This window comes from Rhamphochromis sp. 'chilingali' (assembly GCF_963969265.1).
Source record: "Rhamphochromis sp. 'chilingali' genome assembly, chromosome: 15".
Taxonomy (NCBI): domain Eukaryota; kingdom Metazoa; phylum Chordata; class Actinopteri; order Cichliformes; family Cichlidae; genus Rhamphochromis; species Rhamphochromis sp. 'chilingali'.
The window spans coordinates 12,339,989-12,626,145 of NC_137942.1; the positions used below are offsets into that span (position 1 = coordinate 12,339,989).

At 41.5% G+C, this 286,157-nt stretch overlaps 18 protein-coding genes across 30 annotated transcripts in view; 8 read left to right on the plus strand and 10 right to left on the minus strand.

The window, feature by feature from the left end:
• The first annotated feature begins 380 nt into the window (after window positions 1–380).
• gcgra (glucagon receptor a) lies at window positions 381–56,226 on the plus strand. The gene is made up of 14 exons (XM_080906043.1): window positions 381–671; window positions 38,095–38,242; window positions 38,668–38,764; window positions 42,497–42,604; window positions 42,753–42,853; window positions 43,002–43,096; window positions 43,210–43,399; window positions 46,483–46,642; window positions 46,802–46,862; window positions 47,362–47,431; window positions 49,621–49,709; window positions 49,810–49,954; window positions 55,190–55,231; window positions 55,320–56,226. Exons 2-14 carry the CDS (start codon window positions 38,189–38,191, stop codon window positions 55,683–55,685), a joined length of 1,578 nt encoding a protein of 525 aa, XP_080762169.1. The 5' UTR covers window positions 381–671; window positions 38,095–38,188; the 3' UTR covers window positions 55,686–56,226.
• Window positions 56,227–100,119: 43,893 nt separating this feature from the next.
• On the minus strand, window positions 100,120–105,879 carry slc25a10a (solute carrier family 25 member 10a; the record flags this gene model as incomplete). The annotated part of the gene is made up of 11 exons (XM_080904666.1): window positions 105,070–105,879; window positions 104,429–104,548; window positions 104,222–104,336; window positions 104,084–104,127; window positions 102,202–102,275; window positions 102,055–102,098; window positions 101,816–101,886; window positions 100,727–100,819; window positions 100,569–100,646; window positions 100,334–100,390; window positions 100,120–100,221 (listed from the first exon to the last, which is right to left on the minus strand). Exons 1-11 carry the CDS (start codon window positions 105,157–105,159, stop codon window positions 100,120–100,122), a joined length of 888 nt encoding a protein of 295 aa, XP_080760792.1. The 5' UTR covers window positions 105,160–105,879.
• Window positions 105,880–108,480: 2,601 nt separating this feature from the next.
• mrpl12 (mitochondrial ribosomal protein L12) lies at window positions 108,481–113,576 on the minus strand. Its single transcript, XM_080904667.1, has 5 exons — window positions 113,393–113,576; window positions 110,897–111,095; window positions 110,724–110,798; window positions 110,390–110,527; window positions 108,481–109,567 (listed from the first exon to the last, which is right to left on the minus strand). The coding sequence occupies exons 1-5, from the start codon at window positions 113,449–113,451 to the stop codon at window positions 109,451–109,453; spliced, it is 588 nt and encodes a 195-aa protein (XP_080760793.1). The 5' UTR covers window positions 113,452–113,576; the 3' UTR covers window positions 108,481–109,450.
• Window positions 113,577–114,289: 713 nt separating this feature from the next.
• Window positions 114,290–115,666, plus strand: LOC308411547 (methyltransferase-like 26 B). Its single transcript, XM_080905485.1, has 7 exons — window positions 114,290–114,378; window positions 114,471–114,673; window positions 114,850–115,012; window positions 115,093–115,152; window positions 115,228–115,295; window positions 115,380–115,458; window positions 115,540–115,666. Exons 2-7 carry the CDS (start codon window positions 114,474–114,476, stop codon window positions 115,585–115,587), a joined length of 618 nt encoding a protein of 205 aa, XP_080761611.1. The 5' UTR covers window positions 114,290–114,378; window positions 114,471–114,473; the 3' UTR covers window positions 115,588–115,666.
• A 110-nt stretch (window positions 115,667–115,776) lies between these two features.
• Window positions 115,777–128,585, minus strand: hgs (hepatocyte growth factor-regulated tyrosine kinase substrate). Of its 7 annotated transcripts, none has more exons than XM_080904388.1 (20): window positions 128,427–128,585; window positions 125,707–125,791; window positions 125,456–125,531; window positions 125,188–125,280; window positions 124,412–124,529; window positions 124,083–124,135; window positions 123,897–123,965; window positions 123,620–123,744; window positions 120,457–120,541; window positions 119,809–119,907; window positions 119,611–119,706; window positions 119,432–119,470; window positions 119,162–119,326; window positions 118,855–119,068; window positions 118,589–118,761; window positions 118,368–118,508; window positions 117,929–118,112; window positions 117,647–117,783; window positions 117,365–117,547; window positions 115,777–117,183 (listed from the first exon to the last, which is right to left on the minus strand). In XM_080904388.1, the coding sequence occupies exons 1-20, from the start codon at window positions 128,461–128,463 to the stop codon at window positions 117,070–117,072; spliced, it is 2,286 nt and encodes a 761-aa protein (XP_080760514.1). In that variant the 5' UTR covers window positions 128,464–128,585; the 3' UTR covers window positions 115,777–117,069. The 7 variants fall into 7 exon arrangements, with proteins under 7 accessions (XP_080760514.1, XP_080760511.1, XP_080760510.1 ...); XM_080904385.1 differs by having other exon boundaries at window positions 120,457–120,568; XM_080904384.1 differs by having other exon boundaries at window positions 120,457–120,571.
• A 3,753-nt stretch (window positions 128,586–132,338) lies between these two features.
• On the minus strand, window positions 132,339–138,726 carry cldnk (claudin k). Of its 2 annotated transcripts, XM_080905724.1 has the most exons (8): window positions 138,607–138,726; window positions 136,635–136,907; window positions 136,463–136,540; window positions 136,114–136,356; window positions 135,892–136,018; window positions 135,771–135,797; window positions 134,260–135,532; window positions 133,266–133,429 (listed from the first exon to the last, which is right to left on the minus strand). In XM_080905724.1, the coding sequence occupies exons 2-7, from the start codon at window positions 136,902–136,904 to the stop codon at window positions 134,988–134,990; spliced, it is 1,290 nt and encodes a 429-aa protein (XP_080761850.1). In that variant the 5' UTR covers window positions 136,905–136,907; window positions 138,607–138,726; the 3' UTR covers window positions 133,266–133,429; window positions 134,260–134,987. The 2 variants fall into 2 exon arrangements, with proteins under 2 accessions (XP_080761851.1, XP_080761850.1); XM_080905725.1 differs by lacking the exons at window positions 135,771–135,797; window positions 135,892–136,018; window positions 136,114–136,356; ... (1 more) ...; window positions 136,635–136,907; window positions 138,607–138,726 and having other exon boundaries at window positions 132,339–133,429; window positions 134,260–134,992.
• A 421-nt stretch (window positions 138,727–139,147) lies between these two features.
• Window positions 139,148–140,669, minus strand: LOC308411723 (GTPase IMAP family member 7). Its single transcript, XM_080905726.1, has one exon. The coding sequence runs from the start codon at window positions 140,150–140,152 to the stop codon at window positions 139,151–139,153; it is 1,002 nt and encodes a 333-aa protein (XP_080761852.1). The 5' UTR covers window positions 140,153–140,669; the 3' UTR covers window positions 139,148–139,150.
• A 2,823-nt stretch (window positions 140,670–143,492) lies between these two features.
• rsad1 (radical S-adenosyl methionine domain containing 1) lies at window positions 143,493–148,897 on the plus strand. The gene is given in 10 exon segments (XM_080906221.1): window positions 143,493–143,833; window positions 143,955–144,088; window positions 144,165–144,369; window positions 144,901–145,266; window positions 146,581–146,644; window positions 146,730–146,877; window positions 147,162–147,216; window positions 147,312–147,415; window positions 147,651–147,735; window positions 147,737–148,897. Coding segments are annotated over 10 exon segments (1,371 nt in total). The 5' UTR covers window positions 143,493–143,692; the 3' UTR covers window positions 147,806–148,897.
• Window positions 148,898–149,643: 746 nt separating this feature from the next.
• rasd2a (RASD family member 2a) lies at window positions 149,644–151,014 on the minus strand (the record flags this gene model as incomplete). Its single annotated transcript, XM_080905588.1, has 2 exons — window positions 150,273–151,014; window positions 149,644–150,161 (listed from the first exon to the last, which is right to left on the minus strand). The coding sequence occupies exons 1-2, from the start codon at window positions 150,808–150,810 to the stop codon at window positions 149,644–149,646; spliced, it is 1,056 nt and encodes a 351-aa protein (XP_080761714.1). The 5' UTR covers window positions 150,811–151,014.
• Window positions 151,015–155,224: 4,210 nt separating this feature from the next.
• On the plus strand, window positions 155,225–164,778 carry epn3a (epsin 3a). 4 transcript variants are annotated; one of them, XM_080904765.1, is made up of 11 exons: window positions 155,225–155,537; window positions 157,256–157,984; window positions 159,696–159,790; window positions 160,365–160,442; window positions 160,922–161,014; window positions 162,513–162,596; window positions 162,721–162,850; window positions 163,019–163,174; window positions 163,296–163,370; window positions 163,463–163,699; window positions 164,203–164,778. In XM_080904765.1, exons 2-11 carry the CDS (start codon window positions 157,417–157,419, stop codon window positions 164,496–164,498), a joined length of 1,812 nt encoding a protein of 603 aa, XP_080760891.1. In that variant the 5' UTR covers window positions 155,225–155,537; window positions 157,256–157,416; the 3' UTR covers window positions 164,499–164,778. The 4 variants fall into 4 exon arrangements, with proteins under 4 accessions (XP_080760891.1, XP_080760893.1, XP_080760894.1 ...); XM_080904767.1 differs by having other exon boundaries at window positions 163,022–163,174; XM_080904768.1 differs by having other exon boundaries at window positions 162,721–162,826.
• On the minus strand, window positions 164,666–169,106 carry arl16 (ADP-ribosylation factor-like 16). The gene is made up of 5 exons (XM_080904770.1): window positions 168,950–169,106; window positions 167,470–167,524; window positions 167,271–167,390; window positions 167,059–167,174; window positions 164,666–166,902 (listed from the first exon to the last, which is right to left on the minus strand). The coding sequence occupies exons 1-5, from the start codon at window positions 169,024–169,026 to the stop codon at window positions 166,737–166,739; spliced, it is 534 nt and encodes a 177-aa protein (XP_080760896.1). The 5' UTR covers window positions 169,027–169,106; the 3' UTR covers window positions 164,666–166,736.
• Window positions 169,107–169,246: 140 nt separating this feature from the next.
• fn3krp (fructosamine 3 kinase related protein) lies at window positions 169,247–171,850 on the plus strand. Its single transcript, XM_080904769.1, has 6 exons — window positions 169,247–169,486; window positions 169,724–169,875; window positions 170,010–170,101; window positions 170,313–170,395; window positions 170,561–170,683; window positions 170,786–171,850. The coding sequence occupies exons 1-6, from the start codon at window positions 169,346–169,348 to the stop codon at window positions 171,122–171,124; spliced, it is 930 nt and encodes a 309-aa protein (XP_080760895.1). The 5' UTR covers window positions 169,247–169,345; the 3' UTR covers window positions 171,125–171,850.
• Window positions 171,851–172,004: 154 nt separating this feature from the next.
• Window positions 172,005–197,656, plus strand: tbcd (tubulin folding cofactor D). Of its 2 annotated transcripts, none has more exons than XM_080904762.1 (39): window positions 172,005–172,465; window positions 172,559–172,609; window positions 172,722–172,819; window positions 172,943–173,044; window positions 173,158–173,304; window positions 173,997–174,052; window positions 175,770–175,902; window positions 176,521–176,566; window positions 177,062–177,194; window positions 177,287–177,429; window positions 177,529–177,589; window positions 177,742–177,816; window positions 177,921–178,015; window positions 182,567–182,723; window positions 186,568–186,625; window positions 186,713–186,742; window positions 187,093–187,178; window positions 188,496–188,576; window positions 188,676–188,749; window positions 188,891–189,008; window positions 190,493–190,553; window positions 190,649–190,671; window positions 190,760–190,791; window positions 190,879–190,941; window positions 191,025–191,101; window positions 191,385–191,466; window positions 191,569–191,687; window positions 191,785–191,876; window positions 192,219–192,359; window positions 193,204–193,287; window positions 193,526–193,684; window positions 193,855–193,993; window positions 195,874–195,995; window positions 196,089–196,166; window positions 196,257–196,343; window positions 196,432–196,519; window positions 197,173–197,282; window positions 197,362–197,446; window positions 197,533–197,656. In XM_080904762.1, exons 1-39 carry the CDS (start codon window positions 172,279–172,281, stop codon window positions 197,554–197,556), a joined length of 3,597 nt encoding a protein of 1,198 aa, XP_080760888.1. In that variant the 5' UTR covers window positions 172,005–172,278; the 3' UTR covers window positions 197,557–197,656. The 2 variants fall into 2 exon arrangements, with proteins under 2 accessions (XP_080760888.1, XP_080760889.1); XM_080904763.1 differs by having other exon boundaries at window positions 197,536–197,656.
• znf750 (zinc finger protein 750) lies at window positions 178,071–182,036 on the minus strand. Its single transcript, XM_080904764.1, has 3 exons — window positions 181,864–182,036; window positions 179,064–180,329; window positions 178,071–178,957 (listed from the first exon to the last, which is right to left on the minus strand). Exons 2-3 carry the CDS (start codon window positions 180,320–180,322, stop codon window positions 178,372–178,374), a joined length of 1,845 nt encoding a protein of 614 aa, XP_080760890.1. The 5' UTR covers window positions 180,323–180,329; window positions 181,864–182,036; the 3' UTR covers window positions 178,071–178,371.
• A 38,301-nt stretch (window positions 197,657–235,957) lies between the features above and the next one.
• metrnla (meteorin like, glial cell differentiation regulator a) lies at window positions 235,958–242,261 on the plus strand. Its single transcript, XM_080906343.1, has 4 exons — window positions 235,958–236,303; window positions 238,005–238,393; window positions 241,249–241,308; window positions 241,448–242,261. The coding sequence occupies exons 1-4, from the start codon at window positions 236,206–236,208 to the stop codon at window positions 241,759–241,761; spliced, it is 861 nt and encodes a 286-aa protein (XP_080762469.1). The 5' UTR covers window positions 235,958–236,205; the 3' UTR covers window positions 241,762–242,261.
• A 10,088-nt stretch (window positions 242,262–252,349) lies between these two features.
• Window positions 252,350–258,336, minus strand: atp5pd (ATP synthase peripheral stalk subunit d). The gene is made up of 6 exons (XM_080904492.1): window positions 258,267–258,336; window positions 255,152–255,290; window positions 254,736–254,832; window positions 253,946–254,017; window positions 253,702–253,764; window positions 252,350–252,615 (listed from the first exon to the last, which is right to left on the minus strand). The coding sequence occupies exons 2-6, from the start codon at window positions 255,271–255,273 to the stop codon at window positions 252,484–252,486; spliced, it is 486 nt and encodes a 161-aa protein (XP_080760618.1). The 5' UTR covers window positions 255,274–255,290; window positions 258,267–258,336; the 3' UTR covers window positions 252,350–252,483.
• A 3,821-nt stretch (window positions 258,337–262,157) lies between these two features.
• LOC308410990 (medium-chain acyl-CoA ligase ACSF2, mitochondrial-like) lies at window positions 262,158–271,976 on the plus strand. Its single transcript, XM_080904668.1, has 16 exons — window positions 262,158–263,374; window positions 267,793–267,988; window positions 268,494–268,622; window positions 269,197–269,250; window positions 269,413–269,531; window positions 269,678–269,840; window positions 269,971–270,066; window positions 270,146–270,297; window positions 270,393–270,481; window positions 270,568–270,644; window positions 270,735–270,842; window positions 270,928–271,079; window positions 271,164–271,305; window positions 271,480–271,590; window positions 271,678–271,746; window positions 271,840–271,976. The coding sequence occupies exons 1-16, from the start codon at window positions 263,346–263,348 to the stop codon at window positions 271,888–271,890; spliced, it is 1,737 nt and encodes a 578-aa protein (XP_080760794.1). The 5' UTR covers window positions 262,158–263,345; the 3' UTR covers window positions 271,891–271,976.
• A 623-nt stretch (window positions 271,977–272,599) lies between these two features.
• ndel1b (nudE neurodevelopment protein 1-like 1b) overlaps window positions 272,600–286,157 on the minus strand; it is a 14,083-nt gene continuing 525 nt past the window's right edge. The window contains exons 1-9 of one of the 2 annotated variants that reach the window (XM_080906558.1): window positions 280,300–280,457; window positions 278,006–278,102; window positions 276,257–276,410; window positions 275,572–275,720; window positions 275,340–275,476; window positions 275,063–275,230; window positions 274,891–274,982; window positions 274,602–274,747; window positions 272,600–274,466 (exon numbers count right to left, since the gene is read on the minus strand). In XM_080906558.1, coding sequence (XP_080762684.1) covers window positions 274,376–274,466; window positions 274,602–274,747; window positions 274,891–274,982; window positions 275,063–275,230; window positions 275,340–275,476; window positions 275,572–275,720; window positions 276,257–276,410; window positions 278,006–278,091 — 1,023 coding nt within the window. In that variant the 5' untranslated portion in view covers window positions 278,092–278,102; window positions 280,300–280,457 and the 3' untranslated portion in view covers window positions 272,600–274,375. Of the gene's footprint in view, window positions 274,467–274,601; window positions 274,748–274,890; window positions 274,983–275,062; window positions 275,231–275,339; window positions 275,477–275,571; window positions 275,721–276,256; window positions 276,411–278,005; window positions 278,103–280,299; window positions 280,458–286,157 lie in introns of those variants that run through there. The other variant, XM_080906559.1, reaches the window with a different exon arrangement.

Here is a 286,157-nt window from a genome sequence, read left to right on the forward strand (position 1 = left end):
TTAGTCTGTATAAATGAAGACTTTGAACAAACGCATGTCCTGAGAAGTCGTTAAAAACGTGAGACACTGTCTACAGATGTGGGACAGTAAGGCAAAGAATAATTGCGTTATTTATTTATTTTTATATTTTAAAAGGCATATAAGGTGTGTATGTAGGCAGAATGAGGCTCAGTTCAAATGTTTGCAGCTACCGGATGAATAAGACACGAGAACAAATCAGCCCTAATTAACGAAGAGCTCAGTGTCCAGTCCGAAATTCAAACAACCCACGTTCGTCAAACGACACAGAAAAACGCTACAACACCCTGACCCAGTGTTTAAATGACCCCCCTCCCCACCCCTCGTCACTTACGTCACACGGGTACAAGGAGCGCAAGTAAGCAGCTGTGCGCTCGCGCTCAGTACAAAGACAGACCCAAACCGTTCACTTTAATACATTTATTTAATATCTTTGTATTATTATCATTTTTCCGTACTTTAAGAGTTTCGCCAAATTCCTCAAACAGTTCTCCCGACAGGGCAGACAACTTATCTGCGAGGCGAGCTGTAATTTATTGTGAAAGTTGGATTAGAGCGGAGCCGCGTGAACTCACCGGGAATACGCGGCTCAGATGATGAGCAGCGGTGAAAGATCACATCTGCAGAATCGGCGGAATCCCGTGCTGTCAACGGTAATTTGCCTTGCATTTATTTTTGATTGAGTTTAGTTTAATTTGATATTTGATATTGACACAAGTGAGCTCGTTCACGTGAGCAGAATCTCATCATTCTGGCCATGTTGCAGGCTGTGATGGACCTTAAAATATCTATTACCAAGAAGGGTTTTAATAAAACTCTAACGGTATTATTATTATTTTCCGAAATTGGAATTGCCGAAACGAAATGAAAGGATTTCTCTCTCTCTTTTTCTGCTGCATGTTCGGACACATTTACATTTCTGGAAACGTGTTTCTGGATCCCTCCAGTTGCATTTAGTGTCACTTATCGCTAATGTTCAAAGGCCGTGTTATCTAAATGGTCTTTTATCTGGGATCTTGAGTCCCACATGTCAAAGACACGAGTGTTCTGTGGATAAATGGTTGTGCAAAAATACAGAAACGGTGTGTTGTATTACTGGTCTTACACAACAGCACATTGAAAAAAATATTAAAATGATAGAAGCAATAATTGAAGGATGAATAAAGTTTTCTCCTGACTCCTTTACAGCACGTGCAAATAGTATATTAAGCAAATCATTGTGGAAAAGCAAGGATCAATTTTTAAGAATCTCTTAATCTTAAAGTGGATTTAAATTGAACGTACAGGCTTAATTTAGTGTTAAATGTGACTTTGCTGCTTTGCATTCTCCCGTAGCCTACAGCGCTACGGTGTCCACAGTGTACGAATGGCAGTCGAGAGGCCTTATTAGCTCAGCCAGACTAAACCTAGTCCACTTCAGTCCAAAACAACGGACCACTCAGCTTAAAGTAGTCACCCTCTTCACGCAATTATTTGCAACTGTTTCAGAGAGAGTTACAAAATACATGTTAGGAACCTTAAGATTTTTAATTAACACCATGTGCATATGTGTAAATCTATTTGTTTGTTGTGTTTTGAAATTTCAATGCAGCAGCAAATTAACTCCCGCGACCCTGTTCTGTATGCCTACGCATGCATCTAATAATGTACAGGCAGAATAATTACAGTCGTGTTTCTGTGTGCATAAAATACATAAGAATTTAATTGTTAGGGGACTTAATTGTCCACAAGTGTTTCTGATCCTAATTAAACCTACTTGAGCAGCATCACATGAGAGAACATGTTGGTCCTTAGTCCCCTGTGCATTTTGCATAGTGTGGCTAATAAATGTGCCCATTGTTAGGCAAACACCTCTGGCACATTACTAAACAAGCATATTCATTACTATTACAGCTGCTGCTGCAGTAATGCATCAGAGAGGCATGCTCCTCGGTGGGTCTGTGTGTGCAGGTGCACTCGGTGAATGAGTGGTGCCCCACTGGATGATGTATTTAGTCTTAATTTGCAAACATTAGTGGGTGGCACAGAAGTTTCAGTGCATACAGAATAAACATTACTGAGGTTTTGCGATACATAAAGTGAGCTTCTGCTCTGTAAGTGCAGCTACAATCAGTGTGGCAAACTTTCCACAGTCATGAGTTTCGGTATAGCCACAGATAAAAATGCTGAATGACAATACAGGGATCGCTGGATTTGTTACATAGATATAGGACCTTCATATGCATGCAGTACATTGTGGTTTGGAACAACTTTCCAGCTAAATGATTCAGACTGCGATCTGGTCTCAGGGGCCAGAGAGCGAAAGCTGGGAGTGCTTTCTGACCTTCTCACTGCCCTGAGTGCTGTTAGCTAGTACTTTACACCACGATCAGCTGCAGGATCTCAAAGCTCTAACAGAAAAGAGTTCTTTAAGAAGAAGGTGAAAAAAGGATTTGTTGTTCTTGGTCAGAGTTCACATAGAAAGGACGCACTGAAAGTCAAGTGGCTCCACTCACTATCACTGCTATATCTCTTCATTCAGTTTTGTTTGGTAACAAAAAGTGTGATATTAGTTGTGGGACTTTTTCCTTTCCTTTAAATGAAAATACAGCAGGTGTTTTTTGTCAAAGTCTCTATGGTAAAGCAAGAATAAATGTGTGTTTGTCATGGAGTTAGTTTTGTGTCTTTATCTTGTAGTCAAGTAATGTAGGTTTTGTTGTTTTTCTTAAAAAACATTTGGCATGTTGAGATGAATATCATGGGAGGGACCTGTGGTAATAGAGACACGGCTCTACTGGTCAGTGTCAACTGGACAACATCCACAGTTAGTAATTGTGAGAGGGAGTCCATGAAATAGAGAAAGGAGTTTAGTTGTCCTCTACATGAGAATCAGCTCAACATCAATGGGCTGAAATGTATTTAACGTTAATTTAGGAAATACATCTTTACAAAATTAAGTACATTTGTAAAGGACATTTTCTTTTCCTCCAGGAAAAGAAAGTATGTTTACGTATGTTTTAATTTCAAACCTGCTGTTTAGTTGCATTGAAGACACTTGAGTAAGGTCATTATATTGTGGTCAGTGTCGTCATCTAAGCAGCCAGATAACTTACAAAAAACCCCTTTGTCAGATTTTACTTAATACCAGTGCAAAACATTAATATGTTTATACATCAGCTGTCCAAAGTTGCTTCACTTCATTTTGTTTTTTATTTTTTTATATGAAAACACAATGGGAGCATCTGATAATTTACATTACACCATTACACATAAGTGAATGAGTTTGACCCAGCAGGTAGTTTTTTTTAAAAACGCAGCAAAGAGATTCATTTACGGATAGACAACATTCAAAAATAGCCATGGTTTCCTAATTATGAGACGCCTTAACAAGACAAGGATGAGAGACACAACAAGAACAGAGAAATACAGCGTCCTTGGTAATTTCTTGCAGCTTAACTTTGTACTTTTCCCTCGGCTGTGGTTAAGACAATTGAGACGAGAGAGGGAGTAATAGCGAAGAGATAACGATAGAGAGTGTCTGGAGAGACAAAAGAAGAGAACGTGTGAGTGAACAAAGGAGACAGAACGAAGAAGGTGATCCGGAGAGCCTCAGCTGGATTAACGCTCGTGGAGGTGTGATAGACAGGTGTGAGTGTAAGAGTGTGAGTGTTTGTGTCAGCCCCATCAAGTGACCATGGATGTCCTGTGTGGCACGGCATCCTCCAATTCAATTGGACCAATGCAATTGAACCAGGGGCTCTAAGAATAGCTTCCACTACAAAGTGCTGTCACTCTGTTAAAAGAGAAGTCCACAATATCCATCTAGATATTGCTGCTAGGCTCCACTTAGCCCTGTGCCCCCTCCAGCTCATAACAGCTTGACCGCAAAACACACATACAATGTGAATACACTCATACCTGCATGAGCAAACACAAAAATTCTCGGGAGATCGAACTGTACGTGATATTTCATCGTCTCTATCCTCAGGCCAGTCCATGCAATTAAAGAAGAAAGAAAAAGGAGTAAAAGTCATCTCTCTTATGGATCTGTGCATCATATTGGGGATTAAGGAAGTCAATTATTGTTATAGTGTAATCAGAGAGCATGTGAAAAGAAAGAAAAAGAAAAAAAATACAGTTTTAGTTTTTTTTTTTAGACTGACTACATTACCTGCATATTTCCTTCATGACTACATCAGAAAAAGGCAAATTCTATTACACAGAGGCACACAAACAAATTTCATGACTCATTTGGACATAAACAAAATTACTGAAATCTCTGTGAAGTGCATGCATAAATACAAATGTATACATTATGTGCTCTCTTTCTGTCTCTCCAGCTCAGTCAACAGCAATAGGTGAAAATGTTTTGCACCGCAAATCTATTATTCATGTTGGCACAAAAGTAATGAACCGAAAAGCTGCTGTTGCACTATCATAAATTTGACATTGCTGTTTTTTTTGTCTAACAAATAGAAAAGAAGTGCAGAGTGTTCCTGTCAGAGTGCATCTTTTTAAGAAGACAACTGAAACGGGGAAATTACTGTTGTCCTAAAACAAACTCTCAATTTGCTAGCTAGGAAAATGTAAAAACAACAACAGAAAAAATTGAAATTGCAATCGCTGTAACGTACTGTGGCCACTGGGTGCTAAGGCTGTGGCGCCATCTGAAGAGGCCAGGGTTGGGGATCAAATCAGTAGCCCTGTGGTTAGGGGACAATGCTCCTACGTGTGAGTCAAAGCAGCCAAGAGAGGGTAAAATAGCAAGTGAAAAGCTTAAAATGCATTGTGATTATGCAAAAATCCAGTAAAGTGGGGTGATTGTTGCTGAAAGGCAAGCAGAGATGATACTCACCCTTCCATGTTCCCCATCAGTGTTGTATGGGTAATATTACTATTGCGAATATTAAAGGTTGAGCTCACACAGTACCATCATATTGTGTACTATCATATCTTTGTAGTATGGCTTTCTCTAAAAGAAAAACATTTCTTAATCTGATTAGAAAAACAGCCCTACACCTTAATGGAAAAAAAGAAATACATTAGTATAATAAAAGCAAACTGAATTGAAGCTTTAGTATTGTGTGACATGGTTAATATTTTTTAAGAAATGAGGGAGAAAAAGAAAATCAACTCATTAAACTTGCATCCAGCCAACCAAGTGATTATTCATACTATGTCCCAATCGGAGAAACACAGACACCAATAATCAATTAACTGATATATACTAGAACTAAAATATAACAAAGACTTTAGGCTCTAAACCATACGTACACAAACTTAAAACCTTGGGACATTCCAGAGATCACAGTACCCTCTTCATTATGTGAATTTTCTTTATAAAGGTTTTCCTGGCTAAAACTAATCTGCTGAAATGAAAAATCACAGTAATATCCTCACTTACTTTCTAACTGTCCTTCTGCGGTAACATGCAGATTGCAACTGATCTTAGAGCAGTGAAACATAATTAACATATAGTGCATGCAATACTGATTAAGTGCAAAGAACCACAAAAAAGCTCCTGGCCTCTTAGCTTCCAGGACACACCCTTGAAAATGACAGCAGCTACAGACTCCAGTGGCTCCGAGTCAAGCTTGCCTCCAGAGACAGTAGCCAAGTGCGGCCACAAGATGGCAGCAACTTATAGTTTGTATGCAAACATGCAATGTCAGACACTTTATAGGACGGAACGCTGTATGAAATGTAAGCCAAGTTTTGCATACAGGCAAAAAGCTTTATTTAAACACACACAAAATTACCTTGGCTTGAATTACTGTCACATAGAGTTGGTTTCTAAATAAATCTATTAATAAATTTGTTTTTGTTTCTTTTCATTTTGATGCGCTTTCCATGAACTAGGAGGCAGTCACCGATAACTTTATTTATTCAGTTTGATGTATGCCAGGTGGCGCGCATTGTCACAATGTGTAACCATAGTTAGTGTAACCATAGCGCAAATTTGGTTAGTCTACCCAACCGCGTGATTTGTGACGTTCTATGCGGATAAAAGAGTGCAGCTAGCATTTAGTGGAAAAGTCAAAGGTAAATGTGCGGACATTGTCCTTTTTTTAGCCGTAACTTGACACGTGTCGGTAGGTCTGCCTTCAACACATCACCTCGGTGACCTATCGGAAAGCCACTACACACACACATCCATGGTCACAAGTGCGCACACCCGATCTTTATTTACACAATTAAACAGGAAAAATTAGAACTAATCCCTTTCTGTTAGCAGCAGGAAACATCTACTGCTTATTTAATATACATCGACGTCCACGTAGCTTCGAGGCACAGTTTAATGGTTGACTTTGCTGTTCCAACTTTCAGGTGCGCACTGGGTTAAACTGATAAGATAAGAGGTTATTAAATCTTCCCAAGTACACTCAGCAGAGTGTCAATAGCAGAGCGCCATCTCAGTTCCTTTATGAAACCACTCCAACACCTGTAGGAAAAAATTTAATTAGTTATTTGCTTTTAAAGAGCAATAAACTGATATATATAGCACCAGAAAAGGACTTACCCAGTGGTTGCCTTACACCTTCCCTCATTTTTAGCCTTTTTTGTTATGGCTTAAAAAAGAAAAACCTTGCGCCTACTCTGGATGCTCATTGCTGCTTCTTTTGTTTACTCCACACAACGCACAGTGCAAGCTAGACTGTGCTCTTGTTTCTTTGCCAGTATGTGCACACTTAATGTCTTGGCTGGAAACTATTTCCCTTGATGCCCATCTGGGCCATGTCCCGATGTTGCTCTCTGGTCTCTACGTAGCGTCTGCTGCCTTTTCCTGCATGTTCTCTGCTCCGTACCCACAGCAGAATCAGATATGAAGTGCAGCACATTCCATCACTTACTGTGGCCCGTGTGGCAGGCAGCATTGTACCTTCCTGCCCCTGTGAACAAAAGACAATCAATCTTACATGCCCAAAGAGTCCACTCATGGTGCACAGACTGAACTGTTTCTGCAGTGTCGACCAAAAGCGATCAGAGCTTTTGCGGTTGCCAAGAAAACAGCCAAATAGTGGTTTTCAAATTGATTTAATATATAATTGCGCTATAGAATGTGCCTTACAGTCTCAGTCAGAAATCATTGCATCATTGTTTTTTCCAATTTCACACACGCTGAACATAAGAAACCTATTATAATGGAGTAAATAGAGGAAAACCAGAAATGCGGCGCTCAGAAACCAAATGCATCATTTCATTCTTGGTTCTCTAGGAGCTTTGCTATTTCAGCTTCAAAGCACGAAGATTTACCACATTCCTTTTGGATATCAGCCATGCACTGAGACTCGTAAATTATGTCCTTCCTTTCTTCATTCCGTCAGTTTAAGAAGGTCCCATGGAATAGTTTGAGGATTTATTTTCCCAGTGTATGAGCCCGTTAAGGGAAGTTGAGAAGCGTTATGCACCCTTTTCAGTCAGTACTTGTTTAGTGTCATAAGAAGAACAATTGTTGTGAAATTAAATTTGTTACAAGAGTGCACTTTTTAAATCTTTCATTCATACCTTTGAATGGTTGGTGGAAGGTTTTACTGCTGTGGTGTCTGAAGCACACTGTACATTCCTCCATTCATAAAAATTTTAACCATTGGGAGGACGTATCTTTTAAAGTTTGCATTTGTTTTCTTTTTTTGTTGTTGTTGTTGTTGTTTGTTTTGAAACTAAATTTAGGCTTAAAAGCTAGAGAGTGAGCCCTACTTAGTAAAGCTTTCTGATGGTCAGATTTTAAAGGCGTCCCTGTGATTGCTTTGATTGCTAGCGGATTGCCACAGTAACCTGTAGCTAGTAAGGAAGATGTCAACTGGTCTATCCAACTAACTATCGCTCAGAGCGGTAGTTCATGTGACCCAAAAGGGAAATAGACAATGTTTGGACTGAACAACAACTGAACCACATTTAAAAACAACAGTGAACAGCTGTACAGTACAGGTTCACTACTGCTTAGTGAAGACAAGTTGGCAAACTGCAGCCAAAGCAATCCCAGAGATGTTTTCAGTGGAGCACTGTTTACCTCTTCGTGACCAGTTTCACCTAGCAACAGCAACCATGTCCAGAAACCACTGAACAATCAGTTGTAGAATATACATTTTTCCCTAGCAACCAGAAGTTGCTAGGGAAAAATGTCACTGACTGGTCTCTAGGTGTGACTGGGGCTTTAGCAATCATAGTACCTGCCAGTGCCAGTGTCAGTGGGTCTCTAGGCCCATGTGAAAGAGACCTTATCTGTCTCTTCTGCTCAATTCAGTTTTATTTATATATCACCAAATCACAACAACAATTGCTCCAATGCACTTAAATCACAATACTTAAATTGTTGTGATGACGATATAAAAAGAGAACGTGAAAACTCTGAGTTACATGGTGAAACCTGGTTCAAATCAAAGATAGGACAAAAACAAGTCCACTCATCATGATTCTTTGATTATTCAATTCTATTCCAATTCATGATTGGATAAGCTTTACTAAATCCAAGCTGTAATTGGGTAAAAGGCACACCCTGGACATGTTGGAGAGAGACAGAATCATCTATCTAGCCAGCCTGTAGATTTGAACCCATGACCCTCTTATTGTCACTGAATCACCATGCTGTTGTTTAAAAAAAAGAAAAGAAAAGTGAAATGCAAAATGTTGGCATCCAGATTCCTGTGTGGCCCCTGTAACACCGTTGTCTATTTTAAATGGTTTTTTTGGGTTTTTTTAAATAAATCTCTGCCACCGTTAGTTAAGACGAGTCTGCAATAACAGAAGGAAAGAGATTGAAGAGAATGAAAACAGAAAGCAAAAAAAAAAAAAAGAAGAAGAAGAATGACAACAGCAGGTTACCAATGACAGGAGTAAGCAGTGATAGATGCTGTCATTTTTCAGAAGCTGCTGGCTTCACAGAGATAGCACGCAGCCAGGAGACCGTGTTGGCCTCTGTTTTTTGTTTTGTTTTACTTTGATTTCGCTCGCTCAGTTCAGTGATCAGTTTTGTTTTTACTCACTGGTTGGGTTTAGGAAAAGGTTGCGGTGCTGAAATATGAAGAGTAGCCAATGAATCAAGAATCCCTGCTCAAGAGTACATATGTAATCCATTAGGAGTGAGATGCAGTGCATCATGGACACGTCTTAGATGCAACTGTGTCTTTTTTACAAAAACCCATATTCAGTACCCCAAAAATGAAAGCAGACCGGTATTGCTCTATTATTTATCTTTTTAGGAAGAAAGATAAAAGAGGTACTGAATGACAGACTGCATTGCACTGGTATTGCTTTACTTGGCATCATCTAAGACTGCACCAAGCCATGTGACTCTTTTGTCTTTGTAGATTTCCTATATTAATCTGTTAGGGCCTAAATGAAAAATAAGTTTTTCAAAGTCACATATATTTGTCTGTCACCCGCAATGATTTTATAAAGTGAGTAGCTGCATATGTGTGGGAGTAGAGTATCTTTGATATTTGAGCTCAGCAGATGTGAAACAGTAAGATTTCCGCTCTCTTTGCCATATGTTAATACTTAGACTAAATTCTGAGGGTCTTTTGTAAATCGTGCTTTACAGAAAAAACAAAAAACCTGCTCATTAAGTGTAATCAGTGTTGTAGATGGACTGGGATATGTCGCCTCACAGGCTGAAGGTCATGATTGGAATTATTTCTCAGATAAGTCATGACAGAAGTCAGTGGGTTGTGATGATGGAGACATATCACTCGTGCTCTCTCTCTCCAAGATGAATCACCCAGTCAGACTCATATGATTATACACTAATGACCGACCTACACGCATCAGTTTGCTGAACAGGGGCCATGTGCTTGTAGCCTTTCAGCCGGGCCACTATGGGTCAAGCTGTGGATCAAAATTTGAGGTGACAGATACGTTCACGTCTCAGTGGGGCGTGACAGTACGTCTGTTCCGCACGAGGTCAAGTCCTCCTCGGTGCGCGCTGAAATATTTCCATACAAAGTACAGACTTGAGCGTTTATCAGAGAGGAATCAATACCTGCATAGGAGCAGCAAAGGATTTAAAAAAGATCAAAGAACACAGGAACGCTTTCACTTTTGTAAACTCTGAAGCAGGCAGAGGTATCGAGCAACTTTCCATTTGTTCAGATCCACATCGGTTAGGTGCTAAAAATACCCCCTGCTCCCTTGTTGTATCTATATGAGTTGAGGGTCAAACATAGATCCTTTTGCTCCCTAACACAGCCTATTATCACAGTAGAGAGCACAAACAACAGTTGCTTTATCTCAGTGACTGCTCAGCTGGAAACTGTTGCAACCATGCTTCTTCTGTGGGCTTTGGGTCGCACATCAGGACAACTTTTCTCCATCAACAGACAAATAATCTCTGAATTCTCGTTCACTCATCATTTCATAATGAAATGTTTTGTTGTTGTTTTTTTAAATGCCCCTGCTCCAATGTATGTATTTTTTGAAGGTTTGGCAAATTTTAAACTGCTTCCATCCTGCTATTTCTGCAAATCTAATCCTCGCTGAGTATATAAAACAACTATAATCTTTGTTTGAAGGCCCAAGATGTCACAGAAGAAAAGCAAACACTTTGAATAGAGTTGTGCATGCACTTGTCATGTTAAATCAACATAGTTTACTCAAAGTGAGGTCTTCATGCAAAGAGCATGGCGCAGAAAATGCTTCAGGTCACAGAAAGTAATCAGAAAAGTGCAGCGACTGGCTGCCTCCTCCACATAGCGAGGCTCTGTAAGACACAAGGTAAACAACAGCTAAAGTACAGAGGATTAGACAAAAGGAAAGCAGATTGCTGCGTAGTCAAAAAATGTTCTACATTTTAAGGATTAAAATAAATAGAAAATTTCTGGTCATGTCCATGAGAATCTGGAAAATTTGTTTCAGTGTTTTCTTGTTTTAATTTAAAAAAAAGATGAGGTTTTCATAAGATGTTTTTCATGTGGTCTTATTTTTGATGTTAAACGTTTGGCTGTACAACTGTTCAGGTGCACAGTTTGTTAATGGGTTTCCCATTGAATAGAGCCCAAGTATCGCATCAAAGTGCATAACTGAACCCCTGAATCCAGTGTTGGATATAAGTCAGCATCGTGTTAAATCTTGTGTACCCAAGAAAATTGGGTTTCCTCCAACAATCTGTATTGGAAACCAATGTCGTAGAGGCCTTCCTCTCAGTGTTCTTCTATTTTGTCAATGGCTCTGGTGACGTGACTAAGGGGACAAAAGTAAACTTTCCTGCCTAACTCACCTTTTCCACCTTTTAAAACCAAAACAGGTAAACTGATGTTTGACGGAGCAGTCTTAACCAGCTGTTGCTGTGCTGAAAACACAGTGGAATTTAAGTGTACAGTAAGAGACGAGAACCAACATCCAGCGGAGACTACGTTATGCTGTATTCAAGCAGTAAGATCGTCCCTTATGAGGCGGAATCTGCTCAGAACAAGAGGTTTCAGTCTCAGGCTACTGTAGAGCATCTTTATACAATTTTGATTGTTACTGATTTGAATGAATTAGAATATGGATATTGTTTTGTATATACATACAAACAGTTCAATATGAGGTCTGGCCTCATCTAATGTGATGCAGTCACCTGTGTGTGCATAGATTGCTCAAGCTTCTGGATCTGTTGTTGACAAATTGCTCTCCCTATTTCTGGATGAGTACAGTCTGCAGCTGTGCAATGGTTGCTGGTTGTGGCTGCCCTCTAATGAAACCGCTGACCCAGCGTGTCCCACGTCCAGTAAGGCGGCATGTCGGAACTAGATTTTTTTCCAAGGAAGTATCTCCTCATCCTGAGAGATTAGCACTACTACATTGTCCACATTGCACTACTATATTATACAGCTTCAGGCTGGATGTGCCAGTACCAGCTTGAGCAGCTCATCTCAGTTTCTCTCAGATTTACACCAAGAACAATGAGACTAGAGAGGCTCCAGGGACAGTTTTGGACATATAGCAGGATCCAGCACGCCAATTGCTCAACGTTGGTCATCTTTACTCAGTTGTGGCACTAATGATCACTGATGGTCAAGTTACTTGAAAAAAGTAATTATTAACTAATTACTGATTACTTCTCCAAAAAGTAATCCCATTACTCTACTGATTACTTATTTGCAAAAGTAATTAGTTACTTAGTTACTTTTTAAAAATATGATACCCAACTTGAATAAGTAATAAAGCAATAGACCTTTCAGTCCCCCCCAAAAATTGAATTTATGTATGCTGTATGCATTTTGTTCATTCCTAAGTTGTGAGTCTACACAACAGCCAAAAATAGTCTCTAGTTATTAACATCTGAAATGATGAAGGCACTTGAAAAGTAACACAAAATTATCTGCCCTTCCAGAAAAACAAAAACTTTTCAGAAGTACTTAAGGTTTTGTGAGAGTACAAGACCCTGTTCAGTCTTTCCCTCCCATGCTTCTAGACTTCGGATTGGCCAACCTATCGTTTTTAGCATTTACATGTGGACGGAGACATTTTTTAAAACTGCATGTGTGGACGGGATTTCTTTAAAAACAAAAAAAAAAAAACGGAAAATCCTTTCAAAAATACTTGTGTACGTGTGGACATAGCCTGAGTCCTGTCATTCTTAAATCTATTTTCACCTGTTTAGCAGGAGCGGAGCAGGTGGAGGTTTGCCCAGTGCCGCAGCGGTCATGACAGCGGTAGGATCCGGGGGTTTCTCCGTGAATTTCATATTCCCGAGGCAGCTTGCTAGGTACTTGCTCAGAAATTTAAGGGTTTTTTTTCGCTGTAAAAAGAAGTTTTCTTCCCACGCAGTGTACAGCAGACGCTAATGTTTTTGTCACTTTTTACAGAAGCAAACTCAAAGTAAGGTCAGTACTTCCACGAATTAAATGCTGCACAATCGTACTCTCTCCCGCACTCTATATATTATCCATTGTTGATCTGCACACGTCTGTTACCACGAATGTCCCCTTACATCATTGTCATGAGACACTCTCACAAACAAAATCACGGTTTAGTAACGCAGTAATGCCACGTGCTTACGGGAAAGTAACAGCAACAGTAACAAATTTTCTTAAATTAAGGATTTAATATTAATTTAAATTAATTTAAATTAAGATCTCAGGTTTTATGTGTAGTTGAACATCTTTACACTGACAGAAAGGCTACAGTTTAGTGCTATAAAAATCAAATTGAATTGGTCCGGGCCACTTAGCATCAAAGTGGGCTGTGTGTGGCCCACACTGCGAGAAGAGTTTGACATCCCTTATTTAGTATTATTCTATTTCCTGTCATGAAATTGTTGACCTCACAAGCCCCCAGACAAAAGAACCAATTGTCTTTATTGAGCTGTCTGTGCACAATATTAAGGGAAGCTAATATGCTCAAGGAGTTGAGAATATTATCAGTTTTCTCATCTATCTCCCTACTTAGAACTGTGACTTTAATACAGAACATACGCCCATTGCCTTGAATGGTTTTTCTTATGCTATTAGCCAACAAATTTATAACTTCTTTGGCATTAGTTATTGGGTGTGTCTGACGAACTCTAACAGGACATGCGTCTTACAGCTTACACATAAACCAAATGTCACTGCCGCAGTGCTGCTTGTCGTTAGTGCTGTAATTGGTAAACGGTTTGGAATGAGTATGTAAATTAAGGGATTTGAATTGGAGACAATGTGAGACTAATGTCTCCCAGAGGAATATTTTTGTTTGTGCTACCTTACCATGAATGAAGTCTTTCTCTTTGGTTTTCAGTGGCGAGGATTGTTAGTTGGAGTTGAAAAACAACATGCCCTCCTCCTTCACTGAACAGACCGCTGAAGTCAGTGTGTCTTTGACGGGAAGTTGGACGTGGGCCTCTGTGTTTTGTGTACACAGTGAGGGAGACATTGACCTCTCTTCATATGTAGCACTCAGACATGCACAACGTGCAGCCATCTGTTATAGGTACAAACACAAATTTCTGGTGCTAGTTTTACTGATTCATTTAAAAAAGCATACAGAGCAAAATAACTTCTGCAGTCTTCTCTGACATATGCTGCGCTGTCTTGCACTGGTGCTGTTTATGCGAACAGTAAGGCTGTGTGACAGGATCATTGCAATACTAAACCGATGTTAATGTCATAGCCGGCTTCAAACTGGCTATGGCAGTAATGTTACATCCCAAAAAAATTTTCTCCGTGGAAAAAAAATCAAATACTGCCATTTTGTCAGCAGCCAGTGATGTTGCAGGCGTAGGCACAAGATGTCCTTTGATGCCTTGATGCACTGGTTAGATCAAAACTTGGTGATGGTTCAATTTGGAAAAGTTTATATAGGGAGGCATAAGGGCTGAAGAAATAAATTTATAAATGCAGAAGTTTTGTTTGTATCATTTTTGCTAAAGGCTGCATGGTTTATATGATTTATTGCTTACAATTTGTTAGTTTTAAACAAACAAATCATAAGGAGGTTTGGGTTAAAGAAACTCTGCTGAGGCAGAGGTCTCAACAGGGTTAGGGTCACTGGTGAATATAAACTGGCTGTAAGTGTGAATGTGACTGTGAGTGTCATGTGATAGACTGGCTACTTGTCCAGGGTATACCCCGCCTTTACCCTGTGACAGCTGGGAACCACCGGGCAACCCTAAGTTGTATAAGCAGAAGATGGATGGATAAATAGATTCATTGATATTACTAATAGCAATACCTTTAGTAATTGGATTGTCTTCTCAGTTAAAAAAAAACAAAAACGAAGTCTGCTGTGTTTGTCCCATGACTCACTGATCCCGTTGCTCTTGTGGTCATCCTTGATATCATTTAGCTGCTTTCCCATGGTTATATTCAAATTCCACTATCTTGGACTGCAGTTTTTGTCAGCAGGCCTTCTTCTGCTCTGGAGATGTGCTGCAAATTTGGTGGACACTAACCAGAACCTAGGGACAAGTGTAGAATTTCTGCAGTTAAACAGCCTGTCATTGCTAGCTGCAGTCCATGACTAAGATAGACACTCACATGAGAAGCAGCTGATTCGATCTCTCAGTTTTTCATTTGCTACAAATTATTTTGCAAATGAAAGTCGAGCAAAGCAGAAACGTATGAATGGTATTATTTAATTGTTTAAATATATGCGTGCACCCCATTTGCAACATATGCACAGTATGGAGTTATGCTTCTTAACAAGTGGCTTGTACACTGTGCTGTCAACCAGAAATCCGAAGTGCTAGTGGCTGTTCCAAATAGCCACATTAATATAAAGGACAACAAAGTCATTTTCCCCAATTTCTTTTTTGTTTACATTTCACATGACTACTTACAGCATGAGGAGGCTGTTTTTTTGAAACTGCATACTGCAAGATTTTCCACCAGTGTGACTCTTTATGAATAGCTGTGTTTAAACTAAGGCGAACTATTAACTGTCTCATTACATTTATAAGCTGCAGAAGTGAGCAAAGTCAGGGTATCTGTTTTCCTTCCTTGACCCCCCCCAAGCTATGCGTAGCTGACCTAGTCGCTAGTTCCTTTTTTCCATGTGATGATTCATACCTCGGGTGGGCAGTTCTCTCCTGTCAAAGCTCATCTTCTTTAAAGGGTTATCATTAATTAAGCTCGCTGTCGTCTTTCAGACATGTTGTCATAAACTAAACACATCAAATATTCAGTACAGACCAACAAGCTGCTTTTATGGAGTATTATTTATGCTCTCCAAAGGCCTGCACCATACTACTGAAGGTCTTCTGGAGGCTCAAGACTTTTTTGCATTACATCCATCACCAGACAACCAGCACAACAAATCTTAAATGCAAATGTTGCAGCAGGTCAAACCTCTTTGCAGAAATACTACAGTTTGCACTTTGGGTAGAGAACGTTGACAACGCACAAGGATAAAATATTAATATATTCATTTCTAAAGTCCTAGGGAATGTTTAAAATTATGTATTAAAATGTACACTAAAATGTGTGCATGCAAAGTAAGTGGAAATGAACTAGGCTGACTATGGTGACTGGCTAAAATGTGGTAGGATCTCTTTGCAACTCATCAGCATCCAATTCACAGAGGCTCAAATATGAATCCCAGTCAAATCTAAATGTTGTTCAAGATGAAGGCCTTTATTGACCACGCGTGTAAAATCCATGCATATATTTTAAATTCACATATTTAATAAATTATTTTAAGAAGGATTTTACTAGATGAATTTGTGGCATTTATTCTTTTAAACCAAGCTCAAACTGATCTGACCAAACAGACCGCTTCACTTGGCAACAAGTGCACTGGAGCTCAAACGCATACCAGTTCTGAATGTACAAATAGTAGAAAAATATTTTGTTTCAGACACATAGCTAGATGCTGCTCCAGGTCAACAGCTCTCTGCCTCCTTAGATGTGGCCCCAACTCTGCCAGTGACCTCTTGCGGCTTCAGCTCCTGGATCAAACCATGAAATTCTCCCTGCTGCTGCCTTCTTGTGACAACTGGCTGAACCAAGAATCTCTGCTTGGTCCTTTTCTTGTTTAGAATCATCAGGACCATCTCATCATTGATTGATTTTTGACTTTTGAGGACGAAGTTTCCACTAAAACACACCGCTTACAATGTTACATGACACGTCGGTATGTTATGGCCTTTACAGTAGGGAAAATGACCTCGGCTTCACTTTCTCTGAAACTCCTTACTAGAAACTGGAGTTTCAGTAACAAGCCATTTTGCTTCATGAGGTTTATCATAAAGAGCCGTTCTTTTTTATCTTCTTATCATAGGTTACACAATAGGTTGTACCATAGCTTGAAAATAAGTCAATATATGTCTCCTCGACTTCATGACGATGTCTTTTTTTGACTCCTTGACCATAACTGCTTGCAGTCTGTTTTTAGAAAAGGCCAACTGATTGCCTTATCATCCCCGTTCACCACAATAGATGCTGTGCAGGCCTCTAATGCAGTATCAGACAGTAAGTGCAGCTTATTACTGCACAAGTTAAGATGAAGCATCTCACCGTTTCCTCTGCACAAAAATACAAGCTAGCCCAAGAGTGACACTTGTAATTCAAGCTCCCTCACTTGTAATCCCACTTATCTTTGTGCACCCTCTTCTGATATGGCACATTATAATCGCTGCAGGGTGTAGCCTTCCTGCAGAGGAGATGTGAAACAGATACTTTTATCTGCAGCACGTAGAGTATTTTCCAATTTCCAGTGTAATCCCGCCCCCCGTGTTTGTCATTACACATTTTTTGTAGTGTAGGATTATTTAAGGTCACTCCTGAGTCCTTTAAGATAATTAATTTAGTTGTTGAGGAAATTTAAAAACAGGCTAATTATAGAGACTACACAAAGGTCACTGGGTTGGATGAGAGTCAGTGCAGGGCACTAACAGGAATAGAAGTATGAGAAGGAAGTGTTAGTGCGTGTGTGCTCATCTCTTTTACTGCCTAATTAGTCTCTGTTTGCCGATTACGTTACACAGCTCCTACACACTTCTAACAGGCTTGTTTGTGAAGGCTGAGATAACCACCGCTGTGATGCAACCATGCTACAGTGTACAGACATATTGAGCTCCATCCAAAGTTTGTTTGGCTTCTTTTTTCCAATAAAAAGAGACAGCCAAGGATTTAAATGTGGTTAATGTTTGATTTGAACTGCAAATGCCACACAGATGTTTTTGCTTAATTGGTTTTTCTACTTAAATCAATACTTTTTAAAAAATGTTTATTGAATAAATGTTTCCAAGTAGAACTGAATTATTTGATGAAAATATATTCAACTGTATAAATGAGTAATTTAAGCTTGGCAAGTCCTCTGTGAGAGTAAATTAGCCAAGTTAAGTCACTTTATTTAAGACATTTAAAATCATCAAAGGAATGATACTTATATAATTTAAGAAGAGCAGAAACTGTTGACTAAGAGGTATGTTTTTAGTTAGAGTGCTGTTAGTGAGATAGATGACCTCATCTGAGACATTTCCAAAGTTTGCCCAGTCAGCTGTACAAGCCAATCAGGAAATTTTATAATTACTAGAAACTGCTGACCAATGATCAAGTGAGCGGTGTGGGACACAGGATTATAAGTCTGGCAGGAGCACATATAATGAACTGCAGGAATTCAGTCTAATTATAATAAAAGCACGACAATCTTTCTCTGGGTCACTGATAGAAAGAAAGGGTTTAACTTCAATTAAAAATCTCAATTAAAAAATTAACCAATACTCACACAGTCTGCATTTTTTGCAGTTTCTTTCCTTGCTTTGTAAATGAAAGCTGTAGGCTTTAATACTAAACTGCAGTTTAAATCAGCTGCTCTGTTTCTCTTTCTCTGCTATTGTTTTCTCTGTTTTTGTTTTGTTTGTTTTTGTTTGTTTATTTGGTTACGGGGGGGGGGGGGGGGGGAGTTGTGGTTGTTGTTGTTCTTTGGGGGTTATGCTTGTTATGTGTATGGGTCCTGAGGTGTTGTTTTTTGGGTTTTTTTTGGGGTTTTTTTTATTTATTTATTTTTTGATTTGTTTTGTTTTTTTGTTTTTTTTTGTTTTTTTTGTGTGTGTGTGTGCGTGTGTGTGTGTGTGTGTGTGTGTGTGTGTGTGGGCAGAGACTGGTTCTCTGCGGTGTTTTGTCTATTGTGGACCTGGTAGGGGGAGAATTTGGGTTGGGGGGCTGGATGGTATAATGGACATACCACTGTTCTGAAATCAAGATTGACTTAGCTGTTGCTAACTTTGTATGTCATTGTTGAAATTAATAAAACAAAGTTGGGAATAAATCAGCTGCTCTGCTGCCAGCACATCTATTTGCTGCCAACTCCGCCCCCTCAATATGAACGCAATTGTAACTGGATTATGAAACCCTGGGTTAGCTAATCGAGATGGCGATCACGATGCCAGCTTCATAGGCCCCTGCTCTACCCCCCTCAGCCACAGACATCATCACATTGGCTTCTGGGAACATCTGATTGATTGATTTTGTTTTTTTTATCGTTAAAATGATGTTCTCAGCAGTTCTAGCTATAGGTGGTAGAGATTTTTTTTTCTTTTTATCCCACAAATCGCAAAATTTATGATGATTAAACCTGTTTCAGGAAAAGTTTTGAAATATCAGATGATAGGCTTTAAATTCATGTTTCATAATTTTTTTTAAAATGCCAAAGGGCCAAAGTGGCTCCCTTGGTTGTAGTGTTAAAGTAATTACCAGCTAGACGGAGACCTGGTCCTAATAGCGTACATATTAATGTGAGACAAATGACCTATTGCAGCATAGCGACCCCCCGATGACATGCAGAGCCTGTTGGAGGCCCTAGATTTATTCTTAAGTTCCTGACCTACATTACATCAACAGCTACTTAGTACTTTCCTTGCAGTTCGCTGCATGCTCGCTTGCTCCCTGCGTGACACTCACTTGTTTCCCCTGCTCCATATTTTCTCATGGGTGCAGCATATTTGTCAGTGATGAGACACAGGGCATGGTTTTTACATGGTTATACATCTCCATTGTACAGACATGTGGGGAATAATAATGCTGTAGGGGATTTTGTAGATGACAGAATGACAAATTGTCTATATCCATGGCTCAGCTGTCTGTGTGTTGTTTCTGCATATTAGGCTGTGTTCATAGAGAATTTGTTTGTGTCATTAATTCATTCATAAGCGGGGATCAGTCGCAGTTAGTGAACCGTAGATCGTCGTGGGAGAACAAGTGACATTTGATGCCTGTTTAAGATGTCACTGAAGCTCTGGAGGGAACAAACGCTGCCTTACATGCCTGACGGTGTTCTTGCTGTTAACAAACAGTTGGAGTAGAAGACACATGAAAAAAAAATCCAAATTAAAACGCCTCTGGGTAGGTGAATTTATTTTGGGAGCATTACGAAGCACTTGAGGCCCAGTTTGAATAACAATGGCTTTAAGCCTTTTTTTAGGTGTGTCATGTGCTTTGAGTGTGTGTTTATGTAGGAGTGTTATAAGCATGTGCATCTAAGACAGCGCATTATGCGTGTGTAACTGCGGAGATGGAGCTGTAAATAAGATGCTTCACTGTCTTTGGCCAAGTGGTTGTAGGGAATCCAGTTGTTTTAGATTAAAGATGAGCCAGATGCTAAGAGGAGGAAATGGAGGGAGACAACACAGATGAGGAATATGAGCCATGAATAGGAGGAGGTGGGCAGGAGATGTGGGAGCCAAGTGACACTGAGACAAATTAGCTCAGCTTGCTTTGGGTTTGGCAGTAGGAAACGCTGCACAAATTTTTCATTACGCCACACAACTGTCGACCTCTGCTCATTATCTGTGTGGCTCTTGCAGTCATAATTAATTTATCTCCCATGAGCCTCTCTGTTAACGTTTTGGACAGGTTTTGAAGTACTTACAATTACTTCGTTTTTCACAATGTGCAGTAATATTTAGACCCAAAGGTACCTCAAAATCAACGCATGCACATACGCTCACACACAAACACAGTAAAATATATCTTCACACCTGTTTCCTGTTTCCTTTCTCAACATTAACAGCAAATAACACAATGACTTAAATAGCATGTGAAAGCCCTTATACTTTACTGCAGTTGACTTGGAATAACAGATATTATTTATTGCATATGGAATAGCATAATACAATTAATAGTTTTTGGACAGCAATAAATTTCTGGTATGAAACCCATTTTTGGGAATTGTATTGTGAATAATGTTACATTTTTCATTGTATTTCATGAAAATGAATACATTCTGGCTCTCTCAAAGATCTCAGAAGATTGAACTAAGCAAGGTTTACTATGATATTGCAGAAATAGCAAAGCTATGAAACAGAGTTCTGGGAGTGGGAGGTTTTCTTGCACTGGCTGGAGGACTGAGCTGATGAAGGGAGAAGGCTGGAGAATGCAGGCTGGCTGGTAGGTCATACATGGAGAAGTGAGAAGGACAGACTGGGTTCATCCAAAAAGACTAGATAGCACGCTGATGAGTGAAGCACAACCTGAGGCAAGGAAACAAAGATTACTCAGAGATCAAATAACGACACGAGGAAACCGACTGTATGTGAGGACTGGTTAATCTAGCCGAGAGAGATGAACTGATGTTTGCATCCAGGCCAGCTCTAGTTGCGCTCAGCATATGGAAAAATAGCTCTACAAACGCACTGTTTAGGACCTCTGTTCAGCTTAAAGTCTGCCTCCAGATTATGCAGACCTCTTAACATGATCAGAAACCTGAGCTTTGTACTTCTCAACCTATTATTTCTAGCTGCCCATCATAACGTAGCAGGCTAGGACCAGCCCTTGTTTAAATACTGTGAAGCGTGACAAGTGAAAGTGTCTCAGGTGTGCCAGTTGATTGGCACAGAGCTATGCATCAAGTGGAGACACGTATGCACACACAAAGAGAAATAGACAGAGAGGATCAACCACGTGACAGTAACGACAGGGATGAAAGACATTGTGCTAAACCCATGAACATAAACAATACCAGTCTCACCTTCACTGTAGTTTACTGTCTTCAAAGTATAATGAACCATTTTTAAATTGTTATCTTTTGGTGCTTTGCTACTGCAGTCTGTTGTAAAAACATAATTTTTTTTAGTTAAAAGTATAGAATAGAATAGAATAGAATAGAATAGAATAATTCTTTAATTGTCCCACAATTGGAAATTTGGTTTAACATCCGCAAAAAAACACATATACAAACAGAACAGGACACAGGACATAGAACATAAACACACACAATTTATACATATTTACATCATAGACAATAGTTACTAAAACAGAGTACTGTGCAGTTATTAAAATTAAAGTACAGATAAGTAGCAAACCCAGGTTGTAGTGTGCAAACAGAGCAGGATACTGAAAGATGTTTAAATAGTTAAGACAGTTAGAATAATTAGAAAAGTACAGATTGCTTATTGTACCTGTGCATTAAAAAGTAGACATGTAACTTCCAATAAGTTAGTATATATAAACTGAGAAAAGTAATGTGCAAACTATAACAGTGCTAATGTACAGGCAAAGATAGCACAGTTTGGTGTCTACATCCTTAAAAATCAGAGGAAACTGGACAAGTGGAGGAAAAAAAAGAAGAAGTGTTGGGCCTAAAAAAAACGCAAACTGTGTGCAATAGATGAGCAATGTCTTAAACTTATGTCCCTAACTTAAGAAAGTTACTAACTTAAAAAAGAGGGAAAAATAGCCAAAGACGTGAGAGATGCTGACACTTCAGTTGATCTGTCTACCGTTCGCTGAGCCTCATCAGAAATAGCTTCAGTGGAAGGGCGGATGTCAAGAAGCCAGAAACCATTCTTAAAGAAGGGAAACAGAGAAAAGAGGGTGAGTAATGCCAGATTACACAAGTGCTGGACTTCAAATCAGTGGCAATGGGTCTTATTGAGTGCCAAATCCAACTTTGAATCTTGATCAATATGTATGGAGGAGATCAGGAGAGAGATACAACAGTGAGTGTCTGCACAGTGATGGCTCTGTTATGGTTCGAGGCTGCATTTCAAACAGTGGCGAGACCTTATCCAAATTAATAGAATTATGAAAGAAGAAAATACCCTCAGATTTTGATCCAGTTTGCAATAACATCTGGAAAGAGTTTGATTGGCTTCCTTTTTAGCATGATAATGATCCTCAACACGCTGCCAGTGCAGTAAAAGCACAACTATAAAAGCAGACAGTGGAACATTATCAGTCATGGACTGGCCTCCTGGACCTTAATGTTACTGAAGCAGTGCAGGATCATCTTCATGGAGAACTGCACAAAAGGCAGCCAAGATCCACAGAAGAGCTTTGAAGAAGCTTTAAGAAGCCTGAAGAACTATTCCTGTATGGTAAACAGACAGATTCTTATGTACATTTCTACTCTACCTGAGCACTCAATGCGCTTTATACACTTTACCTCATTTACCTATTTATACAAACAGTGTTTTCCTAGTAAATTGTTTTCTCTGTAACATTCACATACTCCAGTTGATGCATTGGGGAGCAACTTGGGTTTACTTTGGGCACTTTGTCCAAAGCCATGCAGTCAGGGATAGAACCACCAACCTGCTGATTAGTAGATAACCTGGTCTACTGTCTGAGCTATAGCCACCCCAAGATACCTTCAAGAAACTAGATGGAAACTTGACTAAGAGACTTCAGGCAGTGTTGAAGAATACAGGTGGTCATACCAAATATTGATTTTCAAGGCTCATTAAAAATTGTAGAAAGTTTTTGCCTTGTATACTGTATTTCCATATAATTCTGTGTGTTTTAATATACCTATTTCCTGTTTTACTTGGAAAATATAAAGAAATTAGAGGTTTTTTAAGACTTTTGCACAGTATTGCATTTATTCAACATTTTTATAATACTTTTCACATATCTCAAGTCTAAGTAGGCTCTGAGCACATGGTATGACCTCTTTCCCAGCAGCTTCTCCCTCATTAATTGATGTTATTTTTTCTTAATTTGGGTTGAACTGCCTTTGCCTGTCTAAATAAGGCTTGAGAGTCTCAGTGTAGCTTTTTATGGAGTCTACTGTCCTGGGCTGCATATGGCAGAATGATAATTTCCAGGCTGATGGCAGAGTGACAGAGCAGCGTAGGGGATCTCAGAGGATTACTGCACATAAACACTGCCTGCATTCATCCATAAGAGCTCGATGTAGACCAGATCCTTGAATGTATAATCCAAGGGGCCCACAGTTTAATGGTCACCCAGGTGATTTCATAATTCAGTGGTTCTATTTGGTGTTCTCACATAAGCATTAAGCATCGCATAGGAAATTGACGTTTGCATGTGGGGCATATGTCCGTGAGACACCATAGGATGATGTCAAACACTCATTGCGTAAATCTTACATTGCATGTTTTGTGTTTCTCCCGCCTCTCTTCGTCTCTCTGTCCCTTGTCCCCATTCTGTGTGTTTTCCCCTCAATTCCTCGTTTGTCCTCGAGTGTTTTTTTCCACGCTTCAGCTTCTGGGGATAAAAATTGAGCCTACACGCTCTGCAGTTTCTCTAAAGGCCCACGGTTCATGATACCCATGTTAAAATGTCCAAAAGTCAAGTTTGTGACTTGGTACAAAAATAGTTTTGGCCCTATTTTTGGATATTTTTCCCTTGATAACATGGCTTGCTGCAACTATGAGGACTGTTGAAGAAGTTTGTATATGTTTTTGTTTTGCAGATTTCGTGCAGATTGGTAGCCAAGCTTCCTGAAAAATTAGTACTCGATTTTTCCAAATATGGTAACTTTTCCAAAACATGAACATAGTTGCTGCCAAAACGCTACATAATACAAAACCAGTGAGTGATGTTATGATGGCTATCAACATCTTTTATATATAAAAGATATATGCAAATAGACTGCATATATGCAGTCTATTTGGGTTTTCTTACAATCTCATTAGCTTACCAAACAGTACAATCTATCATGAGCAGTCTTTGAAGTTCTCACATATAAACCCCCCTTCCATCCGTAGTTTAGTCTTGTCCAGTAGCTATTTATTTATTTTGGTTTTGCTTCATGAGTATGTGTGTTGCTATACTTGCTTCTTGTGTGTTTTGGACTTATTGAACTTAAATGGGTGGGCTTATCATGGGGTTTTGACTCAGATAACACTGTTAGTTTGTTAAGCTTCTCCTGTCCCTGAACTTCAGCCTTTATCATCCATAGTCCACAAACTAAAACATACAGAAACAATGTTTTGGATAGTGAAGATGTGTGTAGTAATGGATAATCGGAGACTAATGAGCTGGATGAGAGGCTTCACTGTTTGTGAAGGGCTGAGGATTGACTGCGACTCCTAGACTCAGCCTATGAGAGTGGGTGACATTAACAACAACATGTTGTGTAGGGTAGGTGGGCTTTTACACAAGTACTTTAGGTGTGCATTTGACTTAGGATAAAGTTATTTAAGATGAGTGAGACACAGACACAGAGGTGCATGCAAATCCTTGTTTTGGTACTAATCCTGTCTTTTACAGTAGAAGGGGGAAAAAAGCAGTGTCACTCAATCACTCTATATCAAAACCACATCCCTTTCACATAAAAGGCTGCGGACACCACAACATTCTCAGTGTTCAGTCTTGGCACAGATAATGTGCTTGGTAAAGGTCACAGAAAGGCTTGTTTTCTATTCACAGACAGCTGAAGTGCAAGTGCTAACTTGCAAGTGTTGACAGGTGGAACTGCTGTGTTCGCGTTACTCTGTTCTCGATTGTTTACTCCAAATCTCAGCCAACTGCTTTGCATGTCATCACAGGGAGATTTATTAATCTTATAAGGCATTTATTTTTATTCTTGGGGGAATTGCATGACCAGTTTTTTTTTTTGCTATGTGAGCTGTTTTTTTCAGAAATATGCATCTGCAGCTTACTGAGCTGCACTGAGCTACAAAACTGTAAACCTTCTTGATATCATTTATATAATTTCTCTCAGCTTCAACCTGAGTGAACACCCGTGTGAACATGCAAGCAACTTAGATATCAGATTAAGTCAGCAAACATTCAGACTCAAATGCAAAACAACAGAGCAGATGAAAGGCTCACTTGGTAATCTGTGAAAAACACTGGGGCTGCTGGTGTAAAGTGGGCTTGCAGATTGAAGACTTGTGAGATGAGCTGCTGACAGACAGAATTAGCAGTGGGCTCGCTGGCATATAGCGGAAATCTGGGTCACACAAAAAGAAGGTTTAAAGTAAAGGAAGCCAGAGAAGAGCCTGGACTTTTTGTAGTACTACAGCTGACAGAAAACTCTGAAATAGACTGTAAGAGCCAAGCTGATTTTGAATCGTCTGCTTGTCCTGAGAGCTGTAAATTAACAAAACTGATAGATATAACTGGACTAAATTTATGGCCTGAAACTCTCATGGCTATTTTAAGAGAAGAAAGGATCACAGAAGTTCTTCCCTGCTCCACAGCCACGGGGAACCACGACAGTAACAAGTATTTAACCACCAAATAAATATAGTGGCAGAAAATGACAGCATTTTTCTGTAATCTCATAAAGTACAAGTATAAAGTTGCAGAAAGTAGAAACACTTAAGTAGACATTCCTGTAACTTGAACCTCAACCCGCAAGTTGGATGTGCTTGAACTAATCACCTCAGCGTTTTTGTCGACTGATATTTGCATGCAGACAGACACAATATTACCGGCAGCATTCAGGAAAATTTGAGTTTACCGCTTTTCCGATCCTGGCTCTAATTATTTGACGTCTATAATGCAAAAAAAATAAAAAGCATGTATTTAAAATAAACGTTGAATCTGCACTTGGAGTTGGTGGGTTACCACAAAAACAGTGAGTTCAATTCAGAGCCGCAAGTACAAATGATGTTGATATTTCCCCAAATCTTTTTTCCTGCATTTCTGTGCCAGCTAGGTCACCGAATATCAGCAAGTACACGGGCAGAGACAAATAAGCTAAGTGCTGTCCGAGACTGAAGCGCACGCAGTGTTATTCCTGCCAAGCTGAAACCACAGATAGCATCAACACAGTCCTGCTCCTGCTGTCTGCTCTAAGTGGCAACACTGTTGGGCTGTCATTATGTTGTCGTCTTAAAATCAGCTTTCTAATCTCAGGAAACTAATCATTGTTCATTTTGTGGTAAGAAGCTGTAGCGCAGTTGGAGTCGCCACGAGGCTTGGCTCATGATCAACATAATCCTCTGCTTTGTGTAATGGAAATCTTGACAATGTTGTGATGAACAGCACAGGCTTGTCTGGTTATGCCACAAAAGAAGTCCTCCCAGGAGGAAACCGAGTTGTGCCGAAGCTGGACAATCACCTAATTTGACTGTTTCGAGTGAAATAAGTGAAATCAAACTGAGAGGGATGAACTACTAAACTTGAAATTAATTACATAATTCAGGTGATTTAGCAGCAGTTAGCAGCAAGAATCAGAGGAAGATTGATGGTAGCTACAGAGTTAGACTGATTTATTAAAGGCGTTATTGTCCATATATCAAAATCATTCATATTAGGATTTAGGACGCATGAAGGTTTGCAGCTCCGTGTAATTGTTTACACAAATATTGTACTGCAATAAGCTTTTTATTGTTGCTGACACATGTTATAAAGGTGCAATCAGTTGCCAGAGTACACAAGGGAAAGCAAGAGAAAAATGAAACACCATCTCTATTGCCTTTATAATGCTAATTTAACAACACAAATCCTGTCCACTGGCAAACAGAGACATCACTATTCATATAAATGAACAACCGCACTACTTAGTGTGACTCACTGTTTCTTAGCCAGCTTGCTCTTTCCCATTTTAAGTAAGACGATATCTTTCCCTTACATTTAACAATTTAAAGGATTATGAACTGGATAATAAACAAAATACATTTTTGCAGCGTTGTGGTGAACAATATGCACCAAAGTTAAACTTCGTTTGGGAATTAAACTCATCCTGTGCTCAAACAAACACAGCAGAAACAATGTAGGATGGCGATGGCTAATCAAAGGCTCCCTGCAGGGCTGTTGTTGCTTCATAGCGGGCACAGTTCGTAGGTCCATTGCACCTCATAAAAGTGTGTACGACACAGCACCCAGGCAGCGCAAAACGCTTCCCACACACATGCTCCTGTAGAGCACGGCGAAACATCAAACATTCACACACACAAAACACAGGTACGAATCAGATGTTATACAATCATTTTTCATTGTTTCCCACCCACATTCAGCCGATGTGGCCTCTAAACAGGAAGTGTTTACCAAAACACGCAAATATCCAACGCGCTGAAGAGGCTTCGAGCATCCAGCTGCTAGGTCCCTGTAGATGCATCCAGATGGGCCACTGCCTCATTATAACAGGGTCCCCGACAAACATGTGTAACAGTTCAGAGGTTGACCTCTTTACAGAGCTGTAGAAATAAGAGGCTCAAAAAATATGTGTTTGAGACGTCACGCTACATCCTCATCTTTACACATGTGCACGGTATTGCTGTAAACATCTGGAGATCTGGATAAATCAAATACCTGAAGGAAGTGAGCTTTTTTTTCCCGTCTTTGTATTTTTTTTTTATCTCCAGGACAAAGTGAGAGGTCTACTGATGCTTCAACAAAAGTTGCATAGTGTTCCTGCTGGCACATTTGACTTGCATATTTAAGTGCACTGCAGTGTTCTGCTGACATTTTGACACATAATAAAAAGGCACGCATGGGAAAGCAGAGTTAGCCAGCGGTGGGATGTTTTATGACCCATTTCATGAAAACACAGTAATTATATTCACTGAGGCAATGTGATTTTTGTTAAAGAAAAGTGATGAATGATAACATGACACGTTTTCCAATCACCATTCAGGAAGACAAACAGCAGCAGACAGTGAACAGGTGCAGCGCGCAGTGCCATCGGCAAACCTAACAGGTCAGATAGACTGAATTAGGCTATGATGAGGCGGGATATTTGATTTGTGAGACCACAGAACTTGTGATGCTTAAACATCTGGATTTAGTTGACCATATAGTGACGTTCACATTCATGCAGCGCACAGAGAATAAACTGAGGTCGACACTGGGATACGAAATTCCAATTTTGTTTTAATGTCTTTCAGTCAAAGTAACATTTACAACAAATGGTTTTCATTCATTTTGTTTAGTGGTGGTGCTTTGCTGGAGCACAGCTGCAGTGCAGTTGGAAGATGTTTCTTTTTTATTTTTTGGGGTTTTTTTTAGTTAAATTTATAGCGTCAATAGCAAAGTCATTTGGCAGGAGCTCCAGAAAATCAAAGACCAGCAGCTTTCCTTTTTTCCAGTCTTCACATAAAATCACAGATTCTCATCAGTCACACTTCGCGAAGCCCATTTAAATTAGCAGATGCAAACTGAGTGAAGGGCTACACCAGGACTGATTTGAAAGCAGTGACAAGCTAAGCAAAAGATTACCCCCATGCATCCTCTGCCTCGTGCTGTTTGCCAGAGATTTACTAACGGGAGACATTGCAGCATTTTGCACATTGTCAAGAGACTAAGAGAGGCCGTCTTCATCTTGCTTCACTTAGAATGACAGCAAAATTAAAAGGACTCCATAACACTGCTGACTACTCACATGAATGCGTCTGTTACTGAGCAAGGACTCTACAGCGGCTGTTTGCTGTGTGTTTAGGCCACACATTAACAAAAACAGACCCATGGCCTGAAAATAAAGATTAAATAAAGAAAATAAAGACTCAGACTACATCCAGCTGGTGACGATCATAGCAGGTGTTGATGTGCACTGTGGGCTTGTCTGGTCATAGAAACTAAGACTGGAAAATATGTTGATTAATGCTGTCATACTGCCAAATTTTCACTTTATTTATGTCTGTATCTGTCAGAATCTAGTTCAGAAACTGAATTGAGGGGAGATCGGTGATATTCTTGAGATCATTTTGAGTTTTTGTTATGATTTATTTAGGTGGTTTTGGTACATGTGTAGCATTAATCTGAATGCTTATTAAAATTTGTTTAAATGTGTTGTAATAAAAATCTATAATTTAATTTAATAATATCAAGTTTGTTTTCCAAAAAGAAAACTCTTTATTCAGAAACATTGTACATTCATTCTTATCTGATCTGTTACATAACAACCTTAAGAATGTTTGTATGTTTTTGACCTTGAAGGGGAGTTCAGAGGTCAAATGTGACATAGTTTTAATTTCTGTATGGTGACAATAAATATCACAATTTTAAGAATAATAGTTCTTAAGGATTTTTTGTCAATTTTTGACCAATAAATTATTAAATTGAAATTAAAATTTAATCGATTGCTAACATGACCTTACACCTAAAACGTTTTATCAGAATTCATTTTAGACTGTTTGAATGATGGTTTACATTACATTAATATGGCTGAATGGCAACAGTTTTGCACTGAAATGTGTCCAGTATGTTCACCTTGGATGGAAGTTATCCACATTACAAAAGTAATCTGAACTCTGATTTTCAAGGTATGCAAGATCTATAAATTAACTTTAGACCGACTATCAATACACAATAATAACACCGACAAATCTAAAAGGCCAAACACACAAAACAGCTTTTTAAACGGAGATTATATTCCAGCATCAAGCAAAAGAGTAAAACACACACACACACACCAATACACCAATACAACTAGTCTAAGTGTGAGTCTTATTCAATGACCTGGTCCTTGACTGACCCCATTTTTTTCCAGCCTTTTGCTTTTTTCACCCGACCTTTCCTTTTAACCACCCATTTAAGGGTGAGAGACAGAGCGGCTGCATGCTCTTGTGGCATCTGTGTTGCAGCTTTGGGTGCACCGTGGACATTGTGGTATTAGCACACACTTTAAAAACTTAGTTTTACTATAACATTGCTGTTGAAGGTTACTGTTCACTACAGGCCAGAACAACAATGAGGCTACCTGGAAGTATTCTGATTGTCACGGCTGGCGGAGTGAGCCGTGTGGAGTGGAGGAAAAGGAGGACCCAAAATGCAGCAAACTGATGATACGAGTGAAGTTTATTTACACGGTGGCAGTGGCAAAAACAGGCAATGAAGCATGAGTAATGACAAACCTAAACTGGGAGAAACTAAAGAGCAAACCTGAAATCTTACAAAACGGAGAGCGGAGCAGAGAGACGCAGACCAAGGACCAGGATACCAAGAAACACAGACGAGCCGACAACGAACACAGACCGACACCCACTATATATACACACACACACACACACACACACACACACACACACACAAGGTAATCGGGTAATCGCACACAGGAGGGAAGAACAGCTGATCTGAATACACATGATGACTGGAGGACACAAGCTGAACACAATGACAACAGACACAGACTTTCAGAACAAAACAGGAAATCTAGAACCCGAACCGGACACAAGGGGGGAGGACACAGAATAACTAGAACAGAGGGAAATAATCACAAAACACAAAACGCTGGGTCAACGACCCAGGACCATGACAGTACCCCCCCTCCAAGGGCTGGCTCCAGACAGCCCAAAACAAAAACAGACGACCAACCCAGGGCGGGCGGCGGGGGCCCAGGATGGAGGGACCAACACAAGCTCCAGCGAACCGAGAGAATTGTCCAAAACAAAAACACACATGCTGGAGCACGAGAACAAAACACAGTTCAGGAGGCCGGCCCGGAGGCTGACAACTCAGAAGTCCAGGACAGTTCATCTTCTGAGGCCGGCCACGTTGGCGACGTAGATCCATAAGCCGACCGAGCGGAAGGCAGCGGTGGCGGAGTGGAGGCAGTTCAGGGGGCCGACCGTGCACACGGCAGCGGCGGTGACGGGGAAACCGTTCAGGCGGCCGACCGTGCGGACAGCAACGGCGGCGACGAGGAAACCGTTCAGGCGGCCGACCGTGCGGACAGCAATGGCGACGATGACACAAGTCTGGAGGCCGACCGCGCGGAAGGCAGCGGCGGCGTCTAGGAGGTCGTCCATATTGACGATGACGCTCCACCAGCGGCCTGGTAGATGACCGCCGATGTCGAGGCGGCAGTTCGGGACCCGAAGGTGGCGTGGCCGTCGCAGCACCAGACGAGACCGAAGCAGCGGCTGGTCCAGGCGCGGCTGAAGCTGAAGCGGAGGCCAGACCAGGCGAGGCAGATGACGATGCTGCAGCCGGGCCAGGCGAGGCAGATGACGATGCTGCACCGGGCGAGGATGAAGGCTCGGAGGCTGCAGCTGGCGAGGATGATGAGGCTGCAGCAGGCGACGGCGTGGAAGCCGGAGACTGTAGCGCTGCAGGCGTGGAAGAAGCTGCTGCTGCCCGTGGCGTGGATGAAGCTGCAGCTGGCGAGGATGATGAGGCTGCAGTTGGCAGCTGGACGGGCTCCTCGGGCCCTCCAGCTGACGAGGCAGGAGGCTGGCTAGGTTCTCCTGAACCTCCAGCTGACGAGTCTTGAGGCTGGACGGGCTCCTCGGGCCCCCCAGCTGACGAGTCTTGAGGCTGGACGGGCTCCTCGGGCCCCCCAGCAGGCGAAGCAGGAGGCTGGACGGGCTCCTCGGGCCCCCCAGCGAAAACAGTCTCTGGACCAGTGGGCACCGGGGCCCCTGGAACACACAGGTCAGAACCAGTAGGCGCACGGGCCTCTGGCAGGCACAGTTCAGAACCAGCAGGCGCACGGGCCTCTGGCAGGCACAGTTCAGAACCAGTAGGCACACGGGCCTCTGGCAGGTACGGGTCAGAACCAGCAGGCACACGGGCCTCTGGCAAACACAAGGCAGACTGCAGCTGCACAGAGCATTGACCCAGCTCGGGCAGCGACAGCCGGATACAGTCCTCAGCTGGCTTCTTAATCTCCAGGGGTCCAGAGTCGGCCGGGGGCTGGGACCCAGCCTCTGGGGAGGCCCTGGAGTGTGTCACAGTCTCTGGGCTGGCCAGCTTTTGAGGACTGATTACAATATTATGTGGTGTGTCTCTCTGCTTGACATGAACAGGTGAAAAATAGTTCTTTCCGGGTTGGATGGACTTAACTTGTTGTGCAGGAGGAGTTGGTGACAACGATGGCACAGCTGGCAGTTCCAAAGTCCTAGTCTTCGGCTGTGGGGTGATGCGCCGACGGCGCGATCGTCGCTTCCTCCCGGGCAAAACCTCCGGCGGGCCGGGCAAAACCTCCGGCGGGCCGGGCAAAATCTTCGCCGCCGGGCTGAGTTGGGAAGCGGTAGCGGCTGGTGGGTGAAGGTGCAGTTCGTTGAGTATGAAGTCCTGTGCGAGCGGGTGAAGAGAGTCCAGCAGCCAGGAGTGAGCAGAGATGAGCTGCTGTAGCCTGGCTTCTACAGCGCGGAGACACTCTTCCCCCTCATGCTCGAGCCATAGGTTAACCAACCTGGAAACAGAGTCAATTAGTTCCTCCCGAAGCTCCTCGGGAGGTGCGGATGCCGCTGGGTCCATGTTTGGTCGGCTCGTACTGTCACGGCTGGCGGAGTGAGCCGTGTGGAGTGGAGGAAAAGGAGGACCCAAAATGCAGCAAACTGATGATACGAGTGAAGTTTATTTACACGGTGGCAGTGGCAAAAACAGGCAATGAAGCATGAGTAATGACAAACCTAAACTGGGAGAAACTAAAGAGCAAACCTGAAATCTTACAAAACGGAGAGCGGAGCAGAGAGACGCAGACCAAGGACCAGGATACCAAGAAACACAGACGAGCCGACAACGAACACAGACCGACACCCACTATATATACACACACACACACACACACACACACACACACACACACACACACACACACACACACACACACACACACACACACACAAGGTAATCGGGTAATCGCACACAGGAGGGAAGAACAGCTGATCTGAATACACATGATGACTGGAGGACACAAGCTGAACACAATGACAACAGACACAGACTTTCAGAACAAAACAGGAAATCTAGAACCCGAACCGGACACAAGGGGGGAGGACACAGAATAACTAGAACAGAGGGAAATAATCACAAAACACAAAACGCTGGGTCAACGACCCAGGACCATGACACTGATGCTTCTCAACTGTAATGCATATTCTCTGTAAGCCTCTTTGCAACCCATCTCCACATCAGCGCAAGCTTTCTAGTGTCAACTAGCCGCAAATAGACCTGAAAGTGTCTCTTTCAGGTCTAGTTGTGGCTCTCATGAAAGAGACCTCTCAGAACAGAGCCATACCTCCTCCATAAACAACTGCAGATGGAAATAACAAAGTTCTTCTGTGGTTCAGACTAAAAGTGGCAAATCTGGCTGGTTTATGTACTGTGCCAAACAGTCAATGTGGAAATACCTGTTAGTTTATGTCTGTCCTGATCTCTGGTAATTGAAAAAAGGTTTTGAGACACAGCTGCTATTCAGATGCCAGCTCAGAACAAAACTGTGAGCTTACCTTTACAACAATATGGTGTTAGAATTAAGCAATGTATACCTGCAATGCATCCCATGGCCACTTTGTGCCACTGAACATAATCCATACTGCAAGTAAGCTACTTTTCCTTCACAAAATAACTGAGAAAAAAACTGGAAAAAATGAATATTTTGCTTTTGAAATTTCACAGACAGAATTGCATGGAGGGCTCTCGTGTGAACCCAGGTGCTTTTATTTTTTATAGCATTTTGGCAACCCACCATGAGGTGATGATCAGTTGACAGTTTGTTATGGAGAAACACCATGTCCATTAACAGAACACTGCTCGGATTCAGACCTGGAAAGCCTTTTCTCCCAATCACCCCCTCCTTTGAGGTGAGTTGCTTGATGAGGTGAGCCCAACTATATCTTGTTGGTACCTCTAAACCTCACGCACTAGCTCAGGCTCCTTCCCCTCCAGAGAGGCGATGTTCCGTGTCCCAATCACTAGTTTTGGTTCCCGGGGATCAGTTGGCCGGTCTCCATCCCTGGCCACTCCCCAGCACTACGTTCCTCCTGCCGGTGGTGCACTGACAGGCGGCATTTTAGCATTTTTTTTTTTTTTAAATCAATAAGAATCTAGTCGGGTCTGCTTTTATTTGACATGTTCCTATTGGTAAAGTAGAGGATGAACAGGAAACTGTCTGTCAACATAAACGTCCTGCTGAGTCAGGCTTAAATGAAATGTAACTGTCACTGTATTTGAAGTCTTCATGATTTGTATATATTCAGAGTTTTTCTGCAAACTAAGAAACAAACCTTCCAGAAATACTTTGAAAGTTTTGACAATAGCTATTAACAATTGTGCCAGCTCAATGTGCAATTAGATGAAAACATTGTGTTGTTTTTCGAAAGAATTCCTGGGAAGCATCGGAAATTTGTGGCTGAAGAGAAAGCAGACATTTTTTAAAAGGTCAGAAAAACAACTGAAATGCATAACCACTGTTGTGCAATCAGTGGCATGTGTATGGTTGCAGAACATCAGAGCGGGGAAATAATCATGTTGTTGAATTTGATGTTTTACACAGGAACAGATTAGCATGCTGTCATGCTGAAGATCAGGTAAATCAAGCAGAGCACGATGCGTAGATTTAGGCAGTATCTCGATTGCTCCAAACAAGTAAAAGAGCGTGTTGCAGCACGATGCTTTTTTTCCTGAACACCCTGTTATCAGATAACAGGGTTCTCATGCCTGAACACTAAGCATGTAACGTCTTCTGTATGCGCTTTAGCCTTTTAGCTAAATTTGTTAAATTATGGAAAGCAGGGAGAACATATCACACATTTACTCTAATAAGCATGTGTTTGATTGTTTTTGCTGTTTGACAGTTTAAAAACAAAGATATTTCTCCATCATATATTTTTTAAATTGCACCCAGACCTCATCTGTGGCGAGGAAAGCTGTCGGATTTGGATGATGTCAGACAGTTAGTGTTTACTCCCACTAGTGCCTGTGCGTTTGGAAAGCTGAATGATATACTGCTGCTCAGGGGCATTTTCTGAGCTGGACAGCTATTGTGTTTTTCAGAGAGTTTTGTTTTTAATCCTTGCCGATCCCCTCTGCCCCGCATTCATGCATGCATACTCTTTTGTAATTTTATTTGTCAGACAATGTAATCAAATGAAAGGTAAGCACTCTCCAACAAACAACAGTAATTGTTACTGGCCATTGTATTAAGCCATCCAATGTGCACTTGAACACAAAGCGTTTTTTTTAGGTTGTTTGGGACATTCAGGTGATTTGCGTCATTCACTTATGTTTTTCAATGTATTTCTTCCACTCGCAAACATAAATAAGTGACCAAGGATGATTCAAACATGATGCCATCTATCCTGTGTGTGTAAAGGGGCAATAACCTCTTAGGTTACACTTGCATCTGTTTAGCATTTGGTCAATCAACACAAAGTCGTCTAAGAGGAAATTAAACATAAGTATTTATCTAAAAGAAAAAAAAGTGCTGCATAATTTTCAGACACTGAGGTGAAACATTATTGCTTGCTAACTTGTTTCTGGATGAAGCTAAAGAGAGCAGACCCAAGCATCTCAAGAGAGCCATCTGGCTTGGAAGGCTTGACTCTCAGCCGTTGTTTCACCTCATACATCAAATGTGCAGCAAAAGTGTTAAAAGCTCCAGATTATTTCCTGGAACAGGGAACCACTGGGTCTAACAACACATGTTTCAGAGGACCTTGATTGGTCTGAAGTAACAATGGACTGAAAAAGCTAAGTGGGAGCAGCAGTACTGTAGATCTGGCAGGCTATCATAACAGCACAATATAGAAGCCTAATTAGCCTCACACCTCGAAGCCCATTAGTTCCAATTGAGCTTCCATCGAATGGCCAACGTGATTCCCCTCATCCTGCATTAAAGGCATCCGAGCAGACACATTGTACTTGACAAATGTGCACAAATAAAGAAAGGGAGTTCTGTGAACTTATGTCCTCAGGTTGTGTCTTAAAAATCCTCCAGTGCTCTGATTTAGCATTGCTTTTTGAGCGTAAAAGGCAGTGAATGCTCATTATCGAGAGAGTCTTGTTTTGTCTTCAGCTGTGGGGCATTCGGTGTTATTATATCTAAAAATAAATACTAAATACTAAGGAAAACTGTGCAGCTGGACTCCCGAAACAGAAGCAATGAGATTGTTATAGAAGTCATCTAAAGGATAATTAGGAAAGGCAGTTTTTATTTTCTTTTAGTCATGAAGCGATGATGAAATATCATATTTTGGTGTCCATGCATACTCTCAGTCTGAGAGGCAGATTTCAAATTCAGCTCACAACTTCACACATGTGTAATGGCTGGAATGTTTAGTGTCGCAACATAGAAAAGGGGTCAGGAGCCAGGTTTAGGAATCTTTTCTCCTGTAGTAAACCCTCTTGCTTTGACGCACCCTCACTCCCACTCCTGCAGTTTGGTTAATCATTGCTCCCAGTCGCTGCTAAGCTGCAGAGTGGCGCGGGCTGGCGAAAGAGTCAGAGAGTAAGTGAGAGATAGGTTGTGAAAGAGGGAAACCCTTGGAAAACTGTCACACATGGCGTAACATTTTAGCCACAAGGAAGACCAGGGTCTGAACCTCTCCGGTGCAGCGGGACACGTGCTGAAATGTCACGCGCTCATTATCTCTGTCTGGTAAGAACTTACCCGAGATGCCTACAGTAGAGATGTTTGGAAGAGCAGAGGTTAAAGTACAGTATGGTTTGAAGATATGCCTGTAGTTTCTGCTTCCAAATGACCTATGCCAGAATTTGTGATGGGATGTCACCGTTGTGGGTCTTTTAGCCACCAGAACACAAAAACAGAATTGAAATCAGAACATGTCTGATGCTGTCAGAGGTACAAGAGTCAGCGCTATGATTTGAGCTGGACAATCACGACCTGATGTCAGGCCAGACAAGAGTAGCTCTGATCTCTCAGTGCCTATGGCAATCAGTGAGGCTGTACTGCAGCTAATGCTAATTGTTTCCAGTAGTTATTACACTGAGCAGTCCATTAAGAAAGGCCTTGGTGTAGATTTGATCAAGTCTGATAGTGTGGATATTAAGATTGTGACTGGAACCTCCAAGCTGCTGTTTACCCCAGATTTTAGAAGCTCGATGACATTTTCAGTCAAAACAGAGACTGAAAAACTCGTGAATTAAGCTTTCCCACCCAAGAACATTGCAAACTGTTCATCTGTCATTGTGCTGTTATCTGTTGAAAAAATACCTACATTCGTTTGTGAAAAATTCCTTACACAACATCACGAGCTCGTCCTCCTATCCACAGCAAGACTGGAACGGAATGGAATTTGAAACGTTTTAGCCAAAAATGTTTCCATGGTCAAGGTGTTTTTTGCAGAAACGTTTCAGATTTCGTTCCGTTCTCCGGCTTCAGTCAAATCTCTCGGGAGTGTTATGGCAGTCGATGCGAAGGTGAGTGACCTGTGGCACACACTGACAAACACTCAACCAAATACTCGCTGGCTTCAGCAAGAAGGTGGACAGCTGCCAGCAGAATCACTGACTACATGCAGCTGTCTCACTGCAGGGACAAACAGCATTTCCTGGAGGTTTTTTGGCCCGATGATGTTCTGGTCTGTCTTGTATAGCTGTAAACTTTGTGGACCATGGCTCTATTTGAATGAATAAGCACTCCTTTCCTCTCCACACTTCTTGAGCGTTAAGAACACAAGTTGAAAAGACATAAGACTTCTCCTTTTATTTTACTTCCTTGCCAGCATACCTTCTAAATTTGGTGTAATTGTAGTGTGAACGATATGGCCCAGCCTTTTCCTGTTGTGGTTCTCTTGTTTTGCGCAGCCAAGCTGAGCCTCATTAACAGCAATGTGTTTGCAATGAGCTTTGATGAATTGTATGTCTCTGTGTCATCCAGGCACCGTGGCCAGTGTAGATAAGCCCCCTTATGAAGTGAAAACTCTTCTCAGCTCTGCAGTATCCCATCCCAGCACCAACAGCAGAAATAAGGGATGTCACAGCTGTTCCTCTTTTTGGCAGTGCTCATTGTCTCCTGCAGTATCCAGGTGGGTCCAAAAACATGTTTAAAAGCACACACATACAGACTAATATCTATCTATCTACATATATATATATATATATATATATATATATATATATATATTAGTCAATGACCTTCACAGTTAAGACTTGTCTTAGAGAGTTACAGAAACCTAAACACTCTGTACAGTAGCGTAAGTACAGTATTATCGTGTGACAAGGTCTTATTTTGATTGATTAAATCTCCAGTATGACAACCAGTTGTTTACAGCTACCGTATATATAAAGTGAACTGAAACAAATGAACGTCAGCTGGCCAGTTGCTTTGCACGAGGTTCATGTTCTCAGTATTCTTCATGTCTATCTGGTTGAAATGTATCCGTAAGTCTCCAGGAAAACAGACCTTCCAGATATTTTTTCTTTAATTGTGTTGCTGTTATTGTCTCCTTAGGTTTCTGCTGTTGTTTCCCTGCAAAAGGTGACGGAGCGCTGGGAATTGTACAGGAAAGAGTGTGAACGCAACAACAGCCAAGATCCACCAAGCACCGGTGAGCTAAACACTGTGTTAGACTTGTAATTTAATTTTAACTTTAGGCCCTTTCACACTGCAATTAAAATCCAACCTGCACCATTTACCAAAAGTTTCTAAGTGTTACTCATTCATTGGAGATATCATCCAGTTTTATATGGCGTTATTTTTGTGCCACTATTCTGAGTGCACGTAAAAAAAATTTAACAGGCATTTCCAAAAACGTTAGAGCACTTTTGCAAATATGTGATGTCTTGATAAATCGAGCAGATATTTGAAGTTCACACAGCACCATTCTCGCATGAAAATATCTTAAAAGCTTATTTTGTGACCCAGAAAGAGCAATATTTCAAACTCCGCCACTCTGTGTTCCTCCTCCACTGCCTCATTTGAGTTTTGGACGAAATGGATTCTGGGATATTGCATTTCGTCATTTTGAGCTGATTGGAGACCAAAACAGCCAATCAGATTTTGTTGCATCCAAGTCTGTGATTGGCTGGTTTTGTGGCACAAATATAACGGTGTACAGAAAGCGTTGAACACGCACGGGCAGAAATGTTGAGAGTACAAGCAACACATTGCAAGCGAGCGCAAACGCAAAAACTGAGGGAGAGAGGATGCTATTGAGTGTGTGTATAGATAATCAATAACACTGAAATACATTTTTTGCACGCAGCAATGAATTTTGTTCATTGAAATGTAGCTTTTCTTCGCTCAAAATAAACTTCTCCTCAAAATGCAACACTTGCACCTGCAATTTTTTTTTAAAGTACCCTCAAATTTTTTTTACGTGCGCTCAGAATAGTGGCACAAAAATAACGCCATAATATTTCACTCTGAGCAAGTGACAAGAGCATAATATATCACAGTATACTAAAATCTGTCTGGCCTCAGATTTGGAGGTGCTGAACCTCATTCCCGCTGCTTCACACTTGGTTGTGAACCGTTCCAGTGTGAGCTGGAGGCCATCACCCGATGAAGCCAACAGAACCACACACGGTCGAATGCCTTCTCCAAGTCCACAAAACACATGTAGACTGGTTGGGCAAACTCCCATGCACCCTCAAGTATCCTTGAGAGGATAAAGAGCTGGTCCAGTGTTCCGCGACCAGGACAAAAACCACATTGTTCCTCCTGTATCTGAGGTTTGACTATCGGACGAACTCTCCTTTCCAGCACCCTGGCATAGACTTTCCCAGGGAGGCTGAGGAGTGTGATCCCCCTGTAGTTGGAACACATCCTCCGGTCCCCCTTCTTAAAAATGGGGGCCACCACCCCGGTCTGCCAGTCCAGGGGTACTGCCCCAGATCTCCACGCAACGTTGTAGAGGCGTGTCAACCAGGACAGCCTTAGAATGTCCAGAGCCTTCAGTAACTCAGGGCGGACCTCATCCACACCAGGGGCTCTGCCACCAAGGAGTTGTTTAACTACCTCAGTGACCTCGCCCCCGGAAATTGGTGGGTCAACCCGCTCATCCCCAGACTCTGCTTCCTCATCGGAAGACGTGTCAGTGGGATTAAGGAGGTCCTTGAAGTATTCCTTCCACGCCCGACAATTTTCTCAGTCGACGTCAGCAGCGCTCCACCAGAGCTATACACAGTGCAGGTAGAGCACCGCTTTCCCCTCCTGAGACGCCTGACGGTTTGCCAGAATCTCTTCGAGGCAGCCCGAAAGTCTTTTCCCATGGCCTCTCCGAACTCCTCCCACATCCGAGTTTTTGCCACTGCCCGAGACGCATTCCGCTTGGCTTGTCAGTACCTGTCAGCTGCCTCCGAAGTCCCACAGGCTAACCAAGCCCGATAGGACTCCTTCTTCAGCCTGGTGGCTCCCTTCACCTCTGGAATCCACCATTTGTTTAGGGGTTACCACCATGACAGGCACCAACCACCTTGCGGCCGCAGCTCAATGCAGCAGCTTCAGCAATGGAGATGCTGAACATGGTCCATTCGGACAATGTCCCCAGTCTCCTGTCACGGTCCGCTGTGACGGACCGAGTGGAGAATGCGTGTAATGGACCCAGGTGCGAACACGAGTGAGCAGACGGGAGTGAGCTTTAACAGAAGGCGAGCCTTTAATATGGCTGAAAACAAGGTGTACAAATACAGCAGGGATAACGTGGCTAAACAGAAACCTGAACTGGGAACAAACGATGATGAGGCTATGGCTTGGAAGACAACAGACCAGGCATGGAAACAGGGAGGGTGGGAACACAGACGACGCGACGCAGACTGTATGAAACACAGAGACTAAATACACATGAGGGATGATCAGGGGAAGTGACCACACATGGGAACGCAGCTGACACACATGAACTTAACGACAGGACAGGAGGAGTAAAACTGAATACACTGACAGTGAATGCAGGCCTTCAAAGTAAAACAGGAAACATGAGACATGAACCGGGGAGACGTAGTACAGGGGGAGGTGACATAACTGACAGCATGAACTTGACAGTACAAGACACACAGACATAAACACACGAAGGGCAAGGGAGACGTAATGCAGGGGTGATATATACAAATGGCTGGACTACCTTAGAGAACCTAAACAAATAATAAACATCAAAATAGGCTAAGCATAACACACTGGGTCACACGACCCAGGACCATGACAGTCTCCCTCTAAAATGCTGGTGATGCTCTGCCGGAGGTGTGCGTTGAAGATCTCACGGACTGGGGCCTCTGCTAGGCGTCCCATATGATCTTTCTCTTAGTATTTAGGCATGAACACAACGCCGACAGCCCAAGGCAAAGATGAAACCAGCACAAAGAGACTTTAAAGCAATTGTAATGAAGGAAAAGGAGAAGGAATAGGGAGGTCCTTTTCCATCAGGCTAAATGAAATAAATATAAAGGGGCCGTGGTAGCTAAGGGGTATGAAACTCAAGAGCAACTACTTCAGTAAACACATTAGCTAGATGGTAACTATAATAGTTTGCTCTTTAGAATTCAAAGCAGACATTTTAGAGTTGAGTTGGGCTATGACAGTGAACCAACAGAAAGGTATTATAACCTTTTAATGCAAAACTATTAATTATAACCACTTCAGCAAAATATGCAACATTTCGGAGCAATGTAAATGCGACAGTAAGAGATATTTGTATGATTTGCAAACACATTGTTGAGAAAAGCCTTTTAATGTTGCAGAACAGGTAACAGCTTGCTCACCAGTCCATGAGGCGGCAGCGATTTCCTCTCCAGTCATACATTTACTACACCATGCTCACTTTCTGCTCATGCTTAGTAAAAAGCAGCTCCCATCTGCAAAATGTTTAACTACACGCTAAACGCTACCCTTCAGTCGCATTAAAGACCGTTATCATGTTTTATGCTCGCTGGTTAGTGCAGCAGATTGCTCCAACTTTCAGAAAGGCTGCTTCCCACACTGCATGCAAAATCACACCACTTTGCAGCACTTACATACCTTTCCTGTCACCCTCCATTAGCGTAAGAGCAGCTTAGCCTATACATCACTTCACGAACACCCATCTCTCCGTATAGTTAATGTTGTTTTGGTCCTCTGTTCTGAAACACGATTGAAGACGTGATATACTGTAAGTAGGAGGTCAGGACTCTGAAGTCAAGCTAACTTGCCCTGATGTTTACATAATAGCTACTAGCAGCAATCATTCCAAATATATAATATATAATTAATTTTTACTACATTCTGCAAGTTTTAGACTCTCAGGGTTAGTCTGTGGTTTCTCAGCATATATATTGTGATGTTATGGTTTTTTTTTGTTTAATCACAGACCTCGTGTGCAACAGGACTTTTAACAATTATGCCTGTTGGCCCGATGGACTCCCTAACACTACTGTTGTTGTGCCATGCCCGTGGTATTTGCCATGGCACCGTAAAGGTAAGAGATGTGTGAGTTTTTGGCCATACACAATATTTCAGACATGCTCATGCCAGGTCACTTAAAATGCCCTGCAGAGAAGGACAGCTGCCTATGACTGGACTTCTCAGTAAATCACAGAGGTCTGTTTCTGTGTGTGTGTGCGTAGTTCAGCATGGCGTGGTGTATCAGGAATGTGATGTGAATGGCCAGTGGGTGACTACATATAATACCAGCGAGTGTGATTCTCATGAACAAGCACCACATCTGGTAAGAATAGTCTTTTTTTATTCTATTTGATCTGAAAGCATTAGATATAGCTGAGAGAAGCTAAAGAATAAAGAAATTTTGTCTAATTTTACTATAAATAAAAAATAAAAATGAAAAAGATTTAACAAACGTGTGCTCTGATCTGCAGCAGTACTATGTCCATATTCGGATCATGTACACGGTGGGCTATTCCTTATCCCTGGTGGCTTTAGTGTTGGCTCTTGGCATCCTCATATTCTTTAGGTAATAATCATTTACACCTTAAATCATTTCAAGCACATTTTAAGAGAGCAAAACCAGATGATTGATACACCAACAGATTACCTCTTGGATGATTGTTGCTTCTCCTTCATCAGGAAACTCCACTGCATGAGGAACAACATCCACATGAATCTTTTTGCCTCTTTCATCCTGCGAGCTTTGTCTGTCCTCATCAAAGATGCTCTGTTCGAAACCAGCCACATAGCACAGGGCCTGAACAGAGACGAGGAGCAGGGATTCCCCCCTGCATCTATAGCTCCAATAGAGCTGCTGGTCAACAACGAGGTCAGTTTTGCTCTTCATATTTAACAGTGATCACCAAAGACTTAACACAGGTGGAAATGAGACAAATGTTTTCTTATTTGTGATCTTTCTATTATTTTTTTTTGATTAGCTGATAAATTAAAAGTGCAAAACAGTTCTGGATCTAGGTTCTGATCGTTATAGTATGTTCACAATGTGTCATAAAGGTAAATGTTGAGCTCTATAAGAACAAAAATCCTGATTCTGTTTAAAGGATTCATATATGCGCTCATTAGACAATTTGTTTAGTACTTACTAGTACCACTGCCTAAGTTTCCTGTTCTTAACTGACAGAAGTGGTACCCAGTGTGGCCCATCTGCTTCTGGTTTCGGCATGTCATACATTCAGAGATGCTCTTCTGTCTGGCTTGGTTGTAATGAGTGGTTATTTAAGTAACAGTTGCTTTCCTACACTGAAAAAAAGGCCATGTTGGATTTACTTGATTCAATAGTGGACATTGGTTGCACACAAATGTTTTGCTTTGGCAGAAACTTAAACAACTGAGTTAAATCAACACAACTTTTTCATATTCAGTAAACCGGTGCATTTTGTGTTCATAAATCGCGATTGAAACATGTTCAGATGAAGTATGTTGAGATCTTGGAATATTTTAATCCTTCACAATTTTGTCATTTTATTTCAACACTATTCAATAACTTTTACCCCAATACTACTTGGTCACTTAAATACTACTTGCTGTCTTCATATTACATAATGTTCAACAAAGTCCTGATCCTGGTTACCATAAAAATTGAATGGGTCTTCAACAACTACCATCCTTCTTTATCCTGGTTGCAGGAGGGCTGTGAAACAACCCTGAAGTGATAGGTTACGGTGCAGGGTACACCCTGGACAGCTGACCAGTCTATCACATAGAAACAAACAACCATTTACACTTACATTCACAGGTAATTTAGAATTACCAGTTAACCCTAACTCTAATAACCTCATACCGAAACCAGAATACCCAGAGAGAAACCTGCAAACTAGCCAGAATGTGGATTTGAACACAGGACCTTCTTACTGTGAAGCAACAGCACTAACCACCATGCCAACAATCTAGGAAATGTAGGAAAGCTATGATTTCCTGTATTTGATGCAGAATTTTTTTGTTTTTGTAATAATCCACAATAAATAGCAATAGCATGCACGTGGTGCGTGTGTAGTTGTCTGCCTCTTATAACTCCAGTGATTTTCCTGCAGTTTGAAATCTTGTGCGATCTTGTGAATTTCATGAGTTCAGCAACTAACCACTCTTACTAGATTGTATCATGTCGTCTCAACAAGAACAAATTAAGTTTTTGAATTTCGTACAGATTCTTCATGATTTAATTACGTTCATAGAAACATGAAATTACTGTGTTCAAATTACAAGTTAGACTTTTTTAATGTAACAACCACCCAATTTACTTTTTTTGGTATACTAAAAAAAGTAGAGGTGGCTGCTCGACTTGACTGAGATGGATGCCTTCCTGAAACCACGATCTAAAGAGCGCGAGTCTGAAACCCGTGCAGTGTCGCGGGATTTAACATTGATATATTATTGACTTACTTCACTTGAACATGATATGAACAATTTAATCTAGCCTCTCTGCATATCATGTAGTTTCTACACTATGTAGTTACACTTAACTTTAAAGCATGAGGCACTTGTGTTAAATACACGCAAGATGCTTACGTAAATCCAAGAGCTGGCCAAACAATTTTTTTCAGTGTATCAGCTTTCTGACTGAAAAAGCAGACTAGACCAGTGTGATCAGATGAGATGAGATATTTGAGCCATCTTATGACATTCAGAGATGGACCTGCTTTTGTATTTTGGATCATTGTCCTGCTTGAGAACCCAAGTGCACTTCAGCTTGAGGTCACGAACAGATGGCAGCAAAACAGCCCCAGACCATCACACTACCACCACCATATTTTACTGTTGGTATGATGTTCCTTTTCTGAAATGCAGTGTTTATGTCTGCCGTTACTTTTACAGCAGACATAATGGGACTGAAACCTTTCAAAAAGTTTAGCTTTCTCTTATGGGTATCATCCAGATGTTTTGTTTTTTTTTGGCAAATATAAGATGAACCTTTGTGTTCTTTTTGATGTGGTTTTCTCCTTGAACTCTCCCTTCGGTGCCATTTTCCCCCAGTCTCCTTCCTATGGCTGAATCATGAACTCTGAACTTAACTGAGACATGTGAAGCCTGTGGTTCTTTAATGTTGTTCTGGGTTATTTTGTGATCTCCTGGATGAGTCATCAATGTGCTTTTGGAGCCGGTCATTCCTGGGAAGGTTAACCACTGTTCCAAGTTTTCCCCATGTGTAAATAATGACTCTCACAGTGATTCACTGGAGTCCTGGAGCCTTGGAAATGGCTCTGAACCCTTTCCAGGCTGATAGATGTTAGTGACTTTGTTTCTCAGGTGTTTCTTTAGATTGTAGCATGATGCGTTGCTTTTGGGGATCTTTTAACCTGTTTCACTTTGTCAGACAGGTTCTATGTAAGTAATTTCCTGATTCAGCAGGTCTGCCAGTAATCATGTCTGAGCCTGTTTAGTGAAACTGAACTCAGCTTCCCAAAAAAAGAGATTAATCACAGTTAATTCATGATGTAACAAGAGGGTCAATTACTTTTTCACACAGGACCAGTGCCAATTTTCTTCCTTAATCAATAAAATCTTTATTTAAAAACTGCATTTTGCATTTACTTATCTCTGTCTAATATCCACATTATATTTAATTGTTTTTAATCTCAAAACAGTTACAGCTAAAAAGGCTTTAATTGATTACTTATGTTAGTCAAGCAAGTGAGGAGTCTCACCAACACAACAAAGATGAGAGACTGCATACATGACCAAAATAAAATACGTTTACTGTGGAAGAGATACATATATAAAAGGAGGATCATGTGCGCTGGGTTGTCACAGATGGCTGAAATTGGGTTTAAAGTTGCTGCTGTTGTAAAATCTTACCTCTGTGGGCACAGAGCCTGAATCTCACATCGGCTAAATAATGTGTCAGGCGACTCCTCTCGGCAGTGTAAAATATGTGATATTAAACTTTTCTTGCAGACAATGGTCAGCTGTCGCATTGCCATGGTTATGATGCAGTATAGTATCATGGCTAACAGCTACTGGTTGCTGGTGGAAGGCATCTACCTCCACAACCTCCTGGTCATCACTGTGTTTACGGAGAGGAACTACTTCAAAATTTACCAGTGCATCGGTTGGGGTGAGCTGGCCTGAATCTGTGAAGTCATAAGTCAGGGGGTGCAAGTCAATTATGTGTTATACGATACTTTTTGAATTGAGCCAAATGAAGTAAGAGCATACAAATTGTCAAGTGCTAATTGGCTGTTTTGCATTTAGACATCTCTTGTTTTTTTCACAGGTACCCCATTAATATTCCTCGTGCCATGGGTGGCGATTAAATACCTGTATGAAAATCAGGAGTAAGTTTCCCTCTCTTTCCCTCTTCCCTGTTCTCCAGGTTGTTTAACAAGGGTGGAAACCTGCCAACGAGTTTAAATTTTAGCTTGTAACATTTGTATCAGGACACCATGTCAAAAAAAAGTCAGCAGATTGTCTTTCTCCAAAAATCTTGATGCTTGCGGTTAATTTAACACACAATTTACTACATGAAGGATTGGCTGCAATTCAACTTTTCACACATGTTTTATCTCCTGCTGGATGCCAGTCTGGTTTAACAGCTGTGTTTGCACATTCTTAATATTTCATGTTAGCTTTCAGCAGGACGCCAAATATTCTGGAGTAAGGAGTAAATGAAGTGCTTTTAAGGTCACACTGTGCTCTTATGTAAAGTCTTAAAAGCCTTAACAACATGTTTTACAGTGTGAGCCGTGTCCACAAGCGTTCTAGTAAAATAGAGGAAATATGTCAGGTGGTCTCTCACTGATATTTCATTCAGTGCTTTTCTTTCATTCTTTTCAGTTGCTGGGAACAAAATATAAACATGAAATACTGGTGGATCATACGCGCTCCGATACTGGCAGCTGTTATGGTAATTTTGTCGTCGTCCTCCTCCTCGTTATGTGTCTTCGCATCTTGTTATGCCATGTCCTTTTTTTAACATTTCAATTATTTCTGCATGTAAACGTTAATGGGAAAAAAGCAGCTTCGCCTTAAAGTGGTATATGACTGTGAATCAAGCATTTCCAGCTATTTTTATCCCCCACTGGTGCACCGTTAAATATTAAACACACCTCTTTTATTCATGTTGTATTAAAGGTAAGATGTGCTTCACCCAGAACTTCTGTGAAGCCTGTCAGGACTCAAAGATTTGTGGATTAAATCTAATTAATATTTGCATTGTGACCAGCTCTGCATACTCTCTTCATCCTGTCACCAGGACTTTTATTAGACATGTGTTCTGCAAAGGTCACTTCTAAGCGTTTACACAAGTCCAATTTGTCGTGGCTCTTAAGTGAGGCCAGACATCCTGGCACTTTCCATGCATTTATCGTCCAGCTAAGTGACCTGTATCCCACAGGAATTCCTGTGTTTGAGTTCCTGTTGGAATGGGAGGGCTGGTCCCAATTTCACTGTTTCCCTCTTTATCTTGGTCCCACCATTCTCAAACTGCACGACACAGTAGAAAACTACACTGTAGTATTCACATTAATTGTGTGTGTGTAGTGTGTGCATGTTAGACTGCTCCAGGTGTTACAGATATTTTGACAATTACAGCAATTTCATTCAAGTCTGTGCAAACATAGAACTACAGATATGCATATGTAGATAAATATGTAGGTGGTTTAATACGCAGTGGGCTGACAGATTTAGCCAGCCTATAGTTAGCTTAGCATCTGTTATATACACTCGCCGGCCACTTTGATACAGCATCGTGGCATAAACTTTGTACTTCAAACTGAGCATCAGAATGGAAAAGACAAGTGATTTAAGTGATGCTGAATGCACCAAGTTGTCGGTACCGTGCAGGCTGGTCCGAGTATTTCACCTACAATCATCTCTATGGTTTACAGTAGCGGTCCCCAACTCCCAGTTCACAGACTGGTACCGGTCCGTGAGTCGTTTCTAGTATGATTCAGCATCGTTTGAGGCTCGGGTGTGAAATGTATGGTTTTATGGGGTTTTAGTGTTATTTTGTTATCGTTTTTATCGTTAACTCGGTTTTCCTGGGTCTTTTCACGTGTGTTATGAATAAAGCTTCTTTTTTCGGTACCGGTACTAGTTTTATTTTGTTGTATTTATCCGCGACACCTTAAAGGCCGGTCCGTGAAAATATTGTCGGGCATAAACTGGTCCGTGGCGCAAAAAAGGTTGGGGACCGCTGGTTTACAGAGCGATCAAAAAAATAGATATATATTTTCAGTTTGGACCCCTTACTACCAAATGATCATCATTTAAATACCACAACCTGCCTGAGCATTGTTGTCAACTATGCTTATCCCTTTATCACCACACTGTACCCATCACCTGATGGCTGCTTCCAGCAGGATAACTTGGCATGTGGAGGAATAGGAGATTTACATCATGGATGTGCAACTAACATGGACCAAAATCTCGGAGGAATCTTTTCAGGGCTGTGTTGAATCTATGCCATGATGAATTAAAACACTTCTATATTGGCTCTAAAGTGATATTAGTAAGATGTACCTAATGAAATGGCCAGTAAGTGCATATTAATATTGATTAACAATTTATCATGGCTATGGTTAAGCTCCTTTTTTAAATATTACAAGTTACCGTATGGTTTAAATGTTGAATAATTGTGCAGCGTTACACAGTTCCGTTCACCATTAAATTCTCATGCCAGTACATACTGGGCTGCTGATATAACAATCCGTGACAGAAATCAAATGCACGCATTAGGTCCAAGCACCACAAATTACCCATGACAAATTATTTTAAAATATTAAAGGTCACATCATAAGTGATTTCATCAGGAGAACACCTACTGTTGTCTGAAATGCCAGCTGTTATGAAAGGGTTTCCCAATGTGCTTGAAAACACTTTTTTGCACAGCTATTGGGACTAATGCTGATCCTTTGTGATATTTGTAACTCGGATTTCTTCCATTTCTCTCATTAATCACAATTTTTCTGGGCCTGTATGCATCTGGAAGATCCATCTCCACTGTACTGGAGAAAGATGAGCTTTATGATGGTATCTTTTGCATAATATAAGTAAACTATTTCCAGTAACACCGTCTTTCTCTGTCTCTTACAGATCAACTTCCTTATCTTCATCCATATCATCAAAATTCTCGTGTCAAAGCTCCGAGCACACCAAATGAGATACACAGACTATAAGTTTCGGTGAGTGTGAATATGATGTTGTTTTTCTATTGATTTGCGTTTTTTTCTCTCTACTTAGTCTTTGCTTTCTCTCCTTTGTCTCTCCTTTCCTCCGTCCCAGGTTGGCTAAGTCAACGCTAACTTTGATCCCGCTGCTCGGGATCCATAATGTGGTCTTTATCTTCGCAACAGATGAGTCCACCAGTGGCAGCATCGGCTTGCGTCTCACCAGGCTCTTCTCTGACCTCTTCTTCTCCTCCTTCCAGGTTGGACTTTAACAACAAATGACTGTCAGTCATGAACTTTGAAACATGTTTATTTTTTCACAACACTATTTCTAGTATGATTCAACATCATTAATCACCTTAAGGAGAGTGGTGTGCCTCAGGACAGTGAATTAAGCCATCTCTGGTTTCAATGAAAGTTATTGTTAAAGCTTTATGTGGTGTAATAATTCACCTCAGCTGTCCTTGCATAAGTACAGAACAGGAAAAGAAAATACACACCTCAAACCATCAAAAACGGTTACGGTTTGTCTGAGATGCACACAATACAGCCTTCATGCTACAGCTGTGCCAAGAATGGATGCCAAGGCGTAATGGTCCAGAAAGGCAAAGTCCACATATGGAGTGTCACGGCTGCACAGCAGTCGTGTGGTGAATTGAGAAAAGGATCCAAGATGCAGGCACTGACTGGGGTGCGAGTGAAAATTTATTTGCAGAGGTGATAAAGTGACAAAACAGGAAGAGCAGAGCGGGGAGTAAACAAACCTAAACTGGGAAAACTAAAGAACAAAACTTAAACCAGACACTCACGGGAGGAGGAGCGAAATGCACAAAGAGAGATGGCAGAGAGACGCAGAATGAATACCAGGTAACAGAATAATGCAGACTGACATGGAGTTAAACAGACGACGCGACAGAGCACAGGAAAACACAGGGCTTAAATACACGGGGAGTAATCAGGGAATGGGCCACAGGAGGGAGACACAGCTGGGAGCAATAAGGCTAACGAGACAGGGGAGAGGTAAAACTGAACACACTGACATGAGACATGAACTTTCAGAATAAAACAGGAAACTAACAGACACAGAGAACCAGACCGGACACTGAACTTGACAGGCAGACTCATGAGCAGACACAATAACACCATGGACAGACAGAGGGAACACAGAGAAGTGGAAGCAGGCAGGCAAAGAACAGAAACCTAACAAATGGCAAAATCACAACAGAATACACACTCTGAATGAACAAAAGCACAAGGAACACAAAACACTGAGTCCTCAGACTCAGGACCATGACAGTACTCCCCCCCTCAAGGGCTGGCACCAGACAGCCCAACAGAAACACAAAAACGGACCAAAGCCAAAAAAAAAACCCACGAACCAAAAAACAGAAAACGACCCGACCAGGGCGGGCGGTGGGGGTCCAGGACGGAGGGACATAGTCCGAAAAGGCCCAGACGGACAAGGTCAGGGGGCCGACCCGGAGGCCAAAACAGTTCAGTTCCGGGGGCCGACCGCGTGAAAGGCAGCAGCAGTGGGGCAGGTCCGGAGGCCGGCCACGCAGTAGGCAGTGGTGTGGAAACAGTTCTGGGGGCCGACCGTGCGGACGGCAACAGCGGTGTGGAAACAAGTCCGGAGGCCGGCCACGTGGAAGGTAGTGGCGGCGTTCAGGAGGGCGTCCACAGTGGCGGAGATGCCCAACAAGCGGCCTGGCAGATGACCGACGATGTGGAGGTGGTAGTAGGGGACCTGAAGGCTGCGTGGCCCCTGCAGCCCCAGGCGAAGCGGAGGCTGGACCAGACGAGGCGGAGGCGGAGGCTGGACCAGACGAAGCTGATGAGGATGCGGAGGCTGGACCAGGCGATGCTGATGAGGAGGCTGGAGCCGGACCAGGCGATGCTGATGAGGAGGCTGGAGCCGGACCAGGCGATGCTGATGAGGAGGCTGGAGCCGGACCAGGCGAGGATGAAGCGGAGGCTGGAGCCGGACCAGACGAAGCAGCTGATGAGGATGAAGCGGAGGCTGGAGCCGGACCAGACGAAGCAGCTGATGAGGATGAAGCGGAGGCTGGAGCCGGACCAGACGAAGCAGCTGATGAGGATGCTGAGGCTGGACCAGGCGATGCTGAAGCAGATGCTGGACCAGGCGATGCTGATGAGGAAGCGGAAGCTGGACCAGGCGATGCTGATGAGGAAGCGGAAGCTGGACCAGGCGATGCTGATGAGGAAGCGGAAGCTGGACCAGGCGATGCTGATGAGGAAGCGGAAGCTGGACCAGGCGATGCTGATGAGGAAGCGGAAGCTGGACCAGGCGATGCTGATGAGGAAGCGGAAGCTGGACCAGGCGATGCTGATGAGGAAGCGGAAGCTGGACCAGGCGATGCTGATGAGGAAGCGGAAGCTGGACCAGGCGAGGGTGATGATACTGCAGCTGGTGATGAGACTGCAGCTGGTGATGAGACTGCAGCTGAGGGCTGGACGGGCTCCTCGGGCCCCCCAGCTGACGAGGCAGAAGGCTGGACGGGCTCCTCGGGCCCCCCAGCTGACGAGGCAGAAGGCTGGACGGGCTCCTCGGGCCCCCCAGCAAAAACAGTCTCAGAACCAGTGGGCACTAAAGCCCCTGGCACACACAGGACAGAACCAGCAGGTGCGGAGACCTCTGGCAGAGACAGAAAAGAACCAGCAGGCGCACGGGCCTCTGGCAGGGACGCAACAGAACCAGCAGGCGCACGGGCCTCTGGCAGGGACGCAACAGAACCAGCAGGCGCACGGGCCTCTGGCAGGGACGCAACAGAACCAGCAGGCGCACGGGCCTCTGGCAGGGACGCAACAGAACCAGCAGGCGCACGGGCCTCTGGCAAACACATGGCAGACTGCAGCTGCACAGAGCATTGGGTCTGCTCAGGCAGCGACGGCCGGGTGTGGTCCTCAGCTGGCTTCTTAACCGCCAGGGGTCCTGAGTCTGCTGGGGGCTGAGACCCAGCCTCTGGGGAGGCCCTGGGGCGAGTAACAGTCTCTAAATTAGCCAGTTTCTGAGAAACTAGAGTGGTTTTAATGCATTTGTCTCTCCGCTCAAAATGGGTGCTAGGAACGAGATTCAAAATGGGTGGCACAGACACAGCCTCCAGTATGGAGGGAACGGGTGATCGGGCTAATGGCATAGATGCAGGCTGGGCTAATGAACTGGCTAAAGGCTGATGTACTGGTTGAAGTGAGACTGGAGTTGGTGGTGGAGTGGATGAAACACAGTCAGCTACTGTTATGGATGTTTTGAAAATGCCAACTTGTGAGAGGTCAGTTACCACGAAGGTAGGTAAACGCCGTGTACTGTCTTTACCCTCCCCATGAACGGCCCCAGAAAACACAGTTCCAGAAGCACCAGCGTCCTTAAAACTCACCACAGCTGGTCGCACAGGAGTCCCTGAATCCGGCTGTGGGGTGAAGCGTCGGTGGCGCGAATGTTTCCTCCCCACCGCTGACGGCTCCGACAGGCAGGGAAAAACCTCTGGGGGGTCGGGCCGTGAAACCTCCGGTGGGTGAATCTGAGACGGATGCTTTGTGGCGGTCGTAGTCCATTGTTGCTGGGCACAATTGGCTACTTCCCGAGCTTGCACCGCTTCCTGGGCTTTATGCAGCTCAGCGATTAAGTCTGTAAATCCCCGGACCTGGTGGAGATAGGGATTTCCGGCCAGGATTGCCTCAACGGCATTTATCCCCACAACTTTCGCTCGTGCATTGGAGGTGTGGGTTACCCAGTCCACCAGGCATAGGGCACGTGTGAGGTCGCTCTCCCCGGCCAAGACCGCTGGATCCATCTTGTGGTCGCGTCGTACTGTCACGGCTGCACAGCAGTCGTGTGGTGAATTGAGAAAAGGATCCAAGATGCAGGCACTGACTGGGGTGCGAGTGAAAATTTATTTGCAGAGGTGATAAAGTGACAAAACAGGAAGAGCAGAGCGGGGAGTAAACAAACCTAAACTGGGAAAACTAAAGAACAAAACTTAAACCAGACACTCACGGGAGGAGGAGCGAAATGCACAAAGAGAGATGGCAGAGAGACGCAGAATGAATACCAGGTAACAGAATAATGCAGACTGACATGGAGTTAAACAGACGACGCGACAGAGAGCACAGGAAAACACAGGGCTTAAATACACGGGGAGTAATCAGGGAATGGGCCACAGGAGGGAGACACAGCTGGGAGCAATAAGGCTAACGAGACAGGGGAGAGGTAAAACTGAACACACTGACATGAGACATGAACTTTCAGAATAAAACAGGAAACTAACAGACACAGAGAACCAGATCGGACACTGAACTTGACAGGCAGACTCATGAGCAGACACAATAACACCATGGACAGACAGAGGGAACACAGAGAAGTGGAAGCAGGCAGGCAAAGAACAGAAACCTAACAAATGGCAAAATCACAACAGAATACACACTCTGAATGAACAAAAGCACAAGGAACACAAAACACTGAGTCCTCAGACTCAGGACCATGACATGGAGGCACTTCGGGTGGCAGTTGCTGGTAGGTTTTCAAGGCAGGAGGTCATGATTCACATCCAGTTTTTCTCTGATTTGTTTAGGTATCAGTTACTGCTTGATACCAAAAAGGTGAGGTTTAGGGGAGAGAATTGTGATTTGGGCTTAAATATAGCCCTCAACGCTTTCCATGGAAAACTACTTGGTAATACATGGTACTCAGTGCCTAGGAACTGGCAATTTGTCCGGGTTGTTTCACCTCTCACCCTGTGATAGCTCGTGAACTCACACAAAACTCACACAAACTGATTGATTGATGGAAACTAGTTAATTTAATTTTGTGCTTGCCAAGTAGTCCTGATCAAGGGTGAATGGGTGTTATCAATATCAAGTGTTTGTGTGGAGAGATGTGACAAAAGGGTTAAAACAGCAATTTTAAGGCTTGTTTTTTGTAAGTTAACAAATGTTAGCTTAACAAGATTAAATGTCCAAACTGTAACAGCATCTGAATCACAGTTAGAAATATGTTGTGGGCTACTAAAAAATAATAAAACTAATAATAATCTTGCATAATTGTCTCTCTCTGCTTCTGTGAGTTTTCCATCTCTGAGACAGTCGTGATGTGCTGTAATATTTGTGTGTCAGAAGAGATTAAATTAATGCACTATGAGCACTGCTAAATGACTTTGTCACACAGTGACATAATTAGAGTGACCTTTAGGCACTGGAAACAGATATGACAGATGACCAACAGACAGAGCAAAAGAGAATTTCAAAGTCAAAAGATGGCAAACATAGCTGTGAGGCTTACATCTTAAGACAGATGTTACTCAAAGGCACTTGTGGTTTATTTTAAAGAAGCAAACTTGCAGTTTCTGCCTGGATTGTGGTGCATATATTAGAAGACATTCAGTTTCATGTTTTCATAGCTGCAGAGTAGCATGTAAGTGAATATTGTGGGTGAAAATGGCTAGTAGACAGAATTAAATCAGTATTGTTTGTCTTCACAGGGTCTCCTGGTGGCAATCTTGTACTGCTTTGTCAACAAAGAAGTGAGCCATCTCGATCTTCACCATCTTCACCATCTTCAGATGTTCGAAGCTTTGTAGTGTCTACTTTATGTCTCTGCTGTCTCCCCAGGTGCAGTCTGAGATCCTGAAGAAGTGGAAGCGCTGGAAGCTAGGGAGGAACATTGAGGAGGAGTACCGCCACACCTATAGCAATACCCCAAACACAAAAACAACCAGTCTCTTAAACCACGCCCCTCGAATGCCTCACCTCCCAGACATCGCCAAAACCACCGCCCCAGTCTGTAGCCCCGAGGAGAGGCACATGCTCGTCGCTAGCAACCAAAATGGCATGGTCAACAGTACGGAGGAAGGGAAGTGTGCCTCACTGCTGCACGAGGGGACCATCAGTAACTATATCCTGGTAGAGGACATCAGCATTACTGACAAGCTGCAGTGTTACGAAGTGCAGAAAGAGAACGTGGAGAGCCACCTGTGAAAGCTACTGGGACTACTTAAAAAAGGAAGTTGGATGGCTTTGGGCTCTCATCGTGCTCTGACAGACTGACCTGCTCAGCTGTAAAGAGTCAAGTTAATGGTGTCACTTTTCAGGTCGGCCCTCAGAGATCTGCGTCACTGGAGAGCTGTCGCCACAGTCTGAGAGGAGGATCAGGAAGGGCATCCACGCTGACATTTCGAATGTGCTGCGAGTCTCGTGAACGGATTAGTTTAGATGTTTTTTAGCACAGAATAATAAGCTGCTGCATGCTGAACAATTTTTGCAACAGCATCCCGAGGCAGATAAGCCACGGAAGATCGTAATGACATACCAAACATGAAACCTGAAGTAACAAAAAAATAAATAAATAAACCCCAACTGTAAAGGTCACAGGGTCCTTGCTTGAGCCTCTGCTTTAACTTATCCTATCTATCAAATTTCTGGTACTAAAGTTTAAATACAAAGAGAGCATTGAACTGAATACACACAAAAAAGACTACAAAATATACAAAATAACATGTAGGTAGGAACAGATGGGAAACCTTTTTTCACACATATACATATATATATATATATATATATATATATATATATATATATATATATATATATGCTTTGCTCTAATATCTGTAAATGTTTTCCTGTCTATGTGATTTAGATGAAAATGTGCAGAAAAAAAAGAAAAATTCTGTTGACTATACCTCAAACAATATGGTGACCACAGTGTTGTTCAAGTGACCTCATTCAGGGCTCATGGGAAACTGGCAGCTGCTGTCCCCAGGTCCTTCTCGTCTTGCGTGTGGACATTAAAGGAGGTCAAGCGATGGTATAGGATCAATTATAAATAAGCTAAAATCATCATCACTTGACTTTCTTATGTCTTTTAGATTAAAATACATCTTTTTTATATTAGTTGAATACTGCTGATTGCTATTGTTGCAGCTGTTTAAACTTGCCGTGTATGTTTTAAGGTGATAGTCGAATTCCTTTGCCACTACACGCATTTCCTTTTCTACCTTTTGCCATCAAGATGTTGTCTGAATGACATGCCTCGCCCCTGAATCCAGGGTGGTTATCCAATCAAGGATAAAAATACACAGACCTTTACGGCCTGTAAAGGTGTGACTCCAGCATTGTTCCTAAATATGGCGCGTCACCCCTGGCACGAGGACGGTCTTGGGACTTCATGCATGAAGACTGCGTAAATTTTGCAAGCTTAACTTAAGAGTTGTGTGAATAATCACTCTACGGTGCCATCGTGTCAGACGAAAACGTCTTTGCTAATAACTGCTAGTGACTGGATTCGCCAAGTAACCATACCAACAGAGTCTAATGCGTACCATGTCTGCAGTGGCTGTGAACACTTTTGAACAAAACTCTGCACCACAAAAGCTGAACAAGCATGCTTTGGAGTGGCAAACAAAGCTAATCAGACAGTGGTACATTTGTGTCTGATAGCATTTATTTTCAAAGAAGGGAAGCAACCTGCAGAGCAGAAATGAATATCTGAATTGCTGAAACCTTTTGCCAGAACTAACTGAACTTGACTTTATATGTATCTATTTGCACAATGTTAATTTATAATTGGTAGATACTATGTCTCTCTATATATGTGTTTATACAGGTGATTTTATTTGATTGCAGTCCATATTTCCCACGCATGTCTTTGAGTGGGTAATGTGTATTTTCAGGGTATGAATGTGTGTAGTTTCAGTATTCCAGATTTGTGGATGTAAGATGAATAATGGGCTGCTGGCAAAGGTTTGATAGAAACCAGTGCAAGTGGCTTGACATAGAGCACAGAGGTCAGAGGTTAGTATGAGTCAGTCTCCCTCTAGCATATACAGTAAAGCACCACAGGACATTCCCAAACACCATGCCTGTATAAGGCAAGAAGTAGACACAGCTCTCTGTTTTATTATGGAAACTACTCTCATTGTGATTCCTCAGTGCCATTTTGTAGCCCACAGCGGCAACGTGTTTCTCATTCAGATCAAGACTCTGCGCATTAACACTTCAGTCAGTTCCTTCTGTTGAGGTGGGAAAAAATTGCAGGCTGAAGTTATTTTTCATCAACATCTGCTGAGGATAGTAATAGAGCAGACAGCCACATTTTTGCTGGGAAGTACATCGATCGTGGTTCTGCCACAAGTATCTTTGCAGTGTTTTTTTTAGATCTTTTTTTCATTGTTTTGTAGACATTTCACAAAGTAATAAAGGAATGTTGTACACGTCAAAGAAAATAGGATTCAGTAGAGCTATATCCTAATTTAGCTTCAAGCTACTACATGTATTTTAAGCTGTAACCATAACCATGTTTGCATTTAAAGTTAGGAGCTTGGGTCACTCCCTTTCCTGGACCAAAGTGGTTCTGTCTGAATGTATTCTTTAAAAGGCTCAACTGAGTATGTTTCTTTTTCTCTTCTCTTAAAGGTGGTTATGTAAAGTTTACGTGGTGTGAAGTATATAAACCGACTGCATCCAGGTGTATACATTTCATGATATGTTGTGTCCGCTTTGTGCAAATGGTAAAAGAATAAATAACAGTGTATTCGAAAGTTGATTTTAACTTGCAGTGGCTTTTGTATTGGTGAATATTCATGATGTTACAATAAAAAGGAAGGAACTGTGTGCAGATAAACTCTTTTGGCTTGATGGAGACATCTGTTGCTTTGGCTATCTGGCTGGCCAGGCAGCGTTTTTGGCTGAATGACATGCTGTCTTGTGAAAGAGGTGAGTATTGATTCTACCCTCGAGGTCAAGTGTTGTTTACCATGGCACATTGTTCCTATTATGGAACAACAACAGACATTGTATTGTTACACTTACAGTACTCTGTTTCATCTCACCAAGACCCTCTCTTTTTCAGTAAATTGCATGACGCAGGCTGGAAAAAAGGGGGCTGTAACTTGTAACAAATGTCCTGAACCCTCACAAAACATCAAGGATGTTATTAAAAGGTTACATTATGATCATGAAATGGTTGTAACTCCCAGTTTCCTGTATGATTTTAGTAGAATGTTCCATTTTGGTTATTATATGGGCGGAAAGAGTGCATTTATTTCCTTGAGAACAACAGAGAAGCAAAAACATAATGTCACTAAAGGCACTGTAAATGTTATCTCAATCCAGTGTGGACACACAGGAGGGATGTTTTATATTACTGCTGCCCTAAAGATTTTCAGACTGTTCTGAATTTCTCCTAAATGTCTGCCAAATAATAAATAATAAATATAATTAATATAAATAATAAACGTCTACATATTAACCATCTGGGAACGTTTTGGGAATGTTACAAGGTGATGTTATTGAAATGTTTTCTAAAAACTCTGAGAACGTGAAGTTTCTACCAGAAAGAGTGTAAGTAAGTTTTCTTATTTATTGGATTGGACACCGCATTGTGAGAACAACTTTTATAGTGTTACCTGGCACCGATTGTGGTTACTAGTAGCCAAGTTGCACTTTGTATTATAGAAAAAGAGTAATTTTCTTAACTGCAGTAATAACACAAGAACCAACACCTGGAAGTAAATTATGATTTCCAGTCAGCATGAAGGGAGTAACACTTTTACTCAAACCTAAATACTACTCTGTGAAGTCTAAGGAGTTTGGAAAGAAAAGCTTCTGGGCTTCTTTAAGTTTCCTTGAAGATGTTTCACCTCTTATCCGAGAAGCTGCTTCAGTTCTAAGAGCGATTGGTGGACAGTCCCAGATTTTAAGTCATATGGGAGTGTCCCCAAGAGGTTCATTGACCCCCTTTGATTCTCTACCCAATCACACAAGCCAAGGTGTGGAAATGGGTGTGGGTCACAATCAGCCAAGGTGAACCAACTCTGAAACCTAGCCCCATCCTATCATGTGATTTACTGAGGTCAAATGGCCCAGGATGTGAGTGGGTGTTAAGGCATCTGGGAGGGGATCTCAAAACTGGATTATAGATGGCTTCTGTTAAAAGATGGTCGTTCACAGTGGACATGACTTCTTTCACTCCTCTTTCAAACCATCTTTCTTCTCTGTCCAAAATGTGAACATTGGCATCCTCGAAAGAGTGACCTTTGTCCTTTAGATGCAGATTGACAGCCGAGTCTTGTCCCGTGGAAGTGGCTCTTCTACGTTGTGCCATGTGTTTATGAAGTGGCTGTTTGGTCTCGCCAATGTAGAGGTCTGAGTAAAATCACTTCTGTGACGTGATTTTGACACCATCAAGCCAAGCACTTTGGCAATAGCGGGAAGCAAACAGGAAAAAGCCTCCAGCAGAAAATTAACTAATTATACAAATTAACTAATTAAAACACCCACTTATCAACTAATCAGCATTTGAATTATGCACAGCATCCTCCAAACTGAGGAAGGTGTACTTAAGATTTTGGAGGTACCACAATAGCATAAATTTCTTAAAATGACAACATTGTGTTCTGTTAAAATTTGAGCTTACTTCATATTAAATATTAAATGCCGTGGCTGGCCAAATAGGATTAAGTGGAAAGGGGATTTAATTCTGAAGATATTGCACATATTAATCTAATAAAAAAAAATGTTACAATATTATGGTAAAACCCTCAGTTATATGGTTGAGTGTAAAATAAATAGTAAGTATAAAATTATAGTAATTAAAAAAGTCTCGTTGTCACACTTTTCTAAATGACTAATGGAGTCATTGGGTCCAATTGAACAATTGAAACTGCAGTTGAAACAGTTTAAAGTCAGGTCAGCCGTATCATAATTAGGGATGGGTACCGGTATCAATGGTACCGGTTCTGACATAAATGGTAGTAACCAGACTGAAAAGTAGTGTCACGGTCCTGAGTCTGTGGACTCAGTGTTTTTCTGTTTGTATTAGTTATCTTTGATTTCATGATGTGTTTTGATTCTCTTGGGTTTGATTTCTGTCACTGTATCCCCTAGTTTAGTCCACGTCTGTTCAGTTTCCTGTTTTACTTTGAAAGTTTGTGTACTATGTCAATATGTTGAGTTTTGCCTCCCCTTGTCTTGTCATGTCTGATGAGTCCCAGCTGTGCTCTCCTCCTGTTTCACATTCCCTAATCACCTCAGTATGTATTTAAGCCCTGTGTTTTTCTCTGCCAGTTGTTGTGTCCTCCACGTTTGTTGTGTGTGTATCCATGGTTGTCTACCTTCAGCATCTCCTGTCTAGTTAGTTTAAGTTGTTGTTTATGTATCGCCCAAGGGTGACTCTCCAGCAAATAAAGCCGTCGTTTAAGTTAATGTTTTGTCTCCGAGTCCTACACGTGGGTCCAGCCACTGACAGCCATACAACTCATCGTGACAAGTAGCGCACATTTCGGTGCTTTTTTCCCCCTGAGATGTCATACACTTTGGATTCTAGCCAATCATTTTATCTTTCCAAGGATAGTAGGTGGGCCCAGGTACGTTCTTTTAGAGCAGAGCTACAGATTAAAAATGACCAAGGTGAAGCGGTCAAAGTCTGGCTGTACTTCACAGCAAAAGAAGTAAATTCAGCAGCCTGCAACAAGTGCTTTAAGGTGATACTGCGCAAAGGAGGTAACACCTGTGTAGCAGAAATGATGACGGATGATGATGGCAGCAGCAGCCGTTCTTCTCTGGGTGAGTAGCTTAATGTTGTTCATGTGTAAATTACGTTGAGTAGGCTAACCACGTTATTAAATTGATGCATGTAAGGTGAACTGGCAAACACCGTCGTAGTTACAGTACATGCGGCTGTCTTCTTGTTTGATGGCAGATACTCCCTTCACCCTGGCCAAAAAGGCTAAAATGGCTAAAAATTGGAAAACAGTTAAACATGAAAGATTTTTGGACAAAGTTTATGTTTTTTCCATTGTTTAAGCACTGCTTCCAGCCAAGAGTGATACCATATATACCCTATAGCTGCAGAAAAGGCATTGTTATCGTTTTACAAAAAAACAGCTAAACACGAGAGGTTTTTGGACAAAGTTTGTGTTCTCCATTCTTTAAGCAGCGGTTCGAGCACCGTTTAAGCACAGTTTCAAAAGTACCGGTTTGGCACCGGTATCGAATAAAACATAAACGATACCCATCCCTAGTTACAAATGTTTTTGAAGGATGTTGTGTTCGGATGACCACACTATGACACTGTTGGGTGAGTGTGGCCAACTTTAAATGACTGGTAACACACAACAGAGGCTTACAAAATGTAGGCAGAAGATCTAACATGAAGAGTCCAACTGCCGCTGTCTCTGCAGAGGACCTTTTTTGGTTGCTTCATCAGCAATTTGTGATAAATGTAATACAGTTAACACTGAAAGAACAAACAGAAGAGAAACAGAACAAAACAATACAAAATCTTTGGTAGCGTTAGCATATTTCTTTAAACGTTTAGGGTATGTTTATGTAAACAGCCAATTGTATATTAAGATGCATAATATATTTGCTAACCTAAAAGACAAAAACACTTAATCTTATTTAAACAACATTTTTTGTGTGTATCAGATAATGGGATGATGTGAAAAGAGCATCTTCTGGGCTCTGTGCACATGGAGCAAATATAGCGAGGGTGGGTCAGCAGTTGTCGTGTGTCTTTTGTCCCTGAGGCCTGGGAACTGGGCTTGTGTCCTGATGTGGACAAACAGATTATGTGTGATTGGACAATAAAACACACTCAGCTCACTGACAGACGTCTCGTGCAATCATTGCTTCCCAGGATCGTCATTGTGCCGCAGCTGCAGAGGCAACAGGTGCATTTGAAGGTGTGCATTTGTGAATGAATATTTCATATTTACATATCTTACCAAGCAACCATGTGTGAAAATAGGGCATGCAAATTAGCAAGCAAACTGGGCTTTGGGTCTCAGGAAATAAATGGTTAAGGAATATTTTGAGCCTTATCAGATAAAAGTGCTGAATTGTTTATATCTCCATATTAGATAATATCAGTCAGTCTTCTTAATGGCTAAATGAATAATAACCTTGAGTCAAGACTCTATAGTGAAAGTGCATGTCTAAAAGCAGGATGTATTCCTAGTTCAGACCAGCATGACCAGTAAGAATTCTAAAATGTAAAAGGTAACAATCTATAGTTAAATATGAAATGGTCTTTAGCAGAAGGACAACAGAATGTCCAATATCAGACTGTTAAAATGGAAATTAAGACTGCTCATATGAAATGAGTATGAATAGCATGTTATTAGGTACACATTGCTTTCAGAACTGCCTTAAATTTTCATGGCAAAAGTTGCTGGAAACAGCTGAACATCCATGAAATAAATCTCCATCACATCCCAAATGTTCTTTATTGGATTGAGGTTCAATGTGTTGTGGATTCAGAGATCCTCTTCTGAGTATCTCAGCAGAAACACTCAGAAGAGAGACTCATATTCATTCACTTAAATCACCTTTTTTCTCCATTTGTATGCTTTGAACTTTAGCAGGTCAAAGCTTGATCATGTCTACATGCCTAAATGCACCACGTTGTTGCCATGTGATCGGCTGATTAGATATTCATGTTCACCAGCAGCCGGACAGATGTACCTAATCGAGTGAGTGTATATCAATCTCTGACTTTCTTTTCTCTCTCTCTCTCAGCATGTTCTTGCATGTCTTTTATGCAAGAAGAAAGAAGTAAAGATTTGCAATGAACACCACACAATCTGTCTCTAACTTAAGTTAAAACACAAACTACAGTTGAGATTTAACTAGGCTTTTCTGACTAAGTAGCTACTGATCACTGCAAACTCTATAGTAATTATTACAGCACATTTTATTGCTGTACTCTTAAAACACCAACGCACCCACACTGGCTGAGCAAGTACATGAAATTGCAGCGTCACAATAGTATTGAAGATTAAAATAAGACATATTTTTTCTAAAAAAAAAAAAAAAAAAAAAACTTGCTCTGATTCATAGTCTGCGCCTTGTAGATTTGACTTCATTTTAAAGCATATATATAAAGTAAAACAACAATAAAAGTAACAGTTTCACCAACCAAAAAAGCATCAAACTCCTCATTAAGCCACACTGTAAAGTCATTGGCTTGAACACTAATATTTATTATCATAATACTGTTCGCAAACAAAAGTGTCATCATTTATTCACCCACTGATTTTAATCAAACTTTTACTCACCCACATCAAGAGCAGGAGTGAGTGATAATTTTCAGTAACTACATTCTGCAAATGTTTGTCACATCGTTTAGATCCCAGGATATGAATAAGTGGCACACATCTGATGCAGAATCCTAGTGGATCCATGAAAAAACATTTTCCTCATGTTTCAAGGCTGGCAAGCTGCTCAGCCAAATTGGCATCATTTACTCAGTTTCATAGGACGCAGGAGTGAGGAGAGAGACCGGATTCATTGGTTTGATTAATGCATGAGCATCATCACTCAGGTTGTTAGTGCTCATTAGCTGTGTTTGAGAGGTTGCGTTATCGTCTCTCTCAAGCAGAGCAGCATCCCATGGGTACACATGATTTGGGAAGCAACCCGTTCATGTAATATGAAGATGACTCTCTCAGCTTACGCACACACACACACTGGCACCTCACACACGGCCTCATCTTGGAGATATCCCTCACCAGCGCCTGATGATCTGTCAACACCCCTACAACCCCCTTAAATTAAATAAATGTGTAATCAGATTGTAGCCACCAAACACACACTAGGCTCAATAAATCCAATATCTGAGACAGTGTGGTGGTTTACAGCAGAAGCTCTGAAACAGAGTGACATGGCTTTGGGTAAATTTACTGGCCTGGATGGAAGTCTAATAACTACAAGCTTCTGTCAAATGGAAAAAAGAGTAATGCTGCTAGAAGCTATGATGCGGAAGATTAACCAAAAAAGCATACAGTGTGCCGTGTCTGTTTGCAGTTTTTATGCCATCCTCTGTCTATGTTAAGTAATATGCATATTTTCAACAGACTAAATGAGCCCCTCAAAGCTGGAATCAATCAGCTGCACAACAGTCCAGATAACAAAAAGTTCTTTCCTAATTTAAGATGTCAGGTCAGCTTAATAGTTGGAGACACTTTGTTCTTCAGCTCGTCTAGTTTTTCATAATTTCCAGAGGAGATTAGAATAGAAAAAGACTCCCGGAGTACTTATAGTAATTTGATCAAATCAGGATGTAACAGCTAAATTAATAGCCTTAAATAAAGCCTGCATTGACAGGAAAACAGTTTTATGAGCTATAAATGGTTCCTTCAATTACTTTCATCCTGCCTTTTTAAAAGACACTAATTCACTTTAATATAGTTTGAAATCCACATCAAATTGACTTTTTTTAACCTGCGAGTGATAAATAAGTTGATAACTTTGAATAACAGCTTGTTATTATCACACATGCAGATGTTACAGCAGAGTAGGGATGGGTATCGTTTAGGTTTTATCTGACACCGGTGCCAGATCGGTACTTTTGAAACGGTGCCGGTGCTCAAACGGTGCTCAAACCGGTGCTTAAAGAATGGAGAACACAAAATTGGTCCAAAAACCTCTCATGTTCAGCTGTTTTTTGTAAAAAGATAACAATGTTAGCCTTTTCTGCAGCTATGGGGCATATATGGTATCACTCTTGGCTGGAAGCAGTGCTTAAACAATGGAAAAAAACACAAACTTTGTCCAAAAACCTCTCATGTTTAACTGTTTTCCACTTTTTCTTTGGTCATTTTAGCCTTTTTGGCCAGGGTGAAGGGAGTATCTGCCATCAAACAAGAAGACAGCTGCATGTAGCTATGATGATGTTTGCTAGTTCACCTTACATGCATTAATGTAATAACGTGGTTAGCCTACTCAACGTAAATTACACACCAACAACATTAAGCTACTCACGCAGAAAAGAACGGCTGCTGCTGCCGTCATCATCCGTCATCATTTCTGCTACACTGGCAGGGCTAGGGGCCAGGACTCTCCTCTTCGTGTTTTTGGGGGATGTTGCATAACAGGCAACCCACCCGCAGTAGATGCGCTCGGTGTGATGTCTCGCAGCAAGCTATCAAATACGGCGCATTTCTGGGCTTTTAAAAAAAACGCTATGCGTCGCCAGGTGTTTCATCGGATTTGAGGTGTTACCTCCTTTGACAGTATCACAGTATCAGCTTAAAGCACTTGTTGCAGGCTGCTGAGTTTGCATATTTTGCTGTGAAGTACAGCCAGACTTTTGACCGCTTCGCCTTGGACATTTTTAATCTGTAGTTCTGCTCTAAAAGAACGTACGTACCTGGGCCCGCCTACTATTCTCGGAAACGTAAAATGATTGGCTAGAAGTGTATCACAGCTCAGGGGGAAAAAAGCACCGAAATAAAGCACCGAAATGTGCGCTGCTTTTCGGTCTGGTTACTACCGTTTATGTCAGAACCGGTGCCATCATGGCACCGGACACCGGTACCCATCCCTACAGCAGAGGTTTCTGTTTTTTCAGACACGTGGATTGATTAAAACTGATGGACTGCATACTAAGGGGGAACAATACTGAGATGCAGAACCAGAGGGTTCATTTCTATTAGCCCAAGAAGCTTTGGATAAAACATCTCCTTTTGGCAGGGGCCGACCTGTATCGCTGAGTGGAAACAATGGTATTAGACAAACACCCTAAGCCTTTTTTCTGACCACTGTAAAGACAATGTGGAAGACGTGTGCAGACAGCTGGAAAATCTTGAATTGCCTAAGAATAGAATGTGCTGCTTTTACTTGCTGCTCAAAAGTTTGTCCACAATTCAAACTGACAACTGGAAGGGCAAGCAGGGAGCGCCAACCGCCGTCAGTGCCCTATCTTTCAACATTGGCGTGAAAAATAATAATAATAAACAAAAAGATTACTTGAAACTATTCATGATTTGGATCAGCACCAAAATTCAGTGCATTCATCATTTGCCCATCCTCCTTCTCCTCAGAAAGTTTTATTTTTTTAAAAAAGTAAGCCTGGTAATTTTTACATAATCCTGCTGACAAGGAAAACACAACCTACTCGCTGGAAGTAATGAAGCTTCCTGAAGCTGCAAGGGAATACTGACAGTGGTACACAGTCACTTTACATAGCTCTGCTCCAAATGAATTTGTTCTAGTTTCCTAGTCATTCCACTTCACGTCCCCTGTGTTTTATCTGAGTCAAAGCTGAAGCTCAGTCAGCAACGAGGAGACAGATTTGAGTCTGTAAGGTGAGGTCAGGAAGTAAGTTGGCACGAGGGTCATAAAAGGAGAATGTTTTGTGGTGATTTCACTCTACACCTAAATCAAATGATTTTTTCTCAAGCAATCAGCCTTGGGGCTTAATTATTAATATTACTATTATTATTATTTTTAGGTATTCTTGCTATTTTTGTGTGTTTCATTTGAGCATAGAGAAATCCATAAAACACTAGTAAAGAGGAACAAACATGGCCCAGTCTTTCATCACATTCCAATAACAGGGATTTCGGGCATTTAGTGTTGCATGCTTAAATTTGAATTACAAAACCTGCTGCAAGGACATTGGTAATTATGGTGTGTGGCAAACCGAAACCACACTAATGCTGTTGTATTTCATGCTTTTACTGGGAGATGACAGCAATCATTACAGCCTGGGCAACTGAACAGAGTTTCCTAGAGAGGCATGTAATGCCTCACCTCAGGGAAAGCCAGTGCAACTGCTGTACCTCACTAGCAGTTCAGTGTTTTTCATAAATGGTGTTCACCTCCCTTCAAGCTCTAATTAACACTTTACTTTTAAAAATATCACACTCTCTTAGGGCACATCTCCCCTGACACAAGAAGCTCTTAATAATAATGACACTTAGCTGAGTTCCTGTAATATGGCATGCAGTCATGTTTGTGTGACGGTGATGACTAAGCAGCATGTCCCTGGCTCAAATCGATTGTTCTGACTTCTGAAATCAATAAGCTTTGCAGCCAGAAGCAGACAGCTTGACATCGATGTGACCTTCTTAATGGGGGTCTCTGACTGGACTATATGCTTTTTATTCTGACCGTCACCTAAAGGACGAGGCGTAACGTCCTGCTCAAGGGTTCATGACCACTTTGATGGCCGTATTAAAAAGTTAGCAAGGGCATGTCACTTTAGTCTGGCCTCGTTGTACTTTGTGAGACTGCTGAGTGAGGTTCTACATCAGCAGCACACTCCTCTGCTACCTGCTGCCGCTCTACATTGAAGAAACAGGTCCAGTGAACTGAAGCTGCCAAGAGATTAAAGCTGTTTTTCCAACTCTCTGCACATTCTTGTGCTCAGCAGCCTGTTGAGTGAACACTGATGCACAATGTAACCCCCCCCAGCCCCTGCCGAGGCAGGAGATGTAAACAAACATGCAAACAAATTAATGATTATCCATTGGAGATGAGCTGTCTGCTTAGTTGGTAAAGCGCCTGCAGTGAATTCATGTCTGCTCATTAATCCTCACCGCGTGTGCCAGGACCCGCGAGCGCACTAAATCCCCACCACCAGTGACTCCACCAGAGTTCTGCAGAGTGATAACCTGACTGTTATGCTCTACAGAGAGGTCATTCGCTTTGTTTCATTAACCAAACAGGATTTATGCACAGCTCTGTCACAGTTGAATTGATGCACAAACAGTAAGGGAAGGACTAAACCAGAAACACTGGAGAATTAAAAAAAGAAAACTGCAAACAATTTCATGGTTGAAAAGAAAAAGAAAAAATCAACACACCACGACACTCCAAAAGTCCAAACTGTCTAGACTCCTTTTAATTTGACTGAAATATATAAATATATTTGGCATCTCATGCTGTAGTTGCCTTTCAGAGAATGGATGTGTATTTAGCATTTACATGTCATAACGCTTTCTTTTTTTTTAAAAAGAAAAAAAAACTATTCTTCTTGGGCCAGACGTGTTCAAATCGCACAAAAAGAGCCACGAGGTCTTCTTCTGTGAAAATGGAAAAACAATTTATCTCTAAGCCATTCATTATCTCCGTGAAGCCCATCAAATAAAAGACCCCCTGATTACAAAAAAAGCCATTTCCCCCTTGCCATGAAACCACATCCCCCAACCACAGACTCCTGTCTCGGTGCACAACCTCTCTCTGGTTGGCAGCTGCTGCCTGCAGGCCTGCCTCTTAATCGGAGCAAGAAAGATTAGGCTGCTCACCTGAAACATCCGCTGGTTTATCCAACATCCCACCTGCAGATGCAGCTGAATACATGGGCACTTCACTCTCCAGGCTATCAACCCTACCTGCCTGGTGTCATCCACCAGTATGAGCACTTGTGTGCCAAGGATTGCTCCGCTGCAATGATGTACAATATGCCATTACTGTGGTGATAATGTGCCTACCATCTGCCCTTAGTGAAAAAATAAACTACTGTATCTAGTCTATACAGCTTAGTACCTTAATATATGTGATGCTTTTTTTCCCTGGTGTTTCTAAGCCTGAAAAAAGTCATATAGCTCCCAAGCTCATTATATACCAGACACCAGAACTTGAATGTTTGAAAAGTTCAACGTGTCTGGCCATTTCCTTTTTTTTTTGTTTTTTGGTATATGATTAAAAGCATAGAACACACAGAACGCACAACCTTGTGCCGTGTCATCTCAGAGGGTCTTGGGAGTCATTTTTTACCTCGTTTATGTGTCTTTGTTGTGCTGCACCTCAATGGCTGACCTTCAGTGCTGCTGAAGGTCAGCAAGCAACTTCATAGCAAATCATTATCTCTTTTCTATCTCTGTTACCTCCTGATAGTCAAAAACCTGGCTAGCTTTTCATCATTTTACCCAGAGTTATCTTTTACGTGCATGTGTGTGATTTAGGGATATTTCATTCAGGAAAATACATTATTCTCATCCAGCGAGGTATTTATAATCATGCTGCCCTCCTAAAGCCTTGTTTTCATGGTTGCCCAAATCGTCTCGGAGATGACAAGTCTTTGTAAGCCCTAAGACAGCTGCACTGATCACTCTATTGCAGTTGAGGGAATTGAAACCAGTTTTAACCTTCAGGTGTGCCTCAGTGTTTATTTGTATTTGGAAACTGAAGGCCAGACCCAGGATTAAGTCAGACTTAACAGGCGGATTTACTAAACCACACAACCTTGAGAAAGATGGATGGACTAGAACCAGGCCAGAAATGACTACATGAGTCACTGCTGTGGTTTTAGGTCTTCAAATTGGGGGAGGATTTACTGTTGTGGCCAATTCTAGAAAAACTAGGAGGATTAGATGTGTACATCCATTCACTGCTGTGTGAGTGTGGGGTTTTTTCCCCTGTTAGATCTAATGAAATTTGCTATCTCAGCCACATTTGCAAACAGGAGTAAGAATCTACAACAGAGCTGACAGAAGTATTTAAGGCAAGTGGCAATTAGAGCTGAAGAACAATGGAGATGGTAACATTGAGTAAATTGTGGCTGATTAACACTAAACACAAAAATATCTAGCTGAAGATAATGAATGCCACTTTTTTCTAGGTGATACACTGTAGAGCAAAAATATGGGGCAAATGTTAATCTAATGGTGACATTTGGCTATTACATTTTATTAAAAGGTGTGTGTGTCTGGGTGTAGTATAATATCATAATGTAACATTTAGAAACGTCATGTAATTTGAACCTCATGATGGCACTATGGAGAGTGACAGGATCAGTAAAGTTATTGGGTTTTTTCCTGTCAGGTGACAAAACACACACCGGGATGCTTTTATATCTCTGTAAGAATTGTCTGTGAAGGTTCTCAGTCATCCAGGTCATCGTAGTCTAAGCTCCTTAGGCCTCTGTAAGAATTGAATTATGTAATGATTATAATGATTCAAGGGTATTTAGAGAAAGCTAAAAATTGCTTTGTATCACCATGGGAGCCTTTAATGGAAAGAACCTTTATTTAAGATCAATTAAAAGTAACCGCACTTACGAGGCTCAGTCAGGGAACCTTCATTAAGAAAGCAGAACTCCTACTGCTTATTCAAAGCACCAGTTCTCTTGATAATGGCCTGAATCAAGCATTCCTCCCCACATCATCTTCTTCATCTCTGCATGTGTCAAAGAGAAATAAACAATGCAAACAGGATCCCAGTGTGAAGAAAAATCAGCTCGCTTACAGCCAAGCAGCCAAAGCATGTCCATCCAGGGGAGAAAAAGTTGGATAGCGTCTGCTGAAGGGAAGCAGCGGTTTTCACCCTGTGAGTAAAAGGGACATCACGTCTCCACTTACATAAGGACCTGGTTTATTACAGCAGCCGCTCTTACCGCACATCCATTTTCTTCCCTTGGCATGGATCTCACAGAGCCTGTGGATTTACAGAGAAGATGTAATGATTTTAGAAGCAGTTCATCCTGCCGTCAACATGCAATGGGCAGACACCTCGGCAATGAAAAAGCAAGACGCACTACATCTCTACTGACAGTTTCTCATTTGTTTTTCGCACCATACCATTTATACCACAACGCATCAGCAAACACAACATTTACTGAAACATGAAGCACAACAGCAAGCCTCAGGTTTTTCAAGAACTTTTCAGTACAGACATCATGTCTCCTCATTTCAGCAATGAATTACATTTTTCTTGCTGGACTCACGAATAAAACAAATGCTACTTATATGCGGAGCTCTTTTTGTTTTTTCTGCTGTGCTCAAACCAATCACATGCACTGTGGGCCCTCTGAAAGCCAACGGGACCCGATGGCCAACGTGTTCTCTAATGGGACACAGGACTGTCATCATTTGTAACAATTGTCCTTCTGTCCTCCAAACAAAAGCCTGTTCTGTGTTTAATTTCCAATAAATGTTCAATTGGCTCCGTTGGTTAGAGCACAACGCCACAAAGGTTGAGATCATGGGTTTGATAAGTGTTTGGGCTGATAACTGATAATTGTTTTTCCTACATCCTGCATGCAATACATCCCTGACATCAGCTAGGGCACTTTTCTGTCCTTAGTTCCTGTCTCACTTGTCCCTCTTCTGACAGCATCAGGCACACTGTTATGTTCAAGGGCTTCATGGCCCCAGATATTCAGGGAGAGCAGTGATGCTTGTTATTGTATACCAGATAATGTATTGTATAGGTTCATGTTTTGTTTTTATGTTAACAAAGAACACGAACAACATAATTTTCTGTGTGTGAAAATTTACATTGGATTTGTATAGCGGGAATGTAATTTACTGTACAACACAGGTTGTTTTTTGGCAGCAATCAGTCAGCAGACACCAGTTTAGATGCACTGTTCTGGGTCATTGAGCAGAAATCCCACTGATGGATGTTGGGACCTCATGCCACCGTCGTGGAGTAGGTTTATTTATCAGCTTGGTCAGAAACATATAAATATGTTTCCCTGCTGGAAATCACTTTGTAGGGAGTTGATGCTCTTTTATGGATCTTTCAAACCCTGATATGTTTTCCACACCCTTGAGACTGTGCTGGGCCACACAGGAAATCAATCACGCAATGGTATGACACTAACTAACTAACTACACTAATTATTTGCTTTATCTGTTTGAGAGAACTCTGAGATGGCTACACGTAAAAAGACTCAGAACTCGGCAAAGATTCGGAGAACTGCAAACCTGGCCGGTCCTTTTCAGGGTGTGTCACTAAGAGCAAACCTTTCATAAAATAAAGTCATGTCTTCATGTAAAAATATTAATTATAGAGGTCCTTTATATATTCATACCCCCCCCCCCCACACACACACACACACACACACACACTCTTACAACAGGTAAGAACATGTCATGCTACATTTTCACTATTTTCTCACTCAGTCACATTTCATTAGGGCATGTTCATCTATTGGGCTAAAAATATACCAGCTGCTCACACTGCTCACACTAATTCATTTTCCTCCATTATATCTAACAAATAAAGTGCAAGTCTAATCACATTTAAATTGCATACAGATAAATCTTAGAAGGCTGCACAATTGCCTACTAGAAGAGTAGAATTTGATTAAGTGCTCACCGACTAAAGAGATCACCACTGTGACTGGGCTGGGTTGTTTACAGGGCCATGGGAACCAGACTACTGTAATGGAATTGCTCATAGTCAGTGCAGTCAGACCATTTGATTGCAGACAAAAAACCCATTATTTATGCCCCTCTCTCTCTCTCTCTCGGCTATATCTGGGTACCTCCATCCTTGTGTGGATGGCATTAATGTTCTGGCCTGAGGTTTAGTCTTTCCAAGCTACAGTGTTTTGTGGTGATGGAGCCACCAAAGAGTTTCAGGGATAATCTTCGACTCTTCTCCTTCCTCTTTACACATGCACAGTTTTGCCCAAATGCAGCATATACGGCGCATCACTTTAAATATCAGCTGGCTAAGGAGAATTAAACCTAACTTCTTCCCAGAAGGAACTCAAATACATCTGAAAGCCACATTATAAATGCTCAATTCCTTGGTAATGTTATTTAAGGTACAACCTTACAAAAAATACAGCAAAAGAAAAAAAGAGTTATAGCCAACAGCAATTACTACACGTTTTGGACTTATTTATCCTAACAACATGAAGTGCTATATGAAGGATTTTATCAGGTTAAAGTACTGTAGTCGCTATTGAGTTTTGGATAATGTTGGCTGCTCTGTGCTGGGTTTGTGAAACTTCACACAGCACCCACAGGCATCTTTAGCTGAGATTCTGTGTTAGCTACATCTGCCAAACACACCATGTCATTGTCATCTATAAAGCCTCAACCTTTTTAATGATGAAATCTTATTATTTGAAAATGTGAACAAGTTTACTGTAGACAGCAAAATACTGTCATGTAACAAACTAATCCAAAACTGACCAAGGTCATGCACATGTGGTAATGTAGACAAACAAGTCCAGGTTGAGTCCGCTGACAAGAAAGTCTAACAAACAGAAACAAAGTAAGCAATGAACCCTAGGATAGCATGAGAAAATGGCACATATATATATATATTCATACCAGTCAAGAGTTTGGACAGACCTCCTCATTTAATTGTTGTAATTTACATGACTATTCACAGTGTAAATTCTCAATGAAGGCATCATAACAATGAATGAACACATATGGAATTATGTAAGGCAAGGCAAGTTTATTTGTATAGCACAATTCAACATCAAGGTGATTCAAAGTGCTTTACAGAGACATTAGAAACAAAAACAAATAAAAGCATGATTTAAAATTGATTAAAACAAGCAAACAAACAAACTAATTAACAAACAAACAAAAAAGTATATAAAATCAAAACAGATAAAATCAGAACAATAGATAAAATCAGTAGTTAAATGTAAGTTTTGAAATTTAAGCTTAAAAGTGTGGATTTGGTGCTTTATTCAAATGCAGCTGAGAATAGGTGAGTCTTCAACCTGGATTTAAATAAACTGAGTGTTTCAGCTGATCTGAGGCTTTCTGGGAGTTTGTTCCAGATATAAGGAGCATAAAAGCTGAATGCAGCTTCTCCGTGTCTGGTTCTGACTCTGGGAACTGATAGAAGACCGGATCCAGATGACCTGAGGGATCTGGAAGGTTCATACTGGGTCAGGAGGTCACTGATGTATTTTGGTCCTAAACCATCCAGAGCTTTATAGACCAGCATCAGAACTTTAAAGTCTATCCTCTGACGGACAGGCAGCCAGTGTAAAGACCTCAGAGCTGGACTGATGTGGTCCACTTTTTTGGTCTTAGTGAGGACTCGAGCAGCAGAGTTCTGAATGAGCTGTAGTTGTCTGACTGATTTTTTAGGTAGACCTGTAAAGATGCTGTTACAGTAATCAAGCCTACTAAAGATGAATGCATGGACTAGTTTTTCCAGGTCCTGTTGAGACATCAGATCTTTTATCCTTGAAATATTCTTGAGGTGATAGTAAGCTGACTTTGTTATTGTCTTAATGTGTTTTTCTAAGTTTAGGTCTGCATCCATCACTACACCCAAATTTCTCGCCTGGTTTGTGGTTTTTAGGTGTATAGATTGAAGTTCTCTGGTGACCTGTAATCGTTTTTCTTTCGTTTGTAGCAATCGTTTGTAGCAAAGAAAAAATGGACAAATAACCCTAAATATGTCTTATTTTTTAGATTCCTCAAAGTAGCCACTCTTTGCTGTGTTGTCAGCGCTGCAAACCCTTGTCCTTCTCTCAGTGAGCTCCATGATGTAATCACCTGAAATGGTTTTCATTTCATAGGTGTGCCTTGTCAGGGTTCACTTATGGCATTTCTTGCCTTCTTAATGGGGTTGGGACCATCAGTTGTGTTGTGCAGAAGTCAGGTTGGTTCACAGCTGACAGTCCTATTTGACAACTGTTAGAATTCATATTATGGCAAGAACCAGTCAGAGAAACGATAGTCAGTCATTACTTTAAGAACTGAAGGTCAGTCAGTCTAGAAAATTGCTAAAAGTTGGGATGTGTCCCCAAGTCCAGAAACCACCAAGTGCTATAACGAAACTGGCTCACATGAGGCCCGCCCCAGGAAAGGAAGATCAAGAGTCACCTCTGCTTAAACATTTTTATTTATCTATGTATGTATTTATCATTTTTGTGATGGTATGGAAGAGTGTATTGGGTCTGTGCAGTGTAACCCCTCTGTCCAAAGCAAATTTCTCCCAAGGGAGACTAACAAAGAGACTTTGACTGCTGAGGATAAATTCATCTAAGTCACCAGCCTCAGAAATCGCAAGTTAACAGCACTTCAGATTAGAGTCCAGATAATCTCCACACAGAGTTCCATTAGCAGACACATCTGTACATCAACTGTTCAGAGGAGACCAGGTGAATCAGGCCTTTACGGTCAAACAGCCGCTAAGAAACCACTACTAAAAGCAACAAGCAGAAGAGATTTGTTTGGGCCAAGAAACAAGGAATGGGCATTACATCTGTGCTGCGAAATCTGTGATTTGGTCTGATGATCGCAAATTTGAAATCTTTGGGTGTTCCCGTCGTGTCTTTGTGCAACGCAGAAAAGGTGAATGGATGGTCCCTACATGCATGGCTCCTACTGTGAAGCATGGAGGAGGAGGTGTGATGGTGTAGGGGTGCTTTGCTGTTGACACTGTTAGGAAGTTTTAATGCCTTCAGTGAGAATCTACAATGTAAGTAATCATGAAAATAAAGAAAAAACATGAGGAACTGTGTCCAGACTTTTGACTGGTAGTACGTCAAAGAAACTAAGGGAAGAATTAGCTGATTTAGAGAAAGTGTAATTACTGTAATTACTAGAAATTACAGGATTTATAGTATTCAGAGCAGACATGTACTCTAAGCGTCCACATAAAAACTATAGCATTGAGAAACTATGAACAGTGAATGTGGGTGGAGGTGTGGAGCTGTATCACAGAGCGTATTACTGACGAAGCACATTCAGATAGTTAAAGTTCTGCTCTGTTAAAGTCTGACAGATTAATGCTAATTAGCAACTCTTCAAAATGTCCTTAGGGAGTCTCGATGTTGAATATGCTCAATGATCCCAAATCGGCCATTAACGCAGTCTATTGCCATTAAGAGTCAGTGGGTGTCAGCGATGCTCAGTTATTAATGGTTAACCACTGCAGTTTTCATTTTCTGAATAATAGTTATTGCATTTTTAAATTGCAGGAAATACTTAAGCATTGAGAACCTTAATTGCAATAAAAGAAAGTGATTTGATTATAAGCAAATGAGCACTTAGAAACAATGAACGGCTGCATGCATGTGTTTGTTTGTGTCTGTGTTTGTGGGGAGCTGGAGACAGGGAGCATTGCAAGAGGATATTCTCAGGATCATCAGCATTATTTTCATCATTATCATCATCATCGTTTATCTTTTCCCTCGATAATAAACTGATCCTCTGTGAAATGGAACAAAGAAATTACATGCCTTATGTCTGAAAAATCTATTTCTTCAAATATGTTCCTTTTCCCTCCAGTTGGCATTGCGTAATCAGCATAACTTCCTGTTTTAATCAGTTTCAGAAAATTCCAACTACATCTATCCAGAGCATATTTTTTTATATGATAAAATATTAATTTTCAGGTTTAAATCTATTTAAAAGTATTTGAAGTAGAATATAATTCATTGTGTTATGCGGATGGATAGTTGAGTCTTGTCCTGTCGAGGTGGCTCTCCCATGTTGTGTCATGCATTTATTAGGGCGTATGTGCAGTTGACTTGCACAGTATGTGTATATTAAGGATTACAAGGAAAATCCTGATAGGTTTCATTTAACAATAATTCCCCAAACATTCTTTTTACTTCTCTGCTGTTGTGTCTCAACTTGAGTCCTCCCTGTTATTTTCTCAGTCACAGCAGGGCTCAGGATGCCTTCTTCCTTTTGTTCTGCTACACTGCTCATAGTACTTTTTTTTCTAACTCCCCAACTGCAATCTGTATCTTCCCTGATCAGAAGAATAACTCTAGCAAAGACTCAAAGATTGTGCAGATGAGCTGGTAAATAAAGCTTAATTTTTCAAAGTGACGGACAATCTTTAAGAAGAACAAGTTCGGTTTATTTTTATTTTTATGAGCAAGAAAGCACAAAAATATGTCACTATGTAAAAAGAAAAAGCTATGCATACAAAGCAATTTAAAAAATAACCAAACAGAACTTAAATGTCTTAGGAATCAAGTTCAAGAGATGTAGATAAGACCTGAAACTTCAACTAAAAGGAAAAGTATAAGTGGTAGAAAAGACCATCCATTTTTATTATTATCAGTTATGGAAGGTTGGTTACTTTTTATTTATTTAATTTTTTTACATATATTTTGTCAATTTTATAAGATCAAGGCTGTAGCTGTGTAATGGTTGCACTCTGTATACCATCTCTGTTTGAGCACCTGCAACTTTTCTTGCCCTTTCTGCTTGACAGTTTCAGTTCCCAGGAATCCTCTTCTTGACAAAACACCCATTTCCCTGAACTTCCTTGTGGTTTCTCTATTTCTATATTTCACCTAAATCTGACGTCAAAATAGTTCACAGCTGCGACAGTTTGACTCTTCGGCTTGGACACTGTGAGGCATGTGGGAGTATTGTTGTGATGAGAACTAGACACCAGGGGAGAAAGAAGGCAGGGAGTTATCTTTGGAAAGCAGGTAGCAATAATTCAGTCCTGGCGAAAGGAAATGGTGCAGTTCACACCTCACTGCAGACTGAGTGGTATCAGGTGAGCTGTCCAAGTAGTGTGGAGTGAAAACAGGAGCGCGGGATAATGTCCGGCAGCTGATCAAACATGTCCAACAAGAGGAGAAAAGGGTGGGGTGTAATCAGTTTCTGTCATGCTCAGGTGTGACTCTGCCAATCTTGCTCTTCAACATATGCTGTCGACTCACCATCTGGGCCCCTTGGACTGCAATAACATGTCTATAAGCTGGAACTATCTAGTAAACTTTATTTGTACAGTCAAGTCTTACTATATAATGTGGTTTCAAAGTGTGGCAGCTTTTACCTTTCAGTCTATTAGCATGTTTAGGCTTACTTTGAAATAGCTTTACTATAAAATACATTTTTTATTGAAACTTTATTTTAATTTATACTCCATCCAGAATTTAGAGTCCATCCAGAGATCAAGCATACCATACCCTAACACTGTCTGTATGTTTCTGCTGTCCTTCACTGATGGGTTGGTTTAGCAGATACTTTCAACTAACAAGTTTCTCAAGCAAACTGTGACTGAATCACAAAAATCATTCTCCTGAGTGTCACGGCTGGGGCAGCAGTTGTGTGGTGTAGAGAGAAAAGGATCCAAAATGTAGGTACTGGCTGGAGTGCGAGTGAATGTTTATTTACAGACGTGAAAAGTGGCAAAACAGGAAGAGCAGAGCGGGGAGTAAACAAACCTAAACTGGGGAAAACTAAAAACTACCCTGAAACATAAGGACACGGGATGAGGAGCAAAATGCACAGAAAGAGATGACAGAGAGACGCAGAATGACCACCGGGTTACACAGAGTAATGCAGATTGACACGGAGTAACACAGACGTGACGAGGAGCACAGGCAGACACACACTATAAATACACACACCAGGTAATCAGGAAATAGCACAGAGGAGGGGAAACAGCTGGAACCAATGTGCATAACGAGACACAAACCTACAAAGTAAAACAGGAAACTCACAGACTGTTTAACAACACAAACTCGGGGACACGAACAGAGCACAGAGGACAGACACAGGTAGGGCTGATAAAACACTAAAGCGCTAAACACAAGAACCAAACCCTAAGAACTAATACCAAAATCAGAATCAACACAAAACACAAGGTGATACCAAAAGGAAACACAAAACGCTGAGTGTTTTCAAATGCCAAGTATAATCTAAATAAGGCATATCTTCTTTAGATAGTCACATAGTTACCATTAAGTGGAGATTGGGACTGTATTGTCTTGCAGACAGCACAGTAAACTGAAGAACATGAAGAAGTGCCTATACGTCACGCTGCCCGAAACTGCTTCATTCAGTTATTTAGAAGTGTTATTTAAACTGTGTTTCTCTCTAATTAAACCATTGTTAATATTTGTATGTATTGTTGGATTAGTTGCTAAATGACTTTGTAGCATGCGTGCTTGTTGTTTTTGTCTGCTTCCACTTGTCTTTGCACTAGGATGATATCGGCGTAAATGTGCAGTCATATTCATTGTGTTCCCACTAGTGCTGTCAGCATTAATCTGAATCTTCATCATTATAACCCACAAATTATTTTTACTGACAGTTTGTTGAAGACATAACTTGTTTGTGAGTAGATCACGGATGGTAGTCATATTAAAATTTGGGCTTCCAAGTGTTTTCTGATCTGTACTATGATTGGGCGCATTGTTTTGCAAGGGATGGCTGCTGCTTTGGGGAGTGTCATTGCAATCCCTGCAATCTGCAGAAATGTGTATGGGGGTCTCACCCACCAAAGCAGCATCCAGGTTTCCTACTAAAACACCAAATTATTATGAGAAGATCATGAGAAGATCATGCGGCTCATCTTACTTATACATAAAATTTGATAGCTGAGTTACTAGAAATAGGTTTTCCAGTTACTTGCAGAAAATTAAACATCTATTTATTTTTTACTAATAGTTTTTTACTAATATATATCACAATCTCATGTAGCTAACATGAAGTTTCCGCATTGATTCTTGATATTAAAATCATTTGCTGTATGCACACATTAATTATGTGCATGTCATATACAGCACACTTACACTTATAAAAGCAGATGTTTGTAAATTACCATCTCCAACTTCTGAAATGCTACATTTGCCCACATCAAAAGAGCCCTGTTATGACCTTTTATGTTTTCCATGAATGTATTTAAAGCTACTCAGGATTGCTCATCTGCATATCATTCTAAAAAGGTCAAACTCTTGTGCTTTCTCCAATCCTCTGCTATAGACCTTCGAGAACCCGCTTCCTACTTTAAGAGTTCAAAGCATGCTCAAGCACTATTTTCTCTAGTCTGTTTTCCCTTATGTGAGCCTGTGCTAACAGTACTGGTCGTGCCATGGCACCAGCATTATCCCTGACAAGATGATTGCCCTGCTAGCTAATGGCTCTCCCCTATTGCAAGTTTTTACTCTGTTTTTATTCAGCTCCATGCATGCATATCTGGATTTGGGGGTATGTGAAGGTGAAAAGGGTTCTGCTATGATGTAATTGATCTTTTTGCCTTGCTGTGGTTGTGGGTGTAAGGGGCTGTGTGCGGTGCCCATTAAACTCAACAGAGACCTAGACAGTAACAAAAGCAGCAGCAGAAGAGTGAGAGCAGAATGATTAGTAGAGAGTTGCTGGGCTTCTTCCTGTTGCTCCAAATAGCAAATAGTATGACTGTAAAGTAGCTTTCACCCAAGCTTTTAATTATTTGCAATAACATATGAAAGTGCGCTTGATAGTCTATAATGGACAAAAGTACATTTTTGTGCAGACTGTATAATTACACACTTTGATATACAAAATAAAAGGGTAGCCTTAGATGCATCATTCAAATTCAACATCTTCACCATGTATATGAATTAAAAGCTTATAGTAATTCACTGAGAGAAGTGTCTTCTTACCGAGTAGACAAATAGATCAAAACCCCTGTAAAATGTAGCTATGGCAAAAATGAAGCAACTATGGCGTGTTAGCAGGATTTATGGTGCTCGCCTTAAAAGATGGAGGATTTTTTAAATTCATTAGTTTTTTTTAAGACCTGCTAAGTTGTGTTTAATAGGAGTTGTTGTATCGTTTGTATCATTACACGTGGTGGACAGCATCCATATGCTAGTTCAAGCAGTCTTGGTGATGGCTTTGTTTTAACTGATGAGTAGGGATGGGTATCGTTTAGGTTTTATCCGATACCGGTGCCAAATCGGTACTTTTGAAACGGTGCCGGTGCTCAAACGGTGCTCAAAGAATGGAGAACACAAAATTGGTCCAAAAACCTCTCATGTTCAGCTGTTTTTTGTAAAAAGATAACAATGTTAGCCTTTTCTGCAGCTATGGGGCATATATGGTATCACTCTTGGCTGGAAGCAGTGCTTAATCAATGGAAAAAACACAAACTTTGTCCAAAACCTCTCATGTTTAACTGTTTTCCACTTTTTCTTTGGTCATTTTAGCCTTTTTGGCCAGGGTGAAGGGAGTATCTGCCATCAAACAAGAAGACAGCTGCATGTAGCTATGATGATGTTTGCTAGTTCACCTTACATGCATTAATGTAATAACGTGGTTAGCCTACTCAACGTAAATTACACACCAACAACATTAAGCTACTCACGCAGAGAAGAACGGCTGCTGCTGCCATCATCATCCGTCGTCATTTCTGCTACACTGACAGGGCTAGGGGCCAGGACTCTCCTCTTCGGGGGTTTTGGGGGATATTGCTAACTCCGGGTCCGATAACAGGCAACCCACGCACAGTAGATGTGCTCGGTGTGAGGTCTCGCAGCAAGCTATCATACAGCGCATTTCTGGGCTTTTAAAAAAAACGCTATGCGTCGCCAGGTGTTTCATCGGATTTGAGGTGTTACCTCCTTTGACAGTATCACAGTATCAGCTTAAAGCACTTGTTGCAGGCTGCTGAGTTTGCATATTTTGCTGTGAAGTACAGCCAGACTTTTGACCGCTTCGCCTTGGGCATTTTTAATCTGTAGCTCTGCTCTAAAAGAACGTACGTACCTGGACCCGCCTACTATCCTCGGAAACGTAAAATTATTGGCTAGAAGTGTATCACAGCTCAGGAAAAAAAGCACCGAAATAAAGCACCGAAATGTGCGCTGCTTTTCGGTCTGGTTACTACCATTTATGTCAGAACGGACACCGGTACCCATCCCTACTGATGAGTCTGTTTTAGTGCATTTTGAGTTTAGTGAGTTTGAGTTGACTTGGATATCTAGTATATTGCTGTGGGCATAGTTAGTGACGGATAAAAGGCGACAGATTTGTCTACAAATACTCTCTTGCTACTCTGTGAGCTGAAGACAACTTTTACCTTGCAGGCAAATCTTCTCCACTTGTAGCCTTGCACTTTTTCTAGTTTTAATACCGTTCAGCTATTAGTTGGTATTCACTGACAAGCATGAAAAATTACAGGCAATCTGCTACCAACCAAAGCAATCAGTAGGAGGTTTTTGGTGCACTACCTTCACCCAGTAAAAGCCAACAACATCCAGGAACAACTGCCAGATCTGTACAGCTCAAACCACTCAGGGAGAGAAAGGTCAACTGTTTCTTGTCATCAAACTAGCCAACTATTGGTGGTAGCGTCCTACTTACTTCAGACATTAGAGTACTTTCACTTTTCTATAACTCTCATAAATAAATAAACTGTCCAGGGTGCACCCTGTCTTTCAAAAAGTCGACCCTGAACTGAATAAGCAGTTAGAAAATGAAGGGAGGGCTGCATAAATAAATATAATGGTATTTCTCAAAAGGTCCGGCTCTTTTTTTTAAGCTTGTGTCTGTTTTTCTCTTAAAACACAATTTGATTAAAGGTTTCAGGTCCATTTCATCATGTGAGAAATGGAAAACAAACAATGGCTCAGATTACAAATAAAACAGCACATTTATGGTCTATTTGCATGATCCATCTGCATGTAAGTGAATGTATGAGCAAACATATTTCCACGGCCCACACATGCAGTGTTCATGCAGTGAAAGGTGAGCGCTCCTGCCTGTGCCGCTGCTGACTTTAACCACATAAATTGTGGAATTCTTGTGGTGCCTGCTGGGAATCATTACTCAGTGATGGAAGCTGGAAAGCGATTGCCAGGCACACTCTCAGGCTGCATCCACAATAACGCATTTGTAAAACAGTGTTTTTAAAGAGGAGATATGCTGACACCTTTAAAGGCGTGTCACTTTGACATATTCACAAACACTCAGCACGAATGTGTTATCAGCCTGATTGAATAACTGTTACGAGTTATTATCAGTCACATACATTTCCCTTTAACATCTAGCTGGCAGTCCATTGCAATGAGTGATAAACAGAGAAAAAGAAACATTATGCAGCAGAGATCTATCAAAGATGTGCATGCTAAATCTCCAGTGGTAAGAAATAAACTGAGCTTTGTAAAATTATGAAAATGTTTATTTAAACAAAAACAGTGACATTTTCTAACACTAATATATTCAGTGAGCAGATAACATTTGAAACAGGTGCCTAGCACCTGCTGGATTATAACAGTGTTTTATCCATCGCCATGGGAAGCAGGGCAATAGGAAAGGCAAAGCAAGTGTCCATCTGCTGTTGAGAAATTTATGGGCTCAAAATGTGGTCATAAATATTTTGTACTTGTAAAAAAGATTTGTATGTGTAAAAAAGATTTGTGTGTGCGTAAAAAAGATTTGTATGTGTAAAAAAGATTTGTGTGTGCGTAAAAAAGATTTGTGTGTGGACTTAATAAAAAAACCCCTGCAAGTTACAAGTACGGATTTTTGACCCTATTTTTCTTCCCTTCATCTGATTGGTCAATGTCACATCAATCACAAATGTAACAATCCAATCAGAGAACAGATGGGTTTGGCTGTCGAGGGGCGCTTTTTTTGAACTGCAGGTCTTTGAAGGGAATAAATGCCCTTTTACATGCCAACCCAGCCTTTTCCTTCATCACCACGAAGGAAAACAGTCTGTGGTCGTCCGAGTTTGGTGATTTTTGTGTCACAGGTCTACGTGTTTAATACAGGGACTTCCACAGCCTTTTCAACAGCGCTGCGGACCGCGGGGTGGGGGCGGGCAGTGTTTTGGAAATGACAGTCTTCATTACAAAGCTTTCTTCGTTATGAATTAGCATACATGTTTTTATTGAACATTTGAAGAACTAGCAAAAAAAACTCTTGTAGAGGACATAAAGTCAGAGATAGAAAAGACAAGGAGCAGGTGCATCTAGTACAGGTAGAGCTGCTGCAAAAACCCACAGAGCCCAGCAGCCAGCGTAACAAATTCTGGATCCTTTGCTTTTAGTTAGCATTAGCAGCGTATCCTGCATCCGATGTGAAAGGACTTTTATGCTGCGCACTGTGACTCACAGCAATGGTCCTGGGTCAGCCCTGACTTTGTGTTAAACTAATCCTAAAGTAATAATGTTATTTCTAACCACTGATATACCACAACTTTATCCTTTCAACAGCTACTGAAAGTTAGGGGACCTAGCTGCTATCGGATATTTATATAGCGATCCTCCAGCTTCAAACGGTATCACCCTTCAAGGACCTGCAGTTCAAAACAGCGCCCCTCCGACAGCCAAACCCATCTGTTCTCTGATTGGATTGTTACATTTGTGATTGACATGACATTGACCAATCAGATGAAGGGAAGAAAAATAGGGTCAAAAATCCGTACTTGTAACTTGCAGGGGTTTTTTTTCTAAGTCCACACACAAATCTTTTTTACGCACACACAAATCTTTTTTACACATACAAATCTTTTTTACGCACACACAAATCTTTTTTACACATACAAATCTTTTTTACGCACACACAAATTCTTTTTACACATACAAATCTTTTTTACGCACACACAAATTCTTTTTACACACACAAATCTTATTTACACATACAAATCTTTTTTACGCACACACAAATCTTTTTTACACATACAAATCTTTTTTACAAGTACAAAATATTTATGACCACATTTTGAGCCCATAGAAATTGCTCTCCATTTCTGGATGTGTGCAGCCTGCAGCTGTGGAATGGTCATTGGTTGTGGCAACCTCTGATCAAATTCTTTTAGCCAGCATGTCCCAGGCACATATTGGGACCAAATGCTGGCCTATGTTCCAGAAAGGCCTGTACTACTCAGTGTGAGCCTGGGCATTGTCCTGCTGGAAAAATTTAAAGGCAGGAAGAATGTAATGCTGCAAAACTGGGTTGAGTACAGGTTGAAGCATTTCTGTCCAGTCAGATATCCACCAAGAAAAGATCAGAGATGGTTTTCTCTCTGACATGCAAGTCTACAATAATAACTCAAACACAAACGCAAGCATCCAGCACACCTCGGTCACTGGTCGGTCAAAGCATTGTGGGTCTGATGACAAATTTGTGCACATATTGTCTTTAATTTTGTTTGTTTTGTGTGTCTCAATTTCTTGTCACTCAGATTGAAACAAGAGCTCAGTTTGTAACTGGATCAGCAGGATTTCAAAACCTCTCTTTCTTGGAAGATATTAGGAAGTGAACAATCTGATTCGCAATTATAAGCATCCAGCTGAGGGATTAGACCACACACACTTACTTACATGCGCATTGTGTTTATGTTTTCATCATTTCCACACAGCAGGTTTTAATGTCCTTTCTCATAGCGACTCTCAGCAGGGATAATTAAACAATTACAGGTCTAAGTGGCTTGTTGTCCTCCAGCGTCTGGGATTAATGGGATCATTTATGTGATGGCGAGTCCAGGTTTTCATCAGAGGCTCTGGAGCAGCAGTAGATGCTAGATTCAGACAGAAATCACCTTGTTCGACTGCGAGTCTGTAGTAATCATGCTCTGCTGGCTGCAGCTGATAAGCACCAGCAATATTTCAATTCAGGCCCAGTCATATTTCACAAGTGTTATTTTGGGATCATTCACCGGTTCCATTCCTTCCCCTGGGAAATTTTCAACTGAGTACCATAAAATATAAGTAACCCGAGTGATAAGAGAGGCTGATGTTCAGCAGTAACACAATCATACATATCCTCCATTCCAGCCACTCCTGTATCTGAATGACTGTCATCAAGAGCCCACAGTGGGAAACGCACACACAGAGTACATCACATTCCTTCACCTTTTTTGGCTACATCTGTGTCCAACACAAAACAAAGGGCACCTCATTAGTTTAACTAGAGTGCTGAATTTTAAACTAAACAGAGCCATAAATCAATCTAATTACAACATTTAACTGCATAAAATAGATATATGTGCAGTTCTTGTAGATCATCGTTTTATAAAAGAGTAGAATGCCTGACACATCAAAAATAATCCATAACAGCATGAATATTTTTAATATAACCTCTGTGACTATATATGTCATGTTCTTTTCTGTTCATTTTTACATAAATAGTTTTTTAGTTTATATATATATATCTATATGTGTATACACACACACACACATCATATAAATGTATATATATATATATAGGGTCACATATATATATGTATGTGACCATATTTATATATATATATATATATATATATATATATATATATATATATATATATATATATATCAGGGGTGCAACGATACTTGTATCGATATTGGACCGTTCGATACAGTGCTTTCGCTTCGGTACGCATATGTATCGAACAATACAAAATTTTTAATTTATTTTATCAACTTTCCTTCTGACGATGCTGTCTGTGTTGAGCGCTCAGTGGATCTGCGCTCGATAGTGCAGCCTAGGCGGAGTAGTCGAACGCAGATTCACTGAGTGCAGGGTGTCACTACCCGATCCGTACCGGAAACCCGATCGGTACCCCGCATGCGCGAAAGGTTTCTACTTCCGGTCGTAGCGTTTTACGATAGTTATGGGTCAGAGTAAGAGTTAAGATGTTAAGAATAACAAGTATATCTTAAAATGTTTGCAATAATGAAGCATTTCAGTACAATGTAGACAAAAACGAAAAATAAAAAGAAAGTTACGGATCAGGACTCTCCGATCCTTACTGCGCATGTGTAAAGTCTGACCGTACAAATCGGGTCTACCCGATCCGTACCGCGCATGTGCAGATGTTTTCTTCTTCTTCTGTTCGTTTAATGGCAGTTTACTCCCCAGTGTACGAGGATACCGCCACCTGCTGACCGAGCGAATAAACCCTATTATAAACTGAATTGTCGTCATTACAAACGTGTGTTAAATCTGATTTAGCGATAGTCGAGTGTGTTTATGCTTGTCCGTGAGGAGAGGATTGTTGGAATAGTGATGATGATGTGCGCTATCACTGTCAATTGTCAGTAAACACTTAATCTGGCTGATGAATCTACACGTGAGATATTACAAAGTCTGCATTATTAACTCTGTAATTAGGCGCCATTCTTCTTATTTTACGGCGCTGTTGCTCAATCGGGGGACGCTCTCTGTTGAGGAGAAAAGCATGAATTTCTTTGCATACGGATTATCCATTGTTTAAATGTCCCGGGCAGTCGAAAAGGAGGCAGAGCTGTTGAGAAATGCTAGGAGCTAACTGGGCGCTAACCGTATCAATCAAATATATTGAATGTCGCAATGTTGGCAAAGAGAGGAAGTGACGTAAGATTTGCGCATGCGGGGTACCGATCGGGTTTCCGGTACATATCGGGTAGTGACACAGGGCAAGCTAGCCAGACAGAAGTTAACCTCTCCTTGCAACATGGGAAATTGAACCTCCCCCACCCTCATTCAGATCTGGCCTTTGGAACTATTTTGGTTTTCATGTGACGTATGACCCTGAAGGTAAGCGAGTCATGGACTAAAGTAAAACAGTATGTTGGAAGTGCCACGCAATGCTCAATTACATGGGTGGGAGCTAGTGTGTTAGCGCAGTTAGCTCGTTAATGTGTTGGCCGTCCAGCCCCATGCACGGGCGATCCGCGGTAGCTCGTTAACGGAGATTTGTCGTGTTGTGGCGTTAACGTCATTTCAACGAGATTAACGCTGACAGCACTAGTGGGAACACAACGAATATGACTGCACATTTATGCCGACAAACAACAAGCACGCATGCTACAAACTTTACCCGAGTCATTTAGACAGCCGTTAGCACAGGATTCTCCTTATATGTTTAATATGCTGCTGAGAATATAGCCCAGAAGAAGTGTAGCTTTTATTTTGGAAAGAGCCATTTCTCTGTAATAAACTCTCTTTTCCAAAGATGAGTGATTCCTCAATCAGATACAGGGCTCGCAAAATCGCTAGCCCGATGTCCCGGGACTAGCGATTTTTCCAGTCGGGCTACCAAAATCTATCTCTGCCCTGCCCGTCGGCCTATCATAGGAAGGAAAAATATATGTCAATGCTTTTGCATTCTTTTGGAAATGTAGCTGGGTAATTACATCATTGGCATCGGTCAGCAGGTGTGAATGTGATAGGCTAAGGACTTCTTTCCGCCTGTGTTGTGATAGACTGGTGATTCACCCAAGGTGTACTCTCCCTTTTGCGCATTGTACACCCCCACCGGCCCAATGCATACCTGAATTGGATAAGGGGATAAGAAAATGAATAAATGACTGATAAAGTCCCCTTTGAATGAAACCCTAAAATGATGAAAATAAAACCAAGCTCGCATCAGACTTCAACTGACAGCCCATTTTTTTAAGTTGTTAAGCAGTTGTTTTAATTTAAAGATTGAGGACAATCCAGGAGGTGTAGAGAGACACACAGAGAGAGCAAGATAGGAAAAATATAATTTAAAACTCTATTTAGTGCAAGTTCTGGCTTATGACCTGCCCTAAATCCTGACTAAAATTTCTCAAATAGACCATTGCAATATACAAAGCAACTGATTCTCACTGTGTTATTTCTGCCCTAAAAAGTTAAAGTGAGATTTAACTTGAATGCTGGCTACAGAGTTTGAGCTAATGGGTTACCACAGAAACAATGCTTTAGTCAATAATGGATGCAAAATAATGCCACACTTGAATTATCTGTCACCTGTGCATGGCTTGTTGGAGCTCACTTTGTCTGCAACCTTATGACCTGTCACTCTTTGGGCAGAAAAAATTCATTTTCCCATTGATGACAGCTGGATCTGCTAATGACTAACATCCGCCTCCCTCAGGATTGCTTCTTTATCAGAGGCCAAAGTGTGAGCAAAACAATATTCCACTAACTCTGGTCTTCCGCTGTTTAATAGAGGACCCATATTAGGTTTGTAATGTAGTTTGTACCCAAAAGAACATTTTGGCTATAATGCCAGGTGTTATTTCTATCATCTGGAATATGCACTTATAGGTGAATTTTAAATCAAGTTGATTTGACCACGGGGAAAAACATAGACGGAAAGGAAATGAAAGCAACTGTTTCATAACATGGTGACAAAACAATATCTGACTGTTCTTATGTGCTAAGAACTGTCCTCCGGCAAATTCATGCAAAACATAGAACTTTGTCAGAAACAGGAAAACACTGGGGAAAGAGACTTGTTTTAGAAATCAATTTGAATAAAAGTCAGACCAGTTTAGCGTGAACAGGGCTCAAGTGAAGGCAAAACTGCTGTGCTTATTTTCATTTAACCCGTACCATGTCTCACAGAGATACGTTAGTCTTTTTTAGAGAAATAGAAACAGGAACCCAAAAATAAATAAGCTGCTTATGTTTAACACATTGTGAATTATATATGTAGGGGATGTTACTGAATTATAGAGTTTTTGATGCTGTGCCATGCTCCAGTAAAAGTGGAATGATTGCTCAAAAGGAAAATTTGGGAATTGTCTCATCTACATTACTTAAAATATCAATTGTGTTTGGTTAGAAGTGCAAATTCCTTCTGCAGACAAGCAATAAAGCGGAGTGTTTTACATACTATGGGCAGGTGTGCTATAAAATTTAGATTATTTCAGTTTAACTATTAAAAAAAAGAAATGAATTATTTGGCTGACTTTTATCTGTAAAGCAATCTTTTGTGGGTTTTTGCATTTAGAGAGACTTGCAACTGGATGTAATAGTCTGAAGATCTTCAAATAAAATATGCTTACACACAAAGAGAATGCAGATTTTAAAGTAACCAAATTTAAAAATTAAGATTCTAACTCTCTTTCCAATTTATTGAATTTCACAATTTAAGCCATTTTTTTACACTGCATGTCAATGACAGATAAGGCCTACTGCAGTATGAAAAATATCAACGTAGGACAGAGTCAGGCTAAAATTAAACACATGTTAGGATTCAGTCACACAGGTCAACAACATCTGCTAACTAAGGAAAAATGTGTTTTGAGTGGTTGGGAGTGGTTGTAAGAGGTCGCTTGTTGTTGACAGGTGAAAATGACTACAAAGGGCTACATGGTGTTACTCTGAAACCGTCCTTGCAACTGCTTTGCTCACTAGCAGGTTGCTGTGGTTGGTCCAATAATTTCTATGGAAAATGTCAACATGGCTACAGACACTCACTAACTTCTCACTAAGCAGTGATCCAGTGAAATTGTGAAAATAGTATAATACAAACTAGAAATGATGACTATCAACTAGAGATGGACCGATCCGATATTACGTATCGGTATCGGTCCGATACTGACCTAAATTACTGGATCGGATATCGGAGAAAAAAAAAAAAAGTTATCCGATCCATTAAATATCACGAAAGCACCTCACAAAACTTGCAACACGCGTAACTCACCTCAGAACGTTAGCACGTCGGAACAGTATGCATCACGTGATAGAGCGGCTGTGGCATTTGTGACCTGTCGGTGGTCTGGATAGCATGTGGAGCTTCGCTAGCAACCCGGCATTTCATCTCCGACAAAGTTATCCCCGAGAGAAGTAAAGCAAGTGTGTAAGTCCATCTCTGAATGTTTGTAAAGCATTCCTGCGTTAAGCTTAACAAGCGACTGCCTCTTCTTGCTGCTACTTCAATCATGAAACTGCTTAATGATCAGCTGATCGGCTTTTCTGTCGCGACTCCGTCTCTCTGGTTTGTTTTTGGCCCACTTTGCACCAGAAAGAGGAAACCAGCGGCTGAACAACAGCAGCACGTTTAAGCTTGATCAGCTGTTGTTAGAATTTATTTAATATTACTTTCTACTCGAGGATCTTTTGTAGCTGACGGCTGGTAACTGTGCAGGGGCGGATCTAGCAAAGTTTAGCCAGGGGGGCCGATAGGGCATTAACAGGGAAAAGGGGGCACAAAGACATACTTTTCTTTCTTATTCTCATTTAAAATGTCTAGCTTTTAATAAATAATTATCTGACACCCAAAGTTTTAATTTGATGTAAAATGAATAGAAGTCAATTACTGTATATAGTAACTATTAAGTCTAATATACCCTAGTAAGCTATAGTACTTTCTCCTTTGGGAAGGTACCATCTGTGCAGTCTGCAGTTCTGTTAAAGAAAGATGTTGAATCTATTTAATATTTCTTGAAAAATAATTGATTTCTGTGCATTTTTTTTCACACTGCATCAAATTAAGGTTGATTACGTCGATTAAGCATCATGAGGTGGAGTGTGAGGGGTGGTTCCCTATTTTTTATTTATTTATTTTTGTTGTTCCTGGGAGTTGGAACCCTATTAGTTAGGTTGCTTAATATTTACGCTAAGTACTCTTTAAAATACCAGAATAGGGAGGATGGTGTAGGTTTAAGTTTATTAGATTGATCAGTATTGCTGAACTATGAAATTTTTTTTTTTGCATACAGGTATAACAGAATAGCTTTAGTGTAGTTGTTGTTTTAAACTTGAGTATGAACTTATACAAAATGCAGCAAGATATTAAAAAAAAAAACAGTTTTGTTGATTAAAAAACACTATATCGGATTCATATCGGTATCAGCAGATATCCAAATTTATGATATCGGTATCGGTATCGGACATAAAAAAGTGGTATCGTGCCATCTCTACTATCAACCAGCAGCCACTTGCCAACTGGTCAAGGAATATATGTTTCCCTAGCAACCAGAGGTTGGAAGGCTATGACCTTAAGTTGAGCTAACTGGATAATGGACAGGTGGTGAAAATAAGCTTGCTTAGGAGGGAAATGCTTTGTTCCTGCTTCCACCGCAGGAAAAGAGGGCTCTAAGAGCATACAGTAATCAGCTCGCTATGAAGTAAGTAGCCATTGATGCCACCTTTCAGAATCAACACATGAGATTTAAGATCATGCTTCGTTTACCATCAAAAAAAGCTTCCACGTGAATGCCAATTTGTTTCTTAACATTGCTTCAATAAGTAGTGATTATGTGATAAAATTAAACGTCACTGGTTTATATTTGCTCTTACATCAGCTGCACTGAACCGATCACAGATGGATACCAGTATATGACATCTGCAACTAGTTTAAAAACATGATTTCAACGTTGTCTGCATCATTATTCAGTTGACTTTGATTAAGTTTAAAAGCTTAATTGTGTTAAGGAGCAGGAGCTGCTTTCATTTCCTCCCAAAAGTAAAACAAGTGGGAACTTGATTGATTGTATTGATTGGGGTTTCGGGTAAATATCGGGCATATTTCAATTTCAATATATGTAGAAATGAAGATTCTTACGCTAAAGGAAAAACAAAAAAAAAAAGTGTGAGATAGACCTCCTGTGGAGAAACTGCAGATCTAAATGCTTGAACAGTGCTCGCTGTAGCTATCTATGTGAAAGCTAAAGGTAACAGGGTTCATTTTCACGTACTGCTCAGTTATATTGGGCTAATAAGCAATAAGATTACCGTGCTCCAGTAATAGTTTGTGCACGTCCACTGATGTCATTAAGCACTGTGATAAATGAAAAGCTGCAGTCAGTCATTTGGACTGAATAACTTCATACTGTACATATGAAAATGGATTTCTCAAAAAATCAAGCAAACACTATATTGGTCTGACTGAGAATATCACCATTTAATGCTGAAGAACATGTCTGTTATTCCACTTTGGATGTGGGGAGTCTATTTAAAAATGGGACCCCCTCAAGTAAAAAGGCTGACGCGCCTTATTAACATAAAAGTTTTCTGAAAACAAAAACAAGAAATTCTGCATAGCTGTTTATCTCTGCTGCCTCAGACTAATGGGCTGTTTTTTCTGCTCTGATTTGAGCTGTTTCAGTGAGAACACAACCTGCTGCTTTTCATCATTATCTTTATTACATGTCACTGCCTCTTTTTTGGCGTCTTTTTTTCTGCCATTAACTGTAAAAAAAAAAAAATCATCTTCACAAGTAGACATACACAAATTAAGCTGGGGTACATAGCTTACAAAAACTTTTGCTTTTACGTGGGATGAAATCTGGCTTTACATACAGTGGGGCAAAAAAATATTTAGTCAGCCACCGATTGTGCAAGTTCCCCCACCTAAAATGATGACAGAGGTCAGTAATTTGCACCAGAGGTACACTTCAACTGTGAGAGACAGAATGTGAAAAAAAAATCCATGAATTCACATGGTAGGATTTGTAAAGAATTTATTGGTAAATCAGGGTGGAAAATAAGTATTTGGTCAATAACAAAAATACAACTCAATACTTTGTAACATAACCTTTGTTGGCAATAACAGAGGTCAAACGTTTACTATAGGTCTTTACCAGGTTCGCACACACAGTAGCTGGTATTTTGGCCCATTCCTCCATGCAGATCTTCTCGAGAGCAGTGATGTTTTGGGGCTGTCGCCGAGCAACACTGACTTTCAACTCCCGCCACAGATTTTCTATGGGGTTGAGGTCTGGAGACTGGCTAGGCCACTCCAGGACTTTCAAATGCTTCTTACAGAGCCACTCCTTTGTTGCCCGGGCGGTGTGTTTTGGATCATTGTCATGTTGGAAGACCCAGCCTCGTTTCATCTTCAAAGTTCTCACTGATGGAAGGAGGTTTTGGCTCAAAATCTCACGATACATGGCCACATTCATTCTGTCCTTAACACGGATCAGTCGTCCTGTCCCCTTGGCAGAAAAACAGCCCCATAGCATGATGTTTCCACCCCCATGCTTCACAGTAGGTATGGTGTTCTTGGGATGCAACTCAGTATTCTTCTTCCTCCAAACACGACGAGTTGAGTTTATACCAAAAAGTTCTACTTTGGTTTCATCTGACCACATGACATTCTCCCAATCCTCTGCTGTATCATCCATGTGCTCTCTGGCAAACTTCAGACGGGCCTGGACATGCACTGGCTTCAGCAGCGGAACACTGCGGGATTTGATTCCCTGCCATTGTAGTGTGTTACTGATGGTGACCTTTGTTACTTTGGTCCCAGCTCTCTGGAGGTCATTCACCAGGTCCCCCCGTGTGGTTCTGGGATCTTTGCTCACCGTTCTCATGATCATTTTGACCCCACGGGATGAGATCTTGCGTGGAGCCCCAGATCGAGGGAGATTATCAGTGGTCTTGTATGTCTTCCATTTTCTGATGATTGCTCCCACAGTTGATTTTTTCACACCAAGCTGCTTGCCTATTGTAGATTCACTCTTCCCAGTCTGGTGCAGGTCTACAATACTTTTCCTGGTGTCCTTCGAAAGCTCTTTGGTCTTGGCCATGGCGGAGTTTGGAGTCTGACTGTTTGAGGCTGTGGACAGGTGTCTTTTATACAGATGATGAGTTCAAACAGGTGCCATTCATACAGGTAACGAGTGGGGGACAGAAAAGCTTCTTACAGAAGACGTTACAGGTCTGTGAGAGCCAGAGATTTTCCTTGTTTGAGGTGACCAAATACTTATTTTCCACCCTGATTTACGAATAAATTCTTTACAAATCCTACCATGTGAATTCATGGATTTTTTTTTCACATTCTGTCTCTCACAGTTGAAGTGTACCTCTGGTGCAAATTACTGACCTCTGTCATCATTTTAAGTGGGGGAACTTGCACAATCGGTGGCTGACTAAATACTTTTTTGCCCCACTGTATATAATTGCCAAGTAAACAAGTCTGTGTAATGTTTTGCTTGCTTGCCACCTTCTTTTACAATTCACTGATTCTCTGGCCTGCCAGTCACTTTGCTCCTATATAAGGTTTTTGGTGATTTTCTCCGCCCTGGCTTTCGCTCCTGTTTATGTGAATATCTCTCTTCTGGCTGCAAAGGGCTGCCGGCCGGAGCAGAGAGGGGAGGCATGCAGGCTTAGAGCCACAGTCAGACCTCAAGAGAAAAGCCTGGCTCCCACACTCCATCCCACAAACTTTTCCATAATGTGAAACCATCGCTCATTCTCTCAACTCTGTCGTCATTCCAAACCGAGGAGATCAGCGCTGTTACCACCCAGTATGATACTGGCAGCAAATGAGCTTTAAGAAAGGAAGAAAGGCAGATCACTATTGTCGAATGAAAACCAGGGAAGTGTAATTTTGGTTATTTTTCTATTTAAATATATATAATTTTGCAAAATATAATTTTGCAGATTTATGGCCCCTCTGTTGCCCACATTGAGTGTCATGAAGCCCAGTTGAGAGTGGTTTTGAAGCACCTTCAGCTTTCAGCACTACCTGCTGTGGCCAGCCAGGCATGGCACAGGTGGTGCCGTGACCCAGTCCAACGCAAGCTGGCAGAAATCCCTCAGATGTAGCCAGTGTAGGAAAAATCATCTCCAGCCAACAACGCAGGGTTGATAAGAGAAGGATTCATTAAGGAAATGCACCAAACTTTGACTCTGGGAGGGGCAGTGAGAGGGGATCTAAGTTCTGGTATCATTTTTAAATTATAGTGATAATAGTAACAGATTAGCCACTTGAAAGTGACCTTAAAATTTTCCAAAAACTAAATCCATGATTTCAGACAGAGGTAGACAAAAGCAGTGTTACAATTTCTGGCTGGTGACGGATCAGTTTTGCCAGGCGAAATGACAACTTTTCATCAGCTTTAAAACTTCTAATAAAGAATCAATTGTAACTCTAAAAGTTGGAAATATGCTAACCATCATTTTTACTGCCGATTTTAAATTGTCATTGCTTAAACAAACATTAAATAGGTCCATTTGATGGCTGTGTGTTGAAAAAAAAGATGAATTTAGATAATAATGTCTAAAGAATGATAAGGACAAAAATTATAGTCAATCTGACTCATTCCTCTTTACCTCTTAATTTTAATGGAACAAGCAAGATGTGTGCTTTTATTAACAAGCTTAGTAATTAACGTTCACTGAATGAACAGCTCCTTTTGTGCTGGACTGAAATCCTAATCTTGCTGATATTAGTCTGCACCGTGATTTAAAATCTCATCCTTTTTTCCAATCCAGTCCAGAAGCTGCTGCTGTATACTACAAAGAACCAGGGGTCCAGATGAAAATATTGGATTTAACCCTGTCATCTTGCATTTGTATTTTGGAGAAGAAAATTAACAGAGTGTAACATTTTTGTACGTATAGGTTTGCTTTTCTCTTATGTCTGCAGTCACACTGCTTAAAAAACATGCTGCGAAATCTAAAGTTTCACAGGCTTGGTGTTTTTCAGCTGCTAAGCTGTTTGGATGATCACTTTGGTAATTGGCAGGTCTTCCCACCTTCACCCTCACTGAAGTCTAACACTGTTGCTTGCACTGACTGAGCTGACCAGCCTGTGGAAAAACAGAGATCGCCCATGAGAGGAAGAATCTGACATTTGAAGCAGCTGGCAGCAGAGTGCAGAGAAGAAGAACAGAGGACTGTCAACTACCTTGTGAGAGTCCAGGAAAGCTGAGGAAAACTCTGATGGATCAGTAAGATGAAAGGAGGGAAGAAACTAGAAAAGAAGGGATTTCCACAGCTGGCAGTGAGATGAAATGTAAAAGTGCTTTTTTTGGTTTCTTAGATGTTAAAAGACTGTTGAACTGTGACAGTGCAGCTGGTCCAGGCTTAACAGCGGAGGTATAACAAACTGCAAAGCTCATACGCTTCGGACTAACCGGCCTACTTGGCCATACCCAGTGCATTTAATTAAAATTTCATGCTGTTTAAAGAGTGCAGCCAGACACTTTAATTCAATTCAGTTTTATTTATATAGCGCCAATTCACGACAACAGTTGCCTCAAGGCGCTTTGCACATTATTCCATGCAAATGTCCACTTCAAATTTAATCAAGGCCACATATGAATTACTTGGATGTTTGCTATCCCTCTGGATCTTATCACACACAAAAATGTAATGCAATTAAATTAATCTTTATTGCATTAAATTGTTAACAGCTGCATGCCAGCACTGTGGGGTATGGATATATTGAACCAGAGCTGACATGAAATCATGCCCGGTTTTAACATGCTTGTTGATTTTATTTTTTTTCAACAAATGTTGTGATCCAGAAATGTTTTAAACACGAATAATCTCAACTTACTTTTAGTATGATAATAATAATAAACAATTACAGAGAATGAGGTCAGGTCAGTGTTTTCCTTTAAAGGCTGCAGAAGAGTTTTGCAATTTGTCAGCATCTTAAAGACATAACAGCCTGAAACTTTGACTCACATGTGACAACTTCTGAGACTGACATCTGGGGAAAAAAAAAGTGAAATTAAACATGAAATATAACTATCAAGGTTGTATAGTTTGATTTGGGGTTTTTTGCGTGGATGCTAACTGAACATTAACTGAAACCTTCTTAATGCTGTTTTGGAAAAGACTTAAACCCTTGTCTGTGCCCTTACTTTACTTATATCTGCACAAGCCCAGTTTCTCAGTGTGAAGAAAAGATTATTATTTCAACAAACTGGCCAATGAGAAATAATAAAATATAAAAATGTATATTTTTAAAAAGCCTGTTTGTTCATATATACAGTGAGCATCCTGTTGGGTAAAAATCAAAGATGAAAATGGCTTCTCCTCGTGTTGAGATATGAACCCGCAACATCTGGTATAACAATTCACCTCACTGTAAAATCTCAAATTCTGTTTCTGTTGTCAGGACCGTTCCAAAACATTCAGTCTGTCAGTTCTCAGCTTCAAACCAGACTTTGACATCTCTTCCTCGTCCGCATCCAGAAACAAAGGTAAACGGAGAAAGATGAGAAAGCGATATGTGTTTCTGTCCGTGTGTGCGTGTGCATCATCATCGCCATCATTAGCTGCATCCCCGGTGGATGTCTTCGGGCGCAGCGGTCAGTCTCTACCAGCGATAGAGTGCCTGATAAAGAGAAAACATCAAGCACAAACCGCCGTCTGAGGCTTCAGAGTGATGAAGGGCAGAAAATGGCACAAAAAATAAATAATTTCTAAATGAATCAGTTTATAAAAATAATACAAGTGTAATAAATCAGAGCATTCAATTAAATTAAAAATGTGACAGAAATAGATCATTTTTTTATTAATATGCTTCCCTATTTATTTATTTATATTTAATTTTCCACTTTTTTTGCCCCATAACAGCTGAGAGAAGAGGAAGAAGACAGGTGGATGAATGGATAATCGATTGATTGGCTTTATTAATCTCTTTGAATTTTATATTTAGCATTTTTCTTAATGCAAATCAATCCGGAGGCTCAACATCCAAGAGAAATGCTTGCTTCTAGAGACCTGAGGCAGCTGGCTAAGCTATCTATCTAAAACTTATACAACTGCTCAGTACTGTTTGCAAGCAAATAAATTAATACTGAAATACATTCATACATTGATTGATTGATTGATTGGTAATTTATTTCAACATGTGAACAATATACAAGTACATTTAGAAAAGAATAATAATACATTAATATTATAAAAGAAAAAAGTGTTCTATTTTATAAATTAACACCTACACTTCTTTTTAATAATTTTTTATTTTAACTGTCTGACTCTTTCATACACAGCAAAGTAAATCTGGATATACACTAAAAAAGGAAGCAGATGTACTCTTCTTATGCAGTGCATTATCTATCATTACTGACCTATGTCATCAAGCTGCTCTTTCGTCAAGCACCATGACAACCGCACATAATAACCGGCTCACCATTAGATGACTTTTTGCACAGGTTTCACGGGGTCGTGTAACCTGTGCAGCAGTTAGGAATAAGCAAGTTGAAACTTAACCTTTAACCGCAAAAAATAAATAAATAAAAGTTTCATCAAAAAGAGCTGATTTCACTTACGCATTAATCTCTTGGTGATATCAGTGACTTAGCGGGCTGGACTTCTTAAGGAAAGTTTATCTGATTTTTGTTTGACTATACATCATGGAAAAGGCATCAAGCGTGGAGCTGTTGGATCCCGAAGACAAGAATCATCACTCAAATTCTGACACTGATACAGGCAGTGAGTAAACCATAGGACATGGAAAAGATATCAGTTCGTCTTGTAAAGCTGAGCATGATGGATTGTGCATTGCTGTACAATATAATGCTCAGGAAAATAATACCTGGAACGATATTAAATAACATGAACCCACAAACCCACATACAGCTGCTGAACCATGGCACACAACTTTTTTTTTCTCTCTGTCTTTTTTTTAAGCAAAAATTGTGTCTTTGTCTTCACACGAATCTGCCGGCCTCCTGTTTTAAAAAGCTGCTGAGTGTCTAATGAAAGCACGGTCATAATGAATTCAAGTGAATCTAATTGTCTAAGAGGTTAAGTGTTCCTTTTTAAAAGAGGCCTGACAGGATGTCTGATGTGTCCAGCAATAACTGCACTCATGCAGTGAGAGAAGTAAATAAAGAGACAAATTACTGACAAGGGAGTGTCTCACAAGCTTGTTTTCACAATTGAATCAGCCTTGTTTTCTTTTCCATAAAGCCCATCATTTATTTTCTCACTATATTTTCAATCCTGACTAATGAAAATGAGAAAAAGTAACGCTTCTGCCACAGATTTCCTTTCTAATCATTTTCTCCAACAAAACTATGGATCCAAGGGGCCTCTTCCATCAGCTGACATAGCACAAGAGGCAGGGTCCAGTCCATCACAGGCGCTCACAATGTAGAATCACCAATTAACCTAGCATGCCTGTTTTTGCACTGTGGCAGGAAATCAGTGGCAGAATAGGGAAAAACATGCAAACTCTGCACAGGCAGTGGAGAAAGTGCTAACCACTGCACTACTGTCCCGCCCTCACATTCCTTCCATAATATGAAAATAAACAGTCTTGTCTTGAACCAAATCCTTGGACAATCTGCATAATTACAAATACACTTTATATAAATATATTGGCAGGCTGTTTTTCAGTGTAACACTGTCCCCCAGAGGGCACTGGAGGTTTTGTAGCATGAAGATTCATTTGTCAGGTTCAGGATATTCATTCAAGAGACAGTTTTGAATTTAATGGAAATCCATTTATTACTTTATTAGCCTTATATAACCTTAGGTGATATTTATAGTTGCACAGTTCATGACAAGTGAAGTAGCACAGTGGTGAATGTAAATAATTTAAACCGTCTCCATTTTTAAGAAACACCACGTTTCGTCACCACGTTTTTGTCTGGAGCTTTGGGTGTTATTACACAAGTTGTTTTGATTATGTGTTATGGATGGAAAAACGTAGCATGAAGATTCTCTTTCCGTCTCGGACTTTTGAGGGTTCCACTCAACCCCAGCTCAGTTTGTCGAGATCAACCTGTGCAGCATGGAGGGCCACTAAAATCCTGAAGGAATAGCCGTGGTCGTAGGAAAACTATCTTATGGCACCCTCAGGTAATGACTATCTCACCAAAATGCTGCTTCAGCTGCTCGAGGAATATGAAGGTTAAGACTGTGTGAGGGATGAGGCGGATAGCTGCAGGAACAAGACCCTGGACACAAATCAAAGCACTATTTCAGTGTCTTAATACTCTGTAGGTTACTACAGCACATAATTAGAAAGAGCTGTATAAAACATCATGTCTGCGTGAATGTGACATCCACCTTGTAGAACGCATTCGGCCCCAGCTTTGCTGTTTCTGTTAAGCAGTGAGACACACTCTGCAACAAGGAGACAAAACACACAAGAGACATGCCAAGCTGTGTCATTTTCCCCATAACCAATGAATAAAACATACATAACATCAGAGTGATGAGGGCGGGAGAACTCAGAGACCTAAATAAGCCAAACTCTCCTGCAAAACCAGATAACAGGAAAAGTCATTTTAAAGACACTCACCCCATACTGAACTTCTGAATTCATTAATCTTGTTTTAACAACATCCAGTGGTTGACAGAGGATTGTAGCAGAGCCACCCTGCGCAAGAACAGAGGGCTTATTTCAGAAAATCATGTGATGTTTGTCTTGCTATGCTATGACAGACGTGAGTCACTTACTGCAAACACACTCGCCAGGAAGTGAGTGAAGATGTTGTCAGTCAAGTAACCAGTAGCCAGAACCAACTCTTTGGACTGGTCGTAGCAGGCGAGCTGCAGGAGCAAAACACACATGTGCTGCGTAAGTTGGCTCGCATTTATGGCTTTCTGTTTTGTTTCTTTATTTTTTAAAGAAGTGTATAATTTCCAAGAAAATACTTAAAAAAAATATCAGTGAAATAGACCTAAAACCCAAAATGTAGTTTTGGTTTAAATGCTGCAGGCTAATCTGTGTCCTTCCTGCCACAGAACAAGAGCAAACTACACAGTGGATATACAGTTGTGGTCAGAAGTTCGTGGGTACTCAACATGGGCATAAATGTCATGGTGATTTAGGGCCTTTAATGATTTCTTTGAAGTTTTCTTTCTCCAGGGTGGAATGATTGTGCATAGATCTTTAAAGACATTAAAAAACAAGAATTGGATGCACAAGTTTTAATTTATTAGGATTTCCTCCAATCCATGCAGGGTCAAAAGTATACACACAGGCTCAAACATTTACATACGCTCACTTAAATCTTAATAAGTGACGCTGAAGGCCCTACAATGTTTTTACTAACTTAACAACACCAAGGCCTGTTAACATCTCGTTAGTGATCATGATTGTCTCCAACTGGTAGTTTCTCTTTGCCAGAGAAAAAGGAATTTCTTTGACAGCACTTACTGGTCTGAGCAGTATTCAGAATTTTGGCATTTTGCATGATAATTACATGCAGTATAACTTTTAGGATTATACTGACTGATTTTAAAATTTAAAAAATACCAACATTTAAATGTATAGATTTTTTTAATTGAACTTTATGCGTAGCCTCTAAAATATATTTCCCTACATAACAAGCTAAGAAAAACTGAATAAACACAGTTTAATCAGCTGACTATCTGCATATTTAGCCATTACAGATTTATTTATGGCAATAATTGTTGGGCATAAAAATTATAACATTAAGGCCATTATGGTTCTGTCTTACAGTTTGCTGTTACTGCTCAAAAATTCACAGTTTCACTATATTTGCAGTCACTGTTGTCTTGTAGGGCAGTTTATGACTTTACCTGTCCAACAGACACCAGTGCACCTCTCGAAGAAGCCATTGAAGCACCAGAAAACAGTTTCCTCAGCCCCTCTAAAAAGCACATTTCAGAAGGATGAACATTGTAAAGAAATCTTTAGTCAGTATTTGTTCTCTTGAGTTTAAGGATTGTGGATTTTAAACTTGTGACAGAACATACAAAGGAAATAAAAATAAAGCTTTAATGGTACGTTTAATGGTAGAAGCTTTTATGGACTTTACCTTCCTTACAGACACGTAAGAGCCCATCAAACACATGAGCATAACTGTAAAAAGGGAAAAAACTATCTTACAATATGGTTATTTGGAAAGAACTATAATTGTCTGTAATTATGATTCAGGATGTATTCCCATTTTTCGTGCACTTACTTTCTTCTGAACTCTGCTGCCATCTTGACGTCATTCTGCATTCTGTAAAGATGAGAGATTTCAAAGCCGGTTGTCTGTCAGCACGTGCAGCCTTAACACTGATTGTCTTGCTTCTGCACTCTGGGAAAATTGACCATCTAAAATTGGAAGGCTTTTATGCCACCACAACTTTTTTTCTTGTGTAGTTTGTACTTTCCCCAGCTATCTTCCTTTCACTTCACAACATTTCTACAGGTACCTACTTTGGATGTTATGTTAGAAACCCCTTAACCCCTTAACTTGTGTTTAGAAATATATATACACTCACAGACACTTTGTTAGATAGTACCACGTTTGACCCCTTTTGCATTCAGAACTGCCTTCATGGCATTGACAAGATAGCACCATGTCAGTTGCTGCAGATTTGTCAGTTGCACATCTATGATCTGCATCTCCTGTTCCACCACATCCCAAATGAGCCCTGGAGGCCTTTTTGATACAGTGCGTGCTGGACATGTTCAGCAACAATATTCAGGCTGCCTGTGGCATTTAAATGATGCTCAGCTGGTAATAGGGATCCCAACGTTTGCACCACAAGCAGCAGCATGATGATACCAGGATGAATCAATGTTTTCCTGCTGTTTATGACAAATTATGACCCTACTATCCAAATGTCAAAGCGGAAAAAGTCATCAGACCAGACATTTTTCCAACCTTCTGTTGCCCATTTTTTTTCTTTTATTTATTTTCAATTTTCATAACAATCAAAACACAAAATAGCATACACTGGACATGGTTACATCTGTGCAATCAGTAAGGAGAAATACAAAGACAGAAAAGTATCCAAGTACTAAGAACAAAATAAATAAGGGGTTGTGTAAAACTTAGCAGACGCACAAAAGAGAAAGGGCAACTGTCTGTTAGATTCTGTCCTTTGTTTTCTCTGCAACCTCAATCCACTCTTGCTGAAACTTTCCTTGACAGTTATTATTCCTTACCATCAGTGATTCACAGGAAGCAGTGTCTTTAACCATTCTATGAACTCTGGTTTAGTGTGGCTCCTCCAAAGGCAAAGAATAACCTAAGAAGCACAGGGTAAAACAGCCCAAGCTCCCAGTCGGCACAACTGAGGCAACTCTGGTAAAGGCCTATGTAGCGACTATCCAATACAATGAATTACTTGAAGATCAACAGTCCCTGAAATACTCCGACTAGCCTATCTGGCAGCAACAACCATACCACCTTCAAAGTCGCTTCTGTCACCATTCTTCCTCATTTTGATGTTCTCTTTGAACTTCAGCAGGTCATCTTGATCACGTCTACATGTCTAAATGCACTGAGTTCCTCTCATGTAATTGGCTGATGAGATATTTGTGATGAGCAGTTGGACAGGTGTACCTAATGAAGTGATCCGTGTTCGTGTATCCTTTGTTACTTTTTGGTATTTTTCTTTTTCTATTATTGTTTGTTTTTTGGTCATCAAGCACTCGCACAAAAGTACGGTGGACAGAAACCGCAAAACCCCAAAAGTTATAAACAACATTTTTAAAATGCTCAAGATAATAAAACGGCCACTTAAATGGACCAGAACAAACTAAAAATAAATGTAGGCTTTTATTAGTAATATGTTTCATGATTCAGTTTCAATTTAATCTCCATTTAAATGTATATTAAATATTCATAGAATTATTATAACTATTAAAGCATTTTGACAACAAAATGAATCACTTTTATCTCACGGCTGGAATGACAGCAAATTTAGACCTTAAACAGCAATGTAGTGGATGCACTGAACTATAAAATATAAACTATGACTTTTATGTGGTGAACCACAAAAATACATTCGATTCTACATGTGAAGTGCAAACAGATACAAAGACATAAACACTGTATCTCATCTTACATTCACCAGGTCAGTTGGGGTCCCAATGAAACCACCTGTAAAACCTGATGAAGGAAAAACAACATCTTTAAATGCAATTTTAAGTATAAAATGAAACAACATCTTTAAATAAAATGTAAGCTATTTTCCACCATTTACCTCCAAAGGCACCCAGGAGGACTTTCTGGTGGAAAGGCATAGGACCTTTATTTTTTCTCTTCATCTTATCCCTGACGGTCTCGTAAATGGCAAATCGTGACAAAGAATATGTCATCTGGACAAATGAATAAATAAAAACAGCTATGTCAAAGAGAGGAAGAGTGTGCGGCTGATAAAGGTTTTATGGAAATGAGTGTTGTTTTTGACCTGCCGGCAGAGGGAAGCAGTGAGCCCGCTGTAGAGAGCCAGAAAACCCTCTCTTCTCACTACGTTAAGAGTCATCCCAATCATCCTCATCCTCACTTCCTGCTGTGTTTGCAAGTGGACCTGGAAGCAACCATAAGGAAGCAGCACTAAGAGTCAGTGGCACTTTTAGTGAGAATTGGCCTTAGATATATGTAAGGTTCCTGTCTTTAAAACCGTTAATATCTAGTCTGAAAATATATCTCACGCTCTAATATTACCAGCACCATTCAGTCCGCATCCTAAATTAAAGAAAACCAATGCAATAAGTGGATAATAGCTGCAAGAAATAAAAAACTGTGCCACTAAACATACACTACAAATGTTACTATCATTTAAAGCACCTTAAGGAATCAAAGCAAGCCTAATGATTGCCAATATAAAGGCAATTTGGCTGCATAATAGCCAAGTGAAATTCTAAGAAACTGCTAAAATGAATATTGCTACAACACATTATTCCAAATTTTATCATCAGCAAGTAAATAGAAAACCAAAATAGCCAAAATAGACACATCAGTGAGGCCTATCTGGATCTATTTTGTCTCTGCCGAATGGAAGGATTGTGCTCTGGTGTTAATTCAAATTCGATAAGCTCTATAATTTACCTTTATCAAATCCAGTGGATGGGTTACACAGGCTGCTGCACTGGACGAGACCCCACCAAAATACCAACGAGAGACACGGTTCTCCTGCATGCTGTCAGTGAGGCAAACTCTAGAGGGGGAAAAAACCAAAGGGTCGACTTCTCAGAGGCTCAAAGGACAACTTTGCCCGAGGGTGCTCCTTTCATCGTTTTTCCCCTCAGCACTTCTGGTGATGCGTGGCCACAATTCATCTTAAAAGTCGACGGGAGTCATCTCAATGTAAATCTGTATTTTTGTTTCTTTTGAAGCAGTGGACAGACAAATATAATGAGTGTCCCTCTGTACTTACTCCATGTTTGTGTGCCAAGAAGAAGAGGGGTGCAGCTGGTTCATGGGAGAAAGTGTACGTTACTAAAAATAGTAAGCGGGCTTGACCGCTGCTGTAGTTTTGAAATTGTGGCCGACACACTGACATGGAGCAAAGGTCTCGAAGTTTAAACAAATATTTGTCAAGGATAGATTTGTCTAATTATAGCATTCAGACTTCAGGTCATAAGCACAAAAGGTTACAAGGTTACAACATTTTGAACAATGGGTCAGTGATGCACAGCAACATTATTATTTTCATACTTTTCTGAAAGTTTCTACAGCTAATGCAACCGTCTGGGTTGTTGAACATGACATGATTTTAAATGAGTGCTATGAATGACCAGCCTGGCACAGCAGCACTTGGGCTGACTCAGAGGGGGGGCACTCATGACAGATGATACAAACAGCAACTGGATACCCACTCCAAGTTGGAGCAAAGGTAAGATGTGAGCAGACACAGGCAGGAATGGGTAATGACAGCTAGCAATAGTCAGAACTGAGATTTAGGTTTCTGTCTAATGCTTTAACATGAGTTGTTGTTGTTGGGCCTCTTTTAGGGAGCTGTTTGATCAGATTGGGGGTGGTTGCAATTTGGCCTACCGTCTGTGAAATAAATGAGATGGGCAAAACGATAACTGCGAGGTCCAGAATAAAAATGAAGTTGAATGAACAACAGGCTTAACCTTCATGGTTGATAGGATTTATTGCAGGCCTGCTCCATTATTTTCTGCTGGCTGTAGCTACACCGGTTGAGATTGCAATCAAGTCAGACTGCAGACATTAATCTACTGCACATGAATCCAAATCTTTAAGGGTACACTGATTAAATAACAAGAACCAACTAGGAGTTAGGTCTATATGGATGTTATATTGCATTGATGCTGGATGTCTGCAGTTGGTGGACCGTAGGCTGACCTCAGTCACTTGAAGTGTAGGAGAGTGATATGCTGCTGCCCTCTGCTTTATGCTAAATTGCTGCATTAAATTGCATACAGCTGGATTTTGTTTTTATCATAAAGTGAGTTAAAATGAAACCTGCGACTGATTTGATGTGGTGACTTCCTTCAGCAGTCCAGGCCAGGCTTGCAATGCTATGACCCAGCCAGAAGCCATCATCACTAACACAGCAAAGTATCATTTTCATTCTCCAGGACAATTTTCTACGACTCTCATCAGGACTAAAGGGTTTTCCCTCCTCACTGTAGGAAAACTGGATGACAAGCCATTTCTTTCACATGTTCTTCACAGAGTTTTTAATCACTTATGTTGCGTTGCTCTTTCTCATGTTTCATCTGTACACATCTGTCTTCATTCTTCCTGCTCTCCATCTGTGCTTTGCATTTGTTCTTGTGACAGATGTAAAAACAGACTGTATTCTCTCTAAGATTTAGATGTGTCACGATAGATTACCGTAAGTCCGAGTGTTGACATAAAAACTAAACATGTTAAATTATCAAAGCACTAAAATTTACATTTAGGTTTAACCTTAAAAAAAACTAAAAGCAAAACTCCGTCATGATTTGGCACACATACCTTCATCGGGGAATGAAACAGAGTTAATGAAATCACTCGATCCTTCTACTTGTGGTGTTTCACCATTAGGGATTTCCCATTAATTATATTCCCCCAATGATAAGCTTCTTCCACCCAGGATCAAAGTGGAATATTCCACCAGTGAAACGATATAAGAGCAATCTTCAACACCTGGACCGATACAGGAGCCCAAAAGGATCAATAAGCCCAGAATATTCACCAATCCAACAGGAGTGAAATACTCCACGGTTTATCCTCAGCACTCTTTGTGCTAAAAACACATCAGTTCCCAGGTCCTGAATCCTTCCTGATGCTTCAGTTACAAAAAATTGCTGAGACTACTTGATTAAAACAACTAGCCAACATATCTACTGGGAAAAAGCACTATAAAAAACTGTTATATTAACATTATACTGCCATGATAGCAGGTATGAAATTGAGCCCCTTCAATGTTCTCTACATACTTCTTGACATGTATGTCCTTGCAACCTCTAGTGTCCATAAGTACAAAGCACCTGACTCCTCACCTTCTCCTATAATTAATCAGAAATTGTTTATATTCTTCAGGTTTTTCTTTTTACAGTCAGCAGTCTGCAGGTGATTTTGTGCAGGGTTAGCAGTTTATGTTCCTTATGTGAACCCCATTGAAGAGACAGATTCTCCAAGAGGAAAAGCAGTCCAACACTAGTTTTAAAATAACTGTGTATAATTTTTCTTCTTTACATGCTGACTTTTGCAGACAAAATAAGATTGTCTACCTACAGCAACTAAATGCATGTAGACATTAAATGGGCAGAATGAAAAGCAGATTTAAAGGACTTTGAAAGTGACATAGCTCGTAATGACAGCTGGGCTGGACCGAGTACTTAACTGCTGATCTGCTGGGGTTTTCTCACACGACCATCTCTAAGGTCTCTTCTGACATCTCAGTGTGAGATGTCAGAAGAGAATGAGTGTCTCCTTTCATCTGATAGGACAGCAACAATAATTTAAACAACCACTTGTTACAACCAAGGTATGCAGAAGAGCATCTGTGAACAAATCAGACCTTGATGCACATGGGTTACAGCAGCACAAGACCACACTGGTTGCCACTTATGCCAGCTAAGAGCAGGGAACTAAAAGTAGAGTTTGCACAGATTCATGAAAACCGTTTTTTGTTCCGAAGGCAAAAGGGGTTCAGAGGAAGGTATACCTAATTAAGTGTCCAGTTAGTGTAAATGGCGTAAATTACTTTCTCTCCAAATCATACATCATCACAGATACTGAAGCTTTTTTCCCTCTTTTAGGAAAACCTACTCATTTCTGTTCATTTCAACACTAAGGTTTACTCAGAAACAAAATGACATGCAAGTGCTGTTATCCAGCGTTATTAAGACCTCTGGTGGACAACCGCAGTAAAGCATTATCTAGTGAAATTCACTGTTCCACTATAAATGTTCAGTCAACACAGCACACATGAAATCTTGATTACACTCATCAAGTTTTCCATAAATTCAGCCACACGACCAATAACACATAAGAGCAAAATAATTATTTCAACTTTAATCACATTATTAACATTTCAATGAGATTTATCTGGACTCAACCCTGCCATTCTCTGAACTACACACAGTATCTGGTGCTCCTCAACATCAGTCATCTGTATCAACCTGGAAACCACAAGATTTAACCTTGTGAGAAGATTAAACACAAAGAATTACAAAGTAATTTCAGCCTCTTTCAGACATGCGCTCCTTCCCATTGATCTGACAGCATCTTGGTGTGGTGATGGTTTTGTGTCCATCAGCACCCTGATCACGCCTCTGGACGCAATAAATTTCAACCGTAGCAACTATGCATGCATCTTTGGCGAGTTACTCAGCTCACAGGAGAATGCAATTAAAAGCAGAAACGTTTACATCGTTTCTAATTTGGAATATGATTCAAGCATTCTTCCTAATTCAGAAGAAAGCTTTTTAGAGCATGCATGTGGGGGGGTAGGGTACAGCTCTCTCTGCAACACCACGCAGCACATGCAGCTCTTTGTAACAATGACAGAGAGAGAAGTTCTCTCAGTCTGTCGCAGGAAGGTCAGATAGAAACCAGAGGAACATTAATGTGATCAATGACCGCCGATTGACACAATGCCATTACTGCAATGTTATTCATTACATGTCTGAAAAAGGCGTTACTCTGCATCCAACCAATCTCCTTAGCTTGTTTGTGACACGTGTATCAGACAAGCGAACCACCAAACAGTGCGGCGGCACATCTGCGAAGGCTGCGTGCTGGAGAGTTCAGTCTCAGCTGTGCCGTCACGACCTGACGTTGTAAGGGGACGGCGTTAATGTCAGAAGGCATTTGTTTCCATTTCTCTTACGATCCACGTCTTTGTCGTACAAAAAAAAAAAAAAAAAAAAAAAAGGGAGGAAAGAAAACAAATAAAAAGAAAAACTCAAGGATGAAGTGCATGAGTAGTAAAATGATGGCGAACAGTGGGCATAAGGGCAGACGAGATCTACTCCAACTCCACGGTGCCACCTGCTGCCTCCAGGGCTGCTTTTAATTTCTCTGCCTCTTCTTTGGATACGTTGGCCCGGATTTCCTGTGGAAGAGACTCCACTAGTTTCTTAGCCTGTTTCAAATAAAGAGGGCGGAGAAAAAAAAAAACAATTAGTGAAATTAACAAATTTGTGCTTTGAGAAGCTTTAACACTGCAGACAAAGCAAATTACACTATACACAATGTTTGCTTGTAGTTACTGCTCACAATAAAAAGAAAGAAATTAGGAACACTTGATCACCACAATACAACAAATTCATATCAATCTGTCAAGTTAGAAACTGTTGGGAATGCATTTCACCCACTTTGGTGCAAATAAAGGGACAACAGGTTCACTGCAAAGCCAACACCACAGACAACCTCTGTGAGCAAAGGACCCACTAAAAGACGTCAACCCATGCTACCCACGTGCCCTCTGACAGTTTGTTTAGAGGAATGCACATGACGAGCTTGCTGGAGGTCATGTAGTAGGACTGACAATTCTTTGCTCAGAGGAGCAGACACTGATGCCCTTGATATCCTTCTACAGCCCTGTTCAGCCTTCCTTGTGTAACAGCCCACCTGCATCACCTCACCACTCTTGAGAACATGCTGGGAGACATAGCAAACCTACTCATAACAGCACGAATGGATGTGTCATCCTGGATGAGCTGGACTGCATGTACTGTTTTATGCTACCAGCAGTGAGATTTTCATTTGCACCAAAGCAGCTGAAACTGATTCACAAAATAAATTGGACTGATTTTGCAGACTATTATGTAATAATATATGCATATTATTACCTCCAAAGCGTCATCTCATAAACATTTTATATCTCACATTCTAACACCGGCCCACTGCTTTTTGCCAAAAGCTACAATAAGCCCGCTTAAATAGCTCCAACAGTGAGACTTACCTGCACCAGATTCAAGCCCTGGATGCAGTTTTTCACTTCCTTTATAAGCTTTACTTTTTCAGCAGCTTTCAATTCTGTCAATTTTACTGTAAAGTGAGTCTTCTCCTTCTTTGCTGGTGCCGCCTCCTCCTCTGCAGCCTAGTTGCAAAAGGAACACAATCGAGGTCATTTAACTGTGCGCACGGAGCCTCGTTGGCCACATCAACTATGAGTGGCTTTAAATTCTTAAGCTAGACATCTGAAAAAGAACAATAATGATGTATGTTGCTACTTAAGCCATTAATGATTTATAAGGCAGTCTTCAGAACTTCCCTTTAAAAACAATTATCAATACCTGAGCTGCAGGAGCAGCTAATGTCGCCATCGCCCCCATCGGCATCATTCCGACACTCTCAATGTTCAGAGTTTTCTGTGGTAAAGACAAACAAGTTATCACTCAACATTTAACACAAACGGACAGCAAGAAGCTCAGACAAAGTGCACTGTGGTTTTAGGTTTCCCACAAACCTTGAGGAGTTCGTTGAGATCGGACACCTCTAACAAGGTGAGGCTGGCTATGTCACTGACAAGCTGCTGGATTTTGGGGGAATACTGTTTGGGGGCTCCATCTAGAGGAGGGGTGGCGATGGCATCTGAAGACGAGGCTGGACTGGTTTTCAGAAGTCTGAGAGCACATAAGGCTGGTGTCTGCCGTTGAAGCTGTTGCCTGGGAAAGTGAAAAGCGGTTAGCTAAACGGCAGACTGTATCCACATATTCAGTATGGTGTGGATCACACCTGGCATCATCCACTGCCATATTTTGACTTTGTCTACTGCTTTACAAAACAATCCTTCTTACATTTAGAGTGCAGACTGCCTAACTTATGCATAATTAATGGTCTCAATTTGCAAACCACCAAATAACCCCTCAAGCTTCTCACTGTGTAAAGACAGTAGCTATTACTATGAGATGGGTTTGCTTTCTTATTTCACCTGGAGGACACTTTTATGCTTATTGCTTTGCAGTTTAACAGCTCAAACAAATTATGGTAATTTGGCAAGCAAAAACCCTGAAATTCCAGTTTTGCATCAGCAAATAATGCTATACAAAAACACCACACCACAAAGGATTTGGCAGGATTCTGCAGGTACTGGCTAGCTTTGGTTGGAGAGTCACGCATCCCTGGTAAGAATAGTAAGAAGAGATTTGTTGTATGTTATATGCGAGATGGCACAAATGGTAAATGGCCTGCATTTGTATAGCGCTTTACTCAGTCCCTAAGGACCCCAAAGCGCTTTACACTACATTCAGTCATTCACACACAGGCAACGGCAAGCTACATTGTAGCCGCAGCTGCCCTGGGGCGCACTGACAGAGGCGAGGCTGCCGGACACTGGCGCCACCGGACCCTCTGACCACTACCAGTAGGCAAACATGGGGTTAGTATCTTGCCCAAGGATATTTGGCATGCAGCCAGGTGGCAGCCTGGGATCGAACCACCGACCTTCTGATTAGTGGCTGACCTGCTCTGCCACCTGAGCTACAGCCACCCACAAGCGGTTGCTCAGGGCGGGCAGGACTGGTTGACATTACGGCAAGTACCTGTGAGCTAAGAAATCAACCATTATATTCTGGCAGTAAGGACAGATTTCAGGAATATTGTAGGTTTATTACAAAAGTACACTCTGCAACACGAATATCCAACTTGAAAACCTTTGGAACACGATCAAGTTTCATGTAAGCAGAATGTACAATAATAATATCAACTGAATTATAACCCTCACAGATGCAATTTATTTACCCGTTCTGTGTTACACCTTCCCTGTTGAGGTTACAATTGCATTATATAACAAAGGTTATATATCAGCTCAATCTTCTTTGTTACCCATCATCGTTTAGCAACCTCGCTATTCTATGAATGCAGGACTGTAATCAAAGAAAGTATGCAGACCTAGAAATGCACTGTGGAAGGGGGGCAGGAAGCTCAGTCCTGTTAGTAAAACTGACAGCACGGTGGTTCTTCATGCCTTCTCAAACATCTCAGACTTGGAATTTCACAATAACAGACGTGGACAGCTCAGCTGAGCAGTTGCTCTTCATTGATTGCATGGAGACCAGTTGGATGAGGGATGTGCAGACGATGCACTTATAGTGTCTGATGGTTACAACAAATTGTCAGGCATGTGGACAACCCACCCCCAAAGCTTCCCATTCTACTTGTGATTACAAAATTTAAGTCCCTTTACCCCCAAACAAACCCCTGGGTACTTGCAGGCAAAAAAAAAAAATTAATAAATACAAAAATAAAAAAAATAGTTGTGCAAAGGGCAGTCAGCCTCCATGTAACCAGGGCGACACTGGAGGAAACTACAGCTTTGGCTGAGAGGTCCTGATAAGGATGAAGAGAGAGAAGCGCTCCAGGACAAGCCATGGTGGCTTACATCATAAAATCTCCAGCTGACAGTCTGGACATGTCTGTTTTAAGACACAACTGCCTCTTTTACACACATGGCATTGAAAGTCTCAAGACTCCCGAAAAACCCCAGTTAAAACTCTAGTCAGTTTTAACAGGGTAATGTAGCCTATCAAGCTATAAAAAATGTTTTAAAAAAAATCACCCAGAGTATTTTTACTACTGTCAAATACCAGAAAAGTCCCATTTGACCAGTGTAGGTAAGAAAAAAAAAAAGGTCAAAGCCATGCTTCTCTTAGATTTTTTTTTTAAGACGAAGCCATGAAGGTATACTGCGTTTTGTGTCATTAGTCGGACAGCAGGGCTCAATTGGTCACGTTGTTCAAGTTGAAGCCTGCGATGGAACCCTTAACGTCGGCTAACCTACTTAGCACACAGCCGCAAACCACTAAACTCATTTCTGTGCTCACACAACGCGCATCGTCTGTCTTTAGACGAATTAAAAAGACAACATCGTGTTCTCCATCCAAATTAAGCGGCAGCAGTGGCCGGCTCTCTGCCCTTGAAGCCGCAGACACTCGGATACAGGTGTACTCCGCCTGTTACGTACCGATGCGTGCTGGCTGCGGCTCGCAGCGCGGTGCGGAGGCAGCGGCTGGTGCAGAACATGCCGACGGTAAATGGAGCCGGTGGTCCTCTCTCTGAGAAACAGACAAATTTATCACACACACGTCTCCTTCCAGCGGATCCTCTGCCTCAAAAGCACATGGAGTCCCCTCTACTCCTGACCTACCCACAATGCATTGCGTGAACTGTTAAAAAACCTCAATTCAACTGCTACGGGAGCCCACAAGGGACAATGAATGTGCGTGAGAGAGCGACAGAAAGAAAGTAAGTTTGAAATAATAATAATAATAATAATAATAATAATAATAATAATATGTCCAGTCTCATCTTTCCATCTCTAGCATTATCACTTCAATGACATGCAATGACTCATAGTGCTCCATTATCTGTTTTTCCATCCAGGTGTCTTTACTGCATTGGCAGTGTGGTTGGGATCATTCTAATGCTCAAAAATTAAGCTGTTACAGTCACATGCTTTCCAGGTGGAATTGCATAGTGGATCAACATCTGAAGGGATTTTGCTGTGTTCAGAATTCATCAGCTTTGACATTATCCACAACACCACTGGCTCAGATTCAGCCCGAAACCATGTCAGATCCAGATCCGAGGTCCTGTGTTTGGACTTTCTTAACAAGGCTTAACAAAAGAAAAGAAAAAAATAGTAAATGAGTGAAAAGTCAGAATTGGAGAATTATTGGTCAAGACCACTTTAAAAATGTAAAGTGGACTGGCTCCTTGCAAGCAAAGTAGAAAGAAATAAGAGGTGACTCAAGACTATAGCTGTCCTATTATTTGCTGTGCATGTGCATATGTCCTACCTGTAGTGTACCAATGCTGGGCACTTGGACACTGGGAAGGAGCATGAAGGAAATCCTCTTAACCAGGTAATCTCTCCACCCATCTGCTGCTACTGTCTTCCACCAACATGCCATTCCCTCCACTGGCCTTTATCGCCAGTGCAAATAAAAGGTAAGAAGCATCCGCTAAGAGAACAATGCAATGCATGGGAGTGCAATGCTAGATAAAAGAGGCACACATCTTTTCTTTTCTTTTTCCTTCAGGCCATGCTGCTGTCTCCTCAGGCTGAAAGGAACTGGGAGAGTGTTTGTTCAGTGCTCGAAGATGTGTTGGAGAGCCAGTCACACAGGCAGTTATTTGCTTTAGAGCTTGGTTCTGGAACTGGCCAGCATATCATACGGTTTGCTCAGAAGATGCCCTTTGTCATTTGGCAGCCATCAGACATCAAAGAGGATTCTCTAGAGAGGTTTGTGCCTTTCAGAAAGTGCTTGCCATGTTGACGTGTCAGTATAGTTATGTGTGACAGAAAGATTTACGAACATATTCCAGTTAAATCAATGATCTATTTAAACAAGTGATTTGTTGAAGTCTATGGATTTGACATTAAATCTAAAATGAAGCTCGTACACACCTTGTTGGCAGTATCAAGGCATATATTGCTGCAACCCAAGCAAAGACGGTGCTACCACCTGTTCACCTGGATGCCAGTGATCCGTGGGAGAAATGGGCAGGACTGAGTCACAACTCCTGTGACGTTATTATTTCCATTAATTTACTGCAATACAGCTCCTTCAAAACAGCCCAGGTAGGCCTGGTTGCTTATAAATCAACTGAAGAGCTTGAGATATATCCCCACAGTATTTTATTTACTTATCATTTTCTCAGGGAGTGTTCAGTGGAGCAGGACAGATCCTCAAACAAAACGGCCTTTTGATAACATATGGGGTATGTAATGATAGTTAATTACACTACAAATAAACCTGAACCTACTAACTGATGTCAAATTAAAACATTTCTCAGGTGTATGCTGTTAATGGCATCATCACACCAAGTTGTAATGAAAAGCTGGATGAGGAGCTACGAAAAATGTGAGTAGCAGCTATTTGGTAATATGTGTATGTGGTTGGCTGTTAGGATAAGATATGGACCATGTTTGGTTCTGCTGCATACAGGAATCCAGACTGGGGTCTTCCAGATATCGACGTGCTCAGACAGCTGGCCTATGGGAACGGGATGCGTATGGAGCGGATAGTAAGTCATGTATCTCGGCTTAGAGGCGATTCCACCTCCCAGCAGCATGTCTTTTACACTTGTAATGTTTCCTTCTTTTAGATTGAGATGGAAGAATACTACAAATGCCTCATCTTCAGAAAACTCTAAAGAAGCCAAAATACCAAAAGGACATTAAATTATTAGTTCACATCAGTTATGAGTGTAAGTCTATAGTCTTTATATTTGTAAGACAATTCTGCAATCTGATAATGGATATAGTTGAATAAAAGCTTTAAAAAAAAAAAAAAAAAAAACCCTCCTCTGTGTGTGGTTACAAAATACAAGTCGAGGCACGTGGACAGTAAGAACCAGATATTTATTAAATATAATTTTAAAATTACTTCAAAGTCAGATCAGTATGTTGGAATAAAGAAGTTCACAGATGCCAACTGAAGAGTTACAGAAACCACTGATTGGGTGTGTGATACATACATGCAGCACATCATGTTTGCTCTGCAAGCTTTTCTTCACTTCTGGATACTCAAGCAGACTTTTGAAAGAGTGCCCACATGTACTCCCGATGCAGGCATCTGTATATGTGAAAATTACAACTAATAGAATGTAGGCTGGGACTCCTGGAGGAAACTTGCACTTTATTACAGGTTAAATTCATATGCTTCAATTTTGTGATGGCACTTGATGTTCGGCAACACCAGTCGCTTTAACAGAAGGGATGCAAGATGCTATTAGAACTTTTGGACTGCTTTTAGTATGAATATTTTTTTGTTACTAATTGTGGATTTTTAATGATTTAGTTAATTAAGTATAATTGATGAAGACAAAACAACCACCCAGCTAATTTTCTAAACAGTTTCCCGTAACGTGCTAATCCCTGCATCGTCTCTGAAACTATATTAACACACAGTTGAAGCAGCACACAACAAATAAATGCCCCCCCCCCCCATTAAAAAAAGAAGACTCTAATTTGTAATTATGAGAAGGGATGATATGAAAACTACTGCCTATGCATTAGTGAGATTTTTTCCAGGTGTCTGACTGTGCTGTCACTCTTCAGACATACCAACAGCATCTTAAACAGTGAATACAGATGTTTCTCAGTCACTTCTTAAACTGTTAAAACACGTTGAAATAATTTGCTTCCATTCCAGAAAAGAACTGAAATTTCAACATGCAAATTTGGATTTAGAAAAATGTGAGACAAAGGATGGTTGCATCTTCTTCTCTCTCTCTCTCTTTTTTTTTTTTTTTTTAAATCTCCTAAATGGTCATATTTTCTGTAACTTTAATACCACTGACTATTTCTGCTCTTCAGTTATTCATTTAATAAGGAGATACTACATACATATCAGCTGGAAAGGAGGAGGAAGAGGGTGAAGGTTCTTGGTTATGGCGCTTCCCATTGCAGCTTCACCCCTCCTGATTTTTATACTTCAGCGGGGGAGAGGCAAGGAGAGCAACAGTTCTGCAACATCATCACAATATTTCACGTTGCCACAAAAATCACAGCGAGGTGGAAAGTGGGAATTATGTGTGTGTTTCCAGAGGGTATCCTCAGAGTCCAGAGAGGGAAGAAAGAGACCAAACAGGGAGAGGAGCTGTAGTGTGTTAGACCCAGCAGCGTGAGGCCCTTCAGTCGAAGGAGATGAGCTGTGCCTCTGCGCTGCCCGGCACGGCTTGAGGTGCCTGCTGCTGCGGCTGCTGCGGCTGTTGCTGCTGCTGCGGGGGGCCACCAGGGGGAGCAACCTAGCAGCATGAATGCACAAGTAAAAATAGGAAGATTAGCCAGGACTGACATTTAAATAACCTAAATAAAAATACCAAAGATAAAAATAAAGAAAGCTTTCATGCGTTAACTGTGAATGACAGTTGAACCAATTAACTTTTAGTCTGTCAGAAGCTTCAAATACATAAATATACAACTGACCTGCTGATACATGGGCTGCTGGCCTGGCATGTACTGCTGTTGGGGGGGCATATTGGGGTCCTGTCCCGGCAATGCTGAAATCATGTTCTGCATATTGTATGGCTGGTAACCCATATAACCCATACCGTTAGTGGGGGGTGCCTGGGACATGGGGGGCATACTCTGCGCCTGAGAGGCCACATTCTGCACAAAACACAGAGAACAGTGAGATGCATTCATCTTTAAACGTTTTTGTGGCATTTCATGTATTAATCAGAAAATTTAAGTGGAGCTTTGTCAGACCTGGTAACCCTGCGTAGGTGTGGGCTGATAGGTGGAGTAGGGTGGACTAGTTGTGGGTGGAGCCTGACCAGGCGGAGGAGCGGGCTGCCCATTAGTTCCTGGAGGTGGGTACATGTATGCATTAACCATATTGGGATCTGAAAGAAAGGGGGGGAGGAAACACAAAACATTGTAGTGAACGATTAAGATTTTAGATCATATCGCTAATTGTAACACCAGATGACCAAAGTTGGTAGATTTCTTGTCTTTTCAGCTGATCCTTTTTCTTGTGAACCTCCTCACCTGTGGTAGGACCAGGCATAGCCTGGTACTGTGCTGGTGCAGTCTGCCCTGGCTGATTCATATAGATGTTGTGCATAGGTGAACCCTCCACAGAACCAGCGGGGCTGAAAGTGCCTGGGTAGCTGGGCGGAGCACCGGGTTGGTATACCACCCCTCCCGCGACATTGGGGGGCAAAGACTGCATCTACATAACAGCAAATAAAGACAGCATTAAAATTTCACCAAAAGATTACAATGAACTTAAAAAAAAGTTCAAAAACATAAAAAGTCTCCTGCTGAAATCTAAAAAAATGTTTCATTAGCTGAAATTTATTCTTTAGGTTCATATATTTCTGCTATTATTGAGACATTTGGTTTCTGCAATATCAAGTGAATTTACTGACTAGATTATCCTTGGGTTGAGTTCAGTCTGAGGCCAGATGGAGTATAAAATGTGTACCTGGGCATAGGGAAGAGAGAAAGCAGGCATCTGGGCCCTCATCTGGATGGTGTGCTTCTGCTGCTCCAAACGCATCTGCCTCTCTTTCTCCTGCTCCTGGAGGCGCTGAATGGCCAACTGTCTTTGCATCTCCAGGTACTCCTGCGGTCCAAAGAAATACCTGTGAGCATGGTAATGGCCTATTATATCTGAACTCTCATTGAACAGATTCAGTTCAGTACCTGTTTCTTCTGCCTCATGATCTCCAGTTTTTGTGCCAGCTGGATCTGCCTCTGTCTTTCCGCTTCCTCTGCAGCGCGACGCAGTTTCTCTCTGTGTTCGTCCCGGAGTGCGTTGAGAGCGGCCCGAGCATCACGAACCTGAGCTAGCTTGTCCTGCAGCCCTTCATAATACACTGACAAGACACAGATCATCACAGTTCAGAGCCTGGACACGTGGAGAGAGAAATCTATAAACATGGACACAATTACACAAGGCCAACGCTTACATCGCTTCTCATCTAGCTGGTTGAGGATGTCCAAAAGCTGTGGGTGCATGTTGTTGATGGACTGGAAGAGTGAGAGCACGGCGCTGTCGTTAGTGATGCTTCGCCCACGCATGTGGTTGCTCTTCATGCGGTTCAGGAAGGTGGTGACAGCATTCTGCAGAGCCTTCAGAAACTGCTCATGGTTCTCCTCTGATTCGCCATTCTGGTACTGCTGCTGAAAGAGGGGATGAACAGGGCAAACCATGAGCAGGGGCTCATTTGTGTTTAGCTTGATTTTGGTTTTTTAGAGCTCACAACTTCAGCATACCTCCACTATGTTGACAGGCTGGACAGGGACGTGACTTTCCACGGGCTGACTGATTGCCGGAAGTGGCTCAGCCAATGTCACAGGGGCAGGGGCTGAGGGGGTGGGACTCTTGCGAGCCTCTTCCTGTTTTTTCTCCCAATATGTTCTGTTCAGGTAACGGGCCAGCTGGAATGATGTCATATTTCCTTATTAGCTTTAAAAGCACGGTGTAGCATTTCCATTAATCAGCAATACTGCTAACATTTGAGAAGAGCAATATACCACATGTACCTCAGGATCTACATCTTCAGCTGATGGAGCAGAGGAGTTCTGCAATGTGTTTCATAATAGTCAAAAAAGAATGCATTTTAAAATCTGCTTAACAATAATAAAAATCTTTCAAACATGCTTTTAAAATCATAAAAACATTTTTTGTAGAGTATAAGTGATTTTGCTGGAAACAGCCTTACCACAGGGGAAGTGTAGAGGGTACTGACTGGGGGAGCTGAGGAAGTCACTGGGGTGGGATCGGTTTTGGGATACATCGAGTACGAGTTCTTATGTCTCTGCAATTGAGCATTCAGCTGTGTGTCAGCTTTTATTCTATATACTAGCTGAAAACAAACACATCCATACCCAAAAATGAGCATTTCAGCTTAGCAACCCACCATTCGCTCCTTCTCCTCAGCCTCACTTTGAGAAAGAGCTATGGCCAGCTGCAGCTCCTCCTCCTCCTGCAGGGCAGCCTCATCTCTCTTGGGGGGCATCTGGTGAGAAAGAAGAGCAGGAGAAATATATAGCAGGAGAGTCCAACAGCGAAAGCTTGGCTGCAACTGGATCATCTAAATTACAACAAATCTACAATAGAATAGCTGAAAAAGAAAACACTAAAGGTTTCATAATGACCACAAATAAAGCCCAGACATTCAGCTTGATTGAAATGCTGTAGAATTACATTAAGAGAGCTCTGCCTGCAAATCTCAGTGAACCAAAGCAACACTGTAGGAAAGATTGGGACAAATTTCCTCCACAGCAATATGGGAATTAAAGTCAGCTAGAAAACACTGATTTCAAGTGATTGCTGGTAAAGGTGGTTCTTTAAGCTAATGAATGATGGGGTGTACATGACTATTTATTTCCAGTGTGACAATTTTAGCAACTTTTTCCAAAAAGGCTAGAAAGCTGTCTAAAATGTAAAAAAACAACAACAATATAATAACTCGAAAATCATTTAAGTCCTATATTTAACAGGTAACAAAACAAAAACAAAAAATCTAGAAAGACAGTGATTGATATAAAGAGTTTCAAATTATTACCTGTGACTGCTGGGACAGTGGGCTGGTCAGGTACTCAGGTGGCAGTTCAGCAGAGCCTGAGGAAGGGGCTTTTCCTTCAGCTTTCCTAAGTGGAGGAGAGAGGGAGGGGTGGCTGCTAAGGAAGAGGGATCAGGGAGGACAAATAACCTTGTAAATCAGAGTTTCAAGCATGCTGCTTGAAACAACAGTAGCACTCCAAAGAGAGAACAATACAACAAAACATCATGGGAAACACTTTCAAGTTACTCCCATTTGGATTTCGGATCTCCATCCAAACACACACACTGACAAACAATGCTTCCAAGTATGGTACACACCTTTGTTTTTAGTTTGTCGTTCTTATTCACTAAAGTTCTGTTATTTTTGTGTTTAAGTATTTTTCCCCAGTTAACATACAGAAAGCTGCTACATTAGAGAAACAGTAAACAACAACCCTTATCATCAATACATCTGGCTCATCAGCTCTTTGTTCTGTGTATAAATAACAGGAAACAGTGAAGACGCATATCACGATTTCTTGAAGTCGAAGCTGAAATGTCCTAATGTCTGATTTATTACTTCTAGTTGATTACGTCGATTAAGCATCACGAGGCGGAGGGTGGGTGGTTCCCTATTTTTTTTTTTTTTTTTTACTGGGAGCTGACAACCCTATTAGTTAGGTTGTTTAATATTTCTGCTAAGTACTCTTTAAAATACCAGAATAGGGAGGATCGTGTAGGTTCAGGTTTATTAGATTGATCAGTATTGCTGAACTATGAAATATTTTGGGTGCAGTGTATTTTTTGCATACAGGTATAACAGAATAGCTTTAGTGTTTTGTTTTTTTAAAACGTGAGTATGAACTTATACAAAATGCAGCAAGATATAAAAAAAAAACAACAACCTGTTTTATTGATTGAAAAATACACTATATCGGATTCATACCGGTATCGGCAGATATCCAAATTTATGATATCAGTATCGGACATAAAAAAAAGTGGCATCGTGCCATCTCTAATTACTTCAACATTATTTATTGTTGTATGTGCGATGACGTTCATACAAATTTTGTCCAGATTGCCCCCCCCCCCCAAATTGTGGAAGAGATAGTGAAAATACAGATATATATACACACACATACATATACTATCATCATTATAATAATATTATCATCATCATCATCAGAATGTCTGTTTTCTGCTGCAGGAAAAACGGCCTCAAACCACAACTGTTGATATGCTCACTTTGCTTTGTTGCAGCCGCCACATGCTCTTTTAAAGGATCCCACACACATACTCACTCATTCACTAGCTCACGTGTGTGTACACACATACACATTAGCGCTACCTCAATCAAGAAATATAATACTGTCAGAACTTGTTTTATTGCTACTAATTTAAGAAAGTTTTATAATAAGGAAATAATATTTTAATTTATAAGGCATAAATTAAAATGTTATTTACAACATAAAACAAGGCGTTTTATGTTGTTTGCATAACTTATTTTATAATACAGTATTATTTATTATTTTCTTTTGCACTTAAACATTTTTCTTAAGGAATGCTGTCCAATTCCTGTGTGATGTGGGATTCTAGGTGTTCTTTGCTGCTTTCAATCAGTGAAAGGTATGGAGTGCAGGCATATTCTTCAACTACTGTCTTGCAAAGCCTTCCCTGAAAAAGACGTCATTTGGCTAGGAGCGTATGTTGTTCTAAAAAACGTTCAGTGCCGATAATGCCTTTCCAGATGTGCAGGCTGCCAGGTCCCCAGTACCATCAAGAATGCAACTGACCACTGATAGCAAACCACCTCCTCTTCAGTCCAGAGGATATAATATTCATGTTTTCCAAAAAGAATTTCAAATTTCAATTCATCTGACAACAGAACACTTTTCCACTTTGCTTCAGTCCATTTTAAAAGCCAGCGCTTTTCTTACTTTCTTCTGATGCCAAAAGAAGGAAACTGAACTGCTTTCTGAGCTGTTCATTCTGATAGACATCAGTTAAAAACGTATTAAACAAGCTCTTGTTGACACTGTTTATTAATCATCTCCATTTTATTTTGAGCCTGGTTTTGTATTGCTATTAACTGTATTTTAATTTTCTATCATATTTCATTATAATTATTCTGTTTGCACAGCACTTTGTGACAACATGTCTTGTGAAAAGCCTTATAAACTTTACTTACTTACTAGACAGGCTCACAAACATAGTCTGCATGTTTTCACAATCCATGTATTTCTTTTCTTTTTAGAAAAAAAACTTAACTACTCATGTTGCAGCATACTAAGTACTTCCTGATTTTAGCTTGACACGTCCAGCTAAAATCATTCTGCATTGTCCTGTGAATTACCAGCTGCGAGTGAGACAATTTAACGACTGCTTGGAGCAGTTGACTACACAGCATGTTTCACCCAGTGTTACCAGCAGTCTTTCAGTATCAGCTGCCAAACATGTGCAAACATGCCTCAGAACACGTTACACAGTCGCAGACATCATTTGCATACGTTTACATAGTTTATTTTTAAAACCGGCATTATCTTCATATATCTACATACCATTTTTTCATTAGAAGTCTTTCCGTGTTTTTCTTTAATGGTATTTGTTCCAACTTCTCAAAACACACTCTCACTCATTAGTACATTTTCATCACTACCCTTAATCAACTTAACGTGCTGCACATCCTTTCCAGCTTTATCTTTTTGTCTAGGTAGTCGATAAAAATTATTTTCTCGTTCCTTAGCGCCCAGCCTCACATACAGCTCACTCTAAGCCTTTTCCACCTCTGCTGTACCCCTAACATCCTAGTACTCTTGTCTACTTTACTCATCTCCCCTACTATCCCACTTTTCTTTTGCTTCCCTCCTCCATTGAATATTTTCCTGCACTTCCTCATTCCACCACACATCTATTTGCCCTCTTTCCTCTCTCCATAACACATTCTCTGCATTTTACCTCAGCACCACAGCTGCACATATTTAACCTATCATTTTTTACAAGTCATATCACAGCTACATATCATTTTTACCTTGAATAAAATCAATCACGTGTTCATTGTGTTTAATCTGTTGCACCCTAGATAATTGTGAGACATAAACACTTGTACTATCCAGGGCCACCATGTTACACACAGCCTGTTTTTCACACTAATTCTAACATTTTAATCACCACATCTGTGGACTCACTTGTTAAGCAGCTCGAAGCAGGGCTCGCACACACGCACTTCCTTCTCGATCCCAAACTTTGGAATAGTGGAGTACTTAGACGAACACTTGCCGCAGAAAATCTGACCACAGGCTCGACAGTGGTGCTGGGAAAGCACAGGACACAAAATGAGGTTGATTTCCACACATGCGCCGTGAGAAGGTACCGCATACACGCAGACACACACTCACAGCATCAAATGAATGAAGGAAACCATAAAACCTCCAAGTGGCCTAGTTACAAGCAGGCCCGGCCTACCTTTCTTGTCATAACGCCAAACTGGACTCTGCACCGGTGGCACTCCTCAGCGTCAACCCAGTCAGGGGCCTAGATAAACAAAGCAGACATCACATTACTCAACTACTTCTCAATGTAAGGGGCACATGCCACAAAAACATAACTCTCTTCACACATCAGTAAAACAAGAAACACAAAATATCTTACTCTCTCAGCAGCAAACATGGCGTCACTCTCCTTGAACTCGGGGAAAACGTGACCTGCAGACAAACAAAAGCAGAAAATCTTTTTACAACAGCTACAAAAAAAAAAAAAAAAAAAAAAAAATCACAAAGAGGCAATAACTTCTAGCTGCTGATGTACCTTTTGACAATGAAATTTGAATCAATAAAATCAGTTTTTTATCATTACAAATCATCTGAACTGGTATCACCCAGTTTTAAGTGGCCTGTTAGAAAACATTTTCTGGGTCAGTAAGCTTTCAGAGATCCTTTGGTTTCATTTCAGATGTGAGCACTCGGCTCGTTCAAGCTTACCTTCCACTTTCATGATCTGATAGGTGTCTTGAACCACTTTATATTTGGGTTCATTGCGGAAGGCGTGAGCCCAGGCCTGGATCAGGTAAAGGATCTTGTTTCTGACATTTGGTTCCGTCTGTTTCTGGAAGTCAAGGAATTTACACACAATTAAAGCAAAAAGGTCTACTTTCCCTGTTTCTGAATTCTACTGACAAATAACACACTGAATTCATCAACACTGTGAGGTGGGAAGTCCCTTGTTTTCATCTGAAAAAAAAAAAAAAAGACTCCTGTCACACGGCAATGACATCACCAGGAAGTTGAAACCAGCATGAGGTATACAGCCTGTGTCACATGATACAGTTAGGATCCAATCAAATATTGCTAGCTCATGCTGTAATCCAGTCAGCTGAAAGAGTGAGCAGTCATAGGAGAGGGGGAAAGCTTATGAAGCCTCCAGCCAAAATATATAATTGAAGCACTGTAAAGACGCTAAACCTGTTTTTTAAAAAGTTCATTTAGTATCAACTACTTTAATATCAGACCACTGTGTGGCTGCTCACTTTAACATCACTCTAACATGTACACCTTTGGGAATCTGGAGCCTGTGTTTGAATAAAGGTTTGAATAAAGACTAAAACTCTTCATTGATTAAGCCAAAGCAACCACTCCGCCTGACCTCTGCCAACAAATTAAGCTTCACAGTAAGAAGACAACACAGGCCATCTCTGAATGGCATTGAAAAGAGTGTGGTGGGAACTGAGCAGACAGGGAGTAGATAAAATGAATGTCACCTTAAGTAGCTCCTTCAGTTCCTCCATGGTTTGCTTACTCGCCACCTCATCGTGCACCGTCTGGCCACAGTTCTTCACCACTGACTCCAAGACCTGAAGGGTGAGGCTGCATTATTCTCAACAACCCAACGCAAAAGATGCCAAGTCTACTATTGCCCACAGTTAGGTGACAAAGCAAGAGAACACACCAACCAAAGCAAAAATCAAACTATGTTTACAGGCAACGGAGATTTTGTATTTTTGATTGTATACTTTCCACACGTCTTACCTCAAGTGCATAAATCGCCACGTGTGGATTTTTGTCATTCAGCTTCTTTTTAATGGCCCCAATGGCATATTTAGCTCTGCAAGGACAAAAAACACAGATATCACTTAATGCAGAATCATTGGCATAAATTCAATAAGCAAACTCTCAAGTATGTTTATTTCAAAAACATTGAAGACAATAGTCGAAGCTGTATTAAATCTTCAGCTGCTGGAGGATGTGACTGTAGAGGGGAAGAAGACAGAATCACTCACTGTGTGTCTCCCTGTCGAATGAGATCACAGATCTGCAGGATGGATTCCCAGTCAGTCTCCAGAAGCAGTTGACTGGTGGCTTTATCTGCATGAGTACAGAAAGCTTTAACATGCATGTCTGTCAAATGGCATCTACAACAGCAGCTCCACAAAACTGCACCGGCAGTTACACATGAACAAACGCTTCTTCCACATGCTTTAATCTTTATAGAAACATCTGTACTCCTGCTATTAACGTAGGACTCCAGATCGATCTTTGTATGATATCAAACTATTACCACACAAAAGGTTTGAGGTGTCAAACCTTAATGATATAATAGAGATCTACTTATTTATTATATCATCATCAGCAGGGATAACTAAAAATATTTTATTGCTACAGATGCTTCCGTGAGTTCAGCTGTCAGAAAGAAAATAGCCTTGCATATGATTCAGGTGTGCCAAAGCGCTGCAGTCCTGGGTCTGACATTTGTTATGCCCTGCGGAACTGTGGGGAAAACAGGAAAGCACTGATAGCACGAAGTGATAATCCTGTTTGGCATATGATTGCGATGCATTTAGTAGATGAAACCTGGTCTTGATTTGCATTTCTAAATACAAGTGGAACCTAATCCAACTTTCAGCACAACAAACGACCTGTTTGCAAATCATAAAATAAAAAAAACTGCCCAATTTTTAGGAACCAAATATCATCTTATTACATGTCAAACTGAAGGATGTGTGCTGTGAATTCAGCAATCACCCACACATAATGGTGGTTTAATTGAGTTAAATATATTTAAAAAGATTAAATGTTTTAAATACACATGACATCTGCTATAAAACTGCGAATCTGATCATAGGTTTAGAGGTGTGCATTACTCAGTTCAGACTTTTTTTATTTTTTTATCTGCTTCTATACTTTGAACGTCAGGTAAAATTTATGCTTCAACAACAACAATGATTCTGACTACAGGCAGGGGGTAAACAACTGCAGAGGTGGTGCAGGTGTAGTATCTCTGCATCAAGTTCAAGAAAAAAAAAAGGAGATGAGTGTGCTTTTTAGAAGGGACAAAGACTAGCTTCCGCCCCTGCAAATCAGTAGAACAACTGTGGAAGTGGTCACCAGCTTTAGTGTACATCTCACTGAAAACCCTATCTGGTGTCACAACATTTCCGTCCTGGTTAAGACAACAACACCAACGCTTCCACTTTTTCAGGAGGTTGCAGTACGAGGAACTTGTTAGCTCAGTCTTAAACCTATTCTGCAGATTTGTGGGGAAAGAGTGTCCTGAGGACGGCAGAGAAAACGCCTCTGCTGAGGGCCTCCCCATCACTACAGACATTTACGCCAGCAGATACAGGAAAAGGGCCTCCTCTATCTTGAAAGACCCCACTCACCAAGCACATGCAGTGTTTGTTCCCCTCCCCTCAGGCAGGAGGCCACAGAGTATCAAGAGCAGAACCACCATGCTTTTAGACTGCTTCTGTGTCTACTTCTCCTAGCCAATCGTAACAAAGACACCAATTGTGCATTTGCAATATCCTCCATACCCTTAAAAAAATGATTATTCATTCTCTATGACACTGTAAATATGTTTTCTCTTCCTTGTTTCTGTATATTGTTCTCTTGTGTGTTCTCATTGTTGCTGGCGTTAAACAGGGACCTGAGTGCTAAATTTAGTTTCAACTCATGTGAATACACACGTTTGAAATGGAATAAAAACCCTTGAATCCTTGAGAAAAACAAGTTGGGACTGCAACGATAAGTTCGGCAGGAATTATATTTAATGGATTCAAATTCTGAAACCATTTCCATCACTGGTAAGGAGAATCAAACACACGATTTATAACCTATTTGATGGTTTTAATACAAACACTTTGATATTTAGGCCTCAAATATCAAATTATTACTGGTTACATTGGCAGAGTAGGCAAAACTCTCCAGCTGAACTAAAGAGACCTAAAATGTCTGAAAATTGTTTAATAGTAATCAATATGCACAGCTGCGTATTCATTTGACACTTCACAAAATAATTTGACATTTACTGGGTGTATACATTTTTCATCCAGGTTCGCTAGTTAACCTGCTCATCTTTGTAGCCCAAGAAACTTGTTGTTGCATAACTGGAAATTCACTTGGGACTCGTTTTAAACCAAGGTAACTGTTGAAACATGCTACGACAGAGACGCCTTGTTTTCTATGATTAGTCATGGAGTAAAAGCAACTATTAGCCATCTGACGTTAGCGTAGGTCTATACGTGGATCACAAAGTATCCCAGTCGCTAATTATAGACATGTGTCAGCGAACTAATCAACCTGTTGTGGTCTTTAAAAAAAAAAACTCAGGACAACAGAGCGCCTCACGAATACCAGCGTTGTGTTTGTCTGCCTGGTTTCCTTGGATATGGGGTAGTTAATGTGTGAAGTAACAGCTAATCGTATATTACCGTGTATGAAACGCACAGGAACACAACAACGGCTTTGGTTAGCTTAACTAAAAGTAAGGCGATAACACTGGACCAGACTTTGAGTTAAAACTGTTCGCTTCAGCTAACTTCTTAGCATTTCTTGGCCTTCGAACAATAGCAGCGAATTTGTTAGCAGGCTAGGAAAAAAAAGCTAGCTGGCCTGGGAGCCACAGCCCGATCGACTGTCAAAACAATACGCTGGAAAACATCGCACTCTGCCTTATAGTTGCTTATTTTACTCTCAACTTACGCATGTGCTGTTAACTTACCGAGAAGCCTTTCAAATGTGCCTCCACCTTTTCCCATGTTAAAGTCAGAGTCTCAGAGTGGCTGTCGAGATGACTTATTTAATTAGCGGATCCCGATACTTTCACAACGGAGGTTAGCTGTTAGCCACGGAGCACAGCTGTACAGCAGGTACAGCCTCCTCTGACTTCCCACTTCCGTCGCAGAAACAGCGACACGCATGAAATGTCTCCCTCTCGCGGCGAGTATGCGCAATTACGGGTGCATTTTATTATTATTTTTAATTTATTGAATTTATTTATTGATTTATTGATTGATTTATTGTTAAGCGAAACCTTGACATGATGATTGCCGCTTTAGAAATCTAAATAAAAATATGCATTATCAGCAAGTCATTGATGAGATGTGTGGTAGGAGTGACAGATTGGTTTAAGGTGAGGGTGGAATTACAGTAGAGACTGGTTCTGAGGCAATACTGACAGGGCAGCTCATGTTGAGCAGTTTATAGACAAGGCTGACATGATTTAGACACGTGCAGAGGACCGATAGTGGCTATATAAGACAAAGGATACTGAATATGGAGATGCTAGGCAGAGGGAAAAGAGAAGATTCTTCGCTAAAGAAAGCAGCCAAAAGAACAAGAAGAACTAGAAAGTGCATTTTCTGAAGAAACTGCAGTGTGAATGCTTGAATCTGAATGTATGCACTGAAATGAATTAATTGCTGAATTTTGAGTTAAAAATGTTGAATGATAAAAAAAAACAAAACCCGAATTTAACGTGAAAACAAAAGTGCTGAACTGCTAAAAGCTGAAGGTTACACAGAAGAAGAAGTTGGAAAAAAGCTGAAAATGTTTTAATTGTAAATTAGAAAAATCTAAGAAATGAGAAAAGAAACTTTAGAGTCAGAAAACACCTGAATGAATATTAAAAGTTCATATTCTTTGAATCACTGAATGACTAAAATGTGAGCCCTCCACTTGGATCCACACAGTTTTACAGGTTTACATCTCTGAGCTTTTGAAAGACACGGTGTTGGAAAGAGAAGAACGATGGATACGTTTTGAGGGTAAAATGATGGCTGTAGAGCAAACACTGTGGACACAGCAGCAGTTGAAAGAGAAGTGTTTAAGATGAATCTTGGCAGAGTGAGAGAGAGCTCGTTAAGCAGACACGTGTGAGCCTGGTTGCTATAGTGACTGCACCCAAATGCCTCCATACACACGGACACAGACATGCACCTCACTTTTGCTGCTTAAAATGAACAGAAAAGTCAGCCCCAAACAAATCGCTCCCAAATGAAAAGTACAAGTCGTATTGACGAAATTCTTTCACCGTGAGCGACAGCAATGTCTAGTCTACTGAATTCTCAGTTTTCATGACTGTGGAGTATATTATATGGACGTGGTGACAGTGGAAAGACACCATGCTCTTCTGATTTTCAAACGAACCTTCTGAGATTTTTTTTACATTAGAGTCTATGGAAGAGTTGGAGGGAGGAGGCTGTGCATTGGTGACATTTATAAAAGAACCATAACACCTAGTACAATAGTAAACACATTGGATGAAAGAGGACAGCGATGGCTACGTTTTGAGGGTAAAATCATACCTGTACAGTAAACGCTGTGGACACAGCAGCAGTTTTAAAAAAGATTTTAAGATTAATTTTTTTGCTCCTCTCACTCTAGCAGTTGAGCTGTCTCACTCTAGCCCCAACATTCCGTCCCATACACACCCATTATAAACTCTGAAACGGGTGAAAAGACATCATGAAACTTAAACTGGAACTGAAGAAAAAGTATAATAGATATTGAAAAGATAAATACAAGTTGGATAGTTGAACGTCTTGTCTTCGTTTTAAAGTTTGAATGGTGGCTCTACGTCAATGTATGTGGAAGTAGATACAGTTTAAAGAAGAGTAAGTTGAATGAGAATTTGAAGCGTCTCTCCATTGAAATACATGGGAAATTTTTGTTGAAAAAAGTTGAATAATTTTAAAAATATAAATGTTAAAAATGAGAAAAATAGAAGCAGTCATGTCCAAAAGAAGAGGAATCTAACGGTGTTTGAATGGTTTTTCTAAGTTGAACGGTTTTGAAGGAGATAGAGTACAAAAAACGTACGGAATAGATAATAAAATAGTTTAAAGATTAGAAGAACAATACTGTGAATGCTTTTCAAGCATTCACACTAATTATGCTCTTTGATAAAGCAAATTGAACTTTCATAAGTGTAAAGTGATGTGTATTAGTTGGTGCTCAAGGCACAATAACATCCAAAAATGTAATTAAACACCCATGGCAGTTTTGATTTTCATGATCATCTTTCTGCACTCCAGGACATTTTGACATGCAGTAAATCACTTAAAAGCATGATCAAAATCCTCCAGTTTTATGTAACGGTCTAACACAGACAAACAGTGAGTTATTTCTTGATACCTTCTATCTGAGTAAGAGTTTGCATGTAGGAATCTGACTTTGGCAGCAGGGTGATGATGATGATGTGATGATCACAGCAGCAACATCTTGGGTTCAAATCCACAGGCCAACTGGGGCCTTCCTATGTGGAACTGGTGACCTGTCCAGAGTGCACCTAAGACAGATGGGCTCCAGCCAGCCAGAACTTGAATCGAATAAATGGAGGAACGATGAATAGAATCTGACTTTAAGAAAGTGGTTTTAAATTATGTTAAAACTTGAACATACATATGCGATTATGAAAATATCTTTAGGAAAAACGTTTCTTTTTTCTTCAATTCATTAGGCTACATTTATTTTAAGGTTATGTTGACTTTGGAAACAACCAAATCCCAATATCATTTTTGTTTGTTTGTCTTTATTTCACATTTTCTGCACATGTACCCTTGATTTTTACAGCCTAAGGAAAGAGAAAAGAACTATACCCCACTTCACACATACTACAGCACTCACACCAAAAGACTTCACAGACAATTATCAGTGTTTGTATTTACTCAGGGAACTCTAGAGCTCTAGAAAGCAGATCTGAGATGAACTGGACACACATCAGTGTTGCCCAAAGTCTCAAATGCATCAGTGACGTGTGCAGTTATCGCCTCCTTGTAAATGATACACTCATTAATTCACTTTCATGTAATCAACTTCTGTGTTAACTCTTTGTTACTGTCATTGTTAAGAACTGCATTGACACCATACCTCGAAGCCACTTTGAAGCACTCCATTCATTATTTACAATGTAACTAGTGCACTCGTCTCCCTCTGTTGTCTTCTTTGTAAGCATACAGTAAAATGCCACAGACTTACAGTATTCACATCATTACTCTACCAGCACTGGTAAAGGCCTACTTAGGTCATGTGTGAGTCACTACCTGGCACTTGGAACACTAGTGGCTATTGTTATTGTGGTGCTGTAATGCACTATAGAGTGGCATTGTGTTGCTCTGTCTTCTGCTGTCACAGACAGAAAGCAAAGGAACTGATAGATTAATGCATGCCCGCACAACTACGATTATATTTACAGTCACCTACAGTGCAATCAATCAGGTTTAAGAACAAGGATAATATCTCATGAATAAAGATGGTGCTTGGAATTGTACTACATGAACACATGCAAAGACAGATAGTGATTCAGGCTCAATCTGGTTTTTGCTTGTTATCATACAGTTATCTGCTGGAGCAATGTGTGATTTTATTAGAAGAAATAGCAGGATCTTTATGAAGTGAAAAAAGGATCATGTATTTTTCTTTGTTCCCGCCGTATAGAGTAACTCAGATAAGGAAAATGAGATGGAAGACAGGACAACACACACACACACACTGAAAAATATGGCACCACATGCTAATGCACACACATCTCCATTGTTCTATTGTTCTTCTCCATTCAGCAGAACCCCTCGTAGTGTTTACATAAATGACTCAAAGGTTTTTCCTTGTAAAACAAGTATTTTGAGGAGCTTTAATATATGTAATGGTACAAATGTAAACACACACCATTTTTCCTCCACAGAGCATACAACGTTTATTGTATTTAACTGGCAGACAGAGAAAGAGTGTTATTGAAGGGTATCAGGTATGACATAATAAAACAAGTTCAGTTTTCAGCCTCCTGTGACGTTTCTCAAGACAACAAAAGAAAAGTGACACTTAATAAAAAATAATTACATGAATCAATGTCAAGAGGAGAAAAGACAGGTTTGACATCATTCGGGGTGGATTTGTGGAAGGCCTTCAGACATTTTAGACATAACCTTTGACTTGTGTGGCAGGTGCCCTGCGTGGACTGCTCTCTCCACTGCTGAAAGTGGGAGAGCCTGGGATTCCGGGAGGACTTGACCCCGCATAGAGCAGTGACCCCCCAATTAGAAGCAAGGCTGATGCCCCCCAGCCGATGTAAAGGGCAGGGCCGAGCTCACGCTTGTGTGGAGCTGCCACATGTGGATCATAGAAATCCCTGATGATGGAGTGGGCAGTCCAGCAGACGGGCACAAGGTAAAGAAACCCCGCGATGGCAAAAAGGGAGCCAGAAATGCGAGCAATGCGGGCTTTAAGGCTGTTTACGCCGATGCATTTAGTGCACTTGACTCCTAGGACCCCCAGAGCCAGAGCCAGGCCACAGAGCAGGATGGACAACACAGTGAGGCCGCGGGCGGCCTGCATGTCGCTGGGCAGAGCCAGCAAGCTATCGTACACCTTACACTGGATCTCACCTGTGCTCTGCACTATGCAATTCATCCAAAGGCCTTCCCAAATGATCTGAGCTGTCACTATGTTGTTACCGATGAAGGCGGTGACCCGCCACAGGGGGATGGCACAAACTATTAACCCACCCACCCAGCCCACGATGGAAAGGATCAGACCCAGCAACTGCATGCCCGTGGTAGCCATGGCGAAAGACAGATGGACTTGTCTCTGATATATTAGTCTCTGCACAGGCCAAACTTATAGTCCCACAAAGAAATGTGACAGTCTATATTGCTCGAAATGCCGTGGTCCACTCCGCCGTCTGTGGATGATGGCGTCGATGAGGTCAGTTTGATGTGGATTGATATCCTAAAATTAACAAAACATAAAATAGTCGCACCAGCCGGGTTATTCTCTTAGTAATCAAACAAGCAGTGCAAGAAAACGCTCAGAGACACACTGGATATTACATCACATGCTGTTGTTATTTACCACAACAACCACTAGCATAACATTAGTAAAGTATGAAAAGACTATTGGAGCATATAGTTATCATAAATATTTGGAATCAGGCTGGGAGGCCTGTTGGATTCCAGTAAGAACTGCAGAGAATAGCTTTCTTTGACATGACTGTGGGTGTCGAGCTACGCCTTGCCGGGTGGTGGATTATCTCAGAAAAACATGAGGAGACTCGGAACACAAGCAGCTTTCATGAAAGCCTGTAGAGTGGGCCAGGAGAACCTGTGTCTTCTGTTTGTTACAGCTACAATTTTACTAATACTGTTTATACGATCCATTCATAACAAGATCGATACATATGCAGCAGGACATTGAGGACCAATGGGATGCATTTTACTATTTAGTTCAGTTATTTAGTTTGAGTTTTGACTCCAGTAAAACTAATTCTTAAAGATTATTGTGATGTTTGGTGCAGATGACAGTGGATAAACCATATTAAAATAACAGAGGGCCCTGGAATATTCCCAGATCTCATTACTAAAATGTCCATTTCATTCCTAGGAAGTTTTGCAGATAACACAATGGAAGAAAAGCCACTTCCAGTACATACATGTGTTGGAAACTAACAAACTAACAAAGCACATAGCATTAATTTGCTCTTAAGCCATAGTGAAGACATTTCTGACATTTGGAAATGTCCAAACAATATTAATGAAATGGTTATTATGAGGAATATTTACCTGAAATAGAGGTCGCTGAACTTTCACTGCTCCTCCCGGAGATGATTCACAGTTTACGGTTTGCCTGAAGCTCCGTAGGTTTTGTAGTTGAGCTGTGAATGCCTGAAGTTGTGAATGACAGCCCTGAGAATTCAGTTCAGCCAACAGGAAGGCCAGAGAGCAGGGGAGGCTCTCTGTCTCTCAGCTCCAACACCCAGGACAGGACTGGAGATGGGGCTGCCCTGCGAGATGCCAGTGTGTCTGTGTGGCGGTGGGCTGAAGCACGCACTTCTGTGCACGACTCTGTCGGTGTGTGAATGCGTGAATGTGTTTGAGTGTGTCTCCCAGTGCCTGGTGTACGGGCACAATGCCCTGCTGTTTTACTGTGCCCTCCCCCCCGCTTTCCCTGCTTCTCGTCAACCTCTGTCCCAACCCTGCAGCCCCGCGCATCCATCCAACTCAGCAATCCTCTTTTTTCTACTTTCACTCACTTGTTCATTTATGACAGCCATCTATTATTTACTGCCACACTTTTTTCTTTTTTCAGTCTGTTTATGCGTTTCATTGAAGTTTTCAAGTGTACTGACGTAGTCCTTTTGCACCATCTTGTTCAGTAGCCTGCTCTGACAGGGAAAATGTGGCTCATTGTTCAATAGCTTTGTAAATAAATAAACACACTAATCACGCTAGATAAATATTAAGGAGATAACAAGAACCAACAAGTAACTCTTTTTAAACTGGAATGAGGTTTAGATGTTGCAAAAACTTGAGCAGATGACTAGAGGAGCTGCATTTCTGCCTCCATGCATGCGACCAGGACTGAAGAATGGATGGAGCCGATCTGTGAACTTATCCGTGAAGGTCTGAATGTGGACTCCAGAGTCTGCGCAGTAGAAGGACACACGACCTTCGTTGTAATCCAGAAACACTCCAAACTTCTTGGGTCGTTGGTCTAGAGCCAACTGGGTGACAGGAGAGGTGTTTGCAATGTACTGGCCTCCAGCTTTCAGGCTTAAGGTCCAGAAACCATTTGCAGGGCACACTGTGAACTTGCCTTTCCTGTTTACGGACTGTCTGGCAACACCTAGGGTCCATTCTATCTTCTCCCCAACCTCCACTTCCCAGTAGCACCTCCCGCCAGCGAAGCTTTCTTTGGCCAGAACATTTCCCACTCTGTCAAACCTCTTGGGGTTCTCCGGTACTTCCTGAAGCTTATCCGTGTGCCTCACCTGCTTTCTGTCATCTGAGACCCAAAGGAAAGGGTTTGCTGTTTTAGCACTTAGGTTAACATCCACTAAAAAGAAAAAAGAGCAAAGAAAGGAGAAAAAGAGCAAAAAGTCAAGAATTAGTCAAACAGTGCTCGTTCATTTTCAGCTATTCACAACAGCTGAAAATTCATGCAGTTAAATTTTGAACTCAAAATGAAGCTGAATTATGGTTATATTTTTGATATTATCCACAAAAATAATCTTCAATCCCTAATCATTTTTGTAAAGTTGATAAAATGTATTTCTGCACAGCGAGAACCTTACCTGAGTATTTCTCGATTCTCTTAAGTTCTAAAAATGAACAACAGGGGAAAAAAAAGAATGTCAATGAATTTATCTTTTAAGATTGATATGATGCACGCAAGATTAAAACAGCACCACCCACCAGCTTTGGAGAGTCTGTTGACTTCTAACTTTATTTGTTCCAACACGTCTGACAGTGCTCTTCTGGTGACTCCAATACAAGGATCAGTTTCTATGGTAACCTTGGACCAGTCCTTCATCTCACAGGGCTAAATAGCATTCGCAGTGTTGGAAAGATTTTACAATTATGCTTCAAATCACATCATCATCATCATGCATTTGGCAGTAGATGGAGATAACTTACCTTGGCAGGTCGCTTCAAGTCGTCACTCTGATCACCAGAGATCTGAGGGTCCGGTTCTTTGGTCTCCTTCCTCAGCTCCTCAATCTCCTGTTCGATCTCTTTGACCAGTGTTTCTACCTTGCTCTCCTCTTCTCTCTGCCTCTCCTCAATTGCAGCAACAACAGCTTTATGGCTCTTCTCCATAGAATTTACAAGTGCAGAGAAGATCTTCTGACTCTCTCGCACCTCTCTGAGGTAAGAGTTCTGATTGGACAGCAACATCATTTAATGATGTACAGATCAAAGGAAAATAAAGAAAAAATATAAATTATGTTATACATGTTTAAATTTTATAGATATTTCCACTCACCTTTTGTAGCCCGAGAGAGTATTTCAGTCTTTCTATCTTCTGCACCCTTTCCTGAATCATTTGGTTAACATCTATAACCTGTGAATGTGCAAACGATTTGCATCAGCACACAAAAATACACTAGATTTATTAGATTAGATTACCTGTTATTAGATAACAGACAAAAGAGTACCGTTTCCTCATCTGGTGGTTTCTGTGGTCGAGACTTCCTGTAGTTTTCAGATATGTCTGCCAGTATGTGGTTGACACTGAGATCAGGATTGTCTGTGAACAGTCTCCTGCAGTGAGGGCAGTATTTCAACTGATGTCGTGTCCAGTATTTGGACAGGCAGGACAAGCAAAAGCTGTGTCCACATGGTATGGTTACGGGGCTGGTGAAGATGTCCCTACACAGAAAGCACAAGAAGTGCTTTTCAGGGAGCAAGCAGATGGTAGAGGCCATGATCTGAAAAAGAAATTATGTCAGAAAAAGTAAGAAACAGAGCTTTTTCCTGCTGTGCATATCGAAGTCTTTTAAGGGAGTGTTGTGTTTGAATAGTAAAGCAAAGACTAAACCAAAAGTGATACCTAAGAGTAAGTGAGAAGTGCCAACAGAAGTCGTTTGATAAACAAATGCAATGAAACCATCTTGTTAACAGTCCAAACTTAAAAGTACTATAAAGTACTATAAAGTAGATTTGTGTTTTTAACACATAATTGTGTAAATGCTCAATCCTGCATCCAGGATTTTACTTGCGCACTATGACGGTACACAAGTATCAAAAGTACTAGTCACTGTTACTCATATTACAAGATGCTTATCGTATGTTTTATGAATTTTCAAGTGTATTAGTCATACATTGATTGGCCACTTTGTTAGGTGAGTCCGTTTAATTGCTCGTTAACATAAATATCTAATCTGCCAATCACATAGCAGCAACTCATACATTTAGGCATGTAGAAATAGTCAGAATGATGTGAAGTTGAAACTGAGCATAAGAATGGGGAAGAACGTAATTTAAATGACATTCGATGTAGCATAGTACTTGGCAGAGAATCACCCTGGGCTACTGGGGTTTTCCTGCACAACCATCTCTAGGCTTTACAGAGAATGGTCTGAAAAAGAGATTGTATCCAGTGAGAGGTCAGAGGAGAATGACCAGACTGCTTCAAGGAAGGCAACAATAACTCAAATAACTACTTTTTACAGCCAAAGTATGCAAAAGAGCATCTCCTTGAAGCAGATGGGCTTCAGTAGCAGAAGACCACACCAGGTGCCACTTCTGTAAACCATGAACAGGAAACGGAGGCTACAGTTTGCACAGGATCACCAACATTAGACAATAAAAGACTGGACAAATGACTCTCAGTTTCACTTTGCTGCCATGTTCAGATGTTAGAATCAGAATTTGGAGTAAACAAAAGCATGGATCCGCACTCCCTTGCATCAACAGTTCAGGTTGGTGGTGTTGGTGCAATGACCTGTGGGATATTTTCTAATCACACTTCAGACACCTTAGTACCACCACAACCCAAGATTTTAGACACAGATACTTAAGGTTTGACTTTAAAATCCATGCTTATTAAACAACAGTAAAAATTCAGGATTCAGCTCACATTTCGCGTGAGAGAAGGCGGATTTACTCATGGCAGAAATATTTTCACTGGAATTCAGGGCGTCATGTTTTAACATTGTGTTCTCATACAGAATGGATTACTCTCATTCTACACAGACTAAAGAGGCAGAAACAACTGGACATGATTATACTTTAATGCCCTGCTGTTGAACTTTACCCCGTTATCTCTTTCTATCTCTGCGTGTTTTGATTGCCACTGTCACAGCCAGTGTGAGCACCAGCAGATAGATAACAAACAGAGGCAGCAAAATATGCAGTCAAACTGGTATTTGCCAAATAGTTTTCTTGTGTCATGAGGAAGCTACTACTCAAAACAAAAATGAACTCACTAAATTCTCAAGATCGTTTTAATGTAATGTGCAATCCTCAGTTCAGACTCCCTTGTACTCCCTTGTAACATAGGAAACAGTTTACGATTATGCAACATGGCCATAAAAGATTGAGAGGACTAACATGAAATCAGCACACAGGTAACTTTGTGAAAACAGACACGTTTGTTAAAAAGTATTAAAGGAAATGTGATCTTACCTTTACTTAGTCGATCTTTTCTGGGTAGGAGCGGTGTCTGTATGGCTTGTACTTGTTAATTTAGTTAATAATACACAGAAACTTCACTGGTTCACACTGAACAGGTGTACTGAGGTATGTGGATTGTCTAGGAAAGTGGCAGCGCTTTAGACAATGGCGTGTTCAGCTAAGACTCCGCCCTACATGTTATTTGAGTTGCACTTCAACTAATCCACAGCAGGGCACCAGGAAGAGGTGGAGGTTGAATAAAATATAAAGTGTTCACACAAATCTGCTATAAATGTGCTAAAATCACAGCTTCATTTATTTATAATAGGCCTATTTATAGTTTAAACTGGTTGTCACAGTTTGAATTGATGCCACTGGAAACCTTTCAAGTTTTCTGTCGAAATAGTCTCGTACTACACGTATGTTCTTGAGATGAAAGAGGGCTTAAGACGGCTATCTAGTTTGTTATCAAGTAAGTCAGAAAGCTACCTAACCAGAAGTTGGATACAAAGAGTAAGTTTTTTATTTTCATCAGGTCATCAGTCAGTTCCCTTTGTCATGTACGAGGAGCTGCAAAGAAGCGGTTAATAAAGATTGAGTTGAAGTTCAGTCTGGCAGTCGGGGCCATTCTGTTGTCCATATGCTTTATTGCCACCTGTGCTGTTCCCCCTGCTGATCCACCCACTGCACCACCTATGATCCCATAGAGAACCATCCCTCCTGGGCCCTCTATAGACCCGGCCAGCGCACCCATCACAGCCCCCACAACAAAACCCGTCCCCAGGCCTCTGACTAGGGACGTCCTGAGCCAGCTGTTGTCGATCTCCGCTTGAGCTCTAATCTCTGCGCCAATATTAGCCGTATAGGCATCCTTCTGGAAGTACAGCTCCTCTTCCATGTATTGCTTTTCCATCTCAGCCCATGCCTTCTCTATCTCTGCTGCTCGCTGCTTCCTAAGCTTATTCTCCTCCTTCTTTACACAGTCCTCTGCCTTCTGGAAAGTTCTGCTGGAGAAGTAGCCTCCTCCTAACGAGGCAACCATCAGCTCTATATTCTTCAACAGCTCTCTGTCCTGACTTCGATCTCTCCAGTTCTTGTTGAAAAGGTGAAAGCGTCCACCGTACTTCTCGATGAGTTCTCGCAGATGCCAATCTGTCTTCTTCACCCTATCTTCCAAGGCAGCTCTATTCTGATTTCCTTCATAGGCCAGGAGGACCATGGCGTGTCTCAGACAGTGTCTTCCAAAGCGTTCCCTCATCAGTCTGGAGGTTCTCACATCATTGGGGGAGATTTTCTCCATGTCAAAGGCAACAAGAAATGCATGGGGACCAGGTATACATAAGCACTTGGACCTCCTTAGCTCCATCTTCCTCTTAGGTTTAGATATATCCTTATCATAGATGTTTGGTCCATTGATCACTGCCACTCGTCTACCAGCCAGCTCACCGTTGTTCTTTATGCTGCCAGAAAGGCTGGTGACATCCTTAGAAAACACCTGTCTCCCAAGTATGGAATTGGTTAGTAGGAACTGAGAAGGTCCACTGCTACCAACCACCATGAGCCTTAATTCTATGGCACCACCTTTAAAAATGAAAAAAAAAAACAGAAATTCAATTGGGATCAGATTGATAAAGATATATTTTTTAAGTGTGTAATAAACTCAGAAAACAATAAAAAAAATGTCAAAAGAAGCTACAATATCAGCAATTAACATCATTAACACCATATTGTTTGTGTTTGTCTTATTTTATACTTTTTCTGATATCAATGCAATGCAAAGCATGTTTGAAAAGGGCTGTGTGTGCATGTGTCTGGTTCATCCTACTTTCTGAACATAACTTATGGTACATGTGTGCAGTAAAATCTAACAGTAAGTAGGGTAGTTTGATTTTTATTGTTAAAGTTAAACCCAAGGTTCAACTCCTCCTTCTCCACCTTTAGGTATTTTCCCACAGTCCCTGCCTGACATGCAACTTGAGAATATTCCCCTTTGTGCCTTTGTGCCTAGAGCAAAGAGAAACCACATCAAATCCTTTCTTTGTCATGTTTTCATGGTTAATGGAAAGCCTACCTTTCTTCCTTGTATCCATTTGGCAGCTTCACATCACAGATTCAGTAGTTTGTTTGTTTTTTTTAAATTTGGAAATTATTAAAACCTTTCCTTGAACCGACTTCACACATTTGAGTTCGGTGAAAATATATTCCTGTGTGTTTCTCGTCTCTCCCTCTGTCTGCCTCACTGTATCTGCTGATTAGATAACTGGTCACTAGATTTTACATTAAGTGGAAAATGACCTCAGGGCTGGAAGCTGGCAGTGAACATATTCACATTTATTGACATTAATATTAATCTATGTGTAATTAAAGCTTTAGATTTATTACTGATTGAATGTATGAACACTGTCTTATTTTGGAAATTATATTGCAGTAAATTTTATTATTATTAATCCTTTATTTATCCAGGTAAAAATCTCATTGAGATTAAAAATCTCATTTCCAAGAGAGACCTGGCATCATGGCAACAAAATGAGAGCAGGTATACATGCATGCGTTATTTGTTTTGATTTGAATTATCAAGTGAGGATCACACTCATCTGATGATGAGTAGCACCGACATGGATCCATGATTGCAGTCATATCAGAATGATGAAGACATTTATTGCCTATAATCCTGATTTATATTTTTAATCTTTAGTTAAAAAATAATCCGTTTTTAAAGCAGCTGTTCTAGGCTGTGTTACTGTCTGTGTGCTAGGCTTCGGAAAAATCAATATCTCATTAGTTAGTTTCATCGTGTGTTAGTGGGACACACATTTATTTTCCAAATATAGACTTGTGTCTTTATTTAATGTATCAGCTATGCTCATAAGAATTCCCACATAATCTACCAGTGGATCAGCCCAACCATACCCTTGAAAGTCTCTAGGTTGTCTTGACTATGGTTACATGTGTCGGTCCACTGAGTTGGTGCCAGATATTTGTATTATTCAATTCAATTATATACATTGCCAAATCACAACAACTCTAGCTTTAAAGCGCTTTATATTGTAAGGTAAAGACCATACAATAATACAGAGAAAACAGAGGAAAACCCCAGCAATCATATGAACCCATGAGCTATGGCTTTGGTGACAGGAGAGGAAAAACTTCATTTTAGGAAGAATAAACCTCCAGCAGAACCAGGCTCAGGGAGGTACAGCTATCTGTCGCAACCAGTTGGGAGTGAGGGTAGGAAGACAGCATAAAGACACGCTGTGGAAGAGAACCAGATATTAATAATGACTCATGATTAAATGCTGAGTGATGTATAAACACTTAAAAAGGTAAATTAAGAAGAAACACTGAGCATTGTGGGAATCCCCAAGCAGCCTTCCCACAAAGGGAAGGTTTACATTAGGACTGAGGGTTATCTGATCCAGCCCTAACTATAAACTTTAAGCCTTAAAAAAAAGTTTTAAGCCTAATCTTAAAAGTAGAGAGTGTGCCTGTCTCCCAATGTCTCAGAGCAGAGTGCTCTGTAGAGGTGATAGAGTACTGTGAGGTTTTTAAGATAAAGTGGGGGCTGAGTATTCAAGACCTTTTATGATAGGATCAGAATTGTAAATTCGATTCTGGATTTAATAGAGAGCCAATGAAGACAAGCTGTCTCTTTCTGGACCCTGTCAGAACTCTTGCTGCAGCATTTTGGATCAGCTGAAACCTTTTCAGAGAGTTTTAGGACATCTTGATAATGCTGAATGTAGTTCAGCCTAGAAGTAATAACAAGCAGTTGAACAGGTGTGCCCAACAAAGATTACTTATGATTCATAGGCTCCTAAATAAACTGCATCATTTTCAATATAAGGCCCATATAAATCATATTTTAATCAGAAATAGCCTAAAATCAGCCTCTAAATCATAGAATACGTACTAACAATACTATTCACCTTCCAGCATGTTGTCAAATTTGAACCATTTTAAACTTTGACAACAGCAAAAATACCCTACGTGTTATAAATATTTAATACTGTTTGATTCTTTTGCAAATTTTATATATAGTGAGTCTATTTGGGGTCAGATTTGACCTGTATCTATCCAAATGTATTTCAGATTCACTACCATTAGTAAAATCAAGGAAAACTATGAATTTTAGGGACTCTTGAAACTTCAAAACTGTGTGTGCCTTGTCTGTTATGGGGTGGTGGTGACAGAGTTCAAGGGCCACATTTGACCAGGTTAGTGCAAAGAAAGAATAGGAGTTATAATATATAACCCTACATGACAAGCAGAGGTCAAAGAGTGCCTTGATGCCAATGATTACCAATTTCACTTCACAGAGAGAGGGTTCCTGGTTAAATCCTGGCTAGGGCCATTCAGTATGAAGTTTAAAGGCACTTTGAGTGGTTAGAGTGGAAAATGCTATATAAATATGAGTGTATTACAGTTAGACCTGAAATGTCAAAAAAAAGAAAAGAAAAGAAAAACAAAGAAATAATTCATTTTGATAGTCTCATAGTTACATAACACATGTGCAAGTCCCACACAAGCAAGGAGTTCATTAATGTTGCGATAATAATGATAACTGAAGATGGTACTTACAGAGATTTGTTATGACATAACATTGATCGTAGTGTTTAATGGTTGTAAAGGTCATACATGGTTATATAATAAATCCCAAGAGTTCAAGGAGTTTCTTTCCATTTCTACTTTAGCGTTAGAATATATTTAAATCCTTACCGCTGCAAACGTTTTCACGTTTTGGGTAAAACTGGAAAAGATGTTGTGTGAAAATACATATTTTTCACCAAAAGCAAATGTTGCAAACCTAAAAACCTGGCTGACCCTCTTGTGCTTCGGGTATTTCTTACTGTGGTAAAACAGCGCCCCGCTGTGGCCAAACCGGGAACATGAAGAGGAAATCGCTCCATGTATTTCCGGTTGGAGCGACTTGACGGCACCTTCAAATAGCGTAAATACAAAGTGAATTTACGCTATTTTGTAGCTACTTTGTTGTCACAGAAACGCATACCGTTTGAGTGATGAAGCCGGGTATTGAAGTAACCTCTGGTTCGGGTCGGAGAATGTAATCTCCCGTGGCGAAACAAACGCTGTCTCCAAAATGATGAGACGCACATTAAATGCGGCCAGTCGTGTCCTCCCTCCCCGACTGCAGCACTTCTCGGTCGGAGAAGTAACCGAAGATGTGTCTGAATGTGCGGCTTCTCCACAAATCACAGAGCGCGCGTCTCTTTATGTGCACGTGAGCTATAGCTTCTTTTTCTGAGAACATCACGCGCACATGTATCCGTAACTGCATGTTGACTCACCTGATTTAAGCATAAGTGGGCTGTGTCATGACTATAAGGTTCTTCCTCCCCCAGTGGCCTTACTGTCTCAGGAGGTGCTCCTACTGCAATTTCAATAAGTACATATCCAAAGAGAACAATGACCATATCATGACTAAGTGCCTTCAGATGGAGACTGAGACACTGCTGCGACTCAGTCAAGTATCCTGGTATGTGCATTTATTAAACCTGACAATCAGTAACTGTAAACTGCAGCTGAGATCACACTCTGGTTTTCATTTGTAGCATCACCTCAGTGTTCTTTGGAGGTGGGACTCCAAGCCTGGCCCACCCCTCCATCTTTGCTGCGATCCTCGAGACTGTTTCCAGGCAGGTGAATCTCTCGGATGAGGCCGAGGTCACCCTCGAAGTCAACCCCACTCCTGCGGGAAAGTCCAGGTTAGAGGACTATTGCCGTGCCGGGGTGAACCGATTTTCCATCGGGGTCCAGGTGAGTGTAATCCTCGGGTGCTCATGAAAGCCCATGGAAAAGCAGGGCCTTCCAGCTGTTTTACTCAAAGCATTTAGTGGTTGGTTGCAACGTTACACTCAAGGCCTATCATTGTGTTCATGTTTTTTTTTAAATTCCCTCTTCTGTGTGATGACATTTATTTAAAACGCACTTTTTGAAGTTTAGTCCTGTCAGGTCCAAATCACACATCTAGGGTACCAGTGCTTGTTTCTTTTGCTCTGCATCATAGACATGAAATTGCATGCAATGAAAATTGCCATTTGGATTTTATATTGTAGATTTCAGTTGGAACAGAACTTAAATGTGTTTTCAGAGGTTAATCTTTCCATCTGTCTATCTCCTGACTCGATAATATTGGAAAAATAACACAATTCAAAAATGTTGACCCACTTATATGTATTATGAGGTGATGTAACTCTGAAAATTGCATTAATAATTTGATTCTGAAAGGGTAAGGTGAGAACTTTTTTCATTTTATGGAACAACTCTGATCAAACTTTCTATCTTCAGTCTTTGCAGGATGAGGACTTGAAAAGTCTGGGAAGAGACCACGACTCCCACAAGGCTTTGCAGACTATCGAAGAGGCCAGGAGGCTGTGCCCTGGTCGGGTGTCGGTGGATGTCATGTTCGGACGTCCCAAACAAACCGTTGAATCCTGGGAAATAGAGTTGTCTGAGCTGCTGAGGGTGTGTGATGATCACGTGTCTCTGTACCAGCTGACCCTGGAGCGAGGCACTCAGCTTTTTAAACAGGTTGAGTGCGGTGCAGTGACGATGCCCTCCGAGGATGTGACAGCAGAAATGTACCAGCGCGCCAGGAAGACTCTGCACCAGCACGGCTTTCAACAGTACGAGGTGTCGAATTTTGCAAGACATGTAAGTCTTTGCTGTAACAAAACCGTACTTTAACGCTTCACCTTATCATGCATCCGTTTTATACACAAAAATGATATGTTAAATCGAAGGAAGGTTCGGAGAATGAAAAGAGAAAATAAATAAAAGAAAAACACTTCCTTGGTACACTTGTTTAAATGCTTATTAACACAAATACCTAGCCAGCCAATCAAGTGGCAGCAACTCATTGCATTTAGGCATGTAGACACGGTCAAGACGACCTGCTGAAATTCAAACTGAGCATCAGAATTAATAGAAGAGCGCTGATTTCAGTGACTCACAATGTGGCATTGTTATTTGTGCCAGACAGGCTGGTCTGAGTATTTCAGAAACTGCAGATCTGCTGCGAGTTTCCCACACAACCATCTCTAGGGTTTACTGAGAATGGCCTGAAAAAGTGAAAGTACCACTCAGCAACACTTCCTTGGTAGAAAATGCCTTGTTAATGTTAAGAGGTCAGAAGAGAATGACCAGGTTGACTTGAAGGCAACAGTAACTCAGATAACCACTCGTTACAGCCAAGGTTTGCAGAAGAGCATCTCTGACTGCACACCACACCAAATCTTCAAGAAGCATGCCAGATACCATCCTGTCAGCTAACAACTGGAAACTGAAGCTACAATTCCCACGGTCTCACCACAATTGGATAATAGAAGATTGAAAAATGTTGCCAGATCTGATGATTCTCAATTTCTGCTGCAGCTTTCGGATGGTAGGGTCAGAAATTGACATAAACATGAAAGCATGGATCCATCCTGCCTTGTAGCAACAGTTCAGGTTGTTGGTGGTTTATAATGGTGAACGCCACAGTCTATGTGAGTGTTGTCACTCATTGTGTCCATCGCTTTACGACCAGTGTCGTCATCTTCTGATGACTGCTTTCAGAATAACGTGCCATATCACAAAGCTCAAGTCATCTCAATCTGACTGATAGTGGCTTCACTGTTTACAGTTCATGCAAAAAAAAAAGTCTTCCTTCACTCTTAATTGTAAAAAACAAAATCCGTACAACAAACTACATGTTCAGTCCTCTGTTTTATAGGCATCCATATTTTTCTTGTATAATTTAGAGTCATCGGATGTTTTCGAGGTTATTGAGCGAGATTTAAATGTCCAGTTCTATCGAAAACCAAAGATTTATATTGTTTTTCCCCAGCAGAGTCTACTAAGTTGTATTTTTAAGCTTCTTTTTAACTTTGTGTTTGGTTTTCTGTCTTCATTAAATCTCCGTAATATGACAGTTTTACTATTCTCCCTCATAAACACTCAGTAAATGTTTTTCTCTGTGTAATGTAGAACTCAGTGAGTCATCACAATATCAGCTACTGGAAAGGCAACCAATACATCGGTGTCGGCCCAGGTAATACTTAGATGTAAAGCACTAAATCACTCCGGTTATGCTCCTGTTGGAAACTGTGCTTTTTATATTGTTGTCTCTGACACAGGAGCACATGGGCGGTTTGTTCCTCTGGGGGAGGGAGGTGTTGTTCGAGAGGCCCGGACCCAGACTCTGGAGCCTGACGTGTGGATCCGTGAAGTGCGCCATTGGGGACACGGGACGCGGAGGCGGCTTCAGCTTGGCCATCTTGAATTGTACGCCGTTGCACTTCCAGGCAGAGACAGATGCCCAGAAATGCTCTGAGCATGTGAAATGTAGCAGTGAAGTCTGAGACAGTCCACAGTGTAATTTATCACACTGAGCGTTGAGGCCGTGGCACATGTGCTTGTTCTCTCAAACATTCTGTCCTTGTGAGATGCTATTATGAGACTTGTATTCAGGCCTTTTACTCCGTAATGACTTTATCTTTAATGACTGTTCTGTTCTGTCCTTGCTGTTCTGTATTCAGTTTAAGTTATGAAAGATGTTTGCTTGGCAGATTGGAGGAGGTGTTGGTGATGGGAATGAGAATGACTGAGGGCATTAATCATAAGGTAAAGCACACAAAATAAATCTTTCATTGTATTTTCTGTCACGGCAGATAATGTTCAGTTCGCAGAGACTTTTTTTTTTTTAATTATGTTAACAGCACTGGGAGATGTTCAGCCCACAAACTGGCCTTGATGAAGTTTTTGGTGAATCCATTGTCGTCCAAGAGTTGCTCCAGAGCGGACAGCTGATTCTCGATGACAGGTGACTTATGATGTTTAATTTTCTCTTTAAGTTTCCTTACCTGTGCGGAAGCCAACCTAACAATTGTTTTTATTATTTGATAATATTTCCCTTATTATATAACTGTTTGGTGCATGACGTGACAGAAAATAAGGGGAATAGTCTGTTCTGATTTCCCCAGCATACGGTATTTAAAACGTCTCTACAGCTTGAAGGTTAAATCATTTGTGTCTTTTTTTTCTTTTTTCCTTGTCAGGGGTCTGAGGTGCTCCTGGGAAGGACTGGCCTTACTGGACAGCATCCTTCCAGCTCTCCTGGTGGAGCTGGAAAGACAAATTTCCCCCAAAGCCTCACAGGGACCACTCTGAGTCTGCTGGCAGACAAACCAAGAACACCTCCAACCTTCAATGACACAAATGTTTATAAAGCAGATACGCTCGTGGCTGTCAAAACATATAAAAACCAACAGTTTTGTTTGGTACACCTTTTAAACGTGTTAGTGAAGGCTCTTCATCATTTTCCATACCATTGCAAACATGACTTTATCTTTAATGACTGCAGCCCAGCAGCGATCGAGCATATTGTGTTATGTCCGTGTTGCCTCTCCCACCGGTTAGAACGAGTCTTGGATTTAAGTCTCCAGATGCTTTCATGCAGTCATTACTACAACGGATACACTTTGCACTAAAGCTTTAATTGCTGCTGTTGCTGTCGTTTAATCATAATTATACCTCTGACAATAAACAGGAAATTATTTTGGATTGATGTCATAGTCTTTTGAGCAAATGTACACGGTGAGTGGGAAGTTTTAGAGGGTGAACAAATTATATTATACCAAGTAAAGCCTCCGAGTAAGCAATCATTTTGTTCTCGGACTTGATTGATATCACTGCAGGTGCTGCATGTCTTCTCAAATCCCTGGAAATCATACCAGATGGATGAACATTAATTTCCTGGTGAGTAAAGGGATATCTAGATATATATATATATATATAGCTTTAAACTGATCCCAGCTCACTTGTAAGTCTCTACATTTCGTAATCGCTGTCGAGTTTGCCTAAAAAGAGCTTTGAAATGTGGTACTCCTGGAGAGAAGTGAGACATTTGTGTTGTGCATACAATAAAACTCCCCCTCATGAGAGAATAAATAATAAATATTTAGTCCATTTAAAAGGATTGAGTCTTATCTCAAGGAACTTTACTGTCATGAGACATATTCAGACATTATTATTTTTCCATGAACTAGGTCTGGAAATACAGATCTTTATGATTCAACTGTGTATTGAAAACCCAGCTAGTGCCCTGTCACTTAAAAAGTACATGCGGGTACATCGGCACCTTTTAAACCTTGTTTGTAGATTGAAATCTGGTGACTGGAGGCATGTTGAGCACCAGTTTGAGATGATTTAAGCCTTAGCAGCCATTAGAAGATGGGTTCACTGTGATCAGAGGTACTTAAATCCCCTTTCGTTCCCATTCTGATGCTCATTTGTGAATGTACCAGACAAATTAGTTTATCTTTCCAAAGTGGGTTTTATTGATCCACTTCAGTTTTACTGTTTGGAGAGGTTTATTTTAAGCAAATATACTGAACTTCTTGTCAGTGTCAGTAATATTAAATGCCGAGTTGAATAATCGTTGTGCTCTCTCCATGGTGCTGATCTCACTCCGTCTCTCTCCTTTCGCCCACCTTCCCCTCTTTAATAAATCATGCGCTATCACTCATTGTTTCCTCCAACTGCCATGGTGACACACAAGCGCGTACACCACCTCGGCTGATTAATAGGCATTGTAGCACCTCTGTACTTTAAGCCATTCACTAAGCCGTGGGCGTTCTAAACAAACCGTGCAAAAACTCTCGAGACTGACAACAGATACTGGAAGATGTTGAAGGTCTGCGTTTGAATCATCCACCCATGGCTCTGAACTCCCTCCCACACTCGAGGTTTTTACATCATCACTCGAAGAGAATTGACTGCTTACGTCAGTGTGCGTAATCTGGCCGTGCCCGTCTCTTTGTGAAGAGATTCTTAAATTTTTTGTAACAAACGGAAGGATGGAAAGCAAGGACACAAAACACGCAAGATAGTTGGAAATATTCAGCTTTTATTACAGGGTTATAGAACAGGGATATACAAAAAAACACGATAAGAATGCACTGGTCCAGCCAGGTGCTACAGAGTATAACTCTTTACGTATACCATATTGCAGCGTACTACTACAATTTGTTTGTCGAGAAGTCTCACAATTCATTGAATCTGACACTTCTCGGGTTTGTTGTGTTTGGTGCTTGATCCAAGCACGAGTTGCAGGTCGCTGTTGAAGCTCGGGCGGCGCGCCAGAGGGTCCACTGCGGCACAGGGCGCAGAGAGTACCCGCGTACGGCTACCCCTCCTGCCTCGCTGGCCGACGTACAGCGACCGGTAGGTGAGGATGGGTATGACCTGATGTCGCGATGGACTAGTCTCGTGAGGTAGTCCACCCAGAGAGGCAAGGGCTCTGAACATCGCGTCCAGCCCGGTGCCGGTTTTAGCAGAGGTTTCGAAGAATGGGATATCCTCGCCGAGGATTTTCCCCACGTCTGGCCGTCTCACGACTCTCTCTGAGTCTAAGTCCCCTTTATTACCGCATACAATGACTGGCACTCTCACTGGCTGTTTTAATTTCAGCAATTTTGCCTTAGCAGCTTTGATTTCGCTGAGCAGCTCACAGGCTTCACTCAGAGATTCTCTGTCATCCAAACTGAAGACGAGCAGAAAAATGTCACCTGGAGAGACAAAGAACATCAGATGTAAATTAAGGTAGTTAGCATTCATTTTCAAAATATAAAAAAACAACATCCCTTAAAAACAGATTTAATACAGCACTGATTCCTAACCTGTCAGGATGGATAGTCTGCGTTTGGCAGGGAAGTCCCTCTCACTTGCCGCATCCAGAAGATCGACCTGGTATGCCTCTCCTCCTATGTGGAACAGCTTTCTGTGGAAGTCTTCGATTGTGGGCTCATAGCTCTCCTCAAAGTCTTTCCCCATGAACCGCCGGAGAATGTTTGTTTTACCCACTCTGGGCGCACCAAGCACAACTATTCTATGACAATTTCTGGGCTTGGTCAAACGCAACTCCAGCAGGTCCACGGACCTCTTCGGGAGTCGATCAGCCGACACTTGCCGATTGCCAGAACTTGAGGATCTACTCACAACTATCCTCGTATCCTGCTGTCTCCAGCACCCCTTAACCTTTTTGACGAGCCCCATGCCTGTCGCTACGTTTGAGACTTTGGGGTGCTGGAGCACTGGACCGAGTGAGGTGCTCTGAAGATCTGGGTGCGTAATGCTTGATTGTAGATGCCCGGTGAGAGAGTTCAACATTTCGAGAATGCCATCAACGGGAAGATAAAACTTCTCAGTTGTGTTCATCTCTTGTGCTCTTTCAAGAGTCTCCAGTCACCGAGAGGCAATCACAACCTCACCAACCCAGTTGCTTTCCCATGTGTCCAGCGAAACAGAGCCGAGTGTCATCTCTTATACACCCACAGTTTCTGCGTCAGCAGGCTCATTCAAAATGCATTCCTTTTATAGAAGCACGGAGCCCCCCACGGCCCCCGCTTGTGAAAAATATTCCTTTGGAGGAAGACAAAAGTGCTAGATTGGTCTAGAAATATACAGTAGACTTTTTTCAGTTGGTGCATTGCAGCTTTCTGAAAGTTATCCGGATTGTTTTAAATTACGATCTTACTTTGTTCGGGGGGGCACGAAACACTCTGATCTGTTCTGGCACGTTTCTATTTTTAGCATTTGACCTGCAGGTGCTTCCTGTCTAATTCTGGGTAAATGTTTGGTAGACAGAGTACAGATAATTGCCAATATCATGGACAATTGAGGTGTGACGTGCGAGCGCAAATTAATTTTGTTTATCCTCTTTTCCTGAAACGCTGTCACGGAGACATTAGCCATTTGCCGTATATATATTTATATCTGTTATTTAACAGTTCCACAGTGTTTTCATAACAAATCCCACTTAACAACACATCCCTGCACCGCCCGACATAAATCTGTGCATGACGGATTTTATTATTCCTGAACTGTGATCGCATACTCTGGAAGTCCCTTTATTTTCTGAATTCCTCACGACTTTTTCGAGTGTTGAAGCTTGAAACAGAGCAACTCTTTGCTTTATGAATCATAGATGACCTGGCGATGAGTCCTCTGCAGAACCTCCGGAGTCAGAAAGCTGATGTTATTTTTCCACGGTACACTAACATATAAATCAAATTTGTATTTCTGGAGGAGAGATATGCTGATGTTTTAGGGAGAAGGTGAATCACTGGAGCATACCAAATCATTTGTGAGCTCAGTGCAGAAGTTAGAACATGATACAAAGCCTTTTTTTTCCCTCCATCAAACTATTCTCAAAATCCAAGGACACTTTGAATGGACAGCCCACATAATGGTTTCTTTCTTGAACCTGAAAAACATGCAGTTATATATACAAGACTAGCTGATCGCCATGGAGATTGCAGTCTCACTCTAATAAGTGCACTTTAGTGCTACAGCTGAAAACCATGTTGTGATGAATAATGTAATATAAGCAGCCATAGTAGCTGATAATGTACTAGTAGATGGTTGGTTTCTAAATAGGTGCTATCAGCAGTACATAATGGAACACTGATATACTTTTAGAAATACTAATGGGGTCTGAGAGAGCTGAGAGAGCTCGTGAATATATTAGCTAGTTTGCGTTTTTCGAAATTATATTGTAAAATTTTCCATTAACAATAACAGTGAGCTTAATAAAGTGAGCAGAAACACGAATCCACGTATTTTAGTGCATCTTTGGTTTTGATCAGAGCATATACTTGAGATTCGCATTGTGCAAAATTTGCAGATTTTCTTTTTTGTTTTCAGGACATAAGAAGGAGACAAAAACACTGCCCCTAGAGGGCACCAGAGACAAACAGATGAAGTTAGTTGATTAACCAGTGGAAAGGAATTGATTATGGTTATGCACATCATGCTGCTTTTGTTGCAGCAGCAATTAACTAAAAGTAAATTATTATTCCAATTCATACACATTACAGGACATTACACCCATTTTCAACCCTGCTCCTTTGTCTTGCATGGCCTCTTATTTTAGCTGTTGTTTTTAGCATTCTTTGCTTGATGTAGCAGTTTACCTAAACAACAGCCTGAGCCCTCCTTTGTCAGAGTTCTTAGTCAGAGTGTCTTATCCTCCCTGGTGTGTTCCTTTTGTGATTGGTCTGGTCTGGATGCCACTTTAGATTGCTGACTCTTTTACTACATGCTAAATGTAGTTTGGTGCTGTCATGCTCAAATAAGCAAGGCTTTCCCTGAAAAAACAATGTTCCTTGAGAGACAGCATATGTTGCTCCAAAACCTATTCAAATTGTTTATTATTATTGTTTAATGGACCTTTCACAAATGAGCAAGTTATCCATGCTGTTTGCAGCACCGCACATGATCACAGATGTAACCTTAGAACTGTGCACTGAAAACAAGGCTCTCTTCTTTAGCTCTGATGTCACAGCACCCAGCTTTTAAAAAAATATGTTGCTGGTACTGAATTAAATTAAGCATATATTTTTTTCAAATACTTTTAAATATGCTGTCAATAAAAACAGAATACAATGATTTGCAAATCTCATAAACCCACATTTTATTCACAATATAATAGAAAACATATAAATGTTTAAACTATAAAGACATTTGACATTTTTGTGAAAATTTGAGCTCATTTAGAGTTTAATAGCAGCAACATCTCTCAAAAAGTTGTGATCAGTGCAACAAAAAGGCTGGAAAAGTAAGTGACATTAAAAAGAAACAGTTTGAGGAACATTTTGGGGCAGGGATAGCTCAGTAGGTAAAGTGGTCGCCTCATGATCGGAAGGTCGGCGGTTCGAATCCACTTAACGGCTACCCTGAGGTACCCCTGAGCAAGGTACCGTCCCTACACACTGCTCCCCGGGTGCCTGCTTAGTGGGCTGCCCACTGCTTCACTGAGTGAATGGGTCAAATGCAGAGAAAAACAAGTAATTTCCCCATGGGGATCAATAAAGTATCTATTATTATTATTTTTCAACTAATGAGATTAACTGGCAGCAGGTCAGTAACATGATTGGATATAAAAAGAATATCTTAGAGAGGCAGTTTCTCAGAGCTGAAGATGGGCGGAGGTTCACCAATCTGCAACAAGCTCTGACATGCAAAGAAGAAGCCATATGTGAACATCACTGGGACACACTGCCGTCTTTGTAACATAAAATACGGAAACAAGACTAAGGGCTGTCGGACAAGAATGGAACAACATTCCTCTCCCAAAAGACTGCCATGAAATTCAAAGTGGAGCTAATATTGTTCTTATAATTGTACATTTGATATGTGTTCTATGTTCCACTGTGAATAAAATATGTGTTTATTCTGTATTTATTTACATTTTACAGAGTCTGGTAACTTTTGGGAATTAGGCTTGTGTGCCAAATTCTTAGTTTTAATCATGTCTGTAACAGTTTTAATAAACTTTATGGTTAAATTATATTTAAATTCTTTGCATTATTACACTATACAGTTGAAAAAATCCAGCTTTTTTTTTGATGAAATAGGATGTCATGTTAATATCCCTGAGACTTACTATAGCTATAACCACCATAATCTAAGTCTTCCTTTCAGTGTAGTAATTTACATTATACACACTCACAGTAATGGAGGTGTCCCCAGGAGGTATAAGACTGTGTTAATAGATTAATGTCTCCAGAAGTAACACATGTGCACACACACTTGAAGTCTGATTGCCTTTCTTGCATGACGTCATCACTGGCCGTCCTCTCTCCTCCCCCTCTGTTTTCCCAGCCCTCGCCTGCATGTCCCCCCTGTCCTGACCTCATCACGCCTTTGTTGGGGAACAAAGAATGTTCAGGCATCTGTTTTGAGGAGAAATAAAGACAGAGAGGAGGAGGGCTGAAAGAGGTATATGAAATGAGCTTGACTGACTGGATCAGTGAAAGTGAACAGGGCGGCTGCAGCAAGCAATAGTACATTCCTACACACAGGGCTGGGCAGTACACACTTATTTCAGAGATATATATTATTTTTAAACCCCAAATCATACGTCATATCGCTTGATGACATTTTAATTCCTGTGCACTTTGCCCTTTAGTTGTCTTCAGGAGTGTTTTTGTTGTTACAAGGTTGAGCTGGTATTTCCTGTATATCCTGCTCAGTCAACCACAAGACCCGCTGCTCTCTCGCCAGCAGCTTCTCCCTTTAGTTAGATAATCATTTTGCACTCACTGTATGTTCATACAGACACCCTCAGATTACACTGTGCATTTGTCTGAGTCCAAGCCAGAGTGAATACAGAGCAGATTGAGGTCTTAATGCACAAGGATGGGAGTTCAGACAAGAACCCATTAGTGGTAATAAATAAGTAAAGAGCAGAAATGCATGGAAGAAGCTGGTGGGAAGGAAGTGTAGTTCTTTGTACACTCCCCCATGGGAGAGCACGTTCACTCAAAAAGTGTTGCAGCGCTGACTTTCTGTGAAAAGATCTGTGCCTGGCTTAGATTATTTGTTCTTATCTCACAGTACAAAATTGTACATCGGTCTAGCTGTGTGTTTGCACCACTCGCAAATTACACACAGTTCTAGTTGTTTTAAGCTTGTGAATGTTTGTGGCAGAGAAAAAGAGAGATTCCTCAGCATGTGCTGTGATCACCTGCTTCAGTTACGACAGATGATTTTCCATCAGGCAGTGAAAGAGTTAAGTCTGACTCTGCATGCACCGAGCAGGCCTCCCTCCCTCCCCTTCTCTCCATCCATCCATTTTTACTGTGTGTGTTCGCGTGTTTATAGGGGGCTGTGCCATCTGCAGGCTCAGTGCCTGGATTTGTGATAAGCACACACAACTTAGTTTGATAACAAACTAAACAGCAGCTTCCGCCTCCGCGCCGTAGTTTGGGATTCTTACACAGTCCGTACGCTTCTCGCTGACTGCTTTGGGCTTTAAATATCTTTCTCCACTAGTTCTTCTCTGTGCGACAGCTACGGGATATGCCGAGAGGCGGAGGCGTTTCTTATTCTACCCAAAGCTTCCCCAAGTTGGGACCCCACTGACGCGCTATGACATGAAGGTAAGAGGGAAAGTGGACACGGTGGAGACGATCTTTATGTTTTTCGTGGTTTCTTTTCGTTTTATCGGGGTTTTAACTTTTAAACTCGGAAACAAGGCTGAGTCACGGTCACATACTTCACCTACCCGATCATCGCATTTGACGCAATAATGGCCCCGGTCTTCCTAGTTTGGGACAGAAAGAGCATGCCAGGAAAAGAGCCGCGCTTTCCCCCAGCGGGTCAGTGATTTTTCTCACGGCTGTAGCCCGCAGTGAAGAATACCTGGGCGGGTATGTAGGCCCGATCTGGGAGCAGTTTTATTTGGGGCGGGGGGTTGCGTCCTATAAGTGCAGATAGATCGCGTTCTTTTAATTTAAGCAGGACTTTTTTTCTTTCTTTTTTTTTTTTTTAATTGTTTAAATCCTCCAAATTTGAAAATGGTCAAGTCAAGGTCAGAAATGGAAAATCAGTTGTGTTTTTGTGCGTGTTAATGTTTTGGGCCTGCTTCTCTTCCTGGCTGTACTTTGAACTTTGTGATAATTAACGAAATCGAGGTGCCAAAATTTGACTTAAAAAGAATTTATCGTCTTCATTTTGCCACATTAACAGAGGCAGAAATCTGTCCAGAGAGACTTTAACTGACTTCTGTTAAACATTTCTCCTCTGCTAGCCCTCATAAAACCACCTTTTCCTTTAAACTGACTTCCACTGACAGAAAGTTATAGGAAGAACGCATTTTCTCTTATTTTCTGGGCACAGCTATGTAGTTTCAAGAAGGGCCTAAGCAGTGAACCGGGCCTGCATTGATCACTGAACCTGCTGTTCTTTGAACCAGAAATAGACTCACTCACTCCCTCTTATCCTGGTACAGTCAAAGGTACAGCTAAATCTTTTGAGAGACAAAAGTAGCAGTGTGCTCATATTTCGTGTAACACAATAGATTTTCAAGCGTAATTTTTGCTGTTTTACTTTTTTTTTTTTATTGTAAGTCCTACTGATGTGATTGGGCTGTCACTCATCTTTGTACTCCTTTATGTGGGGGAGAGGAAGCTTATCAGTTAGCTTATGATTCCCCTGACTATGTAAGACAAAGCAATCCAAAGTTCAGGACAAAGTGACATGTACTGTAAGGCATAATTTTCTGTAACTGCTGCAGAAAAACATTTTGGTGATTCAGGCAGATAGACATATGCTTACATGTACAGGACACTGGGTGTTTCGTTAGTTATGGGAGGCCCACCACCGCTGTCATGATGATGTAACCTGGTCAGACCAGCAGGGGAGGTGGAGCCCCTCCCTTTTCTTATAATGCCCAACACCTGCAGATTAAACAGTAGTCCCAGATACAGTGAGTTTGGTATGACACAAAACTGTGCTTTTATTAGCAGCAAAAGTGACGAATGAAATAAGATATAGCAAATATTTGTCAAGCTGGTGGCTGCCCGCTTAGGAACAGTGCACTGCATGCCTTAAGCCATCGCCCATGTCTTCAAGTAAATTCGGGGAAAACCGAGATCAGGTGTTTTTTTTTTTTTTCACTTTGCTCAGAGGCGTGGAGTTATTTCTCTCCTTCCAAACACTAATAATGGGTGGGAAAACATGAGAGCTAGGCGAGCTCACTAATGCTGCTGATAATTGCAGACAGAAGATGATGTATAAGGAGTTATAAAGCTGACAAGTTATGTGAAATTCTTATTTTACATATGCATATGCTTAAATCATGTTTTTATTCTTCCAGAAGGAGCACACTTGTGGACACAGCTGAAGTCACCTTTGGGCCTTCCCTTTAACCGCATTTTTCTGTTAAGCTGAACAAGCCGTTTTCCTTTGAAGCAACACAGTGGGCTGGCCTGCTGCTGCTAGATTTTCTTCCTCTACCTGTTAAACACCGCTGCCATCATGCAGACATCATCGATCCGCCGCCAAATGAAAAACATGGTCAACAACTACACCGAGGCCGAGATAAAGGTTAGAGAGGCCACCTCCAACGACCCCTGGGGACCCTCCAGCTCGCTCATGGCTGAAATTGCAGATCTGACCTTCAATGTTGTGGCTTTCACCGAGGTTATGGGTATGGTCTGGAAGAGGCTCAATGATCACGGCAAAAACTGGAGGCATGTTTACAAGGCGCTCACGCTACTGGACTATTTAATCAAAACAGGGTCTGAGCGCGTAGCCAGGGATTGCCGGGACAACATATACAGCATTCAGACACTGAGAGACTTCCAGTACTTAGATCGAGATGGACGTGACCAGGGCCTCAATGTGAGGGAAAAGGCTAAACAGTTGGTGGCTCTGTTGAGGGATGAAGAAAAGCTAAAGAAGGAGCGAACCCAGGCACTGAAGACCAAAACACGCATGACAGGGGTCACAAGTAGCTTAGGTTCGAGTCCCTTACCTCCTCCTTACCCAGGATACCCGAGTGATGAGGGCGTCAGGTGCAGAAGCTCTCCTTCCTCCTTCCACTGTGAGTAGCAGGGGCTGTTGTGTAACTACAGACTATATATTACATTACTCAAAGCACACAGTGTTGAGTACTTGAATATTTCCTTTTGCACGGGAGCTGTCATTTTTCTGAATCACTCACATGGCAAGTCACAAGTTAAAATGGTCATGAGTTCATCTGATAAGTTCCCTGAACTCTTATGTGATGAAGTAAATCAAAACCTGTTTTCAAGGTAGTTTCGAAAACACTATTAGTTTTAATACTCACGCTCCACCTTTCCGAGCCTTGACATGCATAAACTGACTGCGATTTCGTTTCAGTTTTGCTCTCTTCACACTGTTGGGCATCTGCATTCCTTTGATTGTCTGGCAGCTAAACTGGATTTATGATAGAGAAGAGGCCCAATGTGTGCTTGTTTCACTCCAACACAGATTTACAGCATGTTTGCTTGAGGTGATACTCTGTCATCTGCCACTTAAGTGTTTAGGTCATTAGATGGGTTGATGATATAAGACTGAAATTTTCAGTGTGCGACTGAGGAGAGATGGTATCACTGACTTCATCAGCTACAAGTGACAACTCTAACTGGAAAGCTAAATGCATCATTTATAAATGTGGTGCTACTGGTCTGTACTATACTTTGGCAAATGTGTGGTCTTTGTGGGGAATGTTGTTTAAAAAGGCCGTTAGTAACTTTTGCCCTTGTGGTGTCTCAAGGGCAGATGTTTATCTTTTTATGTCTGTGGCTTGCTTCATGAGGGAAAAGTAAATACTGTATACCCGCAAGACGGTATATGACTGTATTTTCTTTCTTTCTTTTTTTTGTTCAACAGATTTTCCACCTAATACAAATTACTAGCATACTTTTCTGAGCAAGAATGAGTGCCAGCGGAAGCACATGGCCAGTGTCCAATTCCTAGCTCTGGTTCTGTGGTTCAGAGATACTATAAAAATAGCATGGTTTATTTGAAGGAGGCTTTCCTATCCATTCCAGAAATCATAGCAAGGAATTGGATAAAGAAACCCCAGATGATTTAGAAAGCCCCACCAGTCCTCTGTTGTTGTTTCTCTCTAGCTGATTTTAACTATAAAAAGGGGGGATATTTTGGTGATTTCCAGAAGATTCCATGATAATGATAATGATTAGTACCGTGGGAGGGGGTCACCAGGTTGTCAGCAGCTAATTGCTAGAAAGTATTCCAGCTCAGACGGGGGATATTGAGGGGCAGTGCGGTGGAAAAGATTGGTTTCCGAGACCTGACTTTTCCAGCGTGTGGCCTGCTTCCCTCTTTTAGCCCTGTGACCCACAGCCTGGCACCCAGACTGGTAAGCTGCCAGCTCCCCCCGACCCCCTTCCCTATTCCCTCTCTCAAATCTGGACCTGAATCCTCCAACTGGCCCAGAGGATTCGGGGTAATAAGGTGGGCCCCACTCCAATCCATCCATTCCTCTCCCCCACCACCAGCCGAACTCTCCACACAGCCACACCATTGTTCTCAGTGCAGGCAGACTGTGGCAAGCAATGTGATCAAAGGCCCTTAACAACAGGCAATGGAAAATTAACATGCAAAAACAGTGCCAGCTCGTTTCTGACCTTAAAAATCACCCTAAAGTGTTTCTTTCTTGGCTTTGCATCCCCTTCCTCCCTCCATCTGTTGATGTTTCTCTCATCCTATGGCTCCCCATTCCTCCCTAAAACCCACTCCCCTCTGCTCTTTCTCTCCTCAACTAGCTCCAGACCTGGAACAAGCACGGCCAGCAACCAGTGGCGAAGAGGAGCTACAGCTGCAGCTGGCCCTGGCTATGAGCCGAGAAGAAAGTGAAAAGGTACAAAAACACACAACACACTCGCTCTTTCAGTGAGCACAAACCTTTCACGCTTACAGGCACATGCGCCAGACAGAAAGAGGCTTCTTCGCTTTGTTGTTGACATTTTATGCTGTAGTAAAACATTAAACAGCTGCCCCAGTGGTGAAGCGTTGCTCCTGACTGTGTATTTTCCAGAACTGTTGTCAGAGAATGATATCATCAGCTCAACCTCTGATGTAGCCAACAATGACCGAGCAGAGTGAGGAAGCTGGGAGCGAAAGAGTGAGAAGCCAGACAGAATGTGTGCATTGATCCACTCTCAAGCTTCCACAGCCCGCCCCGGTCTCCATGCCAAGGGCAGCTTTGCCCTCGGAGACTTCCTGCTTCAGCTCCTGTAGGAATATATTAGAGTGCATATCAGTTTCCACTTCAGCAATCAGACAAATCGGCTGTGATTTTTGATAAGAAATCCAAGGCATTTGATCTGTTTCTCTTCTTTCCAGCATAGCCTATCATTACAGCAAAATCAAGCACGCTTTTTTACCATTTTTTTTGATTTGCCTTCCTCCAATTCCCTCATGTGTAACTCTAGCCACCTCCTCAAGTGGATATCGATGAGCAGACCCAGCTCCAGATCGCTATGAGCCTCAGCAAAGAGGAGGCCCACCAGGTACATGTATACTGGGAGGGATGCAGCTACCTTTGCATTTTTTCTTTGTCCCTTGGTTTAAACATTTAACCCAGTATCACATTCCAGTGTTTTTCCTTCACAGAAGCAACTGCATGCCTACTCACTTTCTCTCCTTCCTACAACTGAACTATCCCCCCTTCACTCACTCACTTTTGAACAGCAAAGAAATATGCAACTTTCTCTAAAAATTAACCAATTGTGGTTTCATCCTTTGTTTTTTCTTATACTAACCATAAGTTGTTTCCTCTGAGTACACTTGTATGAGACACACATCTCAGGCTCTGACCTGGTGCTGCTGACCTTCTGGTGTGGTGCCAGGGAAGGGCAAAGGACTGGCTCCTTCACATTGATTGGGAAACCTGTTAAATTTGCTTGTGAAGTACTGTGAGGATGCCCAACTTTATTTCTGGTAAAATGGAAGCTGACTGTAAATCCCTCCTTGGTTTACACTTTCACAGCCAGTCCAACGCGCTCCTGCTGCTGCCCTGGATATGGACGAGGAAACTCAGCTCCAGTTGGCCCTGAGCTTGAGCAAGGAGGAGCACCAGCAGGTAGAGTGTCCTGGGGAGTGGGTGAGAGGACTTGAACCATTTCCTAAGCACTTTTGAAATAGACAGTAAGAACTGTCGTGACATTTTTCACAAGTTATTTATAAAAAATGAAGGTGCAGGTGACCACACTTGTCACTTCAGTTTGCTCAAGTGATGAATCAGTGCTGTGTAAACACAGACAACTTAGCAAAGAAGCAACTGTAAATGGTATATTTTGGCACTTCCAGTCTGTCACAAAAATCAAAATTTTTTTTCCATTTTCTTTAGTTGAATCTATGAAAAGTACTAAAGATGACACGGTTTGACAAACCAAAAAGAATCATTTTGCACCAACAAGGTGATTCCCACAAAGCTATTAGCTAAAACTCGCCATATCTCAGCATGGTGTGCGGTGTGTTCATTATAAATTTAAGGAAATCAGACAAGTGGAGGACAAAAGAAGTGGAAGGACTAAAAAAGGAAATGGAAAGCATCTGAAAGTCATCCATCCATCTTCTTTTGCTTATCCAATTCAGAGTCATGGGTGGGCTGGAGCGTATCCCAACTGCCATAGGGCGAATGGTAGGGTGCACCCTGGGCAGGTCGCCAATGTGTCTCAGGGTTTATCATGTTCTTAAGAAACAGGAAAAATCCAGCAAAGAAAAACACACAGTGGAACACTATTGGTCATGAATTAACCTCCACAGAGCCCACACCTCACCATTATTGTAACAGTGTGAGATCATCTTGACAGAGAACAGAAGTAAAGACAGCCAACATCCAAAGAAGAAAGAAAGCTGCTATATATGCTGTATTTCAAGCCATCTTATTCCACATCTTAAATAAATAAATCATAAATGAATACATTACTATTTTGCCTATTTCTTTATATCCCAGTGATATATATATAAGGAAATTAAATGTGGGTCAAAACTTTTGCACAATACTTTATTTATAATGTAAATTCAGACTTGCTTCCTGAATAGCTCAGGAGAATATTACCTGTTTAATTTCAGTCCTCTGTTACAACATAAGCCATTATATGATCAGTGCCACTTGTCCTAAATCATCCTTTCTCTCTGTATTTTTTTTTTAAATTATATTTTCCCCCATACAACCTTTACAGTACCTTATTGCCACACTTTCTGCTTCCTTTTCTTTGCCTTGTTTGAAAAAGTTGTATAACGTTCACTTTGTTGTATTATCTCGGCAACCTTTGGACCCCCGCTTCCTGTCTCACTCTCTTTGTCTCTTTCCTCCCCCTTTTTTACCCTCTCTGTCTACACTCCTATATAGTAACACAATAGAACTGCTCTGTTAGAGATCACAGGGATGCTCTGCTTTCTGTCCTCTCTTTGGCCAGGGAATTTTCTGGTTTCTGCCAACTGTGTACATATGTTGCATAGGAAAAATGCAAGCCATCTATTTTTCCTGTGCACCGTCACTGAATGAGAAATATAGTGTGATGTGACAATATGTGACCCGTAAAGGCTTACGTGTGTCTTTTATCTGTTGAAAGGAGCAGCTCAGCCGCCAAGGAGATGAGTCCCTGCTCCAGAAAGCTCTGGACGAGAGCAAACGTGAAATGGAGAAAAAAGGCGGGGTATGAAAGCTTGAAACATAAGCAGTAGTATATGACTATGAAAACATTCAATAATACTGTCAAAATATATGTTGAAATATAAACTTTTTCTGGTTTTGTTTTTTTCTTTGATGAATTTGGTCAGACGGCCTTTATGGACCTGGTAGATGTTTTCGCAGTACCCACAGATCTGCCTCCCAGTGACCATCGGTGGAATAATGCCTCACACAAAGCAGCTGCTGGGGCTGGAGGTACAGACCATTGGGACTCTTTCGGTGAGCCTTGAGTTGGCTTGGTCATGGTATATTATTTTAGATGGAATCGTATGAAGATGAAGAATCTTTTTTTTTTTTTTTTTTACATGAAACTCTCTGCTTTTTGTACCTACAAAATAATTTGAACTGCTCACCGGCTAACACTCTTTTATTTGTGTGTTAATTAAGAAGGCAGCCGCGTTCCAAGAGCTGATTCTCCATGGATGGTACCTCCACCTTCAAATAGCCCTCCCCCACCGTGGGAACCTCCAGCCAACCCCTGGGATCCACCACAGGACAACGTCTCCAGCCTCAGTCCTGTATGGTCTTTGCCTGCAAATACAGGTGAGTGTTTTCACTTACAAGTAGGGTAACTAAAATAAAGACGTCACCTGGATATCTTAAAAACTACCTATGTTCCACAGAAAGTTAAATAGCATTTCTGTCATGTTTTTATCCTCGTCAGGAGCTGATCTGTTCACAGCGCCTTTAGGAAGATCAGCACCTACAGAACCTGCTCCCCGAACTCTAAGTCCCTCAGGTAAACAATACACTATCTGCTATTCTTGTTCTACTTTTTGTACGTTGGTTCCACTTGCAGTCTTACTTGTCTTTCTACTTTTCTGCTGACAGATGCTGATCTGTTTGATGACGCTATGGATGGTGGTCAGGTGAACGGGGCTAGTGGGCGAGAGGACAGCCCTGAGCTTTTTGACCTTTCTCGTCTTCGAGAAAGCCTGAATGACCCCAGCTCTCGAACATGCCGGACACCCGAGTCCTTCCTGGACCCTTCGGCAGCTTCCTTGGTGAACTTGGACAGCTTGATCCCAGGAAACCCATCAGCCAAGAACAAGAACCCGTTTTTATCAGGTATGTTTTGTATTATTGACTGCAGGTGCAGTCATTGCACTTTGTTATTGGACATACAGAGTAGTTAAAACATTGTATTCAAATCAGCCAGGTGCTGGTTGTGCATAAGATGAGCACAACCACCACCTGGCAGTGTTAATCATTTACCAGTGTGTGCCATGTACTGGTAAATGCAAGCGAGTGATAATCCGCTGCCATGTAACGACTGCAGTAAAACCCCCACGTGCAGAGTGCTAGATATTTCCATTTTTCCATTTATCCTTGCTGGTATCTGTTTTTTGTGATCTCCAGTTGGTTTGTGAATGAGAATTAAAGTTTTTTTTTTTTGTTCCTGCCTTTTAAATCTCAGATGAGTTTTGGGAACAGTGTGTGCTTGAAACTGTAGCGTCATGAGAGACATAAAGAGGTCATTGACTCATCAGGTTCAAGGCTCAGTTTTAGAAAAAATAAACTTTGAATAGGTGTTAAAAGTAGACTTTTTCTCTTTATTTCTTTTCACATAGGCCTGAATGCTCCTTCACCCAGCAATCCATTCCAAGCAGATCAGCCGAAACTAAGTCTAAATCAAATGGGCACCGGCTCCGCCTTGACGGCTCCCCACGCCACTTCTCTTCCATACAGTGCCTCCTTGCCGCTGCCTACAAGTCATCCGGGTGCCAGCATCCCGTCGTCACATACTCACCCCACCCATCCTGGACTGGACTTGCCAGTGAGGCTCCCTGAGCCCTTGTTGCCTTTCTCTTCAGCAAGTGCTCAGGGATCACAGGCCGCACAGAGCAGTCAAAACCCCTTCTTATGAGGACAAACTAAACCGGAAAAAATATTTTAGAAAAATGGAAATTCACTAAATTGTCCTCTTGAAATATTGCTCTAACTGCACACCAAACTACAGCCCAATGGACTTGTATGAAAAACCTATTCTTAGTTGTTTTTATATTCTTGTAATGCACAATAACCTTTAGGTAGACGCAAGCTGAATCTGCTCTTCACTGCAGCAACATATCCTGCTCCTCTTTTAATGAACAGACTACAACAGAGATAACACTTTTTTTTTTTTTTTTTTTTTTTAAATCTAACTACTAAGTGTCAAGTACAATTTCAAGGTCATACCCTACAACGTAGAAACAAAAGGTCTGATAATATTTTGCTGTCAACAAACTAAGCTGTAAGTAGAGGGAAGATGCATTACAGGTTTAGGTGGTCACTGCTGATTACACATTCTCGGTATGTGCACATCTACCTGTTCGCTGCTTGAAGTACTGCATCATACTGGTATATGGCTGGAACAGAGCTGGTGGGGGAAAATCAGTGTATACCAGTCTGCTATTATGAAATTCAAGTGGCGAATGAAGTAATAGTTTGGGAGGACTGTGAGAAAATAATTCATATGAAGTAACCTTAAAAAATGTATGAATATGAGTTTATTCATTGCTTGCAAACCACTGACTTCACCAAATATAGGAGTGTATTTACAACACTGCTCAGTTCTTCACATGGGTTTATTCACTTGCATTTACTCATTTCCCTTGGTATCAATACATGCCACATGAAATCATGACGACTCAGGAACACACTCAGTATCACTGTCTCATAAGCAGTTTGCGCCCCCTGCTGGTGGTGAAGTCAGCAATATTACCTCTTACATTGCATCACTACCAGAATAAACAGAAAAAAGTGACAATAAGCCAAAAAAGAAACACAAAAAACTGCTCCTCTCAATTAAAACATAACATCCACATACACTGAAAACAAAGTTCATACACAAAATCCAAATTTCATTAAGAAAAAAAACATATACAAAGATAAATACTGAATGCCTTACATGAGAAAATATTCTGTAAAATCTTCATAAAGTTCTATAAGAGTTGTTACTCATTTTTTTTTTTTTTTTATATTAAATCTGAAGTGAAAGAGCTTTTTTTAATTTCAGACAGAGTTCACGTGATTTACAGCCATGGAAAACAGCCATAACAGAAAACAGGAACTCTTATAAGTGACAGTATCAATCAGGAATACCTCAGATTCCCACTCTGCGTCGAATAACAAATGCATGAAAGTAAGACCTTTGCAAATGAGACAATCATTTGATCCTGTTATACTATCACTTCGTCCTCTTCACTCTGCCTAATGTACAGTTATGTCTTTGTGCTACCAAAGATAAACACTCTTACACGAGAAACACACCATGAAAACCTCAACAGAGTAGCATATAAGCTGATAAAGACCAAAAGGCAGAACATTTTTTGTATAAACAGTATCACTATTATAAGATACAAATACAGAAACTGGCACGCACGCACACACACACAGTCACTGGCCACTTTATTAAGTATACCTCACTAGTTCAGGGTTGGACCCATTTTTCCTTCAGAGCTGTTTTAATTCTATTTAACAAGGTGCTAGAAACATTCCTTGGATTTTGGTCCATACTGACTTGACAGTCTTATGTATTTGCTGCAGATCTGTCATATGCACAACCATGGTGTGAGTTTGCACCAGACTTTGAAGTTGCTCCACTGGATTGAGATCTGGTGACTCTTGTGGCCATTTGAGTACAGTGAACTGATTGTCAAGTTCATGACTGGAGCTTTGTGACATACTGCGTTATCCTGCTGGGTGCAGGGTACCAAGAAAATATCCGGCACACCATTACACCACTACCAGCCTGATCCTCTGATATAAGGCAGCGTGGATCTATACTTTCATTTTATTTATGCCAAATTGTAACAATACCATCTAAATTGCTGGGAGAAACTTACACTCACTGGACCAGGCAACATTTTTCAATTCTTTGATGTCTAACTTTGGTTAGCCTGTGCAAACTATAGCCTGTTTCCTGTTCTTAGCCCCCCTGGTCTCCTTTTCCTCTGATCATCTACAACAACAAGGCCAGAGAACCCAGAGAACTCAGTTCAGCAGATCATCTTTACCATGTTTCAATGCTTAAACTAATTCAGTTACTGCCATGTTATTAGCTGATTAGATATTTGCATGAAAGAGTAATTGTGTACCTAATGAAGTAATCAGTAAGCGTATGTCACTTGACTGTGACGGACTCCAGCCAGCTCATCACCTCTTTAAGTCCCTCTCCAGATCTGGCACTGACTTCCAGTGTTGTGATTGGCTGAGTCGCAGATGCAACAATGTCATCCATCCTGAACAGTGACTTTATCTCTATAAGGCTCATAGTGCAAGGCATGTCCCTGGGGGAAAATATAAAATTGGAAAAGAAAATCAAAAATTTCCTAGTGGTATTATTAGCTTTCCTTATTACATACAAATTGCATTAAACCTGCTAGAGATCCTGTACAATATGGTAAAACACTAATAGAGACTGATGTGTATTCTACGAGTGTCACCTCTTGTTGAAGAGAATAAGCACAGAGGCCTTGCTCAGAGGCTCAGCTGACAGTACTGACAGCAACTGGATACAGGAGGAGGATATCTGAGCAATGTTGGCCGAATCCACCATGAACTATGGAGAAACAAAAGAAATCTACTCAAGTACTTCAATTTAGTAAACCCATATTGAATATTACAAATATAAACAGCATGTATACAAAGATCATACAATGACAGAGGAGCAGTCTTTGAAGTAACTGGGCCATATAGGGCCCATGCAGCCTCCCAGCTCTCTCACAGTCACCTTCTTCTTCTTCTTCACGGTTAGATCTGTCAGATTGGTTCCTACCTACAAAGAATGAAGACTGGAGATGGAGAACTTACACGGATAAGGTGTCAGAGACTTTGAACTGTCCATTAGTACTTACTGTGGGAAGAGTTGAAGGTGGTGTCCCCAATTCATCTAAACCATGTACGATAAACTGTAAATGAAATCTGATAGGAAAATCGACTGGAGACAGCATTGCTATCAGCTTTAAAGAAAAACATTTTGAAATGTTTACGCAATATTTTATGAGCTATGAAAGTAGAACTTGAATATTTGTTATGAGTAAGGTTGGTGATGTCACAGCTGAGAGACTACTGTTGACTTGTCACCTCACAAATGAAATCACGTCATCTGTTCAGATGACAGTTTATTAATAATCCACCAATTTGGGCTAAGTTTATATGCGATGGGCCCCATGCATGTAATCTAGGCAACTGGAGGATAGTGTTTAACTTGTGCTGTTGCAGATCACTTCCCTTTCAATCTCTGAAATAGCTATGTGAACGAGAACTGCCTCCAGATAAATACTGGAAAAACCAAAGGGCTGGTGGTGAACGTCCACAGGCACAAATATCCTTCTCCACTTACGAAATGGAGAATGTGGACTATATCAAAAAAAATGCTATTTACCAAAAAGGACAGAGCAGGCTGTATCTGGTAAGTATGCCAAGGACTTTTGAAGTGCAGGAGAAGCTCCTGAAGACTCTGTGGTTCCAACAGCTATCTGTAATGGTGCTGGTCTGTTGGGGCAGCAGTATCTCTACTGGGGTCAAAAAGAATTGAAACAGGTAGACCAAGAGTGCCAACGTGATGCCCTCTTGACCCAGTGGAGGTAGTAAGTGACAGGTAGCATGGTAGCTAAACACATCCCACCCCATGCAGGACACTCTTACAGCACTGAGCAGCTTCTTCAGCGTCAGGCTGCTGGACCCACGGTGTGTAAAGGAGCAATATTGGAGGTCTTTTCATCCAGCAGAGCCGCAGCAGTAAAACACATGTATACTTACACATGCACACATTGGGGACTGATAAATCACAGTGTGCAACTGTTTTCAACACTCCATCTTCTATTAGCATCATCTGGGGCTCTGTTTTTTTGCTTCTAGGCATCTAAAGATGTTATTTTATTTTATCACTGCGACATATATGTACACACGTTTAAATTATACTTCGTCTATCTTGTACATGTTTCCTATTGTTTTATATAATTATAATTATTACTGTTATTATCCACTTTCTGACCATTGACAATTTCACATTACAGTACAGCACTAATTTCTGCTGTAATGTGAATTTCCAAACTATTGGACTAATAAGGGCTACCAAAGCTTAAATATTGTAATAATAATCTCTCTTACAGATCTTATTATGAAAATGAATTTGTACACATACCGATGCAAAATAAAATAACACTGGGTATCGACATTTGGCAATTGGGAAAGGCGATATACAAACCCTGGTCGTCCATTACTTAGCAACTTAAGTACTACACAAGCTCATAGGCTAAATTAGTTAGCTAATTAAGCTATTTGGTAGTATTTCCTTTTACGTCAAAGAAATTCACATGGCCACAAAGGATATTTTGTAGACGTTTGAGCAACAACGTCTTTCCAACACCGGTCGCTCCGAGGAGTAAACACATTTCTTTGCTGGTCATGCCGGTTTTTCCGCAGAACCATAGTTAAACTCGTAGCGTATAGCTGTAGCCTCACTTGGCACCATGGCGACGTTCACGTGACCGGACAAACGTCGCAACTATTGGGCAAAGTAGAAATCAATCAACCCAGACTTGTTTATGATTGGCTACTACTCAATCATTATTTACATAACGGAAGAAAAACAAGATCCTGCTTCGGGACAAAGTCCTGGTTGGCTGCCGCAACGGAAACTGTCAGAAAGACTTTCATACCCGCATTTGCGATGCGTAGGTGGTTTTAGTCCTGCTGTAACTGTCCTGGAACTGATGATAAATAATCATGGAAGCTAAGTTAAAGAGGGAGTTGGGGACAACCATGCTGAAATCAGCTGGTCATGCTGGAGGTGGATGCATCAGCGAGGGACAGAGTTATCATACTGACACTGGGAAAGTGTTTGTAAAGATAAATCACAAGAGTGAGGTATTTGTTATTGTTAGTTTTTCATTTTCTTTAACTGTTGTGTCATTCAGTTCATGATCGGCTTTCGGCGTGTGCTCAACTCGGGACTTAAATGAATGGGACATGATCCAGCAGCTGCACCACACTACTGTCCGTGGACTTTGTGTAGATGTTGTGGAGTGGAGAACAATGCAAAAATTCACATTTACTGAAGCTTGTGTTTACCAGACCGTGTTGTCCTGTCTTTAAATTATCCAGGCCAAACTGATGTTTGATGGAGAAATGGCCAGTCTGGAGGCTATTGTAAAGACAGAAACCGTGAAAGTCCCCAAGCCCATAAAGGTGATTGAGCTTGACACAGGAGGCTCTGTATTTGTGATGGAACATCTGGACATGAACAGTCTTAGCAAGTAAGAGAGCTCTTGACTACATTTTTTTCTTTAGTGCAGATTAAAGCAGAATTTGGGCAGATGAATTTAGTTTTAGAAACACTGAGCAAAATATTTTTTCAATGACATACTTGATTTTTAAACACAATGAGCAGGTACTCAAAACAGCTAGGAGAGAAGATGGCAGATCTGCATCTTCACAACAAGAAACAACTGGAAAAATTAAATAAAGAGCAACAGACAGTGGGTAATTCAGTTTAACTTCATCTTAGGATGCCACAATGTGGATAATACACACACACACACACACACACACACACACACACACACACACACACACACACACACACACACACACACACACACACACACACACCAATGAATAATAATGAACTGTGTCAAATTTAAGGTAAAAAGTTTGTGATTACTGTTTATTAATATTACGGCTATATATGCAGGAAAAGGAGCGGGGCAGTCAGATGTGGCTGCTGTTGAAAAATTTGGCTTCCATGTAACTACATGCTGTGGATATCTGCCACAGGTAAAGCCAATGTATATGTGTCTATATACTGTGTCTGCATTCTAGTGGAGGGTGTACAGTATTGATGTCTCTAAGTTGTGTTACAAATGTTTGGTCTCCAAATCTTCAAGATGTTAAAGTGAATTTCAGCAGCATCACAGTTTTTTCTCATTCTTACCTCTCCAGGACAATCAATGGCAGAGTGATTGGGTTCCATTCTACACCCAGCAGAGGATACAGCACCAGCTTAACATGGTGGAGAAATCGTATGGAGACAGGGAGACCAGAGAACTATGGGCTGAGTTACAGGTGCAACCTCCCTTTGATCCTGTTTGAAATTAAACATATTTTGCACAAGACATTATGATTGTATCAGCATTGTAATGTGCATGTTGTGTCTCTTATTTCCAGCTGAAGATCCCTCAGTTCTTCAAAGATGTGGAGATAGTCCCTGCTCTCCTACATGGAGATTTATGGGGAGGAAACGTGGCAGAATGTGCAGACGGCCCAGTCATCTTCGATCCTGCTTCCTTCTACGGCCACTCTGAGTTTGAGTTGGGTATTGCCGGGATGTTTGGTGGCTTCAACAGTGCTTTTTACTCTGCATACCACAGCAAGATTCCCCAAGCACCAGGATTTGCAAAGAGGAACCAGCTTTACCAACTCTTCCACTACCTGAATCACTGGAACCACTTTGGTGGTGGTTACAAAGGTTCTTCCATAAGAGTTATGAAGACCCTGCTGAAATAAACACACTCACAGGCACTCTTAGAAAGCATTGCAGTCTTACATTGAAGTATTATGCGATTTTGCTTATTTGACCAAAAACAGTGTGTGAAGACACTAAACAACACATCTAACACTTTAATGTCTTCTGTACTGTGCAGAAAATACTGACCTAACATAGAAAAAACAGTTGCATCCTGCCAGCTCATCTGACACTTTCCTGCTTCCTAATATTTAAAACAGAATCTGCAAATAAATTCTGTATTTTGCACAAGGTGTTACAGTGAATTAAGTGTAGTTTGTTTATAGACATAAATTAAACAAAACTTGTAAATCAGAAGTCTGTACTGCACACCAATGACTGAACTTAAAAATTATTGTTTTTTATTTATTTATGTTAATATTGAGGAATCCTTTATAAGCAGGTAGAACAAACCAGAATCTGACTTTCACTATGGATGCAATGTTTTATATTTTATCTACATTATAGTAGAATGGCTACGAATGGAATAAAGGTTGGCATACTAACTACACCTACAAAATATCCCTGTATAACAGTGAGTCATTGCAAGCCCTTGTTGTGCATGGTATAACCATTATTAAATCCTAAGCGAATCCATTGTGTTTTTCCAGACCTGCTGAATTTGTTATTTATCTAGTGTGAAAACCTTTACACACTAGATTTACACACCTTAATTCCCTGTGAATGGAGGCATGGAAAAGAAAAACAATCCCATTTGGATAGAAATGTTTCATCATTAGGTCAACTTCACAGCAGCCCAAATAACTGTTTAGTAAAAGGTTAGTAAACATATCCTGCATTAATACGGTCTAGAGAACACGTGACCTGGGACTTTTCTTTCCGCCCCTGTTAACCACGTGAGCCATCTCGCTTGCCGTACCGGGGCGGGGTACGACTACAACAGCTAGCTGCATCGTTATAGACATCAACAATAGTTGTGTCCAGTGAAGTTTATGTAATTTTGAGAGCTGCCATATTTCGCGCGTATACTCTCTGAACCTCCTACGCATCTTATCAGTATATGTTTTAATTCAGTTCACCAGTTTCCTGGAATAATTTCCACCTTTCCGCTTTTATTTGTTCGCACAAATGCTAATATTAGCTAGCTAAACCTGTCATAACTTGCAACAGATACTCGTGCTAAAGGTCTGCGATAATGCCTCTATCGGAGACGGAGAATGGGTTTTCCGGTGGTGAAGGAGGAGGAGAGGCGGACGCTATTGTGCAGACTTGTGTGCTGGGCAGCTTCAGTGAGAGAGGCGAGACCACAGCCCTCATCTCCAGCCTGCCGGAGGTCCACGGAGACCTGGGGCCAAGGGAGTCTACTACAGAGAGGTTCCTAGGTGAGACGGTCACAAATAAATCAGCTTCCCCAAGATAAGCAATTTTAAGTGATTAGTTTGGAGACGTGATGGTCTGCTAATTTCTCCCTGCAGTAATAATGAACAGATATCAAGAGCAGCCTCATCTGCTGGACCCTCATCTAGGTACACTACAACAGCTAATTTACAAATAAAATCACTCAGTTTATAAAAAGTCAAAGGAGCTTGCAGTTTATAAAAACACTTCCTTCCTTATTTTGTTCCTTTTTTATTTTAGAATGGATGTTAAATATGATACTGGACTTTATAAGGAGTGAAAAGTCTCCACCTTCGTTGGTTCATTTGTGTTTCAGGTTCCTCTACGTAATCTGCAAGGTCAGTTTTCTCATTAAAAACCTCCTGACTGCACTGAATAAAAGCCGCAATGTGATTGCACTCACGCATGTCTTATGCAGCAGATTCACTAATCCTGCACGTTGTTTGTTTATTTCTGGTTAGGTCAGAGGCTATAAAATTTTCATGCAGCTTTTTCCTCATGAGGTGGCCGATGTCCAGCCAGTTCTGGACCTGATGTCCAGACAGGATCCCAGTGACTCTGAGGTGAGGCTTTAGTTTAAAGGGAAAAATAATAGCTTCACACTGATGCATCAGTTACATATACCTATAGGCAATAGTGTATATTGTTTTGATCTTTATTTATTTACTTGTTCCAGACTTGGGAAACTCGGTACATGTTGTTGTTATGGCTGTCTATGACCTGCCTCATACCCTTCGATCTTTCTCGTCTGGATGGCCACCTCGAGTCAGATGGTGGTAAGGCTAGAGAGCCTATCATGGATCGCATTCTAGCTATTGCCAAGGTTAGTTATACCAAAGTGATATGATGTTTTTATGTTTTGGCATAGCCATTGCCAAAGTCAAGAGTGCTGTGGCCTACTTAAAAAAGAAAATCGCATGGGGCCCACTTAGTCTTAAATTTTTAACTCAAATCAAAATAAGAAAGAAAGTGATGTGTTTCCTTGAAAAACTTATTTAAAAAACATAACAAAGGCTGTTGGTTATAGATAGCTAATGCTACTCAGTCATATGTAAAGTGCTAAGGCCAATGTGTGACCCACCTTCCACTGAGACACAAACTTCAGTACAAGAGTAGTGAAATTAGGTCAGAATAAGGAGTAAACCATCTCATATTACCAGTTTTTTATATACATAAACTAATTTTATAGAAATATTTAACTGTACATATCTGAGAGTAATTTTAAGGTGAATTTCTATTACTACAGTGCCTTTGCATCCCGCCAGGGGTCCCGGCCCACACTTTGGGAGTCGCTATGTAGTGTTGCGGCTTGATTTTTGATGATATATATGCCTTCCTGTACAAACTGATCCACCAGAGATTCCTTAACAAGAAAATCCAGCAGTGTGATATTGGCACTAGATTTAATCTTGTCATTTAAGATTTTTGTCAATTTTTTCAAATTTGCATAATACAGTATGTGTTTGTGTATTTTTAAACAGTATGAATAATCGCACTATTTTTTTTCTTCCACAGTCTTATCTAGTTGTGAGCGACAGTGCAAGAAATGCTGCATCTGTATTGGTATCAAAGTAAGTGGACAAATACCACACAGACACTTAAAGTTAAACAGTGTTTTTAGTAACATACCTGAGAGGTAAACATGCTCCAGTCCATGTTTTTAAATCTGTCGTGGAGTACACAACCTACTCCCATTGGCCACACTTTGATTGTCTTCGCTAATGGTTTCACACGATTGATGAGTGGTGAATATTCGGGGGAGAAACAAAGAAAGGTGATCAGACTGTCCCAGGTGGGGGAGGGGCGTTACCGTGTAGGCTCCAGCAATAGGATATCCATCCATCCATCCATCCATTCGCTTATCCTTTTCAGGGTCGCGGGGGGCGCTGGAGCCTATCCCAGCTGTCATAGGGCGAAAGGCGGGGTACACCCTGGACAGGTCGCCAGTCTGTCGCAGGGCCAACACATAGGGACAGACAACCATTCACTCGCACATTCACACCTAGTGGCAATTTGGATTATCCAATTAACCTATCCCCACAAGCTGCATGTCTTTGGACGGTGGGAGGAAGCCGGAGTACCCGGGGAGAACATGCAAACTCCACACAGAAAGACCCCGGCCTGATGGGGGAATTGAACTCAGGACCTTCTTGCTGTGCGGCAACAGTGCTAGCCACCGTGCCACCGTGCTGTCCTGGATAAGGATAATCTTTATTAGTCCCACACATGGGAAATTTGTTGTACCACAGCAGAAAGTGAACAGTCTAAAGTTACAGTAGCAAAAATTAAGAAAAACACTGGAGTAGGATAAGATAATAAGAATAAGATACTATATACTATAGAATAGAATAAAATACTATATATAACAGAATAAAATATGTTATCAGAAAAGGAATTGCAATTGTATACACATTGTCCTGTGTTGTCCCCTCTTGTGTGGCAGGAGACATGTTGATAAAATTTAGCTAATACTGTCTTTAGGTTGGAGTGGTTGAAGTCACCTGCTACAATAAATGCAGCCTCAGTGTGTACAGGTTGTTGTTTGCTAGTGGCCGCATGGATTTCGCTCATAGCAAGCTTATCATTAGCATTAGGTGGGATATATGCACCTGCATTTGGTTGAATCTGAGCAGAGTGTAGTAATATTGTCGAGGCAATATTTCTGTCAAAGCCCTTGAGTTAAACCTGAAATCTGCAGTTCAACCACATGTTGATTCTTTGACTTAAAATCTTTTTAGTGATTTACATTGTTCAAATTCTTATGGACTTTATTTTAAACTTAGTTTTTTATGATCTAATAATGTTTCCCCCTGCTGTTTAATAAATTATTTCTGGTATTTGTTCCATTAGACATCTGTGTGTTGGAGTGGAGAGTGTAGCATGCAGTATTAGATTTAAGATATGGTGTGTGTTTCAGGTGCTGCTGACATCATAGTCACTTTCAGTCTAGTGGAAACCAGGGTATTTTTCAAATGACCATAATCTTAATTATTTTACAGTGTGTTGCTTCAAAGCTAAGCTAAAAAACACAGTTACGATGTTTTTAATTTTGCATCTTTATGTTTGTGAAAATATGTTTTTTACTGAAAACCATACAAGATCATTACTAAAGCATTTTGCCCCTGGTTACAAATATATCTCAGATTCGAAGTAAATTCCAACAAACAATTTAAAACTATTGATCTGTAATCAGGTCTTTATCCAGTAGAGGGCAAGATTGCTCTTGTTATATTTAGTGTCAGCGATTTGGTCTTTCATGGTGTTGTCTTATTTTACATGACTCTGCAGGTTCGTGACTCGCCCTGATGTGAAACAGAAGCGCCTCGGAGACTTTTTGGACTGGAATCTAGCCACTATATCCCAGACCAATGATCAATCATTAAGAAACATTGTGGTGTTGGATGGTGCTCTGCAGTCTCTGGTAAACATATGCGCTCACACTCAAGCCTGTATGTTGTGTGCATACTTGTCTGTGTGTGTATGTGTGTTTGAAGACAGTGTAGTCTGTGTGTATAAAAACCTGTCGAGGGGGACTTACAAGAGCTGACATGACTGGTATGCTTCACACAATAGCCTGTGTGGTTTTAGCAGGTGTGTTATGCACCTGCTGCATGTGTGGGATCTCTTGCTTCAAGTGACTTAATTCAATTTCATCTAATGATTTAAGAAAAACGTTTGTTTTTTTTGTTTTTTTTAAGACAACAGAAGTTTTTTCCCATGTTACACCTTCATTGATAAGCTACGTTTAGATCACTTTGTCTAATCTAAGGTGATCTAATGGATCCCACAAGCATGCACATGAATGTTGTATAATTGGCACGTAAACTTGTATAGCATGTTTTTAAAAAGCGTCGCTTTGCACTTAATGTTTGCTAAATGAACCTGGAGCCAAGGTGTTGCTTAGGGCATTCAAAACTGGCTCTGTGCATTTAGTCTCAAGACTTCAGAACTCAAGCTTACATGTTTTTGTGGTTAATGGGAGATGCTTAAAAGTGCAGCTATGTACCAGCTGCATTAAAAAAAACAAACTATGTTACAGGCAAAGCTCTTCAAGCATGGAAAACGAGATGACCTCTTGCAGTATGGTAGGTTCCTTTTCTTTGTTCATGCACAAAGTAAGAAGCAAGACTTTGCTCTACAGCAGGGGTAGGCAACTCCAGGCCTCAAGGGCCGGTGTCCTGCAGGTTTTAGACATCACCCTGTGTCAACACACCTGAATCAAATCATTAGTTCATTCCCAGGCCTCTGGAGAACTTCAAGACATGTTGAGGAGGTAATTTAGCCATTTGAATCAGCTGTGTTGGATCAAGGACACATCTAAAACCTGCAGGACATCGGCACTCGAGGCCTGGAGTTGCCTACCCCTGCTCTACAGTCTCATTTTGGGGACAAAAATAAATAAATAAAAAGAATCACTGACATGCTGTCTCTTGTATAACTGGCATGTGATTGTTGTTTAACTAATTGTTTAATAGCTTCACTACCTGGAAAATATTTCAATCTAAGTATTAATTTCCACAAACTTTTTATATTCCTGTGTGTTCGCTCATGTAATAAATTTAATAAATAAATTTCCTCAGCTCCTGCAGTTCTACAGTGTCTGGAAAAGAAGCATCTGTCAGAGAGCAGCGAGGCCATGCTGAGGAAGCTTGGTGTCAAATTAACCCAGAGGCTCGGCCTTACCTTTTTAAAGCCCCGTTTGGCCGCTTGGAGGTCAGATTTAGTACCAGCTAGTTTTTAAAATAAGCAGAAACACAGAAATGCATTTTGTGTGTGTGCTTTTTTGTAATATGCAAAATTTTCAGGTATCAGAGAGGCAACCGATCCTTAGCAGCAAACCTTTCCATGTCCCAATCGGCTGCAGACAGTACTGGTGCGACCTCTGAAGTGGAGACAAAAGAACAGGAGGAGGACTACGACATTCCCGAGGAAGTGGAGACTGTCATTGGTAAGTTTCTGCTTCCAATTAATTTAAAATGTTTGTCCTTACAAAACATTTAAAAATAATAATAAAATAAAAAAATCTGATTTGCATGTTATTCTACAGAACATCTGCTATTGGGACTGAAAGATAAGGAAACAATCGTGCGCTGGTCTGCAGCAAAGGGGTAACAAACCTTTTATATGACACTTGAAAAACCTGAACTGTTTATAAAAATGCATCCATGTTGCTGCTTGTCTTTGGTATTTTGACATGTCAAAAGCAGATCATGAGAAAGAGTTGTTGTGTTACAGTAATCTATGTTGTTTAACCCCTCAGCATTGGGAGGGTGACTGGAAGGCTTCCCAAGGAGCTGGCAGATGAGGTGGTTGGATCAGTGCTGGACTGCTTCAGGTACATTCATGCTTGGGGCATTTCGGCTCTCTCTGTTACTTACCCCTCATAGAGGGGCAATGTTCTGCGTTTTGATATGCTTTGCATGTGTTTTGATCCTGAAGCTTCCAGGAAACAGACAACGCTTGGCATGGAGGCTGCCTGGCACTTGCTGAACTGGGTAGAAGAGGACTGCTGCTGCCTTCCAGATTGACAGATGGTAGGTGATTTAATATCTCAATACTTAATGTATGATACACAGACTACTGTAAACAACTTTTATTATTTTATTAAGCATCTTTATACATATGACATGACATTTACAGTTGTCTGCTTTACAAAATTGTTCAACTTTTAGAAAACTTGCAAAATTTGCTCATCACCTTTTCAAGTCATTTCTGAGATTAAAAAAAAAAAGAACAGTGTAACATTTTACATTTTTAACCTTGTAGCAGTGCTATTGGCTAAAACAGTCAAATCTTTCAGTGCTAAATCAATACAATAAGAAGTCCATTATCAATGAGGCTTTTAGACTTTAGATCAGAGATGGTCCTTATTATAGTCAGAGTTTAGTTGTTAGCAGCAACGAGATCTCCTCCTCAGAACCCGTCCGGGCGCTTTTACTCTCTTGGGTTTATGGCATTTGTTTTCAGCCTTTCCACTGTGTGGTCTTTTGATTGCTGTTGCCTTGGCCCTGGTCGTTTGTTTGCTCTTCTCTTGATAAACAGGACTTTTAGCTTCTGTGGAATCTGTCAAGGGCTCGTCTATAGTACTGAAGTCACGTGAAGACGCTGCAGAGCTTGCAATGGCTAGCTGACAGAGTGCTAGAGCTGCAGTCTGCCTCTGGTCACAAGGCTCTTCATCCAGCTTTTCAATGGAGCTCTGCTGAAGATCTTCTAAAGTGCTTGTTGGAGAGCTGCATACAGGGCTGGTCTGAGAAGTTCTGAGGCTGAGGTTCAGGGGCGACTCATGCTCTGTTGATTTCACTGTGTCTGAGCAGCTCAGTCTGTCGACAGACTGAATGTTTTCCTTGTCTTGGTTTCTTGTTGAGAGGTTGAGGGGAGCCATATCATCTGTGCTGTCGACTTCATGACGCTCTGATGAAGTTTCAGGATGTGGATCAGAATCAGACATGAAGGAAAATCTGCTGTTCGCAGCTAATCTGAAACGGAAAGGCCAAAACCATAATGTACACAACATAACAATACAATAATAGAAACAAAAACGTTTTTAAAATTAATACATCCAAAATTTTGAATTTTGCTTACCCTCTGTCTACGTGCTGAGCTGACATTTCTGCACACTCCTCTGGTCTTAAGTCATTTTTGATGTGTTGCACCGCTGTAGACGTGTTTCCTAGTTGTGGGCCGATCTGTGACTCACTGATGTTGGTGTACTGCAGCGCCTCGATGTCTCGCTGGATGATGTGAGCTTGGCTGGGTCTGTCAGGGGATCCCAGAGCTGAGCTGCCCTCTTTGGGACTCAGCCTTGTTGCCTTGTCTCCACTTTGCCCGTGGTGGCTCTCTGCTTGTGTAGAAGTGTGTGGGTGGTTCAGACTGGCACGTGAATGTATGTACAAGTCATAGTCTTTATGGCCAAAAGTTGGGCCATACATATCCAAAGGAATATATCTGTGTCCTGCAATTGGCATAGAAAGCTCGTGGGGTCTGTACAGAGTGTAAGGCAGAGGGTGCCCTGGGTGAAGAGGATGGCAGTACCTGTATGGGAAAGAGGGAAATGGGGAAGTGTTAGCTGGAGTCACTGGTTGTTGTACCATAAGCCTCTGGGGATCCAGAAAATCTGCCTGAAAGGAAGGAGAGTTTGGCTCATTCACATGGTGATTTCCTGGAAGATAGTAAGGTGGATATAGGGGCCGATCAGGCTGGAGATAAGGAGAATATTCGGGAACCAAGAGAGGCGCGAATGATTTTAAGGGAATGGATGATGAAACCGTGCTCCATGGGAAGCGTGGGTGGTTGAAAGTGGGAACAGGAGCTTGCAAGTCCTCGGTCTGCTTCACAGGTGTCTTGAAAGCTTCTGCTCCGTCACGGTTGGGTGTGACAGGTGAGAAGGCAGATGGGCGCGTCTGATCCTTTTCCTCGTTGCTTTCCGTGCTCTGTGTCTCTGAAACCATATTTGGATTTGCTGCACTCTGACTGTCCTTGATGACTGGACTGTCACACCCTACATCGACCTTTTCTGTGTCATCTGTGCTCTCAGCTTTCTTCTCTTCAGCTCCCTGCTTCTCTGGAGTGTTGTTCTGAACTGCTGGTTGGGCATTTTTTAAATCCTTAGTTTTAGGAGGGATTGCTTTTGCCATTGCCTTCATCTGTCTAGCTGTTTGCCCACCTTTCTGTGATACGAGGGAGATGGAGTTTTCACACAAGTTGTATTTCATATGGTTGAAAAGATGGGACTTTTCGTTGCAGGTGAATGGGCACTGGAAGCACTGGTACTTGAAAGGCTTGCCTGGTGGTCGGGGAATATAGTGGGGTCTTTTTGGCTTGCGTTCTTGAACAGTCTCCATCTTGATTCTGAAAGAAGAGTATAGCGTGTCATAGTTGGAGATTTAGTAATGGTTTAGATTTTACTGAAGTACCTCTATTCTAAAGTAAACATGCCAATAAATCGGCAAAAAAAACAAAACACACCCGTCTTACAAAAAAAGTCACAAATGTCAATGGACTAGGCCAGTTGCCGATGGCCAGTAAATCCATCCAAATGCCCAACCCTACTCTGTACCAGATTCCCAAGCTTGCTGTCAAGTAATGAGCCTGCTCAAGTTGTTTGACTGGTTACCATAAAAAGTGGTTGATTTTTCGGTGAGTGTTTCTTCAGCTGCTCAGCCAGAAAATCTCTAGCTGCACAAAACACAGAGCCCTCGGGCTAATGTATTTCTGCAACTTCACAGTGCTTTGGACACCAAACAGAAATATACCCAAATATGTAAAGTAGCCTACCATATGCAAAAATGTTGCCACACGTTTGCATAGATGCAGTTCTGTCCTAGTTTCGTTTTGGTTGATTGACGGCAGCCTGCAAACACCTCCACATGTTTCGCACTTTCACTCAACAGTCGGTTTTGCGATTGCTTTGCTCATCACGCCTCTAATGTTAGAGAGTCGCTAATCCACTAGACAGTTAGACTACACACTTTCTAGCACAAACCTCGAGGGCATGTAGAGACAAGCTCGCTCCCTCTCTCGCTCTCAATCTACTAAACTCTGCGCTGTCGGCGTGGGAACCACCAGCCACCTGCTTCCCATGACTACACCTGCGGGATGAATTTATCACTTGATGAGCTCACCAGCTCAGGAGACGCATGAGTATTGGAAGTAATTGTTTAATAGTTTTTCTTGTGATACAGCGTTCACGCTAGCTGAACAATATCAGCAATTAGTAAGTCTGCAAACGAGGATGGCATCTGTAGCACTTCAGGCTTCTGAAACGAATCATCACCTAAAGCTGTAAGTTCAGTGTTGGTGGGCGGACTCAGAGGAACCTGCTTGTCATGCGCTGTTGCAAGAAGTTGCCACTCGAGTTTCTGTCCCAACTGTGGTAGCATGCAAAACCACTCCCTTCTTAAGAAGTAAAAGTCTTTCGAAAGTCTTCTTATAACAAGTCTTTATTTTCATTATAATACAGCTTTAAAAAAACAAAAACAAAAAACAAAATAAAGGATCTAAACTTACTTGTTTTTTTAAAATAAATCTGGATGGAGTGAGATCAGGTAAGTTTAGTTTTTTAAAGATGATATTCTTTAAAGAAGGCTGTCTGTCTGCTGTCTAAATAAGTATTTTAGACCTGGTTAAAAGGTTGTCTGCAGAGCTCAGATATTTACCTGTGGCTCAGTTACTGCAGCCTGAGCAGGGACTAATTAGGATCAAGAGGTAGCAGGTGCACAGTTATCCCTACCCTTTATGCAGCCAATAAAAATGGTTAGAAACACCATTACAAATCACAGTCAGTCTTATCCATTGGCAAAGAAATGCTTTGATAGAGTGCTGAAAATAAGTTTAGTGTTAATAAAAGAAAGACAAAAAAAGAAAAAAACAAAACAAACCCTACCTTCTCTAGCCAAAGGGTCAGTATCTTATCCTCTTTATCCAGTGGGCTGCTCCACGCTTCACGCCGCACGGCACTTTCTGGTCAGGACACCTCCGTCGGTACGTGCTCGGAGTTCAGAGTGGGTGAACGTGTGTGTGATCATGAATGTGTTTGATATTTGTTGTGTGGTGAGTTTCTATCTCTGAGGAGTTGTCTCACCTGTGGGTGGAGCTTTCATCTAAACAGCAAGGCCCTCGGGCAACACTGATGTACCTGGTATTAGTCAAGCCTCAAGCAATGATTTACATGTGGGGGGGGGGGGGTGCAATCCTTCTTCCCCTTTCTGGTTCCAACTGAACAAATAATGTATATGAAGTTTTAAATAAAGTTTAATAGCAGGCAGGCCATTTATTCTCCTATTAGTCCTTTTTATTTTCTGTTAAAACAAATGTTCTGTTATTATGAAACAGATTTATTTTGATAATCATCCTAAATAACATGCACTTACTATATTGTTCATAATCTGACCTTGAAAAGTCTTATGAACTGGTGCTAGCTTATTTTCATGTTGTATTACTCTCCTTTAATCTGGAATTGCAAAAGTCAAGCTTTGTGAAGATAAAGTAGTGATCTTTGCTTACCAAAAACATTTCATGCAGTTTGTGTAATATATATTTTGGACATTTCTGACAACTTTTCATCTCACTGCGGTGTCTGCTTGCAGTTGTGCCACTCATTATCAAGTCCCTAATCTACGAGGAAAAGAGAGGAGCGTGCAGTGTTGGTTCCAATGTGCGTGATGCTGCCTGCTACGTCTGCTGGTCTTTTGCGAGGGCTTATGAACCCAAGGAGCTCAAACCTTTTGTCACTCAGATTGCCAGGTAACCTTCCCTTATACACATGAAACACTGCTACACATAGGCAATGATGGGAATAACGGCGTTACAAGTAACGGTGCTACTTTTTTCAGTAACGAGTAATCTAACTAATTACAATTCCTATCGTTACAACGCCGTTACCGTTACTGACAAGAAAATGCGGCGCGGTCGCGTTACTATTTTTCAACAAACAGACGGTTGAAGCTGTGTTTAGCTTCCAGCACCTATAATCAGTTGCACGGAAGTAGCTGTAAGTAATCTGGGCGCTACAGCTTTAAGCAGCGGCACGCTCCCACGGGCGGCAATCACTTTCTGGCCGACGATCACTTTTTTGCACAACACCTGGAGCTAAGGGGGCAAAACAATCGCATGAGTGCTGCTGTTTGACTGAGGAAGAATAAAGTAGTTGTGGTAACCCAATCACATGACCACTTAAAGATGACAAAGCAACAAGGTGATATATACCAGTTTTTAAATTGTGTTGATAGGCCACGTAAAACCAGAGTCATGATAAACAATATATACACATTTTTCCTCAATAGTTTCATCACGTTTACGGTCTAAGGACAGCGCTAGCAAGCACTCTCTGCTTATGACCAAAAAACAAACAAACAAAAAACACCTCTTTCGAGTTGGTGGAAAAATGTCGACCAATCAAAAAATGATATGGCAACCTGACATTTGGTTGTTTACGAATAGGGGGAAGTTTTAGGAGTGATGGCGAGAGAGAGAGAGAGCAGAAAAAAAGAGAGAGAGCCAGTTTTGAGATGTGAGAGATTTGTGACGTTTAGCGTGTTTGGAGTGTGTAGTTAATGTGTTGTCTTGTGTAGTTAGTGTGTAGTGTTGTGGATAGTTTTGTGTTGTGTGTCCGAGCAATGAGGTGACTGCTATCTGCAGGTATCAAGCTGTGATGTTCTCCTTTATAGTGGACAGAAATTATTTTTTTGGAGTGGCACAAATAATTTGTGTGGCATCTTATTGAATGCAGAACAGCTGATTGTTCTGTAAATAGTTTGAAATGTTTTTTTTTAAAAAGGGTAAAAGGTAAATGGCTGCAAATAACTTGTTGTTTGCAAAACTTGTGCATATGATTTTAAAATTGGCAATTTATATTTGCATTTAAAGTTATGAAATATGATTAAATAAACATGTTTGTGGTTGTTACAGTAAAAGACCTTTTCTACTTGGAATTTATGTTTTTTTTGTCTGATTTTAGATCAATTGCGTTAATACAGTATATCAAAATGAAAACATAACTGTAAATTCAAACACGTGAGGTTGTGCTGAAAAACAATGATACCAATCAAGGCAAAGTAAATAGTTTTTAACGGTGAAATGTAAAGGAAACATCAAAAGTAGTGAAAAATGGCCAATTATACCCTGGACCCCAGAGGGTTACATTTTTTTTTTTAAAGTAAGGCAATAGTTACTTTTCAAGTAATTAATTACTTTTAGAATATTGTAACTCAGTTACTTTTTTTGAAGAAGTAACTAGTAACTATAATTAATTACTTTTTCAAAGTAATTTCACTTGTTATAGAAAATGTATAACAAACCTCATTTCCCCAGAGGAAAACTATTATCGTTATTCCACTAGTAAAATGCAAAATAATTACTTAGAGAATTATCTCCAGTTTCATTAGATTCCTTCAGTACCTTGCTGCGGTTTAATATTCAAGCAAAGTCAGCATTTATCCTCCTGAGCAGTTTAAAGTTAATGCATTTAAGAATTAGAAACACCTTTCTAATTAATATAATACAGTTGAAAATGGAGGATAGAAATTTTGCAAAGAACCGGCTGAAATCAAGAGATCGGTGCACGTGACATGTCAAGTAATCAGTCAAGTCATTTGATTGCAGCTGTTAGGAGTGACATTATCATTACAATTTGCATAGAAACTGCAAGGTGTTTTTACTGCCTCAAACCAGTTTTTCTGTGTCATATCAGTCTTGCATGTCCCCACACAGGCAACATACATCGCCATTTGATAATGTTTTCATGTGTTCAATTTAGAATAGGCTACAAGTTTGGATTTTTATGTTGTAAAAATCAAATAGATTCAGTAAAGCTCCAATTGTCTGAGGCAGTGGGTGGGAAAAGTACTTTTTTGTTGTTGTTGTTGTTTTTAAAGCAAATGCACAACATGGGCTTTATATGCTAAATAAAGGCTATAGTCCTTTTTTTTTTTTTTACATAGAACTTTTTATATTACGTTTCGGTTTTGAAATGAGATCCAGTATCTAAAGATCTGCATTCCTGGTTTGCAGGACGTTGACATTTGGAGTATTATCTAGCATATCTGCTAAAGAGCACATTTTGCTCTGTTTTGGTGTTTGACTGAAAAACAGAAGGTTTATAGGTTTGGTGCAGAAAGGTTTATCTCAGTATTTTTTAACCCTGGTGCAGCATGAAGGGAAATTTATTTTAGAAAAACAAGGAACCAAAATCTGGTCTTTTCCTACAATCCTCATCAAATTTATAAAAATGATTTTTATGTTCTGTTACCTTAGACTGCATTATCTCTATTAGAAGTGCATTTCTTTCTGCATGTTTTCCCCTCATGTTGCTGCAGCAGCCGCTATGTTAAACTGCAGGCATTTAGTTAAGACTTCATTTGCATGCAGCATGCTTATACGGGCATGGCAAGAAGTACTGAAATCGTTGTTTGTTTGTTTTTACATGAACATTAACAGACGGTACTTGCTGAGTAAAATGTTTTATATGCCTCACTTTAAAATCAGAACTAGCTCTAAAAATAAAAACCAAGATCGGGAGATTTTCCCATCTAATGAGCAACCATGCAGAGAAGTACGACATCACCCATTGACATGTGTTCAGTCTTTGTTAATAGTAACGGTTTATCTCATCCTTGAGCTCTTTTTCTTGGTGTGCATGTATGGACCTGTGGCCTGTGACTGTGCAGACCAGCTCTGCAGTGTCAGTTTGAACCCCTGCAAATTATCATCAGCAGTCGCGACAACACCCTCCCTTTCTCTAGCCTACAGGACTGCCAGGTTTCGCCTGCTGTTGTAGGTTTCGGTCGCCGTTTGGCAGCAATGCTAAGACAAGCTGGTTCCTGCTCTATTCATCAAAGCTTGATGACATTCACAGAAAACTCACTTTTGTCAGTGGCTTGGGGGCACACTCATGCACTTGTATTCTTACTAACTTAAATAAATAAACTATATACTAATTGTAGCAGTGTTAAAAGTAATTTAGAGTAAGCTTTATGTCTAGAGTTCAGCCAGGAAGTTTGTTTTCTAAACCCTCAGGGTGAGGGCAGTTAGCATAGCCAAATTGGGCAGCTGGTAAATCTCCATGCTGGGATCTTGCTGAAGCTGGGTACATGAAGGGAAAAAGGACAACAGCAGTCAGTCTCAGCCTGTCACAGGTTGGCCCCCACTTAAACGTGGTGTGGGGATATTTAGGTCAGAAGGCAGTCGTGCTTAATCATATTATGGTTTACCGTCTGTGCTGAGAATCTGTGGTTCACAATCACAGTTTGCAATAATGATGTAATTGAAACCTAGCATCTGACTCATCTGTGCGCTCATAAGAATCTGTACACTGTTGGTGAAGATTGAGGTTAATTTCACAGGAATGGGGCAGTCTAACATTTATATTAGTATATTTTTAATTCCATATGCATAAAAACTGTATTTAAGCGTTAACTACAGAATTTTCTAAAATTGAAGTATCCGTCAAGCAGAAAAATTATAAAAACAAAGTACAAGAAGGCTGATTCATCTTTACTTAACGCCCTGTGACAAGAAAAAGTTATTACCTTCTCCAACACGTTTGGTGGCGGTTGAATGTATTTAACATATACTTTGTGTCTTTCTGCAGTGCTTTGCTGATCACTGCTGTGTTTGATCGAAATGTTAACTGCCGCAGAGCTGCATCTGTAAGTTCTCTTTTCGACATCCCATGCTTTCCTAACTAAGACATACAGTTACAGGACAGCAGTTCATTTTGTCTCTTTTTGTCCCAGGCTGCCTTCCAGGAGAATGTCGGCAGACAGGTTTGTGACCTCAGTATTGACTACATGAACATTGTGACTAACAGAATCGCTGTGATTTGAAGCTTATTTGTTGCCAAATATCTAGCTCATGCTCAAACTTGCCTTGTTAGTGAGAACCTTTTAAGTAAAGAAATAGCCTCCCAGTATGGCTGCAGGGCACCAGCAAAAGCTTGATTTGCAAGTAGACCTCGAGCAATAACTCTGTGAGATCGTTTCTTGAATTTGGAACCTAACTGTGTGTTTTCTATCTCATAATCATGAGCTCAGTGTTTAATAATATGAGCAACCTTTAATTAATGAAATGCAGTAGAAACATCTCAGCACTTTCTTGGTTTCTTGTGTCTCAATAGGGGACATTTCCTCATGGTATTGACATCTTAACAACAGCAGACTACTATGCAGTTGGTAATCTCAACAACTGCTACCTGAACATCAGGTAAGAAACACTGCACAAATCACAGTAGCCTAAAAAATAAATGTTGTAAACAGGTAATACATTTTCTTTTCACACTGGCACAGCACAGAATTAAATCTCAGTTTTTCCTAACATTACTGTTTATGTGTGTTGTCCCTAATTAAAAATATCTTATCTCACTATAAGTGACAAGCAAGAAAAAAATCATTCGGGCCAAAAGTGGGTTGTGTACTCTCTCTCTGGAACAGCGGTCCCCAACCTTTTTTGCGCCACGGACCGGTTTATGCCCGACAATATTGTCACGGACCGGCCTTTAAGGTGTCGCGGATAATTACAACAAAATAAAACTAGTACCGGTACCGAAAAAAAGAAGATTTATTCATAACACACGTGAAAAGACCCAGGAAAACAGAGTTAATGATAAAAACGATAACAAAATACCGCTGAAAACCGATAAAAACCCTGAAAACCATACATTTCACACCCGAGCCTCAACTCTTGCGGCCCGGTACCAAACGACTCATGGACCGGTACCGGTCCGAGGCCCGGGGGTTGGGGACCGCTGCTCTAGAAGATAGACCCTGCCTCCCACTCTAAAAAGAGAAACCTGTCCAGAAATGTCATAATCTTGGATTCTTCTTTGACTGATGACAAAATAAGGTCACACTTTATTATGTCTATAAGAAAATTACACTTTTTTCCATTTTATACTATAGTAAACACTTTCCTTATTTCTTGATTAATCAGTTTCAAGACCTTTTCAGTACAGCAAACTGGTCTTTGTGTGCACTGCAGTCTTATTCAGAGTGAAATAGACAGTAAACCATGGCATGCTTCAGGGAGTGGCTACCTTGTGATTGACAAGTTGCCACAACACGAGCACACCTCATCTTTGCTATGTCAATGGGCTCCACTCTTCACTCGCTTCAAATTAACCTTTTACATAAAGTGTACAGTCCATCATCACATCATCACATGACCTTGGGTTAAGGTAACTGAGTTGTAACGGCACCAAAAATCTTAATATTATAACCCAGTATATACACATACACATTTGATAAAGTGTATATTGAAGCCAGTGCAGAAAAACTTTAGCCTTTACAAGAATCTGCACCTTTGGCAGGAATGTGTCACCAACTTAGTAAACATTTAAGCGGTGAAAACGAATAAAGATGCTAGCCTCAGGGCATGAATGAATACAGAACGAGGAAGGAACATAGCACAGTGATAGCAGATGTGATTTAAGTGTGGCTAAACTGATGTTTGCATTCTATTGGTTACCAAAACATGCATAAAACTGTTATGTGTGTTGTTATTTTTTTATTACTTGTCTCAAAGTGTCTATATAGCAGGTTTCCCAGAGTACACCAAATCCATGATCGACCATTTAGTAGCTATGAAGATCAACCACTGGGATGGGTAAGTACTTGCATTAATAATGCTGCCAAATGTGAAAAGGACACTGTTTTGTTTTCACTTATTTATTTATCTATTTATCTTTGTGTATATATTTTGCAGTATGATTCGAGAGCTTGCCACTAAAGCTCTCCACAACTTGACGCCTCAAGTGCCTGATTATATGGCAGCAACAGGTAAACAATGTCACCCTACCTGTTCCTCAGTCAATGTTTGCCTTTTAGTTCAACTGCTAAATGCTTTATGAAACTGAATGAAACCTTCAATTAAAAATAAAGAGTGGAAATTTTATATTCCCCCTCCCTGCTCGGTTTCAGTTTTACCGCAGCTGTTGAAAATGGCCGTGGGTATTGATCTCCATGGCCGGCATGGAGCCATCCAGGCTTGCGGGCAGATCACACATGCTCTGTACAAAGTGGGCCTTCAAACCAACAGGTAGGCTTTATATACACAATAAAAGTAGCATTAGCTAGGGTTGGTCTAGAACTGAAACTTCTTTTTAAACCTTAATGTACACGGGTTAAAAACACTTTTTAATCAGAGTAAAGCATTAAGTCAGTTAAACTTCTGGCATATTAAAGTGGTCGTTTAAGTAGCAGAGGGGGTTGTTGGTTTGATTCTCATGCTTTGGTGTTAATTAAATTAACAACAGGTGCACTAGAGGGGAAACAATGACACAACGCCCAACACAGGAATGGTTTTACAGACCACTTCTACATTTTGCTAGTTTAAGTGTCACTACTGCTAGCATGAGGCCATACCTCACTGGACCTTGCAGAGGTTTCACTGGTAGTCCTCCAGGATGGTGCATCAATATGTGCCACTGGCAAAGGATTTACTATATCACCCAGCACAGTCTCAGGAGCATGGAGGAGTTTCCAGGAGGCAGACAGTTACTGTAAGAGAGCTGGACAGGGTCGTAGAAGGTCGTTAACCCCTTAACAGGACTGATATCTGCTCCGCCTATCTGCTTGTGTAAGAAGGAAGAAAATGAGCACTACCAGAGCCCTATAAAATGACCTCCAGCAGGCCACTAGTGTGAATATCTCTGACAAAACAATGAGAAAAAGCCTTCATGAGGCTGGCCTTAAGGGCCTTACAGCCTGTAGCACCCCGTGCTCGTAGCCCAATTAGCATTTGCTATAAAATACCACATTTGGCAGGACCGTGTGCTTTTCACAGATTAGAGCAGGTTCACCCTGAGCACACATGACAGACGTGAATGGATCTGGAGAAGCCAAGGAAAATATTGATTCCTGTGACATCATTCAGTATATGGTGGTGTGTCATTGATGGTTTGGGGAGACACATCTATGGAGGGATGCACAGACCTCTACAGGCTAGCCAACAGCACACTGACTGCCATTAAGTATCAGGATGAAATTCTTGGACTCATTGCCAGACCCTATACTGGCGCTTTGGGTCCTGGCATTCTCCTGGTGGACAAGAATGTCCGACCTCATGTGTCCAGGCAGTTCCTGGAGGACGATGATACCCTTGACTGGCCCCCACAATCACCTGACCTAAATCCAGTAGAGCACCTTTGGTACATTATATTTTGGTCAATCTGATGCCACCAGGTAGTACAAGATCTCAGTGATGCCCTGATTGAAATCAGGGACGAGATTCCCCCAGGACTCTATCTTTCATCTCATTAGAAGCATGCCCTGATGTTGTCAGGCATGCATGGAAGCACATCGGGCCATACAAATTTCAGTAAAATGGACTCCCTGAATATGGCATCTTTTTGTTACTAACACATTACTGAGTCCTTATCAATATAGATAACCCATAACGATTTGATGTGTTTTCAAAGTGTCCATGTAATTGTTTTAGCAGCGTGCTTTGACAGTGCCCTGTAAGCCTTTGGCACATTAAATGATGGCACTATTAAAATCGGGCTTGTATTTGTCCCATAGGACTGTGGTGGACATGATTTCTCCAGAATGTGTGGATGCTTTAAAGAACATTCACCAAATGGTAAGTGCATGAACTTAAAAATAGTTTCAAGATTAACTTCAAATTAAACAAACTTTGCTCTTCTTGCTCATTTAAATTTGTTGGCCCACTTTCAGCTACACGACCGAAAACAGTACAGGTATGCTGAAATAATCTGTTTAGCTTTGCAGTATGGCAGATCAGTAATATATTACTCGTATTACAATTATGTTTATTTTGTTACATAGGGGCTTTGGTGGAGAGCTGATGAGACCAGCAAGTAAGTTTACATTCAAAGTTGGAATTTAAAAAATAGTTGCATGACATGCTGACGATTCCTGATTGTTTGTTTTTTATTTTTTCACAGTTTGTAGTCTTATAGAAAAGCTGTCCCTGTCCAAAATGCCTTTCAAGAACGACCCCATCATTAGTAAGGCAGTTCTTTACAGCACTGAGGTTTTGCTTTTCTTTTTTTTCCCAACATCACAGCTAACAGTATGTATTATGTTACAGCTGGCTGGCAGTGGATTATAGACGACACCATAAAGACTCTTCATCTTGTTTCTAGTGGAGCAAAGGATGGCATTATGGTAAGCTTAATGCCTTTTCATTCTTCTCTAATGTTGAGGTCATTCCAGGAACCAGTGAGAATGATGATGCTCATTTTTATACGTCAGTTATATCTGTTTATTGTAACCAATCAATAGAGCAAAACACAGGTATCTGTAGTATAAGGTAAAGTGGTTGCTCCACCAGAGTGTGTACTAGTTTGGTCATTTTCAAAGCTGTGGAATCAAATACTGTCACCATTTGTTTATTTGTGGACTATTTTCTGTTTTCTACTCTCTGGCCTTCCCTTTCCTGTGTCTGCAGGCTGCACTTGTATCAGCCTTGTCTGCCTTGTGTGAGGAGTACTACCAGGCCAGTCCAGGCCAGGCTGACCCACAAATGCAAGGTAGCTTAGCTATGGTTTTCTCATTATTCTATAACCAAATATGGATTTCATCTGTATGATTTGGTTAATGTCTGTAACATGTCCGTGTCCTTACATGTTTAGATGCTCTGGTGTCTCAGTACACTGAAGGGCTTAACAACCCACAGATGCTCACTCGTTGCGGATCTGCCCTGGCCCTCGGCTGTCTGCCAAAATTTATGATCCATGGCAAATTGAAGCAGGTGTGTTTGAAGTGTGTCCACACTTTCATTTTCAAGCTGTTTTCCATCTAGCTGTCTCTGCATTTTAGGTATAAATTGGTTTGTGTGTTTGCGATAGATCATTGAAGGCCTTCGGCAGCTGTGCGCTGAAACCCAGAAGGAAGGGACTTTTACTGAGGCGAGGAGAGATGCAATCACATCAGTAGCTCAGTGAGTATTCATATGCACACGCTTATTGCCTTCTCATCTTCTATCTACATTTTTTTCTACCCTGTTGTTTCTTTGGTGTGTATTTGTGCACTGTTATGTTTGTTTGTCTGTCCTCGGCTCTTTGCCTGCTAGTTTAAACACGTGGATATGTAGACAGTGGTGCTAAAATAAACAATTGGCCGACTATACCTGCAGGACCTGAAGGGCATGTCTAGCCATTTCTCCGATAGCATCTTTCCTCAAAATTCAAATTTAATTTCTTTGCTGTGGTTTGTGTATATTTCTCGTTGTCCTTTTAAATTGTGTTTTGATTTGCAAACTGTTTTTCATTTTCTCCACCAGAGTGAGTGTGAAAGCAGGCGCATGTGCTGAAGGCTCTCCGGACTCTACCCTGTGCTCTGCAAATGTAGATGAGGTGTATGGCACTCTCCTCTCCAGTATGGTCGATTACACCACCGACAGCAGAGGGGATGTCGGGGCCTGGTGAGTGAAATTGCTCCTCAAAGGCACATATGTTCTTTTAACCGCCTCGGGGAGGAAGAATTCTTCCCCATTGAGACGTCTGGTCTTCTGTCCCTCCACAAAGGGACGTGCCCATGTCACAGGTAGCTCCAGGCCACGGTTACCGACACGCCTGGAATGTCACCAGGCTTGTCACTTGTCTCCAACATGGGATGGCCTGCTTGCTTTACACTGTCTAGTAATCTTGTTATTTCCTTCTTTCTCTTGAATCGCTTTTCTTCCTTGTTTACCTGCAATCTTTTTTTTTTCTTTTGTAATAACATTGAATGAAGACAGTCCTTCCCTTATTTTCATCATATATAATCAAGAATTCACAAGTTGCTTGTGTTTAAGTTTTGAATAAACACCCTGATCAGCATTTCACATAAACAAATTGTGCCCTTTAGCCATGAAACTAATTTGACTGTAAAACTGCAGAATCCTGTAAAACTGCAACGGTCTTCTGTTGTTTATGCGGCTGTAGCTCAGCAGGTAGAGCAGTTCAAATACTGACTGGAAGGTTGGTGGTTTGATCCCCTGGTTTGATCCCTTGATGAATCCATCAGAGGGTGAATGTGTGTAACATTAGATAGAAAGCACTTAAGCATAGAAAAAAAAGTGATTGAATGAGTAAGAGTGAATGGGTGAATCAGGCATGTAGTATAAAGCGCTTTGAGTGCCCAGATGGAGTAGAAAACGACTATATAAGTTCCAGTCCATTTAGATTACCTTAAAAAAAAGTAATAGATTGATAGATTTAATAGAAAGTGGTGGGGTTTATTCAAGCCCATGCCATTTAAATATACTGTGTGTGTCACTTGCTCAGGGTCAGAGAGGCGGCAATGACTAGTCTGAAAGATGTGACTATGCTGGTGGCTAGCAGTGCTCCAGAAATCCTTTCAGCAGACATGTGAGTACGAATCTTTAATTATTTAAATATGTTCTGTTTTTTCTGTATGTTCTAGGCTCTCCAACTTTACTTTTACTGTTTATTGTTGTCATATAAATTATATCCAATGTTGCCTTTGAGCTTCTTGTAGTTCAAGATCTTTTTTCTTAAGTCTTGATGGCAGCAAAACTTGTATAAACACAACTGTGAGAGAATAGTGATAGTGCTCATTGTCTTTATTTCACACTAATGTATGTAGGGTGAAATGTATGATGTGCTGCCTGGCCCAGCAATCTGCCGAGAAGATTGATCGCTACAGAGCCCACGCTGGCACCATCTTCCTTCACCTCCTTCACAGCACAGATCCTGTAGTACCTCACATTCCCCACCGAGAGGAGCTGTTGGGCATTTTCCCCATGTGAGTCACTACCACAGTTAACCAGTAGCTTTAGGAGCTTTAATAATTGCTATAATTTTAACCAGCCTTTTGTGTTTGGTCGGTTTTGGCACATGCACATGCAGTTTAACAGTGTTTCGTAGATGACAGCTTTATTTGCTGATCTGTGACCCATTTGCTCTGTGTTTCAGTGAGACCACAACCACTCTGAACTGGAATGCTCCATCTCACGCTTTCAAGTATATCGCCCAGCTGCTGGGATTGTTTGAGTATCAGTACCACACTCTGCTGGGGCTCACCGTGTCTGTGGGAGGAATCACAGAGTCCACAGTAGGTGGAGAAGTTGAATATTGTCAAATCTTTACATTGTTATGTGCAGATGGGTGATAGTTTTAATCTGTAAACGTCTAAAAGGTTGGCAGTGAGGGATTTAGAGATTTTCACCTATTGAGCTGTAAAGTTTGATCACCGGTAGGAATGATTTCCTGCTTCTGTGGCTGTCCACTACCCTGAGTCTGCTCCCACAGCAAAGGGGATCGCACTGGCTAACACAGACTCGAAAGACATCATCCGGTAGATGTTAAAGAACTCAGTCGTCTCAGAAAAGAGGGACAAATTTAGCACCTCTTATTGTGGGCTTTTGTGTTTTTAATGAAGTCCAGTAGATGTTTAATGATATTTGTGCGTAGAATAAAGCAGTGGCTTATTATAGAAATGTACTTTTCAGCATTAAACATCCCACAATAAGATCAACACACAATAAGATTTGTGTTGATACTCAGGTTGAGTTTAGACCAGCAGGGGGAGCTTTCAGTCTGATGCACTCTGATCTCGTGTCTGACGTATAACACCTGCCTTTACGGCAGTCCATCGAGTCATTGATACCAGCTATGTTACTCATCTCCACCTGATTACGTCTTGTCTTTTTTATGGCCAAGCGTGAGTCAGACTTACCTACAGATTCAAAATGGGAACATCCCATAGGTTGTATCTGGAGTTTAGCTAATTTCCTGTCCTAATATTTTACTCAACGTCAGTCGGGAGACTCAGCTGGGGTTGATCAAGTTTCCCCCCTTCGTCTGTTATGACCTAACCTGTTAAAACCAATCACTCGGAGGAGAACTTGCACACACAAATTGGAGCCAGTTAGGTTATTTCTTAGCTTTTAGTGTTTATAGATGTACTAAAGAAAATAAGTTTAATGCTTGTAATAGCAGCAGTGGGGCCAGTAAAGTCAAACTTGTCTTCCAGTGGTGGCCTAAATATATTCCCCAAGAGGCAATCAAGCTCTCGTCCTGGTCTTCCAGTGGTTTTTACTGCAGATACATCCTCAGAGATGAGAAGTAGTGATATGTTTGCACAGGGTTGCATTTAGGAAACTGAGCCAAGACTGCATCAATCCATGGGCCAAGAATACTGTTCTCACACCACAGGCACATATTCACACAGGCCAGAGAGACATGAAGCATCTACCAACTTTCCAGGAATTGTGTGGACGTAGATGGCCCACATGACCCTGAAAAAGAGCAGCCACACAACAGAAAAAAGTTGGAGGCGTAAAACAGAAAATTAACCACTGAAACATTAAAAACTGTTATTATTATGTGTATATATGTGCATTAATGTGGATGAGATTTTCAGCCAAGAGTTTCTTAGTAACTCTGTTTATAGGGCATTGTGCAACTATATTATGTTGCTATCTTGCAAATGTCAAGATTTGACACTTTCTTCGCTGTGGTCTGATAATATCTGATGCTTTTCTTTCCCAGGCTCCTCAAGTTTGCACTCGCTCAGCAATAACTTCACAGTAATTTTAATATTATAGTCCAGGTTTCTGTTTTTTCTCAGTTTTTTTCTATTTACATTTCCTACCTTTGCCTTTGAATGACAGGAAAAGAGTCGTAACACGGCAGTGTTTTTGTACTGCATGTACACGTACTCTTGGGTTGTCAATCTGTCCTGTCTTATTGAATTTATTGTCTCTTAAACACCGTGAGACACTTTTTTCCATTTGGAACAAGCATTAAACTATAGACACGGACCTTACAGTGGCCAAAACTTGGGTGTTATTATGTATGATCAGTTAAAATGATGTAGTTTTATATACAAAAAGCTCAGACTTCATCTTCACTGTGACATCATACTGTTTTACAATAACACTTTATTTATTTTTTTATATATATTTACTAGTTTTTTCTGTTTCTGTTTAGGTGCATTTCTCTTCCCAGTCTCTGTTTGACCATCTGAAATTGATTCAGAGCGATAGTGCTGCTTTGGGACAATTTGGAGAAACGTTGCTGAGGATCTTCAGAGACAATCTTCACAATGACAGGTACGGATGATGTGAGGCTTTTTTTTATCTGTCCTGTTTTCAGTACATTACACTTGTAAAAGCTGCATATATTCTCTTTTCTTTTCCTTTCAGAGTGTCCGTTTCCTTTCTTAAGATGCTCAATCAGATTCTTGCTAACAGCTGCTTCGAAATATTCACCATGCAAGAGAAGTGAGTGCTGTGATTTGTTTTTCTTTCTTTGTATTAAACTAAATGTGGATGTTTGTCAGAGCTAAACTTTTTCTGCCTGTGTTTTCTTAGTCATCCGTTCTGTGTGGACCTTTTGGCCCTTTGCAAAGAATTCAAGAAGTCCAAAGACATTTCCAAGCTGCGAGCATGTATATCAGTGTAAGTCTCTGTCTCACTGATAAATGCACACATGATGCAAATCGCTAAAGCTAAATGTATGTTGACTATGCCGGTTTGTGTTTCCCAGTTTATGTGGGCTGATCCAGTTCCAAGGTGAGGTGAGAAAGAAGGTTTTGTCCCAGCTGCTGCTGCTGCTCTGCCATTCATTTCCTGTGGTAGGTTTACTTGGAGCGTGCACCGCTATCCTTGAAGCAGGATTGTTGGGTTTTTTTGATCAACAGTTTCATCCAGGTGGAAAGATCTCAACACCTAATTACTGTACATTCAGCTTTGTTTATGTTTTTTGTATATTTATAGCCAGCTCTAAGGAAAACTAGAGCCCCATCACGTTGTATTTTTGAGTGGACTAAAGGGGACCTATTGTGCTTTTCCTTATTTTGTCACGCTGTTACAGAGTGCAAAATTGGCTTTCAGACTTCTCTAAACACAGTTTCTAGTTTCTTCTGCTCTGAAAAGCCCTGGCAGTGAGCACATAAGCCCCACCCACCTGCTGATCAAAGCTTTTGTTTGTGAGAGGCAACCTATCAGTGTATCAACAGAACTGTATTAGTATTAGATATATGAATCCTTTTGAACTGTGAATCATGCAAAGCTACTCAAGTAGAGTCCAAGAATAAAAATAAATGTGAGCATAACGTGCTCGCTTTTAATGAATGGATGAATTGATATGCATGTGGCTTTGGACACATGCAGGGTGATGATTATTGTCATCAGGTCTAGTTCTCAGTTTATATGTTTGGATCAAGCATAGCTGATTGCTGGAATAGCTCTTGACTCTTGTTCTAATTTGTATTTCTCACAACTGTAGATAAGAAAGACCACAGCCAGCCAGATGTATGAGATGCTTCTGACCTACGATGATGTTGTTGATCCAGAGGTGTTGGATGATGCCATGACTTTGCTAAGTGACACTAACTGGTAAGTAGTCATACTGGAGGCAGCTGTTAAATAAACTGACTATAAGCAGTATGTAAAACGTTGCCATGCTCCTTTCCAGGGAAAGCGACCTCGCCACAGTTCGGCCACATAGGAATCAGCTTTGCGACTGGTTAGGAGTCCCCAGGCCACAACCAGTTACAAAGGTAACCATTTAGCGTAATTATTGAGAGTTTGGAGCACAAGGCAAACAAATTGAATTGAGTTGATCCTAACTGCTGTCTTTAATCAGCAGGGCCCTGTCCAGGTTTCCTGATCACTCACAGGAAATGAAGAACACCCCATGTCAGGTAGCTCTTCTAACTGCCAATAAAACACATGGAAACAGTCGAAATACAATAAATGTATAAAAGAAATTACTTGATTTGTTGTGTTGTTATTACTAAGACACACATGCATAAAGGTTATATCTCTATCACTTTGCGTGCGTTCTGGTTACAGCCTAATGTCACTTTGGTTTCAGTAGAGCTGTTTACTTGTAATCTGCACCTGGAATGACACAGATAGATGAAACTTAAACTGTAGTCTGCGTACACTCCAGGGGGATGTTTTCATTTAGCCATGTTGGCACACACCGTGGAATCTCACTGAGGCCTACGCAGACCTACTTTTTCTGCATCGGTGGAAGTGCCAAGGGCTAGAGGAGTCTCGGGGCCTGATAGCAGAGCCTCCCTGGTGCTCTGTGGTACAGAGCCTTTGTCATCAGAGGCTGATAGTAGCCACATTGTGTCCGACACCTTCCTTCACAAAGATAGAATTGTTGCATTATTTTCAAATTACGTGCTTCTGATTGCGAGTCACACAGTGTAGAAACTCCCTAAGCTGGTAATCACTATATTGCATTACATTTTTTTGTGCTGTGTATAATATGATTAATGTAACTAGATTTATCCTTTCTCGTGGAAACTGATCTGTATTTTGACCTGTTTAAAATGGATAGAGAAAAAAGTTTTTTTATGATTTGCTTGGCTCCGTGTATTTCAGCAAGGCTGCGTGTGCTGCCAGATCATTAGTGACATATTTTTTCCAGTTATTCTTTCACGGATGAACTCTATGATATTCTAAACAGCAGTTCCACGGCACAAAACCATGACTGGAAAAAAAAATCCCCTCGTGGTGGTTTATGTAATCGAAAATCAACATGACAAAATCAGGAAATATAACATGAAGTTTGAGGTTATTTTATATGAAAGCCATGCTTCAGCTGTTTCCATTAGCTTTATATGTTTCTTGAATCAGCAATAATGGTGCCAAAGCCGTTCAGTCACTTCGGCTCATTTATAAATAGGTCTATTAAATATGACATGATTTGTCTCATAACGAGTGAGTAATAACTTCTGAATTAGTGTCTCTGACAAGTGGCCGTGCCTCGTATCCTGCTCATTAACAAGGCCACATTCATTCTTACCCTCCACGGGCGTTGTTGAGTTTGTCTGAGTAGGCCAATATTGCCGCGGCCCATAATTCGACTTTAATTAATTCCCAGCCAGATGGAAATTCCTGTAGTTGCTAATGAAAGAAATGTTGTTTCTCTCAAGGCGGATTGACCGTAAAGAGAGCGGCTTTGCTACAGTGCTCAGGGTAGAGAGGAATGCTAATAATTCTAAAAGGCTTACAGTGCGCCGGCAGTATCCATGGTAATTCTTCACATACAATGGTGGCCTTTTTTTAGAGGAGTGGAGAGGGGAGGGAGGCGTCTTCCTCGTCGATTCAGTTTGGTGCGACATTAAGAAAGAGCTCCTGTGCACTTTCAGCTGTTCAGGTTATTATTAGACATTTTATCCAATGCAGTTTGTTTAGATTAATGATTATGAAGCGATTTGTAGGTGTGTCTGTATGTAACGTGGTTTGGTAGTCTGCCTGAAAGAGTTACTCATAAATGGTTAAACATAAACATCACCAGATCATCGCAGAATTTCCCTAACGTAGATAAGATTTCGATCGCTCCTCAGCCCCCTTTTTTCTTTTCTTTTCCTGTGTGTCGTGTCGCTGTTCCCTGCAGGAGGACGGTGTGAGGGCGTTGTGCGCTTTTTTTTCTCTCATCAGTAATGTCAGGCTCTGTTTGAACACTTGTTATGGCTTAAAGAAAACAGTGTGTTTCTAATTTACCTCATGATCCAGTGATTGCTATCAACATCACAGAAGCATGTATAATCAAAATTCACTTCCCCTCTCACAATCAATGACTCAACTGTGGTGAACACAGAGGCGAGTGTTACGCTAATTGCCCTCTGGATAACCTTTTGTTTATTCATTTGGTTTCTTGACCTGCTCAGTACTTTTCTGGGGTAAAAGGAACTGGACGGCATATAAATGTCTTTCAGTACAAGCATGCACTTCTCTTAGCCAGCGCGGCGTGGATTGAACCTGACGTCATAGTACGGGTAATTGATTTTATATTACTACTGCAGTACAATACATAGAATATTAAATGTCATATTTAATGGTTTAAAAAAAATCTTGTAAATCCAGTAGTCCCATAAAGCAGTTCTGCTTGTTGATTTATACTATTGCCATCAGTGGCCTAATAACCACATAACCACCACGCGGCAGAAGCCATTTAATCTGGAGATTCATGGCTCTAATTTTGGCATTTATGCAGTTTAACTATCTATTATATGTTCTATGGATAAAGCTTTTACTGTGCTTTCAGTGTGTCCCAGCCCTGAGATGGTGCTAAAGTTTATTATTCCCAGGTGTTTTTCCTGCTGGGTCCTTGTGTATATGGCCACCTGGTGAGGGAGCAAAACCCTCCTCCTGCTTGTTAGTCAGCTTCATTAGTGAAGCCCAGGCTGTAAAGGGCCTAAATTCATCAAGCCACTGTCACAGGTAGTGTTCCTTTAAGTTCAAGCCTCCAGAACAACCTTTAATATATTATAAATGCATACATTGAGATGGAATTTGCTTAACTAGAAGTGATAGTTCTTTTATTTTCTAAGCTGCTTCTTCTTGTTTCGCTTGCTTCCTTAAAGGGTTGCCACATTGGATTATCTTATCCCTAACATCCTTTTCTATCAACCCAACCCACTGCATGTCTTCTTTCACCTCATCCATGAACCTCCTCTGTGGACTTCTTATTTTCCTCCTGCCTGGCAACTCCATAGTCAACATCCTTTGTCCGGTATATCCACAATCCTCCATGTGTCTAAATTGACTTGACAAACAAAAAGGCTTTTCTTCCTTTATTTTTGCTTTCTGTTCAGCAATATCCTCCAAACTGTGTGCTCAGCCACGTCGTCCTCCACAATCAGAAAAATTCTGTGTTGCTTGCGGAAAAAAAGGAGAAACGCTGTCCCAAATGTCATAAAAGTCATGGATCATGAACTTTAAGAAAACTTTAGGAAACTGCAGAAGTAAAGTTTAGGTAGAAATGACAGAAGACCTAATTATATGACTGATAGAAATAGCAGATATACGATAATCATAAGATTGATAGAAATAGCAGAAATGCTATAATTATGAATATGACAGCTGATGCGGTCTCCCTCCAGGAAACCACCGTCTTTATACGTTTTCAAAAAGCCATAATCAGCAGCACACCAGGCATGCGCTCTCTGCCGAGGAAATTACCACGTTGTTTGGAATTATAGTCATTTGGATATGGAGGCAGTTGGATACGTTTGGGAATGTGGCTTAATTGCTAAGCCTGTGTCCTTTTTGTAGACCACAGGTTAATGGGTGGTGTGTTTTTATATCGACAATGCTTACATGTGCTTGTAGATAATTTGGCTAATGGAACGGAAAGGTGGTATTTTTAATTCCCTCATTTGTTAGTTAGAAAACATTATCTTATAGATTTTTTTCCATAAAATGTTCATTTATTTGCTTGTATAATAGACTCTTGGTTTTTTTTAAAGTGTGACCAGCTTATTCAGTAGCATGTGAAAGAGTTCCCCGGGCTCGTGTCTTCTGAATACTGACCGCCCTTGTTAGAGCATGCACCATCCAATTAGCCTTCCTTCCTTATCACTGCTGACCTGGAGGAGGCTGACAGCTGTTATCGGCTCCAGCACCTCCCAGATTCCCCATTCACTATTCATAGTGCGTGTGCAGCATTTCTGTGCACTTGCATCCTCACAAAGAACTGTGTTTGTTTATTGTTCAACTGTACTTATCTGACCTGTGAGCAGTGAAGGACAGTTACGATTCTTCTCTTATTGGCTAAAAGTGCAGGTCAGGAGCTTGTGAGTCACATATGTTGTTTGGGTTAAAATGATATCAAATGACTGCTGAGAGTTTCTTGTTGCCTTCTGAGCGATGTCCTCCATCCACTGTTTGTTTGATTAAAGAAGTTCAGGCTTGCTTACTTAACGTCACTTAGAATTGTCAAGGTTTTTCTGTCCGATAAGATTTGTTGTGTATTCATAGTTGCTTGGTTATGAGTATGATGATAAGACTAAATTTAGCCTTGAAAGAAAAGCTTTTTTGCTCTCTCACTCTATATTGAAGCTGTAGACCCATTAACACATTTAGTGCATACAACAGTTTTATTGGCTGGCCAAAAAGTTTCGGCTTATGGCCTTCTTCATAATCATAAAACATATTACAGGCAGCATTTTAAGTAGGATAATTACAGGGCTTGAAAAAATACAAAACAGACAATCACAAAGACCAACATGCACATTGGTCATTGACGCACTAACAACGATGGGCTTTGATCTTGCGGTTTAGAGTCGGTCATTGTTCCTGGCCGCAAGCTGAAGTGCACTGGTAGGGCACTGAAGTTGTTATATATACTGCATGTGCTGCTAGAGATTTAATTTGTTGCGATCTTATCGTCTTCCTGCAACATGGAAGTTGGTGAAGCTGTGCCACAAATCTTAACCCTGTCTCTGCTCTTTATTCTGATCACATCTGTTGAAGCTGTGGTTTTTTTGTTGTCTTGGGGGTTCCCTTTGCCAGTACTTTCCATGTGGTTCTTGGTCTTGAAGCAAGCAGTTTCAGCCCCGCTCCAGTTCAGATGTAACTCCTCTTCCTGTTATCGTTCTGGCCTTGAATGAACCTCAGTTATTCTCTGTGTTTGTGAGCATGTCTTCAGAGGTTGTCCTGCTGATGCTCTGTGCTCTTGAAGAGTGACTTCATGGAGACAGCTCAAACTTCAGGGGTCTGGCTCGCCTCTTGTTTGGACGCCGGCCAAAATGAGCTCATCCATGACAGTGCTTCCAGCTGCTTGGTCGTAGGAGTGCTGTTCTTCCTTGACCTCCTCACCCGGCAACGACGCCGTGAGGTGGTGCGTCTGTGACACGGTTCCCAGAGGCTCCGCCAGGGACTGACCACTGGCAGCCTGCCGCCCCCTCGGCGCCTGCTAAGCAGCGCGGCCTCAGGCCTCCACTGTTCCCTACGGAGAGGCCCAGTTTGTTCTGGACACACGCCAGCGCTGAGCGGTTGGGGGCAAGGCCAGGTCAGCTCTCAGGGGTGGTCTTGTAGTCCATGCGTGCGAATGTATGTGCGATGTGTTTGGAGCCACGATGATTAGCTTGTGTTTTGTTTTTGTGTGATTCTGTTATTTTTTTGCTTTGGTTTTAAGCTCTCGGGCCGTAAGATCTCTCTCTGTCTTTGTCAAACCCCCCAGCGTGTCCTGGGAATAGCGAGGAGGAACAGCACACAAGAGATTATGCTTCTAATTCATTCAGCTATTTCTATGAAGATAAATGCTGAAGGGGTGCGGATCCTGAAGGAAGCTTTTGTCAGTTAGGGGACACAGAGAATTGCTAGTTCCAGCGCTGCTACTCATGCTACACTTTCTTTTGATGCCGCTGCATAATATCAGCATGAGTTAGAAATCTCTGGAGCGTATAAGGTATCAGCAGGCCTGAAAGATATCCCCTGGGAGGAAGATAGCTGCATTGGACTGTGTGCTGGGCTCTGTCACTCAGTCATCTCCTGGCCTAACACAGTCAATCTGGTCTCAATCTGTAGCAGAGCACACGAGCAGGAGGGGGGCCAGCCAAAGGTCAGAACCTGAGAAGGAGTCACCCGTCCCCCCCCCCTTCCTTCTGATCCACTTCTCCATTCGTGGCCACCTCCTCCAATGCTTCACCCACTTCTGCCTTAGCTCACCATTTGGAATCCATTATCCAACCCGGCTGGAGTTTTCTGATAATTAAAAGGAGACGTTCTCGATGTTCCCTCTCAGATTAACGGCTGTTCTCTGGGATCAGCCGTTGGCAGGGCGAAGACTGCAGGCAGACTGGTGCTCATCCAGAGCTGGGAGCAAATCCTAGTGTACATACATACATAGTGTGCTCACATAGTGTGAGCGAAATCCATTCGTTTTTTTAAAGTTAGCACTTTTGGAACTGGGATTTGCAATATGTTGGAGAAGAGAGTGGGGGAGAGGTGTTCATCTGGGGTACGTTAAGGCTGCGGTTTGCAAAAGAAAGCTATCAAAAACATCTGTCACACAGCGGCGAGCTTATTCTGAACTTTGGGGAGGGAGGGGGGGGGGGGCAACTCTGAACTCAGTTTAATTGTAATTCAAGTTTGGCAGCGGTGCTGCTCAGCACAGAGGTCAGACACACTTGGTGTTACATTCTCATCAGACCATCCCTCCAAAAGTGCACCTGGTCAAACTGAGTTCATCACCCATTTCTGAAACTGTGTTTGACAGCTCTAACTTTTATTACAGAGACTTGGCTCAAATCTGGATTTGCATTCTGTTTCTCTTTTTTTACCGTTGATGAAAACTTTACCCGTTATTCAAATATGCACGTGGCATGAGGATAAAGAAATCCCTGATGGCAGCCAGCATTTACACAACCCTTCTGTCCAGATACATTCATTTGGTTAAGCAAATTCATTTGAAAAAAAAAAGTCTAATAAAGTTAAAAGTTTTGGCTAAAGAGGACTTCAACTGATGCAATACAAGATGCGCTCCCATGCACTAATGAACTTGTGAGGCTTTTTCATTAGTTAAAAAACATATGAATCACATCAGATAACACTGTTTCATGCGTTATTAGTTTCAGCTAATGAGTCATTTTCCTCCTTATCTATGAGCACATCTGTTGGACTCAGTTTTTTTTTTTTATGTGTGTGCATGCAGCAAGAGATAGTTCGTACTATTATTTTCCTGGCAAATTTAAGAGTTACCAATTTGGAGTGTGACCTCAGTCAAAGGCAGTCACTTGTTTGCTGTTAAAGCATGTGATTAAATCCTAATGACAGTGCAGCCGATTTGGTCTCTCTCGGGGTAGTTTAAGAAGCATAGCTGGTCTTGAACTTGTGACATGCAGCTAGTCTTGACAATTCACAGCTGCGAGGCCCCAAAGATCATCACAGGACTCTTAAATCAGATGACATGGTAGCCGGTGTGCTTTTTTTACTTTTTTGCAGTCTGTTAACAAGCCTTTCTGCAGTTTATTTATCCCCCTGTCACGTGATTTTGTAAATATTCAGGATGCGCCTTATTTCAGCAGCAGCTGTATCCTCTGATCGGAAGTTATAGAATGTAAGCTGTCGTCACTTTATAGTTGCAACACAGGTCGAGTCTTTTGAAATCGGTGACACAGTCTTGGTAAGAGCAGGGTTGCAAGAATTATTGCTCATCTTCGTGGATCTCAAGGGCAGATCCAGGCCACTTCAGAAACAAACGGCTTTTGTGGTTATGTGGATCTGCTGAAACGTAGAATTAGAGGCAGCATCAAAAACTCAGAGCTCTGTGATGATCTAGTTTTATCTGCTGGTGTGATTTATTTATTTATTTATTTATTTTTAAAGGTATTAGATATAGTTTTTTTTAGGTTTTCTGCACCTTTACTCAGTTCTCAATTCCGTCTTATTTGCTCGGAAGTGAAAAAATACGAGTTTCAACATTTGCAGTGTGGTTGTGGCCAATTTTGTCTTGTCTGGTTAACCTCAGGGGGACAGATTAGTTTCTCGTGTTGAAAAGCTCTCTGCATCTCTGTTTGTTAGCAGCTTCCACAGTCAAAAATGGCAGAGAAGCATTTGTTTTTATTATAGCCTTTTCTGTCATTTGCTTTAACCTCGTCTTCCTGCAGAAGTCCTAATTACAGGGCTGGTAGTCATAGTGTGTTGGTGTATATGTTCTGTGCGTAACCCCTGCTTCTCTTAAAGTGTTTCACCTGTTCATGCATCATTTCCTGCCAGCCTTCAGGGATAACATCCGGGGCTGCTGCAGTGTTCCAGACATGTGTGGCTTATTAGCATGATAAATAATCACACTAGTTGCAGCATTGTTGTATATTTTATATAAACTCGAAGCGTAAACTTCAGAGACGCTGAGCCGATCAAAACATAGAGCTTGAATCTAGCTTGAATTTAGAGTTTGCAGGCACATTTTCACATGTTTATGTTTAAATTTCAGAGCAAGGAGTGCTTTTGAAATCATTCATGTGCTGAGAAATCACAGGCTGGCAGCACAAGTAGCAAAGAGGGTTTTAAACCGAGGGGCCTCTTGAGTCAACGATGCCATGCTTCTCTCCCCCACAAGGAAGGCCTGCTGCTGGAGTCACGAGCCAACATCAGCAGCCTAATAAGAAATTGCTTCTCTGCTCCAATCAGAGGAATTCAAACATGTGTGCAGGCCAGCCGCCCTCCCCTCTATTCCACTATTTTAAGAGCCAGACCAAGGGGGGTGGAATTACACTCCAATATACTTAATCATTTCCATCAGTGATGTGGGATACAAAAGCCCTGCTCCTCCAGGGCTGTTTCCAAGAGACATATTCACTGTACACATAAATGTCCTGGATGAATTAAGTGGAGAGATCGCTGTGCAGCTACTACTTGCACAGAAGCTTTTGAAATTGTCAATGATGTGCGTCACGCCTGCTTTAACCGAGCAGTGTGCGCAGAAGAACTGCAGTGCTGTGGAAGAGCGATAGCAAGAGATTTGGCGATGCAAAAGAAAGGGCAGTGGACGCGGTCGCAGCGGTCTACCAGCAGCTGTCATCCTAAACGAGTGACTCAACTCTAGGAAGTGACTTTTGACATACAGTATAGAGTAAAGGAAGTGTGCACAAGTGTGCCGTTGTCTGATCAACAGTTTACCAGCTTTTTCGCTTTTTTTTCGCACATTTAGCTGCGTGTGCCCAGCGTCAAAGAAGCAGTGTTGTCACTTATGGCTTCTTGGTCCCCCCCCTCCGCCCCTCTTGTTTTTTTTTACTCTTTTCTTTTTGTTTGTAGTGGTCTTATCATATTTTTCTGAGGTCCCTCAGAGAGACAAGAAGATAAAATTGCAGGATGTGGGATTCCCCTCCTGCTCCATATGAAATAATCATCCCTCTTCCCGCTTCTCCTGTCATCTATGTGGTTAAGGGTGGTGGTGGTGGTGGAGGGGGGGGTTTCAGAGGAAGGAAAAAGCGCGTGCAGAAGCACAGACGAGCTTGCACGCTGCAGCGAAGAGCACAAAGACTTTGGCAGGAGGTTGGCTGTGATGTGGCGGCCCTCTGATACACATGGGCACCATTCTGGCCGTGAATGGGAACAGTGGAGTACTGCTCACCGGAAAGCCCCAGCCTTTCTGATCCGTCACACACACACACACACACACACACACACACACACACACACACACACACACACACACACACACACACACACACACACACACACACACACGAGCACAAAAAAAGCTCTGGCTCAAAATTTTCTCCACCTCAGAGCTGCTGGTTCAAAGCAGCCTTAGCAACTTTGTGTTTAGAGGATTGAGTCCGATTTACGTTAATTGGACTAAATCTTCTTGTCGTTAACGCGGATGTTGGAAAAACCAGAAGATTCACCAGGTCCCGTAACCACGGAGTCATCACTGACGTTAAAGGTGCAGTCAAGCCGTCACATGATGTTTTGATTTTCTTGTTTTATTATTGTCTGACAACTTACCGGTAACCTATCCTACCAGTGCGCCCTCTGACACACTCTGCATTAGTTGCGGTGGAAAGACAAGTCTCTGCACGCGGATGAAACAGTAGCCATGTTAGCAGTGTTTATCATGATAGCAAGAGGGTAAACAAACACTCGAACTCCTTTGAGGTCCTCTTTTATTTTTAAACCTCTGCATGCTCTGCTTGTCACCTACAGCAGCCTGAAAAAAAAGCTTTTGACATGCAAGAACACCAACTGACATCCTGAAAGTTTGAAGTTAAGGTACAAGTTCACCTGAGGTGCAGTTGGCTCATGAATGTGGGTGCACCGAAAGCATCACAAAGCCATAACTGCTACTGATGCAGTAATGGATGGGAAACCGCCAACTGATTCTTAACTGTGAATAAGTGTGAAAGTCACCAAAGTGCAGGTGAGATAAAAGGTTACAAGAAAGGAAGGAGGGAGTTTTTACTGCTATTTTTTTTCTTGTAAAGTTATAGCTTTTATCTTTGTGGTTAGATGTGGCTTTAAGCAGCGTTTTTTTGTTGCACAACAGTCAGCAGCACACATTTCAAAAAAATGAAGACAAGAACAATGCTTGTATGGATCAACACAGAACACAACAGAGAAGCTAAAACAACAAAAATGTCTAACAAATAAAAATGAGTAGACATTGTATATGTGTGGCTAATCTGTAGTGAGAGTTGGGAAAAAAAATAGGAAAGTTAATAATCAAAAAAAGACATGCAACTCTGAAAAAAACTTTAAAAAATGGTACACGGAGTTGTTCAGTGGTTCTAGTTTCGGCCATCGTGCAACTGTGCTGCATAATGACCTGGAGAAACCTGCAGTCAGCTGAGACTGAAGGAGGAACCTGGGTTACCGATGAACGGACTCAACCTGGGATTTCTGTACCTGGATGATTGAGCAGGCATCACGACATGTTAACCTGAGCTTTTCTGCTCTGAGAACTGACATAACATCCTTAAGCCACAAAGAAATAACTGGATGATCAGGTGACTACCAGAGAAGCAGGATGCAATGTTTTTTTAAAAACATGAAAATAAGTAAATGTATCATAAGAATTATAGTTATCTTATAGCAGTGATATGATTAAGCCCAGCTGTGTTGTCCAGCTGTGGAGATCTAGATATTTGTGTGACATACAGGGACTGAACCACAGAGAGGTCAGGGGTGGCCACCGCCCCACCCACATGCAAGTAATTGTGAAGCCCGTTAGAAGCTGCACACACACTAAAGTCAAAGAAATTCAGCTACTTCCACTGAGTGCAGGCAAAAATAACTGCTGGCAACTTGGGCGAGCCCAGAGTTAACTGAAACTACTGCCAATGAGAGCACAGGATACCTTTGACTGAGATATGATAGGGGGTTACCTAGGCAACCGGAGCCTGGAAAGACTGCTACCAGCCGTCAGCTTCAGCTCAAAGTGATGCATGATAAGCAATTTGCTTCCTACGTGGACGCCTCTATTATATTATTTTTAACAGCACGGCCACCCATTTAAATTCCAGTTATTCACAAACCTTATCAAAAGTTTCCATCACTGAAACGGAAAAGCTTATTTATGTGGAAAAAACATAACAAGAAAGCAAGAACAAGGCATCAACTTCTATCCCGCTCCAGTATAATTAATTAGCCCAGCCTTTCCACCTCCAGTAGTTTCGCAACCAAACAGGATTATAGATTGATGTTATTCTGTAGTAAGTCTGCAAATAACATTTAACAGTAATATTATCTGTATTTATAACATTCAATAGGCTGCCAGTACAGTACTCTTCTTGCTGAGAGGCAACAGTGCTGACCTCTTGTTAAAAATTGCTGGAAATCAGAGTAATTTAAGTACGGGTGCTGAAGGCAATTTTAGCAACACCTGAAACTGTATCAAGTGCTGAATAACTAAACTAGTAGAAAGTAAGAGGAGACAGATGTAGCTCTTCTAAAGATGACAGCTAAAATGCCCAGCTCCTGTAGAAACTACTTTTGAGTCACTCCACTGTGAAGTTTACTTTTTTAAACTGCTTCTTATTAGACCTTGAGCAACACTTAATAAAGGGAAGCATGTGTAGTCAGTCATTCCACAGAAGTGTTTAGATAGGGTTAGTCATTAACAAGGAGTTATGAGTAGAGTCAGCTTTTGTTTCCCCAGAAAAGCAGTAGCAGCATTATGGCTTTTCAGCTCTGCTGTTTACAGTCTGTGATGCCCTTTGACTCTCCCCTCCTTCGCTGACCCCCTCCAAATCCTGTATTTATTAAACAACCCCACCACCTGTCTGTGCAAGAGGAATGTGAGTGCCGTCAGGGCCCAACAACCGCCACCACCACCATCAGCACCGCCACCGCTGCTGCTGCCAGTTTCTGCTTCCATTTTGGTGGAGACAGGAGAGGGAGGGAGAGATTAACCGCTGGACTGCTGTGGTTTTAGGCCTGCCTGACGGACCATGCAGACTGCTGGTTCTCTCATTAGCCTCCCTCTTTTTCCTTCCAAAATCTCTCTTTCCCCTTCATTGCTCCGTGATGTGCCAGTGGGTTTTTGGAATACTGAAATAGCCTGTGTCTTGTTTTATTTGTCAGGCATTCAGTGAGAATTCCCCCTCCAACCCACAGCTGGCTCAGGAATGTTCTCTCAAGTCTCCACTCACTTCATCACCTCCTTGTCCCCCACTCGCTCTTTATTATTTCCCTCCTCTCCTCCTCTCCTGCACTGGCTCTCCGTTGTCCTCCTCTCCCCACATTTCCCCACATTTTTATCTCTTTCCTTCGCCGTGTCCCTCTGTCCGCTTGCCTTTTCAGGGATGGTCGTTAGCAAGGGGCTGACATGGGGAGAAGAGTCGACCGGTGCTAAAGCTCACAAACTGCTCGCTGCAAACACAAAGGGTTGCTGTGGAGATGGGCTCACATATGGCTAAATTGGATTTGCTCACTTTGTCTACCCACTCACTTTTATTATTTCTCTTTCTGCCACTGCCTCTTGCTCCCCTTAATGTTACTTTTCCCTCCTGTGCCATCCTGTGAAGCTCATTTATTTTCCTCATTCTGGATGTTAATCTCCCAACTGTCTACTTTAAAACTTTTCTTGCCATATTTTAACACAGATACACTAAATAACAGGATGATAAAAAAAAGAAAGTATTTATATGTGAAGATCTGTTCTGTGTCCTTCACATCTTATTAGATATAAAACTCCCTGAAACAACTGTTAAATGTTTACTGAGAGTACTGAGGATGACTGTTTTAAAATAAAACAATAGTGTAAGTGTAACTTTATTTAGATTAATATGCACCAATAGACTGAGGTGAGTTTACATATATTTCTGTCTCGGGTTTGAATGTATCACTGCAGATCTTTGCAAGTACAAATGCAAATAATTTATCGGCATCACTGCATTTCCAATAATTTTCTCTGTAGGTCTGTTTTTGGTCTTCACGTATTTCACCTGATCTTTTCAGCTTTTTGGTGCATGGCACTGTGTGTGCAATGCACTTGTAAAGCTTTTTTTTTTTTTTTGCCAGAGTAACTGCCTGAGTGCGGCCAAAAACAACACTCGCTGAGCAGTGGGACTCAAAGAAAACTGTAAAGTTGTGGGCTAGGAAATGAAAAACTGAGCTGAAAAGATGCTATCGCGCTTTGCATAACTGCAGTTGGGTAATAATTCTCTGTTGGGAATCTTCGTCACATACAAGTGGGCCTATTATTGATGTTAATTTAATTTCTTTAAAGAGATTTAAGCCTCGAAACCTCAGTTACCCCCCCTCTAGCGATTTTATGCCTTCTCCAACCAGTCGAGCTGCAGTTTATATCCATATCTGCCCAGACTCGTATAAGGTAATCGGTGAAGACACGAAGAGATTTATTTAGAAGGCAGTGCTTCAGATATGGACGTTGCTGCAAAAGAAGCTTCAAATTCTAAATCGTGGAGCAGCAACAAAGGCCAATCCACAGGTCCAAGGTGTGTACCCAAGAGCTTAATTTAGAAAAGTTACAAAGGGCTTCACAGAAAGAAATTTAAGGAATCCACAACATGGTTAAAAAATCTTTTTAAAAAAGACAAGAAGCACTCCGAGAGCACAAACCTCACCACGACAGCTCACTGTCACTCTCTTGAAGCGTATAGTTGTTATTTCCTGCAGAAGATTAAAGATTTAAAAAGTAGTAGTGAGGTCAGAGGTCAAATGTCACATTTGACCTATTTGGATATATTGGATACAAACAAAGGCACTAGACTTTTAAGCATAGTTTTAAAGCTAAAAGAGATATTTTATGAAAGTTTGATCTTATCTGACCTCGAAGAAGAGGACAGATCCAAAGTAATAGTGAAGGTGCTTAGAATTGTTCCCTCTATGACTGTATGTTGTTAATATAAATACGTTTTTAATTGCTCTATATAGCACTATTATCACATTAAGATCAATCTATTAAATATGAAGCAGAGGTCGGAGGTCGAATGTGACATGATATTTCAATCATTCTCTGGTACTTTCCATATGTTGACAATATACACCCCACTTGTAATAATCATGCTTTTAAAGTACAAGACTTTTTGTCATTTTTGAACTAATAAAGAATTAAGTTGACTTTAAAGACCTTGGTGGATCTACAACAAATTTTTAAGGGATATTATCACCTCACTCTAGTTTGATCAGAATAGTTAATAACTCGGGGGAAGCATGGCCAGTAAATGCTTTAGATCTTCCAGTACTGAAGTAATAGGGTCATATTTTTTCATGCCAGTTAAAATTGGTATCCTGCTGCAAAAAATAGCACTTTTTTCATTTTTAGATCATCAAGCTAAACGACCGATGAGCTCGTGCCATGGCAGGGCGACCTTTTTCCTTCTGTCCACAATTTGCCAGAATTGCTTCTCCTCCTGCACGAGTCTAAATTTAATCAAGGTCACGGTAACACTGGTTGTTCTCAACACATTTTCATTTTCATTAGTTGGTGCAAATGCAACCAAGCATTTACAAGGAAATGTATCGCTTTCTTTTTGTGCATCGCACATAACAATCACCTGTAAGCAGTAGCAGCATGAGGCGGATGAGCTACTCCGTCACTGACGTTGTGGTTTCCTGTTAGATATTTGTGCGAATTCTTTAATTTATATATTTAGTCATAGCAGGCATGTAATTTTGTCATTTGAATCCAATTCAGGCCTAATTTAGAGAAACTTCTATAAAGAATTCCTGAGACAATGGGAGAGAAGCGATGGTAGAATTGTGCAGATGTTTTAAAAATGTTAACATATTCCAGAAATACCTTCCTCGAGCAGATTTTCTCCTAAATTAGTCAGAAGTTGTGTGGCAGCATAGTTTTGAATCCTCCACAGAGAGCTATTTTGCTAGCTTAAATACCTTTGACATGCCAAGCTACCTGCGCTCAGCTCTACGGAAATCACCAGCCAGCTTAAAAGAGATCGCTCAAGGGGTGTTACTAAGTAAGCATAGCTGTTATAAACTACAGCCAAAACCTGTGACCCCTGTCTGTTTCTAATGATTTACAGCAAGAGACTGCAGTCGCCTTCATTTTCCAGTCTTCACATGGGTAACAAAGGGAGCGTTGTTCACGACACAGAGAGCATAGTTTTATAGATGGGCTTAGGTCAATGTTAAGGTGGTTTAGTGAGTGTGGTTTTTTTTCTCATGAACATATAAAGCATCTGGGCAATGTTTGTCTATACCAAGTTCCAGACCCACATTTGATGTTGAAAGATAATAATCCACAACACATCGTGGCCTCTGAAGGAGGTTTGATTCCGCTCCGCCACATATAAAGTTTTATCCTGCTACAGCATCTTCAAGAGAGTGATTAACACAAATTCCTCCACGGAAAATCGCTCAGAACAACTATGAATGGATTCCTGTGGGGAATAAAAGGTGGCTGTGGGCTTTTGTGGACCATATATATTCTAATGCTCCACCGCCATGCCATGAATCCATTGTTAAGCTCTCTGTCTCCCAAACACAACAGCAAAGCAGAGCATCATGAATAATACGGCATCTAATACCTCATGAAATATACATTAGTTGAAGTGCTTTCAGAGCTTTGTAGCACATCATCCTTCATGATTCATACGTGCTTTCTCTCCCTCTCTCTCTCTCTGCGTATGAGGGAGAGAAAGCATGCAGCGGCACTGTGCCGGTCGAAGCACTTGTTGATGCTGAAGCTAAAGTGAACCAGATGTACTGGAGGGGGATATGCTGCGTTGCTCCTCGCTGAGGTAATTCTTGGGTTCTGTTTGGAGTTGGTATATCATTTGCATGCTCGCACGGGTGTAAACTTTAAAGACAAACAGGGAAGCGTTTTGTGCAGGTGTTAAAGAAGTTGTTATTCTGCTCGGTGTTTGGCACGATCCCGTGCAGGAGGGAAAAATAGTAAAGTGAGAGCGAGAGAGAGAGAGGAAAAAAAAACACTGGAAGCTGTACTTCCCCTATAGAGTTGCTGGAAAATTTGTCCCAAGGAATAATTCATACTAAGGGTGGTTACAGTCCAGCCACAACCTCCCCTCCTCTGAACCTGTGAATCACAAGCAGTACACAGAACCACAGCTCTGTTAAATGTGAAGGGAATAAGAAAAGCTTCTTTATGGAAATGGAAATGGACTGGCATTTATACAGCACTTTCCCAGTCTTACTGACCACTCAAAGCACTTTTTAAACCATGCATTCATACAACGCTTTATTCCTACACCAACCTATTTAGAATCACCAGTTGACCTAGCATGCATTCATAAATTACAGAGATGTCAAAGAATTATATGGCACACGTGGGAAAAAGATGGTAAATATGTGGTGATGTCTTTGAGAAACTTTGTGTCAACAATTTCCCTTTCACACGTGAGACTGGGCTAAAGCTTTTCTTGGAGCATATGTTGCCAGAAACCTTGAAGGTCAGATCATTAGTTGGATAATGTATGTCCTTGTGCCCAAATGGTCCCAGAAACAAGACAAAGGCGTTACTCCCGCGTACTTTCCAGGAGGGAAAACTGATACTCTAGACCTTGAGTCCAGATCAAGGCGTTCGGGAGACTTTGAGTCGTTCTAACTTGCCTCGTTCATGCATACCTTAGTGTATGTAAACACACATAAGACACAAAACACAGACTGGAATGTCAAGATAACAAATAGTACGTCTTACTTGCCACACGAGGTTCCTCCTTTGTGTCTGAATACTGTTTGAGGTGAACTTTGGTTATTTCATGTGTCCAAAGTGTGTTCAGAGATTTGAAGGTCAGAAGTTGATTAAACCTTCTAACCAAAAACAGAAAAAAGTAAAGTTTTCAACTTTAAGACCGCCATAATAAGCACTAACAATCAAAACTGCTGGTCTCCTGTATATATAGTCTGTGCATGCAGATTGTCTTCATCTGCAAGAGTGATGTACATGAGTTTAACTTACATGACTTCAAAGAGGATATGAACAACTGAAACTACCAAAATCTAAATATATATATACTTGTGATAACAAACTAATAAAGAAAGTAGTAATTTAATTCAGTAATATGCAATTTAATGCGATTATAAATAAAACTATAAATAACTGTAAGGATGTATCATTTTATCTTAGCATTTACTTCCATAAATATACTTTTTTCACCTAATGTAGTTCCTACTAATGTAAATCTGCTTTACTGTGCAAATGACTGGGCTGTCACCCACAACAGAAAGAGCTGCAGCCTGTCAGGTTATTGATGGGGAACTTTAGTAATCGAGCTGAAATTTATATCATCAGAGGTACAGTTAAAATTGAAAGGAAATAAATGAATTCATACAAAAGCACATTATTAGATAGATTTGGGAAATTTGGTCCCAAATCTATCAATTAGCCATTAGCTGCTCATTAAAACAAATGTCTAAACAGCCAATCAGATGGCAGCCCCTCAATGCATTTAGGCATTTACGTTCAAACAAAACATCAGAAAGGGGAAGAAAGGTGATTTAAATGACTTTTAAAGAAGCATGATTGTTGGCTTGTTTCAAAAACTTTTCCAACACTACCAGAGAATGTGAAAAGGACAAAATGAGTGGAAGTTCTCTGGAGTTCTCAGGTGAGAACAGCCACACTGAAAAAGACCCAGTCTTTAGAACCAAGGTAAGCAGAAGAGCACACAACACCTTGAAGCAGATGGGCTACAGTAGCAGAAGACCGTACAGGGTCACACACACACACATCCGTGAACAAAGAGAAACTTTATAGCAGCTGCATAATTCTGTCAAGTCAATGTGAGCCCAAAATTCCGAGGAATGTTTCCAGCACATTACTGAATCTTTGTCATAACAGTCCTGAAGGCAAAAGTAGGTCTAATCAAACACTAGCAAGGTGTATTAGTGAGTGTGCACTACCATGTTTCCCCTCTCTATCCCCAAGAAATTGCAAAAAATAGGCTAAATCTTCACGCTGTCACACATTCTGTTCTGCACCATCTCTCCTCAGATTATTCAGATGTCAAGTTCAGCACAGACAGCATGCAGGTTCATTCTTAGGTAAACACAGAGGTTGCAAAGCGGAGCCCTGCTGTCCTGGTTCATTGTAGGCTGGTGACTGCAGGCATGCTTGGACACATCAGCCCTGGATCACATTGCTTTTGTTGGGACTGTCCGAGGTCTGCTCTGCTCCTCGTGACATCAAAGGACCATGTCAGTGTGAGTTAGCAAAGATGAGAGGCCGTACAAGCGCAACTCAGTGGAGTGTGATCAGCAGGGCTCACAGTGCACACTCTGGACAACACCGTGTTGTGTTAGCAGGCAGGGTAATCACGTAGCACTACAAAAACACTCAAACACAGGAGCTGCAAGAAAGAACAAACAGGTGATGATCGGGGTGGAGAAAGGGATAGGTGGAACATTTGGATGGTGGCAGAGAACACTCTATGAGGATAGACTCCGTTCACGTGGTCTAATGACTCACTAAACACACATCAGAACAAAAACAGGCTGCTGTGTTATCTCCTGTATGTGCTACTGGACTGGATGTATGTACAACATTCAGCTATTTGATAAGAGCTACAATAGGACAGAGGTGAAGCAGGTTAGGAGAGAGGAAGGTGGAGGTCAGGAGTCACCACACAGGAGGCAAAACATCCTCTGCAATACTCCCAAAAATCACATCCCCTAGCATTGCTGCAGCCAGACCTGAACATCCTTTTAGCAGTCCAAACACGGCCTTGCTCTTCCCTGCACACCTAGTCTGTAGCAAATAACACGGAACGAAAAAGTCATCTGTGAAAATGTTTGGATTGTTATGTCTGAGAGGCACGCCTGTTATCTCCCGGCTGTATAATATTCTTATGCGCTGCTGGTGTGGTTCTGTAATAAAAAAAAACCCAACATTTAACCACTTGATGATTTTCATGTGTTAGTTTCAAAAGAAAGAATTAAATATTCTGCCATTAACTGGGGAGAATGCTGTGAAACCGGTGCTTTGAAGGCAAATGAAATGCATGGTGCTCTTGAAATGACATGTTGGATGAAGTTTCTCCTTATTTAAAATAAAGAGAAAGAGCTTAATGCTTTGCATTGTCTACTTACAGTATTATCTTTAAGAGTAATTTAACATTTCTGTGTGCAGACAGCAGTTGTTGCCCTTAAGGTTTGAACTGCTGTGAGCATGTGCTGTTTTTTTCTTCTTCTTCACAGTGCCAGTTCTTTGGCGCACAGAAAGAGGTGTTTTACCGACAGGTGTGACTCCTGACCCTATCCTCTGTCTGCATCTGTCAACACATCTAACCCCGATGTCTCAGCTCAGGCGTGGAGAGACACGCTGCACCACCACCGGCTTTGTCTGCTCACCTGCTCGCATGGATAAAATATCCAGTCTGTTGAGCAGCAACAGCTCGCGCTAGTAATTGCTCTTGATTTTGCACCTCGGATTCTTCTGCAATCTTGTCTCAGACGAGTTAAAAAAACATAAAAATGGGAGGGTTGAACAACAAGTGTGTTTTTCTGACTGCATGTATTCCATTCTGAACCGCCCTTCGGTGAGTAATGAGGAGGGGACTGATCGTAAACTACTTGCTGATGTTGAGCAAGAATTTGTACACTGGAGATGATGTCAAAGCGCAAATATCTTTTTGGCAATTCACCAGTTTCCTTAATTTATTTTCTGGACAGCAAGGTTAATCTTTACACAAAGATAACATTTCTGGCAAGAGTCCTGAATGACACAAACACACACAGGCATACGCGTGTATACTTTCATTCAACCGGCAGATGACTCCAGATGTTTCCTAAACAGATGAAAGGCAGGGAAGCTCCTCGCCAGCCTGCGTTAGACTCAACGAACGCTCGGAAGCCGGCCAGCTGGAAACACCCAAGCTTCCATACTGTTTCCTTCTCAGTGGTCCCTCCCTGCTGAGGGCCCATGGTTGCGATTTATATCCCCAGGAAGCATCCAGGCTTGTGAGGAGGACGAGGGGTCTGACTCCACTGTCGTTCAATAAAGCTTCGCGATAAGAGGATATAAGTGAAGAGAGGAAAAGAATAAAATGAAAAAAGAGAAACACAGTCTCTAAGAACACACTGCAAATGTGCTTGTTTCAGTATGTTTATTAATGTAGTTAGACTGGCCTGCTTTTTGGCAATCTCGTCTAAGTATTTCTCATTCTGGGTTTTAGATTGGCAGCAAGAAATTATTAAACTTTTCCAACAGACTTGTCTTTCACCACAGATCCACTTCATGGAAATGTCAGGATGTTATTAAATCTGCCGCTGCAGCTCTGCAGACCCTGTGGTCAAGACGTAGGCTTTACACATGAAAAAAACAAAACAAATGGCAGCTTAGCGAGGCTCCAGCCGCAGCTCGAGGTGTGTGAGCCACCCACGTTTTACCTCATTGTATCTGAATAATGCAACATCAGTGGAAGCCACAAACCTCTCAAAATGTCACTAGGAGTCAAAAGTGGGTGTGTCTTTCACCTGAATGGGAACAATTATGGTGTTACCTCAGCTCATACAATGGGCCCATTGTGAGGAGTATAGCTCCACGGGCTGCTGATGGATCTGAGGCTTGGCAAGATGAGAGTGGGATGGGGTTGAGGTGCGGAGCGAGCCCACCGCTGAATCGCTTGCTTTGTTTGCAGACATATCCCGGGATTTTTTTTGATCATATGGTTGGAATGGATGGGGGACTCAAAGCTGCTTAACTCTGCTTACAGTCTGGGCTGCGCACTGCGTCACACAGGTGTGAGAGCAAGTTTAATCTCGCACCGAATCCCGTTGTCACTTTAGAAAACCGTCCAGATTTGGCTTTGGGCACACAAAATGCTAGTAAAGAAAAAACAGTATTATTTCACAAGTTTTTCAATATTTTACAGACGTTGTGTATAAACATCTGCTGTTTGATTTACTGCAGATGGTGAAGAAGACGCAGCCTTTTGTGTCGTGGACTCATTGATTTAGTGATCTGTTCCACACGCTGTGCTCATGCCTCCTTTGTGAAGGTGTGTGTCACCTGCTGCAGCTCTTTCAGCTGGTTGTGATTCACCTGCGTAGATGCGTGTCTCATCATGACGGAGTCTCCCGTGTTTCAACAGGTGTCTGGTAGGGCAACAAAGTGAACTCCTTCACATGGGGGCATATTCAGCAAACGGCTAGAGCGATGGACGTGTTAAAGAGCAGCTGCAGTTGATGTTCAGCTGATGGGGTACTTGTTAACTTGAACATTTTTTGAAATCAACTATTATGGATTTAATAGCAGTGAGTGCCTCAGATATTTTATCTGCCTCCATCAAAACTGTGTTTACACTTTGTTTTCCTCTGCTTTCAGCATCTCTGATATGCATCCATACGTGTGACCTGCTGAAGCGTGTCTGTGTGCTGGGTCATGTGACCGTGGAAGTGTGCATGGAGCGTGCCAGCTTTGAATATGCGTGAGGCAGGCTAAGTGCTACAGGTGTGTGCGTCAAATGCACAAACCGGCCGGACAACTTGCTGATTCAGCCCTGCGGTGCTAAAGATGTCTGTTTGTGTGTGTGCGTGCAAGACACTGAGCCTACTTAGCACGGCTAAGCTGGGCGGGCAGAGAGCGGAGTAGAGGACAGACAGCAAAGCACAATAATAAGGTCACAAAGCGCAGCCTCCATGCTCGGCTCCCATGATCCCTCAGCTGATCCTGCAGCTGATCTGACAGAAACAGCCTCCTTGTTCCACTCAGTCAGCACATCAGCCCCTTTCAACTTCATCCAGGTTACTAAATACATAGATTAATACTCTCGCTACATTCTGCACCACCTGCTTAAACCCTAAAATATCTTAATGTGGACCTTTCAGCAAAACCTCAGACTAATTCAGGGCGAGTTTAATCGTTCTGGTGCCCTTGAAGGCAACTTAAAACGTATCTGAGCATTCATGCGGAGGCCTTCAGCATAATCATTTGTGCATGCCATATACCTGTTTGAAAGGAGAATAATAAATTGTTTCTAGATACCTTTTTCTGGGGATGCCAGAAGTTAGTTTTTTACCAGCAGATCCTTTCTATTTGTGCTCTATGAGTACCCTCTTTTCTCAAAATGTCTCATGGTTTCATCACAGACTCTGTTGGCAGGAGTCCTGACATGACCTCAGGTGTACTGGAACAAGATACAGACCTAACAGGTTATTTGAGTGTTGGTCTGCGCTCTTCATTAATGCCACGCTTCAGGCCCTGGCGTGCCTGTGTTGTTTTTGTTTCACATGACACGATGAAACAACAGAAAGGTCGAAGTATTTAGCAACAGCTTGGAGTATTGCAAAAAGATAGAAAGACTATCCATCAAAACAGCGAACCAAAAACAAGACTGTGATGAAATGTGGTCATTTTATACGCTGGGACAACAAGCACACTCGATACTAGAAATGTAAAAGAAAAAAGAAAAGAAAAAAAAAAATAGTGCGAACCACTTTTTCACACTTTTAAATTTAATAAGTGGCATTTCCTTTAAAACAGATGTCAGTTTCACTTTTGCAGGGCTGCTGGAGTGATAACAGTTTTGCAACACAAGTCAGGAAGAACAAAATAAATGAGGCAATGCTCTCCCTACTGACCCTCCTCTAAGCTAATAAACTGCAGTTTCAGGAAACAATTCAACTCAGTTTTATTTATGCAGCCCCAATTTCCAACAACATTCAACACAAGGCGCTTTATACTGCAAAGAAAAGATCTTACAATATTGAAAAATACAATATTACAAACAAAGTCTGAAATATTTTAATGCTTTGTCTAAGTATAATCTCATCAAGCATTAGAAATAGAGCATATATTGCACAAATGTACCAAAATAAACTGCCCAGCTACTGGATAAGTACATTATATTTACTGAACTACTTTGAGCTGAATGTATAAATATGGGTATATATGCCTGTAGCCTCATAATTATCTTTTTTTTTTTTTTTTTTTTTTTTTTTTTTGGATCTTTAGCCATCAGAATTGTTGTCTTAAGGCCAAGAAAGATGCCAAGCGGATTTATTTCACCAAGTGGATCATCATGGCCTTGCCATATTGGTCCATTTGATTGATCTTTATTATAATTATGTATTTATTTTATTTTCAGTTGCTACAAACGGGACAGACATGACTGGGGGATAGGACAGGGAGAAAGAATGAAAGAAAGAGAGGGAGAGAAAGAAAACCAAAGGGGAGAAGAGACGGTGAGAAGGGGGGGAAGAAAGAAAAAAAACAAAACAAACAAAACACCTGGGTCATCTGTATGGAGAAAAAAACAGGAGAGAAAGCAAACAACAAAGAGCAACATAATAAAAAACACGGCACCATCACAATAAACTAGCTAGCAGTAGATATCAGTAGAAACTAAATACTAAACGATATTGTGCCGCACGCAAGATAGACAGCGCACAATGTGCTTTGAGGCAGCAGCCAAGAAAGCTGTAGTCCGCGTCTGTGAATACCCGTGTGTACACCTGTGTGCATACCTGTGTGGATCAGCATGCTTGTATTCCAAAGGTTTCTCCATGTTACGATCTGCTAGGGAGTGTGGGGGGGCCACAGCCCCGTCCTCCAGGGTATGAAGCAGGTATGGAGGAGATCAAAACTCCAGACATCCAGAGGCCCCCAGAACACAAGAGACCAAGGAAGACCAACAGAGGGGCAGCCGCGCCACTGTCCCAGTAAGAGCTGAGGAGAGTCCCAGATGAGGGCTCACTCAGCAGCCACAGAGCAGAAGCCAGGGGGAGTTGCAGTGACGCGCCCGTGAGCTCCGCCAGCAGCCAGCTGTGCCTGAGTGACCGAGCCCCAGGCCGAGAGGCCGAGGGCACCCCACCTCCGAAGTGGCCCGAGCAAGCCCCAGGCTCCAGGCCCCGATAAGCAGCCGCCAAGGAGTGAGCCGGTGTGTACCCGGACGCCCATCCCCAGACACAAAGAACCACCAACGCACCGACACCTGAGGGAGTCCGCCACTGGCAGGGGAAGTGGTGGTGGGGGAAGATAGGCCTCCAAACCTTGGAGGGCCTGAGATGTCCCCAGAGAGGTGGCGTCTGATACCCAACCTGACATATAGACACAGACATACAGGCACACACAGACACAAACATCCATTCCCACCCTCATGCTCTCATATGCACTTACTCCACACTCAACCAACGTGGAGACAGACATAAAGAGACGCTGTACACACGATCACACTCCCCAAGCGTACTCTACGAACCGGGTCTAGGTACCCTTGCCCCTGGAGGGGGGAACTGCACCCAGACCCAGGTGGTGTTACCCTTTTCCCTGCCTCATAATTATCTTTAAAAATGAACTCATGAGCGCACTAAAAAAAGCTTTGCAAGCTATAGCTGGTGGAATAGCCTCGAATTGCTGCCCATATAAATACATCATAGGGGTATAGCCTTGAGGAAAAAGGATACTGTCTTTATTTTCCACTTCAGCCTTCAGGTTCTTAGACTCTGTATTTCCTGACCCTTAGCTATCGAGTCTTGTCATCACACCGGTTATGATGAATCAGCAAATGAACGAGTAGCACCTTCATAGTTGACCACGCCGCTGTCTGAACTCCTCTCTTTCTGAAATTCCAGCTTTTGTTCCGATGGCAACGAAGAAAAAGAACAAGTCGACAAGAGTTTCCATTAGGAGCCGTCATACTTAGTTTATCCCAACACTTGACTGATTGTTTTGTTCTACAGCTTGATGGCTCTTTCTCCAGGCAAACCATGTGCTAATACTGTATATAACTGTGCATGTGGATAAACACAATAGACTAACTGTTCTCCTCTTCTACATTTCCCCTTCTCAGTCTCCTTCCCTTTGTAAATTCACAAGCTTGTTATGTGATCATAATTGTGCTGAAAGAGCTAGGCCTATTGGACGGCAGCGTGGGCTGTGTAGCGGTGGAAGAAATTCAGATCCTTCGCTTAAAGCCGGGGGTAGGAAGGCAGTTTTTGTGGTTTTGGGGCAAAAAAAATTTCCATTATAACCTTTCAGCATAATGTAACTAAAGTGGTCTGAGAGGAAACGCACTTCCTACTTATTTTGTTTTAAGACTTTAGAAAATCTACCCCGTGATGGGAGATGTTAGTTGGTCACAGTTCTTTCTGCAGAGAAGGAGCTTTTCAGTTGTCTGTTCTACGAATGCAGATTTGTGTGCATGTCAGGAACACATACACTCATCCGCTGATGATGACACATCTTCTGGTTATGCTAACCGGTCTTAGCATAACCGACCAGCAGCTACAGCTCTGGATAACGGGCGATCGTGGCTCAAGAGTTGGCAGTTCGTCTTTTAATCGGAAGGTTACCTGTTCGAGCCCCGTCTCGGACAGTCTCGGTCGTTGCGTCCTTGGGCAAGACACTTCACCTACCGCCTACTGGTGATGGCCAGAGGGGCCGACGGTGCGATATGGCAGCCTCGCTTCTGTCAGTCTGCCCCAGGGCAGCTGTGGCTACAACTGTAGCTTGCCTCTACCAGTGTGTGAGAGTGAATGAATAGTGGTATTGTAAAGTACTTTGAGGGTCTCGAAAAGCGCTATATAAATGCAATCCATTATTATTATTAGAACTTTCATGTTTATGTAGCCATCAAAGCCATTTTGACACAGTCACTCTTTATAGTAATTGAAGAAAGTACCTATAGCATTTAGTTTAGGCAAGGTTGCTGCTTGGATTGAACCTACAGGAGGCAGGATGCCCCCTTGCTTGCAGTGACTTTACCTAACATGTATCTGTACTGTTCTCACATAGGGGCAGTTGGACATTACACACACTCTGGACCAGGAGGCTGGCAGGTTAGAGCCCATTCAGTGTAGGGGTTTGTGTTCTCACGTGCACCTCTGTAGGGTGACATCTGGAGAAATTCAGGGCTGTGGCGCCTGTGTGTAAATGCTAAAGTAAATAAAGCTGTCAAATGCACGTGTAACAGTAAGAACTACATTATATGTCTCTAGTGTTAGGTCATTTGCAGTACTTTAGTAACTGTACCTAATCATTTTCATCACTGTAGCTGGCTTTCTTTTGTTTATACACGGCTTCAAAAAGTAAATCAGCAAGTGTGTGCATGGTTAAGTTGTCTTTGTTCACTTTTCACCCTAAACCACATGGCAAAAGCCAGGATGCATCTCCTCAAAGATCGCATTCTCTAAGTATAAAAAAGAAAGCCTAAACCAAAAACATAACTTCAACAACCATCAATCGACAATACCCAGGGAGTTTCACTAAACCGCATCTGCACTGTCAGATCGCTGCATCTCTGACTGCACAAAGCAGACGTGATGTTAAAATTCCAATAAAAAAAAAATCTGTTTTGCTGTACTGGCCTTTATGAAATCAATATTACTCCAATCTTAGAATGTGCTGCAGAGACTCCAAGAGACTTAAGGATTAGGCGCTGCCCAGGAACGATGCCAGAGTATGCGGGTATAGACAGAAAGAGCCGATCTCCTTGTGTGAGCCAGAGAACTTAGGAATTACAAAAGAAGGCGATCTTGCTTCTTCCCTCCCACCCCCACAGTTCCTGAGTCTATCATGGCTGTCACCTAGCATCAGCGAGCCTAAAGGCTGAAGCTTTTTGTGCCCAGCATCCTGGACTGATCATGCAAATCGAAGAATGAGCGCACCCATCAAGGAAGCTCTCATGCCACAGGGCCACGAAGAAGAAGGAGGGATGTGGGCCAGAGGAAGCCATGAGAATCCGATCACTGAGGCTAATCTGGTGAGCGGAAGTCGTCTTGCCTGTGATGGAGAAAAGGTGGTTTAAACATACACTTATACAGTGGATTCTGGGGTTTCATTGCCAAACTTGGCTGTAAAATGGCTGACTGCACACTTAGGACTCATCCATATTTGATTTCTGTGAAATCTGAAGAGAGAAGAGTTAAATTCCCCTTTGTCTGTGCTGCTACTTTTACAAGAATGTCCCCCGCAATCTTCTTATGCACCCTCAGTGCTGTGGTTGCTCAGGTCTCTCTGTGCTGCAGAGATTATAAAGGTGCTGACAGCTGAAAGTGATGAGAACAGCTTGGAGGCATCACTGGCTGATTTGCATGGACTTGACAATGTCACTGTGTTGAGCCTTTTCCCTGCTTTTCTCTTCCCTCTATTTCCCCCTCAAGCACATACACATGACCTATACATCATCATTGGGAGTGAATCAAAAGCATGGCTTTGTCTGCGCTGCCTTGCAAAACTTTTTTTGAATTTTGAGTGAGATGCTTCAGTTGCTGCATACTTCAAATATGTCACTACCCTCCCACACGCTCTCACACCGACTGGATTTTACCATCGACAGTTCAACCACTGACTAGTGCTGATGACATGTGGGAACTGCACTGTGGGGAAGAACAACATCATTGAAGGAAGTTATTAGGACTGACAAAATGATGTAAGGTGTTGGTAGAGAGACAAACACCATGTCAGTCCTCAGATATGACCGGTACTTCAAAATGACAGGGTTCCTGTTTACTGAGAGGAATGCGACAATCTGGAAGACAGCCAGAGAAGGATGATGACAGGCAGACGGCCTGTTGATGCTATCAGCGCCTTCCAATCTGCTTGCGCATACCACAAGATATCGGACATGGCTATGTGACTGCGGTTTACCGTGTGTCTGGCTAAGATAGTAGCCTCAATAAAACAGGTTGAGACTAGCTTGGAAAAAGAGCAACAGTGTGTTCATCAAACTGGTTTAACACTCAGGGGAAGTCTGTTGAAAATGAACTCCAGACAAACTTCAGATAAATAAACCCAGAGAGGAAAATGCCACAGACAACAATAGGTCTGTTTAGGAGGTTTTAGTTTTTGCAGCACAGTGAACAATAAGTTTATTCATCATCCTCCGTACTTACTAAAAAAAAAAAAATGGTTCTCTTAACAACTGTTAGAGAGTTAGTTTATTGCAGACAAGTCTGATTTCTTGCTTTACCAAAGTGAAACCATTAAAGACAAACTAAGAGTTGAATAGGACACACACACACACATATATATAAATCACATCCTGTCAGCAGCCTAATCTACTTTATGACTGCTTTTTCACCTGGAGGCTACCTAAAGGAATAAGCCATGTTCAGCAACAGTTTGGGACAACAGGCTTGACAAAAAAAACCAAACCCTTCCCCCGCAAAACTCCCCCGACTAACTCCCGAAACTCCACTGATTCTCTAGCTCACTATCCCAGGCTATATAACACATATTTACCAAACTCACTTAATCCTTTAATTTACGATCCACTTCAGTGCCTCTCTGTTGAACATCAGGGCTTCTCTGCCAAGTTTCAGTCTAAAAAACAACGGTAAGAGCACACCGTATGATTAGCTTTTTTGTTTTTCAGACTCATGATTTGCCTCCCCGCAACACCACCAGCACTACTGAGACTTCTGACAGGTGGAGAGTGAGAGCTAAGCCTGCTTCCTTGATTCTGTGGCCGAAGAGAAAATAACAAACACTGGCAGCAAAAGAGCAAGCAACTGCAATAACAAGCTGAAGGCAATAATAGGATAAATCCCTTCTTTAACACTTAGTCAGTCTAACCTGACTGCCAGGTAGGTATGGCTGCAGTTTCATATAATTTTATTGTTTCAAACATGTGTAAATGCTCATACAAACGATGATGTAGTTTTGAAAGTGGCCTGTTATTGGTAAACTGGAACCAGCATGCACAATTACTCATTGACCACACTTGTTCAAAAATTTGTGGCGTGGAAATATGAGCCAATCACATGACAGGAACTCAGTGCATTTAAGCATGGTTATGATGAGGGACTGACGTTCAAACATCAGAATGGGGAAGGTAATTTAATTTGTTGGTGCCAGATGGACTGGCATTTCACAAACTGCTGATATTTTGTGACACAAGCATCTATAGGGTTTACGGAGCATACTCCAGAAAAGAGACACTATACAGTGAAGGGCAATTCTCTGGGTTAAAAATGCCCTGTTGATGACAGAGGAGAGCAATAACTCAAATAACCACTCGTAACAACCAAGGTGTCCAGAAGAGCATTTCTGAATGCAGAACACATTGATCCTCGAAGCAGACGGGCTACACCACACTGGGTGCTACTGCTGTCAGCTAAAAAACAGAACACTGAAGCCACAATTCACACAAGCTCGCCAAAGTTGGCTCAGGGAAGACTGGAACAACAGCGCCTGGTCTGATGAGTGTCGATTTCTGCTGCAACATTCAGAATTTGGCACAAACTACAAGAAAGGATAAATCAATCCTGCATTTATCAACGGTTAAGGGCCTGAGCATTGTTTAAACACCACAGACTACATGAGTATTGCTGCTGCTGATGTCCATCCCTATATGACCACAGTGTATACATCATCAGATGGCAGCTTCCAGCAGGATAACAAGCCATGTCACCAAGCTCGAATCATTTCAAACTTGTTTCTTTAGGATGACAATGACTCAAATGTCCTCCACAGTCAACATATGCCAATCTATAAGAGTGTCACGGACGAGAATGCGGTGGACTCAAGAGCAGACTCAATTTGCTTAGAACTGTGTATAATTTATTGAAAAGAACAAAACGTGAACGGAACTGGGTTTAACAAAAACCATACGCAGAAAACTAAAGGAAATCCGTGGGCGGAGAAACCGGCGTAGAGCACGGGGAGACTTCTAACGGGAACTTCTGTAAACACAGGGGAGAAATGTTACTGAATGGGAAACAAACGAGTAAGGGACAAAGGTACGGAGTGCCAGTGAATAGTCTTGGGCTTACTTGGCGACCCTAGTCATTTAACGGGGAAAAGGCTGCCAGGGGTGTATTCCAAAGAGGGTCAAGAGTGGAGAGTCCGGTCCAGATTTCGAAGAGATGGAGAATACAGACTGAAGGGCAGGCTGAGGAGAAGTGGAGTATATAATCCTCGGGTTCCGAGCAGATGGGAGGACAGGATGGAGACCAAAAACAGCACTACTGGTGAGTGCGATGGGTGGAGGATCTGAAGAATACAGGAAACAAAAACATATTAACCCAAGGTCCAGATATACAGAGTCAGAGCTCAGAGGAGGCCGAGTTTACCACAGATGGTAGCAGGACGAACTGGCGAGGAGTGGCAGGCCGTGCTGGCTTAAAAACCCTCTAGGTGGAGCCCCGGAGATTGACAACAGGTGATGAGCTGGCCAACTCCACTCCCAGGGACAAATGACAGGAACCTGGACCACGCCCAACCAGACACTCCCACAGCATATGACAGTACCTCCCCCTCAAGGGCCGCCACCCGGCGACCCCCCAGACCGGGCCCTGCGAGGGGAGGAACGAAACGCAGCGATCAGAGACGGGTCCAGAACGAGCGACCGGGGAACCCAAGAACGCTCCTCAGGCCCATACCCCTCCCAGTCCACCGGACCGAATAGGCCGGATGACCGTCCCCGAGCCGGGCGGGAGGCGGGGGAACAGGCGGTGGACACAGAGGACTGCTATGGACCGGCTTGACCTGAGAGACGTGAAACGTCGGATGGACACGCCAGGAAGCCGGGAGCCTGAGACGGACCGCCGAGGGGCCGACGACAGCAGTGATCTCATAGGGGCCAACATAGCGGGGAGCCAACTTTCGAGAAAGCGACCGCAAGGGAATGTCCTTAGCACAAAGCCACACCCGTTGTCCAGGCCGATACGCCGGAGCGACAGAGCGGCGACGATCCGCATAATCCCGTTGCCGGTCGACAGTTGCAAGGAGAGCCCGCCGGACCCTCCGCCACACCCGCCGGCAGCGTTGAAGGTGATGCTGGACCGAAGGAACAGCCAAATCCGCCCTATCCTCTGGGAACAACGGTGGCTGATATCCCAGCGAGGCCTCAAAGGGCGACAAACCCGTCGCCGAAGACGTGAGAGAATTATGGGCATACTCCACCCAAGGCAACTGAGACGACCAGGCCGCCGGGTTCAGTGACGAGACGCAGCGAAGAGCGGATTCCAACTCCTGGTTCAAACGCTCAGTCTGGCCATTGGTCTGCGGATGGAAACCAGAACTCAAGTTGACCTTGGCACCCAGGGCCGTACAGAAGGCCTTCCACACTCGGGAGACAAACTGAGGCCCCCTGTCAGACACAATCTCCGAGGGTATGCCATGAAGACGGAACACATGGTCTGTAAGGAGCTGGGTGGTCTCTGCAGCCGTCGGCAGCTTGTCCAGGGCCACGAAGTGAGCCGCCTTGGAAAACCGATCAACTATGGACAGAACCACCATCTTCCCCGAAGAGGCTGGGAGGCCGGTAACAAAATCCAAGGCGATATGAGACCAAGGCCTATGCGGGGTACTCAGCGGTCGGAGTAAGCCAGACGGGGGCCGATTAGAGGTCTTGTTACGGGCACAAATGGAACAGGCAGCTGCATAAGCCTTCACATCCTTGTCCATAGAACGCCACCAGAAATACCTCTTCAACAAAGCCGTGGTCCTACTCACTCCCGGATGGCAAGTAAACCGGGCTGTATGGATCCAATGGATAACAGCCGACCGGGCGGCAGAGGGCACAAAACGCCGACCGGGCGGGCCGGTTCCCGGATCAACGTCGTCCCGTAGTCCTTGGCGTATAGCCTCCTCCACATCCCAGGTGAGGGAGCCAATCCTGCAGGTGGAAGGGAGAATGAGCTCCGGGTCCCGGGAGTCCGAGTCCGAGGAGTACTGGCGAGACAGAGCATCGGGTTTAAGATTCCTGGAACCAGGGCGATAGGAAATATCAAAGTTAAATCGAGCAAAGAAAAGGGACCACCGAGCCTGGCGGGAGTTCAGTCTTTTAGCCGTTCTGAGATAAGTCAGATTCTTGTGATCTGTCCAGATGATAAATGGATGTTCCGACCCCTCCAGCCAATGGCACCACTCCTCCAAAGCCAACTTAATGGCCAGGAGCTCCCTATCCCCAACGTCATAGTTCTGTTCGGCAGGAGAAAGGCGTCGAGAAAAATAGGCGCAGGGCTGGAGCTTGCCACGAGGACCAGAACGCTGAGACAGCACAGCCCCCACCCCCACACTTGAAGCATCAACCTCCACCACAAACTGCCTACTCGTGTCAGGATGGACTAAAACAGGAGCCGAAGTGAAAAGTCGCTTGAGTGTGGCAAAGGCCGAGTGAGCCTCGGGGGACCAAACGAAGGGGACCCGGGAGGAAGTAAGGCGAGTGAGAGGCGCAGCCACCCGACTGTAGTCCCTGACAAAACGCCTGTAGAAATTTGCGAAGCCAAGGAACTGCTGCAGCTGTCTACGCGAACCAGGAACGGGCCACTCCACCACTGCCTTAACTTTTACAGGGTCCGTCTTCACCTGCCCTTCCGCCAGTAAGTAGCCCAGAAACGAGATAGACGAGACATGAAAGTCACACTTCTCGGCCTTCACATAAAGGCGGTTCTCCAACAGTCGCTGCAGCACACTCCGGACATGCACCCGATGTTCCTCAAGGGACTGAGAAAAAAATCAGAATGTCGTCCAGATAAACAAACACAAAAACATTCAAAAAATCCCGGAGCACGTCATTCACCAGTGCCTGGAAGACTGCAGGGGCATTGGTGAGGCCAAACGGCATCACCAGGTATTCAAAATACCCCAGAGGAGTGTTAAAAGCAGTCTTCCACTCGTCACCCTCCCTTATGCGGACAAGGTGGTATGCATTCCTCAAGTCCAACTTAGAGAAGACAGTGGCCCCGTGGAGGGGTTCGAAAGCTGAACTGATCAAAGGCAGGGGATACCTGTTCCTAATCGTGATCGCATTAAGGCCCCTATAATCAATGCACGGCCGGAGCGACGCATCCTTCTTAGAAACAAAAAAGAAACCAGCGGCCACCGGTGAAGAAGAAGGACGAATGAGACCGGCCGCCAGCGAATCCCGGACGTACGTCTCCATAGTCCCCCTCTCCGAACGGGACAGGTTATAGAGACGGCTGGAGGGCAGAGGGGCACCGGGGAGGAGATCAATAGCACAATCATAGGGCCGATGAGGAGGCAGCGACAGAGCCCTGTCTTTACTGAACACTTCTTGTAGATCATGATATTCAGGAGGGACAGAGGAAAGGTCAGGGGGGGAGACAACCACTGGAGGAGAAACAAAAGCCCCCGAGGGCAGAGCTGACTTTAAACAGTTGGCGAGACAAAACAAACTCCAACTCGCTACTTTCTTCCCTGCCCAGTCAATGTGCGGATTGTGCTTCTGCAACCACGGAAAACCAAGGATCACTGGCACGTCAAGGGAAGAGGTGGCAAAGAGAGTTATGTCTTCCTGATGATTACCTGACGTGACTAACTTGACAGGCGCGGTCCGGTGAGTGATCATCGCGAACACCTCATTATTCAGAGCGGCGGCCGGGATCGGAGGCTCGAGCGGAATGAGGGGCAAATCGAACGATTTAGCCACCGCAGCATCTATCAAATTCTGCTCCGACCCGGAGTCAACGAGAGCACGGAGAGAATGAGCCTTAGTACCGGACATCAACGAAACCGAAAGCAAAAAACGGGGTTTATCACTCTTAAAAACACTGCCCACCCGTAACCCTGGACTTACCGGCGGGCCACGCCTTTTGGCCGGACTGGGCAAACAGCGATGCGATGGCCGCTTCCCCCGCAGTAGAAGCACTCTCCGGCTCGGAAACGCCGCTCCCGCTCCTCAGGAGTGAGCCGAGCGCGGCCAATCTGCATAGGTTCAGGGGAAGGAGATCGAGAACGGACGGATGATGTCACCGGAAGCGACGGGGGTAACGCCGAAACGGCCGCGGGTCGAAACAGAGACGGAGAGGGTTTGGACCGCCTCTCAGCGTCTCTCTCCCTCAGTCGACTATCGATCCTGAGAGCAAGAGAGGCAAGCGCTTCAAACGTGGCCGGCTCGTCGTGCACAGCCAGCTGATCCTTCAGTTGTTCGGAAAGGGACGCTAGGAAAATACCCCGCAGCGCAGCATCCGGCCAACCCGCTTCAACAGCAGCGGTGCGGAACTCGATCGCATATTCCGCAACGCTGCGTTTTCCCTGGCGGAGTCCCAACAGCCTCTTAGCTGCAGTACCCTCAGAGATCGGGTGAGCGAACGTAGCCTTGAATTCCTTGAGGAAGTCCTCATAGGAACACGAGGCAATAGGATGAGAAAACGAAAAACGCCTCAGCCCACGCAAGCGCCTTACCCCTAAGCAACCCAACAAAATGGGAAATCTTGGCAGCCTCATTAGGAAACGCGTGCGGCGTGCGATTGACGAACAACGACCACTGAAACAGGAACCCCCCACACAGCCCCAGCTCTCCATGAAAAGGCTCCGGTGGAGGAGAAGAGATGCCCCGATAAGCCGATTCAGGACGCGCAACGGCGGGTGCAGGCAACGGTCCCGGCTGACTAGGAAAAACGGGTGGATTAGGCTCCCTGATTTCTGACAACCGGGTAAGTAACTCCTCCTGTTTTTCACTGATAGCATTACACTGGTCCATTAAGGACGTCAAAGTCTGTTCATGCCGTCCTAACACCGCGCCCTGTTTGTTAATGGCGGCGCGAATTGGGTCCGCTGAGTCCATTAGTGGCCAGTTCGTTCTGTCACGGACGAGAATGCGGTGGACTCAAGAGCAGACTCAATTTGCTTAGAACTGTGTATAATTTATTGAAAAGAACAAAACGTGAACGGAACTGGGTTTAACAAAAACCATACGCAGAAAACTAAAGGAAATCCGTGGGCGGAGAAACCGGCGTAGAGCACGGGGAGACTTCTAACGGGAACTTCTGTAAACACAGGGGAGAAATGTTACTGAATGGGAAACAAACGAGTAAGGGACAAAGGTACGGAGTGCCAGTGAATAGTCTTGGGCTTACTTGGCGACCCTAGTCATTTAACGGGGAAAAGGCTGCCAGGGGTGTATTCCAAAGAGGGTCAAGAGTGGAGAGTCCGGTCCAGATTTCGAAGAGATGGAGAATACAGACTGAAGGGCAGGCTGAGGAGAAGTGGAGTATATAATCCTCGGGTTCCGAGCAGATGGGAGGACAGGATGGAGACCAAAAACAGCACTACTGGTGAGTGCGATGGGTGGAGAATCTGAAGAATACAGGAAACAAAAACATATTAACCCAAGGTCCAGATATACAGAGTCAGAGCTCAGAGGAGGCCAAGTTTACCACAGATGGTAGCAGGACGAACTGGCGAGGAGTGGCAGGCCGTGCTGGCTTAAAAACCCTCTAGGTGGAGCCCCGGAGATTGACAACAGGTGATGAGCTGGCCAACTCCACTCCCAGGGACAAATGACAGGAACCTGGACCACGCCCAACCAGACACTCCCACAGCATATGACAAAGAGAGCACCTTTGGGATGTGGTAGAATCAAATCTGGGGCAACTGTGTGACGCTGTTATATCAAAATGGACCATCTGAGGAAAGTTTCCAGCAATTTGTTAAATCTGTGCTATCAAACCGGTACTAATGAATTGTGCCTAATAATGTGCGGCAATGTCATAATGTCTCACTTAAATAAAAAAGACAGATATGAGAGACAGGAGTCCAGTGATTAAAATCCCCGTTTTTGGATCTCTGTCCTCCACAAACCTTACAACTACAGGACCACTGGGGGTCTGTTGCGAGCTAAACCTTAGCACTGATCTCTGCTGCACAAACAGTGGAAACCACATCACACATTCTCAAGAACCAGAGTTTAAACACAACACAAACGTAATGACTGTAATAACCACAACACTGCTCAACGGATAGATGTTACACTCACCACAGCAGAGCTCTTCCTTTCTCATTAAATGAAACATGTAGCACGTGATAACTCAGTGTGAGGGCATATACTTAAAAGACTAGTACAAATTAGGTTTAACGCACTAATTAAATTTAAGCAAGGTCATTATTTGTAATTACACTGTGTGTCTGTGATGTATCAGTGCAGGTGCTATTATGATTGATCCTCAGATGTCTTGCCTGGGCACGTCTTGTGTTTCTGTTACCTCATTGAGAAGTGCAGTGGCAAAGATAACACAAAAAGCAGATCATACACACGCGCGCTCGCACACACACACACCAGCCAGGCTTCTCATCCTTACTACACAAGCAAAACAAAAAAAGTTGCACAATGCCTGGAACAAGGCTGTGGATTTGTGTTTTCCTTATTGTTACAGCAACTTTACACTCTCGTCCTATTAACCGCTCATCAGCACATCCTTCTGAGGTTTGCAGGGGATTCTGAGTTGCCCAAGCTAGGACATGCACCCTGCATGTCAGGTCAGAAAGGTGTCAATCATCACCGCAACCACAACCAATTTAAAATCCCAAGAAAGCAGAAAGGAAAAAAATAGCAGTTACAAACTGCGCTGGTTTTCCTTGTCAGACAGGTTTCTTTCCCATGCCAAATGGCTTCCAGATACAAAACAACTTTTTCATAAGAAGTCGTTGCATAGGATCCATTACTAGAGCAATGAAAAGTTTATGTTTACTGATGCTGTAACCAACCCCGAAGATCGTAAAGTTCCTCTTGTTGTACTCGCAAACAGAGCTATGTGTAAACTATGATGTTACAAGTCACAAATCAACAGACAAAATAGATCTGAAGTCCCTGAGAGCTGTCTGGGGCCAGAGACTTTATATTAATGATGGCTGTAGCTACTGTCAGTACAAAGCACAAACTTCACACATTAGTGGGATTAAACACGCAGCAAGTCACATGATTTGTCAGATAATTTAAATAAAGATGTTTCAAAAGACAGCCCTGCAGCAGCAACTTCAGCTAATCCCCCTTAATTGAATAAATGGAAAAAGATTGATGAATGGATGTTTAAAAAGGCACCAAGAACACAAACATGGTGGTGAGGTCTTTGCCATGGTCTCCCCACTCTCCCCTTCCAGAATCCCTCTCATCTGAAAGAGGGGGAAAAGAAAACTATTACAGGATAAATTTAAATCGCAGAGCCCCTGTGACATTATTAACAGACATAATGGATAATACCATCATTACTTCCCATAAAGAAACATGCAAATTTGTTTTTACTTGACCAGTACTTGACTTTGATTAATTAACTCCTTCATGTGGCCAGTACTTGCAGATGTCTGCAGAGCTCCAGTCAAACCATGAGACCACAGCTGATAGTCAGCCCTTTTTTAGCCCTCAGATCTCAGTATAATGTACAATTGATGGTTGCTATAAAAGTATATGGCAAAGCTAAAGGCAAGAATGCAACTGGCTAAACTTAATTTGACTTACAAAGAGGGACTATGGGGATTTTTTTTAAACCATTATAATACTAGAGTTTCACCAGCATGCCAGTATTGCCAACATACCACTTTTAGGTAATTGAGTCTATGCACCTTTCCTTTGAAAGGACACTGCCAGGAATACCTGCCACTTTACTTCCTTACCTCTTTACCCTCATTGCACTAAGATCTCATTATTTGACAGGGATCTTTGCGGCTCCAGCATCGGGAAACAATAGTATTTCTGTTCATAGAGACAGACACCCACAGAACTATAAAACACTTTATATGAGGGATATAAAAGACCTCTTATAGACTGATTTCTTACAAAAATAAATAAAGTTTATTCTGTTGAAATATTCAACGAATGTCAAAGTGTTGCAACTGCGGAGCTGCTGTGGTTTCTACACAAGTTTTATGCAACTTTCAAGTGCTGTCGGAACTTTTACATGAGTCGAGCAACTAACCAGAAAACAGTCACAGAAAATAACAGGGATATTGGGGATTGTTTGACATGATTATATTAACCAGTTTTAAGCAAGTTACCTTAACTCCAATCAGCAATCATATCAAGAATTCGATATTAGCCATATACTTATTCTTTAAAACATTCTGGTGTTTTCAGTCACAGAATAGGATTGTCTCCCCTCGGAGAAAATGATCTGTGTTTAGACAACTGACTACAACCCAACCTGTTAAAAAAAATCTCCTGGTGATGTAATTAACTTCTATTAATCTAAATGTGGCATAGCTATTTTTTTCAGCTGCTTCCTTGAGGGGTCACCACAACAAATCGTCTGCCCCCATCTCGCCCTTTCTTAGCATTCTCCTCTCTCATAACAATCCTCTGCATATCCTCCTTCACTACATCCACGAACCTCCTATGACCATGTCCAAACTATCCCAGATCCACATCCAACTTGGCCTCCTGACTTCTTGTAAGTGCCACCGTCTCCAAACCACACATGACAGCAGGTCTCCTCTCCACTCTTGCTGCTATGCTTCTGTCACAAATAACCCCTCTTCAGCTATGCCAGCTGAAAATCAATCATTTGATATACCATATATCATTAATTATGGCGCATTTACAACAGATAACGTTCTAAAATTCAACCAACTTTAATATTTGGAAGGACACAAACCCGCAAAATTTCGAACTTCTAAAATCGGAGTCTGAGATGAGGCCCCTGAACGCAGCATACACAGAGCGCTCGGGTGTGACGTAGAGCGCAATCAGGGCTGCTGAGGCAGACTCGGAGCTGAACTCACTCCACATTTAACGGAGGGCTGTCAGCGCTGCGCGGAGCTACTGAGTGAGTGTGTGTGTTTGATGGGGAAAGCGCTTTTAATCCCCTGAACTTTTCGAGAATAAAAGAAGAAACCCCGGGGAGCGCACGGAGCGGACCGTGGCACATGGAAACGCTATGCAGCTGGAGAGACGGCGGTGGACTTTATCGTAGTTTCACTCAAGAGGAGGCTAAGTGAGGCGAGATAAACATGCTCACCCCGATGCTGGCCTCCTTGCTGCCGCTTTTCCTTCTCTTTAGGATTTCTTTCTGCCAATACTCAAGCGACCAGTGCAGCTGGAAGGGCAGGTGAGGTCTACAGACTTTTTTTCCCCCCCCGTTTAACTGAATGTATTTTGAACGTCAAACTAAACTGCTAAATAAGAAAAGGCGAGGATGTGAGCAAACATGAAAGCTGCTGGTGGCGACCTGAAATGACTGTGACTGAAACTCAAGTCGCCGCGGTGATGTGGGAAGCAGGCGGCAGGGTTAGACGATAAATTAAAACAAAGCTAGCCCCTATGGTGGCTGTAGGAAACAAAAGATTTGTGTAGTTTGTGATATAAGTTAAGAAACTACCGTAATTTTTTGTGTGTGAAAAATGTAGTAATGTCAGAGACACGTGTGTTTGGGGTTGTTTTGGACGTATGAATGACACGATGGTTCAACCAAAGATTTTAATAACATGATGGGAGGACGTTGGAATACGAAAATAACATGTTTATGACATCCCACACACAAATCGCCTTTTTATTTTATTTATTTATCTTTTTTACTTATGTTTTATTCCCCCCCTCCCTTCCCCTAAAGAAAGTGTGTGTGTGTGTGTGTGTGGGACATATGCACACACTCATAGGCTCAAAGTATTAAAGGTAGCCACACAGAGATGTATGATTGATAAACGTCAGGAAATGAAGCATTCACTGGAAAGTTTCACCTCCCATCAAACATCTGCTGAAATCTGTTTTGCAGTTCAGAACTGCGCCTTAAATAAGTGTTTTGTTTTTTTTTTGTTCTTGTTGTTTTTCATCATCCTGCAGTCAGGAGGGGCTGCCCATACTTTTGAGCTTTCCACCAATAATCTGTTGTTCATTAGGCAGACTCTTGACTAATCTCCTTTAATTGCCTGCAGAAGTGATGAAGTTAGAAAGGACTTAATTAGAGGCATGCTGAGGAGAGCCTGGTTATGGGGCTGCAGAGGCATATGCTCAGCATGTGCTGCGGGTTCCTTTTGAGATCTATGGCAAATTTTGAATTTCAGCATCTCATTTTCAGGAAACTGGGCGTTTCTCCTCCGGAGTCAAACCGCTAGCTTGGCATGTGTATGCTGGTAGACTGCTGATGGCTTCCTGCCTCAGGCTTTGCCACAGAATGACTGACAGAGCCGGAGTTTTCAAATCCCGACCAGGCATTAAGTTCTGGAGGGAGTCATTTGGTCATGCTGGCGCCAGAGGCCGAAGTGCTGCCCGGACAAGTCTCTTCCAGTCTCTTTGGTTGCTTGAAAGCAAGGGGAGGTTCGGTGCGTGACCTGCATTTGCACTTGCATGCTGCAGTCCCAGCTACTGTTGCTGCTGTTGTCTGCCCAGAAGCCCCTGTGTCCCTCCATTCATCCATTTCTGCCTCCAAACCCTTCCCAAAGGCAGCTTGCCAGTGATGCGTTTTGCCAAAGCGCTGGGCGGAACAATGCGGTACGGGGAGTGTGTGTTGGGAGCTGAGGTCATTTTGGCTGCTCCGGCTCGTGACTGGTCATGCAGCCAGTCTTGCGCACGGCCTTAATAATGCTTCAGGAGGAATGTGGTTTAATGTCCTTTGGGTCTGCCAGAGGTCTTCAACTTGGTCAGTTAATTCAGGCTATAAATGCCCCCAAAATCATTTTTAGATTAGTGAATAAGTCTCTTTATTCTTTATTTGGGTAAAGGGGGGTTGAAAAAAATTAAAGCTTTCCAGAGAAATGCCACTTTTATTGCAGCTTGTTTCATATGTTGTGCCTTTTTTCTTTTCTTTATCCAGCGGTCTGACCCATGAAGGCCACACCAGGGATGTGGAGCAGGTGTACCTACGTTGCTCCCAAGGCTCTCTGGAATGGCTTTATCCCACAGGGGCCATCATCGTCAACCTCCGACCCAACATGGTCTCTCCCGCCGCCGCTCGGCTCTCTGTCTGCATTAAACCCTCCGCCGAGTCCAGCGGCACCAACATCTACCTGGACCGCAACGGCAAGCTGAGGTTACTGTTGCCTGAGCAGGACCAGGCTCAGGGCAAGGTGCACTGCTTCGGCATTCAGGAAGGGGCCCTCTTTATTGAGGCTGTCCCCCACATGGACATCAGTCGGCGGATTACGGCGTTCCAGTACGAGCTGGTCAGTGACAGGCACAAGGCGGGGCCGCACTTGCTCGTTGGTAAGATGCATCTTTGACATCTTTAGTGATACCCCTGAAAACTGCTGCTTCTTTGATCTGTGTAGCTCCTATAAAGGCCTTACTTTAGATTCCCTCTAGAACTGAGTGCCTTTGTGCTCTGCCCCTGTGGTGCACACCGAGCACTAAATGCAGCCATCTACTGGTGGAAACTTTTATTAGGTTGGACTCTAATAGTAGGAAACTTAACATTTGCTCCAGCACACTGCAAATACTACATCCAAAGACTTTTTTTTTTCTAGTAGCATTGTGTTTACATTAAGGATTTTTTTGGGGGGTGGGGGTTCTTGTCAAACTCATATTTTCACCGTGAGGATTAAAAGGTCAAAATCGGCTTTTAAACTTTAGTTTTTCGGGATAAAACGTTCACCTCTCAGCTCATTTTACAAACATTCTGACTGGATTTGACTTGAACGTTGCACTGTAAGCTTCTATTGTTTTCTTTTTTCTTCTTTTTTGCCTGGCTTGTGTGTGGAGGGGCACAGTCAAACAGAGGGCCTCCAATGGAAAAACAGCCGTGTATTTTCACGCTGCGTACCTGCCAAACCTGCACATTTTCAAGCTGTGCAGCTATGTTTTTTTTCCCCTTCTCTTCCACCTAAAGCAAAATATGAGCAGTATCAGGCCCACATCTGTTTTTACGGCTCTCTTGGTTCACATATTCACATCCTGCGTCATTATCTGGCACAGCAGACAGAAACAGACAGAGAGAGGGTTAAACGTAGAGTAGGAGTTGTTTTGACCGCATTAGCTCGCTCGGCTCAGCTCTGTAGTATAATCTGCTGCTGTAATGTGGCCTGAGATAGCACTGGGATGATTCACAAAGACATTGGTCTCGTGTCATCTGAAGCCTGGAGTCACAGATTGATTGCTGCTGCTCCTCCTTCTTTTTCATGTTTCTTCCTTTCCTCTTCTCTCTGACCTACTGTGCTGGGATTGAGTTGCTCACCATCAAATTGGAATGTATCTCCAACCAGATGTTGGGAGGAACTTCTAGGACCATATAGGCTTGTATTTCCCTTGCTGTCACTCCCTTAACCTCCCTTTCAGCTCGCTTGACTTATTCTCCCTTTTCCTGTCTTCAGTCTCACTATTTCCTACTTCTTAATTTTCTTTCTTGCCTATTTATCATTCTCGTATTTTTCCTTTTCGTTCCCCCCCCCCCCCCTTCCTAGTTGTTTGAAGTGGGTTTCGTCTCTGCTGAGCGGTATTAGCAAGTTGTGCTCCATTACAGTGGAATGCATCTGGTCCCAGATGTTTCAGGGACACTCTAATGTGCCCCTCCACTCCCTCCTTTGCCACTCCTCCCATCCCTCATCCCTCTGTGCTCCTGTGAAGTGGTTCTGATCAGAGTGGCGCTGCATGTGCAGAGGGCCAGAAAGAGATGCTGACTCGGTTCTCAGCCCATTCCTGCGGTTCTATTTCATGTTTGACTTCCTTGGAGAAAAACATTAAAAAAAAACCAACCTCTGCTCTGGGTGAGGTTGGCCTCTCTGAAGTCTTGGCTCTCCAGCTGCTACTAAGCCATCCAAGCTTGTGGCTGTTTGACCCTTGAGCCCTCTTTAGTGATGTCGCAGTGCCTTGTGTTGCTACACTAGCTGACCTCAAAGATCCCTCACCTCTGTACACCCATCATCAGACAATCCAGCTAAAAGCTAAAAATAAGGTTAAGCTGCGCTCCTAAATATGACCAAGGGTGAACATCACCGCTTTGGCAAGAAGTCTTATTAGATGTATTGCACACACCAAATTAATATTTATGCTCAGTTTTATGACTGGTTGTGCAAATTAGGGTGCTTTCCAGTGCACCGGGCCCACCTGAGTTAACATTTTTTAAACATTCTTCCACTTATTTTGTGGTCAGACGACTGCTCCTTCCTCACCCTCAACCCACTGCTGACTAGACAGTCCTCTTTTTGCTCCCACTCCTCCTCCTACCCCCACCTGCTTCAGAGTACTACTAAGGAAAACCAAAGCAGGTCTAGGGGTTAATAAAGGCATTCTGGTTAGGACAGCCACAGGACCACCTGAGTCAACTAATCACGGAGTTGACTGCTCTCATTAAGGGCCCTTTCTACTGCTATAAAACAGTCTGGACGAGAGGGCAGGCTGAGTTGCTGCTATGCAGACCCCAATCAAAGGTGAAATGGTGCCTGGAGCAGACTTTTAAATAATTGATGTGGGCTATTGTATTTAATTCACATTTTCTTTTTGGAAACTAAATTACCTGCACTTTAATTGCCCTGTGCCTGTGTAATGCAAGATGTGCACGAAACCGGCAAAATCTATCCTCTGTTTGCTTCTTCTGAATGTGGGCCCCCCTTGATGTTATAGTTGCAGTCTAAGTAGGCCTGCTGGAGTGCTGTGAGAGCTCAGGTCAGATGTAACCTCTACTAGTTTTGCTGTTCTTATACCCGTCATCTGGTCCTTGTTTGTCATGGGGTGTCAAGGGGTTCCTGTTTTGGCAAGGGAAGCTGACTGAACAGCTCCCAGGAGCATTAGACATGCACACACACACACACACACACACACACTCTTAGCTTTTTGAGTTGTGCTTACTATCAGCAGCGTGCCTCTGTCTGGTGTATAACTCTGAGCTCAGCTGAATCCTGGTCTCTCATTTCTAAATAAATATTCATTTGTCAGGATGGAAATGACTGTGACCCTAATTGTCTGTATGTGAGGAACACTTACTCAAACACAGCCACAGATGTGTGTTTACTGGAAGTCTGTGGGCCTGTTAACACGATTTTTATCACGCCACATGCATTTTTTAATTTTATTTGCACACCATTTTTCTCTGAACTCATCCACCCTCTTTCTTTATTTCCACATAGCGTCCTGTCAGCCCTGCAGTGACACTGAAGTGCTTCTAGCTGTCTGCACAAGTGACTTTGGTAAGTGCTGTTTTGAAGAATTATAGGCTTCCTGCTTCCTGCTGCTGCATGGTTGGCGTCGATGTCCAATACAAACACACAGTTTGAAATATTGCTGTTACCAGTCTCTAAATCCCATCTTCCTGCTTGGTTTTTCCAGTGGCACGAGGCAGCATTAGGAAGGTGGATCAGGAGGAGGAGCACTCATCTGTCACTGTGGAGATCAGTCGCCTTTACAGACAGAAAACCCAGGTCTTTGTATCTGGGGGTGTCAGGGTACGGAGCTGGACTGGCCGTATCAAAATGCCCCTTCAGTGTGGGGTGAGGTCCGGTGAGGGGGAGTTTTTGTTCACTGGGGCCGTGAGGTTTGGGGAAGCCTGGATGGGCTGCGCACCACGCTACAAAGACTTCCTGCGGTTGTATCATGAGGCACAGCAGCAGGGCACCAACCCCTGTCACGTGGACACTAACTGAGCAGGTCATCTGCCCACATTTGGAGATGGAACAAGCCCTCAGTAACTGAGGAGACTGGCCCAGTGGCCCAGAGCCCCTCTCCTCTCCTGCTGCGCCGTGACTCTTTGGAGACAATGGCTGGAGCTGCTGGATGTTGCCAAGCAGCGTGCTAGCCGAACGCCGGTGATGCAACGTGGAATGTGTTCAGACCGCCTTTCTCACGCACGAGGAATCGCAAACTTTTAAATGTAGCAGACCCCATTTGGTTTTTATGTGTATAAAATGTGAATGAATATTGTACATTTTGAAGCTCTGTGTGCTTTGTTCAAAATCAAAACAAAAACAAAAAAAACGTGATGTACAGTTCTGAATTTATTTCCTATGACAGATGTATAAAATGAAAGACTCTTATTTTGTTTAAAAACGTATTGCAGTTTAAAACCTGAGTTATTTTTTTTTTTTCAGGTTGTACAATTGTTTAAAAAAAAAAAAAAGAAACCAAAAAGTTTTTTTTGTTTTGTTTTTTTTGTCACTGAGAAGAATAAAAACTTTTATTCCCATGTGCATGCTTACATGTGTGATGTTTGCATACTCTTCATGTATACGTGTGTGTGTGTGTGTGTGTGTGTGTGTGGTGGCAGATTTTAGACAAAAGTATTAGTAATCGGAAGATAATTATTTAACTGCTTTGACTTTGACTAACTTGAGCTTTTATTTCTAATTTTATATTTTAGATAAAACTATGGTGGCCTGTAGGTACAAATACAAAACACAAAGGAATGAAAAGCAAAGCAACATTTGAGAAAACAAAAAAGTAAAGACCTCTTTTATTTAAGAAGTGTATCAATATCTAATCTTTAAAAAAATGTTATAAACCAAATTATTAGAAATTAATACTCATTGATAATATTCAATCATTTTGGCCATAATGAACCTAATTTAGGGACACATTAGTGCTCTAAGCCTAAATGCTGCAATTTTAAAGAAACCTGGTGGGTCAAAGTAGCTCAAACAATATTCACAAAGCTGTTAAAGTTTCATTTTCACCTGATTCTCCATTGGAATGAAAACGCAGTCATACGATGTGCATTAGCTTCTTCACCTCAGCTTTGAGCTGAGACTCTCTGCCAGGGGTACAGAGAGATTGATATCAGAGAGTTGGGGTGGATTCCTCTGCACTGGTTCCTGTGGTGATGGGGTGGCTGTGTTTCAAGGTCGATGTGAAAGGCCCCTTTGTTCCAGCGCAGCAGTCTAGTATGGGAGAGACGACTGAAGACAAACCTGAATACAACCCTGTGACGGGGCACGCAGCATAAAGTCGCGCTCTCCAACCACGCTAATTTTGAATGACGTGCACAACTCTGCTCAGGCACCACATTTAAATGAAAGCCTTTCATTTTCATCACCTCTAAATAAAACACAAAGAATCGGAATATTGGAACTTGTAGCTGTGCAGCACCAGCTGATGCAGCCTGTGAGCCAAGCCTGTTGAGATGACATCCAGTTCATGGCCAAGGCTCCTTTTGTCTGACTTTTCACTTTAAACGGAAATGCACCTAGAATGTCTTTCAGTAAGGTGCCCCACACGGACAATAGCTTTTCCAGACAGCACTGCCCATTGAAATGAATGTCTGGATTCCAGCTAAAAAGCCAGAGGTCCTGGAATTGCTCACTGGGAAATGCAAACAGAGTTTCTATGGTAATGATTCCTTACTGTGAACATTTTTTTGCTCTGGCTTTAAGACCAGGAGCCATGGAGTTAGAGGAGCAGGAGGAAGAGGAGGGTAAGTGGGTATTATTTGACTGCTGGGTCCTTCACTGGTTCTCAAAAGAACCCTCTCTCCTTTTTCCCGGGCCAAACGGCATTTTCATTTCAGGTAACAAACACAGAGTGTTCAGGTGTTTCCTACGCACACTTATATCTCTACATGACTGCTGTGCTGTGTACCCTTTCATATAAATTTCATATAAGTATCTATATCAGGCAAGCTGTACACATCCTGTGTGTTATGAGGATATTTTCAGAGTTTGTATAATTTGGAATATATTCTTTCTTTCTTTCTTTCTTTCTTTCTTTCTTTCTTTCTAGTACACATTGTTTCTTATCCTTTAAAAGTTAAACAATTAATTAAAGGGGAAAAAAATCACAGATTAACCAATATCAGGCCAGGGTGCAAAGTTCCACGGGATGGCTTAAATCAAAAAGTGTTTGATTATACATTAGTGAAGCAGCTTTGCAAAAAAAGAAAAAAGAAAAAGAAAAGAAGCTATCAACAATATAAATACAATTATGATGACCATCGTGTATATTTTCCAGTCAGTGTAGCCAGCTGGTGAGCAGTTCTTCAGAGGCTCTCGTGTCATGAGGGCGTGCATTCAATTAATGCATTGCACACATGCAATCGGTTAAACCTTCTTGGGCGAGGTCAGATTTTGTTGTATTACCAGTTGAGAAGGATCAGTCTCAACCAGACATAAATATGTGGAGCCATTGTGCTGTCTGCGTGATTCAGCCAGAAGTCACTGCATGGTCATCTTGTGGGTGGAATTTTTTTAAAAAGAAGGGAAAAAACTGCTGTTGAAACTACAGCCAGGGTGCAAAGTCAGAAGGAAGGGCAGTCAAGTTAAAGAGCAGGAGAACCCCTGCAGTAGGATGAGGCCGAGTTTCTGAGTTTCGTGTAGTGGTTAATATTTCGGTGCCTCTTTGGGAAGTGCTGGAATGTGGGGAATGTGTTGACTTCACACACACATGCATGCGCGGCAACCCCCAACACACCGCCGCCTTGATTAGCCGGAATCAATAGAGTCTCTGTGGTTTTTCTGTTTGCATGCATGTGTGCGTGTGTGTATGCTAGTGCGTTAGTGTGTATGCCTCCACTGTGCACGTGGCTCTAACCCCAGCACACATAAACACACCGCCCCAGTGGCCAGATAGCTGCCACCCACACTGAGCCACAACTTACTCTGCAGCTGCAGTCCCAACGCCTCCAAGCTGACACAAATCTGCCGTGACACTTCTGTAATGCAGTCACATGTACACGGTGAACATAGTTTATCCGATTTTAAATCCATTTAAAATTTGCCCTTTTTCCTGTCTATTTGTCATGTGGAATATTATTATGCCTTTTATATTGTTTAGTGTTCATTTTATTTGATGAAACTGACTTCAGTTTATGGATTGTAGATGTATGTTTATTATACAAAATTACAGTTCAGCTGTGTACAATTTTCTAAAATTGTACATTTGTTTCGACCGCCTTGTTTTTTGACAGCTGGCCTTTGCTGGATGGGTTTTCCTTCTCTACTAACTACTTTAAAATGCTGCTCCATAGTAAATATACTGCATTTCTATAGTGGTTTTCTATTTCATTCTTCTTACAAGGTTCATTCACCCTTTCACACACACATTTTTACAAAAACTTTTTTTTCTGTGCCTAACCATTTTGCCTAACATTCACACACACACTCACACTTAGATGGAAATGTCAGGGGCAGCTCGGTGTTTAGTATGTTGCCCAAGGATGCTTCAGCATGCAAACTAGAGACGCCAGGGATAAAACCACCTTCTGGTTATTATATGACCAGCCCTACCTCCTGCCCCAGCTGCCCCAATTGTCAGTCACTTTTTATCTTCTTTGAAAATTTCTTCTTCTGTGATTATTTAAGTGGGATATTTATCATGTTGGAAAATTTACCTTGTGCTGTTCATCAATCTCCTTTTCATCGTATCTTACAATATTTAATCTGTGCCCAGAGCTCTGGTTTCCTTGTGGACGCTGCCTGAGAATTCATCTCTTCAGTGCAAGGTTACATAAATCAAGAAATGCGTGTGTGGCTGTTTTCAAGGATAGCTGATAGTTTGTGTTTTACATAGTTGTGTCTTACTGCTTCATTTGTGATGTCTCGCATCTTTCTGAAATCTCACAGTTCAGTTTCTGACTTGTTTAGACCGTTCCTTTATATGTGCCGTAGAGGTAAAGCAGATCATCAACTAACCAGAGGTTGGTGGTTTGATCCCTGGCACTCCAGTCTGCATACCAAAGTATCCTTGGGCAATATACTAAAGTCTGAGTTGCCCCTTTTTCACTGACTCATTCACATAAGTGTGAATGTTAGCTAGAAAGCACATAAATGTAGAAAAAAAGTGATAGTATGAGTGGGTGAATGTTGTGTAAAGCACATTTATGTAAGTGCTTTCATGTATTTAGTCTAAACTGCATTTGTACTCACTGTTCTTGCAGTGGTCACAGTGGCACAAAGGTTCTACTTTAGGGGTCCTTTTTGATAAACATACGGCCTGCGGTCCAGAACCTGCCCACCAAATGAACTAATCTGGCCCACTAATTTGAAAAATGTAGAATGTTTATTTGTTACACAGTAAAAAAAAATCTGTGAATTTACTGATAATTTATTTTGCTTTTTTAGTAAATAAAGCCCATTTTTCCCACAGTGTAAGCCCAGAGAGCCACACTGCAGTCTGCTACTGCAGCATTTCTTCATAATGTGGAAAAACTGAGACATATTGCTAAACACCTGCTTCATCTTTTTAAAGATATCCCAGGGACTGTATGTGTAGTTAAACACATTTTACATGTTAGCGCTTAAACTAAGGGAAGCAGGTTTTTTAATAGCTTGTTGGGCAATAGCCTTACTGTTCCCGCGCACTTCAGATGAAACCGGGCTGTATGTGGCAAATTATAAACGAGTTCTCACTCCTGGTCTAACCTGTTTGCTTATATTGATGAATAGAATAAATTGCTCAGTTTTGCTGCACTCTGCATTGTTGTGCATGATTGCAATCCCACTTCAAGACATACAGAGATGAAACCTTAGAAAAAGTGGTTCAACAAGCTGTTAAGGCCCCTCCCTGCATGATTATTAATCCCCAGTGGGTCATGAGTTTCCCAGTCATAAAATTCCTTGCAGTCACCTCCCCCAACAAGGCTGCATGGCAGGATTAAAGACTAGGGTGTTGGGTGTCTATAGCAAAATGCAACTGCAGGGTCAGAGCATGGCCCTGCATGTCTCAGTATCAGGTATCAAAGAAGATTGGGAAATAACGTGTTCCAACGTACTAAATGTGTAGTATGCATTAAGCAAACCAGACGCTGTCTTCATCAGATGGTTTGGAGATCACCGTAGGTTCGTTTTGGCTGATGGTAGCCTGTCAAGACAAGGTTTCGCTCCATCTTCTAGTTGGCAGACAAGTTTTGGGATCACATCCAGACAAAAATACAGAGTAGCATTGGCCAAAGTCTGCTGATGAAAATAGAGTTCATGCACGTGATAGAAAAACGCCAGACTGCTATGTTTTATCATGTAGATGACTCCCTCTTGGCTGATGTCTGTATTATGACTAATTATTTCTGTTTGTGTGAATGGTGATTTAGTGCTGCAGTCTGCTCCTACAAGACAGCCTTTTGTCCTAAACCGTCCTCTTTCTCAATGAGTGACTGTGCGGCTGCTGTCAGCTCACATGGATCCCAGAGGCAGCGTCGATGTGCCCCGTTCCCTCGGCAAACATGCCAGTGTCCTCCAGAGTGGGGGGTCCCGCTGCAAGGAGCAACTCTGAGTTCCCCCCACAATGCTCGGCGGCCCAATAAGGGAACAGAATTTGGCTCGGAGGACGTCAAGCAAACATGCAGCAAATGGCACTTTTATTTGCTTGCCGTCACATCCCCTCCCCCAGCGACCTTCATTTACTGGGATCCACAGTGCCATTTCCAGCAGCCCCATGGCAACAGCAGGACTTGTCAACAGGGGTACAACTTTCTCATGATGTCACCGTGCCGTGAATGATTTGCAGCCCCTAGAAAGTTGATGAAACTCCTTGAACTGATATTTTCTTGCAAACACAAAACAACACAAGCTTTGGATTTATAGATATGAAGCTTCACTTTGAACTGGATAGAAGGAGCATATTTTGCATCAAGTTAATAAGAACACGGTCCTGCTTTCTTTCATTCAATGATGCGATACATTGTAACTGGAACATTATAGAAATATTCACAGACCTGAATGACAAAAGCCCATCCTGTCGCTACACCTACCCTGACTCAATCTTGCCTTTGAATGAGCGTGTTGTTGTGTGCTCTATACAACCTGTCATTCATCAGCACTTGCTTCTTTTCTAATTGTGATAATGTGACCTGCTCAGGCCCCATTGCTCTCAGGCCTGTCAGATGCATCGGTCAGAGAGGAAGATCTCCTGTTTGCACAGCCCAGTGAGCACCAGTTGCTTTGCCCTGTTGGTTGACTCCTCCTTGGTAACTGGGCCAACCCACTTTGACCTCTGACCGGGGCTGTGGCCTTTGGATAGGTGGAGAAAAAAATGGCTCCTGCCTAAATTCAGCCATTAAATTCTGGAGTAGACGGGGCCATGCCCTCTAGCCTCCAAAGGAAACACACATTTTAGGGCATTGTGGCATGACAAAGATCATCAGCCCATGGCGGTGCAAGTGCAGAGCGTGATAGATTGCGTAATTTAACATGTGACATTTGATGGATGTCCAAATGAGGGCTATAATAGGTTGTGTGAAGGATAGGTAGGAAGTGAACACTTAGATTTCCACACAGGAGCGGATGTGAGCTGTTTGCTCTGAGGACAGAATGATGGATCGATTCTGAATGGGGGACAACGGCACTAAAGAGGATCTAGGTGCATCCTCCCTGTGTTTAATATACAAACATTACTGTTTGTCCGGACAGCGAGACAGTTTCTAAGGCTAACACAATTCAAAGTAATATGTCAACAACACTGAACAAACCAAGAAATGAATGTGGCAAAAGTCACATTTAGCGAGGTAACAAATAAACATGTTTCCACCCTCATTGACTAATGCTCCACTGCTCCATTCGTGTCAAACAATCCCAATAACCATGCCAGAGTCCTTGGATCCAAGATTTCTCACAAAATTGCGTAGCCACCCCTTCTTTTCTTTTTTGTTTTCAAGGAGCCACACTTTATTGTAATATTTTAAAGTGTGCTTGAGTTATAACAGTTCTTCAGGCTTGTAGTTTTTCATTGGTGATTAAATCCTTTTTCACTCATTTTCAAGCCAGTCCTTGTACCTGACTATTTGAAGCCACTTAACGTTGCTCCATGAAGTGTTTAAGAATAAAAAGGCACCACACTCAAAAGTCCAACCAGTGTTGTGTCTACATACAAAAGGCAACTTAGGAAAATTGCATTTTAAATGACTTTGTTGCTAACAGCCTGTTGCAAAACAATAAATTCTTCCCTAATTTTCAAACTTAATCTACAACTAATGATCATTTTTGTTTTTTTTATTTTTATTTTTGCCCCCCCAAAAAGTGACTCCACCCAAAAATTGAAGAAACTGTAAAAGTGTCAGGCCTAAGAACTATCTGCAGTCGATGAACTATATCTGAAAATGATTTTCTTAAGAAATAGGAAAAAAAACTGAAGCATCAGATTCACAATGACTTCATTTTTCAAACTGAGAAATTACAAGAAAGCGAATAACAATACATGGCTGCTCGTATTTTCACATTTACAACATAAAGAATGGAGGGGTGACTTAAGACTTGTGAATAGCACTTTGGATGTTTAAGATATTTTCTTTCACACCAAGATTATGCCCTCCAAGTCATCTTGGCTCAGTTTTTTAATACACATTGGTGTTGAAACATCTTATACTCTGTATTCCAGGTTACATGCCACAGGAGAGCAGAGGGATTTCATTAAAATCATTACTGGCTGTAAAACAGTGCGCCGAGTCCTGAGCCGTGGCAACAGTTAATAAGCAGACAAGTGTTGGCAACAGCTGAATGGTCAGCTGGGAAAAGAATGGCTGAGGCAAGGGAAAGTATAACTACAGGGGGTCATGCACTCACACTTGCATATGTGTGTAGCTGTTTCGCATAGTAGCTTAGCACAGGTGACTCCCACTGACCATTAATCACAGTCGGGGAACCTGTTGTGTTGCACAGCAGAACAGAAAAATAAGAACACAGTTACAGACCGAGAGGGGATGAAACACATATGTTTGTGGTCTCATTTATCAAGAGAAAGAAAGAAAAAAAGCATGTTTTTATTTTCCCCCTGCTTTGTTTTTGCCAACAATTTATCCCCACTGACTTTTTTTCAGACTGTTTCCTTCTCTTTTTCAGTCTCACTCTTTGGTATCTATTCCAGAAAACTGTGTTGAGGCTGTATGCAAAGGTGGCAACACCGTCACGTCGAGTTTGCCCAGTCGCAGACTAAAGAGACAAGCGCTCTGTAGTGTGACATGCTGTGTAGATTTTGTGAGGATTATCACCGCTCCACTGTGGAATGTCTTACTGGGAGAAATCAGAGTGGATGGATGAGGCCACGGGAGCCCACTCTGCTAAAAATGTGAAGCGGGCTGAAGATTTCCATTTCTAGTTTTTGTCTGTAACTACAGCAAGGCCGAAATGTTAATCTTACTCTTCATTTTATCTTTAAATTGAATCGTTTTAACATATTTATTCAATATTCAGGAGAAGACAGACTGAGGTTTCCATATATTAGAAGTTTGGTTTGATTTCCAGCTCCTCAAGTCAACATGTCAAAGTGGGTGATTGTGGCTCTGAGAGCTTTGAGTGGTCGAGCTAGACTAGAAGCATAAATGCAGTCTGCTTACCATTTTGTGTTGCTTTGTGTTTAAAATTAAAATCCTCATGAATCTCCTTTTATTGTGCAATCTATCTGCATGCAATTTTGTGAGTCTTATATTACTGCATTACTCTTTAAGTTAATTACAAGAACTGCTGATGCTCACTGTACTGTAAAGGATCACACTCTTTAGGGACCCATACTACTTACCTCTTATACAAGTAGTTGCAAATTTTAAAATCACTTGTATGCAGATAGCATCCAGCTGTTCTGCTCTTTCCCACCTAACCAGATTTCTAAACTTGCAGATCTAAAGACATATTAGACTGCCATCAAGTGTTGGTTAAAAGCTCATTTTCAACAATTACATTTCTGACTAAACAGTAGCTCAGATATTTAATCCCAAAGATCAAACAATACCTCAGATCTGCGAGATCTTCTGTAGATTAAAATTTTGTGTAACACTGGGGGTTATCTTGGACAGTTACCTGCCTTTAAGGCTTTTATGTCAGGAAGCTGACTTGATCTTTTCATCTCAGGGACACTGCTGAGGTAAGATGAAATGTTTCCAAGGTGGAATTGGAGAAATTGTTCATGCTCTTATCTTTTCCCGCTGAAATATTTGCAACTGTCTACTTAAATGTCTTGAAAAATCATCTTTAAATCAGGTTCAGTCTGTCTAAAATACAGCTAGGGATTTCATATCTCTCATAATTTGGAGTATCTTCACTCTGCCTCCTCTTAGCTTTGGAGTTCTTGTTTTAACTCTCAAAGCTTTGAATGGTTAAGACACCACAGACCCTCTCCGAACTTTTACTGACCTACTCTTCCAAGATGTTTGTTACGTCTTTGAAGCGTAGGTTACTGCTGGTGCCTTGTACTCATTTTACACTTAAGGCATTCTTTTTTGGCATTTGGGAAGTTTCATGTGTGTTCTTTAATATATGTTTTCCTTTTGTGTATTCTTTTAGGTGTCAAGCACCTTGTTACTTTGTCTGTAAAAGGTGCTTTATAAATGTACTAGAATTGCTTGTAGAGGTTTGCCAAAAGTTGGTCATGATTGAGAAAATGTTCTCATTTCATAGTAAATTAGGCTTAAACAGGCAAAAACGCTGGTAGAGCAATGTTTTTACTCTATGTTTCATTGCTGAACACAGAAGGCTCGACTCGCTTCATTATGCTTTTGCAGCCCAATGTCGCCCCCTGCAGGTTCCTCTTAATGCAGCAGCTTTCGTCGGTGTCGTCGAGGTTGGGGTACATTCCCGTACTTATCACCATTAAGCCTGCAGTGATGGGCCGAGTTACATACAGCATTAAGCCACAAACCAAAGCCATAATAATAGTGCAGTGAGAGCACAGAAAGCGGGCTTTATGTTTAAAGTCTCTCTCTAGTCCCAGAGAGACTGCTCGTATTTCCATCTGTGGTGAAATGCGGATTTATACTGTAGTCATAACAAAGCCTGAACAAGACTGACACTGCGTAATAAAAGGGTTGGATGATCATTTGTTCTGCAGACATAGCTGTCCACAAACTGATGGATTGCTTGACTGTCTAACGTAACAGTGTATAGCATGTATTCATATATCGAGGGATTACCTAACGACACACAGAAGTAAATATACAATAAGGAAGAGCTGCGTCTGCCTTTCTGATGAGGAAAACTGACAAAGACGAGGCATTGCGGGTTCCCCAAAGGCAGCACCGACCCCACGAAAGAGGGAAACTGTACTCTCCTTTCTGCTGAGTGTGACTTGGCCGAGTGTGTGCTTAAAAACTGTGTATCCACAAGGGTCCAGTTTTCAGTGAGAGCCGGGCGATATTTCATACCAAATTTAGAAAGAAAACAGTTAAAGGTATCAAGTTGAGTTCATGACGCCTGGGAAGAAATCCTGTAATAAAATAACAGTTGTTTGCCTGCGAGGGATCTGAGAGGTTGTTTATAATGGGTCTGTGAACACTGATGAACTTTGACGCTATTTGATGACCACAAAAAAACAAGACAGAGGAGCCACGATTTCAGGATTTAATTACGCCAAATTACAAAGAAATAAAACACACGATGCTTTCATTTCTTGAGAAGTTGATGTACAGACTTATAGACAGATCTTTCCTCAGCATATGGAATATAAATAGTGTGGTGAATTTACAGATCAGCAATGGGCTTGTGTGGCCAATAAGGATGCTTTTCTTTGTCCAGCTTTGTTTCTGGGAATGTGTCATTCAGGTCTTCAATCGTCATCTGGTCAAATGGGATCATGTTCTTGAATTTTTCCAGCTGGGAAAGGAAGAAAAGATGATCAGAAAAAAGAAAAAAAACAAAACATGGCTTTAATAAACCCTACTAGGCCTTAAGTGGAAATGTCTCAGCCGACTTTTTTCTCCTTCAGAATAAAATGTGCTGCCAGTTTTCCATGAACACCCAATATTCAGAAGCACTGGGTGCTACTGAATATCCACCTGAATCTGATAAATACAGAGTAAAGTGGTTGCCCCATGATCGGAAGGTTGGGGGTTCGAATCCACTGAACGGCTATTCTGAGGTACCCCTGAGCAAGGTACTGTCCCTACACACTGCTCTCCGGGCGCCTGCTCAGTGGCTGCCCACTGCTTCACTGAGTGAATGGGCCAAATGCAGAGAAAAAAAACAAGTAATTTCCCCACGGGGATCAATAAAGTATACATCATTATTATTATCATTATTATCACTGACTGTGACTGTGTTCTGGACTGCCAATTTATTTAATATTCCTCTGTCTCTGAATGTGTGCCAGCCTGAAATTAAACTGTGGCTGTCAGAGTTGGTGGAGACACGTATACATAATAATGTATACGTGTATATATACGTATACATTATTATGTATACGTGTGTATATATACATATACTTGTACTTCTGGGAGTATAAGTGTTGAGGGGGGAGCGGAGGCTGCCATTGCAACTTGGATAAATGCTATAATGATTACAGAGTATCTGAAGACTGCCCTTCGCCTCAAACAGGTGGAGCTCCAAACTGCCTTTTCTGCTAATTAATTCTGTGATGTTAACGCTGTGCGCCCCAGTGCACTTTTTCCAGCAGTCACCTGTTGTCTCGGGTGTGGCTATGATACTTTAACCTGATCTAACAGGTGCAAACGTTTTCTGGACCCCTGAGGCAAGTGAAAATCCCGTCATCGCTTCCTGTGTTTCTGCTCCAGCTCCTGACAAACTGCTGCCAGGTACTAACACCTAATGCAAAACCGAGTCAAGTCAAGTAGATGCTAGCGGAAAATAGCCTGATGTTTGAGCTTAAGGAAAGATGGTGTTGAAAAAGTTAAATGTCACTTAAGTTGTCCAAAAATAACAAATGAAAAGTATAAGGCTCACCTGTTTTTCATACTGAGCGATACGAGCCTTGGATGCTTCAATGTAGGCAGTGGCTGTTTTGTTCTGGAAGACAAGTAAACATTACAAAAGACTCATTCATGTGCATGTTCATTATCCGTGTTTATGTTGTGCTTGACTTTTTTTATTTTTTCAAAATTAAACTTTGGATTTTGTCCTTCTCAGCTTTATGTTCAGGATGGGACACACATTCTTACATCCACCATCTCCAAACAGAGGCACTCACCGCTTCCTCCTCCTGAGCATTTATAATTGCTGTCTGAGTGTCTACAGGCTCCGGGACCTTCAGGGCACTGAACTGTGGGACACATTAAATATAAGGTTTATACATTCAAGTAACTGGAAAAAAGGCCACAAGTACGCAAAATACACAAAGCACAGCTGCTAATTTTTTCCCAGTATTTTTAAGCACTGGTTCAAATGTTTCTAACCCCTGTGAAAAACTGTAACTAAAGTGAATCTGGCTGCTGTTTTGGTTTAAACTTTAAAAAATGCTGGAAAAAATGAGTGCAAATTAAAAAGCATGATTATTTTGCCAAAAGCCTGTAACTGGAAAATATCAGTAATATTAATATGACGTTAACATTTTACATTTCTTCATTAAAGCTATCGTAGAGGCACTACGACACTGATTCTAAAAATGTTGGGACACTGTGTAAAATGTAAAGAACAGAATTCAAATCATATTTCATTTGCAATTCGTTGCTAATAAAACATCTCATTTTGTAACTAATTAGGTTAATTGGCAACAGGGCAGTTGCATGCTTGGTTATATAAAAAGCAGCTTAGATAGGCAGAATCTCAAAAGGAAAGGTGGGCAGAGGTTCACCCATCAACAGACTTTTATTAAAAGTGGTAGATTTTTCATATTTGATATGTTTCAAACACGTTTCTAGGTTTTACTATGAATAAAAAAAAGGAGCTTATGAGATTTACAAATCATTGCATTCTATGTTTATTTGTATGTTGCATGGGTGCCAACTTCTTTTGAATCGGTACATTTAGTGCAGGCTTACCTTCTTTTCAAACTCATCCACCATGCCTGCTTTAGCCACAACAGATCTGTAGTAGCTCCAGTCAATAGCAGGAGGTTTCTCGGGTAGAGAGGTGAGTCTGTGAACACACAACAGCTAACTTACTGTCATCACAAGACATGTAAACAGACAAGACATGACAGAAGAGCTCCTATTGACAAAATCTGCACACTTTCACAGATGTATTCTGGGCATACTCATGATGCAATGCCAATAACAGATGCAGAGGTCGTCTAAATAAAGTTAATTACAGTTAACTAAATACTAAGAAATAATACCAAACATATATGACACGGGTGGCAAAGAAGAGCATGCTGGTGACTTCACATCAGGCTATTTTATGGGCGCAATGCGCCTTTGTAAAATGCTGGAACAGGGTTTGAAGACTGAATACACACTTGGCAGCAATGGCATCACTTCGTGTCTTCAGGTTGTTGAACATGGTCCTCTGGTTGGGCGGCACCCTCTCAGCGAAAGCCGTCCAGTCAATGGCCTTCAGTGCAGCTCGTCTCCCAGCCATGTTTGGGAATGTGTGAGCTGAAGAGGACAACAAGACCAGAGACCGGTGTTTCAGATTAACTGGTGTTGGTCAAACAGAACGCAGGGACTGAAGCTGTCACAATTTCAGCTTTACATTTGGATTCCTGTGCTGGTTGTTTTTAATGCAACACTTCAGTCATCAGAAAGACACTAAACAAAATCTGAAAACAAATAAAAGTATTCCATAAAAAGGTTGTACTGGTTTTCATAAGAAACATATTTACATTTGCTTGACTCATTTAAAGATTCTTCACCTGAAAGTGAAACTCCTACAAATACCTCTGTTCCCAACTTTCAGGTGACAAACTTATACTGAGGCCATTTAGTAAATCCAGCAGCTTTTTAACATCAAAAGAAGGCTCTGCGCTGCTGCAGACATTAGTAAATCTGACCCTAAACTAGAGCTGGGCGATATGAGATTTTTTCATATCACGATATGTTTTTTTCATTTCAGGCGATAACGATATCTATCACGATATAAGCCAAATAACTATATTTGTAAGATTTAAATGTGCCGTTGCTCACAAGTAAAATGTGAAATAATCAGCAGCTTGTTTTTATTTAAAATTCAAATTCAATTTTTTTTTTTTTTTATTTGTCACGTACACAGTCATACACAGTACGATATGTAGTGAAATGTTAAATATTTATTTCCCATAATAAGTTCAACAGGGTAGATGTACTTAAGGAACATGAGACTTTTTCAGATAAATAAAGGCAAATATTGCAAACTACACAAAAGGCAGCCGCTAAAGCGTTTAAGTTTCAAAATAGAACAAACGAAACAGACTAAATTGTCAATTCCACTTAGAAACAAAATATTAATTCTAAAAATAAATCTTAGTTTGTTTTACAGAAGAACAGACAAAACTGACTAACTTTTGTCAATATCAAATAAACTGAGAACTAAAAGGAAATTCTCAATCTCTCCTTGTTGTATAGCTGAGCTTTTCAAACAGTTTTAACAGTTACTTTAGTCTGACAAAAGCCGAATGACGAATTAGCGCTTCCAGTCAGAGACTGAGGCTACGTCCACACGTACACGGGTATTTTTGAAAACGGAGATTTTCCATTTTCGTTTTAAAAAATAATCCCGTCCACACATAAAGGCAGAAATGAAGGAAAACGCTGCTATGAACATGCCAAAGCAGCAGGTGGCGCTAGATTCCTAACCGTGCAGAAATGTTGGCCAATCAGAAGTCTAGAAGCCTCGGTGGGAAAAAGTAAACAAAGCTGGGGCATAGAAGCAGAACCGAGTCGTATGTGTGGAGGGACAGTAACTGTGTGTATATGTAAGCATTTAAACACTGCAGAGAGTAGAATTAACAGTAACAGTATTGTAGAAATTCATTTCACCGAAACAATAACGTGGCGCGCAGTGTGACGCATGCACCAGTTTATTGTATTTCCAGACTTGCTTTCGGCACAATTTACAGTGCACGCTACTCTATTTTTGTCAGACTTGAAATAGCCGAAATACCTTCACACTACGGAACTTCTATGGCTCTTCCGTTTGACAATCTCTCCGGCATTGGAACCATCATCTGCTTTCTCTTCGGTCACGCTCGGTTGATTTTTCTAGTCGGCACACTCATGTCCTCCATTACGTGCTGGCTCCATTACCCGCTGGCTGCTTCCCAAACAAACACACGTGCGGCTTGGCACTTGTGCTGTACGTAACAAGTCACGCGACGTGACGCTGCGGCTGTGATTGGTTCGGCTCTGCGCTACTTAATTTGGATTGGCTGACCTTTTTTTTTTTTTTTTTTTGAGGACAAGAGCGGCGAGGTCTATCGCGATAGCTTAATTTCTCTATCGAGTAAAAGTTATATCGCGATACATATCGTTATCGTTCTATCGCCCAGCTCTACCCTAAACGTTCTTCCATCTTTAAAATGCCAGCCTTTGTAATAAGGGATATTTTTTCACAGGCTTTTCTCATTTAAATCACCCCATAAAACAACAGGGTTGGAACGCAGTGTGCCGCTTTGTAGTCCATCTTCAACACGGCGGACATCCTGAGTCACATCGTTAAGGAGAGACAAGTGTAAGGCTGTTCTCTTTTCCTAAGTCCTGAGAAATTCTCCTATCCACTTTTCCTTGTAAGAGTTTAGGAAAAGAGATTAGGACTAGGATACAGGAGGTACTTTTGGAAAGCATTCCAGGTGTAGTTGTGTCACAGGTTAACCGGGTTTACTGTCACAATGACAGCGTAACATGGGCTGACATCCAATCTGAGTGCAGATACGTGTATGTGTAATTGTATGGTGTAGTTGCAGTGATGATCGATCTCACATCAAAGAAAGCTTTCGGGAATATTTAAAATATCCTGGTATGTTTAAAACACATTGAGCTGGTCATTGTCTAAAAATGGAGAATGAGCACTGAGCATATAGCTGCCCACGTTAGACTGACTGGGTGAACAGCACCATGCAGGGAAACCCGAAAGTCGGTGGAGCTGATCGGTGATGTCATAGGGAAAATATCGGCTTGTGATTTATGTTACAGAAGGCCGGACAGAAGGCTTTTTAATATTTATTTATTTGTTTTTAATTAAAATAATGTAATCGTTGTCTGAAGATAATTTTCATACTGATTATCACCTTACAATCAATAACGATGCTGCTTTAACTTTCTGGGTAAAATATTGCTCAGTGAGAGCCATTAAAGGGTTGTTTTTCTTAACAGATTGTTTTTTTTATTTATTATTGTTGTTCTTATTAAAATGTCCCATCCGCACACTTATGTTATACAGCTAACGCAATGTGCCTTCAGTCTAATGAACTTAAAACGTAGCTAAACATTAGCAGCATAAGCATCCCGAGGTTAGCACGCAGTAAACACAGTTTATACGTTGCTGTCGTTTTATTTTTTCTAACATTTTGTGAACAACTTTGAAAAAGATGTCCAAGATTAGACTGTGGCGATTAGTTTTAAGGTTTGTTTTGATAAATCTGAACTTCATGTACATACCAACTCCGCAGGGACAGACCGCCGACAGGAAGCGGAAGACTGTCTTCTTCTTCTACATATATATTGGCGGTTGGCAAACAACTGAAAGGTGCATTACCGCCACCAACTGGTATGGAGTGTGGTCTGGAACATCACTCAAAAAACCCTAAAAAACCCAAACAAACAAAGCCCATCATTAATCCTTTTCCCTATTTCCACCATAAACTCTGGGACCACTACTGCTACACCAGTTTCTCTCCACATCATATTGTAAGCCTTTTCTATGTCAAAAAACACTGCAACTACATTCTCTTTATTTATTTCTGCTGAGTTCATGTTCCAAACACAATACCGGATCCATTGCATTTCTCCCTCTTCGGAACCCACTTTGATGTTTAGATATATAGCCTTTACTTTCTGTATAATATATTAATCTTTCATTTATCATTCGTTCCATTACTTTGCAGACATTTGATGTTAAAGCGATAGGCCTGTAAATTTCCTGGGTGGACACCACCACAGCCTCCTTCCAGCTTTGTGGCAGTTTTCCACCCTCCCAAACTCTGTTATACAACTCTAACAAAAGATCTTTAGCTGACTCACTGAGTTGGTTTAACATGATATAGCATGCCTGATCTATTCCTGGTGCTGATAATTTAGATTTCTAGAGTACTCGATGTAGTTCTGTCTTTGTAAAAGGAATATTTAATGAATCATCTGTATCCTCTACCAGTTCCAATAAGTCTCCATTCTCTGTAATTGTCATTTCTCTTCCTCATCGCCCTTCCTTACTAACATTGCCTGAACTGTGGATGTTAACAAAAGTTTTTGCCAACACATTTGCCTTTTTCTCATCTCATGTTACTACTCCATCCCTCAAGATTGGATAACGATACTCCCTTTTCATACCATTCATCCTTCTAATCATTGACCAAACATTCTGTATTTTTGTCTCCCTCCCCACTGAATTACAAAAACCTCTCCAGAATTCCCTCTTTGCATTTTTAATGGTTGTTTTTACCTTAGCTTATCTTTTATATTCAGTGAAATTCTGAAAATTGTGATTCTTCTTTAATATCTTAAAAGCCTAATCACTTTATCACACTTCTTCGTCCACCAAGGTACAATTGTCTTCTTCCTTCTACCTTCTTTCCTTTTTATCACCCTGCTTGCCGCCTCTAAAACTGCCTCACAAATAGAATAATTTAACTCATCCACCCCCACATTCATATCAATCTTTTGCATTTCTTGATCACTAACTATTCTAAATGTATCCCAATCAGGATCATTAAAACACCACTTCTTCACCCCCTTATATCCTGTTTCTCTATAATCAACTCAATCTCTGTCATTATAGGATAATGGTCACTTTCAGTACCTGCCAGGAACAATTACCTCCCAATGAGTTTGACTCCAAAGTAAGGCCAATTGCTGATTCGGACCCTGTTATAACATTCACTCTTGTATCACTTCCATCATTTACGGAAGACGGTCAAACAGTTTAACTGCCTACATGGCTTAAAATTGCCATCTGCTGTTTGGTGTGTGTGACGATCGTGAATAGGGACGAAGGACAAATAGTACAATGAAACAAAGAAAAAAAAAGAAGAAAAAAATAGAAATCAACTAAACATAACATTCAATGCTGAAATGAATTATTCTGATAATAAATGCAAGTAAATAGCTGTAATTTGGCATGAATGTGCTTTACTAATTTTTCCAGCTTTACTCTAAAGAGCTGAATGAAATGAACCACAAACCTGGTAATTTTTACAATAAAGTAAAATTTGTAAAATTTTTAGCTGATTTCAAGCCAAAATAAACCAATAATTAATAATCTTTCAGAGACCTGAAAACAAAACACTACAAGAAGAAATACTGGTAAAATGAGAAACTTTATTTTACAACTGTTACATTTTTTTTTTTTTATTAAGAATAAACAAATTATGGCCAAACTTTGTGTCGGACAAATGGCTTCACATTTGGCTCTAGAACACTCTGGTATACAGAGAGGTTCGTACTTGAATCAGTGACTACAAGACTCTAGTTTCCAATAGCTGGGAATCGAATAAGCCGTGCTACCATGTTTCTTCAGAGAGAAGGTGCTTCTTCCTGTTAACCCTTCCAAACAACCCATGGTAATTAGTCTTTTTCTAACTGTTCTAATTGTCATGGACTTTAACATTTGAACTGAGCCCCGTAGTGTCTGAGATGTAGCTCCTGTTTTGTTAGTTTGTTTTTTTGTTTTTATTACAGTGCCACTGAGCATTGCATTGCCTGACCTTGGGGTGTATTTGCTGGGGAAGAGTGTGAGATTGTGTTAGCATACACCTGAATGCTCCACACCAGAAAACTGCCAAAACCTCTACTTTTATAGAGGTGCTCATGCTGGTTTTTAAAAAAGCAACAACAAAAAAAACCAAAAAACAAAATCTTAGTAGCATTTCACATAAGATGAACATGTGGATAACTGTGAATAATAAATAATCTGCTCTGGACTGCAGTGAATGATTGCACAGACAAGACAGACTGACATTGTTAATGATAGGAGGACAGCTGAGTTACAAAGAAAAATGTTGAACTTTGAATTTAATACTGACTACATACACTCCTAAAACTGTCCAGATTCGCTGTTGTATAGTGTAGGCTGCTCTGTTGTATCAGACAACTGCATTTCTTCTGACAGACTGAGCGATAAGTGATCAGTGATGACTATCAGAAGATCACTGTAGTCCTGGAATACTCCAAGGGGAACACAAGCAGACAATCAAAATTTGGGTGAATATGCTTTTACTTTGTCTTTGGTTTCATGAGCCTGTGGTGCATCATGCACACAGTTAACACTTAATATTAATGAAATCAAAGATTGCAATCCTGAATGCACTGAAATTAACCACTGACATTCACTTGGAAATGATTAACCCTGAATATACACGCACGTCAGCCAGTGAGGGTGAGTGGAAGTTAAAGATTACACATGAAGTAATAAAATCCAGAGCAAACCAGCAGTCAGCAATATTTATTTACAAGACCCAGCATTTTGCAACCTAGATGTATTTTCACTCTTAGATCCAGCTGTCAGTCCAATGCCGACACAGATTTTATCCTTGCTGCTCGGATCCTGTGCCCACAGTCTCAGATGTGTGAATGGACTCAAATACAGCAACACGTGGAAATCATGCTCCGCAGCTTTACTGCAGTGGTGCCGGTAAGTTTATGTGACTAATTTTTAGCACATGTGCAATTCTGAGCAGCATAAAGATTCATCATTTTTTAGGTTTTTTCATTGCATTGGCTCTTCAAAACGATCATTTTAATTGCATTAGTCATTTTATGCCCTGATTGTTCTTAGCTTTTAACAGTGAGACTGAGCTTGATTACTGTGCACTGGTACATGTTTGAATGCATTTTTTATTTATTTGACTTAAAGGTAAATATTTAAACAATCTCTGTTTTGGAGGAAGGAAGGTTCAGGGTTTAAGTAGTCATCATCATGGGCTCATCTGATTAGAATGAGAATAAGCAGTCAATCATTTACAGGTTTTGTCATTTTATTGAATAATGGGTAAAGGAAGGAAAGACACATGGACTGCTATCTCTAAAAAGGACAAAGTATGATTTAAGTGACTCAAAATGATACATGAACTCAGGCGACTCAAAGAGAAACTCACCTCAGCGGCTGCCCCTTGTGGGAGTGAAGAAAGAGTGAGCGGTAGGTGAGTGCAGTCCTTATATAACGAGTGACAGGTGAGTGCAATTAAGGCCAAGCACCACACCCAATCAAAGGTGAGGAAAAGAAACAAGGTGCATCTGGTGAAGTGAATGTGCTAAAAGGTGAGCCTTTACAACAGCTGCCCCCATATTTCTACTGAGAAATACGTTCAAAGGATTAGAGATGCTCTTTTTCACGAAGCGGGGGCAGAGGAATCAGACATGCTACAGGTCTAATATAGTAGTGATGGTGAGATGAAGCCTCATGATGAACTGAAGCTTTCCATCCAATTGGTCGACTCATGGTTCGAAGCATTGTGATGATTCATTTGCTCTACTGCGCCATCAAGTGGACAATTCAAGTGAAGCGGGCTCTTTGATTATAATGATGTGTAAACCTTATGTACATCTGGATAATGACACAAACTAGTGTTTGGTGCTTCACTTTTTAATAAACTAAAAGACAGAAATCAGATTATAGGATGTGTAGTGTTGTTTATTTATATTTTGGTGTTTATCATTTGTGATATTTATTACTGTGTGCATACTTTATTAGGAGAGACAAAATTTAAAAAAAAAAAAAACATCTCTTCCTTGCTGGTTCCATCGAAGAAGAAATGCACAAGTAACTATGTAGCACGTACGTAATCCAATTCCACAACACGGTGTGATGGGGAATCAGCTGTTTTCCTGCCCATGTTATTTCGAATCTGGCGCGAACCGGTGAACCAGTCCCTGAATCAGTCACGTGGTACGGACTGCCCGCGAGGCCTCGAACGTCACTGCCTACGTAATCAAAGCAAGCCTCGATACGCGCTTCAGAAAAACGCCCCCGCGATTACCCGACGCACGATTCGAAGCTTCGACACACAGGACACATCACTATAATATAGGTTCAGGGGGTCGACCTAGAGGTACACAACGCAGGCCAGACAGTTCAGGGGGCCGACCATGTAGCCAGCAGTGGCAGCAAAGCAGATCCAAATGCCAACCACGTGGGATGCAGTGGCAGGCCCAGACCTGCAGACCGTCGGGCAGTTTTGCAGGCGCTGGGGGCAATGTACGGGGCTTGGCAGAGGCAGGACCAGGTGATGCAGGAGCAGGCAGCGCCCTGACCACTGGCGGAATGGCAGCCACAGGCAGTGGAACTGGTGATAGTGGCACTGCTGGTGATGACGTAGGTACTGCTGATGGTAGAGTATGAGGTGGCTGAATGAATTCAGAGCCATCAGCGGACACAAGGATGTGCTGGAGCGGTTCTCCTGAACTGGAAGATGTGAACAAACATTGGGCATGCGTGGAACTGCTCTGGGGTTGGAAGTCTGTGATTGGACCTTGGAGTGTCCATCCTAAGCAGGTTTTGACTGCTGCAGGAGATCCAAATGGTCCATGTCTAACTGGTGCAATAGGCTAATAAGGTGGGTATGATCAGAGCCTATGAGCAGTAGTGGAGCTGCTTTGTTAATAAAGGTTAATGGGATACCTTGAAGATGCTTGTATCTCCGTTGAAGAGAGGATACGGGGTAGGTGTGGTCTGAAAGTGCTAAGTGACTTGTAGCGAAGGCATTATTAATTGTGTAAGTTTTCTCTGGATGTGCGATGGGAGAAATCTGGAAACTTACAGAAGAACCTTGAATAGTTTCAACTTCTTGATGGACAGTTCTGAGTGATGAGCTTCTCAGCTTTCCCAGTTAGGTGGAGATGCTGAGCTGCAGATGTCAGAAGCATGGTACGTTGGGAGCCATCATCAAGTATTGCATATGTTTCCAGGGTTCTTTTGCCATTATGCAGGAGCACTTTCACAACCTTTAATAGTACACTAGTACAATCGCTAGGTCTATCAAAGTACAGTGTCCTCACTACAGGATTAGTTCCAGTTCTAGGTCTCTGATTCACCTCACATAGGATCTGTAGATGTCTTTCCATGCAGGTGGCACATGCTTTCCTCAGATCACACCTCGCAGTGTGATAAGTTCTAGCACAATGCCAGCACCATTTGTTTCTCTTTATCCAGTGTATTTTCTCATCTTTTGTCTTGTTAATGAACTTGGGGCACTTGCTAATGTGGTGTTCAGGTGAGCAGCAATATGCACATCTTGCCTTAATCATTATGATGGGTTGTGCTGCCTGTACAGGATCGGATGCATTTGTCCCATGAAATATTGTTGTGAGTGGAGAGGTGTACTTATGGGCAGGTCGTGGCTGGTTAAAGGATGAAACGGCACTGTCCTTTCTTGGTTGACACTTTCATTCCATTTGCAACCAGGATGAGAACAAAGGTAAGTCATACATCATCTCCTTGTTCCTTGTAAATGTGCCGTTTGAAGCAACTGGAATGCTCTGCGGGCAACTTTTCAAGTAGGCGATCGACATGGGAGCCACAATTTAGTTCTGTCCGTCCTTGATCACCCATAGTGCTAAGCAAACCAACTAAAGCTTGCACACGAAGAGCAAAGTTATCCAGAGTCCAACCATCACCTGCTCTGATAGGAGGAAGCTCCAGTATATTCCGTAGCTCTTTCAATGCTAGCTGTCTTGGTTGCCCATAATGCTCATCAAGAGCTTTGATGGGTGTATTTGGGTGTATTTGAGTGTATGGGTCAGGAGCATAGGAAAAGGAAATAGCTAACCGTTTAGCTTTGTCTACTTTCAGATGATCGAGAAGGACATGATATTTGAAATGCTTTGTCTCATGAGGGTCAAGCAGGTTAGTAAGGGCCATTCGTAACAGCCTATACTGGATTTCATCTTCCCAGTAAGGTCTGGGAAAGAAGGACCCTCAAGCTTATACACATGTTCTAGTGCTAACAGGGTGACTAGAACTAGCAGTAATGGGTACCGAAGGGTTTTGTGCATGCAAACAATCAGATGTAGCTGGTTGCTCCTTTACAGGAGGGTGCTGCCTTGGTTCTGGAATGCAAACGAGAGGTTGAGCGGGGTCTTCGTCTAGAGGAACAGCAGGTTGAACACATGAAATCTGGTGGGGACCTTGCAGTGGTGTGGCCAGGAAATTAAAAGGAGTCTCATCAGGTGTAGGAAAAACTGGTCTAGGCAAACCACTTGAAGGAACTGCAGCATCTAATATTGTTGAATTAGGGAAAGGAGGGCTAGCAGCCAGAACTGCACCAGAGTGACAGCTAACCTGGGGGGGCTGAGAGGGTGATTGACATGTTGCTGGATCAATCACTGGGAACTGCTCATGATGCGTTTGGGGAATGGCTTGTAAACGGCATACAGAGGATTTGCTTTCATCAGATGAAACAGTGTGAATTGAAGATCTGGAGGAATGGGGAGGAGATAATTGAATCATAAATTGCCTAATCTCCCTCATTGTCATCAGGAGTTCCCTCATCACCTCATCTTGATTTGTGGGTAAAGGAGCAGGGGATGTCTCTGATTTTGTAGCAGAGCCTCTCACAACACTTTTCAACCTCACACTGGACATGAATAAAATTCCCTCAGTATGGAAATCAGCTTTTGTTGTTCCTCTATTAAAAGGGGGCGACCCAGCAGTGTTAACTAATTACAGACCAATATCTAATCTATCTGTGCTGGCCAAAGTTCTTGAAGCTCTTGTGTGTGAGCAGTTAAAGGAGTTTTTGCACATCAATGCCATTTTATCTGAATATCAATCAGGCTTTAGGAAGAATCACAGTACTATCACAGCTGCAATTAGAGTGGTAAATGATATTACTATTGCACTTGATAAAAAACAACACTGTGCATCCCTTTTTATTGATTTGTCAAAAGCATTTGACACTGTTGATCATTGTATTTTAAAACTTAGACTCTTCCAGTCAGGACTCTCTGAGAGAGCAGTGGCATGGTTCTCAAACTACCTCAGTAACAGGACTCAGTGCATTAAATCTGACGGTCTATGTTCTGACTTTGTTACAGTGCACAGCGGAGTGCCACAGGGTTCTGTATTAGGTCCCCTTCTATTTATCATTTACGTAAACAATCTTAGTCTACATGTGCCAGATGCAAACTTGCACTTCTATGCTGATGATACAGTTATTTACAGCTGTGGTTCAACTCTTGTCCAAGCCATCGACTCCTTGCAGAAAGCCTTTTCTGCTGTCCAGCACTCATTACATCAGCTTAAACTTGTTCTCAACGCAGACAAAACAAAGCTCATGTTGTTTTCTAAATCAAGGAGACGAGCCCAAACAATCCCATCAGTAACCACTCTTGAAGGTAATAAAATAGAGTTGGTTCACACCTATAAATATCTGGGAATCTTAATTGATGACTCGCTTACCTTCAAACCACATGTAGAGAATCTTGTGAAAAACCTGAAGTTAAAACTGAGATTTTATTTTCAAAATAAGTTGTGTTTCTCTTTTAATACAAAGAAGCGGCTTGTTGCTGCAACATTCTTGCCTGTGCTGGATTATGGTGATATTCTATATATGAATGCTTCTGCTCAATGTCTTCGAATGGTTGATTCTGTGTATCATGCTTCTCTGAGGTTCATCACTAACTGTAAATTTCAGACTCACCACTGTGAGTTATACTCTCAGGTAGGATGGCCTGCTTTGGTAAGTCAGAGGAACTCTCATTTATACAGTTTTATATATAAGGCGATACTTGGGTTGCTGCCTTCTTATATATGTTCCCTGCTTGTAATGAAACATGCTGGTCGGTATTCTCTTCGTCCGCATGGTTACTTGTTGCTTTCTGTTCCATTTGCCCGAACTGAACTTGGTAAAAGAGCTTTTGTCCATTTAGCACCCTCGGCCTGGAACAAACTGCAGAAGGAATGGAAAATGACTGAATTCATTTCATTAAGTGATTTTAAATCTAAACTACGAATCCTTGAGGCCAAGTCCATAACATGCAACTGTTTCAATTAGATTGATTGTCATTTTAACTGACTTTTTATTTTATTTGAATTTTATTTTTATTTTATTTGTATTCTTTCACTTATTGTTGCATGTGTGTTGTTGCTGCCTGTGTTTGAGTAATTTCTGTAACTGTGAGACATCTGCTGCTGCCTATCTTGGCCAGGTCTCCCTTGAAAAAGAGGTTTTTAATCTCAATGGGATCTTCCTGGTTAAATAAAGGTTAATAATAATGGTTGACTTTCTGACTGCCCGCCAGGATCCTGCAGCCCATGTGTGTCTGTGTCACTATGCTGGCATTCTGTTTGACTCTCTGTATCACATCTAGCACTTCTACTTCCGGGATACTGAACGTCATACTGCTGCAGGTGGGCAGGAGGTCGCCTTTCACGACCGGAACGTCTCAAATCTTCAGTCAATGGCTGCTGTGTATCCATGACGTTAACACTACTCCGGCTCGGAGGACCGTGTTTTGGAGGAAGGAAGGTTCAGGGTTTAAGTAGTCATCATGGGCTCATCTGATTAGAATGAGAATAAGCAGTCAATCATTTACAGGTTTTGTCGTTTTATTGAATAATGGGTAAAGGAAGGAAAGACACACATGGACTGCTATCTCTAAAAAGGACAAAGTATGATTTAAGTAACTCAAAATGATACATGAACTCAGGACTCAACGAGAAACTCACCTCAGCTGCCGCCCCTTGTGGGAGTGAAGACAGAGTGAGGGGCAGGTGAGTGCAGTCCTTATATAATGAGTGACAGGTGAGTGCAATTAAGGCCAAGCACCACACCCAATCAAAGGTGAGGAAAAGAAACAAGGTGCATCTGGTGAAGTGAATGTGCTAAAAGGTGAGCCTTTGCAACAATCTCCTCATTAATGACAATTACGACCTGTGGATTCCAGTTGGGTATTATCGGCAATAATATCACTAAAAATGCACTAAACTCACAAGTCGTACCATCTGATCTCCGAACCCTGTGTTCTATATCAGGGCTCTTCACGTGGACAGTCCTCCTCAAAACCCATCACTGACCACCAGCTATGTCCACGGCACCTCCTCTTTCTCACTACTCCCCCTGACTGTGAGCCAGAGTCTGGATGCAACTGCCCAACGCTGGCCTGAACGGGAAGCTGTGATCTTTGTGCAGGATGGCATCCGAAAAACGTTTGCACAGTTTCAACAAGACGTACGTGATTTCATCCATTTAGCTTTTGCTTTTTCATGCATTTGACAACCCTTACATGTTATTTATATGTATTTAGTTGTTGTTTTAGTGGTTGAATCTGACGTTTTAATCATATTAATATGGGCTTTTCCCATTAAGATCCAAGATGTAGGACCTTTACTGTCAGTGATGACTTTGCATAAGAATCTGGTTGATTGTTAAACCCGATTACATCATTTTAAGAAAAGCATGGACATAAAATGTGGTTCCTGGAAAGTATTAACCTGGTTTGATAGTGACTCTCTGTGCACCATCTGTAGTTTGTCTTTTGAAGAAATTAAAAAATAAGATTAGCTGTGTTAAAAAGCCCATCTTACTGACATCAGAAAGAGACTTAAAAACAAAAAGAAAAGACAGAAGAAGCTTATTTAAGTTTGCTGCTTTTTACCACAGAACCCTGTTAATCATTTTTAACTTTTGAAAGTGTTGTGTGTATTTTTTTTTTTGTCATTTTATTTTTGTGCAGGTTGACAAGGCTGCTGCAGGCCTTCTTGCTCTGGGGCTGAAGCGAGGCGATCGACTGGGAGTCTGGGGGCCAAACACATATCAGTGGATCCTTTTCCAGTTTGCTTCAGCCAAGGCTGGAATCATACTGGTTAGTACAGGAGCTGTGTACATGCCCTTGAAACAGCTTTTACAGCACCGTAGCTTGTGTTATCAAACACAGTCAAATGTAAGTGACAAGGACATTGAACCTGGCAGTTGCATAGAGGAGCTGTTATGTAATCTCACAATTTTATGCTCACCAGCTCAAAAGTAATCTGTCATCATCACCTATAGTATAATGTGCATAATAAGACACCTTTCTCACTCACTATGTGTTAACAGACCTCTCTGCATTAAATCATACTTGTTATTAATCTCTGGCTCTCTTCCACAGCATGTCTTTTATCCTGTCTTCCTTCTCTCGTGTGAGGGAGTTTTTCCTTCCTACTGTCGCCAACCTGCTCGCTCATAGGGGGTCATATGATTGTTGGGTTTTTCTCTGTATGCATTATTGTAGGGTCTACCTACAATATAAAGCATCTTGAGGCAACTGTTATTGTGATTTGGTGCTCTTTAAATAAAATTGATTTGAATGATATGGTATGATTTCTGTAGTCTTTTGAAAAAAGACAGTGAAGCTTTGCATGGATAAAACTTTTGTCTTTGAACTGTTATCTTTGCAGGTGCCCTTGAACCCAGCCTATCAGGTAAAGGAAGTGGAGTTCACTATACTAAAGGTACAGTCAGTTGGCCCTATTGGGACAATAGCCTGAAATTGAATAGAAATGTTTAGCCTGCTTACAATTTCTATGCTGTACTTCCATTGGTTACTGATAATTTACTGGATTATTCAAGCGTAAAGGAATTTGAATGTATTTAAACAGATTTGTTGCATCTAGGTCCAGTGTAAGGCAGTGGTATGTCCAACCAGCTTTAAAACCCAGAGATTTTGTGAGATGCTGAGGGAGATTTGCCCAGAGATTGGCACAACACCAGGAGGCAAATTTAAAAGCTCCAGGTTAGTCAGATTCAAATATCCCTCCTCTGCTGATATTAAGGGACTATGAAATCTTTTTATAACATATCACTTTTAAAAAAATGATAGTGTTGAAGTTGAAGCTGTTTAGGATTTGAGACAAAGATATGGTCATGTTTTTTTTTTAGGTTGCCATACTTGGAAATGGTGATTGTGACCGACAGCAGGCAGCCAGGGATGCTCCACGTAGATGATGTGATGCAAGCAGGGGAGAGTCGGCACCACAGAGAGCTGATGGATCTGCAGAGCAAGCTTTCCTTTGATGACCCCATCAACATTCAGTTTACATCAGTAACATTCAGTGTTTCAACTTTTTCCAGGGCACACATGTATCATATTGACCTGTAACAACAATTAGAGCATTGAAAACGATCTAATAATCATTCTGCTCATTGTTGTACAAATTGCTCATTTGTATAAGGGTACGACTGGGAACCCAAAAGGAGCTGTGCTTTCCCACCACAACATTGTAAATAATGCCTACTTCCTGGGCCTCCGCGTCGGTTACGGATGGAGAGTAAGTTCATGTACGTGTTACTAACAAGAAGAAAGCACAAATAATAGTGAATTACTTCCTTATCTCTATTCACCATCAGCCTCGGGTGCGAGTGTGTGTGCCTGTTCCATTCTACCACTGCTTCGGCTCCGTGCTTGGAGGAATGAGCATGGCAGTTCACGGCATCACGCTAGTTTTTCCTTCCGCAGCCTACAACAGCTGTGCCAATTTAGAGGCCATTCAAAGTGAAAAGTACAGCACCACTCATCTTCACTATCATAAGTGTCCAGCTGTACGAGAATAAGCACTTTCACAGATTACCATCCATGTCTTTTCTTTTACTCCAGGTGCAATTTTGTGTACGGTACCCCCACCATGTTCACTGATCTGCTAAGCCAAGATTTACAAAAATATGATTTGTCTTCAGTTGAAGCTGGTGAGAGACCAAAAGACATGACACCACATTTAATGGGTTAAAATTGGTGTCATGTCTACCCTTCATATTTGCTACTGCATTTTTAGGGATCATGGGAGGTTCTCCGTGCCCTCCAGAGATTGTGAGAAGACTGACAACAGACATGAATATGAAGGAGATAACAGTGAGATGATACCTCTTCAGATAACACTAAAACTTACCGGAGAAGCACGTACCAGCACATAGCAACATATGCAAATCATTTTTCCCCCAGTTATGCTATGGAACAACTGAAAATAGTCCTGTTACATTTCTTGGGTTTCCAGAGGACAACGAGAAGCTGAAGATTAACACCGTAGGATGCATCCTGGGTCACACTGAGGTATAATTTCTTTCCCACACAAACCTTCATCTACACATCCCTCTAACACAGTGACACGTGGTATTTTTGCATGCCTTAACCTTAGGCTAAATTGGTGGACCCCACTACTGGGGAGATTGTCCCTCTTGGGGCCTCAGGTGAGCTGCTGATCAGAGGCAGCTGTGTGATGCATGGGTACTGGGATGAGCCAGAGAAAACCAGAGAGGTGATCTCCCAAGACCGCTGGTACAGGACTGGGTAAGGTGGAGTTTCACATATGTCCCTAGATACACAATTGTTGAGTAGAGGGCAGTGTGGGAAGTGTAGTTGTTGTCTGTACAGTGACACAGCCAGTCTGAACAGTCTGGGATACTGCTCCATTGAAGGACGCATAAAGGATATGATCATTCGAGGAGGAGAGAACATCTATCCAGCTGAGATAGAGCAATTTCTCTACAAGCATCCCAAAGTAAAGGAAGTGCAGGTAAGATTAAACCACTTGGGGGCAGCATATGAGTACTAAGTAGTGTCTCTGTGTGGGTATAGAGCTTAAAAATACTATTTTGGTTGTTGTAAGCAATAAGCAGCCTCTGAGAATACGCATTAATCAGCTGTAGTGTTCGGTATAAACTGTAACTCTTCCTTCCCGTGCTTTCAGGTGGTTGGAGTGAAAGATGAGCGGCTGGGTGAGCAAGTTTGTGCTTGCATCAAGCTGAAGGAGGGTCAGAGTTCCAGTGCGGAAGAGATAAGAGCTTTCTGCAAAGGCCAGGTAGGAAGAGATAAAACATAAGACTGCTAGCACCTGTAACCACTTTAAATTGAAGCATGACTGTAGCTTGCCCCCTCTTGCTTTTAGATTTCTCACTTCAAGATCCCACACTATGTGTTATTTGTGGACAGCTACCCTCTCACGGTCTCTGGAAAGGTAGGAAACGTTCACACCAACATGCCATCTGTTTCCGCCATGTATTTATATACTCATAACACATAATTAATATGAAATGAAATATTTTTCTAGATCAAGAAGAACATATTAAAGGAAACAATGGAGAAGAAGTTGGGCCTTTAATTTTGTGTCCACGGTTGGAGAGCACCTGAAATGCAGAACAGTGGAAACTGGAACATTTCCATGTTCTTTTTAAATTGTAGTTGTGGGGTGCTATATAAATAAAAATTATTACATTGTTGTTGTTGTTGTTGTTTTTAAACCAACCATAAAACTTTCTTAACCAAACTATGAAATTTAAATTGCCGAACTGTTCTGTTTTTTTTTTAAGATCTATGACAACACCAATATTTCACTGAATTAAAAGACAAATTGTACCATTGTGCAGTGTGACAAAAAGAACAAAACAAAAAAAACCTTTGGGAAAACGATGCTTTGGAAAAGTAAAAGTAAGCGCTCTTTGTGCTGTGTAATCATGAAGCTCCTTTAAACCACTACCACCCTTCTAACCTGGGACACTGTTGAATGGTTAGTAATGGTGCTTTTCTATTCAGTTTGTGCACTCAAAGTTTTTTCTTATTACTAGTCTCATTTACACAGATGTTCAAATTATTGCTCATTTTCTATGTCGAACAAGTTGTAACCTTGTAACATTCTCACTCCTGATGGATGCGCTGGGTTTAATATCTTGTTTAAGGATACTTCAACACAAAGGCTGGAAGAGCCAGAGATCAAACCATCAACCTTCTGATTAGTAAACAAAACCACTATATCTTGATTCACTACTACTGTGTACATTTCAAAAAAAAAAAACAACAACAACACATCCATCATATCAATCTTTATTTAAACAATTTGATATCATAATACAATGGGCTTAACCACCGTACAATAGTAAAACCCATTATCCGAACACATGCCATACAGAATCTGAAATAAATAGGACCCTATTGCCAAATGTCAATATCCACAAAGTGGTAGGCAAAATTGTCATCTATACAAGCTATACACCAACTATAGAACCAATTTAAGTAACAGGCTCCTATTGTGCCCCAAGTGGCATCAAATGATCAACTAACAATGAATACAAGTCTTTGTGTGAGCCTTTAGGGTGCAAATTGGTGACGCTGAGGAATTAAAGATATGTAAGTGAGGGGATGCAGAGCCAAATATGTAAAAATGTAAGTATTGCCAAAATAACATTATAGTTGTTGTTATTAATGCACCATAACTCCAGATAAAACTGAGGGAAAAAAAAAAAATCCTTGAGTCAGTTTTAAGCAGTTTGATTTGTATGAGCCAAAAATGACACCCATCAATAATTAATAGCTGCTAACTCCTAACATGTCACAATGAGGTAATAAGCCTGGAACGACACAAAAAAAAAAAAAAAAAAATCAATACATTAAATATTATAAAAAGGCAATACTGTTCTCTTGAAAAAACGTCAGTGGACGTCTGCAGAGGAATACACTCGACAGCAGCAGAAACCTGTAAATTCAGGTTTAACCCAGAGGGGAGAACAAGCTGATATTTCCACAAGCACTCCAGACATCAGCCAGTAACAAGAGGAACAACTGCAGCACGGCTACATGGCTTTAAACAGTCAACATTCATTTCGGTCATTCTTCAATTTAAACACATGCAAGAAAAAAAAAAAAAAATCATACAGGAAAATTTCACTTTAAAGTATACTGTGAGATAAATTAGTTAATGTGAACATATCCCTTTTTAAATATAGAAAAATCTAAACAGAAATTAGTTTAACTGTGCAATGCAATGAAACAGAAAAGGAAGGAAAGTTCAAAGGAAGCTGTGGTCTCTCATAGACCAGTTGTCAAGGATGAGTCTTCATATGAACTGTGGAATCACCTAGGTAACCGTGCCAGTTCAAAGTTGACATCTTAAGGTCAAAACATTGCAGTGACATTCATTCAAGCACAGTGCAGTACAGCTTTAGGCACAAGCAAGAAGAGAATGTGGTAGGAACACACACCAGTCAGCCACAACATTAAAACCACTAAAAGCTGATGTGAAAAATGATGATCACCTGGTTACGAAGCACTGTTCTGCTGCAAAGCCCCAGGTACTAAGCTTAACCTCATGGTATATCACTCCCTGATGGTAGTGCCCTTCCTGCTGGAGGAGAACACACCCAGCCACACTCCAAAACAGCTCCTAAACTGCCTGAGAAAGAGTATAAGGCATTGATCTCCAGAGTCCCCAGCTCCCAAACTTACTGAACATCTGTGTGGGAGGCACCAGAAACATCTGCTTCCCGTGCTCCCCAGACACCACAGCTGCTCCAGAAGCCCACCAGGTCCATGCCCCGATGGGTATATACACAATATAGGAAAGTGCTTTCAATGCTTTTTTGGCTGACTGGTGCAAATGACTGCACCTACTCACAGATGCACTTAGAGCTGCAAAACAGACACAAGCCTCTCTTGCACACACCGAGCTAAAAAATTCACACATCACTCCAGCTCTGTTTTCATTCACTCACACACTTACACACACATACACATACACACCCTCTGTGTTCCCAGACTGTGTTGAGGAGATAAGAGTTTCTTTAGAGCTTTCTCTGGCTTGAGGAGCTCCTCAATCACACACTCAAAGGCAGCATGCCCGGTGGAGACAGGGCTCTGGATGGTGTCATGGAAGTCAAGGTGCTGGGGTCCAATCCATTAACAGTGCTGCAGATGTCAAAAGACATACTCAACATTAGCAAAGATATACACACAGCCGGGGCATCCGATTTTAACATCAAACTAAATAACAGAAGGACAAACAGACAGGGAAAGGAGAAAAGCACATGCTAAAAGACTTACGTTTTGTCGAAGTAGGTAGCATGTAGTGAGTGAGAGAAATTGGTGGCATTGCTGTTGAGAAGCATGCTTTTGTCTGTGGAGTAGTTTTTTCTTGCTGCCTGGTCTTTGGCAAAGTTCCTACAGGCAGCAAGTTTCGACTCCAAAGCCTAATGACAAAACAGGAAATCTCAAATTAGCATCATCATAATTATCTTTCCTTTTAGCGTCGCTGAAAAGACTTGCTCCTCAGTGCAACATGTGCAGAGCTGTTAAAATGTAAAGCCAAAACAGTAAAGTGAGTAACACCTACCCCGACTTTTCTCAGAAGGTCGCCAACAATGTTAAGAGCTGAGATTCTTGCAGAGGGAGTCAGAGACGAGTTACCGCAGCCGTTGGTCAGTGCTAGGACATATAAGCCAGAGTTAACTCATATTACAACTTTTACTCAAACAAGAGGAAAATGGAGTAGGAATAATTCTAACCTTTGGGGCTGATAAAAGAGTGCTCTATATTCTTTCCTACAGGTGTTGCTGGGAGGGATAAAGAGGCTTGTACAGCTGAATCAATCTTGTCTATGTCTAAAGTGGGTGAGCTGGGTGCTGACATCCTGTCTGTGGTCCTTTCGCGCACTGCCAGCTCCTGCCTCAGGTCTAAAGAAGGAAAACAAAAAAGAGAGAAAGTTAAGAAACACCGGCTCTTGCACAAATGATGCACGGCCCAGAAAGGGGAAGAATTCATTTATGTGGGCTTTATCTTTACCTCGTGCTTCATCTTTCAACCGCTGCACAGATACAAGGAGAGACTCTTTCTCATCCAGTTCACTCTCCAGAAAGGCATTCCTTTCAATTGCCTGGTTCAAACGGGTCTCAAAGTCTTCAAGAGACACTATTGTAGCCCTACACAAACAGTGATAAGTATTTTATGAGTGCTGACATGTTTGAGGTAAATGCTAGAATACAAACAGAATTTGCACATTGCACGTCATTCTCACCTTTTTGCTCTCTCGAGGTCATCGTTGGCCTGTTCAAGCTCTCGGACATATTTATGGAGTTGATCCTTGATGCTGCGAGTCTGTCCCAGGTCGTCCTCTAGCAAAGAGATCTGTTTATAACTCTGGGCATATTGCTGCTCCAGCTTTTCCTGGAAGACATGGAAAATGTGCAGATAAGAGAATAGTGAGTCTATAAAGAGAAACAAGGACAACAAAGACGCTACTTGATGAGGAATCTAGTTTAAAAATAACGTTTTATCCACTACAAAGATCAGCATCAGTCAGAACGAATCTCAGGACGGTCACAAGGTTTCAAAGAACATCGTTGTCCGACAGTTGTTAAAGGAAGGCATAATTTATGAGCTCTCTGGTGTAGTTGTACAGTACAGTCACCAATGTGCATAACCAAACAAGCACACTGAAACCAGTGTTCATGTCTACTGTGATAAGAACTAGGCTTGCCTTGCAGTTTTCTATTTTCTTCTTCTTTATCCTGACATCCTATTAAGAAGTGCTGGAGGATTACCTAAGAAAACCCAGATTAACACCTACCATACAAATGAGGCATTAGACCTTGTGTGCAGGATCCAACAAAGATCAGATAACCTCTTAGGTAATCACAAATGACTTTATTAGTGTTCTAGCCAAAGGTAAACGCTTAATGAAGATCAAAAAGGCCCGTTACCTTGAGGTTGGAAACCTCATTCTTTAGCCTCTCGTTTTCACTCTGTAGGTCTCGAAGACGTTGTTCAGCTTGACCAAGTTGTGCCTCCAACTCAGCTTCCAGTTCTCTGCTCCCCTCCTGGAACTCCTGCAACTCCTCTTGGGCTTCATGGCAACTAAATGGCAAAAATACAGAGAGAGTGGGTAAAACCATAAACGGTCATTGTGATAAAAGCTTTCCTGTTCATCGTCCCCCATTCAGTTCTGCACAGCTAACCGGCTGAATGACTGTGCCTATGAGCTCTAGAAAACTGACAGACCTTTGTCCTGCAAGCTGAGCCAAGCCAAGCATGTTCTAGCAGCTTTCTACCCCACTAATGGCCAGAAATAAACCTGTATGAAAGCCAGTTACAGGTTCGTATTTGTAGTCTGGCCTCTGTCAAAGAGGAAATAAGGGTTCAGCTCAGCATTGTCGAGTTAAGCATTCTAAATATACAGCTCTGAAGAGACAGCTGAACTGTGACAGTAGCTGGTTCAAAAATAGGTGAGAAGAACAGGCATGCTGCCATGCATCTCCAGAGTGGAACAGGTTAAAGGTCACAAGCAGGGAAAAAAAACAGGAGGATAAAAGTTATGAAACAGGATGTTTTTACACACTAAATATTGCATAAAATAGTAATTATTTGTAAATGCATTTATGTAAAGGTAGAAAAGAGAGGAAAAGGCTTCTTAATATAATTTATTTTTCTCCTGCCGAGCTGACACTTGGTAACACTGGTCAGCTGACTCTGTGCTGGGATAATGCCTTCACAGTGGCTCCACAGAGCACTGAAATGCATGAATCAGTTGTTGTGTGTTCGACACATACCAGCATCACACATGGTGCTTGATCAGCAAACACAGGGCCCTGTAACATAACTATGTAACCCTAATAGATTAAATTGGCCAATAGTATTCCATACATCAGAATGAAAAAAAAGTTCTATTAATGATAATGATAAACAATGTTGCGGTTGCCTTGTAAATAAACTCAAAATAAAAAGTTTAAAAATATCACTTCAGTGGAAGGATATTCTGAGAAAATGCATGCCCTAAAAACTGCAACACACTATGGCAAATCTACTTGAAGCCACTTTTCTTTCCATGCACTGATGTTTTTTTCCACCATGTGCCCACAGGAATGTCTCAAAGTAAGCAGGACTTTAACCCCTGCTGTGCACTTTTACACTTCTTCTCATAGACTGTACGTCCACAAATAGGAAAGGAAGACTAAACAAATGTCAAATGACACTCTTAAGTGACACTAATGCCCATCCTGTGGCCTGTGTCATTTCCTATTGAGTAAACCATGAAGTTTGTCAGTGCTGATTTCATTACTCTTTTCTGGCCATTTGCCTTATACGGCTAAACACAGCCTGTGTGGAAACTTTTGGCACAAAGTTATTATGTAATCACATCTTTCAAAACTACTGCGCAAACCACATAGTCAGCAAAACAAAGCAGCTGCTTATTATGCAAGGATGAGCATCTACTGTCCCCAAAAGCTGTCTTTCATCTTATGCTATATTTGAAGAATCGCTGTCATTCGATTTCCAACTCCGCTTTCTTTCAAGACAGTATGTTATGTAACCTAATTTTGGCTTAATATCAAACTGAAATGAAAAACTCACACAGGCCTGTTCTTTGAAGAAATGAAGCCATACACACCAACTCATACCATAAATAAATTCAGGCATGCATTGCTGTCAGATGCGACACAAATGCCACCTACCTTTTCTTATATTTGAGGGCTTGGGACTTCCAGTAATCAACCTCCTCATCCTTTGACGAAAATTTGGGAATCATCTCTGTGTCCATGTCAGGGCAACCTGAGGATTGAAGGCACATTTGTATTACATTTACAGATTTTTTCAGTTAGATTAGAATTAGTAAACGGACAGCTCAGCAGTTTTGCCATTTGCATCCTCTGACATGTTAAATCAAGCGGAGCACATTCCGTTCTTATCTCAGAGCAGAGCCACCATCAAACATTCTCCTCATTCATCACTGGAGAAGAAAGGCCCTATCTCAGCGACAGACCATCCTGACCGCGTAACCCTGTGGGATGAGGTCGTCCATCCTCAGTTACTCATAAATCAACAATGCTAAGAACCCCCCCCAACTTAAGTACAGTTTGAAGCAATTACTTCCAAATACCACAAATAATTGATAATAACGTGTGCTCAGTGTGCCAATGCCTTTATATACCTGGGAAATCTTCAGTGTTATGTGCATTAAATTATTAAGTTTTAACCTCTTAGCTCGCTCAACTCATGCAACCTCAACATGACGAGTTCATTTGCTAAAAAGATCAACATGTGAGTCCAGTTCTTACATTTTTCGCAAGTGGGTACGTTTTTCATCTTCCTTCCTGTTTGCAGAGTTACCACTTTAACAGACAGTCGTTCCTCTTTTCTGGTGAGCAATTCAACTCTGATGTATATGGACCTACGCAGCTGTTGTCAGGGAATCATTAAACACATCTGGAAAGAGCTGCTGTTGGCTTCATGTGTGGGTCTGGTGAAACAGCTGCCAAAACCAGCACTACCACTGCTGTAGCCCCGGGAATATTTATAATCTGGCCCTGGATTTTAAGGATTTCCTGCAGATAGGACCAGCAGCAAGTGGACATGACACAGGAAAACCCTGAGCTGAAATCAAATGTGCTCTGATTTTTGTGTAAACTGCCTCGACAAAAGTCTCCTATAAAATAAATAAATAAAGAGAATCTAGTGGCTTGCTTGGCTTGGGCCTGGGTGTTGCTTCTAAGTCTAGACTCAGAGAGATGATGACTTTGACTGCAGTTTCCTTTACAGCATTCCTCAGAGATGCCGTCATGAACAGCTTCCCGTCTATAAGACCCTCACGTGTCAGCGCGCTGCAGACCATAATAACGAGGGGGTAACAGAAAGTAAGGGAAATTTTTCAAAGCTTCCTCTGACAAAACATGCTGGATGTCAGGAGACCAGACACAACACTCTAGGGAAGTACCTAAAAAGTTTCTTTTGATTTACTAGACAAAGATCAAACACTACACATCTCTCTCAATGCTAGGATACAGAGGCTTGAAAGGGATCTGGTGCTTTCTGCTAAATCTTGTAGCCCATCAAAGCCCTACACAGGACAATAACCCAAAGTCATATCCTGTACCAGGTAAAAGCAGAGACAGTCAGAACAGGATAGCTCCTGTTATTTTTCATTTCCTTTGGATAGCTCTCTGGTTCATCCCTGGATCTGTTTGTCTACTGCAACAACACCGCTACAGACATGGCCCGAATCCAGCAAAGATCTGGAAATTACAGACAAGGGAAGGCAAGTAAAGAGAGTGCTTCCTTTTCCACATTTGTGTCTCTGTTGATGCTGACAAAGTCACTTTTCCCCCCTCCTGTACAGAAAAATCCTACATTTTTCTTCAGATTCCTTCTTGAAGTTTTGCTGGTTTGTATAGCTTTATAGGGTGTGGTGGCACAACCCCTGCCCTGGGTCCATATTTTGGTCTCCATGTTATGGATTAGCCCACCATACAGACAAACATGTTTAATGAGACAAAAAAAAAGAAAAAAAAAAGCGTAAGATTCAATAAAAAGCATGAGACCAAGAACCTCTTATCGATTATGTGACGGCTGGTATTGATCTCAAATGTATCAAAAGGTCTAATTCAGCCCAGCAGCTACAGGCTGTGATTTAACGATGCTGATGATTTTTAGACGTTTGAACGTGTCGGTATCTGATAGTGGGAGGTATGACCGCACAGAGGCTCGGGCTCACGCCAAAAACTGTCGGCTCGCTCTCGCGTTACAAGTAAAAATGCAGCACACAGAACGAGCGGGATTTAAAGGTGTATGAAGCAAACATTTAAGGTGACACTTCTCGATATTTATCCCGAAATAACCATATAATCTTCGTAACGTTTAGGAGAGTAAAGTCTAAAAAACACACACACAAATGCCTCGACAGCTGGTTACACGGACAGGTCAAACACTAAAAACGCGTTAGAGGTCAAATTTAAGAGATTTAAACGGCTACCTGCTCATGTCAAGTCGGTCTACTGTTGTCTTCCGTAGCAGCGAGTCGATTTCCAGCCGGTAAAACACCCAACGATAAGCAGAGCTCCTCTTTGCCGGGCCTCGGGTGATACTGACGTTTCCCAATGAGGTAACTGAGCTCTGTTTAGGAAATTGCCAACGCGTCTCCCGGAACCAACGTAAATCCTGACAGGGGCGTACGTGATGACGTGATTTCACGTTACATCACACGTAGGCCTGCTCCTGAAATAGATCTTCGCGATTTAACCACACCACACCCTTTTTTCGGACTGAACCTCCACTAAACAATAACTTTTTTTTTTCTATTCCATGAAATGTCGTCAAATAAATAGGCATGATTATCAAACCCCTGCCTATCAAATAATTCAAGAAGAAAAAACAACAAAAAGGGCAAATATCAAACATAAAAAAAAATAAATTAAAAAACTTAAGTAAATGGCATGTAAAGAAAAAATTGTTCTTTTTCACACAAACTACATAAATGACTGTTAAGCTTAAAGCAATCTCAAACTTACAGTACATGGACAAATATCATTGATTATCATGAAACGAACTAACAAATATATAAGATAACAAATATATGTGATAAAGATATCTTTGATGCTTCGTCAGCTTTATTTGTAAAACTGCTTAGTACTGTGATACCTTAGATTGGCCTCTTGTACACCAAGTGATGTGGCCTTTTTTTAAATCTCAAATTATTATTATTTATAACATTTATGTGAACTGTGGTGATACAAGAGAACGGAATACCAAATTGGGACAAGACAGTTCAAGAAACCTTTTTAATTTGAAATCATATATCTATGTTCGTCTTGATAGGATGTACCTTTGAAATAGGTCTAGGTGACAGGCCTAGGTGGTGTGACCCACTACAATGGTCCTGATTTCTCAAGTGGCACCTTGGGAAAATGAATTGTGTTCCTGATGGATAAATATTGAAAATCTTTGAAGAATACTCATAAAAAGCCCCATATGACAACTGAAACTGGAACAAAACACGCAAACCAAAACTTCACAACCAGGGGAACCAGTCAGTCACGTCACTGTTCCCACTGGCAACAGGACCGGTTTTACATAGCAGCTCGTCTCTCCACCTCAGGGAGGATTCTGATTTGCCTCCACTCCAGGTGTAGGTGAGGAAGAGTCAGGGAACAGGAAATGACTATTCAAAACAAAAGCAACCTTGAAAATTGTCTTAAAAAGCACTGTACGTGATTTTAAGGGCTTTTGTAGTGCCCTGTCATAACACACGTGGTCTTACGTAATATGCTGTAAACAGATGTTACATATATACAAAGGAATTTTTAACTAACACTGGTAAATTAAGTTAATTGAGGGTTATACCATCATGGTTAAATGTTTTACATAATCTTATAGTCCGAGTTGCCTTTGAAACATTTACATTAGTATTTCATTCTTTGCTTGTTAAACACAGAATACTAACAGGACTTGTTAAGGGCCCCTGGATCCAACCTGGGGTGGATTTCTTACTTGCCTCTATGTTGTGACCTACCTGCCTTACTCATCTCGATCATGGAGGTGGCACATTTGTGCCAAAGGAATGGAAAAGTTCCAGCAGGGATAAATGCAGTTCTGGAAATTGTCTAAGAATAGACTATGCCTGATTTTCAGACTCTATAGATGTGCCTATAATTTTTAGAGTATATAATTTATTTAATATTTATGTACTAGTGTGTCCAATTGTTAAAGATTGCCACACTAAGTAATCCCTGCTGCTACAGATTCCTGACCTCTTTTACCATGCAGCTTTCCCCTCTACCCCAGTGGGGAATTCCCTCATGACAGGTTACCCAATTCCAATGACAACATAAATAATTCATTTCTACACTCAAATACAGCACATATGAACACTTTAGAAAATAGTGCCCAAAATGTAAGACTGTAAGAAAACAATGTGTAAAACTGTTCTTTAAAACATAACATCTTTGTTCATTCACAGATTGTTTTAAATTGTAGAACACTTGTTAAAAACATAGATAAAAAACAAGAGCTTTTCTGCCATTGTCATCTATTACTTAATTGCTTTAATATGGTATGAATAATCAATCAGTAGGAAAAGGTGTAAAACCTATGAAAGCACAACTGAAAGTCCAAAAGTTTATGCCACTTATCTGTGAGCTTTTTAAAATGTTTTTGTTAAACCCCCAAAAACAAATCTAAGAAAATATCGGTTTTCTACGGTCGTTGGTTTTCTCCGGGAGATAACAGACCATTCATGACCCTAGTCGGGCATGATGAACACTAGAGGTCGCTAAAATTTAACTCCAAACAAAAGTTGATCAGTTGCTTTTCAGTTTTTTTTAAAAGCGTGTAAAAACAAGTATCAAATTGTATAGATATCTAATTAAAATAATTACATTCATAAACTGTCAGTTTTTCTGATGACAGCTCGTTGGGGACGCTTTTTATCTACAATAAGTCAAATATTAATGTGTAATATTTGTTGAAGACATTTCTTTGTTATGGAAAAAATATTAAAATCATCATGAACAATACGAGTGGTTATTTCTAGAACTTTGTGTATATAATTTGGCATTTATCAAGACAAGATTGTTGATTCTTGCTGTCCTGTGAACATCATCGGCGTGGTGCCGTTTATTTGTTTGCCGTTTTCGCGGTCGCCTCGTGATTGAGAATATCGCCAGGTAAACTCGTGACAGTTTTTAATGTTTTATTGTTCAAGTGCAATAAGCCTGTGTTTAAGGTGACCTCACAAATGTTGCAGATTATATATTCAGTGTTTATTTGCTGGTTTGTCGGTAGCGGCTCATGAAAAGCAAGTTTGCCACACATCTTTTTCACCGTCACCAGTTAATCTGAAACACCGGTGTTCCAGATTAACTGGATTTGGTCGAACAGATGTGTGGCAGACTTGCTTTTCAAGAGCTGCTACCGACAAATCAGCAAAAAACAAAAACAAAAAAAAACAAAAAAAAAAAAAACGCCAAAGATATCATCTGTGACCCTTGTGAGGTTAACTCAAACACGCCCCGTCAGTCTTGATGCTGTTGAACAACAAAATGTTTAAAAATATTGCGAGTTTACCTGGTGATATTCTCATGCACAACGCGATCGCGAAAACAGCAAACAATTAACACCACGCCGATGTTGTTCACAGGACAGCAAGAGTAGACGATCGGGAGAATCGAGTCGTCGTTATCGTCCCCCTCGTACGTTTTATTATTCTGATTTCAGCGTTTTAACTTCTCAACTAAAGCGTGCAGTTTACTTTGTGTGAACTAACATGGACTCGAATCAACCAGCGCCACCTCTGGCCAAGTGCCATAGCCTACAGCCAAATCAACTTGTGACACATCTGCAGCTGGCTCTATCACCACTTTGAATTCTTTTCATGCACAATACACTTGTAACAAAAGAAAACCCGTTGAACTACATGAAATGCAGTTTTGCTTATTTTGAGCTTATCATACGCTTGAAGATTCCAAAATCAGCACTGCTTTTGTTTATATCATTTCACAGCAAAAACATTTGTATTCAACAAATATATTACAGATTGTTTGACTACTGTTGTCACAACACATTCTGTCAGCACAGTCAGCATTCATATGTCTATCCCTATTGTGGAATATATTTTCAATGACCTTTCCCAGGTATGTCGTGCCAGTGGTGAGAGAAGCTCAGGTGCAGAAACTGATCAGTGTGTAAGATAACCAAATTGATACCATTAGACGGAAACACCTTGAATGGGTTACTTAAACATCACTGGGTGAAATGTCACATTGATGCACCAACAGAAAACGTATAGTTCAGGTAACCTGCATGCCTTTGCACTTTAAAGAGACTGGAGCCCCTAAAGGACACATGAAAATATAGACTGATTCACAGATAAGGCTTTTGCACAGAAAACTACATTACCTGCACATTTGAACATGTTTAATTGCGTCACTCAACAGCCTGACGTCAGATGAATGACTCTGACAATCTAATTTTTCCTGCAGATTGAATGTACCTTCTGTGTAAATTGGTACCATGCAGTGTTTGTGGACTTCCCCTGTAAAGAAGGCGACTACAAATGTGTGCATGCCAAATAAACATGGAAAAAAAAAAAAAAAAAAAAAAAAATAGATCCCTGTGGTCTTTGCTTAATGACTGTTTTTAGTGTTGACAATCTACATTGCTGGCATTACATCTTTCAACATGTCTGTGGGTGAATTTGAATGCACTAGGTGTAAGTGCAGCCACTCAGTCTCTACTCAATGTGACCATATGCAGGTGCAGATGTGTCACAAGTTAATCTAGTAGTAGGCTATGGCACTTAGCCACAGGTGGCAGCAGTGGCCTGACGCTCCATTGGAGACTGGTCCAGCTGCTATGTGATAGTGGATCTGCTACAAATTGAAGATCATATGCAAGCCCTTAGCCCTTGCATTATGTTTAAAAAAAAAAAATTGATTTTGTTGCGGGTCATTTTGACCCGTAGTGAGTAAATCCACTCAGAATTGTCAAAAAACTGCAATAAAACAATAGCAACTTTATTTTCCATTACATAAACATGTAGGACAGACATACAACAGTTTGACTTTACATAACTATTTTTAGGAACAATTTGGTAAAGGTTTTTCCTTCCTACAAACACATTTCTTTTGAACTTGCCCGATGTTCTCGGTTTTTCAATGTTCAACATTTTCAATTTTGTCCACATGATGGACAGAATGTAACTGTGTGCTTTCTGCAGATGTACTTCTTGCATTTCTCACAAAAAGTGGTTGTTTTAAAACATGAATCTTCCTAACTTAGATTTAAAACAAAAAATTTCTATGTCTAGTCCAGACTCAAAAACAGATGACAAACCAATCGACACGCCTGAGCCACTCACTTTCTTAAATCCACTCACTCTCACTGGCTCTGTTTATTACTAATCACTGTGTAACTGCCATCTCCTTACAAATGTTTACTGGATTAACCACACTTATACAGACTGTCTATAACTACCAACATAGTCTTATTTTTCCAAGGCGTATTTCATTGTTATGGAAAAAGAGAATATTAAAATCACGATGACCAATTGGAGTGGTGATTCCTATTACTTTGTGTATGTAATTTAACATTTTTTGTTTTAACAGATGTAGGCCAAAAATAAATACATGATATCATTTCATTAATGTCAAAGGTTTGCATGACGCACAAACAGACACAATTGAAAGGTACAGAGGTGGCGCTGGTTGATTCGAGTCCATGTTAGTGCACACAAAGTAAACTGCACGCTTTAGTCGTGAAGCAAAAACGCTGAAAGCGGAATAATAAAACATAGGAGGGGGACGTTTCCCCAGCAAGAGGAAAATACTACTAAAATTTATACATACACCTGTAGTCAACCATTTTTTACATTTGCCAACCTAATTCAGTAAATGCACAAAGAGAATTTAGAAATGTAATTATTGTCAAGAGTGAACAAGCACTGATAGTGTAATCTACAGCTGTGGCCAAACGTTTAGAGAATGAGAAGTGTTGTTTATTTACAAAGTTTGCTGTTTCAGTGATAGTTGTATATCACTTCAAACAGAGGTGATCCAGTAATGCTGCACTAATGAATTAGACTAACTATTCACTTTAGCTAAAGTTATTAAGTTAGCTAAAGAGTTGGGATGCTGTGTAAGACATAAATAAAGCTAAAATACAAAGGTTTGGGCCCCGTTTTGCATATTTCCCTACTGTAGGGGTCTCTGCAAGCATACAGAGGGGGTACTCTGAGAGGGTACAAGATGACAACTTTGGAATTCTACTAGAAACAGTCAATCATATTTGTTTGTCAAAGCTGAATTCAGGGCAAACTACGCTAAATTAGCGTTTTTA

Bases quoted from the DNA above. Each gene is read 5' to 3' on its own strand.
- gcgra (XM_080906043.1), top strand. From the start codon at position 38,189: ATGTCACAGCTGTTCCTCTTTTTGGCAGTGCTCATTGTCTCCTGCAGT. The intron at 43,400-46,482 runs GTCAGTTTTGCT...CTTTTCTTGCAG, and splicing joins AGCTGCTGGTCAACAACGAG to ACAATGGTCAGCTGTCGCAT. The intron at 47,432-49,620 runs GTAATTTTGTCG...TGTCTCTTACAG, and splicing joins CGATACTGGCAGCTGTTATG to ATCAACTTCCTTATCTTCAT.
- mrpl12 (XM_080904667.1), bottom strand. From the start codon at position 113,451: ATGTTCTGCACCAGCCGCTGCCTCCGCACCGCGCTGCGAGCCGCAGCC. The intron at 110,528-110,723 runs GTATTGATAATT...TTTTGCAACTAG, and splicing joins TAGCTGCTCCTGCAGCTCAG to GCTGCAGAGGAGGAGGCGGC. The intron at 109,568-110,389 runs GTAAGTCTCACT...TATTTGAAACAG, and splicing joins AGGGCTTGAATCTGGTGCAG to GCTAAGAAACTAGTGGAGTC.
- LOC308411547 (XM_080905485.1), top strand. From the start codon at position 114,474: ATGCTGCTGTCTCCTCAGGCTGAAAGGAACTGGGAGAGTGTTTGTTCA. The intron at 115,153-115,227 runs GTATGTAATGAT...AACATTTCTCAG, and splicing joins GCCTTTTGATAACATATGGG to GTGTATGCTGTTAATGGCAT. The intron at 115,296-115,379 runs GTGAGTAGCAGC...TGCTGCATACAG, and splicing joins GATGAGGAGCTACGAAAAAT to GAATCCAGACTGGGGTCTTC.
- hgs (XM_080904382.1), bottom strand. From the start codon at position 128,463: ATGGGAAAAGGTGGAGGCACATTTGAAAGGCTTCTCG. The intron at 125,792-128,426 runs GTAAGTTAACAG...GTACTCATGCAG, and splicing joins CACATTTGAAAGGCTTCTCG to ATAAAGCCACCAGTCAACTG. The intron at 117,184-117,364 runs GTCAGTTGTATA...TCATGCTGCTAG, and splicing joins AGCAGCCCATGTATCAGCAG to GTTGCTCCCCCTGGTGGCCC.
- cldnk (XM_080905724.1), bottom strand. From the start codon at position 136,904: ATGGCCTCTACCATCTGCTTGCTCCCTGAAAAGCACTTCTTGTGCTTT. The intron at 135,798-135,891 runs GTGGGTGGTGCT...GTTCATTTTTAG, and splicing joins CAACAGACTCTCCAAAGCTG to AACTTAAGAGAATCGAGAAA. The intron at 135,533-135,770 runs GTAAGGTTCTCG...TTTTCTTTTTAG, and splicing joins GAGAATCGAGAAATACTCAG to TGGATGTTAACCTAAGTGCT.
- LOC308411723 (XM_080905726.1), bottom strand. From the start codon at position 140,152: ATGGTGGTTGGTAGCAGTGGACCTTCTCAGTTCCTACTAACCAATTCC.
- epn3a (XM_080904765.1), top strand. From the start codon at position 157,417: ATGCAGACATCATCGATCCGCCGCCAAATGAAAAACATGGTCAACAAC. The intron at 160,443-160,921 runs GTACATGTATAC...ACACTTTCACAG, and splicing joins GCAAAGAGGAGGCCCACCAG to CCAGTCCAACGCGCTCCTGC. The intron at 163,175-163,295 runs GTGAGTGTTTTC...TATCCTCGTCAG, and splicing joins GTCTTTGCCTGCAAATACAG to GAGCTGATCTGTTCACAGCG.
- arl16 (XM_080904770.1), bottom strand. From the start codon at position 169,026: ATGACCAGCAAAGAAATGTGTTTACTCCTCGGAGCGACCGGTGTTGGA. The intron at 167,525-168,949 runs TATCCTTTGTGG...ATTTCATTTACA, and splicing joins TTGCTCAAACGTCTACAAAA to GTTTATCGTACATGGTTTAG. The intron at 166,903-167,058 runs GTGACACTCGTA...ATTTTCCCCCAG, and splicing joins CTTATTCTCTTCAACAAGAG to GGACATGCCTTGCACTATGA.
- fn3krp (XM_080904769.1), top strand. From the start codon at position 169,346: ATGGAAGCTAAGTTAAAGAGGGAGTTGGGGACAACCATGCTGAAATCA. The intron at 169,876-170,009 runs GTAAGAGAGCTC...CACAATGAGCAG, and splicing joins GACATGAACAGTCTTAGCAA to GTACTCAAAACAGCTAGGAG. The intron at 170,684-170,785 runs GTGCAACCTCCC...TCTTATTTCCAG, and splicing joins AACTATGGGCTGAGTTACAG to CTGAAGATCCCTCAGTTCTT.
- tbcd (XM_080904762.1), top strand. From the start codon at position 172,279: ATGCCTCTATCGGAGACGGAGAATGGGTTTTCCGGTGGTGAAGGAGGA. The intron at 177,590-177,741 runs GTAACAAACCTT...TTAACCCCTCAG, and splicing joins CGCTGGTCTGCAGCAAAGGG to CATTGGGAGGGTGACTGGAA. The intron at 193,685-193,854 runs GTGAGTCACTAC...TCTGTGTTTCAG, and splicing joins CTGTTGGGCATTTTCCCCAT to TGAGACCACAACCACTCTGA.
- znf750 (XM_080904764.1), bottom strand. From the start codon at position 180,322: ATGGAGACTGTTCAAGAACGCAAGCCAAAAAGACCCCACTATATTCCC. The intron at 178,958-179,063 runs GTAAGCAAAATT...TTTCCGTTTCAG, and splicing joins GCTCAGCACGTAGACAGAGG to ATTAGCTGCGAACAGCAGAT.
- metrnla (XM_080906343.1), top strand. From the start codon at position 236,206: ATGCTCACCCCGATGCTGGCCTCCTTGCTGCCGCTTTTCCTTCTCTTT. The intron at 236,304-238,004 runs GTGAGGTCTACA...TTCTTTATCCAG, and splicing joins CAGTGCAGCTGGAAGGGCAG to CGGTCTGACCCATGAAGGCC. The intron at 238,394-241,248 runs GTAAGATGCATC...ATTTCCACATAG, and splicing joins GGGGCCGCACTTGCTCGTTG to CGTCCTGTCAGCCCTGCAGT.
- atp5pd (XM_080904492.1), bottom strand. From the start codon at position 255,273: ATGGCTGGGAGACGAGCTGCACTGAAGGCCATTGACTGGACGGCTTTC. The intron at 253,765-253,945 runs GTGAGTGCCTCT...CTTGTCTTCCAG, and splicing joins ATGCTCAGGAGGAGGAAGCG to AACAAAACAGCCACTGCCTA. The intron at 252,616-253,701 runs GTGAGCCTTATA...TTCCTTTCCCAG, and splicing joins TCGCTCAGTATGAAAAACAG to CTGGAAAAATTCAAGAACAT.
- LOC308410990 (XM_080904668.1), top strand. From the start codon at position 263,346: ATGTCTAACTGGTGCAATAGGCTAATAAG. The intron at 269,841-269,970 runs GTAACATTCAGT...CATTTGTATAAG, and splicing joins TCAACATTCAGTTTACATCA to GGTACGACTGGGAACCCAAA. The intron at 271,591-271,677 runs GTAGGAAGAGAT...TCTTGCTTTTAG, and splicing joins GAGCTTTCTGCAAAGGCCAG to ATTTCTCACTTCAAGATCCC.